At 38.5% G+C, this 288,358-nt stretch overlaps 3 protein-coding genes across 3 annotated transcripts; 2 read left to right on the forward strand and 1 right to left on the reverse strand.

The window, feature by feature from the left end:
• The first annotated feature begins 1,862 nt into the window (after positions 1-1,862).
• Positions 1,863-36,820, forward strand: TSPAN14 (tetraspanin 14). Its single transcript, XM_062496544.1, has 9 exons — positions 1,863-2,117; positions 16,089-16,186; positions 23,193-23,243; positions 27,753-27,899; positions 28,712-28,882; positions 29,454-29,579; positions 30,782-30,826; positions 31,373-31,492; positions 33,183-36,820. Exons 2-9 carry the CDS (start codon positions 16,106-16,108, stop codon positions 33,252-33,254), a joined length of 813 nt encoding a protein of 270 aa, XP_062352528.1. The 5' UTR covers positions 1,863-2,117; positions 16,089-16,105; the 3' UTR covers positions 33,255-36,820.
• A 1,572-nt stretch (positions 36,821-38,392) lies between these two features.
• LOC134046097 (rap1 GTPase-GDP dissociation stimulator 1-like) lies at positions 38,393-68,063 on the reverse strand. The gene is given in 14 exon segments (XM_062496339.1): positions 38,393-38,526; positions 39,715-39,843; positions 40,833-40,959; positions 41,781-41,920; positions 45,398-45,523; positions 47,083-47,217; positions 50,902-51,045; positions 51,797-51,922; positions 53,016-53,140; positions 54,707-54,836; positions 54,993-55,115; positions 55,970-56,080; positions 67,923-67,974; positions 67,977-68,063. Coding segments are annotated over 14 exon segments (1,689 nt in total).
• An 18,197-nt stretch (positions 68,064-86,260) lies between these two features.
• Positions 86,261-145,169, forward strand: SH2D4B (SH2 domain containing 4B). The gene is made up of 8 exons (XM_062496301.1): positions 86,261-87,029; positions 99,515-99,668; positions 100,747-100,894; positions 108,491-108,635; positions 116,442-116,652; positions 117,709-117,836; positions 141,687-141,907; positions 145,077-145,169. Exons 1-8 carry the CDS (start codon positions 86,846-86,848, stop codon positions 145,167-145,169), a joined length of 1,284 nt encoding a protein of 427 aa, XP_062352285.1. The 5' UTR covers positions 86,261-86,845.
• Positions 145,170-288,358: the final 143,189 nt, after the last annotated feature.

Consider the following 288,358-nt stretch of genomic DNA (forward strand, 5'->3'; position numbering starts at 1 on the left):
TTTCTTGGCAACACAGTGAACCACTGTGAGAAGATAATGTCAAAGGCAAATAAATGGGACACAGAGAACCAGCACCGTGCTAACAGTGAACACAGTCAATTCAACTATGCTGTGAACTGCTAACGCCAACCATTTTACAAATGGTAAATTGCTAGAGAACCTTATTTTATCGACAAATGCCCTTCCTAATTCCATAGTTCTTACATCCTAAAGCTGCCGAATTTCCCTGAAATTTCCCATTTTCCCCGTTTAATCTTACCAATTACTATTGCACCATCTTCCTATCTCTTACAGAATCAGCATACTAGAGCTTTCTGCCTTGGCTCTGGACTTTCTGAAGATGTGACTCAGTGCTCTATGAGATTACTTCAGTACTTCTGAGATGCAGAAAGGATCTCTTCTAGTTCTTTGTACCAGCTGATAATGCAGTGACCTTTCTGAGCTCCCCTTCCCCTCTTAAATTCTATTCAAAATTCAGGTAGTTCTTCTAGTATCTTCTGTCAGCTTAAACACTCAGTTCAATTTTGCTTTGGTTTCAAATAAGTCTTGAGGAAGCTTGGGGGAGGCTGGCAAATACTCCCCCTCCTTTCAAAAAAAACCCAACAACAGACAAAAACCCGAACCAAACCCAATGACCCATTTGTTTAAATAACTGAATGTGAGAAAAGAGAAGGAATTTTGATCATGTGAGTGGCCAGTGGGTAACACACTGATGTGTATCAGCTTTGTTAGACATCAGAAGGGCGTGGGTGAGGAGAACTGTGCATTTACCATTAATTCTAGCAGGCTTTTTGGTTGTCAGCTTTGATGAGTGGAGAATTAGCACACTAGAGAAGTACTAAGCCCACGCCATTCGATCGCTGAACAGTTCCTTGCAGTCCAGTGCGATTGCTGCTGTCTTTGTGAGTGGGCTTGCTCCTGATCCAGGGGGAATAAGGAATTCCTCAAAGTCCAAGGGCTGGAGCAGGTGAAGAAGTGTAGACAATATGAGGCAGCCTGTGGTGCTGCACTACCTCCCCGATCTTGCCTTCCTGCACACACATGTACTTCCATAGGTGGCGAGGCACTGAAGACACTGGTTTTGCTCTATATATGAGGAAGGGAATGAAGGTGACAGAAATGTTTCCCTGTTTCCAGAGATCACAAGGTGTGGAAAGGGAACAGGAGTGCGGGGAGGCTGGGAGCCAAGCGAGGCGGCAGGGGAGCATTTCCCACCTGCCAGGCGGCATCACCTGCTCACTGCACGGCTTTAAACTGCTCAGCCCTCCCTCCTCTCTTCTCAGCGAGTCTCCCGGGAAGTGCGAAACCTCTGGGACGCCTGTGCACTCAAAATACTCTTCGGGGTCGCTTTATTTTCTGTCTTTCTTTCACCTTCCGGCTCTCCAGGTAGGCTGGGCCGGGCCGTCAGTACCGCTCAGCGTGCGCGGCTCCTGACGGGTACGAGGCGCTGCTGAGGGTTGGGTTGTGCCGTGCCGTGCCGTGCCGGGCCGAGCCGAGCCGAGCCGAGCCGGGCGGGACTCAGCCCCTCCCGCAGGGCCGCCCGGGGGACGAGCCCAAGGTAACAAAGCCGCGGGCCTCGCCGAGGGGAGGGACCGTGAGGGGCGGGGGCCGCTGGGGCCCTCAGGCTCCGCCCGGGCCCGGGGGTGCTGGGGGAAACGCCTGCCCGCGGGTCCCAGCGGGAGCCGCGGGGTCCGGGGCAGAGCCGGGCTTCCTGCACGCCCCCTTTGTGTGGAGCACGGCTGCGTGCGGAGCGGGCGTGGCCGGGACGTTCATTTCCGCGCTTTGGCCCGGCGGGAGAGCGGTGGGGTGGCTCGGCTCGGCTCGGCTCTGGGGCACGGCTCGGCTGGGCTCGGCTCGGCTCTGGGGCACGGCACGGCACGGCACGGCTCGGCTGGGCTCGGCTCGGCTCGGCTCTGGGGCACGGCTCGGCTGGGCTCGGCTCTGGAGCACGTCTCCGGGGCACGCCTGACACACCGGCTGGGCTGACGCGGGAGGAGGCTCCGAGAGCGCCGCCGTGTCCATGGACTAGCCGAGGAAGGGAGGGACCCCCGCCTACGCCCGCCGCCGCCTCGCCCTCCGCCCAGCTCGGCGAAACTTAGCGAGCAGGCTGTGCCCCGGTGAGTCCCTGCCCGCCGGCCCCGGGGTCGCGCCGTGCTCCGGAGTGCTCCTTTCTCTCCCCATGCTGAAGCGCCGGCGTTTCTCCCCGGTGTCCCGGAGCAGTCTGTTCCCTGCAGCATCCCCGGGGGCTGGCGGCCAGCGAGCCGGGGGGCAGCAGCGCTCCGGCTGCCTGGGTTTCCCGACAGCGCGGGGCTATGGCGAGCCCCTGCCATTGTCCTTGGCCATTAAAGGAAGCCGGAGGGGCCGGGCGAGGCTTCCTCTGGGCGTTCACGCTGGCTTGTCTCGTTGAGGTGCCGCGAGGGGGGTAAAAAATGAACATCAAAATTTAAAATAACAAAAAAAAGCCTTTCGGAGCGCTGCCGCTGCAGTTTGCCCTCTGCCTTGTCCTCCGTCGCCCTGGCTGCTGCCAGACTCTGCCCTAGCCCAGGCTGCTTGGAGGGAGCAGCGGCGCCGTGGGTGTAAGGATTGCGGCCCGTGACTTAATTTTGAAAATATCATAACTTTAATTGCCTATAGGCTGTGGTGTTGAGCGACCTCTGTGACACCCTTCAGCCTCCTGCCGTACCAGGCCGGGCCGTAGAGCGCGGGGGTACCAGAGGTGATGCTCCGTGGTCAGTTCTGTTTTGGCTCTTGCTTTCTTTTCCGTGCTCTATGGAGACTTAGCGGTTTCATTTTGAGACATTCTGGATTAAAAAAAAAATAGATAAATAAAACCCCGCAAAGAAACCTAATCCATGGTGTGAAAGAAGCATGGGTTACTACTTGCTGGCGTGTTTTTTCCTTTCTTTAGTAGCCCTTCCAAGGAGGTAGTGGTGGAGGTGTGAAGGATGTTTTAAAATAACTGGCGGGACAAAGTTTTTCCAGCCCTACTTTTTAGTTTGGTTGGGTTTTTGTTTGTTTATTCCAGTGCCATAAACCTTGTGACCGAGAGCTCTGGATAAAATGGAAGGAAAGCATTTCCTAGAGAATGGAAGCACAGGGTGTGTCTTGCTCTTAAGTGCTCTCTGGTGAGATGATCAGTCTCTTTCCTGGCTATCTCCAGCAGGGTGTAAGGCATCAGTGCTGAGACATTTTATACTCACAATGAATGGGTGAAGCTTGAAATGCTTTGGTTTGGAAGTTTGAGGCTCTAGCACTATCTGCGTTACAGAAGAATTGTGTGCAGAGAGAAGGGCTCAGGTGGGAATTCGATTCTAGCAATTGGTGTGAAGTAGGAATGAGCTATGGCAGAAAGTATTCTGCAGCTTTTGGTTTGTGTTTTGTTTTGTTTTCCAGAGGGATTCAGGACACTTGTGTTAATAGAAGGGTGTTCTTTATCCTTTCATTAATGGTACTGGAAGAAAGTACTTTTAGGGTGTGACCTATATCCTTTTAGCACTGTTCTTGGAGGATGGAATATAGTGTTGTTGCCTGTCCTTAGGTTGTCTTGTTCAAAACTTATAATGCTACTGAAACAGGAATTTTTAGAAATAGCTTTCCAAAAGTTTGGAAGTACATTTATCTTGAAAAAAAAAATGTGCGAGTAAATTACACAGTTGGCATTTTGTTCTGTGTTTTTTGGTCTTGTTCCCAGGTGGACTTGCTGAAGGTGCAGTCTAGGTCTAAATTGCAATCATGGAAAGCTGGGTGATGTGTGTTTTTTTTTTTTTGGGGGGGGGGGGAAGGGGGTTTAGTGTAAGTTGATCCAGTTAGCTTCCTTTATGTTGTAGCGTTATCTCCAGTCCCCAGATCAAGAAAACTCACTTAAGTCTTGTTCTTGTTTCTAGGCACAGGCTTTGCCTGCCATTCAGTGCATTGTAGGCAAACTAATCTTACTGTTTCGTGTTCAAGACCTCTTTCCTGTCCTTCCTGTCTCCTTGTAGGGAACGGCAGGGTGGCAGAAAAGAGAGAAAAAGTGTGATCTTTTGCTAGGAGCAGTGTCTGTGCAGAGCCTTCACGTAGGTAACATACCTAACAGGACTGCAAGGGGGTGTGTTCCGGGCTGCCTTTTACTAGTGTTAGGCCTTGTAATACTTAATGAAAGGACCATAAAAAGCCCTTGCTCTGAGCCCTAAGATGCTGTTTAATTTGGATGCTTTCCTTGGTATAGAATGCATAACTTTTTTTCTCTTGGGTGTAGCAAGCAAATTGTTGACATGGTGTCTTATGAATTTGGTTATAGCTGGGTGATGAATGAGTTTATTATAACTGAGGAATATTGGATTGCTTTGTTTTGAGGCTGACCTCTGATTTTCTTAGAGGGTATTTTTATCTAGTTTATGAAGCTTTAGTGGGTGGCTACTAGTGTGCCATTACCTGTAAATGGGTGTTTGGAAAAAAGAGGAATTTTTCTGCTGACAAACTGCTACAGTTGATTCTCACAGTCTATCAAGTTTCTCATTGTGGGTTAGGTGTGGCACAGTTTGAGTGAGAACTGATAAGTATGAATAAATTAAACTTTTGTTTTGATCTCCCCGTGTTAGTTCAGAATTCTCACTGGGGTGTATGTGAGGGGAAGTGGAGTTCACAGGGCACTTGTTAAAACTGTTCCACAGATCCTGCCTTTATTTTTTTGCTTTTACAAAAAGTTTCGCCTGGGTGTGGTATGGAAAAAAATCTGAATTTCAGACTCATGTTACTTGTGAGCTCTCTGTGCCATGTTGCTTTGCCCTGTGGCTTCTTGTGTCAAAACTTCCTGTTTTTTGGTACAACAGACTTTCATACTTTGCCACCTGTGGTGCGTTTCTAGTGCTATGAGGGCTGCAATTCACAAAATCCATGAACATGCTGTGGTTCTCATTTTGCTTCAAGCTGAAGTAGCTCAGATAAAGTAAATTAGACCCTCAAACAGTAAATGGTGCAGGCTGTTACTAAAGGGAAGTTAAGCAGAAGTTATTTCTAGATGCAAAGGTTATATTCTACATCCAAAGGATGGTCAGTCATGTTTTTATGGCCCAGTCCTAAAGTCTCTGGCTCTTCCAGAGCTGTGCTGTTGGTGGCTTGGGTGGAGCTACTGATGCTGCCTTCAGCCCCTGGCACAGTCTGGGCAGGAACAGGATCCTTCTCCCTGATCCTTTGGCTCATGTTCAGACAAAAGTATCTCCTAAAGGTTAAGAATCATGTCAGAAATAGTCAGACTAATCTTACTTATCGAGTATGTGTTAAAGAGTAATCTTTTGGATCTTCCCAAGACTACAGGAATCTGAATTTTGATTTAGCAACCTAAAAAGAAAGGGAGGGGCTGAAATGTCTAAGCTCGGATGACTTAATTTTAAATGCACAATTTAACTAGTTAAGTATAGCTGTAAGTCATATTTGATTTTTTTTTGTGTTCTAAAACAACTTTATTCTGGGTAAAATATGTTTTCAGATGGTCAGTCAGCTGAAAAATCATTGTTGTCCAAATTCTTCTATTTTGGGAATGTCAGATGAGGATAACAGCAAAGTGCAGGTGTTGAGGATCACCTGCAAAAGTGGTGATCCTTATACATTGACTGTATAAGAGATTGTGATGTTTGCAGTTGAAACCACTGCCTTGAATGGCCAGGCTTTTGCTAAACCTTCTGGCCAGTCTGACATAAATGTTGGAATTGAAGTCCTCAGAGAGAAGAATCACTCTGCTTGATTATTCACATGTGAATTCTCTTATCACTTGTACAGAAAACCTTTAACAAATGAAAATAAAACATGCTGGCCACAATAGGAGCTATACTGAAGCCCAGAGCTCTTAATTGGATTTAAAAATAAGTTTATTTTCTTTCCTGGTTCAAACTGTGCCTCAGCCCGTTTGGCAGGGGAGAGGGATCAGCACTTGTTTTGCTTCAGTGTTTCCTGTCTTTCTTTAGCTCTTTGGGGGCCAAGCAACAGTGTTTTGTCATTTTCATTGTAGCACAGCTTATGTGTGATACACACGAGTGGAATAATTTCTGCTCTTCTCTAGGTTAAAAGCTCTTTGTGTCATTGTCTTCAGAAGGTGCAAAAGGTGGAAATCTGAGGCCTGTCCTCCTCCCTAAGCTAAACCTGTTGCAGTAAAGAGCAGATGGGACTCAGTTTCTTCATGCAAAATACCAAATTCTTTATTCACAAAGCTCATATTTATAGGAAATATCAGGAGGCACTGTGTTAGACCTAATTGGATAACAGTATACTGACACTCAGTTTATTGGCTGGGAAATGGCTAGGGTGTATGTCTGTAAAATATCTCTGGTTTGGTTAGTTTACACATTTTGTTCACTGATTCTCATGGGACAGATCTATTGTTTATGCAGGTGCAAACTTATTTGTCTTGCCAGAATGGCTTGTTGTGTTAACTGACTTCATTCCTCTGATTTTCTTATGGGAACTTACAAGCTACTGCTAACTTAGCTAGAGTAGCAGGTGTTAAACCATATTTTATAAGACCTTTCTTTTATAATATTTCTACCTTTCTGCAACATCAACCCGAGTGGGAAAGGCAAGGGTGTAATAAACACAGGGCTCTGCTTCCCCTTGATCTTTGTAGTAAGCATTGTTGAAAGTTGTCGTCAAGTTGTCTTCATGTTGGTATTGTGAAAGAGCTGCTGTGGTATTGGAAAGAACTTCTCTGTTTTCTGCTCCTGGGGTAGAGAATAGGCATTTATACCAAACTGATAAAGGTGTTCCATGGGAAGACCTGTCCTGAAACCCCTTGATGTAACTGGGGCTCTTGGGCACTAATTGGCTCAGGCACTTGATGAGCTTGTGCGTGCTTTAGGGATTGTTTTATTTTGGCATTCTCACTGTTATATTTTAGCATTCTGTTTCAGGCAGGTTGTTAGTGTACAACTCCAAATATGTTCATGTGACCCAACAGCCCTTTCCAGAAATCTCTTTTCCTCTTCTAACAGTTTTTGTTTCCTGCTCAAAGACTAAATAATTTATACTTTAGTATCTCTGGAAAGGAGCTTTCTCTAAATAAATGATGGAACTTGAAGCTAACAAAGTCAGCTGTTTGAGTTGCTGTACTCACAGCTATAGGATGAAGCAGAGTATTTGGAGGAACCTGAATGCTGTGAATTTTCATATTTAAAAAAACCTCATTTGTTCACCTTGGCAAGTTTTGTATTCTTGCTTTGGGGCATGAAATGGGTGCTGAAATGTGTTCACTGACATCGAGAAGCTTCTGGAATAGGAAACAAAGGGAATAGCCTCAAGTAACTTGGTTCTGAAGGGAGACACCTTAGAGGTTGGACTAAGGTCTTTGTGACAGCACCCTTCTGACTGCCAGGGTATGGAGCTGATTCTTTTGGTGCATGTTGCTTTTCCCTCAACAGTGTATTAGATGGTGCTAGGGGAAGGACTTCATGGGGGTGAAATATGCTTGCAGTGGTGTAGCTGTCTCTCATAAAGGCTGAAAACAGCAAAGCTATCTACCCTGCCCTGAGTACTAAGTTACTTCAGTTTGGCTGCATGGCAAGCCTGTGGAGCAGGAAGTTCATCAAAAAAGTTGTCTGACTTGAAAGTAATGGAAAGCAATTAGTGAGATGACTCTTGGAAAGCAATTGGTGAGATGGCTCTTGGAAAACAACAAGGCAGCTTTCTTTGCAAAGTGTCCGCGGTGTTGAGCTTGCTAAGGATATGTTGACAAAGTGGTCATAGCGGTGGTCTGCTCCTGCAAAACAGGAGAGTGTTCTACTGAAAGAGCCTGTCCAGCTGGGGCAAGTGAGAAGGTAAGGTATAGTTCAGCTCTGTGTTGTTTTATCTGAGCTGGCTGCTTGTGTGGCCAGTCACAGTGTGCTGTCAGCCTGTTCAGATGGCAGTTTCCTGTGTTGTCACATTTTTTTCCATCAGGAGGTATGCTTCTCGTTTTACTGAAGGCACAGGTTAGGAAGTGTTTGTGTCTAAGCTCTCCACCTTGTAATTCTGCTGGTGTGTTTGTAATTAGCTGTTGCAGAGACTGAGGTTTGTGTTGGAAGGAGCACTGACTGTGTCCCTTCACAACCTTTGTTGCCCTGATCTCTAAATGGCACAGTGTTGTTCTTGGCATCATCTTGGGAGGTGGAAAGCCTGTTTTTCCTCCTTCCCCAGGGGCGGATACAGAGACTTTGGGCGAGACAGTCAAGGCTTTCTCACGACCTGACAGAGAGCTGGCTTTTGGGGGAAGGGCTGGAGCTGTTCAAGCATGGGCTTGTCCTGAAGCAGCATTGGTTTTTGTCTTTTTAATCTTTTCCCTGTGGTGCGGTACTATGTGCAGGGTGCTCTGCAATATAATTCCCAAAGCATTACCTTGTTCCTGTGCATTTGTGCTGAGACATTTATTCTGCTGAAGGGCTGACAGTGGCTCAGATTGTAAGACATTGGTGAAGGAAGGCTGTTTTGTCCCATCTTTAAGATTTTCCAGTACTGCCTTAGAGATTTATCTTCTAGTTGGGATTTTCAAGTTTCATGAGTGTATTTCTGTACCAGAAAGGAGATGAAGATATGAATTACAGGGTGGTTGAGCTGTCTACGTGGCCACGAAGAGCCATTTTCTTGTGGCTTGTAAGCTGGTGATTGTCATCCTTGGCAAGTAAAATGAGGCTGTCCTGGTTGTGTTATGAATGCAGCTGCTGGAGGCGGAGGGCAGCAAAAGAAAGCTTTGAGAGCATTATCCCCAAACCTTCCATGCCTTTCCCCAAAATGCAGCGTTCCTTGATGCCTCATTTGAAATGAGTGTTCCTCTGGTGTTGAAAGCATAGGTCCCATTAATTGGGGTGGGAAGGGAGAAAAAAAAAAGGTTTTATGGATTGAACTCCATAACTTGTTTCTGTGACATGGAGTCAGCATTGTTTAAGCAGAACAAGTGGTGAATGTAACTTGTGTTATCCAGATATTGCAGTCGTTTCTTAGCATGTTCATTATTGGGCATCAGATTTCAACCCTAGAATTTAATTTTTTTTTTAAACTAAGAAATACTGTGATCTGATTTAAACTGTTAAAATAAATATCTATTTTATTATATGTAATACATGTTTATATAAATAAATTAATATGTAGGAATATTCAGTGTGAAGGCTAAGAAATATGGTGTGGATGTAGACAGACTGCACATTATATCCAAAGCAAGGAACATTTTTAAGAAAACAAACCACAAAACCCAAAGCAAATTATATGCTTGTCACTTGTTCATTGCATAGTGCTATAATGAGTCTCTTGGGGGCTTTTTCTTAGGAAAAGAGAAAATGAAGGTATATTCTTTTAGACTGAAATATAACTGGAGACTGAACAAGTGGCATTCCTGGAAGTGGAGAAAAGTCACAATATGTATAAAAGTTTAGGATGCTCTCTGAAGAGAGAGTGTATTTGTCAGCAAAGAAAGTTGGTGGCTTCCTGTCTTTTTTTATGATATTAAGTGGTATTTTTTATGATATTAATGGAGGGACCCATTCTGTTCTTGAAACCTTTTGGTCTTTGTGGAGGTATGGGAGGGAACAGGCAAAGTATATAAAATAGGTTCTGTTACTGTTGGATCACTAAATAGAAGTATTCCCCAAACTGGAAGTTCTGGCTCCTTAGATAAGGTATTTTCTTTATAAGGCTTCCAAAACTTTCTGTTAGAAGGGAAAAAAGTCAAATTACATGCTTCTTTTAAATTAAGACTTTGAGTTTTGCCTTAAAACTGCGGATGTTACAGAAATGGCTATGTATCTGCTCTCACCAGAGGTAGGAGAAAGCAGAGAAGTTTGGGTCAGCTAAGATTATTTTGGTTACTTGTTCTGACAGGTTTTGCACCCTGGGGTGGATAAATTCCTGCTCAGAATGACTAACTGGCTTCTGTGTTTCCCAATACCTGAACTTGCTGTGAAGTAAAAGGGAAGCATTACTTGTGGCTTGTTGCATATAGTGAATAAATTGCAGCACAGGCAAGGCCCTATTCAGGTGGAACTGGTCAATAGCTTTCTTTAATAAAGTTTTCATAGACACAAAATATTTTCCTAAACTTTTCTAAGATGTTAATGAGGGATCTGTTGAACTGTAGTGGTAGTATCTAGTGTTGTTGTCACTTACTTTGGTGTAATCCAACTGAGTTTTAACTCCAGAGGTTTATCCCATAGTACTTTTGAGGGTAAGGTCAGTGAAGGCCCTACATCCTATGCTCCTGCTCTTCTCTGTATTTCTTAAATATTAGTAAAGAGGTGGATATCTTGCAAAAGGATCTGTCTGTCTTCTGTATTCTCCTTCTGTTTGGAGAATTGCTGGCTTTTACATGTTTACATGTAACATTTCCTTTTCTCTCTGTTTCCTGTGCTGTCTCTTGCTTTAAGTCAGAATGTGGAGTATATGGTTTGTTTGCAGTCAGCTACTTTGAGCAGATTTTCCTTGGACTAGGTAAGAGATCCTTGCCTTCTAGTTGGTACCTTGGTCAACCACCTCTGTATGTGAAGTAGAAACTACCTTATCTGTTCAGTTAATACTTCAGTGAACCTGAGGTCACTGTACTAAATTTCCACAATATAGTAAAATTCTGCAGATAATTGAGTTGTGCCTCTCCTCAGTAACTAAAAATATTTGTAGTTTGAATTTACATTGTCAAGACTTCCCTTGTACAGTGTCATTGACTGGCATTGTAACTGGTTTGTGTAAATGAAAATATGAATCTTTGGAACTTTTTGTTTGCTTGTTTGTTTTTTTTTTTTTTAATATTAGCAGTAGCTTTTTGTTGCTGAGTAGAAATAAATACTTCTTCACGTGGAAGCAAGGCCAGCCAACTGTATCTTTTGTAGCTTCTGTATGAAGAGCAGTGACAAGTGAAATTGGTACAACTGCTGTTGTCCTCTGTTACAGCTTTTGAATTGCTGTGGGTGCAGTACTGCTTACCTTTTACAAGTCTTTTGTGTATTCTGTTAGTTTAAGAAATCAAATAGAGCCGAAAATATTCCATAAATCATAGCTTGAATGGCTCCTTGAATTACAGTTGTGCAGTGTAGAGCCTTTATGCCAAAGGATTGGTGGTGTTAGTCAAGTGGGGAGTTCAGAAGAGGTTCTTGATGACCATGTAGCTTATTCCCAAAAATATGGAGTGTCCACTTTGTGAATGTTACTCTGAGTTCCGGGCACTTACATGATACTTCAGATGTAACTCATTCATCGACGTAGAAGTAGTGGCTTGGTCAAAAGTACAACATAATGAGTGTGAAGTATAAAGACCTGGAGTGGAGCTCTTTGGAATTACGGGTTCCTTGTTTGGGGTTTGGAAACACTGGTGTGTGTTTCTGACAAGCTTTCTGAAGCTGTAGCTTGTGATGCAGTAATAGACTAAACCCTGCTCACTGAAACATTGAAACCTTTCCCAGTAGGTTGGGGTCTTGTTCTCTGAGGATTGCTTTTTAGTGCTTACAGTGCTTAACTTCTGCTTGAAATATGTTTTGAGGTCTTTGAATCTTCAGCACAGTACAAAATAAAGGTTCCAAAAGATTATGTCTTAAAAATTCTGTCTGGCTTTGACCACATTTTCCATTTAGTTCTGAGATTTATTTGCCCTTATTTTCTCATGAAACAGTTATTAATGATACCAGTCTTTCATCATAAACCTTTCAGGTTAAAAAAAAAAAAAACCAAACAACCTTTTGTTGATTAACCCTCAGTTTTCTTCTAAGAATGAACAAATATTTCTCTGCTCGTCTGAAATGCAGCAGAACTAAATAAACTATACTTGTATGCCTTAAGAGAAGCTTGTCTGTTCTTTTTAAGACCCTAGTATGAGTTCCATGTAGTCAAAATTGCAAAATGACACATGCTTACTTGAGAGTTCCTAAGTCATCAGCAGGACTACTGTCTGTTTCCAGGAGCAGATTAGCCTGTAAGAGCATCAAATCCTGTCAGTTTATCTTGCCTTTTTGCTGTACCAGCTCAGCCCCTTCACATGAAGATTTGATTGCCAGCACCCAGATACTGTTCTGAGCCACTTTGGTTGTCAGCTTCTCTCTAGGTTGAGGAAAGAGCAGTCTGTAGGTGCCTCTTAGTTATTCCATTTCTAGAAGATCCTAAGAGTGTGTCTGAATTTTGCCTGGTCAGGGATTAGGCTGCCTTTTACCTTCACAAAAACCCCGCATGATTGAGCACCTTCAAAGAATGACAGTTGTTTTTAATGGCACTGTTTCTTGAATGAACTGATGTTTTTTGATATAGATTTGGTCTTGATGGAAAGGAATTGAGTCATATCAAAAAAGTCATAGACCAAAGTACATCACTTTCTATATTTTAAAGATCCTTGCTTCTCAGCATATTCTTTTTTTTTTGTCCATTTGCTTCACCAGCTTCACATAGGTGTAATGCTTTGTATTGATAAGCAGCAATGAAGAAGCCAACAGCTTGGCAAATGACATTTTTTTCCCCTCTTGCTTCACTTGTTCCCCTAGCTTCATCAGTTCCAGGTGTGCTGCTGGTATAGGCTGGCACTGGAGGAGTGCTGTGTTTCCATGGGCACACTCAAGCTGCCACTGCTTTTGCTTTCCCATCCTTGTTCTGCCACCCTCCTGACAGCCCTCATGCTGGCATTTGCACATGCTCTGGGCAAACTAGATTGGAAGGCTTAAAACTGTTTAGTTCTTGGTGTGTGATACAAGATTACCGGATTGATCTGTAGGTTTACTGGTGGTTTGCTGTGCAGCTGCTTGCTCCACTGAGTAGGTTGAGTAATGGTTGTGGGTTTTAGGAGGGGCAGGGAAGGGGATGAGGACTCTGTACGGTGGCAGTATTGGCTGAACTTGGAACTTCAGTGTGACCTAGGTCTGGCTTGTAAAGTAGTGTCTTTACAAATGCATACATCTCTGCAGGATTAAAATAATTTTTGGACCTAAATCTTGAAACTGACTGTGTTTCAGTTGTTCTACACTTAACATCCATGAGGATTTCTCTGCGTATCTACATTAGATTAGTTGATAAGACCACATCATCTGTTTTCACATCATCTGAGTATACATTAGGAATATCCCTGCTGTAGCATTTTGAAGGTAAGAGTGGAATTGTGGGTGTCAAAAAGCTTTGGAAATGGCAGTAGCCTCTTGATGAATGACTACATTTTTCCCTTCTCACTAAAGCTGTAAACACCAAGACAAAATTCAACCAAAGCAGCAGTGCTCTGTATTTAATTTTTAGAAATTCCTGTTGCTGTGAGTGGGTGATTACTGTCAGCTGACACAATGTGACTTGCTTTGTCTGAAACACAGTAGAGAATGTTATTAGTCTGTGCTGCCCACATAGTGCTTTAATCTTCCAAGTGTTTTTAGCATTGCCTAACCATAGCTATGCAGGCTGTGCTGTGAATGAAGTGAATTACTGACAAGCAGATTTCTAGACTGGTAACATGTCTTCTGTGTTAGGAAACATGACTGCTTTTAGTATAAACACAGGGAAGGTGGCTGTGTTGTCTTGAGTGGACTGCTTCATTTGTTTGTAGTGTTAGGGGGGAAAAAAATCACATACCTGCACTTCAGATTTATTATGCTACCCCCATACCAGCCATACAGTGTTCAGTGGTCTGTTAAGAACCACCAAAAGAATTCTGATGAAGGTAAGCACAGAGCAAGTCAAATCAGCTCTTAAGATAGGCAGGTGTTTTGGAAGCTATATCTGTTTGAGCATCTGTGTGCTGCTAAAGGAGAGCTTCTTGCTAGTACACCCCTGCATAATTTCTGAGCATTTAGAAATCTGTATGTTGAAAAAATGCTTTTTTATTCTGCTAAAATAACTGTGATTGGTATTGACTGGGGCATCTTAGCAGTTGTTTGAAGTATAGAGAAATGTCTTTCAAGATGGTAGTCAAAGCAGTCAGGTAGGTGGGGAGTAGAGCTTACCAATAAGGATATTTTTAATGCTGTTATTCCTGTGAATAGTTTCAGTGAAACTGGGGCTGAACAGTTGAATATAAGTCAAATGCCAGGGAGGGTAATCTAACAAAAAGTAAGTCTTCAGATGATGTTTGTACTTTAGGTTCTGAAATTATTTGCTTGCCTTTTTGCCTCAGATTATATTTTAAGCCTCTTTGTCCAGCAGAACCTCATTTTTGTGACGTTTAATGGTGTTCTAGCTAAATGCAACCTGCTGCTTTCTCTTTTGTAGATGTAGCAGCACCAAAAGCAGTGCTCCTTATGTGCATTTTGCAGTTGCTGTCCTGTCTTTTACCAGGTTCCTGATGTTCACAGGGAAGAGGCAGAACAGTGATTGGAGGTCTCAGTGTGTCTGCATCTGGAGAATATATTTGCACTGGCAGCCAGTGTATTGGTGTAAAATGGGGCTGTGCTCATGCAAATGAAATCTTGGACTCTGCTAAGACTAGTGGGATTCTGTTCTTGTACCCTCTCTTTCCTCTCTTGCCCAGGCACATCAGACTGACTGTCTTGGACAAGTGTACACATTGATTGTTGAAATATAAATTGTTGTTTGGAGCTAGAAACTGAAATAGAGTTGGGAAAACCAAACTTTTTTCCTTCTCTTACATTCACTCAGTTGTGGACTTAGACAAGCAAGAGAATGGTGGTTAAGCAAGAGTTCTTTGCTATGATTCAGTAACAGTTGTAAAGGTTCCTAAATTTTGTCTGTAACATTGGATGGATTGCAAAGATCAGTAACTAAATTGCAAAACTCATCTTATGTGGTACCACTGGGGCCATGTAGGAAGGTCCTTTCCAGTCATTGCCCCTATACTACCATAAAGTGCAATTTCCTTTGCTTTAACAAAAGTTGAATGTTTTTTGCTACAAATGGACTGTGTGCATTAGAAGTTACAGGGTGAAGGAAGAAAACTTGTTTTCAGTGTTTGGTTAAAATTATATGGAAATAGACATCTGTACTCTAGAAATACCAAGCTCAAGTATTAATTCACACTCTGGTCTGTCCTGGATGGGATTCTCAAAGCTAATTTCTGTTTCTTCTGTCAGTGGGAGTGTTCTTTATACTCAGTTGCAGATTCCTTTATAGGAAAAAAAACCAAAACCAAAAACAAACAAGCCCAAAAACCCCTAGTTTGCCTTCTCATAGCTGTGGATGTGGTGCAGTCCACTTGTCCATTCCATGGTCTGGTTTTCAGACTTTACTGGCCTGGGTAGGCTTAGTTTATGCATGCTGTCTGTGAATGACCAGGCACAGTACATTTTTTTAGTTAGGAGATGTTTGAAAATTGTGCATTCTTGTTCCCTTGTCTTTGCAAATCTTTCACTGACGTTTACCTCAAGGAAGTGGAGGATTAATTAAAATGCTGCTTATCTATCTTAGGCAGCCTGCGCTCAGCTGTCCAGAATGTGAGGGCTATGCAAGTGCTCACTCCTGCTCTGAATTTACAGCTTGTTCTGTTTTTCTTTGCGTGGCATTTCTGCAGAGGTGGTTTAGTTATAATACTCTGAACAGCTGTAGTTCTCTGAAATACTTGAGCAAGAGCTGTGGTTGAACCTTATCTCTCTAGTGTGTGTAAGGAAGCAAACCAAACTCCACAGAGCAGATGGGTTTTACATAGTGGGACTTTGGTTCTTGAGAATGAAACCTCTTACAGGAGATGATCTGATAAATGAACATGTAGATATGGGAGAGTTGGGTACAACTACCTTTTGTATTTGGGAATCCATAGACACTGAGTGATTCCAGGTAACCACTTTGGATATCCTGCCAGCTGGATTGCTGGATGTGCAGTCCACTGGGTTTGTGGATAAATCCAAGCAGCCATCTGCAGAAATGAAACGGTTTTGAAAGAGTGAGAAGGTAGATGAGTGTCAACTTGCTGATGTAGATCTTCCTAGGCTAACTGTAGGGTGAGTTCCCTTTGTGGTTGTGCTTGCCCTCATAAAACATTAGGGTGCTTAAAGATAAGATTATTAAGCAACAGATAGTGAAGGGAAGTGTAGGGTCAAGTAGGAGTTTGGGCTGACTTTGAAAATACCTCTGGATGGCATGTGGTACAAATTACTATACTCCCTTTCTCAACAGAGCAAGAGAGACCTGGGAAAAAAAACATAATTCATGAAATCTTTACCTAATCCTGTCATTCCTTCTCTTCTGTGCAGACACTGTGCTATAGAAGATGCACTATTACCGATATTCTAATGCAGAAGTCAGCTGTTGGTACAAATACTTGCTCTTCAGCTACAACATTGTCTTTTGGGTGAGTACAAAATTTAGGGGCTGAAATAGTTTAGGCGTAGCTAAGTTTTATTAACTTCATTACTCTAATCAAGAGAACAAGATGAAATAGTTGCCTGAAAGCAGGAAACTGATGTTTATTAGTATGCCTCAGGTGTTTTGTAATTGAAGTTTATCCCATATGAGAAGTTAATTATTATTGAAAGTGTGAGGACTCGGTGTTCATATTATCCATATTAAGTTGTTTCTCTGTTAAAAGAATCCTCTTAGAATGTTTCCTTTCATCATCTTTGATCTGGTTGGGTGATGTAGCTGTAAATGCACTATGCATAAGAGAAGAAAGGCTCTGCCTCAGATGTGTCAACAGCTGGCAGCACGTGTGATGCTCTGTGGGCAGCTGAATTGTCTGATACAGTCTTGAAATACTTAGCTATGGACTAACCTGCCTATAACATTTGTTTAGGATTGTGAGTGTGAACAGTAATGGATGAGTGCTTTTAGATGTGTATGATGGTTAATGAAGCACCTGCCTTGAAAAAGAAGGCTCTTTAAAGGTTAATACATAGTGTTGCACTAGAAAGAATAAAGATGTCTGTGAGGGGAAGAGGAGGAAGCAATTTTGATAAACTCAGTAATTCCTTTTGGAACTTTCAGGTCAAACGTTAAGAGTTTGTACCTGAAGTCCTAGGAAATGCAGTCATGGAAAGGCATCAGTAGTCCTGGAAAAGTTCAGATACAGTGACTTGTCCAGTGCTAGCAGTGAAGTTGCTGAAAACCACAGAACATTTTGCTGCTGTAAACCTTTTGTTTACTAGTGCAATGCTCTAACATGATACTGTCACATTAACCCACAGGAGAGTTATCCTTGTGTGGGTACCAGGGCGGAAAAGATGTGTAGAAACTTTTATTCTCTTAAGGGTTAATTTGCTACAAGATTGCCTAGTGAAAGTGTTCATTAGGGATGATACTTGCTGTGCCACAATTGAGGATGCCTTCAGCAGGTCAAAAACGGTGCTTACAAGCCAAAACTGTAGCTCCTTTTCTTCTGCATGGTACAGTTCCCATGTACCTTGTAGTGGAATGTGGCACAGTGAGAAGTGATACTTGGCAAGCTGTTCTGGTTTTCAGAGAAATTGCTTCATAACTATGTGGATGTTCTTCAGCAGTTCATGGTGGGATATGTGAGAAATCCACACTCGTGTTCATGAGCGTACTAGGATTCTTCTAGACCTCTGCTTTTTTTCTAGTGAGTGTTTCATGAAGTAGGTTCTATGACTTTTTTCTGACAACCTTTTAAAAACTGAAAGTTTTTGTCTTCACTGTAAGGGGAAGACTGTCAAGAATTTGCCTCTGTTTTTTCACAGGAATCAATTTTCTTTTTCTTTCTCTGTAGTCATTACATTTTTTTCACCTTTTAAAACCTGTATTCTCTTGAGGTGAGTGATGAAGATCTAAATATATCTCTGTTCTTTAAAGAAACTTTTAAAGGGATGCCAGAACATTGAGAGAATTCATAATGCAACCTGTGTGTTTCAGCTGATCTGTTGGCTGGAGGAATTAGCTTTCTGAACAGGTACTTGTAGTCTTGGTATCTTTCCTCAACATAAGGGTCTGATGCTTCTGCTGACATTATCAGGCTGCCCTAGTAAATGATGTGCAGCTACAGCTCTTTTGATAAGATTTTTGGCACCTTTAGTTGTAGAACAAGCTATGTAAATGTTGAAGGTAGACACCCCTATAGGCAAGCCATGAATCATTTAGCTGACAAAAGGATTCAGGAGCCTGTGAAATCCTGCTGGCTGGGGTGACTACAAATTCACCATTTGTGAAACAGTAGTTTTTTTGCCTTAAAAGAACTGAAGGACTACAAAACCAGAAGGGGAAATGTAACCATAAATCACAAGCAGCATTTAAGGACGGAATGTTAGTTTTGATTCACTTTGCTTGGGTTGTTGGACAGGTGCTACTGGGAACATGTCTGTGAGCATTTAGTGAGCATGGCTGCTCTAGAGGTGGACAAGGGATGGATTTAGCTGGATTATCAGAGGGCCTTTTGCCCATATAAGTTGTTAGAGCTCTCCTGTGTGTCAGCTCAGGAAAGTTTATACACAAACCAGGTAATATACATGTAAATAGTTGTATTTGTTCTTCTGTCATGCTTATTAAAGGTAAATATTGATTTTCCCGTTGTAGTTCTGAAAGGTATTGTTGACTGTATAAACTTTAAAGCATGTTGTGATGTAGTAATTCCCGGAGTTTTTAAGCTTTTCACTGAGTGGTTACTGCAGTTTGTGCCATGCTTCAAATACAGTTTACTTAGATGGTTCCAAAATATTGTACTCAAGAGGGCAAATATAATGGCAAGCTCAGTGTAATGGCCCTTTAGGAATCTGTAAATCTGCATTCTTTGGAAGTTGTGGTTTTTTTTTTTTTTGGTTTTTTTTTTTTCTTTCAGGTGAGTGACTTGGGAATAGAAAGTTCTGGCTTTTAGTTGTGCTCTGCTGGCTTGTAATATCACTTCCCTATTCCAAGAAAGGGAATGGGGGCCATAGGAAGGCTCTGCCTAGGCATGATTTTGATGTACGATTGCTTTGTTTCCATCTTGCTTTTTTAGCATGCTCACAAGACTTAGCTTGTCCAAGTACACTCTTGTTAATGAGTGGTGATAAGGCAGTACTTGCAGCCATTAAGATAGCTCTGCAGAGAGCAAGATAAGAAGGCTGGACCTTTTTGTGCTTGAAAGCTCAAAAGCTTGAAAGCTTGCTTTTTTTTTTTTTTTTTTTTTTGTCAAATAACTTCATTTGTCACAGTGCAATTTAAAGACTAACAGTGCCAAGTGAAGAGCTCAGTTTTGGCACCTTTCTGTTCTGAATCATTCTGCAATTGAGTGAACTCTTCTGTGAAAGCTCTGGTGCTTTGCCTCCAATTGAAAGGGATTTTTTTGGGGCAGACTGAGAATTGCACCTCAGCTGGGCAGTGGCTATTTTAGTGAAGGATTGCATGTGTGCTCTGCCAGAGCCTTTTAGGTTTCATATGAACTCACTGTCTGTGACATGAATTGAGAGGAGAGGGTGAAATAGCTTTTAGCTACTGTCATCTGGATTTATCTTCTGAAGGTCTGTAGTTTTGTGTGTAACTCTTAAGGGTTACTGGAGGCAAAACCAGAACTTGTCACTCATCCTATAGGAGATGTGGCATTTTGTCCTGAACATGGTGGTGAAGGGCAAAAATTGTCTTCAGTTCTGGAAAATAATTGAGTTAATCTCTTTGAGTTAATCTCTTTGAAAAATAAGAGAAGACCCAGGTTAGCATAAGATTTTCTTGGCTTTTGCTATGGATGTTGTTTTCCAGGAACTTCTGAAACAGCAATGCTGTACCAGGAAGTGGAGAGAATGTACCACCAGGTGGTTTTCTGACCCTGAGAGAGAGTCTCTGAAGAGACAAGGATAGGAAGGAAGGGGGGCTTCAGGTTGCTGATTGCTCTAGCATGAGTGGAGCTGCAGTGTAAAATGGGATGATCCAGGGAGTGGGAAATGTAGTCTCTGTAAGAGTATACAAAAACTGCATGTAATCCTGTTTCTGCTGATCAGACCTGGGGACAGACCAACCTACAATCAGTTTGTGTGCAAGAGTGAGTTAGCTGCTGCCTACATTTGAGAAACAAATTAGCTCTATTTTCTCAGTTGTTAATGTGATTCCAACAGCACAGTCATAGGAATTATAGGAATTCAAAGTGTGATTTTGAATGGATAAATGGGTAATGCTTAAAGTGGTAATGTGGGCACGGTGTCACTGAGTTGATATCAGTATTGTACATCTGGGCAGAGCCTACAGTTTGATGCAATATGTTAGAAAAGTGGATTTCTCAGTTCTAAAGCAGGAAATAAACAAATGCTGGTAAATAGTATTTCAGTTTCCTGTTCAAAGGGGCACAATTGCTTTGTCTATGTTTCCATCTAACCTTTCATGCAGTATATGGCTTAAAGGACTCTGCAGCACAGAAATGAATTGGGAAGTCCAGTTTGTTCTTGGTTACATGTCATTCAGATTCTGGTGAAATTTCAAAATGCCGTGCTTTTTTGAAATAGCTGACTAGCCTACTCTCACCTTGGGAACACTTTTGATTGTCCTTGCTTCTTCTCAGCTGCCTGTTGTCCCATTCACTCAGCAGTTTAGTTCAGTGAGCTGAAGAAGGTTAAAACTTAGCCTTTAGTTTAGGCAGGATCAGTTCCCTGTTCTGCCTCGTAGCCATCACTTGGATGCCTCTGTACAAGTGTTTTAGAGAGGGCATTCTCCTGGGGCTAATTCTCTGTAGAATTCTAGGCATGCTCAATCACACCAGCTTCTGGGCTAGGTTGGTCACCATGGTATTTTACAATGGTTTTCAGAGAGATACTTTAAAGTATCTTGCAGAAAGTCTTTAAAGCAAAAGGATTTTTTTACATTTTTCATTTTACTACTATTTGACTTTGCAAATTGGTTGTTTTGGTAATTTCACCTGTCAGTGTAGTGGCTGATGGCTTTGTTTCTTCTGCAAGTACCTATACTTCACTGGATTTTTGCTAAAGAAATTTTTAATGTATCTGGTTTGGTTGCTTCTAGTCAAAATTTTGTACTGCTTGTCCTAGCTGAAATAAATTTTAGATCTATCCACGTTGTTTTCATGAGAGTAAGTTTAGTTTTTCTTCTGATAAACTTTATTTTACTTGGAGGTAGTTTGCACAGATGCTTTTGAAATAACTTTGCAAAAGTAGTATAGTTTCTTGAAACTGAACATTTAATAAAAACATGAGAGCAAAGTTATTGTTCCAAGGTGAGAATAATGTATGCTAGTGAAAAATCTACTCAATCAAAAATCTCTTACAATTTAATTAAGAAGGTAATTATAATGAAAGGCAGACAGTCTGAAGAGGTCACCCTATTTACAAATTCAATAGCACAATATTAGTAGTCTAGTACCCTTAATTTGTATACAGAGAGTGTAATATGTCTTCCCAATTATTTTTTCCACCTTGTTTTCTGTAGAAAAAGATTCCAAAGATCCAGCTGTCTGTGTAATTTACCTTGATTACTGCAAATTATACCAGCTCTCTTCATCTGTCTCCCAGCATTCCTGCAGCGTTTGGAGTGAAAAGGATTGAAGGATGCATCAATTACATGCACTGTGCAGCTTAATGACATACAATTTTGACTACTATTTTCCCTGCCTTTTTTGATTGAAGATCACTGGGTTAAGATCTAGGGTTATATTCTGTTTATATTTATATTCTGTTAAGATCTAGGTCAGTATTCTGTTTATGTGGTTTTAAATAGTATTTTTCAAGTTATGTTTTGGTCCAAAGGATCACTTTAGACATTCTTAGCTGCTTCAGAGTCCAAGGTGAGTAGTCACTGTGCTATATTGCTTATTGAACAACACCTGGGAATTTATTTAGCACTGCTTTGTCCACTTGTAGCTCCATGTATCAGTGGTGGTTTTGGTTGCTTGATCTTTAAGACCCAGAATATGGCATATAATAATTCCTGCCTAGACAGAAGAGTTTAACATAATTTGAATAATTCTTACAGAATAACATGGATGATGCTTGTAGCCCTTTTTGGCTTTGCTTTCCCCCACTCTCCCCAGCAGACTAAACCCAGAAGAGCTTCACTTGCCCTGAGTGATCTTAGGGCAAGCAGCCCATAAGCCCAGCAGTATTTTGCACTCACACATCTGTTTTCTTGTATGACTGTAAGAGGGTTCCATTCTTGCCTATTGCCCATGCTGTAGAAAATTGCCTGTGATGCCCATTTAGTTTGTGAGAGGTGCTGCATTTCCTAGAGAACAGGATTCCTTTATCCAAGTGTTTTTTCAGATGTTGGGATTTACTCTTCAGTGCATGTAAGGCTTACCACTGGGGAAGCAGCTTCAGTCCTTTCTGAAGGATAATTGAATTATTTAGGCTGGAAAAGATTTCTTAAGATTGAATTCGGCCATTGACCATACTGCCAGGTAGTCCATGTTCTAAGTTCCATGTCTGTGCATCCTTTAAATATATCTAGGAATGGTGACTAAGCCACTTGCTCCAGTGCTTGATAACCTTTTCAGGGAATAAGTATTTCCTAATACTTGATTAAAACTTCTCCAAGTGCGAGTTGAGGCCATTTCCTCTTGTGCTGTTACTAGTTATGTTATGATACCCACCTCACTACAGCTTCCATTCTGGTAGCAGTAGAGAGCCATAAGGCCCCTTACAGAGTTGAATGCTTTTTAAGTAGTGAGGAGGAGCTGCCCTTGGGTTATGGAGAGGTCATTTTAGTTTGATTGTTGAAATTGGATGCTAAAAACAAGTTGCCTGAGCATTGAAGAAAGGGAATAAAATATTAGAGCAAGGAGCTCTTGCCTCATTTGTGTGACTATATTTCAGAAGTATTTATTATACAAACATACGAATTAGTGGAAGGTTTGTTCTCAGTTAGATTTAGTGCTTATAGAAAGTAAGCGAACAGACCATTAATCTAGCTTGATTCAGATGGGCTTAAAGTAAGGATTCAGAAGACAAACTGTCTAATCAGAGAAGAGGCTAATATAGAGAGCCTTGACACTGAGAAATGACAAGGAGCAAGTATGGCTACCGTCATAGCCTTAATATTGGTACTATTAAGTGACTAAACCTCAAAATGCATTAAATATTCTGACATCTTCATTAGTTGGACATTTTATAGCAAGTCATTGAGACAAGGATAACTCCCACTTGCATGCTGCTCTGTGGGATTGTCTGTTAAGTACCATGTGCTTCTTGAGTAATCAGGAAGAATCAAATTAAAATTCTTTCAAAAAAGTAATTTATAAAATGCATAAATGTTGCCAAATAAATGCCGTTCAAATAATTTCTGTGAGATTGACTCATGGGGAGGGGGGTCCCATTACTATTGCCCCAAATTACAGGCAATATTTGTTTTATTTGAGCAATAGTGCTACTAGCCAAGTTTTTTGAGAATGTGGTTGAATAGTACATCTAATTAATTTTTTTTTTTTTTAATTTTAGCTAGCTGGAGTGGCCTTCCTTGCAGCTGGTCTGTGGGCATGGAGTGAAAAGGTAAGGATAGAAATGACTGGTCTTACATGGCTGCCCCCTCCTGCTCCAGTAAAACTATTTTCTCAGGAAGCAGCAATAGTTAAATGTAGCATCTGAGCTCAGGAACGTGTTTAAATAATCTAAACTGAGTTTAGTTGGAACTTGCTTCTTGTCTGATTAGGAGTTAAGCTGTGACCCTTGATATTCAGATCTTTTCTATGAACTTTTAAGAGCGGGGGAGAATTTAGCCTTTATGAACAGGTTCTCTTTCAGAAACATGTATTCTCATATCTGTATTTCTCCATCCACCTTCTTTTATTACAAATAGATATTTGTGAGGAGTATGGTATGTCTTTATATTTAAAAAAGCACCAATAAATCTAAACATACATCCTTGAAGTACTTCAGAAAGATGCTCCTAGTCTGTTTGCCATCTGTTGTCCACTTTATTTCCATGGAGTGCTTAAGTGGTTGTGTTTCCATGTAGAGGAAAAAAACTGGGGGACATGATGTAGCTGAATAACTCTAAATTTTAGCAGAGACTTCTTATAGCTAAAAAAACTTCCTCAGTCAAAGTAAGCTGTGTGTACACGTACTCAGAGTTTTCCTGTTACAAGCAAACAGAATGATGGAAATCAATGGATGGAAATCAATGAATGGATGTAGTAGGATGGGTTTTATGCATTCAAGCAGTAGGAGAAAGTGACCATAAGTAGATGCACTGGTCTGCATCTCAATTAGGAGTGGAGGGCTGTCCAGTTGTGCCACTGAGTAGTAAGACTTCAGTTACCATCATATGTTTACTTTTCCTCAATTGAAGTGGTTACATACAGCAGCTATCCACATGCAGAGAGGTACTAAGATTCCCCTGCTTTTTGGAAATGAGATTTTGATTTTAGTTCTGAGGTATTTATTCTCTTCCTCCCTGCTCCCTATGTGCTTGCTACATTCTCATTGCTATGTAGTAAGCAACCTGTCTCGACACACAAATGCATTTGCCTCCTATTTTGTTGTTACAAAAGGATTTTCTTTCCAACCCTTTAAGGAGGATATTAAACTTGCCTTGAATTTGTGTTCTCTGATGTTCACTCTTCTGTTCTGTAGAAAAGCACACGGGATCTGTGTGGTTGGAGACTAATATCTCCATTTGCTAAATTGGCTTTATGGTACACTGAAGTTACTAAAAGGCAAAGGAAGACTCTTTTTTTTTTTTTAACTTTGCCTGAGCTCTTTCTGCTCTCTGCTGTCTTCCAAACAAATGCTTCAAAACCTTTCCTGTGGTTTTGAACTTCTGAGTGGCTCATGAAATCTGTTTGTTGTTTCTTATGTAAGTTGTTCTGTGCTGTGTTTTCAGTCTTTCAGTTCAGTGCCATTCTTCAGCCAGTAGTGCCTGTATTTTACTGATAAGCATCTTGGTGAACAATAGATGGGAAGTAAGAGAAAAACATCGCAGAAACTGTGCTGCAGTGGTAAACCCAAAGATAAACTGCAGGTGGTGGAAGAGTTCTGAACATCCTGTCTCTTACCACGACATGAAGTACATTAAGTCCATTTCATTTCTCTGATTTTTCTCTTTCCTTTGTGCATTAGGACTACACTTCAGATTAATTCCTCAGCAGTCTTTTTCTCTGGCTATAAATCTTTTGCTTCTCTTTTGGCTGATAATGCCTTGAAATGAGAGTGCTGGTTTTTGAGAAGTGTTGAAAATACTATGTGACAAAACGTTACCATCCTGACTCTTACTTGATTAAGATCCAATCTCTCTAACTGATGTATTTAATTGGCCTATCCTTATGATTTTATAACTCGCTTTAGTTATTTTGAACAGTCATGTAAAAGTTGCATAAAATTTCAAGTGTTATCTGTCAAACAAAAGATACTGCAAAAGTCACAAAGAGTGAATTATTGTAAAGTGTTGGTAGAAAGAAGGTGAATAACACTGAGCCCTCTTATCAGGAAAACAGTTTTTATTGTTAGAATGGTTTCAAGGAGGACACAAAGGAAGATCTGGAAAACTAGAGGCTAGTCTGCCTAACTTCATTACAGCAACTTCATGGCTAATAACAAATGGAGAGGGAACAGTCAGTTTTCAAATCAAGACTGTTGCCTAAAGGAACTTCAAGAGCATGGAGAAATAAGTCACTGTTCTGTGTGACCTAAAGAAAGACTTAGTGTGAGTTTTATTACAGAATGTCTGACGTGGGCTGAAGTTATCAGGCTTCACTCCTGAGTACCTGAGGAAATCTGTGTTGTGAAGGGCAGCCTGTTTGTACCAGGTGCAGATGGCATAGGCAGGAGTGTCTTTAGTGAAATGGGTAGGGTGGGATGAGAGTTTTCTGAATTAATTCCCTTGTTTCATCCTTCTGGATTTTTGACTTAGTATCTTAGGCAAAATGATTGTAATTAAAAGAGCATGTTGTATGCATTAAGTGTGAGCATGAAGAAAGTGTTGTGAACCAGTGACATCTGAGGTTGAATAATAAAGCCCAGTTCCTGCCAACTTCTGTTTGTAACATGCTTTGATGAAAGGAAATTGTCTTCCAGAAAATCTTGCCTGAGCAAGTGAGATTGTCTGAAAGCAAAAAGCTGGAGTCTGGGTGTGGGCAGGAGATGGTTGGCAATAGTTATGAATGTTTCAGCATCCTGGTCACACAGTGTTTGGTGTCACAGCATGTTGATTCTACAAAGATGCTGTGTTAGCCCATCTGATCTTGACATGTGTTTCTTGATTGTGAGGTCTGAGCCAAGGTTTGATAAGGTGGGACTCTCATAATTAACCAAGTAGACCAAGTTTGTTAGCTAGCTGTGAGGTGTAACAGTTTTAAAGAAGGAAAATGTGTGACTGGTAACACATTATCAACAAACTAGGACCATTTTCTAATAGCTTGTTTCAGCTGTTAGTCACCAGCTGTTGCAAAGCAATTCTGAGTTCTACAGTTCAATTAAATTTTTATTTTCATCCCATCAGCCAGTTTTGATAAAAGCAGGTCTGTCTTGCTGCTGCCAAATTAACAGCTCTGGCAGAATCTGTTATGGAACATGCTATGAAAGAAGATGGAGTCCTGTGGATCACTGTAGTGCTGTTAATCAATGTCTTCAGCTGATGGAGTTTCTCCAAGGGTACATTTTCTTCTAATGCTGTGTTTTGAAGATTTTATTTTGTTAATTAAGCAGTTTGATTAAGAAGTGATAGGGGATTTTTCCAAGGTGTTGTCTTAGGATGTACATCCTTTACACTTAACTCTAGACCAGGTACCTGGGTAGAAACATGGGAATTTGCATTTTATTGAAAGAATTAGGCAGCATATTGCAAGTTCCTCTGATATTTTCCTCTTACACTAAACGTGGTTAGCTTGAGAATATACTTTATAAAGAAAAAAAAAAGTGAACATGTGATAATGGGATATTGTGCTGTGTTGATTTTTGTTATTTGTTTCAGAAGTAAAAATATTTCCTTATAAAATGTTCTGTGTATTGTTGGTGATTGTGTGATGAACACTCAGACTACTGCAAGGCTGCCTGGGTGTCCCTACAAATCATTCTCATGAAGAGTTTTCCTTTGTTTATCCCTTCTTTCTTCTGTATGTTCCATCTTGTTCTTGCATATCATGTGAGAATCCTGTTGTGTGTATTTGATGGAGTTTTAATGGTGGCTGGTGCAATAACTTTTCAAAACCTAATCTAGAAAGTAAAAGGAAGGTTTTCACTGTTAGCATTACATTTATATAGATTTAGCAATCTAGGCAGACAAGCTTCATAGCAAAGATTAGCGTCAAGATAAGTGGTTTCTGGATAGTTAATGAAAAAGAAAATATTGAGTCTGTGTTAGGTAAATTGCAAATATAAGGAATTGATAACTCCTTTTGGTGTAAGACTTTTATCAGGAAAAATGAAAGGGGAGTGTTTAGACTATACTTTTATATCTCTGAAAGAGTTTGGAGAAGCACTACTAAGACTGTGGCACTAGAAGGGTTGTAACGAAAATGAGAGGAAAAATCTGATTCCCTTGAAAACCAAAACAAGATTATTTTACTTTTTAAAATGTTATCCATGAAGTGCTTTGTCGTTAGAATGTCTTTACCATTCTCCCACCTAAACTTTAGGACTGGAAATTTTTCTTAATTTATTTTTTCAACCATGATATTGGAGTGCCCTTCTGACTGATGCATTTCAAGTTAATATAAAACATTAATTCTTTTGCCTTGAAACGAAATGAACATTCAGTGATAGAATTGAGCTTTTGGCACCATCTTGTGGAATAGACCTAGGGGGATGTAATCTGAGAAACTGACTTATTAAAATAATTGCTAGCTATAACTTTAGTACTTCCTCTGCTGTGGTGAAGGAGATTGGTATTGTCAATGACCATTTTACAACAAGGTTTTTTTGGTTTTTTTGTTGGTATCACTGTTGGCAAGTTCAAGGGTTTGCAACCACTTCATTTGTAATCATGTGGAAATCATCCAGAAGGAATGCTGGATGAATAACATACTTACAGTGGTCACATTCTATTCTGGTTTGTTCTTTCAGGGTGTATTGTCTGATCTGACAAAGGTGACTGGTCTTCATGGTCTGGACCCAGTGGTGCTTGTCTTAGTGGTGGGAATAGTGATGTTTACTTTGGGGTTTGCTGGTTGTGTGGGAGCGCTGAGAGAAAACATCTGCCTGCTGAAGTTTGTAAGTAGCATCATTACATTAGGGAATTATTATGTGTAACAGCTGAAAATGATGAGGAACTGAGAGCAAACCCAGATAATTAATGATTGAGTTTGGTTTGTGCTAAAGTATATGGTAAACTTGCTGCCTTGACAAACCTCTGAGTAATGGTATTGAAAGCAGGGGTGGTTCCAGCTTATTGTTTTCCTCTTTGTGGAACATGTTCTTCCTTGCCTTGTTTAATTTGTTCTGCTCTGCAGTGATGTTGTAGTAGATCTATCAGATTTTAACATTGTGATGCTATGGAATATGCTTAGTCAGTTAGGAGTTACTGAGAGACTATAGCATAGTGGAATAAAATCCCTTAAAAACTTTAAAGTTTCTTGTACATATTGGCAGAACCTTGGGACTTCGGGACTGATGTAAAATTTCTTAAATGGTTGTTTCTATACTCGGGTGGCTTCTTTGCTTTAGATCTGAAAACCACTAACCTGGATTAAAAAAAAAAAAACCTAAAAAAGTAATTATAAAATTAGAAACAATCCAGAAGGTAATATCACGACTTCTTTTTAACCCTGTGTTTTACAGATTCTCATTTATTGTTTTCTCTACTGTGTATGATGACTTTCTGATGCTCTTTTTACTGTCAAGTTCAGCTGACAAAAACAAAAGGATAGCTCTGCCTCTTGGGGGTTTCTTTGCCTTGTATTCTCAAGGTGCTCAGTGTCTGTACTGAATCAAAATTTGAACCCAATTCGGTGTCTGTTTCTGGTGGTATAGGGATCCAGTCAAAATGAATTTATATTTTCTAATTTAGGACTTGTTTTTTACAGTTCTGTGGAACAATTGTGTTTATATTCCTTTTGGAGTTGGCAGTAGCAGTTATGGCTTTCCTGTTCCAAGACTGGGTGAGGGACAGGGTGAAAGAATTCTTTGAGAATAACATTAAATCCTACCGAGATGATATTGACCTCCAGAACATCATTGATTCACTACAGAGAATTGTAAGTTCCTATCCTGTTACGTCTTTGATGCCTTCGAGGAGAATATTGATTTAAAAGTTTTCTTTTTTTATAGAATTATAATATTTTGTAGATAATAGTACAGTGTTACAGATATGTTGGTTTTCTTCCTTCTGTATTGAAAGCATCAGGGAGGGAAGATATCCTGAGATCCAGGCTTGTTTTGATGTCTATTGTGGAAGCTCTCTCAGGCATGCATCTGCCTTTGACCTTTCTCTTTGCTCCCCTTTCCCTTGCTCCCTAAGAAAAAGCTTTCTCTTAAAAAAAAATTACGATGGAGCTGATTGTATCTGACAATTACATCTAAAGTGATAATTTTTATGATTTTGCTTGATATGCTGACTCCTGTTTCCAGGAGCAGTATTCCAGATGTATTGCTTTGATTTCCTAGAGCCCTGTTAGTGTGTACTCATTTTTTTATTCTGCTGTTGTCATTGATTCTGCACAGATGTAGGGATAGTGAAGATTTGTAAGCAAACACTTACTGTTTGGAGGTATTTTGGAGATAATTTATCCACTGAACAGACTTCTGGATTGTATTTCTCTCTTGCAGAACCATTGCTGTGGTGCCCAAGGTCCAGAAGACTGGGACTTTAACATATACTTTGACTGCAAGAGTGAAAGCAAAAGTCGTGAGAAGTGTGGAGTTCCTTTTTCCTGTTGTATACCTGATCCTGCTGTAAGTTGTTTCCTGGCTTTGTTTTTGCTCTGAGGTTGTAAAGTTATGACAGGACGTACTTCCTGAATAAGGTGTTGAAGGGCTTTGAGTGAGCTATATGGCCAAAAATTACTCTTGTGCAGACAAATGTTTTTTGTGTTTCTGTTGCATTCTTTTTGGAGTCCAAACGTGGCAACCTGTTAGCTGAAAATGTGTTGTCACTGGGAAGTCAAGCTATTTAGTATAGTTTGGATCTGAAGCACTGGTGGTTGGCATTTTTTATTTCCAGTGTGTTGTTTCCTTGGATCCCTGGCCTTTGTTCCTGGCTTGTAAGGAGCTGAGAGCTCTAAGAGTGTGTTTACCCTAATTGGAATTAATGTTTCCCCACCCCTCTGGCAGACAGGCAGGAGTAGCTCTGTTTGCTGCTTGTTTGTCAGTAATTAATAAAATACTCATGTATGAGGTTTAAAGCTTCTGAGTTTTGCCTTGAGTTTTGCCAAGGTTTTGGTGCTTGTTTTTTAATTTGTTTTGCTAAATTTTGTGAAGCTTTGTGAGCCTTACAGCAGATGCCAAGATGTGGAGGTAAGGGTTCCTATATAGTGCTTTATGGTATTGCTGGGAGTACTTACAGCTCAAAATCCATCCAGCAATCCTTGTGCTGAAAGAGAGCCATTAGTAAGTTATATTTAATACCTGGTAGGCTTCTGATTGTACTGGAAATCTGCCAAGGAAAGCCTTTGTTGGGGATATATTCCATATTCAGATTCCCCAGTGATTGTTTTCCAGTTTAGTTTAGAGCAGTAGTTTAACTGCACATTTTTCTGGTGCTGTATTTAAGGAGGCAGAAGGATGCTTAAATCTGTTTAATGTGAAATTCTATTATTAATATTTCAATGTAACTTACTATGCATGTTGTAAATGCAGGTGTCTTCCTTGTGTGCTGGCAATGCAGTTTTCATGTTAAGAAGTTGAATACCAAGTAATAGAAGCACCTGAGATTTCTGGTGCAGGAAATCATCTTGCTAGTACACATCTTCGCTTTGTCATTAATTTTCTTGTATTCTGCTTGGGCTTTGCTTGTTTTTGCTGAAAATGCTTTTTAAAATGGTTGGCTCTTACAATTCTGATGTGTTTATGAATATAAAAGATAGAAAAACTTGCTGCGAACAGAAGTGAGTAGAAGTCAATTGATTTGTTTAATTAAAATCTCTTTTGTCTTGCAGCAAAAAGTTGTCAATACACAGTGTGGCTATGATATCAGAAAGAAGGTAAGGTGCTGTCTGTCATGTTGTGTGCTTGCATAGACAAAACTGTAAAAGGGGTGGGATTGCTGATAGATGTGTCAGCTCAAAATTCTGGGAACTAATGACTGTGCTACATCATACTACAGGTAGAGCAAGGTACACATTGTCCTTTGTTTAAAGTAAGCTTCTACTGTGGAAGGGTAGAGAAAACAAGTGAGAACAGATGGGGGGAAAGGTGTGATTCTAAAAGGGGTAGGACTTGGATTTCAAGTGTATGCTTGTTACCAGCTGTAATAGTCTAACTCTGCTGACCTAGCGTCTGCTAATTTGACCATCTATTATCTGCTAGTCTGTTATCTGCTAACTCTACAGTGTTCCTAATAACAGAACTTTCAGGAAGATACAAGTATCACTGTCTAACATTCCCAGATTCAGATGTCTGTTTTTGAAGTGTGGTTAAGAACTTTACTGCAGAAGTGACAAAACATTAGCTTAGCTAGATTATGTGATTGATCTTATAATAAACTTGAGCAGAAAAGTAATATTCTTATTCTTCCTTTCCACATTCAGAGCAAAAGTCAATGGGATGATCAGATTTTTGTCAAAGGATGTATTCATGCACTTGAAGCCTGGTTACCCCGAAATATCTACATTGTTGCAGGTGTCTTCATAGCTATCTCACTGCTCCAGGTTAGTTATGATTCTTTGAAAAAAATGTCAGGTTTGCAAATACACACCTGCTGAAGGTAAAAGGAGTTATGGAAAGAGGTAAAATAAGTATTTTGAATGTGGATTTTTTAGGTATGAGAAGTGTATGGCACAAGCACCAATTATAGTCAAGGGGAGTTAGTGTGAAAACATCTGTTGCTCAAAGCAGTAAAGGTCATTATAAAAGTACAGGGCAGTAATAATAGTGTGTGATAGATAATTGTAATATATTGTAATATATGATGATGATATAGAATATTCCTTGTTGCATTGTCATGGGGAGGATCTGCTGTCTGCTCCAGTACATTTTACATCTGAATTCCAGCCTTCTATTACAAATCTGAAATGACTTAAGATGCAATCTTGTCCTTCATGCCAGGGTTGCCTCAGCCAGCTCTGAGTGGATATAGCATGCTGCTCAGAAGGGTTGGGATGTAAGAGCAGGGAAATAGGTGGTGAACAGGTTGCAAATGTGATGTTAGCAGAACCAGATCAAAGAAGTTACTGTGACTTCTATTACCTCGTCAGTGCTTGGTAGTTAAAGAGACTGAAATTCTCAATAAAGCATGTTTGATTGCTGCTTTCAAGGTGGATCCTGCTTTCAGTGTGGCAGTTGTTTGCACTGTGTTAATCTCTGTGCTGTGAAGTTCCTTCACTTCAGTGGGAAATAATGAACTTGTAAATCTGGTACAGAAAGTATTTTCCATGTGATTGACAATAGTTGAGTATTGAGTGCTAGCTAAAGACCTTTTTCCTGCCCTTGTAATACTGCCCTCTGTAGCTTAGGGTTTGATATATTTTTATCACCATCTGGTGATAGCACTTCCATGGGTTTGAGAAATGCTGTGCTAAGAACAGCACCTCTTGCTAGGGAGATGGTCAAGACACGAAGTTTAATCTTTTGGTAGTGTGTTGATTGACAATAACTTGACAGTGATGTTCTTTATTCATGTCCTGAGGCTCTTTGAAATCACTTTCAGTTATTTGTATTTTCTAATTGGGTCGGTCTTGTCCTTTAAACTGTTTCAGAGTGAGACTGAGAATTAGACATAACCTGACTACATTTAAATGAAATCTTTTATCTTTCCTAAACTTCACCCTAGTTTTACATTATTTCTAAGAATGTTTCAGGAAATTTGCCTAGTTACGAATTTATCCTCAGTGTGTAAAGATTTCCCTGAGAACTGACATGAATGTTAAAACTTCAAATTTGAAATATCTCTGAATAATCTGGGACAACTTTAACTGTTGTCTCTGACCAGAATTTCATTTTAGTACAGGTAATTGTACATTCTGTCTGTATTTCAAAAAATTGATCTTAAAATTGTCTGGGTTGTTATTCAAAGCTGTGGAATGAATGAAAGTGTCTGTTTTATAGTTTTAGCAGTAGGTAAGCATGGGTGTTTATGACACTCAGACTTGGTTAAGTGGATTTCTTCTAGCTCTGAGGCACCTGGAAGCTTATTATTTTGAATGCTGCTGAAGTTTTGCATGAAAGCATCTTTCTAATGAGTTTTATTACCTGCAGGATTCTGTTGCCTTTATTACTTTTTAGTAATAGCTATACTTTGGTGGATGATCCTGGCTATGAAACTGTATCTGAACCTGCAAAAAAAATCTTGCAGACTGGTACATTATAAGTGTTTTACCTCTTGTTTTTTTATCTTTTTAGATTTTTGGGATTTTCCTAGCCAGGACATTGATTTCTGATATTGAAGCTGTAAAGGCAAGTAATGCCTTCTGAATATAAAAGCAGACGCATGTTGCAAGACAGTAAATGTTAAAATTGTTGATTGGACACCAAGGTGGAAGAAATGCACAGACCATGAAATGCTCCCATTGTTAAAAGCCTTATGTGGATTTTTTTTTACCTGCTCGTGCTTTTTGTTAGAAGCTGTTACAAAACAAACAAAAAAAAATCGCCAAACACATGCTGTCTACCTTTTTTCTAACAAGACAACTCAGTGCACCAGCGTTGATCTCTGAGGAAGAAATGGAATTTGCCAAGACATCGGCAGAACAGATTTTAAAGACTGTAGCAGGGAGACATGAAACTGCTGTAAACCCTTTCCTTGAAGGATTGCTAGGAAGATTGTTCTGTCTTCACTCTTGTCATCTGTTTTAAAATGTAATCTTTTCAAATGTTGCATGCTGATTTCTTCAGAACCTTGCAATTGTGTTAATCTACAGTAGACATATCCAGTCATTTTTGGCAACATATCCAGCAGCCATAATTGGAACTTGGAAAAAAAAAATCACAAACTATCTAGATCTTTAATTGATTTTAGGTTGTGCAAACCCCATGCTGTTTTGAAAAATGCAAGCCAGTTCCCAGGGTGAGAAAAATCTGACTCTGTAGCATTAAGTCTTACAAATCTCCATTTCAGGAAAGAGGGTGTAAAGCCCTGATGCTGTTTCCTGTCTGAGAAAAATGTAAGTATTCTTTATTTATAGAAGGAAAACCTCTTTAAAAATGCTTATCCTTTCAGTGATCAGTAATGTCTTTTCAAAGTGCTGTCTGCATACACTTCAGAAGGCAGCTGGTTTCAGTAGGTAGCAAGCATGCCGTGCTAGCTGTTGATGGCTTGTGTATTCCTCTTTCTCTCACAACTGCTATGTTGATCTTCACAAGTCTTAACTGCCACTACCAGGACTGATGAAAGACTTAGAAATTCAGTGTTAATCCTTACTGAAATACCTTTTTAAATAAGGTAGCAAGTACGATTTAAGTAAGATTTAGCAAAAGATGGAGTTGTTGAATTTTTAGATCTTGTATAACTCCATTGAGCCATCATTTCTGCCTGGTTCATGGTTCAAATGTGAATCAGAATACAGTAAACCAGAATGATCTCTTCATTCATTTTCTACATGAAGCTATAGTAGTCCTCCTTATGTCAAGGTTTTTATTTTAATCAAGAGAAAAGTAAACTCTTCTTCCAGCCCTCCCTTTGTGGGGAGGGGGTTAGTAGATGGATCTGTAGTTCAGTAGGAGTTGCAGTCTTTTCTGTAAGACCTTGGTGTTGTGCCCTTAGCTGTAAGGTAAAAGCACGTGGCTGACAAGTTCTTGGAAGTAGCTGTAGCTGTCAGTTTTACTGTGGGCCATATAATTAACATCCTTTACTGCTTCCACTGACACCAGGTTTTTCAGGGAGAGCAGGTTCATTTACAGTGCCTAGCACAGTGTAAATTTTAGAAAAAGTATCTATTTTTATAATGGTATTTTACTATATGTAGTGTGCCTGAAGGTTTTAATACTTGTATTTCTAAAGTATATGGCTTTCTTTGGAAGCCAGACTTTTAAATATATTATGTCCTTTTTTTCTATTATGCATGTATTAACTAACATTTCACTGGCAGTTGATCAACAGTAAGAATCTTTGTGTCTGGTTGATTGTCCAGACATCCTTCTATCTTGTAATTTGTGAAGCACTTCAGACAGTGCTCATGTGTACTTCAGCTTTCATAGTTCTTTTTCTGGCCAGTGATTGAGACACAACAGGAAAAGGAAGCTTGTCTAAGGATGGCTGATTTCCTTACAGTAGCAGAGAATAGCCTGTTATTAACTCATCTGAAAACCTGAAGGTAAAATGGCTAGAAGTGCACTGTGACTTTTTAAACTTTGGTATACCACAAGAAAACAATAGCAGTAGATCACTGAGGGGAGAGCAACAGGCACTTCTTCTGTAAAGCTGAGAATTTGAGGTCTGTATTAGTTATTTGTTGAATCTGATCCACAAGGAGCAGCCAGAAATGTGTGATTGTACTATGAGTTGGCAAGCAGCAGAGCAGTGGCCAGCAAACTTTGCTTTAAATTCTGGTGCTTGAAAATTTACAGCACCTCGCCAACCGACTTATTTGGTTAAGGTTGTGTGATAATCGTGTGTGTGTAAAATTGGAGAGGGATGCTTCCTATTTGGAAATTCTTAGTAATAAAACATTGCATTGAAAATCCTAGCTAGGGAGTACATTTCCTTTGCCAGTTTTTGACACAGCCAACTAAACTCCTAATGCTAGGAAGGAATTCCAGCAGTTTGAAAATCATTCTGCTGTCAAAGATGGCTGTGGAGTTCATGCACTGAAATTAGCTGCTGACAAGAGCCAGCCTTACAGATTAGGATTCCAGGGTCTGCAAATCTCTGCCAAGCTACCTGAAGACAAATTAATGCTTGTGGTTTTTTTTAAGTAATGTTTGTATGCAAACCAGAATTTAACAGAAGTATTGTCTTTCCACCGATTGTTCTTTATGGCTTTGGCCATATTAGAACCAGCCTTTGTATCAATGTTTGAGTTATTTAGAACTGAATTTGAGGGAAGTTCAACTTGAGGATCTTTAAATTAAATGAGTGATTTTTCTTTTTTGCCACTGTGGATAAACTTCTCTGTGCTTATTAATTATGATTTTTTTTTTTTTTTTAATTCTGGGGCTCTAGGTTGCTTTTTCCCTGTATGTTCTGAAGGATGGCCATACATGGCTAGTGTAATTTCAGATGTGTAATGGGAATGCTTTCTAGTTAGATTAATTTAGCACCTTCTCTGTGGACCTGCCCTTACTTCATGGCTAAAGGTTTAGGTTATGGTCTAAAAAAAGCGTTGTCAGCAAAAGCAGTTGGGTGTGAGCCTGCCTCTAAAACCTCAAAGGAAAAGTAATTCAGTGATCTCATGGAGAGGTTTGATGCAGTGATGCAGAGATTTCAGTGGTTGCTTTGGAACAACTTCACAAACACTACAGTTGGAACCAAGGTTTTTCATGAAGATGTCAAATGAGGTCAGACTTGAAGAACTGGACTGAGAGAAGCAAACTACAATGTGATCACTTCTATTTCTCAGAAATGAGCACAATTTATTGCTGTTAAGTAATATATTTGTCTGTCAGTCTGCTTGACAGTGCAGCTGCCTCTTGTTTTTGTTGCTATAACTGCATTTGGACACAGTTTCCCTGTACATGAAGAGGAGAATGAGTATAAGCACTGAAAAAGTGCACTGACCAAAGGACCTTGGCTTGCCTTGTGAAAACCTGAATGTTTCTTCCCAAGAGGTCTTTAGCTTTGGTGACCTCATGCAGTGCCATGTGGACAGACTTGTGCTTCCAGCCCATGGAGCTCAATGTGGCCATTGATTTATGTGTAGAATTGCCTTGGATTTTGTCTCCCCATTCCATCCTTCCCTCTTTCTTCCCCTTACTTACTGTGCATTGTCATACAGCTTGAACATTGTTCAGCCACTGGAAGGGGAGCTCCTGTCTCCTTTTCTGAGATGGCTTTTCTGAGTGACTTTCAATATATTTTTTTTCTCAAGCCTTAAATTTGATTAAATAAAATTTAATATTTTCTATTCCTGGAGTTTGATTGTTGCTTCCAGTCACTAATATTTTAGGTTCAGACTGGCCACTGACACTGCAGTTTGTGGATAACTCAGTAATCATCAAGGTCCGGGGGTACTTGTTTTTGTATTTTGATGAAACTAATTCTTGATATTTTTTTCTTTTCAGTTTGGGCTGTTGAATAATAGAAAAGACTAATGCTTTTCTCTGCATTGTTAATGGAAAGCCATGAACAAGTGAAGAGCTGCAGAATGGTGTAGAGTAACTATTAAATCTCTGGTCGTCAAAAAAAGCTACAAGTGCTGTTTTTCTTTTCTCCTGTTAATGTGGTTAAAACTCCTTTAGTGTGTTACTCAACAAATGACACTTGTCTGGGGTGGTTTTATGAAATTCTCTTTCCCAAGACTACTCGAGAGTAATATTTGGTGATAAGTATAGTGGGCTAAGTAGTGTTACTTGGTTTTGCAAGTAGGAAAGCTTTTGCAGGAACAAAGTTGGTATGTTTGTTTGCAGACAAAAGTCAGTTGTTCTCAAAGTGAGAACATGAGGCCTTGTTGACTTCTAAATACAGTTTGCTTTATAATAGGTTTCTGAAGATCAGTGCTTGTTCATTTTTTTTTCTCAATAGCTTTTCTGCTGGCTAAAAAAAAAAAGAAAAATAATTGCTCACAGGCTTTTCAGTTTCTACCACTTCATGGTTTTGAATATGATTTCCTAGGTCTGGGCAACATGACTCTTGTTTTCCATTATCTAAAGTTATAGCCAGGTTCTCTTATGGATGGTAATGGAATGCTGGCTGCCTTCACATCCTCACCCCTGCCCACTTGTAATTCTAACTAGCTTTATTTCTGTGTCTTGTCCAAGCACTGTCTGTTCACTGACTGTGGTTTCCTGTAAACTTTGTTTTGGATGGTCTCATTCTGGTAGGTGCAACTCTGAAATCAGAAGACTGTAGCCTCAGGTATTTAGGAATATAACTTATGACAGGAGCAGGTACAGTTTCAGAGACAAGCTTTAAAACTGGAGATTGAAGGGGGAGTTTGCTTAAAGATAGTTTTGGTTTTAACATGTTCACCCAACAGCTGGGCTTACAGTGTGATTCACAACGTGCAGATGTCGAAGTGGTGCCAGTTAACCCTTTGCATTGTTTAAGCTGCATCTTTAATGCATATTTCAGGTTGCATGATAATAACTTAAGACTTTTATGTAATTATTTTAAAGTCCCATTGATACAAGAGAAATTGCAAGTGGGTATCCTAATCTCACAAAGCCAAGTAGCTGAAAAATGTATAATGAGTGGTAATTGCCTGATGATTCTCCTGTGATGTTTCTTAATGCCATTTGCTTGACAGGACTTTTTCCTGCTGCTGTGTGTTAGTGGCTCAGTGAAGGGCAGCAGTGGTGCAAGTATCAGGCCAAAGAGTTGTGCTGATGGGGGATTTTTTTATACACAGCTTTTAAAGGTGGAGCTGCACCTGGGCTTCAGCAGTGCTGGTTGTGCAGCAGCAGGCAAATGCAAGCTGGTGGTGTCTGCCTCAGCAGCAGTGCTGGCTGAAGGGAGGTTAGTGGGGTGTCTCTCCTCTCAAAACCTGTAATGTTGTGATGGCTTCCTTGACCACATTTGCATTGCTGTGACTGCAGAGTTGCTCGAGGGTGTCTTTGATCTTGTCCTCTTCTATTTCTTGTCTCAGATCACCTGAATGGGAGATGAAATGATGACTTTTAGCTACCTGCCATGGCATAATGGCTCCCTGTGGTTGTAAGATAGAAGTTCGGAGTACTTGCTGCTCATAATGTGCTGCTTCAATTAAAACATTTTTCTCCCTTTCAGCTATTGGAAGTATTGGACAGATTAAGGTTTTTCTCTCCTGCTTGACTTCCAAGAACTGATTGACAGAGAAAAAGCAAATTCTGAAATTCTAATAAAGGACAATTTCTAGCACTTTTTTGCCTGTATGCTTTTTGGTGCTGTTCCATATTAGTAAGACTCAACACTTAGCTTTACAGTTAGTCTATAAAATGCTAAGCATATACATCTCTGGGAAAAAGTCTTACAGAGGGTATCTATTACATCACTACTTCATAGTAGCACTGAAAGCTGCAAGTTCTTTATCCCTATTCCAATATCTGTGTGGCTATGGGGATAAAATAGAGTATATTGCAATATCCAGCTTGTCTGTCAGTACAGGGTGTTTCCAGGATTTGAAAGGCAGCTCGCTTTGTGATCCATCCTTATCTAAGTACAATCGTTACTTTAAATTTATGTCATTTTTATGTTAAGATGTGAGAAACTGCCACGAGATCTTTGGACTCCTGGTTTCAAGGTGCTCCTTCTCCTGTAGTGCTACACATCCAGCATAGTCCCATCCTGGTTTTGAAGCATTTTAAGTCTTCCCTGACAATGGAGTGAAACTGAAATCGTGCCCTTCACACGCTTTACTGAAAGTCACTGTGTGAAGGTAGCTAAAATGGCTGATTTATCTCAGCTTCTGGTTTGCTCACAGCACAGGCAGAACAAATTCATGCCTGCCTTAGAGCATGGTACAGGCTGTTTCTTTGGACACAGAAATGCTCTGGGATGTGCATGGTGAAGTTGGACAAAGATGCCTTTACTCCAAGACTCTAATTTTGCTATTTTGGGATTTGGTTATGCCACTGACTCACTGGAATAAAGCCTTCCTTTATTTTATTCAACTGATGGTTTAATCAGCTTTTCATAGAGAAGGAGACTACATGACTATGATTTTTGGTGATAAATTCTGAATGAACCTCTAGTATCCCTTTACTCATTACAGCATTGCAGGCAGCATATTTTGGACAGAAACCACTTGTCTTCATCACAAATATCCATCCTTCCATCACTGACAGCTTAAAATGAAGTTACCTGAATTAAGAAGTCTGCACAAAAGGCCCATTGAACTGTATTTCACCTCAGGACTTGTATTATCATCTCGTAGAAGTTTGTGTAAGCTTTGAACTAGCTGTGATTCTTTAAAAGATTCTTCAAGGGTTTCTGAAAGCATAAGGAAACAAATAGTAACGCTGAGCTGTTATCTGGAAAGAAATTGTAAAGTGAATGTGTTTGCTATGTTAAAAAAAATTCTGGACTGGCTTAATTTCAGACTGGCTCTAGAGGGATGTCTTGAACATCTGTCTTCTACACTGAATTTCTGTGCTCTTTCCTGCACAGAATTTCTTTACAGAATTTCCTCTCAAAGACAGGACTAGTCTACTATTGACTATATATAGTTAACCTCATAGCAAATTAAAACCTGCAATGTTCAGTACTAGAAATGTTGGTTCCCATTAGTTGCCCAAGTGAGATTGAGAGTTTTAATGGTAGACAAGCAGTAAAATGAGCTCTTCAGCCCTGTTGGTATAGGAAATTGCAAATTCCAAGTTTTTCTTTTTTAATTTACCTTTTGATGTACGTAGATTTGTGATGTCTCTCTCCTGTATTTTCAAATTATACAGGAAACATCTGAAAACATTTGTACATAACTCTGAAAACTAGCTCAGGAAAAGTAGTTTGAATCATTACAGTTTTCTCACTTGCTTAGTTTGCTGTTTCTACAATGCCTTTTTATTTATGCTTTGCTTTATTCTTTCCTCATGTCTGTCTGAAGATTATTTCTGCTACTTATAGTCTTCATTGACCTCTTGAATATATAATTTGTCTTTCATTTACCCTTTTTTTTAATCTCCCTCACCTTCACTTTCCCTCTTTTTTTTCATGTAGGCTTCTATCATCATATTATGTCTTTCAAATAGTGCCTGTCCACGCAGCATGATTATTTGACTCTTAAATTAAAAATCTTCAGGCCATTCCTAAAGCCTATTGATTGTATGATCTGAATGGTGACAACCTTTATTTCATGCTGAAGAGCTAAATCTAGATGAGAAATGTGCTTTTTCATATATGTTATCTAGAATTAACAGCATGACAATGTTTCTTAATAACTGAGGATCTTGCACAGATAAATGCCTTTAGGAGGAAAATACCTAAATCAATGGCAGATGCTATTGCCAGGGCGTTCAGAGCCTCATTCTGCATGGCAGCATGTTCACTTGTTGTCATGGAAACCAGATGTTTCACTCCTTGTGCTGCCTGGATGGCTTTCACCACTTCCTGTGAAAGCAGAGGTAAAACAGATGGAAATCTGATGTAGGAATACAGTAGAATGAAGAGGGAAATGAGATTGCACTCTTTAGCTTCTTAATAGAGGGAAATTATTTGTCTGCTGCAGTGCAAATTTGACAGTATTCAAAGACTAGAGACAACATTGCTTTTGACACTGATCATGCATGCCTGCTTAGGGCTGGTCTAATATACCTGGAATATCAATACTTAGAATTAACTGTAGATATGTATCTGTAAGATAAATACATATTTTGTCTTGTTTCAATTTGTCCTTATTCCACTCTTTCATTTAAAGCCATCAAACTAGCAAGGATTAGTTTTGCTTTATCTACTTTTATAGTCACTACCTCATACTAAAGCATGGCTGGGTTGCCTGTGTGTAATAGCACAATTTATGAAAATCAGAAGCCTGTTTGAAAATGCCAGCACATAAAGATCATGCCAGATTCATCCACCATGGATAAGTGGGCTCTTTGGAGCTTCCAGAGTACTGACATTTAGGACAGCTCTGGGTTATTTTTACCATTTCAATTTGAAATTTGAAACATTTATGGCCATAGAAAAGCTTTACCTGCTTAGCATTAGTCAAGCCTTACTCAAGCAGGGGCAGTATTGACAAGTGACAATAAGTGACCATGATGCTCGTTTCTCTGAGGTGTCTGTGCTTATGGAGTGCACAGGTTGAGGCAGACCAGAGAGGTTTTCACTGATAATTTGTATGTGCTGTTTAACCCCTAGCTCAGTCTACAAGCTTTAAACATGTTTGAGAAGGGTGAGGTAGGACTCCATGGGAGCAGCGGTTCTCGTACCTGGGAGCGGTTGTGGTGCAGGATCGATGCCAGCAGCCGGTTTGCCTCTCCGCAGATGCCGCTGTGGTCGCTCGCACTGCACCACTGCACCAGCCTGCTCAGCAGCTGGGGGTCTTGGCCCAGGATTTCAGCTGCATCAGCTGAAGGGAAAAGCATCACCCAGAAGCATTCAAAATCAGACCCCTCAGTCTGTCACAGGAATGCCGATGTAGGAGTAACTGGGGCCATGGACCTGCGCTCAGCAACCTTCAAGAGCTCTAATTGAAGCATTGAACTTCTAAAAGATCTTGGAAATACTTACCAAAGGAAACTTTACCAAGGGAATCATGCAGGGGAAAGACAAAATAAGCTGCTTCAATAGACCTATCCTTTTAAAGGGGCTGCTGAAGTAGGGTTTAAAATAAGCAGCTTTCTGTCTTTGAAAAGAAATCTGTTCTGATACTTGAGGAGGGCCATCCCTTTCCTGTGGCTTTTCCCCTGCCCTTCTCAGGCAGGGTTCAGCCACAAGGTCTGTAAGCACTGCCTAGGTAGGCAGTCAGCACTTACGTGATTTCATCTTTGCTCACAGGGACCTTCTTCAGCCGGTGGAAAGAGACTGGGAAAGCAGCTCAGACTTTTTCCACAGGCTTTATTTCTTCCCTTACTACAGTAACGGTATTTTTATAGGGTTCAGAGAGGATCCAAAGTAAACCAATAGGTTTCAGAATTGGAACACTGTCCAACTACATCAAGGTTCTTTGTAAAAAATAGCCAATTATAAAAAATCAATTCTAATGAACCATCTTCTAAAAAGATAACTAGGTTCTAACATTTTTCTAGCATTAGTTGTTCTAATTGAGTAGTTTTTCTTATCTCAAACAAAATTAACAAGGGGGCCTCACAGGGGTATCTGCAGAGGGATCCATCTCCTCTACACTTTCCCACTTGGCTTTTAGCACTTGCACTTTGAGCCCTGCACAAATGTAGTAGTGGGCTCTTGGGAGCCTGTTTGTGCTGTTTTGGTGATAATTCATTACTGTTGGTTGTGTATGAAGCCAAGTCTTAGTACAGAATGGTAGTATGTCAGTAATTGGATGACATGAGTCTTAAGAATGTGTGTTGAACCATGTATAAGGCATTACCAGAAATTCCTCTGAGAGTGGAAGAGCCTTTTAATTTGCATTTCTCTGTGTTTCAGGAACCCTATCTCAAGACTCGCTAGAAATATTAGTGTCAGTGGTTGACATTTGGGAAAACCTCACTAGATAACTTTTCCTAGTAAGTGGAACTCTAATTATGTTAACATCTGTAACAGAAGGGATAGGTTTGATAGAGGCATCACCCTGCTCCTGTTCCTTTACCTGTCCCTTTCTCTGTGTGTTGCATTTCTTTTGAGATATGCTCGAAGAATCAGATGGAGCGTGCACCAGAAGGTCAGTGTCAATAAACCACATGATATTTCTCTGGATATTTTCCAGAAGCTGTGTTGGCCTATACTCTGTTTTGGGGGTTTTTCCTTTGTCCAGTACACTAAGGAACAATCCACAGGTCAAAATCCCACAAGGAATCTGGGAGCTTACAGCCTCACTGGCATACTTTGTTTTGAGGTAAGAGTTACTGGGCATTGCACAGCTGCATGTTATCTCCTGTAACACAAGACTCTTGTTTCTAGTCAGGTGTTCTGCAGAGATCACAGTAATCCAGTTTAGTATGGAAAGTTGAAGTAAGAGGCTGGAGGAGGGAACTGGTTTAGGAGATCTGTTGCAAAGGCAGGTTCTTTACTCAGTTTGACAGGCAGTAGAGCTCTTTTGAGATAAAACCCCATTAATTATTCTTAACAGGACAATCTTTTAACTTACAATTTATTCAAATTTGTCATTTTATAAGATTGAGCTTTCTGTTGTGCTGAAAGTCCTTTGGGTACTGAAGTGCACAAATTACTCTGCTCTGAAGTCCTGAAGAAGAACCAGGTGGAAGAACCAGGAGCTAAACATCTCCCTAGAGTAATGAAGCTGACAGTTCTGCTTGAGTTTTCTGTGGTTAGGAAGAAACCAGGACACCTGCCTTTTCTAGTCTGTAAGCCTCAGCATGCCTGCTGATAGTCAGAGTAGCGAATTTATACTAGATAAGGCAATTAACTAATTTGGTGTGGACTTCTTAGTAGATGTGTGTTCATAAGAGTTTCAGACTGTTAATTAAGGCCAACGTTAGCTCATGGGTAAACAGAACAGAAAGTAATTACAAGTGGGAGAATTGTGTGTTCATAGGTGGAAGCGGATAAGCTTTGAGTCTCCTACATATTTTATTCTACTTTGCATTTTGATAATTATGTTGTTTCAGATTCAGAAGTTGTACCTTGTGCCAAATTTCAACTTTGTATTAGGGCTGGTAAATAAAATTAAAAAAAAAAAAGATAATTTAGGGTTTGATAATTTAGATCTATGTTACTGGGATGTCTCAATTTTAAATGTTAAGTGCCCTGTCACAATTGAGATGTAACTTTGGAGAAATGACCCTACAATGACTTCTTCAAAGCCTCAGAACAAGAAGATGCTAAGTTGCTATGTAATCTTGTAATGTTCATTTCCTACCAAGGTGAAATGTAAGTGAAAGCAGCTTTTCAATGGACTGGAAGTAGTGCAAATCTATATAAGGACTAGATCTAAATTTTCTATCGTGCATGTTAATTTAATAAAAGATGCAAATCGTTTTCATATTAAGTGGTGTTTGCAGTAGTGCAATGGAGTGCAGCATGTGATGTAGCAGAGTGAGGTTTTATCCTCTTCCATATAACTAATGAAGTGATGTCTGTAATTGTCCTATGTCAGTTATCACTTCCCATCACAAAATGGTCATAACTATTCTGGTTTTAACTTGTGTTATTCCTGCATATCAAGAAATCACTACTGATTAGTGCTCCAGAGCAGCTGCTCTGGCAATGTGAAAGACAGTACTAAACCACACAGTGTTTGTTTTTGTGCCACGGTCTGGTAAGAGCTAAGTAAGCCTAAGGATAAATTAAGATATTGAAGTATATCTATGTAATTCCAACACTGTGCATGTTTCTCAGAATGCAATGATGCGCACAGAAAGATTGTTGCTTTTGCATATCCCCCTCTGTGTTAAACAGGATGAAGTGCAAGTAGATAATCCAAGTACATGAACATGCAAAGTAAATTCAATATTTGAGCAACGCGAGCAAGATAAAACCAGCAATGTGTATAGGAAAGACTGGTAGAAATTAATTTCTCCTGGCTTGCTCCACACCCAGCTCCCTTTATTCCTTTTATGTTCTCTATTTCTTTATTGATTTGCTGGCCTGTGATTTGACACTAAAACCTGGCTCTTTTTCATCATATCCATGCCTCACTGCTGTATCTCTGGTAAAAAACATCATCTTTTTAGGCCTTTGCCCGTTCTCACCAACTGCTGCGGATCTGTTCCGTGTGGTTTGCTTCTCAACTACCTCTGAGGCTGACTGGGGCAGTCTGGAAAGCATGCAGCCTCTGGCAATAATCTCTGCTGGAAGCTCTCCAGATGCAGTGGAATTGGGTTAGCAGGGCACTCAGCCCGTGGTTTTGCAGGGAAGGGGGAGGGGAGCTCACGGCTGATCTCGGTGCATGCCGGCAGGTGCCTACCTTGACCATCTGCTAACATCCGTAATGTTCCCAGGAGTTTAAACTGCGCAGGAGGACTCTCTGACCTTAGGAGCGCCTCGATCCGCTCTGCAACACCTTCCTCCAGCATCTGAACCTTGCTGACAACTGGAAAATGGAAAAGAGATGTTGATGTGAGGCTCAGTAACAGCACAAACATCTCAAAATGTAGATATGACACAACTTGTGAATTTTGTACTGTTAGGCTTCTAATGAAAAGTTCAACTTGTTAGAGAGCTCAGCAATTAAGTCAGGACTACCTGGTTGTTTAGACTTCTCTTTTGGGCTAAAACTTTGATAGGAACTGCCCTTGGGTAGTTTTGGTTACTTTTGGTCTTAGCCCTGCCCAGAATCAAGTACATAGAACAGAGCATTGTCATTTCCCTTCCTTTTTCTAGTTGTAATAGATTATCCATCCACTTGCCCAGTCACACGAGGCAGCCTGTTCTGTGCTAGCTCCAAGTGATTTACTCAGCTGTATTTCTTGAAAATGGATTTTCTTTTTTATTGTTCATGCCTTTGTTTCTGTGCTTTCCTCTCCTCATTGTTGTGTCTTTGCTCCAGTGGTTGGTGCAGTAAATCTCTTGTAATAATCATAAGCTTGTCTGGGGGGGACTCTTAATACTGCTTAACTGTGCTACCAAAAGCTGCTTCCTCCAGAGCAATCTTTTTCCTAACTTCTGCATATAATTTTGCGGGAGTGGTGAGGAAGATTGGACAGTGAAATGAGGGAGATAACTGTTATATCCCTTCATCTTTTTATTTGGCAAATTGAGAAACACACCCTATTAAGTGACTTGTTCCTAATGTCCTTGTTTTTCGGTGGCACAGACTGACTCCTTTTACTAGATCATAGTAGATCATTACTAGCTCACATTTTAAAAGTTTTTTATAAGCATGTGTTCACTTTTAAGATCAATACTTGAAGAGTTCTTCTGTGTCTATTTCCAAGTGTTGACCCATATTTAATTAATGGTTATGGATTCCCACGCAGTGTCTTTTATTTTTCTTTTGCAGGTAGCAGATTATATTGTTGAAAGTGGTGGAGTTTGTGTTTCTAGAAGTGTTGTACTTCTATTAGAGAATATCTAACAAATATTACAGATAAATTAAAGATATTTTTATAAATTGATGAAGAAAAGTTCATTGTAGGAATAGCATTTTAAGTGTCCACACACTTGGAAAAACCTAAAATGGTTTGTAATAAGACTTGAAGAGAACAGATAATCAAAATTGGTATTTTATAATTGGTTGAGCTTTTTAAAATGCAGCTTCAAAGAACATTTACTGGTTCTGTGTATTATGAAAAAATATATATAGCTTTATAGAAGAGAAAGTTTGACATCCCTACCAGGTGTTTCCACCCCATACTGTATTTTAAGCTATGAGCCCTGTTCAGATTTTTTTTGTCTTGAGCTGCTGTGTGCTATTAGTATGAAACTATTTCAGCAGCTGGTAATGAGATTACACTTTATGATACTTAAACTCTTTAGGTAGATGAGGAAGTCCTGATGAATTATTCAACTATATGTTCCTGCAGGAGAGGAGTTAAAGGTCAATTGCCCCTGAAAACACAAGGGACTGGTATTGGTGACTTGGAGAGAGCTGCAGAGGTGACCTGTCTGTACAAAGAATGGCAGTAAGGCAGCTGTGTTCAGACTGAGTACCTGGAATAGCCAGGTTCTGCAGTGCACTGAGGGCAGCCTGTTGAACAGAGGTGTCCCTGCTCTGGATGTGTTTCTCCAGAAGATCCAGGAGCTGGTGAATGACTCCCAGCTGGAACATTCGCAGACAGTTGCCATCTGAAGAGAGAGGCGGAAGCAAGCAGGTGAGAGAGGTAAGAAACACAGGGATGGAAAAGAATGATGCAAATTCAGAATTCAGGGAATCTTTGCTCTATTTTCACACCTCGCCAACATCAGGACTGTAACTTTTGCATTGTTTTTTGCAAACTTCAGCTCTTTCGAGAGAAGTGAGCATCAGCTACCTGTGAACTGATGCTGAGACAGACTCCAGTGCAGCTTAGCTCGACAGAGCTTTCAAGGGACAATCACTGTCAAATTCAAAACCATAGGTTCTCCAGTCCCTTTTTTCCCCCTCGGTGCTGCTGTATTTTTCACTATACATGTAGTAAAGGACCAGTGCATTTTTAATTTCTCATCAGGATAGCTTTAACACTCCTTTAATTTTGCTTTTCTACTGATTTAAGACACTATAGTGAAAACAGGGATCTTACCCACCAATGGTCAGTCTGATTACTAGTTCTGTACTGCTGTTATTTTTCGTTTTCTATGAAATAAATTGTCATTAACTACTAATTGAAAGAATCAGAGCTAGGTTTTTCTTACCTCTTTTGAGAAACCCACTTCCTGGCATGAGAAGTGTATTTATGTTGCACTCACACGAAGCTTGGAAAATACGACTTTATCTGGAGAGATCTGGTTTATTAAATTCCAGTGAAAGAGCAGATTCATATATTCCAAAAAACTACTACTTTGCCCAGCAATGTTCTGCAGTATTTTGTCAGTGCATGTCTGGATCTCTCCTCCTATATTTGAGAACTTACTCTGTACAGGTGGTAGCTTTGTTTTCAGAAGCTGCTTAGCTCACCTTGTTAGGAAATTACAAAGTTTTTCTAAAGAACTAAAGGAAACCATCTATGCTACAGATTGCATACTTTCTGAAGGAAGGGTTTTGAACATGCCATTTGGAAAATAATTTCCTGTATTATGCTTTATGCAGTTTATTATACCTCAAGGGAAGTATATGCCTGACACACATGAGCATCTCCTTGTTGCTGTGCTCTTACCTTGTGAAAGCTGTTTGATAAAAATGGCAAAACTGTGAATACTAAATAGAAAGATGTATTTACCTGGAATAAAGAGTTATCTATGGAAATGTACACACCTCATGCAAATACATGATCTGGCCAAAAGGAGCTTTAGTACTTCTCATGGTTCTAACTGAATTTACAGACTGAGGCATTCAGACTTCTACTTTTTGTATGTATAGCATGTAAAAAGGGCCTTAGTAATTTTAACGGCTTTGCTAGTTTGGATCATATTTTCACCCCAAAGTCATAGACACTCCTGTTGTCTTTTGAATGAGTACCTATTATTCTTTTCATATCTCAACATTTCCCTTAGTAGCCTGTTTTTGCCCTGTATTCTTATATATGTTAGATAAGAATTTGTCAAATGCTTGTAAAACGTAATTGGATATTTTTGTGAGAGAACTGTCAGTCTGTGAAATAGTTGGAATTCTACTCACACAAAAATCTTTTGTTTTATGCATATATTCTCTAAAGATGATTGTTTTGCTTGTCAATCTTCAAGTGTTCTCTTGCCTAGTCCTAATCTTTGGATATCAGAGTATATGAGGAAAATTGCCCAGACCTCTTTAGGACCAGCTTCCATAGAAATAGGTCATCTCTTCTGGTCTGATAAAATTATACTGGGAAAATATTTTGATCTTCATATAGATTAATCTTAATTGAACTTAATTTCTCTCCTCCTTCCACCTCTCAAACTGAAGAATGTCAGAACTCTTTTTTTTTTTTTTTTTTTTCTTCATGTAGTAAAGTGCAAATAGGCAGAGCCCATTTAGTGTTTGCCTTGCTTTGATTGTTACAGAGCTCCAAATTGCTTTTCTCTCCTATGGAGTTTTTGCTTGGATAGCAGCAGAACATTCAATTTAATGGCTTATAGTTAAAGTCTGATGGGAGCAGCCACTCTTCATAGCTGCAAAAGCTGTCTGTCATCTTTTCACTGCTTAGAAGTCATTTGATGCTGAGAACAGACTTCCACAGGATAGTTTTTTCTCTCAGATTAAAAGCTGTGCATACATCAGTGGCACATACTGTGGCATGAGAGGGATTATTCACTTCTTCCACGTGAAACATCTGACACTGTTGTGGGGAAGATGGGGGGAGAAGAGCACAGCAAGCCAGAAGTGACAGAAGTGACAAAGTCACTTTGTCAGAAGTGACAAAGCAAGCCATTCAGTGAGTAAATTGAAATAGCCAGCTAAAGGCACTGGGGGCACTTCTGTGCCCTTTAGAGACCATGATGCATAATGGCTGATTGAGAACAAGGTATGAGGCAAGGACCAAAGGCAGTCTAGAAAGATTGTGAGGTGGAGGTGAAGAGTTGTGTGGATGATAGCTTGCTTAAAAAAAAACAACCCCAAAACCAACATTCAGACGATGTGAGGGACTCTTTTCTAATATTTAAGTGCCTATTAATGAAGAAAGTTGAGCAATTTTGCTAATTGAGTTTGAAGCCAGTACAGTAGCTATCAGTGAGAAAGGACAGGCAGTGTGGTGGGGATCTTTAGCTGACTGATTGAGCACAGCATGCTTTCCAGGAGTCTGCTCATAAGAATCTCTCTTCCACTCTGCAAAGTATAAAGGCTCATTGCTTTCTATAATAGGAATTGAAAGATAAAATGGCTTATCTTGAGATTTCTTCCCACTTCCCCTGATCTCTGAGTAACCCTGCCTTCCTAAAAGTGGTTTAAAACCTAAAACAGCAGTAACTGTGTGGTGTTTTTGTGGTTTTTTTTTTTTTGGGGGGGGGGGGGGGGGCGGGTGCTTTTCCATGTGTTTTGTGGTATTTTTTTGTTTTGATTTTAGTTTCTAACAAATATATTTGCCATTAAGTATTTCCAGAATCTCCCCACTAATAAGCTGTGGTTCAGGAAAAAGAAAAGTGCAAAAGTTTGCATACCTGATCACCCCTTTCTTCACAATTATGCCCCTCTGATTATTTTAGCATCACTAGCATCTGCAACTTAAAAGCATGCAAGTCTCTAGCCTGCAGAAAAGAAACTGTTTGAGAACCAGGGAGTAGTGAAATCTGATAGTGTTGGTTTTCTCTGCACTCACAGTGGCTTTCCATCTTTTAAGGGTAGAGAGTAAGCAGCCTTACCATTTGTTTTGTAAAATTAGTAATAAGCCTTGCCCCTATCTTGGTACTGGCAAGTGTCTGGATGTGATGTAAGTATCCGTGTTCTGAGATAATGCCACAGCCCTTAGCAAAAACCTTCTGTGTATACTTACTTGTGTTATGAGAAATAGAGAATATCTCATATCTGATTATAATTAGCCCCAAACTGAACTGTTCTGTTAGTCAGTGATGACTTTGTTTCTTGCTGAGGTCAATAATTTAAAACCTTTATGTTGTTCATTGTTTTGGGGTTGAGAGTAGTGAAATTCAGTGTAAGTAGCCAGTTCTTGATATTTTATTTTTAAATCTGTATTGCCCAAAATACAGCAGAGCTGTAATATAAACCAAGTTGCTGTTAGGCACAAGCACTGGGCTGTAGGCTGTAGAAATAAAAAGTATCATACCCTAGAAGAATTCCTGCAAGGATGATAAAAGAGATTGTGGATGGGTCCCTGTCAACAGAGATAATAAGTCCTCTGCCAAAGAGACTTCTGGGTGTTGATTCTTTATGCACCTGGCCTGTAGTATTACCCTTTTTACCTCCAAGAAGCAGAGAGACGATGAGATCCGATGCAGCCTTCACAATGCATGTATCTTCAGCTTGTGAACTGCCTTGGAGCCTCAGCAGGATCTCAGACAGCACCTCTGGCACACCTGCATCCACCAGCTGCACTTTCAGAGCATCTGAAGAGATCACAGGAAAAGCACATTAAAAGCTTCTTGGCTTTTTATGGAAGCATTTCAAACTAGGAAGGTAAATCCTTGAGCTTTAGCCAGTTGTTTTTCAGGTGCAGTTACTGTTTTGGTTTTGTTTGTAACATCTTTCTGGAGCTAGGATGGCAGCAAGGCAGAATGAGCAAAGCTTTCTGCATTGGTCTTTGACATTTCTTGTGTTGCCAGTCATGAGCTTTCATGTCTTTAAACTCTGTGTCAGATGTCTGGATGTTTTTAATGGAGCAGTGTCAATGCTTGTTGCACTGCTGCTCAGAGTATGCATCTTCACAGATTCACAGAATATTCTGAGCTGGGAGGGACCCACAAGGAGCAGTGAGTACAACTCTGAAGTAAATGGCCCAAACAGGGATTGAACTGGTACCCAGTTGTTCTGATTTTTGAAATGAAAAAAAAAATAATTATCTGTGCTGCTGCTTTCCTCTCACCCACCATGGAGAGTAAGTTTGAACCTGCTGTCTGTTGGATCTACTGAAATGCAGTGGAGTGGTACTCTTTCCCTCTTTCCTTTGTTGTCTCACCTGTTCAAGCGTTGTTTGGGCCAGGATCTCACATTTCTTGGGGCTTATTTCTCCTGAAAGGGTTGCTTATTTCTTCCTGAAGGGTTCTGTTAGCAGGATCCATGGCAAATGTGGAACCCAGAGCTTAAACCTGTGCAGTACCCAGCCTCCCCTTGTTCCACCCAGACCAAAAGGAGCCTTACCATTTTCTGCAAGTGCTTGCAGGACCTCAAAGACAATTTCTAACCTCTCATGGCTCTCTGCTCTCCTCAGTTGTTTCACCAGCTGTTCAGCAATTTTTGTCATGCTTAGAGCTTCCTTGGCTGAATCTGTGTATGTGATAAAATCAGGATTTTGAATTTTATTGGATTAAGTGTTTAAAGATATCCCCCTATGATCTGAAGTGATTAGACACTGTTTTGGAAGGCTTTTTCTGTTCTTGTATGCTCTTCTGTTTCTTTGGACAGCACTGAGACAGCAGAACTCTATCCCTTCTAACCCCCTGCCCCCTCAAGTTCTTTAACAGTTTTTCTGTAATTTCTGTAGACCTCACAGGTGTCAAATTAATCCTTGTTTAATTTCACTGACTCATACAAGTCCATCTGTAATATGATTATTTAATATAACAATTGGCACATGTCAGTTTGTGGAGGCAATGTATTTTTTACCTTGATTAGGTGCTTCTAGTCTTGCTGGCATCCTAAAGATATATGTTAGCGAAGCTTGCCACTGTTTGACATAGAATACATTGCAATTGATTATAGTATTAAATAATATAACAGATATAATAAGGACAGACCTCCTTAGAGAATAATGTGACATTATGATATCATGTCCCCTTCCCTGCATCTCCCCCTAAACGCAGGAAAGATTAGATCAAATTTTAGCCAGACCACATATATATACAGTGGTAATAATTTTGTACTTGCTTTTTTTTTCCATTACTACTCATCACTTGTGTAAAGTGGGGCAAGTATATTTTAAATTAGTGGAGATGCTTTTGCTGTGAAAATGGAAGCTGTTTCAGTAAGGTATAGAAACCTAATTATTAAATAGAAATGAATTTTTAATCAACAAGCTTTCAATGTACCAAATCTGAAGTAGTTGAAACTGTCAACTTATCATATGAAGTTACGCCATCTCTTTATTTGGGGTCAAAAGCTGGCTGTTAAAACTAAATTTTTTTAATGTAGTGTTAGTAATTGCTGGTACTCCATAAAAGACTAGTTATTTCTTCAATCCAGATACTGTGACCAGTTCCTGATTAGATAGTAGTTGTATTTTAAAAACAAATCCCAAAAACAAAGGAGAACACAAAGAAATCCCACAAACCTGTGGGTATGGAAAGGCACTGACACTGTGGAGGTATTTTGTTCTAAGATGCAAAAACTTGAAAATACTTCAAAAAAAATCCTTACTTACCGAGGTCTGCCAGGTTGTACAAGGCCAATAGGGCAACATGGACGAGTGGTTCACTCTCTGCATAGTCAGTCAGTATTCGGACCAGTGATGGGATTACTCCAACCTTCACCAACTCTTCCTGAAGGCTGCCTGGTCAGCAAGCATGAGTGTTAAATCAGGAACTGATTAAATCAGTGGAAAGGGTCCCATTGAGATGCTTAGCAGCAAGGTAGTCTGGTTCTTTCTTATGTTGTTAGAATTTGTAAAGCTTTTGTGTGGTGGCTCCAGGCTAATATGTGTGTAGAGGAAATGCAAGTTTGGAACAGATTTTTGCTAAACCTCCTGGTTCAACGTTGACTTAAGGTATTAAGCCACTGTTCCCATCCACAAGTGCTTGCTGAGGAAAACCCTGATAACTGTTTATTTTTGTAGCTTGTTTTGTAATGAATGAAAGCTTAATATCTGAAATGATTTTGAGGGTGCCAAGAACTGCAGGATACAGAATTGGACAGTGATGGTTGTTTAACAGCACGGTGGCACTGCTTTTGCAGCGGCGTCTTGCTGAGAGCTGGGCTGCTGTTGGGTGGCAGAGGGCATGGAGACACCAGGAAGGGTCTGGTGCTACTGTAGCATAGGCAATTGGAGTTCAGACTGGGAATTGGTGGAGGTAGTTTTTCTTCTCTTTGATGCATTTATTGCTGTGTTAGGAATAGGATTTATTAAAGCATGTCACAGTTGTCTTGGCAAATCTGTGCTGGGCTGTGCTCTGCCAGAAGGGAAGCAGATGTGCAGGATGGCCATGTGTTGCAGCAGTGCTGTGTGCAGGAGTTGCATGAGTCAGGAATGTAATTGTAGGGAAAAGCTTTTTTGAACCTTTATGTCATTCCCTGGTGAATGCATGTAACTCAGAGCAAGCTTAGTGGGATCTATACCAGGTGCCTATCATGCTTGGATTTCATAAAAACAGTGGAGGCGGCAAACCCACAACTTTCTAAGTAAAGCTGTGAAGATCCACACTAGAAGGATTAGAGAAGATAGCTTGAAGGCAGAGGGTAATGGATACAAGATACTCGGTGAATATCTCCATATTACTTTCAGTGTACAGTAAATATTTTGGTCAGTCTGGGAGTAAAAGGTAAAAAAAAATCATAAGTTGTGTTGGGCAAGTAAATGAAAATTGCTTAATTTGTGAGACCAGCGAGCAAATTGGTGTCCAGGCAATTTGGAGCACAAAAATATCCTGCATGCAAGCAGTGGTCTTCAGAGAAGACTATTCGTTGCATAGATAAATATCAGTTGTTGTTTTGGTGGGTTTTTTTTGGTTTTTTTTTAATCTCTGTTTTTTGTCTAACACACTTTTTAGACAAGTGCTTTGCTTTATAGATGTTCTTATTACTTTGAAAGAAGTCCAAGCCATTCAGGATTTGGACCCAAGGAAAGTCTGCAAAATTGATTGAGGCTCTGCTCCTCCTGTAATTTCAAAGCGGTTCTAAACAGATGTCCCACCTTGAAGTCAAAAATGCAGGGGCAAAACCCAGAGCTTGGGATGCATTCAGCCAGGTGTCTGTGAGCTCTGGGAGTTGCAAACGTAACTGGAGGCTGAAGTGCATGATGTGCTCAGGTCTCATAAAGTTATTATGAGTTACAGGCTACAATGCCTTTTAAAATAATGCCTTAGAGCCAGAGAAAAGTGGATTTTCTTCAGTGGGTACTTACGATTATCATAACAGATACGGCCAATGGCCCTCCCCGCATGGAGCAGCATTTCTTGGTCTGTGCTCTCCAGCAAAGGTATCAGTGTTAGAACCAAATCTGCTTCAATGCATGGTTTCTTCATTTCCTCTGCATAGATAAAAGAGGGAATTCCAGGCTTTTGCCACTTAGGAATAAAACAATTGCATTAGCAATAGCTGGTAGCCATGAAACAAAATTCAAGAGTGAAAACATGAAGCGAGTGTGCTGTAAGATGCCTTGTAGTAATATTTGAGCACCACTTACCATTTTTGGCTATCTCTGAAAGCACGTGGGCTGCTTTCACTGCACATCGTGGATTACCCTTCAGGATTTTTGCCAAAATTGGGAAGATCCCACTCCCTCTGAGTAGGTGGAAGGATCTCTGCTCTGCAATGATAAGAGTGTTAGCAATACCTGCAGCAGATTTGCAGCTGTTTTATTTATATGCTCCTTTGTTTCCTAGAGTTCTGAGTGGGTATCTGTGGGATCCAAGCTTCTGATTTAACAAGGTTCTTAAAGGCTCTCTGAGTCTGAATATATGGGCACAGTCATCTGCTTGAATTGCTGCAAGTGTGGTTCCAGCTGATTACTCTGCTCTATGCTGAATTGAAGCAGGGGTGGCAAAGCAAAGAGGAAAACAGTTTCATCTTCCCTGACTATAAAAGGATGCCTGAATAAGGCATGAGAAGTCAGGGATTAAGATGCTATTCCTGAGGTATGGCCTAGCAATTAATTCTGTAGGTAGGTACAGCATCTTTTATTAGACTAGCAATTAGAGCAGACAATTCCCTTAGCCTTTTGTCATTAAAAATACGGCCATCTGTCCTGAAGGTAGTAAATCACCATCTGCCAGGAGATTCAAAGAAGTGAAGGTTTATGTTATTTTAGGAGAATGTGCAAAGGCTTTAGGGACTTTTGTATAAGTAGACTAGAAACTACTTTTAGAATGCCTGACCTGATAGGGTCACCCTAAATTAATCCTAGGAGTTTGTAGTAAATAGAATATTAAACCTGAAATTTCTCTGGAGCTTTTGGTATTTTAGTGACCAATAACTTTATCTGGTCACATGTAATTTTGTTAGTTTTATACAGAGAGAAGAGAAAGCAACACAGCCTGAGGACAGCTATAATTCCAGCAGCAATCACTTCTTGAAATACAGATTATTACAGTAAACAAAACCTGCCACGAATTCTTTTGAGTTGTGCAAATGGTTTATTGGTGATCCAGAGTGATACTTAACTATCTTCAGTAACAGCCAGGAGAATCCCATTCAAACTTTCAAGGATCTGGTCTTCAGCTTCTGTGTCATCTCCACAAAGCCCAAGGTATTCCAGGTGCTTACTCAGGGTTTCTGAACAGAATGGAATAGAAAACTTTGATGAGCCTGAGTTCCTTGTGGTAGTTCTTTTCAGTGCTAATGTCTTATTATAAAATAATTTTCTGAAGGGTTGAGACCTAAATATGCTCATTTATTCCAAGAGCATTGGGGGGTCAAAGGCTTGGTCACTTCTCAGACAGTACATAGTTCTTGTGCAGGCATAATAAACATGCAGGGATAAATTCTGTCTAGACACAGCAATTAACATGTAATAACTGTGGCAGAGTTTGAGGTGGGGAGGAGAGGAATAATTACAGGATCCAAATCAAGCCTGTCATTTTTAAATACTTGTTTATCAAAAAGACAGTACTTGCAGCTCAGCTGAGTATCTACTGTGGCAGTGGCCAGTAGCGGGCCCTGAAAGAATGCAAGAAACAGATGAGGTAAAAAACTTCTCCCTTTGGCTACTTTAGGAACATACCTAGTATTTACATTAATATATATCTAATGCATTTTGATCAACTTTTTAAAGAAATTTTTTAACCTAAGTTAATTCGTAATTTTTATCTCCACATCACACAGTGACATTAAGTTCCACGGTGTCACAGTTGTAAGAGGAAGATACTTTCCTTTGTTTTAAAATGTTTACCAGAAAGGTCAAAGTTGATGGCTTTTGAGTTGCCATAGTAAGAGAAAGGAATTACCCTTCTCTATTTGCTCCTCTCTGTCATAATCAGATAGATTTTTATTACAGTCCTTTGCAATTCCTCTGCCAATTTGCTTAGTATTTACAGAAATTTTGATAACTTGCCTGATTGTTTTCCAGCTCACTTTTATTCTTTATGAGGATCTAGAATTTGAAAGTGTTCTCAAGACTCAGGTGGACTGGAATTCTGACAGAGATTGTCATGTTTTGTTTTCTGCTCTGTTAATTCTTTGTCAATTTGAGAATGGCTTTTGTACAGTTGATCAAAATGATCTCTCATCTTCTGGGCAGCTGCATTTAACTTAAACCCCACCATCATTTATAATCTGGCCATCTTTTCCCCTGTAGGTGGTTTTGCATTTGCAGATGCTGAGCTTGATGTGCCTCTTTATCCCAAGTCACACAGGATGATACAATTTTCTTGCAGTTCTCAACAGTCCATTTTTAGTCCTCCAAATAATGAAAAACTCCTTATCATTCTGCTGTTTCTAGGTTCTTTATGAATATAATGAATTACAAAGGTTCCAGCAAAGGTAACCTCTAATAATTTTGGCTTTCTGTTGTAAAAGCAGCCTTTATCCAGCTCTTCGAACTTCATCAGATAATCATCTCTCATATCCAAAGGTAACTTAGATAAAAGTTATTGAAAAGTTTGTAGAAATTGAAATGCATTAACAGTATCTCTTTTACTGACCTTCTTACCTGCTCCTTAAAAATATGTTTAGTCACAGGTTGAGCATTACTTACCTCTACAAGAGTGGAGATAAGTGGAGACTATCCTTTTTCATCATGTCTGTGTTTAATATGTCTGTTCTTTATTATAATCCTACAACTTACCTGTGCAGAGATCAGACTTCTGCACTTTAATTTCCCACATTCCTTGCTGTTGTTTTTGTAAACTCATCCCACTCTTACTGCTTCCAACTTTATTAATGCTGTTGTTGATCTCAGTGATATTCTGCATGTCACAGTGATTTATGAATCATCTTTTACCCTCTTATAAACTCTGTAGTATAGCATCCAATTCTGACAATTTGTTACCACTTATTTTATTGAATTTTTTTTTTTTCAAAATCTCCTGTCCTTTCAATATGAAGATTCCTCCATCTACTTTCCAAAAACAAAAAGACCTAAAGTGGCTGCAATTCCTGCAAGAAATAGTGCTGGAAAAACTGATGTCTGAAGTAGTTAATGTTTAGTTGGGTATAATGTAGGATGTTACCAAAACTGTAGTAAAAGAACATTTCTGCTTTACAGTCTCCATGAAAATACTGAGTCATGAGTTGTGCCTCAGAAGTTATTTGATGAGAATTAATAATTGGTAATGTATTTTTTTTTTTTTGTGAACTCAGTGTATTATCTGTCCCTAATGTATCCATTAATTGTGAGGGTTTTTTTAAATGAAAATGCATTAATTTAGCACATACAGGAATTTACCTCTGAAAAATAGAAGTGTCCTGAGCTGTTTTGAAAAGAGGATGAAATAAAGGGAGTTGAAGTAGAACATAATTAGAAGCTGTTACTGCCTATTGAGAAGAAAAACTATTTTGCTGAAAAAAATTAAAAGCAGTTATTTAAAAACTTTTTTTTTGCTTTTGTGCTTTAAAGAAGCTGCCATCTCTAGAAAAATGACTGGATTCATCAGATCCAGTTCACCTGCCAAAATTTGCTGAATAAATCATTCTGTGTAAATGAAGTACAGTAGAATGCAGCTTTTTTACACAAAAAACCAGAAAATAAGCCACCTGAGCAACCTGACAGTTGAATCGGGTTTGATCTTAAAGATCTAGTGGGAGTGAGCAGAAGGCTACAACTGCTGATTGAGCAACATGAAATAAATTAGGAACCTGTGAGATTGAATTGTCTACTGAACTTTGCTTTCATCTTATCAAAACCCAAAATGTGTTGCCATTTGACTTCTAGTACTGTGCTCTCTAGTTAGAGCAATAGTGATGTTTGCAAATACACTTCTAATATATTTCTATTTTAGCATCTATGAAACTCTGGAAAGACAACAGGATTTCTGAAGATGGAGGGGTTTGTTTTGTAAGTAGCAGGGGACAGTCTGTACTGGTCACTTGTTGGGTCAGTACAGTGGTAACTAGAAATCCAGATGCTTTGTCATTTCTCCAGGGAACAGACCAGTAGAATAACACCATTTGCATGATGACAGACAAAGTCCTTGTAAAACACCCCTCTGGTTTCAGTCTCTAGTATTTTGAAATTAGTATGAGCAGTAGCAGACAGAAGAGTTACTTATAAAAGCCTCACGGAAAGTAGCATTTAACTGTAACAGTGTTAAAATACTGAACCCTTTTCTCAGGGACTCAGAATTTTATCATGCTTGGTATTCAGAAAAACTTGATTAACTTAACCAGCTTGGGATTGGTTCCTCAATACTGCTTGTGTTTAAGCCCATGCTTCTGCAGGGGCAGTGAAGCAGACACTTTAAGACAGTTATTCATGTGAAAAAGCAATAGAACATACACAGATTGTGACTAAAAGTGACCAGAAAAAGGTATTCATTTCTGTTTTGTGTAAAATTCTGGGGTGCTGGCATTTTGTTTCATCCTGTGCTGGAATAGGTTGTTGACAGGGTGGAACCAGAGGCAAACCAGGAGGATTTGTTTCAGGGTTTTTGCAGAAGTGGTTGTTTGCCAGGCTGGAGAGGTGCCAGCCAGCTGGTCAGACAGCAGGGAATGCCTGCCCTCCTGGCCTCTGAGGAGGCTTTTAGCAGAATAAATATCTTCCAAGGAGCACTGCTCGTCCTCTTGAATCACCATTTCTGCTAGAATATTGCTCACCAGCTTTAAGAATTCACAGTAGAAGAGAGGGGAATGGGCACTCATTGCCTTCAGGGCCTGAGTTTAGAAATCTTTTGAGGTTGAGGTAGAAAAGGTTTTTTTTCCTGAGCTGAAGGCACAGATTATTAATTCACACATAAATCTGTACATAAGTGAGAGGCATAGGAGCCAGACCCCTTGAACCACTGCTGTGTCAATTCTCAGTGCTAGTTTTGACCTACAAAATCCTCAGGGGGTGAGAGAATCCCCCACCTCTCCCTCTTTCAGCAACTGATTTTGCCCCTTCTAAAATAGCAATGGCTTCTGATTTTTTTCCTTTTTATAGCCACTCACATATGTAGAAATATATTTTTTTTTTTCTAGAGGAAGTACAGAGTACAGACTCTATCCTTCAACATAAATGCTACTCTTGGTATTACTTATTGTTTGGGTCCTGAGCACTGTGATATCTGCATGAGCCACTTGAGGGCTTGAAACAACTTAAGTCAAAGGCCTCGTGTTTTGCTGCCTCTTCCTTCAGTAATTTCACATCCTGAATTTATTCTTCTGTCACTTACTTTTAGTATTCTTTAGAAGGTTCTTCTGTGGATTATTATCATCAGCATTATTCAAAGCACAAAAACAGTGTAAAGAGTGTGAAGATGTGGTAGTTATTCACAGTAGAGATCTATTTATCTTTGTCTAGTGTCTCTGGTAATAGATAATTAAAGAACAGTAAAAGAAGACACTATATATCCTTTCCCAGGATAACTTCTAGTGATCAACTCTACGGGGATTTTCTTTGGTGGCAGTTTCTTCTTGTTTAATTGCACTTAAATTCATTAAAGAATTCATGTTGGATTTGTTTGTAATTTAACTTTCAGAACATGGACTAGAGATACGTGCCACAAAGTAACTTTGGATTGAGAGAGAAAATAGCTTGTTCTTGTTTTTTCTTTTTGAAATTGTCATCTGGCCTTCTCTTGACTGTAGTTTTCTGTAAATGTATTGTATCACCAGAGCAGGAAAGAGAAGTCTCTATTTTGATATATCGTGTGTAACAGCTGAGGGATGAGGGTGAGGGTTGAGAAGCTCCTAGAATTCTGCAGATCAAGAGTAGCTGAAAAGCATAAAGTGTAGCCTGAAGAAACTAAAATTTCAACTCATAATACTGCAAAATAGCCATTGGGTCTGTGTAGCAATGTAATTAAAAACAAAGCAAAAAGAAAAATTGACCTGCATTCAAGTTAGTGTGGCACCTTGCAAATTCATGTAGCTCTAAGTCTCCCTTTTCTCATAGTTTTTTTTTTTTTAATGCTCTTCCCTAAAACAGTTAAAATAATTCCTGGTTTGTTGTGGCATGTCCTAAATAAACCCATGGTAATAAATGTACCTGTATGCTAAGAAGAAGGATTATTGTATAGTAGTCAAAATTAAGCTTCACGTCCCCTTGTCTGAGAATGCAATATTAAATTTGTTTCATATGAAACATAAAGGCATAACTTGGAGATGGAGAAGTCCAGGAGGGCTGGCAAGTGTATTTGTGTTAAGAGCAAATAAAGCCTGCAAGGTCAAATACATCCCTGCTGGCTGTGAGTGGTGCAGCTACATGATTAGAGCATTTTGCTGTAACCAAGGGTAGAAAAAGCTGCTGCTTTTGATTTTGTTGCCAGGGAAGGAAGGAGAAAGGTGCAATTCAATTCAAGGAAAGATTAAAAAAAAAAAATTCTCCAGTGGTGAGCTATTGTATTTCATCTCCAGAAAGTCATGCAATTGTTTTGGGACTGGCTGACTTACATTCTTTCCAATAGAACTATCTTATCTTGGTGCATGAAGTAAAGTATTGGAGGAGCAGATTCTCCATCTCTTCAGACTTTCAAACCCATGGCAAGAAAATTGTCCTATAAATCAGATAAGCTATTATCTATGTCTCCATGGAAAGCCACTTACAGCCATGTTAAAAAGACATTTTGTGTCTTTGTCACTGCACTCAAGGGTGATGAGATGTAGGAGAAAAATCATGAGATTAAAAAGGACCTGGGGAGAGAATTTAAAACTAATATCCTGAGGATGAAAGGGATATAATTATGAACAACTCCTGACCTGGCTGGTTTTTAACTCTTGTTACTCTGCATTCTTCCGCAACTCTCTTCAAGGAGGAAAGGAGTAGGAATATATGAGTATAATTTTGTCCTAGAAGGCTGGAGCCCTGTCATTATCTGGGAATTGAAATATCTCCTTCTACCCACTTTCACAATCTGAAAAGGTCCATATTTTCCCCAATATTCCTTTCTCCTGGTCTAGACTATGGTTAATTATTCTCAGTGTTAATAGCCAAATAGATAAGTGTGCACTAACAGTACCTCTTGCCTAGAACTGGAAAACAGAGGAAAGACCACTGTGCTCTCCCCAAAAGCAAGCCTTTGCTCATTGCTTTTGCAACCCTTCTGGACTGCATGGGCCCATCCTTAAAGCTCTTTAAAGCATTTGCAATGCCTATGATCACGGGGAATGGACCTTTGAACATTTTACTGTTCAAAGAACATGAGAAAACAGCAGGTTTTAAAGGAGATTTTTCCCTATTTAGCCTGAGTCACAGGTGGAAGGGCTGATGAAGATGGGAATTTACGCCTGACTGGCTAGTACTGACATTAATGTTCTCTATTAATCACAAGGATTTTAAAAAACTTTCTATAATCTATGTCTGAAATTCTCTTAATTGTCACAAATCAAGTAGGACAGCCACAAATCCTCTCTTTGATGTGGTGTCAGGCATGGAATATTTTTTTTTTTTTTTGAAAATGAGGTAAAGAAGTCACTTAGCAGTAAAGTAGAAAAAGAAACTGAGATGGACAGAAGAAGTTTCCAGAAAACTAGTAGAGAAATGCAGGCTCAGAAGAGGTCCTGGTAAAAAGAGGTACTGATATTCTTGTGGTTACCCAAATTGATGTGGTGTTATGGTGAGAAAAAAATGATAATTGATTGTGAAACAGAGATTGTTTGGGAGGGGGAATATTTTTATAATTTTTGTCTTTATTGAATTCCACCAAGGAGGGAGTACAGGAAAAAGTGTGTGTGAGGAAAGCTGTGGGTAGAAAGAAGATCCTTAGTGACTTGTGGCTGATGTTATGCCCTGTGGAGTCAACAATAAAAATGGCTGCAGAGCCCTGACTGAAAACAGATAAAAGGAAAAATATGATAACCTGAATCAGGTCAGTGAGATAATCCAGCCAAGTGCAGTCAGGGAGAAAAATGTGCCAAAGAGATGACCTATAGCATGAAAAGCTGCTTAATTGTGTTCTGTTAAACGTACTCCTTTTTTTGAGGGATGGAGAATAGGGATGAAATTCACTTTGCTGTAAAGTATCAAAATGCTGTAAACTCGTGTACCAGTGTGTGCTTTTTTATGTGCCTGGTAATTTAACTGACTTAGTGCTTAGGGAATAGGTCTGTTGGACATGTACCAGCTTTGTAGGCTGATGCTGAGCCTGAGCTCCCTGGTGCTCCAATTCTATGCAAGGTAAAGAAATTCTAGATCCAAAGGCTGGATGTCATGCTTGCAGGAACAGCCACAAACGTGCTGTGCTCAAAAGCAAAAACAAACAAACAACAACAAAAAAAAACAAACCCACAATTTGTGTTTGGGTAATATTTTCAGGTAGTTTTTTTTTAAATATAAATAAGGGCTCAGAAAACTTGATGGTTTAAATCAAAGTTCAACTTCTTTCACAGTTGTTTAGTTCCAGGAGGTGTTGATTTCATCAATCATGTATTGTGAAAGAGGAGTAAACTGTCAGTGCAGCAAAGCTACCTGTGAGCAGATAACCAGACAAAATCGTGACAGTTGGGGATAAATTGGCTTTGTTTATGGAAATGAATGAAATTTCTGTCTTGCTCACTGGAGATGTAGTTTTCTGTGTTTGCTGAGTGATTTTGGTCTCTAAAGATAACTTTGATCATGTGGTTAATATACATCTTAAGTTCTGCAGCATTAAGTGGATTAAAGGAGCCCTTCCCTATGGTTATCATGTCTGTATGGAAAGTAGGCCATAGTCTCAGCCAAATAGCATTCCGCCTAATTTTCCTGGCTCCTTAAATTTAGCTTGAAGAGCTGTCAGTGGAGAAAAAACCAATTAGGCTGCATGGCAAAGAAAACACTAATTTCCTTTGGCTGACAACTCCTACAAGGGTGTTTTAGCCAAGCAAAAGAGCAGCTGTGAAAGGAAGAAGCCTTTTGGCTGGTCTGGGAGCATCAGCCCAGCCCTCAGCTCTCCGTGCCGAGCAATCTCTTGGGAGCCTAGGTCATGCTGGGCATGGATGGCAGAGCCAGGGAGCCCATTGGAGAGATGACAAATAACAAAGAAAATGCAATTATTGGCCTTTTGTGCCTTGACTCCACCTAAACAGGCACGGCACAAAGGTCCTACTGTCCAGATTAAAATTCCTCGGCTTCTAGTGCTTAATTAATGATTGATTCTGTGCAAGTGAACTCATAGGCGTGAGCATTTGTCTGTTCTGCTTGTGTGTGACAAATGTTGTTTGAAGAGCTATAGTACAAAGATATATTGTAGGCTTGTATTCATTTCTCTTTTGCTTCTTTGGTACAATGCCAAAAAAAAGAGTAAATTTTGTCTGCAACTTGTCGTCCACCTGCACCTGTCTTGTTCTTGCTAATTGCTTGTGTGACTCCACTCTGGATCTGGAAAAAGCCATTGAGAGAGGAGGATTTTGTTTCTGTACTGTTGAAGATAAGGAAGGGTATTGCATGACCTATGGAGTGAGGTACCTTATTAATCTCAGATCTCCAGAATAAAATGAACAGTAGTGGGAATTTACCTAAATTATGTAAAATGTAAATTTTTTTTGTGGCACTGTCTGAAATTTTGTAGTGCTGAGTATTATGATTTTGATCCTGACATGTGTGTTTGACCCATTTTGTAATGAGAGAGATGTGAAGATGCTCTTGGAAGTTGCTTGCATAACGGGGGTGCCAGGAATATTTTTCCTTGCCTAGTGGGTGTGTGTTTGGCTAATTTTATGCAGTATAAGAGACTTTGTACTGCACAAAAAAAAAAAAAAAAAAAAAACCAAAACGAAAAAACATCAAGCAAACAAAAAAACCACCAAACATTCTCAAGTCTGACACACATTTTAAAAGCTGTGGCCTTATAAGCTCTGTTGGTTCTTAATGCAAAGTAACATTCTGCTGTAAGATATGACAATTTAGAGCTCCGCTTCAAACCCAAGCTGCTCAGCAGAATCTGCTTACTGCTGCATCACTTTATCAATATCTATAAAGTGTTGCTTTTATGCTTGTTCCCAGCAGAGCAGGAAGGATCAGATTTTTAAATGTATGCAGATGGACACAGATGTCTTAACAGTTTTGAAAATCCGATTTTTTTTTTTTTTTTGCTGGGTGATATCTTGTTTGTTTTAACTTAATTATGTTGACCTGGTTACCTGTGCTGTGTGAGTAGGTTTGAGTTCTGCTGCATGAGTGGGTTGGTGTTGCCTGGGCATTGAAGGTTGCAATAAGATTTTCCTGGACAAATTCATGTTTACATAATGCTATGCAAGCTTTTCTAGATTACCTAGAACTCTCCAGTTCAAAAACATTGGCAGGTTTCTCTCACTTTTGTCTGGAAGAAATGCTTGCAATCATTAGAAATTATCTAAATAATTTGAGTATATAAAAAATTATCAAAGTGTTTTGGAGGGACTTTTCAGAAAAAAAAACATTTAATAAAGGGAGGGAGGGACTGTCTCTGAATAAGTCATAAGATTGTTTTGCTGTGCTGAGCTTGTCTTGGCTGAATTACTTTGTGACTGGATTTCTTCCTATTGCTCTTTTTTGCCCAAATAATTAAGAAATGATATAATTATTTGGATAAAATAGTTTTGGGGTGCTAGATATTTCAACATCTGCATTGAACAGCACTGATTCCAAATACTTTTGATATCTCTTGTAGTCTTAAAATATTCTCTAGTTTGTAACATGGGCTAATTTCTTTCAAATGGGTATTTGTTTTTCCTGTCTGGAATTGGTGTTTTTGAAGGAGTTTCTGCAGATCTTTCAATAAGTCTAGGCTGCATTTATTCCCAAATGTTTTTGGACTGGGCAGGACATAGTTTTGTACTCTTAACTACAAACAACTATAGAAAAGGCCCCATTTCCAGTTTATAAATGGCAATATATTGTCACTGTCCTCCCCTGGACTGGGCCCTGAACGAAGTACTTTTTCTGTATAGATTTGATTTAAATTGCATCTCCATTAGAAAACAGCTCCCTCTGAAAATTGGATTTTGGTATAAGAATAGTGAAAAGATAATTTAGGTTTTTCCAAGCACTACTGTATTTTATTTACTTAATTGAGTTTTTTCAATGCATGTAGAGGGATCCCAAAGCCCAAGAATGATAGGTTTAGGTGAATGGATATTAAAAGTTACTTGAATTGCAGCAGAGCAAGAAGAGGGGAATTGTTTTTCTTTCTTTTTTTTTTTTCAGACTGTTGGTGACCCTGTGATACAAATAAGTCCTTAGAAACAGAAAAGCTGAAAACACAGGGTATGAACCTTCAGACACAAACTCATCCTTCCTCAAGTGCAAGGGCTTTGTTTGACAAAGCACCTCAGAAATGAAGCTGAGAGCTTTTGAGGAGCTGGTTCAAAACTGCTTTTGGGACCCTGTCTCCCCTAGTGCAGCCTGTACAGGTCAGGGTGGCTTTATTGGCTGTGGTGCAGTCTATTTCTAGCTCTACAGAATAAGAGTGGTTGAATTTTCATTAGGTTCTCAACAGCAACCAGCTTGCTTGACTCTGATTTATTTAACTGCATCTGATACAATGCTTTAAAAGCTGGAAGGAAAACAACTTGAATTAAAAGCAGCAGCTGTGGGATTTCCCTATGGTATTGATGTATTATGGGTTTGTAATGCTGTTCAAGCAAGTGGCAAGGTGCTGGGGAATGCTGAAAAGTACACACACAAGGAATTATTTTCCAGGCTGGCTTTAGTATTTCTAGTTGTAAAGAAGGTAACACAGCCTGCATCTAAAAATTGGCTGAATTGTTACATGATTTTATAAGATTTTTTTTTTTAAAGCTAAGTTTGACAAACCTGTACTTAGAAGTGTGTGGTTTTCTGTTTGTCATTTCTTACCATTCTGCCTAGAGTTTGTACTTGGGCAGCAGAAACAGTGCTGTGTGAGCAAAAGCAGGCTGGAAAGAGCAGGAACAAAAGTGGGAATAAAAACTTTGAGTCATGACCAGCAAATATATCAAAAGGATAAGTTTTCTGAGCAGAACATTCAGAAAGTAGGTCAGGTACACATAAATGATGTAGAAGAAACAATTCACCTGCTGTCTTTACCTGAATTGGAATAGCAAGTCAGTCCTATGGAAATGACTTTTGTACAAATAGAGGTAGTTTAGCCAGAAGCAATATCTGTCCAATACTGGCTTAGTCCACTTATGTTTTGTGACTGTTTGAAGTGCTTTTAAGTTTAATTTGACCTGCTTTTTTATCAGTGTCCCAGAACTACTGAGATGTTTACCTTTACTTGAATAATAATTTAATTGACTAGGGAGACAATTACTCTAAATGGCAGCTCAGCTGTCATACTGTTCTTAAAGAGATTATTTCACCCTTAAACATATTGAGTATTACTAAGATTAGTTCTGCTGATGTCACAAGGTCCAACTGTGATGTGAGTTGCCCTCATGTGAATGAAGGTGGAAGGCTGAACCCTTTGATCCAGTTAACCCATACCTTGGAATGATCTGGAGACTAATGGAGATTCAAGTCTCAAAGTTGTATTTTAAATCCAGTATGAAAGGCATTCCTTTCACATGGGAAGGTAGGTCATAGCCAAGAGCTTGGACTCCAGCTTTATCTATGCTGAGGCCTGAGTCATAAAGAAGTATATTCAAAGGCTGGACCACCTAAATGCAGCTGCAGTCCTCCCAGTGGAGGCAAAATGCAATATGAATGCAGAGGCACACGTGAGCATATTTGCTTTGATGGATGTTGTACTGTCACTAGAGAGGAATGAATTTCAGTTCCCTTTCAAGTACTTAAATTTCATAAAAACTCATCATTTTCCAGTGCTTTAAGTTCCCTTCTCATTGCCATTCTCAAAACTGGCTAGTTTTCCTCAAACCAGCCTTAATTTTCATGTGACTGTAAGTATTGAGTATTGTTTGAAATAAAGGCACAATAATTTTAGGTCACCTATAAAATTGCATTTATTATAGAGCTACACTTGTATATTTAAATGATCCTAAATTAGTTTTCTATTCCTGTCACATACATCTACAATTTCTATATGAGAGAAAATTAATAACAGATTAGAGATTGGATCTATCTATAGTTAACAAGAGCTTTACTTACCCATAAAAGCTGTAGCTCTCCAGAATGGGGACAATAAAGAACAGCTGATCTGTACTGTGAGTCTGTGTCCTTTACAGCTACCACGCTGTGAATAAGGGGGAATATTTTATAGCTTCCAAGCTGATGAGCAGCCCACAGCATGCTCACTCTTTCCTCCTCCTGCCTTTTTCTGTGACCCTGCTCTTCAAATGCATCTAATACTCCATAATTACTTAATCCTTCACCACTACTTTTGTTTCCAGTTCTTACATGTCATTAACAGAAATGGAAACATAGTAATTATCACACTGGGAGAGATCCTTTCAGATCTTCAAAACAGTTTTTAGTGAATATCTCTCTGCTGCCATTCAGAAGAGTGATTATTGATCTTATAAGGGACAGAGTTCCAAGAGAAACTAGATTAAGATTGGCATCTACTTACAGCCAGATTTAAGAGTGCTCCTAGAAGCTGATTCTAAAGTCTAGCCAAATGCTCTCCATACCAGGAACTCACCTGGCAGGTGCTAAGTGTTTGAGAAGTTGTCCAAGCCCTTCACACTCACCTTTCAAGTCTGTGTCTAAATTATAAGAGAGCAGAGGGTTTTTTTTCTGTAAAGGAAACTTTAGAGCCTGACAATGCCACTTCTGACTTACTGTTTTTGATCAAGTAGAATGTCTTCTGAACTATTCTCAATTATTACTTTGTAATGGTTATCCAAAGAAGCGTGGCTTTTGAAAAAAAATGGTTGTCAAAAAATTGCTGGTTTTGAAGCAGTAGTTTGCAAATAATGTACCAGTTGTTTTATTTTTTTTTCTTTTGCTTTTCTAAGCCTACTTCATGGGAGAGTTGAATCTCTAATAAATCAGAGCCAGTTACAGGACAGCTTATGAAGCATGTGTTGTGCTCTATTCAGGATGCATTACAACCCCCTAGTGTTGCTGCAGCCTGAGCTAGAGGAAATGCTGTCTGCCAGTTAATACTATTTAAAGATTGTTCCAGTAAGCAGATTGAGCTTCCCAGTGTGGTGCTGCTTGGTGGGGGCTGTGTGTTGCAGTCTGTGGTTTTAACAGTGGCTCCAAGTCTGTAGCATCCTAAAACTTCACTGCACCATGGAATTATAATCACTGTGGTGATTATAATGCTGGAGGGAGTTTAATTTGCTGACTCTTAAAAAGCAATCTGATAATGAGTTTGGAGCCTGAGGATCCTGTAAAGGAGGTGGAGATGCTTTACTGACTCTCTTGCTTAATTAAAAAGCCAGTCCCTTTGGCTGGGTTTATGGAGATGGAGGATGAGCTGAATCCTTTCTGGCATTATTTGTTTTTTCCAATTGAAATTACACATCCTGCAATGTTGCATATGAGTTGGAAAATAAAAGTCCTAAGGTAAAGATTGCTACCTTACATCCTGTCATGGGGAAGAGTCTTGTTTGTATTGCATTATGTTTGCATTGTCACATCCAGAAAGAAGTGCTTTTTACAGATGATGGAGAAGTAGAACACATATGTTTGACTGCTTAAAAGGGACCAAGATCAGTCACAGCTTAAGCAGCATGTCACAAAATGATGAGACCTTCCTGCTGCTTCAGAGATTGACAAGATGAGCTGGCTTTTGGGTATCAAAGGTATCGCTGTTTATTGAGGTCAGAGTGCAGACTGAGGCTTAGGCAGGATTGCCACATGCTGTCAGCATGGCCAGGGCTTGGGATATTTCTGAAATACAACCAAGGGGATAAATATTAGCATTTTATTGGCAGAGCTGGTGAAGCGTGAAGCCCCAAAAGAGACGAGAATCAGAGAGGACAAGTAGGTGGTGGTAGTGCAGCATTCCGCATGCTAGACACTTTCATCCTCCACAGGGGCCAGTTCCAGTGTGTTCTGAAGTCAGTAGGAATTTTTTCAAAGAAGCTGGATCAGGCTCATGGATATGTATGGTAAAATGGTAATCATGAAAAAATAATTAACAGTTTTCCTTGGTAAAGGACTGAAGACAACAAAGGAAACAAAATGAGGTATATAGTAAATGGGTGAAAACGAGTAAGAAATCACATCAGATAAACACATCTTCAGTGTCATTCATCATTTTGCTGCAGTGAATACTAATGGAGAACAGAGGTTTATAACACTGCACAAAGCACTGACAAGTGGCCAGGTATGGAAATCCTGTGCCAAAAAGACTGTGATTTTATATGGAAACTAATCAGTTTCAAAGATTATGACAAAATAAGATGATTTGGGAATCCAAATTTGTAGAACAGCAATGTCAAGCTAAAATGATTTTCTGTTTGCACATAATCCTGCAAATCTGTTGTAAGACACTGCACAAGGTTCTTACCAGCATCAGGTGCTGATTGTGCTGTGTGCTGTACAGGTGTACAGGGAGCAATTTTTGCACTGGAAAAGCTTACACCAAACTGAAAAATCAAAAGATACCTGATCAGTAACCTGGCAGAGGGTCAGTGGTAGAGGCAGTGAGAGGAGCCAGCAGCCTCCCTGCTCCTCAGGTGAGGAACAAGCTCAGCTCTGGTGAAGCATTACCTGCTCAGCACTGCTGAGAGGAACAATGTGCTCAGGTCTGTCAAGCCCTGTGCCTCTGCAGCTTCTGGGGTGAAGCTGGGTCTCCACCCGGGGGGCCTGAGCTGTATTTATGCCTCCTCTTCTAGGCACATCCCAGGACTCATAGAGAGGTAGGAACTATTTTCTCTGCAGATAGCAATGAAAAAACTTCCTTCCAGCAAAACAAACTATCTAGAATAAATGGATGAGTCTTTCTTCCTTTCTTAGTTGATGGATTGCTCTAAGTTAGGTTAATCTAATATTCTGAATGTGATGTATCTCTCATCTGAGCGTTAATTTGCTGCTTTAATTTTTTACAAGGTGGAAATGTGATTCATTTGATTGTGGCTTCAAGTAAACTGTCCTCTTCCCAGTAGGAAAAAAAAAAAAAAAAGTGGACAGTGTGTATCTGTGTTGATCTGATCAGTAAAATACCAGAAGAAGATTGATTGGAAAGGACTTTCTGCACTGGAGAATACACTCTAATTTCATATATAGTACTGTTTATCTTCTCTGCCTTTGAATACTAGTGAAAAGGATATTTTGGTCTGGTTCACAGGTCTGATAGATGCAGTTATTTTGGGAAACGTCAAAAGATTTTTAGAAAAGGAACTATCATTTTACTTGCTCAGCATGAAACTTCTGTAACTGTGATGAAAATAAACCTCACAGAACAGAAGGGAGGGTGGAGGAGTTAGAGCAGAGGGTGAGCATATCTGAGAGGAGAAGCAAGCTGGAGCCTGTGGTCGTGCTTCAGTAAACTGCTTTGGGGAAAGAGCTGGGAATAGGCTGATCTACAGCAGCACATTAAAATGCACAGAGAGTGCCATCCTTTTCATGGGGACACATCACACACAGGGAGCAGTGCCCAACAACAGAGTGCTCTGAGAGATGTGGCTGCACCTCCCCAGTGCTGCAGTGCTGCTCCAGCTGTGTGCAGGACACCTGAGAGTCCTTGCTCTCTGCAATTCAGATTACCCCGAAGTACTTTGATGGGAAATCCATTTTAGCAAATACCGTTATTTAGTTTAGAGGTACACCTCTGATTTATTATTAGGCTCTATATATTCTTCTAGGTAAAACCATGCAATTACAGCGACCAGAGTTCTGTCCAAGATTTCCTGAAAAGAAGCACACACATCTCTTGTTCACTGGATTTACTCTACCTGTTCTTGTGCATGTTGGATGTGATCTGAGCATGCTGTTTGAAATGTATTTCTTGGTGTTTTATAGTTCTCTTGTAACTCCAGGCCTGAGTAGGCTACAGATATCACCAAATCCAGGTCAACTTGCCACTATGAACATGTAGCACTCTGGTCTCTATGTACACACTGTACCCTATGTCACTCATAAATGACAGAATTTATGCCTATCCAGGGACCATGTTTGGAGTTTTGGAAGTTTGGCCAGTTTTTTTTTTTTTTTTTTTTGTTTTTTTTTTTTTTTTTTTTTTAAATGGGCTATACCTAATGGTCATATTCACAAATTGAACATTTCCTGATGGTCGAAAAAGACTTGTCAATAAGTGTATCAATTGCTACTGTCACTCTTTCTCTTTGACACTGGCTTAGTTTGGTATTCCTAATGAATTAAAAGCAGCAATTCATATAGTGACAGTCAGTAGTACTTCAGGTGTCCTTTTCTATACATCCATGAAGTATCTAGATCCTGCAAATGTATTTATTTTTCAGTAGTTTCAATAATTTTGTCTTTGTTCTCCCCTACTGCAATTTTTGTGCACCACTTCTTGCTTTCTGTTTTGTGTGGTGCTGGTGCAGTAAAAATACACCCACAGATTTTTATGCTTTTTAGTACAGAATAAAAATACTAAATGGAAAGCATCAGATGCCTGTCAGCCTCAGTATCTTCAGCTGAGGAAAAAACTACCACCGTATCCTGCCTTTCCCTTGACTGACATTTTGAAGAAGCTTATCTGGAGATCCCTGTGATGGACAGACTTGATGGAATTGAAGTCTGTGGTTTTAGGAACTACCCTTTCTAAGGAAAGGGGTAGGTGGAGAGTATCAGTCATTTCTCATTGCTAAGAGATGCTTCTGGAAAGCAAAGAAATGACTAACAGGAAGAGATGTGATAGTTAGTGATCCTGGCAGAATTTAGCTTCAGTCTGGAAGCTTGCGTGTGAACATTCAAGTTGCTGGTAATGCTGCAGTGCTCTGGTTTCTACTTGGTGTGAGTCACTTTTATGAGTTCCACATGCTAGTGCTTTTCAGAGTTTTCAAAACACTATTCCTAATCTTGTTTGGTGCTGGAACAGTATCACAGAAGAAATTCAGGTTAGCTACAAGGCACAGGCACCATTAATCTCAGGAGGATGACCAAATCACTTCACGCTGAGGAGTAAGGGCTGTGTGTGCAATGGATTTAGATTTACTATCCTTCATTTCTGCAACATTTTAAGGAGTGCTGTTGGGACAAATGGTTTCTGTGAGCTCAGTCTAGAAGGTCATTCACACTCTTGAGTTTCAATTTGGTGCCAGCCTGGTACTTCAGTCCCAGTGGACCAGCACACCCCTTTATTGTGATGCAGTCTGCTGTCCTGGGTTTGTGGCAGGCTGGTGGGTTTGTGCAGATGCTGCTGCCCGTGGAAGTCCTCAGGCTGCTTGGAAGGCACAGGCTTGCACAGATGCAGTGTCTGAGCTGCTGTGTGCAGAGATTTATTTCTTTGCAGGTTTTAATCAGTGGGGTTAAAGCAGGGTTAATTCTTCCCTTTCTCCCTGGAGTACTGAGGCCTTAGCAATTAGGTAGTGAATTAGAAATCGGTGAATTGCATCAAGGCAGTAAAGCCTAAGCAATCTCAGTGCATGTTCCTGAGCTCTGTGGGCCAGGAGCTGGGGATCTGTGGGACCAAAGGACAGTATCATTACAAACCATTGCAGCCAGAGGGTTTACCTGGGAATCCTTTGTTATACTGAGTACAGGCCAGATTTCCATTCCTTGTTTCTCTGGCTGTAATCTTTAGCATAATAGAAATCCTAGGCTGTCAGAAGTTTAAAACTCTGAAAGTTTCTCCATGTGAGAAAAACAGAGAGAAGGGTTAGTAACTTTTCTACAGCTTCCCTAGTTTTGTTGAGGCTGGGAAATGTCATGTTCTCTCATGTAACTTACTTTCAAATCCTTTTTTTTATTTTTTCCTCAGGACCTTGGTAAGAAACTTTCTGAAAGAAAATTAATGAACTTCTTTAGAGACTAACAATGGTTAAGGGAGTATCGATGATCTGGAGGGCAACTGAGCAAATCCCTTGTTTAGGAGAATTGTTCTACCATTATGCATTTGGAAAATATTTTAGATATTGTGTGTAGCAGGCAGACTGTAAATTAGCTATAGATTTTTCATTCTTCCTGTCTGGGTCAGTAAAAAGATAATTTGCTTCATAACATGTGTCACAATAGAGGCTGGCTACACAACAGAAGCTTGGTTTCAGAAAAGTTTTTTGAGGTTTTGATGTTTCATTTTCATCTACATTGGAAGATTTCAGATTCATTTTTATGCTTTCACACTCAGAGCTGTACTGGGGTGTCATTTCTGGTATTGAAACTTCGGTATTTCAATTAGAAGGCTTGAAAGATATCCAGCTAGGCTCATAAAGCTGGTTTGTGAATGGGCTGCAATGCATGCACCTCCTTTCTGCCTACTGTCTGCTGAGAGTAGGTTCAGATGGGAATTCATTTAGGTGCATCCAAGATTTTAGTATTAGAGCCAGAGCAATGAGAATGTCTCACTGGCATTGGTAATCCAAGCCCCAGCCAGTCTTTCTTAATGAATTGTTTATTGATAGGTCTCCAAAATACTTACGCTTTCACTGAACTTTTTTTTGAGCCAGAACCTTTCTGATAAATGCTAATTATTTCTCTCCATGTGTGACGACATGCAGAGCACAAAAGGAAAGCTAGATCCTGCTTTCTGCAATTAGTACATTTATTGCTCAGGGGAAAGGCTTAGAAGCAGGTATTAGATTCAGTTATTTGTGCTTTTTCTCTGTGAGGCTCAGAGAACCCATGTATTTGACTGCAGAATTCAAACAACACTGTAAGAACTAACATTAGTGAAATATTCCTTATCTTCTCTGCCACTTTTAAAGTACCTATTGTTATATAAATTATGCTGTTCTTTTTCAGTTTATAATGGAGATCAGAGGAACTTCTTCAGTGCTGAGATTAATTTTTGTTGTCAATTCTTTCTAAGGCCCTCTGACTATTAGAGGGCTTGCTTCCAATAGTTTTCATTAATATTTAGAAGTTTTTTTAGGCTGGTTCTCCTTTAGTTGCACATGCCAAGGCTCAAGAGACAGATTCAAAGCCCAGTGAACTAATTCTTGAGGTGCTCTACTTCCAGCTCTCTGTCTCCTGAGGCAGCGAAAATTGTAATATCAACAGAAAGAAGCAGGTAGATCCTGCAGCTCAGCTGTGTGAGGAATGACTGGAGTCCTCACTTAGGGATATTGGAAGATCATTCCAGCTGACCTATGGAGGGACTCTAGAAGATACAGAGAACTCAATCATGCTTGTTCTTTGTGACAGATTCCTGAAATGAAATATTCTTCTCCATCATTTGAGTAGAGAATTGCCTGCTCTGAAGAGCAGCAAAGCAATCCAGGACATTCTTTGTTCAGAGATAAGGGCTTGTGTATTTTGCTTATGGTATTATAAAATTGCTTGGAAGGTAAGAATAATTGCTTCCTTTTTTATTTTTTTCCTAAGTAAACCAGACGATTGAAACTACCTGAACTTCTGACTTTGTAGGGCATAGAAGAGCCTGCAAAATCTACAAAAAAGACTTGTTGCTGATACACATGAACTTAAAAATAGAAATGGCAAGGGAAGGATATATGCAAGTATTTATGATGCTCAGAACTGAGTGTGTTCTTCTGAAATTTTTGTTCATTTTCTTCATCTCATTCCACTATATATATATATATATATATATATAATTAGACATAAAAAGTTATGAAATTAGGGTTGTTCTTTTGAGTGGAGTTGCAGATATGATTTGTTACAATGCTTGTGTGATAAAGGAGTGTGTAAATACAGAAACATATCCTTACATATGATTTTGTTTATTGACTATTTAGAAAAATATCACAAAATATCTTTGCTCACTAGGAGATCATGTATCTAAAGTAATACACAATACATGTATGATACACGTAGCTTGTATTGTGGTACAAACTATTTTGTTGATATATAAAAGCTACAAGATACAGTGATATACCAGTAGCAGAGAACCACATTTGTGTTTAACCTACTGCTGAATTTTCAAAAAAGGTCATTTAGTCAGAATGAAAAATAGATCATAGTAAGTCCAGAAGGTAATGAATTTCTGGAAAGCAAACATCATGGAAATCTGGACTTGGTTGCAATTTCACAATTTTCACCTGTCCGGCATAGTTTCTGACTGAAGATGTAGATTAAAATTAAATATTTGTGGTTAAAATATGGGCTCTTGCTTTATTGAAACAGTGTAGTCTATTTTATTTTTAGTTCGTAACAGTTTTCCTTTCTCCTTTTTTTAAATTCAGCTCTGACCTTAAATTCAGCTGTGACCTTAAACTGACTTCCTGTATCAACCATCTGCATCCTCCTGCAGCTTCTTTTTTTCTTTTTTTATTTTTTTTTTCCCTAGGCATTTAGTCCCTGTTCTACATACTGAATATCTGCAGCACCTACGGCATGCAAATATTGGCCCTCTTGTTCTACAATGGATTTTATTTCTAGAAAATAAGTTTTAATGCAGCATTTTTGTAATGGAGCAACATCCAAAGAAATATGGTCTCTGAATGGTTTCTGTAGAATCATAGGCTAAATAGAAAGGGAGAAAATGGAGGAAAATCTAATGTCCAGGGCCAGTTTTCTGTTTAGCTGAGCCAAACTCTTTTCATGGCTCTGGGGTCTGTGGGAAGGGCCTGGAGTGGAGCTGGGGCAGTTCAAACTCCTGTGCAGCCCAGGGAAGCCTCCAGGTTGTTACAGTGCTCTACCTTCTTTTTCTTGGCCCAAAGGGACCTGCATGTGTGCATCTTTTCCCCAAAGAGTCCCCCTGTTCTACAGGGTCTTTGTAGCTTTTCATCCTTTCAGGTGAATGGTTGCTTGGTTTTGTGAGCTTCCCTGTGGCTTCCAAAGGGTTATTTCTGGGATAAGAATTTGGGCTGTATCACCCTATTCCCACACATATCACATCACAGTCCCTGGTAGTTACAGTGTTTTTTCAGAGAAAATGCAATGTCTGATCCCATTTCTGCAGTGACCCACAAAGCTCTTTAATATTGCACAGTCTAGTTTTGACTATACAGTATAGTTAAATGCTTACTTCAGTCCATATTTTCTTTAACAGTTGAACCAACAAAGTAGGGTGTCTGCTGGTGACAAATCTGCAATTCCAATAAAATTTAGAGAGGGATAGAAAACGCTCATTTTCTTTTCCATAATAATGATGCTTACAAGGATTATTACTTCAAACAAATAAATTAAAGACTAAAAATAAAATTTTCAGTACAAGTCCGGTATTGCTCCAGTGCATTCTGGAATTTATACTTTTCAGGTGCTGGCTTCTTTGATCTGCTTGATGGCAGTTCCACTTAAGAGCAGTCTGTCTCACTCTTGGGTGAGTTTATAGATTTATAGTAAATAAGCCAGCAGGGACTACTGGATCATTCTGATCATCACAAGCTATTATACCTTCACCCAGTTATCCCTGTAGCTTTTGTTCTTAAGGCTGAACATAACAGATCTGAGACCTTTCTGAATTTCATAGGAGAAAATGGGATAGCTTCATGTGGCTCACTGGAGCACTCTAGGGCTCAGAACTGATGGCTAATTTAGTTTGCAAAGAACTGTTTGTGGTGCCAGTAGTGAAAAATTAAAAAGTTCTCACTAACCTGTTTCGTGTCAGGTTATGACTCATCTCACTGTGAGACTGGTTAGCTGTATAATTTAATCAAAGGAACTGCTTGTATCCATAAGATGTAACCTACTGGAAGAGTGAGTTGAAACTCCTGAGAGGTATTAATGTAAAAACTCCTACCTCTACTAAATAAATTATATTTTACCAGTCAATTTAGAGGCACCAGATCTTCCTCCATTGTTCACACTTGGAGCCAGAGTGCAGTTTATGGTGACTGTGAAATGACTTCCCTGAGCCTCACCTTTACTCTCAGAAGCTGACCTGTTTGCTTGCTCTCATGAGGAATGAATGACCTTTTCTGCCTGCAGGTCCAGCAGGGAGGTAGCAGGACAGCCCAGGGCACCACCAGCCCAGCTTCTCTGGGAGATTTGTGACTAGCATGGAGAGCTGGGCTGCAGGCTGCACAGCCAGTGGCCATGGGATTGTGTCCTGCCTTGTCTGGGCTTTGCGGATGTGAGGAGAGGACTGAGAGAAGGCTGAGAGTTTAACCCTAAAGAAATCCTTTTAATGATTTTGTTGTATATTAATTACTTTGCAATACTTAGCTGTATTGCAGTGGGTTTTTTATTTATTTAGCAAAACAGCTTTATTAGTTTTTTAAACAAGGCTGTATTAATAAGCTTCACTAAATATATTGCTTTTTGCTTGCTTAAGGCACTCTTTTTGCTTGCTTTGAACTACTGTAGTTTTAAGGTTTTGAAAGCTTTGGTTTATTTCAAGGACATAAGTTAAATTTAGTAGTAAGTGCTATTTTTTGATTTGTTAAGTCTTTCTGAGAGCCTTGTACCTTTTCTATTTCCCAGAGCTGTGGATAAAGACCACAGTGAGCTGCTGGGTGGTTTGGAGCAGAACAGAGCTCACGGGTTCTGCAGTGTGGGGTGGTGTGAGTGGAGCAGAGCTCGGAGCTTTGGGGCTGTGCAGTCGGGACGAGCGCTCTGTGGAAGAGAAGACAGGACCTGTCAGGGAGACACCTGCTGCTCTGGAGTGTGGTAAGGGTATCTTGTATGAGACATCAGGACACTGAAAATATGACAGGAGCTGAATCAGTGATGTGCTAACAAACTTCAGGGTTATTCCAGCTCTGATAGAAATGGACCTGTGGGCAGCTGCAGCCACTTTGTGAGTGGTTTCAGCTGGAGACTCTAACTATCACAGGCATGACTATGGCTGTGACTGGAGCATACTTTGGTGCTGAATCTGAACCCCAGATTTCTGAGGGCAGCTGACAGCAGTTTCTGTCTTCCAGTGCTTTGCAGGGAATGGAAGAGATCCCCACTGCTGATGATCAATATGGGTAGCAGTGAGAGAGTAGACAAGTACAAAACAGTGGTAGTGGTACATCACCTGCCCCTAGGGCAGATCACTCATTGCACCATGGTAAAGTAAGGAGGTACTTAGAGAGTTCTAAGATGAACACACGAAAATGATGCTTGTTTGGCAATTAGAAATAATACTATTTTTTTTAACTGAGTGCATGGATGTGGCTTAAGATGACCTGCTGAAAGGATAGAAAGACCTGGAGCAATAGCCATAACCTGTTTGAATCCATTGTCACTCAGCTGTGGCTAGAATGTTTGCCCAATTCATGTCATGTCTCTTTGCATGAACTAGACTGTACAGTACAGTGTCAGTTACACCAAAGCAAGAGTTTCTGCAGAAAGAAATTCCTCAATCAGCTCTGAGTATTTAGTCATTTTGTGGTCATACCGTAGAATATGTTTAATACAATAGAGTTTATTGCCTCTGCATATTTGCATCATGGGGAATGTAGAGGGGCTCATCTTCCTGTTGGGAGAGGAGAAAGCTGGGATACCACAAAACCCCTGCAGTCTTCTGTTGCAATGAGAGGAGCAGGGAGGAAATGGCTTGAGCTGCTCGTCCTTCTCAGGCAGGAGCTGCCGACAGTGGGAAGAGGCTTAGTGCAGGAAGCAACAGTAGAAAAAGAAGAAACAGGAGCAAATAAAAGCCTGGAGACATCCAGTACATGGCACTGTTGGAAAAGAAAGAGGAGGTAACTCTCACAACTGAGGATATGACAAGGGCAGAGAGAATTAAATAGAGCTGCTCTTACTTCATAGTCTGCCATAAGGGATTGACAGGGACACGTGCCTATTGTGAAACTTGGATCTGCCAAAATTTTGCAAATAGCTTTAAAGAGGGTATTTTCTGTCAGGTGAATGGAGCACACACATGAATGTCAAAGCTACAGAGGCTTGTATTGTGAAATGAGCCAGTGGGCTTAATCCAGGTTTTGTGGTTTGAAACTCTGAAGATGATTTGAGTTTAAAAAAAAAAAAAAATCAAGTAAGTTTCAGGAATGTCCTGAGCTGCTCTTTGTATGTGCTCCACGGTATGTGACAGCAGTGGACAAGATCTTAATAAGACTTCAAGTAAAAGGGAAGGATTTTCAAAATCCTTTAGGTACTGCTTTTTAAACTTTTGAACAGCGCCTCAGTGCCAAGACACGGAAAGTGCTGAATGTGATTTGCAGCAGCAGCAAGTTAGGCACTTATTTGCAGCAGAGGTTTTGCTACCTTAGGAGGTGGGCAGCAAGTGAAGCTGAAAATAAAAGAATGGTATGATACTGAAAGTGTGTGTGGGTTTTTCCATCTGACCCTTGAAAACAAAGAAAAGGCTGGCTTCTTACGGTAAGCGAAATATAAAAATTAATAAAAAAGGACAACAGAACAAAAACAGACCCACAAAAACCTCCCATCAGAAACAAAACTACTTTTGTCTAGTTGGATTTTGATTAGGTCTTGCAAACAGGAGTCTGACAGTCAAAAGAAATCCTTTCTAGTCAACATTCAGTTTATGCTCTGCCTTTTGTAAATCTAGGATTTTGTAAATGTAGGATTGCAGTGCCAACAAAGATGACAAGAATGTGAAGTGGCTTAAGTGGGCAAAAATGCTATGCCCTTGCTTAAGTCACTTTGCATGGTGCCACTAAAGCAAGACATTCTGTATGTAAAGCTGATGAGTCACTTAAATGATTAAAATTTTTCCTTTTGGTGCCCTTCAATTAGACAAGTAATCAATTCAGCTGCCATAATGCAGTGTCTGATATGATGTGAAGTTGATATGCAATGACTGCTGCATTATGTATAATGCAGCTGAATGGTACCAGGGAGTATATTAAAGAAAATTAGTTCTTACATGATATGTTCTGATGCACTTATGGTGAGATGGAAAAAAGTGAACTTACTGAGCATTTTTGTAAGTTAATATGTGTCTGAGAGAAGAAACTGGCATAATGTAGAGCATGATATCTCCTGGGTCGCTTATTGTAATGAACTTCACTGAAAACATACCAGATGCTGGAATAATTTCATGTAGCAATTAGGTCATGGAATTCAAAGGTCTCTTTGGGCTTTGCTGATACACAGAGCAAGTCATTCATATGAAGGAGAATACTGAATCCTTGCTTGAAGATAAGTGTCCTGTTGTTATGCAGACAGCTGGGTCTGGAGAGGTGTGTGCTGAGGGGCAGGGGAAGAAGAGCAGACCACAGCAATATTCTTTAGGCAGCTGTCTGACCTTAGAGTTTCCTTCTTGGTTAACAGATCATTATAAAGATCAGATAGGGGCAAATCAATAAAAAGAAAAGGTGTATAGACCCTTAAGAAAAATCTATCCCTGCAGAGTTGAAAGACAACCATTTCTGCTTTGAAGGGTCATGGATGGCCTCCTTCAGTCTCCAGTGGAGACTTGTGCTGAGAAACAGATGGACTGAAGTGTTCTGTACTTACCCAGCACAAAGCTGGCCTGCAGAGTAAGCACAGGCTGTGTTTCTTACAGTGCACTGTGACATCCTGATGTGAGCAAGGCACTCTAAGTAGGAGGGCAGGAGGCAGTGCCTTCTGCATAACTTTTTGAACCAAGAAAGTCCTTGGAGGCTGTTACCAGTGTGCCTTTTAATCTGGTAAGGTTAGATCCCTACAGACATTTAGCGAGCTGTAATCGCTTCCTAAATAGAGCCTGCTGCCTGCCAAAAGAGAATGCCCCATTTGTAGCTGAGGGCCCAACCTGAAGAGCTTGATTACTGCTTTGTAGATGAAATATATATCAATTGAATTAGACAGCACAATCCCAGGGAGAGCTTGAAGTACCAAGAACTCGGTTCTAGTTAACTGCAGTGTATGGGAGTGTTCTGTCACCATCTTCTGCCCTTCCTCTGCAAAGTATCTCTCTTCAATGCCTACAACACTAGTTGTAGCCTTTTTACCATTTTCTCAGATGAACTCTGTCAAGGAACCTTGGCTTTTTTTTCTGTTTGGTTTACTTGTTTTCATTCTGAATTATTTTGATAGTGGATGCTTTATTCTCCATTTGAAAAATTATGATGAGACTTGCCAGATCTTTGTTGTGTCTTGATATTTTTAGTTCATTATTAGCAATAAAAATCAAGTATATGCTATTCTGCATACTTCTCAGACCTTTGTAATGCAGGTCAGAATTTGGAATATCTATTATCAACTTGAAGAAAAATCAAAGGGCCGCCCTTTCCACCCAGCTTCCCAAATCTCTAATAAATTGTGCTGAACCTTGAAGGCATCACGGGCTCCAGTGTAATTGTGTGTATGACAGCTGTGGCACAGAACACAAAGGGATAGCCCTAAAATAATCTTGCTGGGTAGAACTGCCAAAGTGCCAGGCAAAAATAATCACTGATGGGACTTCTTCTGAAGGGCAGGTAGTGTTGCAGAGTGCAGAACTAACCTTGGGAGACTGGACTACTGACAGATGGCTCTGCTCTCTGCAGCCCTGGACTGCAAATGTTACTTTCCCTACAGTCAGTGCTCTCTAGGTTTGTGATTGTCTGATTTCTGTGTGGAACTGAGGAATAACAGATTTAAATTAAAATAAACCCAAGCAAAACCCATCTATCTGATGAGACTCCTGCCACTGTAAATCTTCATTGCACCATTAAAATCCCCAGTTAGTGTCGTTTCACTTGCAGCTGTAAGACTGACAGTATAAGACATATTTTCTCATGGATTGTAGCTCTCTTGCTGCATTTCATTTCATTAAGATGAGGTTTTAATCTATCTATTTAATTCTTATTTTGCTATACGTATCTCAGGGTTTTTTTTTTAATCTTCATTTTCTTTGTAGCTAACACAGTGCCTTGTAGAAATAGCAATCTTGGATGAGTAGAGGAGATGATGAGCATGCAAAGCCTGCCCATGTTCCAAAACACGCTGCAGTTTGATTTACTGATGCTAGAGCTCTGTGGAAAACAAAGGTCTGGAAAAACACGCCCTCATTTTTGCTTTATGTGGTGCTTTTTAATGGAATAGTAGCTTCGGGGAAACAATCATTCTGACGCAGCTGCAGGTTGTGCTGCCGAGAAACGCATTTCAGCCCTTAGAGGGAGCCACAGACCTGAGTATGGGAATGGAGCAAAACCAGGCAGGTTGTCTTGCACCCATCTGTGATAGAGGAGGTGGGGAAGGGATGGTTCTCAATTGGTTTTCGTTTTTTCTAGCTTTTAATTAACAGCAACTTGAAAATCAGACATAAGGCTAGTTCACGACGAGTGCCAAAGCACATTTGCTTTTGTAGTGACAGATTTGTAGGGCTTCGGAGACCTCAAGCAAATGTTAATTTTACCTTTCCCTTTTTACATGGTCAGCTCCCTCCTGCACCATTCAGTTCCAGTTTCTACTGCTCTCCTTTTGGTGCTGACACAGCAGGACTTGAAAAACTAAGATACTGCATGCTGCTTCCTCTTAAAGAATGAAAAATATAAAGACAAAACCACAAGAAATTGATTAGGACCATGGAGTTCACAATCTGGAAAACATGATTGCCACATTTTTTTCTTTACTTTTTTTTTTTTTCCCCTTAATCGTATCCCTTTCTTTAAGGAGAGAGATGCATTACAGCCCTCTCTTCCCCTATAATGTGTAGGTTATAGCACAATATTTTTATGTAAATTGTGTGGCTAAAGTAGATTATATGGCTGTGTCATAAAATGCAAATGCTGCCCTCCTGGCTCAGCAATAATCAGCATTGCCAGTGAGCTGTTCAGATCAGGGAATTGAAGATGCACATGCTCAGAGGAAAATGGATGAAGAGATTTGCAGCCCTTAGCCAATGAAGGACTTCCCCTTTCTTAAAAAATGTAATGAAAATGTTTTTCTGTACCTTTTCCTGTCCCTCCCTCCCCTTCCCCAGCAGATGAATTCTAGTGGCAGTGTTGAAGAATGCTTAGCCAGAAAGATGCTACACCAGAGGTGGGACAGAGTGTGTCTAGTCCCAGAAGATGCCATTTAAGATTAAAGGAAACTCCAAGGTTAAATTTTAAACAGCTCTGGGCTTCTTGCAGGGACTGTTACTAATTAGAGCCTCAAGTTGTGTTGCAGTTATTGTAAGGTAATGACTACCAACAAAGAACTCCATTAATGGTCACTTTTATTTTGTGTCTAGGCTGTTGAGTTGTAACACTTCTATAATGATTTCAGCTTAGCTTGTGCTCTTGAACTGGGGGTAACCACGGTGGAAAAGCAATGGAGAGTTCATTGTCCTTCTGAACTACTCAAAATGCTTCCCAGGAAGGCTGGGAAGATGATGGATGGCCGCACTCAGGAAGCAGGGATCCTTAATACAAATTTCCCTGCTCTTCTGAGTCAGGAATTTATCCATATATTAAATGGGCCTGGGAAAGGAAGGGAAGAGAAGGAATAATTATTTTGCAATAAAAGTTTTATTTTTTGTTTTGCCCAAGTTATTTCCTATCCCTCAGTTTTCTGACTCTATGTTGGTTGGAGTTGCAAAGCTCATCACTACAAAATATGAGCTAATCCTAGAAATAGCAAGCATTGTTATAGTAGGTTTGGTGTTTCAAGGTTGTTTTGGACCTCATAGATTTGCTTAATTTTCTGAGCAATCAGAAGAGATCATGATAATTTCTTTGAGATAATTCCGTCTAGGTATTTGAAATATTTGTGGAAACTACAATGAGAATCAATGTCTAATAGGGTAGAAATTTAATGGCAAAACTTTTGGTGTTTGTTTCTACTTCTGTTGGATATTGGCTTACATCAGGTGGAATGTTTCTTTATCTTTCTTACTTCTCCTTTGTATTTCCGGTTTTTTATTTTGGTATTGCTGCAACCCAAAGAGAATCTATGACAAGGAAGTTGAAAAGATTTGCTGCTGTGATCAGATGACAACATTTCTACATGTGACTTTTTATTTTGTTAGAGGAAAAAAAAAAATCATTCCCACACAGATTAATTCCACTCCATCATTTGGTTACCATCTTCAAATATTTTTGGTGAATAATCTTCAGGCAATAGGTTGTTTGTGAAGTGTCATTTCATCACTTTGCTCTTGCTGTTTTTCTTGTTTGGTGGCTCATTGAACATTACAAGTAGATACCTGAATATTTGTTTGCTTTCTGTCTTGTATCTCCATCCTGAGCTACTTCTGCAGCTGAATGCTGTTCAGAAATGGTGCTACTTATCATCTCAAATACACATAATCCATGATGAAGAGTTTGTTCTTTGCACTGTGATAGTTTCTGATCAGGATTTAATTTCTGGTCTGTGAAGTGAAGCAAAATAAAATAAGAATGATGACAAATGTGTAAAACAGTGAAACTGTTTGCCCCGAAGCCTTTGCAAAGGCAAGTCTTTTTCAATTAGTGCCAAAATGTGGAGCCACAGCTCTAATATAATTGAATAGAAGTGGAGAAACAAAAGCCAACCCCCTCAGGGTCTCCCCTTTCTATACCTGACTAAGTAAAATAGAGAAGCATAATAAAATCTTTTTTACTCCAGGTTTTTTTTTGTTTATTTGTTTATTGTTTTGTTTTGTTGTTTTTTATTGTTTTGGGGTTTTTTTCTTGCCAAGCTGTATTTCTTAAAAAATAGTAGTAATTATAAAGGAATTTTGTTTTAGGAGAAAAAAATCTGTGCATAAGAGTGATCCTGAACTGCAGAGTAGCATGTGGACTACACTCATTACAGCCCATACATGATGGGTTCTGAAATCCTGTTTCAGCTGAAGGCATCATGCCAGCATCTTTGGCATTGTGATTCAAGGTGATAGAATGTCTTCACCAGAATTTTGGTTTACATCAGTTTGATTTTCCACCTAAATTAGGGCAATAGTATTTTGTACTCCTCAAAAGAAGGACCTATAAATAGGACCATTAGCAGGATGTTTTTGAATATGAGGTCCTGGAAGTCATAGAAGACTTTGATAGCTCCTTATCTATAAACCAGGTTTCCCATGAGGAAGCATAATCCTGCTCTTTCTCTTCCTCCTTGTGTAAAAATCAAGCAGTGGGATGTGGCTCAGCCTGCAGATGTGATCTGTGTTTTGTTATGCCTCTGAGCGGCCCCACTTTGGTTTGATTTACAAAGTGGTCCCCTCCCACAGTGTGCTATCCCTCCCTAGAAAAATTTTCCTGCCAAGTGAAAACAGGCTCCTGAATCCAGAGGATTTCTTATTAGTGTGCTGGGCTATGGTTTGGTTTTTTTTTTTTTTTTTTTTTTTTTTTTTTTTTTTTTTGCAGAATTAAGTGGCTGTTTGCTCTAGTGCTGAAATACTATTTGATAAAACTGTTACATAGCAAAGAGCTATAATCTCCTGGAAGAGCAGAATTATAACTTTCTCCAGTCACCAAGTGGAAAATGAATTAACATCAGGTCTTGCACAGCCTGTGTGAATTGCTGAGAACTTAGCCTTGTTTAATTAATATTCATTTATTTATAAAGTGATAACAAGATCCTTGTGGCTTTTGTAACATCTGCTTTTAATTTTAGAAGCGTTTTGGTCAATTTACTGCATGACAGTATTTGTCAACACTGGGTAACTATGACCTCTAACATGCCTTATTCTGTTGAGACTGGTTAACAGGCTAGACTGAGAAATAATATGCAAACTCCTCTCTTATCAGGAGAGATCAGTTCCCAAAGTGACATGGATATTGTTGGTGTAGGTGATACCTTTAACCATGACATCACTTGAAACCCCTGGGCAACGCTCATGCCTTTGGGAGTGTATTGCTGCTGAAGGGAACTGCTTGACCTGAAACTCAGACTCTCTATGTTGAATTTCCTTCTGCTCAATGGGTTCAATCAAGAATCCCTTATTTTTGCTGGCTTGCATTCAGGAGCACTGAAGTGACTTTTACTTTTTTCTCCCAGCCTTTCCATTTTTTGTTTTTTCCCTAGCCTTTTCTCTTCATTTTCTGTCCCTACTTTGGAGGATAACCAAATAACTCTGTCCCTGTCAAGACAAGGAACAGAATATGCCTGCACAACAAGGGCCAGAGCAGGAATCAAACCTCTCCTGGGCAGGCAGGTGTGGGAGAGCTCCTTTGCTGCAGTTGGCTTTCTGGAGTGCCATCAGTGGGCTTTTGTCACTGTAGTGGGTATAACTGGAAGCAGGTTTCTCTCTCTTGTTTTTCCTTGTCTTTTTTTTTGTTTGTTTTTTTTTTTGGTTTGTTTTTGGAGTCATGCTGCAGCAAATTTTGCGTGATATGTATATTGACCCCGAGCTCCTGGCAGAGCTGAACGAAGAGCAAAAGCAGATCCTGTTCTACAAGATGAGAGAAGAGCAGCTGAGGCGCTGGAGGGAGAGGGAAGAACAAGCCCGAGTGGAGGAGGCTGTGCTGAGAAAGACAGCAAGGCGCGACCAGAGTAAGATTTGTGACCTCCTTCTATGCTTCAGAGCTGGGGATGGTGGGCTTGCAAATGGCTGTGGTGCAGCAGGCATCTGGAAGAGATTGCAAGGATGAGTGCCAGCTGTGCCCATGGGCAAAGTCACAGTCTGGGACAGCATAAGCACCATGTTCCTGCTCCTTGTATCTCCAGGCTGGTCCTTTCTTTTGGGAGTATCTTAGTGATGGAGTAAGGGGAATTGTTTTAAGTGCCTGTTTTAGTCAGGAGTCAATGTTGATGTTCTGTCAGTGGTAACTGATGTATCATGACCAAGTTTCTCTTCTACTCATAAGGGTTTTTTTTTTTTTTTCACCTGCCATCCTCATCCCCCACTCCAGGTCAGGCAAAAGCCTGTGCTGTTGTAGTTTCCTGACTTGGCATTAAATGTGTCTATCTGGCTGTAGTACAAAATAATTTTATGAATTTGAGCTTGTTATGAAGGGCTCTTTGTGAATAAATGTAATACCAAGTCAGCCATACCATACAGGACTAAATTTCCAACTGTATTAGTAAATAGTCTCCAAGAGATTATATTTAGGAAATAGGATAGCAGTGTGGCAAGCCAACGACCAAAACTAAAGAGAAGAAACCAGAAATGTGCTTGCATGCAATATATAGTTAAAATATGGAGCTCCTCCCAGAGGCTGCTATGGATGGTGGATGTCTATGTTGACATGAAAAGTGAAATAGGAGAATGATGGAAGAAACATCAGAAAATAACTTCTCCAAATGTCTTTTTCGACTGACTGGCCTTGGGTCCAAGTGGTTTCAGATAAACAGAAATGCTTAATTCCTTGCTCCTTTCTCTGAGTAAGTGGCTTTCCAGCTCTTTCCCCCATTCATAGGATGAAGCTTAGGCTGGTGTAAGATAGAAAACATTTTCATCTTGGCAATGTAACTACAGTGATTCCTCACTCAACAAGATGTCACAGAGATACATCAAACACTCCTTTCCCTGCCAAAGGTCTTATCCTATCTTTAAATCTATTAAAGCTTGAATATTCAAAATTTCTGGTAACTTTTGGTAGCTGATTTTCAGAAAGCTCTTTAATGGTTGTGGGACTGCAATCAGCATTTCAACTGTTGCTTATTTGAACACACCCGTGGTAGAAACACCCCCATACAGAGACATTGTTAGATTCAGTTGTCAGACTTGAAATATCTGGAGCTTCTGAACCTTACAAAGTGACCCTGAGATAGTTATCAATTCAAAGACTATTATTAGAAATGTGCTTCAAAGCAAAACTATTTTCCAAGATACTCACTTGAAGCACAGACCTGCATGAAATGACTGGATGAAGTTACAGTGGTCTCCTTAAAACAAGGTGGGGGGGATGACCAGAACACTCTAGTCAGCCATAGTAGGAGTTTAAAATGTCCCCTCACAGATAAGGTGGATGCTGGAAAACCTCATTCTGTTTAATTTATATTTTTTTCATGCTAGTGGTCTCACTGTGAGTGGCCCTCTGGAAGGGGTGGCACCAGAACAGCTTCTCTCACACGGTAGAAAAACCTTGTTCCTCTCAATTGATTTGTAGCTGAGAAAAAATTAAAAATGCAGTTCAGCTCCACATACCAAAACAACATCATATCATTGGGATTATCTGTATCATGCTCATTCTTTGTGGGAGACAGGTACAGAAAACTCTAACTGCAAAAATGTTTATCTGATGAAGTGTCACAGTGTTGATACCTACATTTCCATATATAAATTATCCGTTAAACCTGTTCAGCTTCCTACTACAGGAGACCATTTTCTGGGTAATTAATTTTCTGATTTATAAGGAATAGGAGAAAGCAGAGCAGCAGAGTACCCTATAGATTATATTTGCTCTGACAAAGGTAGTTACAGATACACATTGAGTTAAATTTCACAAAAACCCGTTTCCATTTTACCTTCTTAAATTGCCAATTAAAGGTATTGCTTAGGTTTGACTTTTGCCCACTGTTAGGAAATTTCTACTTTCTTCAGAACTGTAGTGAGGAACTATTGGAATCAGATCTGCGGCTGGTTCTGCTGGAAATATTTTTTTTACTTTCATGAACTGATATGCACCAGAGTTAGAAATATAACTTCTTTCAAGTGTGCTGGTCATTAACTGTACAGGTACTTGTAATTAATTTCTATTGCACAGTTCCACAATCTGATGTTAAATGGTCTCTCAGTGAAGATTTTTTTTTTTTTTAAAACAGAAAAGATGAAAAAGCCAGCTGCAAATTGTGGATATAAAATAGTAATTAGCGTGCAATAGTCTTGCCTATAGACTCAAGGGGTCAGAGTAGATGACAGTAATAATTTTTAATATTTTTTTTTTCCTAGAAGACAATTGACATCGTCATTTTTTGGACCTCGAAGCTGCTTAATTTTCAGTTGCCCTTAATATATAAGTGAATTTCCAGACCTTCTTATTGCCCCTGCAACACAGTGTAGAACATGTTTTTATTCCTGTTTTAAATTAGTGCCTACCAAGAAATGCAAAGCTACCACAATTACATGTTCTTTATTCCCTTGAAACAGAGGGATTTGAGGTTTTTCATCTGCGGGTTTTGTTTTTGACTCTGCAGCATGACATGTTTTATGTTCATGCTGCTTTCTTTAGGCCAGGAGTTACTCTGAGCTCATAGATATCTTCATAGTCTGAAAGAGTAGAATAGATGTGAGACTTCAATATCTCTAATGTTGTGCTGAGTTTCTGAAAGTTTATAGTTGACAGGAAAACGTGGGTGTTGTTTGTGAGTACAACATAGTGTTTGTATAAAATAATTTCAAACTAATTTAACTGGAATTATAGGACTGCCTTTCAAATCCTTCTGTTTTCCTCAAAGTTTGAATAACAATATATGGAAACTTTTCTTCACACCTCTTTGGGATGGGATACGGTGAGAGATTGAACAAAAGCACTGGGCACCTCTCTAAATAAAAGTGCTCTGAGAAGTGCCTTCTGCTTGATCTGGAGTTCTATATCCCAGCTTCTTCAATTCCCCATGGATTCAAGAGTTTAGATACTGTGGGATATGTGCACCCAGCAGCACAGCAAAAGTGGATTGGATTTTTGAAAGCAAAGCAGTGATTGTGAGATCAATTTTGTTTTCCTATGTTGACTTGAAGCATTCTTGTCCTTTAAGTGTGCTGTCCTATGAAACCACAAGTGCAGAGCTGGGAACAAAAAGATTGGCATATGCAGGTCAGAAGAGCCTTGTGCTAGATTTAAAATCATCAACAGACTTAGGGAATGCTCATTAACATGATTGTTTTTCAATTGTTTGGAGACTAACTGCCAAAGGCCCCAAATCTGCAGTGAGTTTTAAAGCAGTGCCACTGAGTGCAGGTTATCATAAATGTCCTATTCAGTACTATGAAATTTGCTGTTTAGAAAACAAGTCCAAACCATGAAATAAGATATAAGTTGTTGAGAGTGTTTAGCAAGCCGAACAGTGTACCCATCTGTGTAGTCTTATTCTTAATTTCTAAAGAAGATACTATTAGTCACCTATAGTAAATGCTAAATGGTGTCTGCTTCTGTGTTTGGATTGTTTGGTTCCATGTGTCTTGAGAAAAGGTTAAAATTGAAATTAGTATCAGAATGAATCAATGTTGAAGGAATTATTTCACTTTGGGGGTGAAAGAAATGTGTTCAGATTATTCAACAGTTTTAATTTCTTTGCCATTTAAAACACCCAGATCCATGTCTAAAGGGGAGCAATATATAAACATCACTTCAGAACAAAGTATTTCCTTTAGAAGATACTGAATAAATTGTTCCCCGTTTTTTTTGCTATTTGTACCTTGCGTAAAATTATTAGTAGAATTTGGGCATTGTGTGGGTCCTCCCAGAATGACAGCATTTAGTGAGTTTATTCAATGCAAAGGAAATATTTTCAAACTTTAATTAATTTAAATAATGACTGCTGGCTGGTGCTGGAATAGCATCACAGGTGAGCTGAATTCTTGGATGTCCATCTTCAATTCACTTACAAATTGCTTCTGGGCAGATGTTTCAGGAGCATTATCTTCATTGTAATAAAACAGTTTGCTTGTTCCTACTGTGCTAAAATCCCTGAGAGAAGCATCCTCAAAAATTCAAGATCCCTTTGGGATTTTCTGAGACTTGACGGATAGGCAGCTTTGCAATTTGCAAAGAAACATATTTATGTGATTAGGCAGGAGCCCTTTAGCCACTACAGCTGAGCTGGGAGGAAGCAAAGGACCCTGCCAATTTGGGTTTTGACACTGATGCAGTATTCAGAACTGTCAGCATTCCCAAAATGAGATCTCAAAAACGATTGAGCATTAGGTAGCTGAAGGACAGTCATGTGGGAGAGGAGACAATGCTGGTTTGCTGCTGTTATATCTGACATTTATTCATTGTGATCTGCAGCTCGTGGTGCTTAGACCGGGATGATTTGTAAATGCTCTTATTTACCTGTCCTTAACAAGAGTAGCTGGGAGAAAATAGGGTAGGCTTATCACAACCTATCACAGAAAATGATTTATCTGTCTAAATGATATTTGTGTTGCAAAATCATTAGAGAATAGATGATGCTGTTTGGAAGCAAGTGTTTCAAATATCCCAAGTGGATGGTTGGAGAATGCATCAGTGTCAGAGGAAGGCCAGTGAGTGGGCATGTGTTTCAGTGGGCGTACAGGCAGTGACATTTTTTCTGACTTTGAACTTGGAAATGTATTCCTTATTTATGCTCAGGCCTCTACAGGCCCCGCTAATATTTAGCTAAGATTTTATCTCCTATGGAGACAAGCTCCTGTCAGTGTTCAGTGTCTCTTTCTCTGTATCACTGGATATGAATCTAAATAGAGACATCAGACCTCAGTATTTCTGAAACCTCAGGCATGATGTGGTCTTGAATTCTGTAGAGTCCTGTCCTTTGTTTCCAATTCAGATACGGACGGAAAAGTAACAAGAGAACATGAACAAGAACATTAAAACAGTTTTTGTTAGGGGACTGAGCCACCCAATTTGAAGCCATTGGATAAGTTTTAATGTAACACTCACACTGTAGATGAGCTTGAGATATGCTGCAGCTTTGTTAGTGTTCCGTACCTTGGGCCTGGTGTGGCTGAGTGCTGGGGTAGGGTTAGACAGTGGCTTCTAAACTCAATTCTCTGAGCCTGGGGCTTTCAAGAGACCTCCCACTACTGGATGACCTAGGGATGCACCAGATGGATAAATCCAGAGGGACTTCTCTCACCTCCTATGATCAGCCATAAGTCTATGCTTTTTGGTTTTATATCTTGTTCTGCAGCCGATTTCTCTGTTTTGCAGAAAAGTGACAGTATAATATTGCTGCCTACCTGGGGCCTTCTCCTGCCCATGTGCACTCCTCAGTGCTCCTGCTCCCAGACACATCTGGCATCAGCCACTCTCTGGGAGAGGCTGCTGGGTTAGGGGAGCCTCTGGCATGGAGCATTGCTGTGTTTCTCTGCAGCATCGTGTTCCTCTGCCTGTCTGGACACGGCAGTGTTGCACCTTCTCCCACATACTGTGCCTGGTAATGACACGAGCCTGTGAGTGCCTGCAGACTCATGAATACTTGATATGGAATGAGGGCAGAAATGTGGCCAAGGGCAGAATGGGATTTGCCCAAACTAATTCAATATTTTCTTGCTGATTTTGCCATTTTTTAACATAAATGACTAAAGCATTCAAGGACAAAGGAACGAGGTTTTGAGAGCAGGATTTGGAAGGTACAAGAAAACTCAGTGTGTTCAAGTCAGCAGTGGATTTAGCCAGACACTGATGGCAGCTCAACAACCTTTGAGTCTACTTGTTTGCTGTGGTGTTAAAAAGCTTCACTGTAGGGTATAGTTCCTCCTGCTTCCGTGGTCCTGTGTGCCTGACAAAAGGAGTCAGTGCAAACCTGCCATGCTCCATTAATCAGGAGAGCCTGGTGCAGGAAATGATCCGTAGTTCATTCTGTGACACAGAACCCTTATCTTCCTGCTTTGAGTTTCCAGTAGACCCTGAAGCAGCCATGCAGACTTGGTTTTATTTTTATTCTCAAAGGGAAAACCTGGAAGCTTTGTGATATGTCTGTGTGAGAAAGCAAGCCCTCTATATAGCTTTTACACTTTACAGGATTTAGTTTGGATGAAGAATCAGAAAATATGGCGCTATGTGCTTGATACTTTTAATGAAGAAAAATACCTCAAATGAGTGATTCTGATAAGTGTTTAAAACCTTCAGTTTTCCTCTGATGTTCACCTATATTTTTATGCTTTTTACATTGAAAAGGTCAGCCATTAAAATAGGCAGATATGAGGCTGCCCCTAGATTGTACAAGGAATTGGAACAATGTCTTTAAGAAAGAGTTTTGGATGTTATTTCCTGGTTGAAATTGTACCAATTACAAAATTGTTACATGTAATAGTGTGCCTTGGCCAGGAAGCCCCACATTACTTTGCAACATGTGGGATAGATGCCACTTAAATGACATTTTATTTCTGTGGGTTGTTTTGTTTTTTTTTTTTTTCTTTTTGGTTTCTAAGATGCTAGCATTCTAACATTGTCACATTTTCTCTGTGTGTTTGTTGCAGAGGTACATACCATGTCCTAATACAAACCCACTTACCTCTGAGTGTTGGGTACAGTTATACCTGCTACATATTTGTTAATTACCAGAGTCCTATCTGAGGAACTGTTTCCTCCCTTAATATTTAGTCTCTTCAGTCACTCTTCCTTTATTTGATCCTGCAGGGGTTTATTGCAGCATAATTATTTCCATGGTAACAGGCTATAATTCCATAAACAGAAGATTGAGTTTTTTATATGATCAGGAAGCAGCTGGAGAGCCATAAAAGGCTGATTTTTCAGCAATGCTGAGATCCTGCAACTCTTTTTGATATATTAATGTAATCAGCTGAATTTCTTTTTCCCTTTGCAAATCCTCCCCTAAATAGAAAAGCACATAACACAGTGTTGAAATTCAAAGGTGTGTATATTGAAATGTTAGAGGGCAGAATATTCCCCCATTCTTCTTAAGAATGGAAATGAAAGGGGTTCTTGAATGTAATTTGGGAAGAGAGGGATTCTATGCTCCCATGACTATTAGCAGGGGCAGAGCACAAATTAATTGTAGATCTTCAGTTTATTGTGGGATGATGTTATTTTCATTACTTTCCTCATTACCATCTAGTAATTCTCTGTATATTTTAATGGATTTACAGCAGTTAATGTTTTGAGAAGTGCATTCTGTAATTTGAATAGTCTCCCAAAAACATCCACGGTAATTTCCTAGGTTTTCTCCTTAGAAAGAAGTGAAATTCTGTTTGTGTGTTTGTAAAAAAAGAAGATAATTCAATACTTATGTTGGCTAAGCTCAAGGAATTGAGAACAGCCTAAAGCTCTCATCCTCATTTTCATCCTATTCAATGTGTTTCTAACACGTCCTCTAGCTAATGAAACTCTGAATGGAACCTCATCTACCCTGCAGACTAACAAAATTCAAGCCTCTACTTTAAAGAAGCCACACAAATAATTTGCTTGGAAAGCCAAGAAATCTCAAGTGAAGGACACTGTGCTTAGACCAGAGTATACCAGAGTATATTTGAATTGCAGAAGAACAAAAAACCACAACCCTACAAACAGCAAACTCCACGAGCCATGGCTTAGCTCTCCATGGCAAAAGTGAATCAGGCTGATCAGTTTTTAATGCACATGCAGCCTATTTCCAATGCATAATAAATTTCAGGAGTTTTTTTCTAGCCCAGAGAGAGAAAAGAATAGAGATGTTTTCTGTAGAGAGTCAAAAGGTATTTGTGTGAGTACAAAGCTTCCCAGTGGGTGAGGAAGGACAGTCAATGGCTATTGCAGAGATCTGTAGCTTCCAAGCTGGAGAATTGTGGTGGGAAGCCCAGGGAAACAAGGCTGTGCATGGAAATAACAGAGTCTTTAGTACAACATTCAGCAGGATTTGAATGCTGTCCCGTGGTTCTGAGATTATAAATCAGTGATCACGTAATCTTCTGAATTTGCAGCCTGTGGTATTCTTTACCACAGAAAGGGAGGAAGGTTCTTGGTGCTCTGTGTCATTTTGCTGGACTAAGCAGACAGATTGGTGATGGCACAGCAGGGAATCCTGACACTAAATCAGGCCTCTAGGTCCTTGGAGTAGCTCCTGAGTAAACACTGGGGATGGATCACAAATGGGGATTCGCCAGCTGTTAAAGCAATGGTGACCAAGCTCAGAGAAGGGAAGATGACTCCAGCAGTATTGTGTTTGCTCTGATTACCATTATTTCCAAAGTACTTTTCTTTGGAGATGTGTGGGGAATAGAGAAGGTATAAAACTCTCAGAAAGCTGTGTGAAAGCAAATCTCAGGATGGAGAAATGCAAGAATGCTGAAGATGCAAGGAAAAGAAACAATAGGGCTGTGAGCTGTGTAGAGATAGAAAAGTGATAGGCTTTAGAAAATATGTTAAACAAAATAGTAGAAATATGTAAGCTTAATAATGAAGCTTTATCCATTGTTTTAAACTATTGTTTAAACTAACTTTCATTGCTGTTATAGAACTGACTGTGCAAATAACAGACAAATAGAAAACATTATTTGATCTTATTTTTGATTGTGTGTGCTTATATGTACAAACTTGAGTTGCTGTTAGTCCTGGCTTTAGGTCTCCAAGAAAGTTTTTGCTCTGATCCCTTTGTGCTGCAAATTTGAGACACCTGATTTTGTATTTTCTGACCTGGCATTTGTCTGGAGGAAGAAGTCAGAAGCCACTTTACTGGTCTCAGAGCAGTATAGGTGTAGGTTTGGAGAAGCTCCACATAAGATACAAATTCATAGATGAGTTTCAGCTAAAAAGAACTACAGAAGTTTATGTTGTCTTCTTCTGGTGCTACAAAGTTGTTTTAGGTGAAAAATGGTGGAATGTTAAAGCTGATGAATCTCTGATCTGAAGAGTAGGGATGGGGAAGACCTGGTATTATTCAGTAACCGTTCCTGATAAAGCAGTGATATTTCTAAAATACTTCAATTTCTACTCTCCAATCCAGACTAACTTTGATGTCCACTCCTTCCTAAAGTTATTATTTGCAGCCTGCCACAGTCTTTCCAAGAAGAAAAAAATACTTTTGTGGTCAAGGCACAAGGCTGGTACTCAAGAGATTTGATTTTTGTTTCCTGACTCTGCATTAGGCTTTGTGACTGGGCTCAGCAGCCTACTGCTGAGCAGGAAACATGAGGTTCTCTTGCTTCCTCATCTACACTTCAAATTTGTTTAGTGAGAACCTGTCTCTTCCTTTTATATTTAGTTGAATTTTTCTTTTATTTGTGTATTTCTCTTTCATTTGGAGATAAAGTGTATTAACAAAACAAGTTTTTTTGCAGAAAAAAATAATACTTGAGAGGCATTTTAAAGCAGGAATTATTTTGTTATAATCAGCCCTCAGTAGTGGTAATTCTCTGCTTGCCAAGCAGACAGCACTAGTTTCCTACAAATATTAGGAAAAATAATTTTCTGGACTTTCTTGGCTTTACCATAGGTTCTGCAGTTTAAAATATCATTCGCCTAGAAGAGCTGCCCCTCTCACTGTGAAAGTGATTCTGCAAGCTGCAGAGAGTTTTTGTATGGCTGAAATTCTATTTTCCCAATGCCAGGTTTTCTCCCTGAGGTGCTCATTTATTTTTTTCCCACTCACTCATTTTTGATGTTATTTTGTGCTAAGAAACTACTGAGTTTTACGACTAGATTGTACAGTAAAGCCCAGCTGCAGCTTTATGGGAGCAGAGGTTTAAGGGAAGGTTTGCATGGGAGTCATTTCTTGAAGTAAATTCAGTGGCTGGATGTGAAAAGGCCTTCTTTTGTTCTAGAGAAAAGTCTGACTTAAGGCATATGTGCTCAAGTTGAATTATCTTAAAATTATGTATGGGAGTCCAGCTGTTTAATGCTGGAGGTTAAAATTGCCAGATAGTTTAATACACAAATCTTTCAGCTTGAACTGTATTTGAACATGTACTTGATGCATATACAGTAGAGTTCTGTACTGTGTGTAGTGCTGAACAGACAATATGTTATACTGATGGTTTCAAAGGAGTTTATGCATCTATTGGCTAGAACTTTATAAAAAAGATCCATCGTTTTAAAAGAAGGAAGAGAACAGTTTCTCAAGACCTGTCTGCAAATCAGATATTTGTTTTATCTGGCTGGGTTGCAATGGGTAACTTGTACCTCTGAGAAGCACATTAATAAACCTTTGGCACAGAAAACCTTGAGAGAAGCAAAGATAAAATTTGCTTACCTGAAAAGTTTGGTGGTTTTTTTTGTTTTGTTTTGCTTTTTTTCTTCCTAGTTCCCTCTGATAAGCTCATAAATGAACAGAAATAGTGAAATTGTCTCAGAACTGGAGTAGTATTTTGTATCCACCAGTAATGGTACAGATCAATTAATACAAGGTGTGTTGTTTGCAATGTTTTCTTTGAAGTACTAAATAAAGGAGAGCAACTAGGATATTAAAATTCCTCAGAAGAAAGAGTACATGCTGTGCTTTTAAAACAAAAACTGCCTTTAGTTATATGGAATCAGTACTCTTGGGAAATCATTCCATACTTCTCAAGATACTTTACCATGAAATGCAGTAGGTGAAACCCTTGTGGGCAAGTAGCGATACGGCCAGTCAGGTCTCAGCAAATGGTATTCTAATGTTGTGTCCAAAAAATACAACATAAGTGTTGTGTTGACAGGAACACAGAGATGTACAGAATGAGAACCACAATGAAATACGTGCACATTTATAACCTGAGACATAATCTGGTAGACTGTAATAGAGCACATGCTTTTGAGAGTTATTGAAGGAAAACACTATTAGTTTAAATTTCCAGCCCTCTTTGAAGTTAGTACTGTTAGGCCAGCGCTGGGGATTCGTATAAATTACATTTTCAAATTTGATATAGAATATTGGCTTTCATGGCGAGATCTGATCCCTTCATTGCCTTCAGTGTGGATTGTCAACACCTGTGAGTGTGGGCTGGTGCTGACACTGCTGCTGTCAACAGCCCCACTCCACTGCCTCCTGCAGTTCTCTGCCTTCAGCCTGGCACGTCAGAAACGCTTCATTGGCTGTGCATTGGGAAACTTAATCTGGTTAAATGGATATGTCCTCACTCAGAACAAGCAGTAGCTGAAGGTGAGAGTAGCTAAGCTGCTGCTAGTAGAGATGGAGGAAAAGTGAAGCAAAGCCTGCCTGTTCAAACAGGACAGGTTTCTTTCATGGGAGCACTAGAGAAAAACTGCTTAGGAAAATGGTGCCCTGTCCATTTCTTTATGTATTCAAATGAGACAAGATTCCTTTTAGAAAATATGTTGTGATGCACAATTTTCTCATATCAGTGTTTGGGTGAGAGGATGAAATCTAGGGGACTGTAATATACAGGGAATGATGCAAACTGCTAACCTTTTATGGCTTTGTAGTCTGAATCCTTTAAAATAAATCCACTGTCCATCTTGACAATGGTCTTTGTGGCAGAATATCCTTTTTGAAGGACAGTTTCAACAAATTTGCAAGAAATAAAATGTAAAAATTGATGCATAAGCAGTGTTTCTACAAATTCCTTATTATGAACCTCTAAAATGCTTATAATATTTGACAGTTGCATGTATAAAAGCAGAAGGAAAAGACCAAACCACACTAAGGTAGTGTAAATAACTATTAAAATATATTCAGGTATGCTCTAATCTAGTGTCCTTGGTAGTCCTATAGTTGGCTCCTGTATAGATGGTTCACCAAATGCAGTCTGTTCTGTAAGGAGCTCTCAGGCTTTTTTTGGTGTTCTTAAAATCACTCTGTCAACACAGTAACCATAGATTATTGTGGAGTATGTGCCATGAAAACTGAACCAGGAATTTAATCAATTTCAATTGCCTATGTGGAGCAGAATAGGCTCTGCAGCACTTAGTGGTGTGCTCTGAGTATGCAGACTCTTGAAACTCCTGCTTCACACAGTGGAGCAGGAAATTCCTGGATTCCTTGGAGGTGTTCCCATGAAGTCTCTCTACCTGTTCCACGCTCCACATTCTTTGTGCACATTGAAGCATTTTTAGTCAGATAGTATCACTGGTTATTGGTTTTGCCCCATCTCTTTTTCCATCTCTTTGTTCATCCCTTGTTGAGTGAAGCAAGAAAATACAGCAATTATAAAGGGATTATAATACTGGAATTCTGGGAAATGCATGCCTGAATTAATAATTTTTATTTCTGTGGGACAGTGAGTCTTTAAAGATTGGGTAATCTGCAGCATAAGAACCTTTTGATTTTTTTGCCCCAGCATTTGACCAGATTCTGTCAAATCTGAAGATTCCGTTGGGCCTCTGAGCAATGTTTCCTTCCAAAATGCAAACTGCAAGCTTAATGTTTTCTAAACCGCAGATTTGCCCTCTTTTCATGCGTGTTTCTGTAGGACTTGAGGCAGTGTTTACCTCTGGGTTTGCTCTTGGTGGCTGTTGCAGGTAAACGCGTGCAGTGGCTGCGGGGCAAGGACGGCGAGGTCTGGGTCTGGGTGATGGGAGAGGCCCCGGGGGACAAACCCTACGAGCAGATCTCGGAGGAGCTCATAGCAGAGCGGGCCAGGCAGCAGGCACAGAAGGAGGCAGAGGAGCTATGGTGAGGATTTGAGCATCTTGAGTTCAGGGTGCACTTGGCATAATGGGCGACATGACCCTGTGGAAAGGTGGCAGGTAATGGTGGGTAAAACTGGTAAGTATGGTTTGTGAACGTTTGCTTTCACTTGTTTGGTCAGGTTTTCACTGTGTTAAAAATGTCGTTTTCTTTATATCGAGTATTGAAAGCCAAAACCACCTCGTTTGCAAAAAAAGTGGTGCCAGCTTTTTATTTCTTTTGGGAATTTAGCTAAGCCATTGACTGGCCTGTAAATAAAGAAAAATGAAGCAGTCTGGTTTTGAGGTGATTAAATTAGATATGTTTGTTATATCACAGTTCTGAGCCCACAATGGGGTTTGGTACATAAAATCCTTTTTGAAGATGGTTCTATTTTCTTGTTTTAATCCTTATTCCAGCAGTTCAAAAACTCATCATACAAAGTGTCATGCAGATGTTTCTAACAGGGCCTTTTCCAAGTTTGGGAGAAATTCAGACACGTTTAGATGCATGATATTGTTAGGATTTGAGCCACCTGCCTCACATACTTCCCTTTGTAGTGCAGCACTGGGAAGTGACTGTTTCAATATCAGGTTATTCAATGTTATCCTTTTCCATATGAGATTATTCTTTCTTCTAGTGCTTGCATATTTAAGCAGGGATTGATACCTTTAACCTGTGCTCTGGATTCCTTTTACATTGTCAGTACTAATAAACAATCTAGGATAAGAATTTGGGAGACATCTGTACTGGTATTTGAAAGGCAATAAGTTCCCAACCATGCTGTGCTAGATTAATAGAAAAATATAAGGTATGACTTAAAGACATCCAAGAAGTACTTGTCTAACTTATAAGTGCTATTTTAATTAGTAACTTATCAAAAAATTGTGAATTGTCTGCTTTCTGGGTGGTTTCTTCAAATGTGACTTGTGGTAGGTCTGATGTTAAATACATTTTAATTCTTTGCTTGCATCTTTCCGTAAAGTCTTGCACTAATTATTTATTGCATCCAGTGAGTAAGTATTGATCTTTGATTTAAGAAAATCTGTGCATAAAATTTTTATTTTCACATCCTTTTCTGAAGGAGACAAAAGGAAGCTGAAATAACAAAGAAATTTCGTGATGCTATGGCTCAAGAAAAGGCCAGAATAGTGGCAGAAAAATGGAAAATAGAAATGGAGGATCGGAAAGCAGCCAAACTGGAGGAAGAAAAAATTCAGGAGGAACTGAAGGTTTGCATTAGAGCAATTAAGTTTTTTTAAATACTGTTTTCATATAGATTCACAGTTCTTGTCACCTTCAGTGCATGCTTATTAATAAGCTTTAAAATCCAGAGTTGTAATTTTCATTCTGGAATATACAGATAGCTACGTGGTGTGCAGCAGAACAGCTGGGTGAGAGATGAGAAAAAATTACAGGTCTCATTCAGAAGTGCCAGAACAATCAAACTGATTATTGAGCCCACACATTAACAGAATTGTTCAGTCAGCTGTGCTGGGTGAATCATCCTGGGGAAAAAAATGTACAATTGGGAAAGATCTCATTTCAAGTAAGTTTGCTTGAATGTACTGTGTATTTTGGATGTATTTGTTCACATAATGAACTTCAAAACTGTGTCACTACTTCCTTCAAAATAATAAGGGGCAGATCCTTCCCCTACTCAACATATGGGAAAAGTCCAGTTGGCTTTGCTGGGAGAAATTAATTTGCCTGATTTTTGTAGACTTCACAATGAACTTTCTATGAACTCAGTTACAGTATTTTAATGTTTGTTGGAAATAATATTTTTTCCCCCATTTTCTAGTTGAAAATAGCAATTTCAAAACTGAATAGGAAACACCTCTGTCCACCCTTTTCATATTACTTGATAAAGATAAGAACTTGTTTAAAAGTGAGAAAGTAAAATATAATGGGTTCGGTGTGCAGAGAAGTCACAACAGTCCTCTGAGGCTGGGATGTGCATGCTGGGACTGCACACAGTTGGTGAGGCTGAGTTTCCATGGAGAAAGGCTGTGGAAAAATCTGACTCCAAGGATCCAGCAACTTCCATCCACACTCCTCTCCCCTGCTGACAGCTCACTGTATCTCTTCTTCCTTTCCTGGTACAGTGTTTTAAGGTGTGGAAAACAGGGACAGACTTTTCCCATTGTCCCTCCTTTGTGACAGGAGGAATGCTGAAAACTCAGTGTTAGGTTTATGTGGTTTGATTGCAAACAGCAAATTTCTATCACTCTGCAGACTGTGGGTCTGGGATCTGAGGTGGTTGTGGAGCACAAAGCCAGGGTGGTTCCTGCAGAGGATTCTGCACAGAGTTGCTGATTTACCTTTGCACAATTAATTTGAATTCACAGGAGAGAATGGGGCCTTTGAAATCTGATGTCAATGAGTAATGAAAGTATACCTTTCAAGTGCTTTATTAACCTATGAATAATGAGCAGAGCAACTAATTAAACACTCTTTCCCTTGCTCTCTGGAAAAGTAAAACCCTCTTGAACAAAGGCTGGCAGGGTGTTCACTTATATCTCTGTGGCAGATTTAGAGGACACTTGATAGGGAAAATGTCCACAAGTTCACTGTTACCATTCTGTTTCAAAGACACGTTTTCAAAAAACAGAGTGAGCAACTTCTGAGACTTTCAGTCACCAGTATTCATATATTTCTATTAAGGAAAACTAGTTGTTCAGTTGTTGATACAATTGGAAGGAATGGCACCAAATTCTGCTCATTTTCATATTGATGGAAAGGTAATGTCACAGTGATCTGCATTTCCGCTGTTTCCCTGGACATGAGCAGGTGTCCTCCTGTCCAGCTGTGTGCCTGGTAGGAGCAAGGAACACTGCTGGAAGTGGGATGAGATTATGGTTCAGTTTCTGCTTTGAATTTCAAATACTTAACTTTGGCCAGGATTTCTTTATCTCTCTTCCCAAAGTTGCCAACGTATTTATTCTGTTGAGGAAGTAGAAACCATTTCTTTCCTAACTCTTAAATCAAGCATTTGAAGATAGAATTTGCAAAACCTTAAATAAGTGGGCCAAAATTTTCAAAACAAGACCCAGCAGAAAGGAATTCTTTGGCTTAAAGAATTAGTTTAGAAACAAGATATGATGCAGTGATTGTTTTTTTAAATGCCCTTTATCAAATGTTCTCCCAGCATTTCCTGTATTAATCCAACAACACAGTCTGATTCCACTTGCAGCACTGGCTCTTCAATTAGGTCTATAATTTGAGATCTGTCAGGAGAGACTTGGACTGACATAGGGTTCTCAGCAGCAGAGATCCAAATGCTGGATTGATTCCTGGCACTTTGAAGCCACTCCTTTGCTACTCAGAAAAACAGCTTATCTGTTACTTGCTCTTGAAAGATCAGAACTTGTACATTGTGCATGGTATCTAGACAGGAAAAGAAAGCTGTGTTTCTGGCATCCGCATCCAACTACAAGCAGGGAATGCAATTAAGGTATAGGGGAAAAGATGAATTAATGAATCTGCTGATGTATGACAGAAGTAATCAATAGAATGAAGAAAAGGGTGTGGAATTTGATGGAGATCGTAGGCAAGCTTGCTTCAACAGATTTAAAATACTTAATGCACTGGTAATCATCCTTCTGTGATGATGACCAGACTTTGTTTAAAGAGGTCTCCAGATTGGGGTATGGAAAGTTCAGTTTCTGCTAATGCTTCATCCTGTTGAAGCAGTTTGACTTGGGAAATTGAAACTGTCTCCTTTCTGCTGGCATGTTTAATTTCTAACCATGTGTGTCTTAAACACTCCTTTTTTAAGATGCTTTTATTCCTCTTGACCTATCACAGGACATTAAGGCTGTCTGCACTAGATAAATGAAATCTTACATATCAAAGTGAATGATGATCCCTATTTCCTTTTCCAACACCATTTGAAAAAGTGTTGCTTTCCTTGGTGTTTCTTAAGCAGAATTGCCTTTAATTTATGATGCTAGAACATAAACGTTGACTACTCTATTTTTGCAGTTTAAGGACAGCTATTCTTTTACGCACATATTGCAAAGGACAAATAAGAGACACAATTACTATCATTAATCTTTTTGCTAATTCGCAAAGGCTATGAGATCATAGGCATAATTTTCTACGGTTATCAGGAGCTGTCATTAAGAGTCTGAGCAATGTGCAGGGCTAAGTCAAATTAAAGACATGAGTGTCATCCAGCCAGGGGCAGGAATCCTTCAGCTACATCTGGAAATAAAAGAGATCTCTCAGTTCAATCTTCATGTGGTCTACATAAAGCAAGAGAATATTAATAGTAAAGTACTGTCCTTATGACAACATCAGATGCCTGCCAAATTTAATAATATAAGCACAGTTGACAGCAGAGCTGGATTGCTTCTTTAAAATTCCCTGGGAGATGAAATGTATCTCATCAAAGAAGATAGGTTGAGAATCAACCTTCAGAGAACAGAACAATTAATGCTTCTGTTCAGGAAATATCTAATTAACCTTATGCTCAGTAGAATGAATACTCTTTCTATTGAGCTTGGATGAGCTTTCAAGACATGTCTGAAAGCTTTACTGTGCCCCCAAGTGCTGTGGACCTGATTCCTCAGAAAATTGCACCAGATGTAGAGTTTAGGAATACAGTGAACTGTCACCATTGCCATTTGGAGTACTGTGGGCTTCTTATGATAGAGCAGTGAGCATTCTGTCTTGATCTGAAAAAAGCTCTTGTCTCCAAGTAAACATCAAGCACTTGAGTGGGACTGCTATCTCCAAGTGCAAATAAGCTGTAAATTCAGTTCTGTGCTTTGCTGTGCCAAGAAAACATTGAACTCTTTCCCAAAGACAGCATATTTAGAATCTAGGAATATGACAACAGCTTCTTGCTGGTGTTCAGCACCCAACTCATTCTGGAAGTGCCTTAGTTGGGTAATTTCAATGGCAATTACAATAGTTCAGTAATACTCCATTTTGTTTCCTTTTGGGTGTCCACAGTTCAGTAAAACTTTTTCCCCCATGCTCTTGTCTCTTGGAAAATATTGTAAATCAGTCAGCTGTTAGTTTTGGTTGGGAACTGTGTCTTCAGGTTTTCTCTATCCTACTTGTAACTGATACTGATTTTAAAGAAAAATCTCTTCCTAAGTGATATCAATAATCATTGCACTTCTGAAGCCACTGTCTTCACTCTGGATTGCTGGTAAAAACTAGCAAAGCTCAGGTGTTTTCCAAGAGTAAGTGAGAAAATCTGAGCCACTAATGAGGGTAGCTTACCTGTTAGGAGTTCCAGCTGAGAAGAGTCTCTAAGGTCCAGAGACAAACTTTAAGTAGATGTCACTGGCTCTATGGCAAATTACTCGAGCAAAGCCTTTTCCAGCATGTGCAGTAAATGTCAGATCTCTCCCAGCAGGGAAGGATCCTCGGTTTTGTTTTCCAGCTCATGGAACACAGGGTCTTTGTGAATCAGAGTAAGTTGGTACCTCCTTGTATGAGATGTGTGAATAGCATGTCCTGGGACACATTCATGGCAGAAATCTCTTAGCTTCTGCATAAAGCATGAGTGCATTTCATACAATGGTCTCTGTGCAAATACATGCACAGTGAAGTGATGCAAACCCCGAGTTCCTTTTGAGATGCTGGTAGTAAAGAAGAAAATGATGCCTCCGCAAACACTTTCTTTTCTGATGCAAGGGAGAGAATTGTCTCAGAAAAAGACTGGGAAGGAGTTGGAGGTATTTCTGCTGTTACTCAGAGCTCTGTTGGCAGCTGTCAGGTGTGTCTGGAGAGAAGCTGATCTCTGAACTCAGCAGGCTGTCAGCCTTGCTGAGAGCAGCCTGTCCTGCAGCAGGGGCCCTGGGGTTATCAGATTTCCTTCCTCAGAGCAGGGAATCCCTAAGGGCTCTCAGCTGTGTTTTAGGTGGCCTGAACATCTCCCTGGCCCAGGTGGTTGCTGAGTGGGCTCAGGGGATTTGCTGCAGCTGTAGTGCAGCTGGCTGGCTGCAGCTTTCAGGACTGCCAAAGACGGTTCCAGCCTGGAGCTCTGAGAGAATCCCGGGCAGTATTTGCTTCAGAGAGGGCTGTTGTAACAAGTACACCTTGTGGCTTTTGCCCTGAGCAGGATGGTGGTCATTCAGCTGCCCTGCGTCCCATAAGATTCCCCAGAAAGACCCCAAGAGCTGTGGCAGCCAGAAGCCCAGTTTTCCTCTGTAAAAAACCCCACTGCTCTATTTGGCCTTCTTCTCAGTGTACTTCTAAAATCTTTTCTGCAGCAAAAACTAAATTATGATCTTTATGAACCTCCTTTCATCTGCCTTGGACTGAAACATTAGAACTTAACTATGGCTGCCCATATGGCTATTTAGAGCTGCCCATAGTAAAGCTGTGAAACACAGTGAGACACACATAGACAGAAACAAGTTTGTGGTAAATTCTCGACTGCTGGAGGATAGATAAGATCATGCAGCATGTTCAAATTCTCCAGTGGAGTAAAGGATGGAGAGGATTACTGCTGCCTGTTGAATTGCCAGTGTGATTTGTTTCGGCAACTTCGTATTTCTCAACGATTTGCAACTCTGCACTGAATTGTCACCTTCCTAATTATTTTGGCAGAGCTGAAAGGGTCAGACACAGAGTACAACACAGATGGTGTTTGTAGGTATGACAGCTCTTCACTCCCAGCTCTGATGTGCAGGATTGGATTCCTGATTAGAAGCAGACAAACTGCTTGCTGTATTCTTCCAGTGGAGTGAATGAGAACAGTTCGGTTGTTCATTTTAAATGCAAACACATATTGAGTCGTATTTGACAAAAGGATGGCTGTTCTTTCCTGTGTCATACCAGCAAGGATTGTTTCTTCTCACACACACCTTGAAGGAGTTGGGCAATATACCTTCATATCTATGCACTAATGTAACAAATATAAGTTAAATCTCCTCTTTCTGTAAAAAGGAAAATGATGTGAAAAATTTTTGGTGAATTCACAATCAAGTGCCTGTGTTAAGTTTCTGTTATTGTCTCTTCTTTAGCTTAAATATCCTTCTCAGTTACAAACATAGAATTTTCTTAGCTGGCATTGTTGCCTTCCATTAAGAACTCAAACTCTATCTGAATTCTAGTTTTTGGGGTGTGTGTGTATGTGTGTGTGGACTTCTTGTTCGTTCTTCTTGGACTCTTTCGTCTTTTTACTAGAAATGTTTCAACAACAGATATATTAAAAAGCAAGCCCAAACTTACAACAAAACTCGGGTGTGATTCAGGGAAACTGCAGTGAGATTGATTTTTTTCCCCACCTCTCCTCTATTTTAAGTTTACCTTGTGGTTTAAGATGTTGAATAGAAAATATTCTGATAACCCAGGATTGCCTCTGTGTCTGTCCATCTTCCTGAAGGATAGACTGGATGTATTGAATTTTTTTTAGGTAGTGAAGCTAAGTGAATAAATATTCTCCTCATAAGAATAAAGCACAGTTGATCTCTTTTTTTCAAGAAGAGAATAGAGCCATTTACTTGCAGCTAAAATGTGCAATCCCTAATTCTACAGAGATTTAAAAAAAAATACTTTTTTTCCTGAGGAAACTGCTTGGCTTTGAGATTAACATTGTCTAAAAGCATTGATTTTTTAAAAATAATGAACTGTCCATTCAGCTCATGTTTTTAGGAGCCAGGAAATAATAATGAAAGGATGATGTTAGAAATAATGCAGGATAGTAGCATTAGAATTGACTGAAGAACAACACTAGGCTTTTCTTTCTCAGAAATAATAAGAGCAGTCTAATGTATTGTTCATAGAATCATTTAACACTAAGGATTGGACCCTTAACCTTCACCCTAGAAATTTCATAGGATTAACCTTTTGCAGCAATCTACTTTGGGTTTCCCTTACTTATAGTTTAGGTCAGGTAACTAGGTTTAGTCATTCGAGGTGATTTTGCTCAGGGATTTATAATAAAATTCTTACCTATAAGTTTGTTACCCATAAGGGTGTAGTGTTGGTTCCATTATAAAATTAAATAAAAATTGTTTTTATTTGTAATTCAAGTGATTTCAGTAATATGAATAGCAATTAATGAAGTTCAGTTTTGAGATTTTTGTGGGCTCCAATTAAACTATATTATCTAAATCTGCTTCTTCACCACCTAGAGGATTTGGGGAAATTAATTGGAAAACAGATACAGATTCCAAGTTCTGCATTAATTGAGCTCCTATGTTATTAGTGCTATGAGGGAGGCCAGCTGCAGAAGCAATCTTTCTCAGATTTCCATTTCTTTTAAGGCTTTCTTGGAAGGGAACTTTTTGGCATGTTACTCTTGGCTACATTTTGCAGAGTGACTGTTGTGTGCTGAAGGATCTGCCTTTTCCTCCAGAATGCAGTGATCTTAATTTTTGGATAATATTATTCCCTGTGTTGGTTATGGCGACACGCTGGGACAGTTACTAAACCAAGAACAGCAATCAATCAGTTCCTGAATTCTGAGATTCTGTGGATATGAGTGCCGTGCTCAAAGGCAGCAGTACCTTCAGTGGGGGTTCACGTGGGCTTAAACCAAGCTTTGCTTAAGGGCTGGAGGATAGCACAGGCTTTGGTGCCACATGGTCTTTCTGTATAGTTTTCAGATCTTAGATGCTTGCATGTTCCTCATTCCTGTGATACCCGTGGTCTCAAAATGTACCCTCCTCAGGAATTTCTAAGAGGTGGAAAAATTCAGTGATGCCTGTTGTGAGAGGTGAGAAGCCCAAAGTGAGAAGAGACAGTGATTTGTCCAAGGTAACACAGCTTCTCTGTGATAGGAAGCAACTGAAGCAGTGTCTCAACTTTTGGCACATTCTTCCTCTTTAGTCACTTCTGGCTTACTTCATTTTCTCTAGAAAAGAGAAGAAGAGGAAAGACAGAAAGGCGAGGAACTAATCAGGCAGCAGGAAGAAATCCGGGCAAAGGAGCTGTACCTGAGCCTCAAGCAAGCTCAGCAGCACAGCCAGCACAGCGACGATGACCAGGAGTGGGAAGAACAGTGTGAGTAATACTACCTTCACAACATCAATGTGTTTCTGAAAGCAGATAAAAGGACACTTGCAGAATGGAGAAGGTATGGCTAAAATAATCTCTTCTACCTAGAGCAATATGAAGTGTTGCATTATTTTGGTGGAAATTGCCAGCTTAAAATTGCAAAAGAAGTTTCGGATTTCTTTCTGAATCTATGTCAGTGCCTTATAGAAAATCTTTTGTGTACAATGACTGAGATCATTAAATTCTGTCTAATGTACTTAATTAACAGTTTTGGCTTAGTAGTAACAACTCAGGGCACAGTTATTTTGACAGCTTGTCCTCAACTATCTCTGAAGAGATAAAATCTGTCTTCATCAGTATTTTAATTGCTTCCATATGGTAGTGGGGTGAAGCTATGATGTCAATGCTGAAACTCACTTCATTCCAAAAGATTACAGTAAATCATACTTCAGTTGTTGCTCTAAAAATCCACCTGAGGATGATGATGATCTCACTCTGTGGAAGTACTGTTCCTTTTTTGATAGCCAGAAATTTTTTATGAATATCGTAATAGTAATTAATTTCAATTTTTTTGGTGGTTTTTAAAAGCCTATAAGGAACAGAACAACTATATTATTATATAGATGTATACACTAATATGTAGATAAGTAAAGGTCCACATTATGAATAAATTTCAAAGTACACAATAAGTTTATTTTATAGCTTTAGTCATCAATTCATTAATTCCCGAGGACTAATTAATGAAGTGCTATTACCTGGAATTGATCTGATAATGATTCATTCTCTACCAGATGAATTAAATCTGTATGATACAGTGGTGCTATTTTCCAAGCTCATAAGAGAGTGTGTTAATTTTGATCAATAAAACCTCTGTGTATTACACTGTCAATAAAGATAAAGTAATTATTTTCTGGAGAATTATCTAAATCCAGGTGTTCATGCGCATATGGAAAGAAAAGCTAACTTCGTGTATTTTCAGTATGTGAGAGCAAAATGAGTTGGGGAAAAAGTAGCCCTTTAGTTCTACAGAAAATCAGCATCTGCTGGCAGCCCAGCATAGAGAATGGTATTAGGTACTTTAGGATTTCTTTGATGCCATGTAAGGAAAGAAAATACATTTCAACCATGGTGTTAAATTAAAAAAAACACTCCAGGTTACCTTTACACTGAAATAAAACACTACAAACACTACTAAAACCAGGTATCATTTACTTACTATTGCATTAATGAGGTAACTGATGTTTTAAATTGTCGCCTCTGTTTTCTTGAGGAATGCTGTTTATACACGGATAGACATCAAAAACGCAATAGAGGAATTATGGGAGAAGGGAGGGAGAAAAAGGCATGAGCTATGAAAGGTTTTGACCATGAGTTCTGTAATGGCATTTTTGGTCTGTTAAAGCCCTTTTGACTGCATCCCGTGCTGGCAGGAATAGTGTGCCACCAGTACTTTTTCGTGTGGAAGCTTTGGGGTATGCTGTGTGCTCTGGAGGAGTTCTGTCCCCTGCAGTCCGTGTGCCTCAGTACCTGCAGGCTGTCCCCTCAGCCTGAGGGTGCCAAGAGCAGCTCAGGTGACTCGGAGCTGCTGTCCCTGCTCACCAGCAGCAGTGCTGCCAAGGCAGAGCAGCTCAGCGCCTGTTCTCTCGCTGCTGGATTTGCAGCCTGCTGTAAATTCTGTGCTTCCAGAGTTCTGCTGTTAGCAGTAATTGATTTAGCATTAAACTAACTGCAGACTAATGACTGCAGTGTTCCGTATCCTTGTTTATCCTCTTATGCTTATCTCGGTGTCTCAATTTATCCCTGTTGGTTTGAGGGCTCAGAATTGTGCTCCATTAGCAAATGGGTGTGACAACTGGAGACAGGAAGATGCAGTGTTTGGTGTCTTATCTGAGACCAGGTGCTGGCTGGTTTAGACTATGCTATCAAACTTTGCACTGAGTTTCCTCCGGCGTTTTAACACCTTGCATTTCCTTAACCTTACTGCAGGAGCCAAAATGTGCAGCAGATAGTCAGTAACAAATATTTGGAAGTGGGAACATCTAAAATTGCTATGAAATTAATTACTACCTCAGGTTCACCAGAGTTTTCATTTTTTATTTCAGTTCCAGATATATTTTTTCTTTTTATGGTAACCCTTCTATTTTGTCTGCAAGTATTCCTGTGGGGCACTGAGAGGAAATTTAGTGAAGTTAGGCAAAGCTGTCCACGAGTCAGCTTTTCTAAGTAATAAACGAATGCATGAATGCGTAAGAGAATTACAAACAGATGTAATATTTACATTTTTTGCCACTACAAACCTGCACTGGAGACCATGTTGCCTATTGGGAACAAGGCCAGGCTCCTTTGGGTCTTACCTCCTTGAAGTGAGCCCTGCCCAGTTGCACAGAGCTGGGGTTCAGTAGTGCTGGAGCAGGCACTGGGGAGAGAAATGTAGCGATGCTATTGATGACACTACTAATTTGTTTAGTAGATGGAATGCAGAATGTGATGGGGATTCATCTCTCCTCATCACATTATCCCTCAGCTGTTTATTGCCAAGGCAATAAGCAAAGTGGTGCTAATATTAGTTTTTGTTGTTCGGTTCAGTTTGCTCCTGCTGTTTGCCAAAGAACAATAATGGCCCATAGAACTACTGTGTTAATTGAAATACATTATTTTAGGGCTTTTTAGTATACTGATTAACAAATGTAGAATAACTTGGGAAATTGGTGCTAAAAGGGGAAAATGATGCTGTAAGAGTAATTACACACTTTGATTTCATATAGAAGATATATATTGGGTTTTTTTAGAGGGCAGTTGTAAGCTAGTAAGTTGAGCAGGGATATTGGTTAGCAAGTGAAAAGATGAATAGTGGAAGACTTATTCAGAGAGTCTACTGTTCAAAACTCTTATTTTTGAAACTGAGAAGTGAAACTAAACTTGAATAGCAGAAAGTACATATTCTCATTAGTTTTGGACATTTCTGTGTGCTATCCCAATTTTAGGTTTCTCGCTTATTTAAGTGTGACCTCTCTTTGTGAAAGCAAAAAAAAAAAAAAAGGATCTGTGAAACATGATAGGAAAAGCTGTAGTCTCAATATTCATCTGATTGAATATTATAAAAGGCATTCTGTTAATACACTTACAAAGCCCTGCAAACTGAATCAGGCAGGGAAGTGCTCAGATACCATCTGACCAGCTCTATTCATCTCCAGAAAATAAAAAAAAATCCAGTAAAAATGTAGGCAGAGATGAGTGAGTTGATCTATTCTTTTGCCTTACCTGAGCACCTACTTTTGGTCTCTCTTGGAAGAAAGATACCAGGCTGACTCATTATAATAGCTTTTTTTATATTGTTATATTTTTATGTTCTTCTATGGATGTGTCTATGAATTTATTTTTTGCCTGATTTTTAAAGGAATTCAGTGGCTATTTATGTTCCCCGAAAATTCAAGTGGGTTTACTGGCAGGAGCATTGATAAAATGCTGAATTTTAAAGTGAGTGCTCCCCAGTTTAGCTATGCATTAAGTAAGCAAGTGCTCAACCTTACATGTATGTGCCCTCTGAACTCCAATAGCTCTCACAGTGCATTGTTGAATAGGAATGGGATTATTCACATGCTTTCAGATAAGATTGCTGAACTGAAGACATATTGCAGAGTATTTGTGAGAAGTTATATTTTCCACTTAGGAAAGGGAAGAAACACTGTGTGATTTGTATGTGCACTCAGAATATCTGAAGATTGAGTTTTACCTATTCACTAGTCATTTTGAATAGCTCATAAACAAACTTCCAATAATTTTTAATGAGGGGAAAGCTAAAATAAAATGATTTTAAAATTACAATGCATATTCATAACATATGTTTGGGTTTTTTATCAGCTCTCACATATCTGACTGTAAATCAAAGCTCTTCAAAAGCACAAAATAGATTATAGAAAATTGAGAGGTCCCAGTCATTCACAAATTATTTTATCAAGTTCAGCTGCAGTGCAGTATGAATTAATCCTCATCTATATAAAAATATTTGGTATTAGAAGTTTGCCAGGACTGCTAATAGGGATTTCCCAATCCTAAGAAAATACAAAAGACAAAAGGCACCTTAGGTTAGCATAGAGGAAAAATAGATTCCCATAAACTGTTCATGGAAAGCAAGGCAAACCCAAGCCAGCCCGTCCAGGATCCAAAGAGCCCCTGCATACCCAGCTTTGTGGTTTGGTCTTGGTTGTTAAGAGCATGTTCATGTCACAGAGAGATGTCTGAGCTGGCTTTAAACTGATCATTTCTAGCTATGACAACTGGATAATAATGCAGCATGGATCTGTCTTGGATGTATTTAGCAATTTTCCAGGAGGGTTCCATTTTTGGCCTGTTGTGCTGAGGCTGCAATCACAGTGGTACTCACCGCTCTAGGAGCTGCTCAGGCATTTCTACACAAGCTCCAGTTCCATGAGGGCAGAAATATCTTCATTTTATGAGCACTTCAGGGTGTACCTGTTATTGGTATCACCAACACCAGAAGAGAAAACCGGTCTTGGAACTGGTCTTACAGGACCTGGCTGAACTGTAGAACTCCCGTGGGCTTCACAAATTCCTAATTTCCCCATCTTGTCAGTCCTTACATTATTCCAGGAAATAAAAGAAAGATGTAAGAGTATGTAAATTATTATTTGTAGTAATTCTTTATGCTTGACATATGGATCTGTTATGGTGATTCCAGGGGTTTTAGGGGTTTTTTCCAGATATCTAATCTCCACACTGAGAATATTGACTGGCTACACTTATTAGTGTTTTTCACAGGGGTCATGGCAGAAGTAAATTTACTATAAAAGGACAGCCAGCTAAGAAAAATAATCTGATTCTACTTAAGTCAGTACTAGAAGTCCTGACTACTTTTCCCTTCTGGTAACTGGAAAGGTTACAATGTGTCTTGAAAAACAAGTAATGTTGATTTTTGGCTTCTTCTGTCTTAAAATATTTGTGCTAGACTTGATCCAGAAATAAAGTTCTCCCTCCTAGTGAGATGGTTCAAAGCCATAGAGAGAAATATGAATAGTCATGAAATTCTTTTGTAAGAAGAAAAGCCTTCTACAAAAATACATCCAGATTTACCTTCAGACTTTGAGTGACTTTATCAAGATAGATAAAATTGTGGGAAGTGTCAGTATGGAGGGATGGTTCATGTGGTATATATCGTTCTGCCTGGAGTGTAGTGAAAAGCCTTTCTGTAGATTCTTGACTGTGATGGCTTTATCCCCAATACTATTTCCACTCACCAAACATGGTTATTGATGCCAGTGATTTTGATTATTTGCTCAAAAAGGCCCTTGACCAATCAGAGATTAAAAGAAACTTAGGATAACGTAGGAACACAGGTCCACAGTTGAAGCTGTATTAGACAACTTCTAAAGGCAGAAGAAGGAGAAGGTTGTTTTCTTGAGTAACTGCGAGGAAGGGGATAGGGAGAAAATCAGGAGGCCAGTAATGAGAAAAAATGGATTAAGAGATACAATGCATCCCTATGGTAAATAATACAATTCAGATCCCTCCATTGGGAAATTTCAATAAAAATTCTTCATAACAGAAGAGATGATTCTGTATATAAAAATCTCAATATGTATATGCAGCCTTCCCTATCCTTCCTTATGTGTACACAGACGCATCCACACACATATGGGCATGTACAGTACATTAATGTAAACACACAGACATATATATATATATATGCATAGGGAGGGTTGCATGTCATACTTTCAAAAAGATTTCCGAATATTGGTATTTAACAGTGGCAAACTATACTACCTCACCTCATACTTTTGTGATAAGAAGCACTGAAGTTTGATACTTTGGTAAAATGTAGTCTGGGTCACTGACTTCTGATGGTACAGATTTGTTGGCTAGCAAAAATACAGTGGGAATGTCTATTGAAATGTCTGCCTATTACTGAGGAAAGTGGGGCATGAAGATAGCATGCCTTTCTCATTGATAGGCAGCCTGTACATCAGTAGAAAAGAGTCCCAGCAAGCTCCAGGCAATCTGCCCTCAATCTGAATATTGTGGTGGTGACAAACAGTTGGGAGGTTCTAGGTGTCTTGCAGAGTTGCATCACATTCGTCTTCCTTGGAGTCTCTCCTTGTGCTGCAGGCACAAAGTTCATTTTCAAAGTGACCATTACTGAGTGACTTTATAAGGGATAAATCACAGAAATACTGGAGCCATTGAAGCAGTATATGTAAATGACATTATCTACCCTTAAAAATAACCATCTCTAAGATAAATGCTGAAGTCTGTTACTTGTGTTTCCTGTGCTGTGCATTTGTTTGTTACTGTGTTTAGCCAAAACTGCAGGGTATGTAGTTAAGTGTAACTGAATTCCTGCCAGTTGTATACATATGAGGCATCTATGACTCGTTTATTATGCTGTCTTGATGAGCTTTTAGTCCTGCATATCTTTCTGCTTATGGTAATATTATATAATTCTAAGCTTAAAGGTCTTTTCCCTTTCCCTCATTTGCCCACAAGCTGTTATTTAATTTCATTTGGCTTTGAGTGCTTTTATTTCTTGATTCCATTAAACCTTCTTAGAATTTGAAAGTTAAATCCAGTTATACTTCTTCTTCCTTTAAATTGGGAACGTAAACCAGAGAGATGCAAGCAGACTAATGAAATGCAGCTGTCTGGTATTATATCATGCATTCCTAGTCACAGGTACAGTCACAAGGGAGTAGGAAATGGAGTGTTCACTTTATGAACTGGGTATGATCTAAGCCAGGATAGTCATGGCAGGATTGATAATTGCTACTGGAGGCCATAGCAGCTTCTTTAATATTTGCTTCACTGCATGTTAAAGTGTTTCTTTGCACTGGAATAATTTGCCTGCCTGCAGTTATTTGTGACTCAAAAACATCCAAATGGAGCTTGAGGCACCAGAAAAGAGCCAAGAGATGACGAATATTTGCAGTAGAATTCTCTGTGCATTTAAGTTATACCATGTCAAAGACAAGATTGTTGGGACAGATAATTTTAAAATGAAGCAGCTTCAGTAAAAGATGCCTGAAACACAGTGGCCAGAGCAGCAGTCTCATTTCAAGTTACACAAATGGGTAACTCCCTGATCGGTGCCATTGTTAAGTGTGTATTAAATCTTCCAGTACAAATTCTGGTTCCCCATACACAATTTCAGAGACTGAAGTGTGAGGCAGCCCCATCCATAGCACCCACATGCCCTTTCCAATGGCTATTAATTTACCCATTGCCACTGAAACCATTTTTAGACTGCGAATTTCAAGTTGGAGATGACTGTGACTATAAGTAGCATGACAAAGACAGCATATGCCTTTCAGAAAGCAAACAGCACTGACAAAGTGCAACCTACATGTCAGTTTTTATAGTGCTAAATTTTGGGAGTTGACCCTTCAACTCTAGTTATGTTTATGGTGGCAAAGAACACTGTTAGACACAGACTTAATTTTAAGTAGTAATAAACATCTTTTCTTGAAACACAGAACTTGGTGCACTTCCAGGGGAAAAGATATTCCCCAGCAGAATTTCTCTTATTACATCCAAAAGAAGTGTCAGATTTAATCACAATATGTAGAGGCTCAGTTATTGCCAGTAGTAGTAGATTGTTGATAATTCGAGGCTTCTTCTAGAGGTGGGCTTGTGTTTGAAGCATCAGGGAATTCATCCAGTTATCCACCTTCAGTAATGTGTCACAGTTTGTACGTTCTCAGAAGCAGCTCCTGTAGGAATACAGGCACTGAGCTGCTCTGTGAGCAGAGGGTAAGTGGCTGTTTGTGTTTCTAAATCTCTCCTCCCGTTCATCCCGCCCAGTGCGCCGCTCCAAGGCTGCCGATGAGGAGAGGAGCCACAAAGCGCGCAGGGCGCGGGACGAGTACCGCCGGCAGTCCCTGCGCGCCATCCAGAAGGGAAGAGTGGCTGGCCTGAGCCACTTGTTCCAGGGGACAAACCTCAGCAGTGATCAGGAGATCAAACTGAACAACAGCAGTGCGAGTGCTTTGCTGTCTCCTGCAGCAGAGTCCAGGTTGGTTTGGGCTGGAGCGGTTTTGAAACAGTTTTCTCTTGGATTGCTCCCTCTCCAATCCCCACCATTTCAACAAGCTCTTCTTCAGGTTTTGGGAGCCCGCAGTCTTGCTATTTCCTGATGATCAGTAAAAAAAAAATGCTTAAAGGAAAAGAAAAACAGATTTAATGCAAACTAAATGCCATTTATCTTCAGGCAGATTACTTAGAATTCACACAGAGAAGACTCCTTGAAAAGACAGTATGATATCAGTATGTGAGGCTGTGATATAGGGGAGTCACATGGACAAATTCTTATGCAAGTCTTAAGCCTCAAGCCTAAAACTGCCTGCTGCTTAACAGCTTTTTTTTCTAATTTATTTTATATTTTTTTTTTTTTTAACAGAGAGCAGTCCTAAGTTTCAGAGGCTTTTCAGATTTTGTGGTTTTTTTCAGGCAAAACCAAGTGTTTATGGTATTTATCAATCTTTCATTTGACTGTTTAGGGAGCACAGTGAATTGCAGGAGAGGATAAGAATCCAAACTGGAGGATGCTTCCTACTAGCAAAAACAGACAGAAACTAGTAGAAAGAGTAAGGCAGGCTGTCAAGTAGAGAATGCAGAGGAAACATAAAAGTTTAAACAAAACATTTCCTCTACTGTGCTTGGTGGTTTCTGTTTGGAGACACAGTGTATTATAGCTGATTTTTTTGCCAGTAAAAAGGAATATACTCAAGAAAAAAGAATTGCCTGTCAATATTTATATTGGAATAAAAATGAGGTGGAAAAGGAAAGCTGACTGAAACATCCATTGTGGTAAATTGTTTTTTCAATTTCAGTTCCGTAAGAAAATGTTTAGGGTGCCATTGCAAATATAAAAATCACACCGCTGTGGTTTCCATAAAAACACAAAGTAATTTTAACAAATTTTAAAAAGTTGAAGTTGTTCAGTGAGTTATACTGAGCGGAAGTTACGCTGACCATTTTACAGCTGTATGTTTTGTAAATATGTAAAGAGCTGCATATTCATCTTGCCCCTTGTTTCCCCACACCGCTGATGCTCTGTGTCTCCGTGCAGTGCCATCTGGGAGCGCCCTTCCCGGCCCTTCTCCCGCGATGTCATCGTGCGCTGGTTCAAGGAGGAGCAGATCCCTCGGCGGGCTGGCTTTGAGAGGAACACCAACAGGATCGCTCAGTGGTTCCATGGTAATTCCAATTCCCCGATCCCCGTTTCGTGTACAGCGCGGAGCCGTGAGCGTCTGCTCGGCAAATGAACCTTGCCAGCTTCCACCCCAAAAGTAAAGCCTGCTGACACGGTCAGACACTGTTAAACCTGTTAAAACAAGACTTCTGCGTCTTCCCTTCCATTAGCATGTGATTTTCATCTTTTCTTTGTGCTAATTAAGTAGACTAATTTGGGACTCGTATCACCAAAGTTTTTTTCAGGAATATTTTGGCCAAAATATACTTGCTGCAAAATGGCAAGCCAAGCAAGAGTACTGAGACCAAGAGAAGGTGAGAAGTACCCTAAAATTAAATAGCAAATAGTGCAGTGATATGGTATGTGGATGACTGATATTCAGGTTTTTTTGATTTACCTGATTTGCTAGAATGACTTGAACTCCTATCTTTTTAATACTTGTTATACTATATAAACTGGAGGAGCACTTTTTATTTCTTGCTTTCTTTTGCAAACAAAAATTATTAACATTTTTTTCCTCAAAAATAATTGAGGGTGCATAATTTTAAGCAGTGTTCCTGAAATGAGAAATGGCAGATTCAAAATTTGTTGTCTTATCTGCTGGAGTTGCTAGCATCTCTGAGACTTTTGCTTTGTATAACATTTGCAATGTAGCTGAATCTTTGATATCAAATTCACAGGTAAGACATCTTATTTTCGTAGGTATTGTATTCTTAGACATACAAAAAAAAAAAAAAAAGAAAGAAGAGTTCTGGCTTAATAGCTGATATAATTGAGGGACCAGCAAGACTTTAAAGTTAAATCTCATTTTTTTTTTTCCATTGCTGCTTTTGATAAGTCTATTGCCTTGTTCAATGCACAAAGCTGACCTTCATCTGATTCATGATTCTCTAAGCCTAAGATGAAGATGTGTGGGCATTCTGAAGTGAACCAGGCAAGACTGAATAAGTTTAGTGTTTCATATATTTCAGATTTCTGTTAATGATACACAAATCCTTACATGCTAAAAGACATCAGCAAGCTGCTATTTTCATTGGCTTAATTAGACAAAGACACTGAAGTCAGCCATGTATAGCTTGTAAATGCGAAATACTTTCATTTCTTATGAACAGTGATGCAGACAGTGTTGTTTGCTTTCTTAGAGAAGACATTTGGTGTGCTTGCTTTCTGAGAGACAAACTGATTAAAATTTCATTTGTGGACATTTGCCAGAAGTGCTCCCAGGATCTTTCTGTATGATCCTGTCATAAATGTTTTCCCTGTGCATGGGGATTTCACATCCATATAAATTGCTGTGAGGAGTTATGAACATAATTTATGCTGAAAGTTAAGGATGTATCTAGGCTTGAGCCAATGCCTGTGCAGTCTTTCTACTAATTTTGGTGGCTTTTGGATTAGTCTGTAAATCACTGAAAGAATTGAGACATTCACGATAATTCTTTAATTTCCCAGATCATGCTCTTCATATCTTGAGAAACTGAATGCAATTACTTATAAAAGTGAGAAAAGTACCTAATTTTTCCTTCTCTCACTCAAAGGGCCTGACAAAGATAATCAAGATGCACTCCCAGCCTAAAGTTCTGCAGTTTTCTTTGCAGGCACCCTTGTGAGTGCTGTTTTGGTACCTATTTGGTACCTATTTGCCGCATGAATTGTTTTTGCTTCTGCAGCTCTGGTCAGATTAATTGTTAGAACTGAAAATTGTGAACACCTCAGTTGCCTTGCAACCCTTCTGCAGTGGTGGAATCTAAAGAGGTTGTTACAGGTGTGATAATTAGTGTTTGGTGGTGTTATCTGGTGTCTGTGTTACAGTTTGTAATGGACACAAACTCTGAGGAAAACCAAACAATCACAGATTATACTGAGTTGGAAGGGACCCACAAGGATTATTGAGTCCAACTCCTGGCCTTTCTGTTATTTTGTGTTGTATTCAGGGAGCCAGGACATTATGTATGATTTTTTAATGATTTTTGCCTATGAACAAAAATACAGCAGAATATATTTGACTTGCATAAGAAATTGGCAGTACAAATGAAAGCCGTTCTGCAAAGCCCAGAATTACAGCTGACAACTGGAGCCCCTGGGGCATCTCAAGGACCTCCCACATCAGGTATCATCAGGTCCTTCACATCTTTGAGCAGCTTCTGTGTTTTCTTATATCTCAGGTTTGGGAGTTCAATATTCTGCCTCACGCTAAGGGTTTTTTGAATGCAATGCACTAAGAGAGCTATTGCAATAGTACTGAAAAAAGGAAATACCAGTTTATTACAGAATTATATGTTGTTGCCAGGGCCAGTGGAGCTTGGCTTGCCTGCTTTGACTGTCAGGCTGTTCAGCTTTTTAGCTGAAGTTGAGCATAGCTGATTCACTGTTTTCAAATTGTACTGTGGACGTAGAACTTATTCTAGTTACACAGAGAGGAAGCTCTGAGACAGACGTGTGCAGCTGAAGTAGCAAAGCACAAATAATAATGCAAATGTCTTTATACTCATATATTTGGCTTATTTTCCACTTTAAGTCATCAAACCCATCTGGATTCCATTTAAAAATGCACATTGTCTGGGGCATTTTCATAGTACATGAAACAGGGTAACATATGGCATGCTTAATGTTACCTGAAGTTTTCCTTTTGTCTTCATTTGAAGAATCACTACAAAATGTTTTATTTGAACCAGGGTAGTAAAATCTGTAGTAATAAAAACTCTTTCAAATCAGAACATTTATTTCTTTATTCACAAAAAGTTACTTAAATTAATATCAGCTTCAACTTCATCCATTTTTATTTGTCTCTTGAAATTATCATCAGTTATCTAAATTCCAGCAGATGTTTTTAGCTCATTTGAAATAGGCTTTACTGTTTTCTTCATTAAAAAAAGTTGTCATGTTAAAGATACAAACTGTAACTGAGTAGCTGAATTCTGGATGTAAATTCAATTATTTGCATATTATTATATTTACATTATTTACTCTGTTTGAATAATAGGTCCCTGCTAAAACCAAGTTCATTTGCCCTTCCAATCTAGAATGACTTTTTAAGTTTGCAAAGAAAAAAATACTGCGTATCTATTTTGAAATGTTTTCTTTAAATTAAACCCAACTTTAATCCTGTCTTAAATCATAAAATTATGATGTGATCTTTACTTCATTTGGATTGTGAAGCCATGAACCTTTTTTTTTTTTTTTTAAAGTAGCTTATGCCCACTTTGTGGCCACAGTGCAATTGGTTTAAATTTAATTAAAGGTAAATTCTGTATAGTGTGATAACCAGAAAGTTAATAATTGTGTTTTGATTTCCTACCTGCTAACTGATGAGTATAATCAGATGATTATATGGGCATCCTAATGTTGTATCAAGTTGTATGAAAGGTTTTTGTTAATTTGAATTAAGAACATTCTTTGCCAAGATCCCAGTTGCTGATATGCTTTGAAAGCAGGGAAGTAAATTGGTGTTTAGCATGGGAGAGCTGTCTCTCAAACAGGCTGGAAATGGGAACACATTCCTTGCTTTTGCCAAGTTCAGCTTTGAACTGGATTTTTCTTTTCAAACCCCTGTGGGATCCATGCCGAGTAAAGAAACCAGTCTTCTGCACAAGTTGAAGAGTTTTGCCAAACTATCACAGACATTAGCAAATTGTTGTTTCCAGTTTATTGCAGGTACAAGACACTTGGGATAGAATTCCATATGGCAACAAAACTAAAGGCTTCTCCTCCCCCTAAGTATTTAACAAAATGTTCCTGGTGGCTGAAATGTGTATTGTTTCCAGGTTTGCTCTTTTGTTTGTCCTTTAACCTTTCTCTTATGCTTGCAATATGTTTCAGCATACTTTTTCCCCCCATTCCAAGTAGTTTGTCAGCTGTTACTCTTGATGGTTGTGGTATTTTTAACTTCAGATGTTAGACTGTTCACCCTCACATACTTTGTTCTGCATTTGGTTATTTTCCATTCAGAATATAGGAGTGCTGGTCTTTGCAGAGGGTGTTGATCTTGAAATATTTCCCCAGCTTTAGTTGAGAGCAGTGTTTCATGATTGTTGCTGTTTATACACAATATAACAGGGATCTCTCAGTTGTGTGGTCAGCATACTTCAGAATTTATTCATTGCCTGTCTCTGGGTGGCTGTGTGCTTGTTTGCCAAGCACCTGCTGCAGCACTATCAGATCTCCACTTCCCTTCAGGTTGAAGGGAAAGTTCGGAGGCTGATACCACAGATCTGGAAACATGAGGTAGTTGCCCTAAAGACTGTACCTTTAAAATGTAATTGCAGCAGCACGGGTGCTATTGTGGAGAACCATTTCACCAGGGGAAGCCAAAGGGGTGGTGCAGCTAAGGGAGTGGGGAGCTGATCAAAGGATGGATTGAAATAATGCTGAGAGACTCAGGAGCTGAATAATCTCTGAGGTCAGGGGAGCCAGGGAAGAAAATTTTCAGTGTAACGGGAACGTGTTGCAAATGTTTACAGATCAAGGTTTAACCTCAGATGGCTAATGCTGTTTTCAGGAAGAAACTTGTTTTCAAGAGGAAAACCTAGCACACTGAAAGAGTGGTGATGGTTCTGTAGATCAGGTGTTCTCAGTAAACGAGATATTTCTGGAAGTCTATTAATTATGAGTCCTTGAACAGCAATGAGAGCACTGGGCATATTCATATAGCTGAACTGTGGGAAATATGACATAGAGCTGGTACTGTAATATTTTTTTAAAGGATACAGAAATGGCAGTGGCCTATTTGAAAAAATGTACCGGGGAATAAAGTTTGCTGCTTTCAGCACAAAAGTGTGCTTTTTCTTTTGCTCAGAAAGAGGAACCTTCTAGTTTTTCAATAAATGCTTGTTAGTAAGATGTAAATCAAGTGTTGTAAATCCACAAGTACAGCCTACTTGATATTAATGATCTATTTTCTAATTCACTGCTTTGTCATTGTCTAGGTTTTATATCTCTTTGAGAAAGTGTACATATAGATTATCTGCTTAAGTGAACTGAGCCCTAAGGGTCTGGGATATTTTTCTCTTTTAGAATTGCAGCTGATGATAAGAAGATATAATGTTTGTTAAAAATCTCCTGAATTCACTGAGAGCTTTCTGTGGCTGGAAAACATCTTCAATGGAATCAGAGAATTCCTGACTCAAATTGTGAATATCAGTGTACACATTTGCAGGACAGGTCCGGTTCTCTAATTCATGCAAGTAATGAAGAAGGGGAAGTGAGATTAAAAAAAAGGGTTACAGAACATCAAAATTTATTTTGAACCATTGTCTGGGAAAGATTAAGAAGAAGGATACTTTTGAGATAACAGATTTAGAAGATATTATGTCTTACTTCCTTTATTTAAAAGGTAGAGTTCTCTCTTGTCTGCCAGTCAGTTCTCAGGGAGGATGGACAGAGCTGTGATCAGCAGTTCAAATATCTGTAGGCTTTGTTGCTTGTGGCTACTGCAGAGTCACACAGGCTGCCAGATGTTGCCACTTGGTTGATTTTGTGCAAAACAAGTAATGCCACAGTCAATTGGTATCAATCACCATCCCCAGTCTGTGTGGTTTTCTCAGAAAGCTTTGGTAGGAATGGGTGTTACCTTTGTTGTGAATCTTGGCAGGAAGAACAGGTATGGAATAAGTTTGGACACCATATTACACTCCCATCACATAAGCCTATGTTAGAAGGGTTGAGAAGCACAGCTGGGACTGAGTGGGAAGGCATGCTCAGCTGTCACCTCTGTTGTCCCCATCCTCTGCTTACACAGAGCACAGGAGTTTCCAAGGCTGCTTAGTCCTGTGCTTTGCCCCAGTGCTGAATTGAGGCACAGAATGATGATACTCCTGTCCCCGTGGTGCTGCAGGAGCAATGAGAGCCCTCTGCTGTGTTACACAGAGAGGCTGCTAAACCCTCCATGAGGTCGGGAAGTCTGTCTTGCTGAGGAAAGGCTCACACTGGGTTTGTATCATTTTGCACAGTAATGCTATTGCTATTCTATTTTAAAATTATTGTAAAGTGGTAATTGTTATAACCTACACATAGAGGTTTTAATGTGGCACAAACATGAACCAGCTTGTCCTTGCAGTTTTATATATTTTCTTTATATGGGTGGATATAAGCATGAGAGCTGTTACTAGAGTTATGATAATCTGTATACTTCCTGAGAGATGGAACGTTATTTTTCTGTATTTCCTGAACATATTCTTATCAAACATTTACAGGATGCTCTGATAGTATTTTTTCAAAGATCACACAGTATTTGGAGTTCAGTGTTGAGAATCCTATGGTGGATTCTGGTACTTGATTATTTTTGTCCTAAGTCAGACCCATAACATGAAAAAACCCGAATGCTTCCTCAGCTTCAATTCAGCTCTCAGCTTCTTTTTTAAGAAGTGAGAGGTGGTTTTCTGTTTTCTGAGAAATAAGATGATCCTTCACACGTTAATTCCTTCCACTTAGGTCATAATGATGGTTTCAGTCTGTCAGTTCTTTTGAAGGCTTTGGAATTGTTTTTCTTACACCATTAGAGTTCCAAAGTGTCTATGCAGACAGGTTATTAGCAAACAAAATAAATGTTTTAGACCCATGTCTCCTCTTGGAAGGGAGCAAAGTATCAAAGTGAGGTAATATGAGCTGTAACACGCTGCTAGGAGAAAGGGAGCACAAAAGAACAGCAGGGAAATTGTAGAATGAGGCAGTTGAATAATTAATGTAAATAGGCTAATTGCTACTGTGAAATGAGCTTTCTTATTCTTTTACAATGCATTGTCCTTCTTGACTGTTTTTTAACTGGAAGCTATATTCTAAAGATCTGGCATGTTCTGAAGATGGAAGGCAGCAATTTTTCTTAGCAGGTAGGGCAGACATTTAAAATGAGAGATGATAAAGAACACGTGAGCACAAAGGGGAAACAGGTGTGGTGTGTTAACAGTTTCAAAGACACAAACAGGTCAGGTACAGAGCCCAGGCAGTGCAGGGTTATTTAAGAATAATCATTAAAAAAAGAGGCTTTTCAAGTTTGTGTCAGGCAGTTCTTTGCATAAATGAAGAATATTCAGCAACTTTTTCAGAGAGTTTACTCCCAGGTGAATTTACTGGAAAAAGATTGAAAATCAAATTCCTTTACATTTGGAAGACATCTTCCCCTTTCACTTAAAACACTTTTAAGATTTTCTTCTCCCTCTGCTACTATTGGAGCATGCCATTATGAGCAATAATGATTTCGCTAAGTAAGCCATCATGGTAGCTTTCAGTATTTACCTGTAATTTTTCACTACAGTTCTGTCTCCATTTTGAACTGGTCTGTGTGTGAGAGTACATTTCTCTATTACTGCAGCTCCTTCAGGCTTTTTTTACATTGCATAAAACAAAAAGGAGAGGTGTGTCTGGACAGAAAGCTCTGCTATTAGTGCTTAGGTATGAAGAATCATTTATAAAAACCATGCAATATAAGAGCAAGAGTTATTTGAAAGAAATCATATGTAAAGACATAAAAGTCACATTTTTCACAAAATAAGGAGTGTTACACTCAAGTAAAAAGTCCAGACATCTACAAAGGTTGCTTATAGTAAGACTGGAAGGAGTTATGATGGCTTGATGGTGACCAAATGCAGAAGGCCTTATTCATCTGTCCAGCAGCCTGAATCTGAGCAGTGGTACCCTTTTACATGTACTGCAGTCTGTCCTTACCTGCTGGACCATGCTTTCTCCTTCCAGAGGCACTATGGATGTGTCACTTGGAGTTTATCCATGCACAAGGCACTTTTGGATATCAGTAACTATGAGCACATTCAGCTCATACTGTGCACCTTTGAATGCTGTGTCTGTTTGCTTCCTGATCACCCCCTCTAGCACACCACAGGTATCCTGTGCAGAACCTTGTTAGTCCTGGATGAATTGCTCATATCCTGCTTATTTTTAGTCTACATCTAAGTGTTCATCAGCCATGCCTGCAGCTCTTGTTCCTTCTGCGCTCTTAGAAGAATGTGCTTTCTCTTTCACAGGCTTCTGTATATATTTTCATCAGCTTACAATAGTCTGAGTTATATTTATTATTTTATCTATTTAAAGCCCAGCAAACACTTGCAGACCCGAGGTCAGTAAATTTCCCTGATTTCTCAGCAGCTGGACACTTTATTGGTCCTTCTTCTTGCTCTGCTAAGCATTGAACCTGCAGTCCTATTGATCCAGCCTCAGGGGGAAAGATCACAAGTTATTAGTTTGACAGCTCTGAAGTAATACTATTTTCCTGCTAAGAAAAGACAGCTCTCTCAAACAGGGTGCCAGCAGGTATTGTGTGTAGTCGTGCAGGGGGGGATAAGTGTGGGGCTGGGTGAAAATATGTTGCTGGTTTAGCTTCATTCCAGTTCACCTAGTTAGAAGCAGATCATGACACTTGAACTGCTTTCCCCACAGGAGGTAAACAGTAGGAGATGGTAGAGAAATAAAGGGAAGAGATTTCTGTGACTGCAGGCAACTAACCTGTGTGTGTCACTGCGCCGTGTGCTGCTGGCATGGAGGCACAGTGGGCTGGAGTGAGTGAGACAGAAATTTGCCTTTCCCTTGCAAACATTAAGGGAATGACAGCTTCCTTCCCTTTTCAATTTCACAAAGGTCAGTTCTTCCTTCTTCTCCTGGCCTTTCAGTAAATGGGATTGTCAAATCACAAACTCAGGACCCTTTGGAAGAGGTAAATCTCCAGAAGAGCCATGCACGTTGGCACACTGATTGGCATTGGCTCTGACTGCTTCAAACCCTAGCTCTCTATCCAAGATTAATATCCATAATAAAATACACAAGAGTTCTTAATCATGGTGGAGAGGACTGAGATCTAAATTATAGGTAATTCCATGGGCCATTCTGCCACTGCTGTTACCACTGCTTCTCACAATCAAACACAGCATGGACCTTTCATGAGTGCATGTGGCTATTATAAATGCATTCCAGTATGCTTGATAAAAGGAATCTTTTTGACTTGAAGTGTGCTGTAAACATTTATAGATATTTAATCCAATGTACAAGAAAGTAGTAGTTCATTAGTCATGGGACAGAAGTCCCTCTCCTATTTTCTCTCTTAACCACGCTACTGTTTACAGGGTGGGGACAGAAGCTTTAAGAAATAAGATGATGGTAGGAACAAATTATTCTGCACAGTTGCTGTGTGTGTTCAGTTCCTTCTATCACATTTCATTCATAAAATTTAGCATAAAGGAAAGTCTCTTAATTTCAGACCTTGTGTTCAAAAATTAAGTAAAAATTTGTGCCTGCTTCTGTTTATAACTTTTTCAGAACTTGAGATGAATTTGGTTCCTCCATTGAAGCAATTTGTGTTTGTAAGTAGTGGCTTCAAACCCCTCATTCAGATTATCCTGCTGTGAGTTGGAGCCTAGCTGCTACCTCACTCACCTCAGTTCCACTGCTGGTAGGAAATGAGGCAATTTAGTGCCTGGTTTTTGGTGGCTTAGCTGAGAACTGTGTCAGACCCCAGGGGATGTCTAGAACTGGGTCACTGTCAGAGCTGCACATGGTTGCTGCCCCTCATTAGGTTGGAAGTTTTTGCTACCCCGGTGTTGTTCTCATTTGACTTTCAACAGTGCTTCAGTGTCTGGTTCACTTTATTGAGTGATTAAAGGTAACTTTTTCCCCTGAGGAACAGTACACTAAATCAATGTGCAAGAATGCTGCAAGCAGCTAGAAAGCACTATAATTAACAAAACTAGCCTAAAGTTCCCAAATCCAGCCAAGTGTGTGAGAAGAAAAATTAGTTATCAATAGTATCCCTAGATTTGCTTTTCTTTGAGCTAGGTAAAGAAGTAAAGTTTCTTAAGTAGATATAGAAAATACTTTGTAGAAATCTATCTGGAAACTGCTGTTTTAATTTGAATATGGGAAATTACTCCAGATATACCATGATTTAAATTTGTATCCCTTTTAGCAATAGAAGTTCTAATAATTACTTGATTAAAAAACATGTAGAAAGACACCTGATGACCTCAGTGATGTCATCTGGAAGCTTCTTACAGATAAAAATAGATTTCAGATTTCAGATTGCTAATGTACATAAAAAATAAATGCATTCTTAAGCTTTACATGAAGGGAATTATATTTAAGGAAATAACCATTTTCCTTCACCTGAGAGAAAAGCATGAAAAGCAAAGAACACAGTATATTTTCTGTCTAGTTATCTTTTGGAACATTCAGCTGTAAAATGTGAATTTTCCAGGGCTCCATGTCAGCTGTGGCTTTTGTTTTTCTCCCCCTTTTGGGTGAGCTCTGCTGACACTGTGATTTACTAGTACACTTGTCATTTAGGTTTATAGAAAATGTGTATTGATAGCTTCTTCAACACCCATGAGATTATAGTGTTCTAGGTGAGCTATAAGATATATGTGCTTTTCAAGACCTTTTGGATCATGTATATGGGTTTATTTAGTCAGTATTTATATTTGTACTTTTTGGATCTATTAATTTAATTACTGAAAGCAGAAAGATTCATCAGTAATTTTTGATTATGGGCTGTATATTTTATTAAAAACTGAGGGCTTCCTTATTAGGTAAATGCAAACTGAGAATGCATTCAACTGCTTTTTTTCTGTCTAGTTCATGGCCAAGAATGCTATCAGTAAAGCCTCCTGGAAAGCTTCCTTGCCTTGTAGTCACACGTTGCTGTGGTGATTGCAGAGCCAGTTGCACCGTGTGACTGCCTTTATCAGCTGGTAGCTACTCAGGGTATTCATGAGAGGCTAGAAACTGTGGGCCATATCTGTGGCACTAGTCCAGGTTCTTCCTGAAATTAGGGGTTTCACCTGGGAGATGCAGCAACTCTGAGCTGGGTCATAAGGCACAGGGAAACACAACACACGTGGAGAAAGGGCCCTGGGATCTAAAAGCCAACACTTGCTGCGGGGAGTCAAGCTAGAGGTCTAAAGAATCTTGTTGGATGCAGTGAAGAATCACAACCTAACTTCCATGTAGTCAGATAAACAGCATAGATGCATCAATACAAACCAGTATCAATATGTAAAGGCCAGTGGAAAACATTAGCAAATCAGCAGCTTGTCAGAGGCTGTAGTGTAATGTTTTGTTTACTACCATGTAACTCCATTATCTTCTGAGACATTTCAGTGTCTGTTCGTTGAGGCGAATGCTTTTACTGTGAGACCACTGAATGAATTAAGTTTTATTTGTAATGTGTTCCCAGTGTATTGAAAAACAAATCAATATTAGCATAAATACAGCCATTTAAACTAGCAGTGTAGCAGGAAGGCTCCCAAAGAAGGCTCTGAACATTCATAATGCTCAAAACATGACCGGCCTAGGTATCACCTCTCTGTTGGTAACCAGTAGAATTACAAAACCTTTCCTACCCACACGTGTATTTTGTGTTACACTATTCAAGACATTTGTTCACAGCAATTTGACATTTGAATAAACCTTACTAAGCATGGGTGTCTGTGGAGAGCTTTGGGTTTTACTTTACACACGAGCAGATTTTGAATATCGAAGTCATTACTCATGTCAGCATTTTACTTTGCTCTTTCACTGAAGTCATTGTGAAGCTTGTTTGTTTTAGGTAGAACTGCAGATTAATTGCCTTTATGGAAAGTAATTTAACTATTCATTCAGAGATGCATCATAAAGAAAATGATTTGAATCCATCTGCTAGTCTAAAGACAATGCAGATGTCATCCTTTTTATAAACACTAACATGATAATTGTTCTTCAATGTTCTAAAATGTGCTTTCATTCATTACATCTCATTTATTTTTAAAATATTTTTTCCTAAATAAGACTAGGATATATTTCCTATTTCTCTGAAACTATAGTCTATGTTTTGGTTGTGTTGTTACATCCAAGTAAAACATGTGAAACCTCTGATAAAGACAGTGAGTTCAGTTTCCAAGTCCAAATTTGAAGTGTTGGAATTAATCTTAATTCATCAAAATCACAAAAACCTGGAATATATATTGAAAATATTCTTAAACATTCTTTGCTTTTATAACAAAAAAATTCCAGTGCTTTTATACAAGAGATATTGAAAAGCTTTATTACAATGTGAAGAAGGAAAGAATACCTGAGAATTACCTTTTTCTAGAATTATTGTCCTATTTTTCTAGAGATGAGCTTGAGAAAGTGGCATTGTTGTTTTTCTCTGAGTTTTAGCCACTAAGAATTCCAAGCTTTTTATAATTTGACAAATGACTGAATGCACTGTTTTCCCCTTCAGTTTTGGGTTGTTGGTTTTTTGTTTTTACTTTTTGTGTGTGTTTGTGTGGGTGGATTTTTGTCTTGTTTTGGTGGGGTTTTTCTAATGGTATGTGGAGATCACCTGATAAAGGCAGGGATTCCCATAAAATGTAGTGCTTTGCTTTTGTCTGCCTTTCTACAGTTTGTGTCATATGGCTGCCATGACTTCAGAATATTCTTGTCCATTTTGCTGCTTTTCACTTGGCTTGATGAAATTTTCCTGTAGCTTCCTATTACCTAAACGATTAATTCCTTTTCTGCATTTAGTAGATATAGTTGCTCTCTTTCCTAGCCATTTACAGCTATTGCAATAGTGGCACAGGGAACTGCACTAGGACTTAATGTTGCTGTCTTATTCACTTTGATAGAAAAATCAAAGCATGTTACAATTCCAAGTAATTTATTGCTATTATTGCTAGAAAGCTTTTTGGCAGCTGATTGTCTCAGTCCAGTCTGTGTGGACATGGGCCTGGTTTTTTAATTCTTCTGTATTTTCTGTACTTAATTACATGATGGAAAAATTGGTATAATGGGTCAAAAACTGCCTCAGAATAAATGGCTGCACAATATACAAGGCGAAATTTAATCAGGCCCTAACTGTTTTGCCAGAGTTTATGCTGATTTATTATATAATTTATTCAGTATAATATCAATCACAGTGTAGATATTATGAAACCCATGGGCGCTGCATTAAATCCTGTTTTCCTCTTCAAGTGGTATATTCATGATAGAGCATGCAAATGGTGGGCTAATGTCCTGCTTTTGGCTGGGATGTTGTTCATTTTTTCTTAGCCCAGAGCAGCCTTTTAAAATGACTTTTCACTATTTACTGTCTCTTCTGTACATCTGTAAATGTGGCCGTGTTTTTAGAACAGGTTACAAAAAGGAGCCAGTCTGCATTGCAAACTTAAATGTTTGTGTGCCTAAGCCGCCAAGTATTCACAATTCAGAAGCATCAAAACCAATTTATGTATCAATACTGAAAGATTGTGAATGAAAATGCATATATTTGGATTTAGTATATAGTATTTTTCTTATGTCAAAATTATTTGAAGAGAAAAACAAGCATCTTACTTATTAAGGAACATCAATATATTAAATGTGTAGTGCAGAAGCAGAATCTGGTGCTAAAATAAGTAAATATATATATGTATATATATTAGCATTTAATTTTTAAAATAGTGATTATGGATTTACATGTTCTGTACACTATTCCACACTTCAGTCAGCAATGCTTATTTCAGAGATAGTAAAATACGTAGCTGTTTTAAAAGACTGCACAGTTGAAGTTCTGTGCTTCACTTGACTTTCTCGAGATTAAACACCCATAGATTTGCAAGCAGAGGTATTTCTTCTGACATTGTTTTTTAAAGGAAAATCCTGGTGGTTAAATGTGCATATGGGCTTGAGAGAAGGAAGATGCTGCAAGTAAATAAAAATCTAAGGAGACATGTTTTTTATTCCAAAACTAACAGCAGTTTTGACGCTTGCAGTTTTTCACCCTTGTCTTCCAGCTGCAGGACGTGGGAAATGGTAACATTTCCATGCACTGAGTGAGCAGGGGGTCGAGTTCCAAATGCAGCTTGCGTGGCAAGTCAGGGAACTGGCACTCAGTTCTGACTGTGGTGCCTTCAGGGGCTGAAGTGTTCAGCGACTGCTGATTTTGAATTGCAAATAATTTCTGCTTTTATGTATTTCTTTAAATTATATTTCAAAGGGGCCTTTGATTCCAGAAAGAATACCCCCAGCTTCACAAACTTTCCTCGGCCTCTGTGTGTTCAGAGCTGTACCTCCCACATCCCCTGCAGCAGCTGCCCATCAGCCAGGGATGGGCTCTTGGACACCTCTGCAGGAAGGTCATCCCAGCCAAGGCTATGTAGCAGCAGTTCTGTCCATGCACTGTTCTTGCCTTTGGTCCCTGTGTTCCCCCTGGAGTGTCACCTGGCAGTGTTGCCTTGGAATGAGTTGTAGAAAGGCAGGAAGGTTCTACTGAGAGACTGCTTTCATTCTTCCTTTGCCTTCTTGCAGAAATCCAAAGTAAACAAGAATCTCATTGTGGGCTTTGTTTTGTTTTGTGTAATTGGTTGGCTAAAAGCTCAGTCTTCCATGTTTGTTCACGTCTGTGTTTCCCTCAGAAGTATTTAGGAAAAACAAGAGCCTAATGATGGCTGGAGCTATGAAAACATAAATCGATCCCAGGAGGGCTTTTCTTCTCCCCTCTTCTCCTTGCACATATCAGCTTTCTCATCTTTTTCCTTGATTTAGATCTAATTTGCATATTAGAAGGTTCTCTCATTTTCAAATTTAGCAAAGTTTGAGAATTTAGATGAGCAGTAACAAGGTGAGTAATGTAAACAAGTGAAATGCCTGCAAATGATGTCCACAAACTAGAATTTCTCATTTCTTGCTTGCAAGACCAAGACTGAATGAATGCAAATGTTTTCTCAGCCTGGAGAAAGGATGATGAACACTGCCCACTAACCTTCTAAAAAAGCTGTCACACTTTTCAATTTGCACACAAAACATAGTATCAGTGACTATTGTACCAGGACAGAGGTGTTTCGGTTTGCTGAGCCAGGATCAGAGCATAAATCTGTTTCTTTGCTCTGTGTTTATTACTCCACTGTACAATTTCTAGCCCTGTCAGACTTTAGTAAGATATTTCTATGTGCTTTTCTGATTAAGCAAATTTTCATGTTTCAGTAGATACAGCAAGGTCTTAATATCTACTGCATGTGTCACATCATGCACCCATCAAAGAAGTTTATTGATGGTCTGTATAACTTGCTATCCTTTCCCTACATAATAGAAATAAAAATTCAATCTCATCTGTATTGTAAGGAAATGAATTGCATCCTACAGGAATAATATTTGCAACAAAATTCTCTACTTGGATTAGTGTACTGATATTTTCTCAAGTTTGAAGACATCCTCATGCATGTATTTATTTGCCATGCTACTTGCAGGAAATGCCAGGTATCTGTAACAGAGCCTAGAATGTTTATATAGGCCTGGAAGTATTTACTGATTTAAAAACCCCACCAAACAAAAACAAAACCAAAATCCCAACCTTCCTGTTGTTGATCTTCCATTGAGTTCACTAGAACACTGAGGCTTCTGACTTTGAAACACAACAGTGTTCCAATAGTGAAAACAGTACAAAATGAAATATTTTTGACCCATAGTTTCTGACAATTTACTGATGATATATAGTAAACCACACAAGGAGTTTAGTTTAAGAAGCCACTGAAAATGGAATGGTTAACTGTGATTTAATGCAGGGATTTCAGGTCACAAGAGCCTCTCTCCAAATACATATATATATATATATATATATATATATATATATATATATATATGAGATAAAAGGTTAAAGGTATTTTGTACTGCATTTTTTTTCTGATATATGACAATATTGTACAAAGAGAAGAGAGAAGTCAAATTGTTTTCCTCACAGCTAATGCATTCTATAGGCTGTTCTGAAAAGGAGGAAGGAAAGAAACCAACACTAGGCTTTGAGGAGACATTAACAAAAAAATTTACAGCTCTATTACACAGTGGTGTATTCAGACAAGTAATGCCAACACCTGTCTTTTATGTGCTGTGCTGCTTGCTAGTGAATAAGGTGTAAATGTTTTGACAGTGGGTATAAAGGGTTTTTACAGTATTTGATAGCTGGATGTAGAATGAACTCTGAAGGAGGCAATTAAGAGAGGTATATTTTCTGCAGAGAGCATAGAGAATTAACTGTGAGCTGCACGGGCAAGAGTGGATGTAACACACCTGATTTTCTGTAAACCTGAGGAAAAATAGCCATTATTACTGCATTATTCATTTAAATGGGATTTTTTTTTTAAGATTCCCAGGGGAGTAAGGGCACCCATTCCTTTCAGAATTTCACTAGGTTTTTAATTGCTTTAGAGAATCTTATTCTTAGGGAATTAAGAAATCTTCTGAGGACTGAGTTTGCTTTATTCTAAAAACTGTTAAACCCTGACAAAAGAGAGAGCTGAATCCAGATAAGAAAAAAAACAAACAAAAAACCCAAACCAACCAATCAAAAACCTTTTAAAAAAAGTCCTTCAAAAACTCCACCGAAACAAAACAAGGCCTATATATTTTTATCTATGATACTTCTCCTTGAATTTCTCCTGTGTATAGAGACTCAAGATATTCCTGTGCACCAAGTAAGTGTTCAAGGAGAGTTCATTTAGGACATGATAGATTATCAACGTGCCTCCTCCTTGCCTAAAGGGATCTCTTTCTATCAGAATACATTATTCCTCTGGGCCTTGGTTTCCTATACGTGTCTGTGTGTAGCCCAGGGCATAGTTCCTATAGTGAGCAAGGCACACTGGGGAGATGGCTGAGTCTCACTGAGGTGTTGCTTCCCAATTCTGCATATGCTGAAATGTGCCAGGATGGTTACAGAGGAGAGGACTGGTGAAGAATGGCTAATGGGCTCACCTTTCCCCAGCACAGGTTTATCTCCATCTGAGGGAAATTACTGCCTGCTCGACTCCTGAAATTGTGCAGGAGAAGAGGTGGTGAGTGTGGAGCAAAGAAAACTTTCCCCAGAAGCTCCCTAAGCAGTCTCACTTTGCTTTGCCTGTGTAGCTCAGACAAGGCTGGCCCCATATACTGGGCCCTGCGTACTGACATAACTCATCTGTGAGTATATTTCAAATGTGTGTTTCACCTGTTGATTTCTAAATACAACCCATCTTTTTCTCTCACTGCAGTTCTGTGGAGACAGGAAGATTTTATTTAGACGTATTTCTTTTTTGCTTTTTGTGACCTATTACACGTATTTGCTTTATTATCAGTATCCATAAATATTAATAGTTACTAGGACTTAGATTACCAACCTGCAGCACAGCATGAAATATCTGCATTCTTACCAGCTGTAAGTAGCAAAAACATTACATAGGAATTCAGGACCCCTTGGCTCTTGGGCTCTTGCCATGACACTTCTGGCCTGAGTTTGGAAAATAAACAAACCAACCAAAAGAACCACAATTACCCCCCAAACCTCAACAAATCACTGTGCTGTTTTTGTGTTTGGGTTTTTATTGTATTTTTGTTGTTTTGTTATTTGTTGGTGTTTTTCCTAAGCCTGGCCATTTATTTCAATGTCTAAATGGAAACAGAACTCTTTTGAAGATCTAGTCCCATGTGAGTTTGTTCTGCTTTAACAGCAGATGGTGAATAGCTTCAACAGCTTTGTTTCTATTACCAGATGTCTTTGATTTACTCCCTTGCTTTGCTTTTTAGCCTTTATTGCTTCTATTCTGAAATAGCAGAGGCAGAGCTATTGTTACCTCTCAGCTACAGCTTTTCTCACACAATACTATTGATCTCTGTTTTGTGGAATTATTCAAAAAGGATTGTGACTAAAAGGAAGGAGAGGGTGAAACCTCTTTAATAGCAGTACACCGTTGGTAGTGCTGCAAATATTTGTGCGTGTATTTAATTGTGCATGCTAGTCCTGCTGGAAACACCATAGAAATGACAATGTATGAACTTATATTTATATATATTTATCATTAAAGGCTGAATTACCTTTTTATATAGACATGGCGCTTATATGTGGTACTTTAGACCCTCTGTTACTTTATGACTATTTCAGTCGCAGCACAGTCCATAAACCACCGTACTGATAACAGCATTCTTTAAATTCTGTGTGACATTGGCAGTCTCAAGGATGACATAAAGTATTCAGTCTAGACATCACCCTGCTGTAGATTAATTGTGTCCTTCCCAATGCACAAACAGAACTATGTTCAGTCAGTTTAAAGAGTCCATGCATAGACTTGCACCTGTGGGAGAGAATTGGAAAAGTCAACTGAGGAAACTTGCTTTGAGTGATGTTTCTCCTTGACAGTATAAACCATAGCTGCTCTGGTTTTTCCACTGCAGGGAAGCCATTACTTCATCTCCCTGCTTTTATGCTTTTGGTCTTTCTGAGTGGCTGAAGGAACTGGGTTTTTCACCTTCTCCCAGACCAGAGATGGTTGCTAGTGTCATGCATTTGAGTGTTTGTTTCATGCCTTTACTACCCCACCTCACAATGGGACATCAAAAGGGTCAGATCTCTTCTAAATTTTAGTCCCTCACCTTTCATCTTAGCTTGTATTGGCTCCTCATGAGCATCTTAATCTTCCGTGGGCTCTGGAATCTCTGCCCCCCTCCATGAGGTTCACAGGGTGTTCTCAGAAGCTGTTCTTGCTCCTCGGGGCAGTGGCTTACGTTAATGCTGCCATGTGACACAGCTCCTCTGCAACCAGACTGGCCACACTTGGATCAAGCCCTTCTGAAATTCTGTTTACTTGTCTGATTATTTCTTTCAAAACTGATTACCTTCACTCAGATTTTTGCCCCCAGGTAGGTTTGATCTTTACTTCCAACTGCATGATTTATTAAAATCATAATGAAGTAGGGAGGAAAAGCTATGATGAATTTTCTTCTCACCACACCAGAACTTTTGATTCAAAATGCCCAAACTCATAAAATCTGTTCTACACAAAGCTATTTTCAAGCTTCTATAATGTTTTTTTTCCCCTGAAATTTACTTCAGCTTTTTTTCTTTCTTTCTTTCATTGTGAGGTGTAATCCAAATTTGACTTTCAAATTAAGTCTTGAAGAAAAGAAATTGATTTGGAAATTTTTGGAAAATTTGCTCTTTTGCCATTTGGAATTTTTTTTTTTTTTTTTGTTCTAAATGCTGTGTTTAGAGTAGCATGTCTGCCTAGCCCAGTTTTTCAGATTAAAAAAATGGAAGGGGTTATCTGATGCTTGGCAAACTGCTCCTTCCCTCTTATGGCTCTTTTATCACTATCTTTCAAAGTCCTGATTAGATCTCCTGGTATAATTGGAAAAATAGAGTCATTTACATTATTCAGGAGTTGTCTGCTAATTCCTCATAATTCCTTGTGTAAGTTGTTTATTTACTATTTGCACTTGTTCTCAGTGTAATGTGTTTTTATGAACTTTAGCGTGTGAATCATTCATGTAATGTTTGCCAGGCATATTTGTATTCATTTGGGCTTTGATCTAACCCTGTTGAAAAGAAGGGAGATGCTGCTATTGGCTTCTGTCTGCTTTGGATCCTGATTAGAGACCTCCATCACCCTGGTTGGATGTTTTAAGCTGTATAAACAAGACTGTCTCTTTCTTCTGCATTTATTACGTGTGAATATTCATAATTGTTCATCAAATCAATTTTGCACAAGATAGGAGGCTTTTCATAATGGTCGTGAAAGCACTTTTGCCATGAATTCTTTCATTAAATTGTTCTCATTTATTCATGCCAGTATTAGTAACACTTTTTCTGAGTAAGATCTCATGCACTGGAGTGTTGGAGATCAAGCTAATGGAAGAATACAAAAAGAGAAAATATCAGCTGAGCAAATAGCTTCTGTTGCAAAATGATAAAAGAACACTTCTGGGTTGTGTTTGTACCTGCTGTCCCTCTAATCTTAGCTGGCTTCTTGGCATATACAAATATATTATAGTATACATGTCATATAAAATATATATAGGTTTTTATATATGTGTGTGTGTATTAAAAATATATTGACTGTTAAAGGCTGAATTATCTTTTAATATAGACATGACTATTACCTGTGGTACTTTAGACCCTTACAACAAAGGACATGATGTAACTTTATCTGTATAATGGTGAAAAAAATAATTCTAGACTTCTAGTACATAGTCTGACTTTTTGGCAAAATTTATCAGCCTTGGATTCATGCTTGGTGTGGCATTCTTGTAACAAATATATATGTATTTCATCTTGAGTTCCACTCAAGGATGTATGTAGGATAACCCTGAAAGTAGAGTGGGAAGCTGAGGTGTCCTTGCAGAATATTGCAAAATTGCACTTTCTGCTGTTGAGGCTCCTGTAAACTTGGAAGGCAGCATTAGAATTTCTTAGCTGGGCTCACTAAATTAATAATGAATTCACCACTTTGCACATGAGCTTAATATACCCTAAATGTTGGGATGTTCTTTTTCCTGTTTGAAAGATTGGTGGCAGTAAAAAGAACATAATTACAACAAAAATGTTAAGACTTGCCTATCATCATCTACAAATTGTCATTACAGGCCCTGTATTTTAAAAATGAAGCTGTTAGTTAGGAACATGTCAGTTGATGATGAATGTTCTATAATTTGAAATAATTGTCTTAGAAAATGTTATTCTCTTACTAAGAATCCAAGCTGTTAATATCTATAAAGCATTGCAAAACTGATTTTTTTCCCTTTTAAAAATATTTTTTTAAGAGATTAGCAAGAATGAGAGGGGAAATTAGTTTAAAAAGCATCAATGGTTTCTATTCAAAATAATAGTTATCATTAATATCCTAACTAGCACAAATAAGAACATCTGCAATTCTAACCTCTTACTGGAGCCTTGGGAAACCAAAGTTTCTTGATTTTAGTTAAAACAATTTTCTGTGTAGGGGTTTCACAGATGTTGTCTATCTCTCTACAGTCATCTCAGGAGAGAACAGTGCCACTCTTCTTCCAATTGTCTTGAGAACAGGATAATGTTTTTTAAAGGGTAGAGAAAGACTTTAATTGCTGCAATAACCACTCTCTGAAGAATTGAACCAGAGAAAAATAAAGTAACTGGGAGGCAAGGAGAGGGAGGAGATGGTGGGGAGAGATGGTTCCTTGTGAGCTATTAACAGAATCAGGAGAGTAAAAGGGAAGAGAGTGGCTGGCTGATAACTTATTACACCATCTTTAGCAAAAAAAGATAATTAAAACAAACAAACCAAAAATGAACTTGGCTGTGAGCAATGTAGCATTTCTCACCTACTCAGTGCTATAAAGTGCCCAGAACAAAAATAAGGTCTGACAAAGAAGATGGCATCGTATGGAAGCCTCCAGTGTTTTAGCTCCTGATGGGCGTTGAGAGCAGGTGAACAGTTCGTTTGCCATTAAACTAATCAATGCTAAATGAATTTCATATTATATGCCTGATAGTGATTCAAACCCTAGAAATGTCCTGCTAGTGTTTACTGTATAATACAACCACTTTTTTGACAACTCTGTTTTACAAATCCTCGATATTCATGGAGGCTGAATTGTCTAGTCTAGTTTGTTCCTTTTCAGGGCTGCATAACAGCTCTGGCACTGCTTGGAGAAGAGGTAGTTGTAGCAACACCCAGTTCCTAGCTGAAAACTCATCAGCATACCTTCAATCTAGAACTACAGTATAAATACAGATTTTTTGTAATTAATGTAGTATTTGCTGGTAATGGCACTGTTTATATTTTCTTGTCATTAAATGCTCTGAGATTAGTAGTGTGGCTCATCTATATTTATTTCCAGCAGAGATTTTTCAAGGAAGTAGCCATCATAATCACTAATAAAACTTTTCATGTATATTTAAATTAGGCCAGTTTGAGAGAAGACTAGGTTAACAGGTACTGTGATTTCAGAATAATTTTTTGTGTAATTCTTGGGTAGCTGGTATTGGGTTGTGGTGGTACAGCTTCCCATAGTACACTGTATCATATGGATTCATATTGGTACGATCTTTTTATTTTAACATAGTTAAAAAAATTTAATAATTCATCTTGGAATACCTCCAATAAATGTACTTCTAATTTTGAAAAGTGCATCAATTGACAATGTTGCTGAGCAGTTACTTCTTGTTTCTAAACAAATGCTTATGTTTGCACTGCCTGTTTTTCATGCCTTGTGGGAAGATGATGCAATATCTTTCATAAAAGAGAAATCTGTGTCATTCAGCAGACTATGTAGGTGTATGCTTCTTCTTAGTACTGAGGGTATTCCCATGGGGACCTCTGAGCCCCACTGAGATTGAGCCCTTCACTACTGCACAAAGCAAAATTGTAAAAGAAATTTGTATTCTCAAAGTAGACAAAAAATGAAAGAAGATGTTTTTCTAGCTTTCCTAATAGCACAGAATGCTTGTTTTTAGTACCCAGACATCCTCAGTCCCTTCCTGTGTCTCCCAGAGGCATAATTTTCCTTAAGGACTTAATTAGAGCATTCCAAACTTTCAGGTAAACTCCTCTCTGTACAAACAGATAACCCCAGAACTATGTTTATTATTACACTAAAACAGTGTGGCTTTTCAGTACCTGGACTCCATGGAACTCTCACTAGGACATGTGTAGGATTCTGTGATGACAAGTGATTCCACTAAATATTACATGTATTGTTGGAGGAAGTTGCCCCCACAGAGAGTAGCTTTGGAACATGTACATACATTATCTGCTGACGTATGTGCCCGTGTTCACATTCAGAATGGCCTAATTCAACATCTGCTCCTGATGAGAGTGAGCATCTGGTGTTTCACAGATAATTGAGACATGAGCTGACTGTCCTCTAGGCCGACCAGACAGACTGGAACCAGGCTCTCTGGGTGGATGGTATGACCTGGTTCAGTGCCAGATGCAATTCTGTTCACACCTTTGTTGTGGGTTGGGATCAGAATAGGTTTTATCTGTCACAACCTCTATGCAAGCAGAAGTACTGGCAACTTGTGTTGTGCCACAGAATCAGAAGGAACAAGAGAGATGAAGATTTTTCCCAACAAAAAAGAATAAAATGGGAGAGTTCATAAAACTCTATTCTCGTTAAACTTTTCCTCCAGTTTACCTCAGTGGTAGTGTCTCTGGATATGTGCTTGGAAGCTCATAGTCATTTAGAGGGTATTTGAAATGGAAGCAAAAGGAAAAATACTGATTTATGTACATTTTATTGTTTCCTGAGTAAATTTTTTTTGAACTGAAACAATGAAAATGAAGAAATCTTTTTCTGTCTGCTGACATCTTGTTTTATATTAGCATTGTGCTATGAGCATGCTGAAGTGGACTCTATGGAAGTAAAATGGCTTCCTAAGGCCTCAGCATATCTCAGGCCCCCATATTCTATCTGATGCTGGCCTTTTTGGGAAACTGAACTTTTTTTTTTGAATAGGGAACCAGTAACGACTGACTGTGACCAACCTGCACAATATCTGAGTTGGACAATTAGGCCACAGAAACCCCTAAATCCAGTTTTTAACCCTGTGTGATGTTTTGTCACTGGTATAGAAAAACCCAAGAAATGTGGTGTTACTGATGTGCCTTGCAGCCAAAGAGCTGGAGTCTTGGGAAAAGTATGTATGTGGATGTATAAAAGCAGAGAAATGCTTTATCTCCTGTCACTTGCTTTATGTTCCTTCTGTAGGACCTATAAAGCAGTTACAAGGCAACAGAATCTGCAGGACTGAAATACAACTGTAAATATCAGCAATGTATTGCAAATTCAAACTGCAATGCCAAGCCATGCTAGTCTGCTTAAACAATGGCTTATCCAGAATTCACTGGTTTGATAGGCCAGTTGCATTTATGCACTTCCTCTGAAAAGCAGTAAGGATGGGAAAAAGCAAGTCTTAGTTATCAAATTAAAAGCATATCCCACCAGACTCCATCAAAACTCTTACAGCTATCCTTCAGAGGCAAACAGCATAACATCTCCTCCTAGACTCCTCCTAGAAGCATTCCAGTCTTCAGAAGTTACACCATTGTGATTTCACTTCCCTTCAGTATTTGCTGCATTCGATTGCCTCTGACAGACCTGTTACCTACATAACCATGGGGTTTTTTTCTTGCCAGGCATTATCAGCCGTCAGGAGGCAGAGGAGTTGTTGATGAATAAACCTGAAGGCGCGTTCCTGGTGCGAGTCAGTGAGAAAATCTGGGGCTACGCGTTGTCCTATCGCCAGCAAAACGGCTTCAAGCACTTCCTGGTTGATGCCTCGGGGGATTCCTACAGCTTCCTGGGGGTAGATCCAAACAGACACCCAACGCTCACAGATCTGATTGATTTTCACAAGGTAATGCTTGCTCGGTGGAGATCGACAGCTGAGTAGAATGGATTAATAATTTAATGAGGAGCCATGTAGTTTGAAACCACACTGGAAAACAACAGTGACCATAGTGGGAAAGAATATTGTACACTAAGCCCAGCTGTAACATTCGTACTTCTGTCACAGTGAATCAGAAAGCTTTTCCCTTTCTTTCAAATGCTCCAGTATGTACTTGTGTCCCCTTATACAGTGTGTACTCTCCATGGCTACAAACGGCCTAATAAGGGCTGACAGATGTAACACTTTCTGAGCCTTTTTGCTGTGGAAAATTGGATTGGAAATACCATAGAAAGGTCTTTCAATGAAATTACAGTTTTTTTTCCACCTTTGATGTAAGGGCTGTAATGTGCAAAAGCAAGAGAGTAAGACCCTGCATTAAAGAAGGGAATGTGGAGGGGTTCTCTTTTAGGGATGTATTAAAGGTCACTCCTTATTACCCAAAACAATCTTGCAAGAGAAATTTACTATTCGATTTTAGATGGGTTTGAATTACTTTACCTCTAGGTTCTCTTTCTTGTTGCCAGACTGTAACTAAACAGTAGCACTGGTTCTGAAAGCATAAATTGTTTTTGTCTTGCATCTCTCTCCATCTTCATCAGTTTTAATTCTGTTTTTTTCTTAGCCACCCTTATAATTCCTCTTCATCCTCTCTTTTCTAGTTCCCCTTCCTATTTTATCATTTTGTAACTCTTGTCTCAGAGTAATTCTATAAAATTTTATCTTGATTTTTATCTCACTTTTTTTGCAGCATCGATTTAGCATTGCCTTAGTGTCCCCTCAGAGATCACTATGACATTAAATATCCACAATTTGTATTTCCATATAGGGAGATAGTAGGTTTCACATTTGACTAAAATATGTGTCCTCCCCTAATTTAAATAAATCCTTTCTCAGTGGCCACCTTGGCAGCTCAAATCCCTGACACCCTTCTTGTACAGAATGTCCTTTTGGCCAGTTTGGGTTAACCAACTGGGCTGCATCCCCTCCTAGTTCTCCCTTATTCCCAGCCTACTGTGCCAGCAGGGCCTGAGTGGGAAAAACAGAAAGCCTTTTTGATCTGCAACCACTGCTCAGCAACAGCCCGAAGTTATGAACGCTGTTTTAGCCACAAATTCAAACCACGACATCACAGCGGGGCACAGGCAGCTGTGAAGCTCCATCCCAGCCAGCCCAGTGCACCTGGAAAGAGTTTAACCAGGGCCTTGTCAGGGAAAGAAAAGCAGACATGCAACACCTCAGATGCAGATTATCAGGTGTTGGATGTAGAACCTCTGGCTAATGTAGTTTCCCCTCTGCTCCTGGTGATGGTGACAACCAATTCCAGCCATCTCTGCTCCAGCTATGTTTCTATATTTTCATCACAGCTGACGTTAGTCTGTCATTGTATTAGGAGCACATCTATTTACAGACAGCAGTAGAGCACTTGTCAGAAGCAGAATGGCTTTTAGTTCCTGCCTTTTAAAAAAGGAAAAGACTTGCTTAGGTGTCCCATGCTAAGAGTTAATAGCTGGCCCTGTAGTAAGCCTAACAGGGACATCGGTTCAACTTTAATGCCAACATACAATTCTATTTTCCCTGTCTAGCTTATGGCTGTATTAAAGCTGGTACCTTTGACAATCATTTCAGGAGGCATTTTATCCTGTCATGTGGTTTTCTTAGAGGCTTTTCTGCCTGTCCTCTCTGAAGCAGTCTGCTATTGTCCCAAAGCCTCCTGGTAACCCTAAGCAATCTGTATGTGAGAGGTTGTGCTGTGGGCACGTTTTCCCTTGCAGCTATTGCTATGCTTTTTGGAGAAGCTTCTGCTTTCCTCATGACTATTTTTGGCAAGAGTATACTTCCCCAACCCAAAGGTTGCATGGACTTTTTTTGAGGGCCTAAGGAGGGCTGGCATAACTATTTTTTTTTACTTGTTTATACCTATTGATTTAATTTTGTTTCATTTTGATTAAAAAACTGAGATGTCACTCAAGCAACTCAGACATAAGGGGGTGGTAACCATTAGTTGGAAGAACAAGCCTTACAGAATATGGTGTGAGTGTGCATCTTCTTCTTTCATTATTTGCATTTAAATACTGTGTGGAAAGCAGCAACAACATATCCAAGATCACTGCTAAATATCTGTATTACTTCCTTACAACCCTCTTGTCTAGTTGACAAGGTGGTGATTGTCCAAAGGTTGGACTCAATGATATTAGAGATCTCTTCCCTCCTAAATGATACTGTGATTCTTTGAATCTGAAAATAATTTAATTTGGGTAGGAACTTTCTGAACTGATTCTCAGTCTGTTGTAGTGATTGGGAAGGAACATCAACTGAGAGCCTGCATGTCTTCTGAGGAACTCAAGCACCAAATTTGCACTGAATTTCAACAGAAACTGGATAGGTTTTGAAAACACTAGGTCCATGTATAGATCCATATCTTGGATCTAAATTTTCAGATTAAGGATTGCAATTCTAGTCAATATAATTCTGGATTCCAGCTCATTTTGGTGCATCTATCAGTCTTAAACTACCACAAAAACAAAAATGAACTGTCTTTACTGTAGGAATAAGTGCAAAGACCAAGTTCTCCACTTTTCCAGTAGGTAATCAGTGGTAATCAGTCACTGGAATGACATGCTTAGCACGTGAATATTTAATTAATGAGAGTAGGTGCTGTGAGTACAGACTGCCTTTACCTGGCAGGGGCAATGTCTTTCACCTTGCTGTCATCAGTCAGAAAGCTGTTGTGCATGAGCACTCAACACTGAGCTCTTGCTCATCTGCCTGAGGGTAGCAGAATGGTAAGACTGGCATCTGTCTGTTTAATTAACCCATGAGAATACCCTTTATAAGGAATTGTAGATGACTTCCTAGGTAGTGCAGCAACTTACAAGTAGTACAATTCAGAGTGTCTTGTGTGCACTGGTTTCACTGTTTGATAGTAGCACAAGTTACTACCAGCATAAATAAGACATAAACAAAGCATGAAGAAAATCATTAACCAATAAGATCCTTTTGCTGGTCTGTAATTATTTTAAGAAGGGTTTATTCATAGTTGCTTGCCAGTTACAGTCGAGTGATGGCCTTCATTGTTATTCTTAGAAGGTAGGTGTGGCTTAGATATTTAATAATTTAATTGGTTTTATCATTCCAGGAAGAAATCATCACATCCTCAGGTGGGGAGCTACTCTTGGAGCCATGTGGACAGCAGAAGAATCCACCAGACTACAGCCCTTTATTTGAATAACTGATCCAGGACCAACAAGAATGCATTCTGGGCAGCTGTAGTAATAGTTAAAAAAGTAAACAATGGAAGTAGTTCACCCACTTTCAAAGCCACTGGTCTAGTGGCAAAAAAAGTATCCTCATTAGGAGGCCTAAAACATTTCTGGTTTGCATCTGAGTTATCATCACCATTATTCATACCACTAGCACTTGAAAGGTGAGAAAGTACCAGCAAATTGCAAAAGAGGACTACTTCCAAAATATTTTCAAGGGGTTGTAGCCAATTTCACTGAATGCTAAGTTCCTGTCTTAATTTTCTCATGTTTTATACTGCAAGCATGGGCAGGAGCTATTCGTAGAGTACTGTATGAAGTATCAGTGTTGGTGAACAGATTCTGTCTTCCAAAGCAAGGTTGGACAGTTTCTGTTGACAATTTCATTACCCAGTGGTGCACTTTGATAACAAGAGAAGCAGCCTTCAAACATCCCTGTGAAGTTTGTGATTGCGTTTATAATTAGGTGCAGCTTGAAACTTGCCATTATGCTTTTGAATTCAGGCCTGCAAAGTTCCCCACAGTAGAGACAGAGTAAGGTCATACACATTTTATTTACATTTTCATGAAGCGCAACAGCCTTGGAAGGAACTCCACTCCTGTACAGTAAGTGGTCAGTTTATTCTAACTGTTTGATTTGCTGCAATTCTCTCACTGGCCTTGTCACACTTTCCACTTTTAGATGTGCAAGAGACAGAGTGGATATTGCTAGCTTTACTTTGCTATAGGACTGGGTATTTTCATCATCTGAGTTACGAGACAGGGTGAGGCTGGTATATTTATACATAGAAAAGGTACGGCTAATTATATTATCATCATGGTAGTTTATGTGTAAAAACAAGATGCACACAATGTATTCCTGATCCATTTGCTATAAATATTAACCCCATGGAAATAGACTAGAAGCTTAAATCTGTGGAGCAGTTGCTTGGTGCTTGGACTAGAAAAAATAACAAAATCTCATCACAGTACACATAGGAAAGCCACAGTGAGCATATTTCTATAAGCTACTGCTTTGGGCAGTCTCTGAGCCCTGTGGGGTACTCTTCAAAATCCTGGTGTAGACCCCTCCTGAAACTCCTGTAAATCCCTTTCTCCTCAAGCAGTCATTTGATTCCTGACTCACTGTTACCTTCTGTACTCTGACTGATCTAGATGGTAAAATCAACCAGAAAAAGAAACTTGTCTTGTCCAAGCCAATAAAGCCCACTAAACATTTAAGGTGCTACAGTGGTAAATACTTGTGGTAGTAATAGCAGTACCTTTTTTATAATTAATTCTATGGGTAGCTCATATTAAAGTACAGATTTTTACACACAAGCTTCATTCTTAGTCAGGAACTTTTGTTAACATTGGGTTTTGTGTGATTTAATCCATCATGTTTGTGACTCATGAGAATAAAATTCTATTGAACTTCCCACAGAGACAGCTGGGCAGTTCTTCTATTAATTGCTTGGCACATTGGCTCAGGAGGTTTTAAATAGTTACTGTTAGCTCCTCAGAACAAAGCAAGTCAGGACACAGCAAATAAGCAAAAACCAAGAAAGATCTGCTTTCTCTGAGAAACCAGCTCTGCACTTTCTCCCTCCTTCAGAGGCATTTCAAGAACCACCTCAGCCTCAGGTTATTCACAGCTGCACAGTTTTTTCATGGAACAACTGGACCTCTACTTAAAGGAGAATGGAAAGGGACCTTTAAAATGATAAAAAATGTAAGTATCCACAGACTTAACCTCTGAGGTCAGAAAGTGGTAGATGACTGTATAGGATTAGACACCTAGGCATCTTTACAGACCGGTCTTTTGTCTTTATGCACTGAAGAAACCCCCCCCAAAAAACAAGAACAACAAAAAGAAACCCCATGATATGCTACCTTTTCTCTGGAAAAGTGCTAGGCATGCTAGAAGACATGCAAATTCCAAAGTTTTTGAAGATTACTCAACACAATACTGTGAATGTTTATAGACAGAATATTGAAGAACTTGTTCCACATGCAGTTCACATTCAGAAGCTGATAATAATACAACTATTTATTTCCAGTGACACAGTTCCCAGAAACTGCTTGTGTTTTGTTTAGCCATTAAGAAGGCCTGGAAATAATAGCTCTTTAGGTTATGTGGCCTCTTCCAATGTAATTAACATTATTTTCACTTTGGAGCACATTTCCTAATCTGATTTTCTAATTTCATGTCTGAATTCCATCCATTTCTCACTCTAAGTTTTATCTAGCTTTAAAATAAAGTCTCTGTAAGTTCCCCTGCAAATGATATTACTTGGAAAACTGCAATTTCTGCTGAGAGTTTTACTATCCTAATAAATGGCAGAATTCTCAGGTAAAGGAATTACTTGGTTTTTTTCTCCCAATAGCCCCACAGAAATAATGAAAAACAGCCAGCCAATTCATAGAGTTACCAGAAAGAAATCTAAACAATATATAACCAGAAGCAGCAGCAGCAATGAAATACGGTGCACTTGGCTGAAGCTAAGTTTTGAAGTAAACAAAAGGAGATCATAGCTAGCAGAAACTATGAAGAACAGAAGCTTTCCTTGGTAAAGATGTGCAGCTGTTGCCAATAGACTTGAGTGAAGTACAAGGTGGAGATGTTTTTTTAAGTTAACAGGTGCTTCTTGTTGCCTAAGGGGGCAACAAGACAATAAGGGGACTATGAAAAGGTAGCCTAGTTAGTAGGAAGAATAGAAGATATAGCAGTGAAGGACTGAATATGGAAAATTAAGAAATTAAGAAAGGGCAAAATGTGCTTATCCTGTTGTGACAGCATTTTGGATTTTTGCTGCTCTGGGAGGAAGACTGCTTCCTCTGTTTCTCTCTGCAAGTCTGGAAGATTTCAGCTTTGAGCTGAATCTACCTTGGAGGTTGAATGGACACTCTTGAATCTGTAAGAGCTGAGCTGATCTGTGCTGCAGCCTTGAATGCTTCCCTCTGTCTGCCTGTCCATGTACAGCTGGCTGCAGCTGTTCATCACTGGCTGAAAAAAATGGTTGTGGTGCTGCCATTTCCTTGGCTGCCAGGGGTAGCTTTAGCTCATCCTCCCCGGGTTGAGCTTCCAATCTTGCTTCCTCACCTGTTTTTCTAGGGATAACTGTTGGTAAGTCCTAAGAGGGGCATGTTACAGAATTTCCTTGTAAGATTCCCTGTCAATATCTCTTACTGATGAGACCACCAGGAATTCACTGAGAGGCCTGCTATGGTCATTGTGTTTCATAAAGAAAAATGCCACAGCAGTAAGGTAAACTTTTAAACTTTAACGTTCATTGAGCTTTTCTAATGCCTGTTTCACACCAGTATAATATGGCACACAAGGTCCCTAGCTTGTTTGCAGGTATCTTTGAAAAAAGCATCTCTTGAAGATTTATTCTTGCTTCTTCCTAGATCCACAGATCCATCTGTTCTTTTGAATTTTGTTTTAATCTGTAATTGTTCACAGACATCTCCAGTTTAATACTGCCCTCTTTTCTAAAAAAGAGCAAAAACCGACCAAAGATATTGACAACAGTCATGGATGAGATTTCCAAGGCTACTCAAAGAACCAGTAGATGCCAGTCTATTAACCCTTGTAGTTAATGGAGTAGTGATGTAATATGAATTTTTGCATATTAGTTTTATCTATTGATGTCCCAGATTATTCTTTTAAGTACTAGATCCCTATTCTTCTGAACAAATGCTAAGCTAAATAAAATAACCCCTCCCTCAAGAAAGATACCTAAAAATTGTTTCTGTAACAGAGATTTATTTTCAGGCTGAGTAGACACTCTTTCCAAAAAACAGATTCAGAGTGAGATTTTCCACTGGATTGCAGTTACTTTGAATCAAATTAAACTTATTTCTTGGCTAAGGTGAGGCATTATTAATACACTGATTACAGTAAAATACTTCAGTTTTGTAAGAACTAGGAATCCACTTCTGCTCAATCTTCCCTTGAAACACCAGAAACCTGAACATTGAGCATTAATGGAGCTATACAACATTTCACCGCAGTCTGAATTCTTCCATTTAGCACAACATAAGCCTATCTCAGGTAGACTGTGGTAGTTCACAGTGGGAGAAGCTTTTATCTTTCTATGAATAAATTTGTTTTCATAATTTACAGGTCAGAGCTTATTTTCCAATGATTTTCAAGGACTGGCTTTCTTTTCTGTCTTATTGTGGCTTTGCTTTGAGATACCTTTTTCCCTTCCCAAGAGGATGGGGGAACTGTGTCTCTGGCCAGGCTATCAATTGCAGAGTCAGGTGTTTGCACTTGACTAGATGCTTGCTTTGTGTTTCCTGAGATGAATCTCCTGGATACATACTGCCAGATGATAATGGTGCATAATTAAATTTTATAGCTAATTTCTTGCCATGCAAGTGCTGTGTGAAAGCTTCTCTTCAAATATTTGTTGCTGATAGTGATTAATCCTGTAGCTTGTATATTTACATGATGGCCCATACCTAATGCAAATTTTCTACTAGGCTGGAGCCTTCAAAGGGTTTGGTTTCTTCTCTCTTGGAATTTCTTCCACTAGTTTTAAATGAAGATAACATTTTATAGTATCTTTATTTTACATCAGTTAGTGACTTTCCTTATGGAAGAGAAGTAACTTCAAGAGACTGGACGTTTAGTTTGGTCCTATTTGTGTCCTCATGATATGTATACAAAGAAAACACTTGGCATGTTAAAGTCTCCTTTAAAGTTTAGCTGCCATTTCTCCCCCATTTTCAGTTTTAATGAGAACTGTGGGTGGGAGAAGGGCATAAGATCACAAGCCATGGAGAGAGAAGAGGCAGGACTGATTTATTCTGTACAAATTTCCATATAACAGCAGGCAAAGTTTGGATTAAGTATTTCCTGACATGCACTGATTTTCCTGCTTAGCATTCAAAGTAGTGTGGTCACTACTCTTCCCTCTCACAACAGCAACAGGAAGAAATTCCTAGTGGGTGAGAAAAAAAAAGCCCAAAAATTGTTCAGTAATGTTATTCCAAGAATGATACAGAAGGAGTGTGGACCAAGAACACAGTAAAGACACATTTTGTGTATGGGTGTGTAGACTGGAAGTGATTGCAAATTCTTGTTTGGTAGTTAATTCTTTTAATGGCATGATTGTTGTCAGTAATGGTCAATGCATGTGACAACGTGGCCAGTTGTAATGCACCTTCTATTCCACAAACTGGTAGGGCATGGATTGCCTGAAAGGAAAATCAGACATAGTTTCTTAGACAAAAGTTACTAAGTATTCTTATAGGTTATTTGGAGCAGAAAATTGTAAAATGTATAATGCATATCAGGATTTACAAATGTAGAAACTACACACTGCTTATCACGTAAAGTATGATGAGTTTGTCAGTGTAATTTTTGCAGCTCTTAAAAACTCAGTGAAGAATAAAGGTATCCCTGGTTATTCTGCTGTCCTGTAGGAAATGTCAGCATTGTAAACAAGAAAATATCTTCTCATCCAGGAATTTAATCTTAATAATGGACTACAGCAAGTCATTTCTGAGAGCTGTATGGTGAACACTGCACTGCAATTAGTGAGATAGCCAGTCTGCTGCACTTATGTCTGTTCTTGATGCTCAAAGCCTTTTTGCTCATGATAGCCTGATGCTAATGTATAATACATTTTTAGGAAGTCCTTCAAATCCAATGTAATGAAGAAGTGTTAAGGTATATGTTTCATTATCATTTTTTTACTGCTGACATTTTCTCTCAAGGAATCCCAGAAAAAAATAAAATTCTAACAGCAGTGCATAAGTTCTGGTCTGCCTTCTAGACAATATTTTGTTACCTATTATGTCCTGTACTCACATTGTGCTACTTCATTTATTTTGAATTTCAGTGGTCTATATGCTGTATTGGAATCTATCTGATTTTTTAAATTAAGAAAACAGTACAGACAGATAGATGCAAGCAAACTGTTCTGCGGGACAAAAAATCTTCACTGAATTCCAATTCCCACAACATTTGCTGGACTTCTTGTGGCAGTCCTTAGTTGATTAGTATGAAATTTTTTTATTAGGGCTGCCTGTTAAAATCACTTTTCACTTTCCTCAGAGCTACCCTAAAATCTTCCATTGGCACTCTATAATGGAGAAATGTTCAGTTTTCAAAATGCCAAGCTTCATAAAACTGTTTCAATTCCCTAGAGAAAAAAGTTAAAAAAGAGTAAAATTGTAAGCACATTTTTAATTTGAGAAAATATGAAAGATGTGCTCATATATAACACAGAAAAATTTTATATTTTTATTAATCTCTGAAAGAAAATGTGCTACATTATGCTCTAATTTCAGTGCAAATACTCAATATTTTTGACATTTCATTAGGTATCCATTCTCTCCCTTAATGCTAGTTTCCTTTTAAGGGAGTATGAAAATACCCAGGGAGCAGTTACTCAAAATGTCAAGCTCATTAAATATCTGATTTGATGACTGAAATAAATTCGTGAAGGTTTAAATAAGACCCCAGATAATTTCCCCCAGAAAAAAAAAATCGAGCTAGAAAAGCGAGTTTAGAAAAAAAAAAAGAATGGATGCATCTTGTCCACAATTTTGAATATATTGTGTTACATGCTTAGATCCTTAGAGTATGATTTATATTTATACACTACTAAAAAGTCTGAGCATCAAAAAGTAATAAATTTTAATGGAATAATAAATTACATAAAGGAAATTAGAACTACCATTCCAATTTCTCTGAAAAAGGCTAATTCTATCAATGGTTATGTATAAGACCAAGCCTATGCATGACCTCTTGTAGAAAAAAAGGATCTCATTTTCCAAATTGTGACTGTGGTCAATCACAACAGAAATCTCCTTCTGGACAAAGGTTTGTGATTAAGAAATACAAAATTCAGACTACACATTCAAATACCAAATGGAAGCATTTGCAGTGTACCAGCTCCCACAGAACATCCCACAGAACAGCTGTTGTGATGTAGCAAAAAAGAGTAGCTTGGATTCCAGTAGTTTTCTTCGGGCAGGACTAGAAACAGGCACTTCAGAGTTCCAGGTCAGTGTTGTATCAGCTCCTCTGCCAAAGACCACTGATTATTTGGGGAGGCAGCATCAGGAGAGAGAGAAAACTTGTGAAACCTTGAAATGAAAGGAAAACAACCCCATCCCCTCCCCCTTCCCCACCCCAGCTAAGAATCAGTTTGTAGTGGGGAACAAGGAAGCATTGTGAAACTGGCAGACATTGTTTTCCTGGTGGTGAGGAGACAAATACACAATTTGTTGAAGTCAATGAGACAGAAGTGGTGAATAAGGGTTTCACAGCCAGGTAATTTTTTATTCATTCTGTTCTACAGCAGTGCACATACAGTCATGAAGTGCTTGGAGTGCTAACCCATCTGTTCTCAGGAGCAGCTCACATCCAGTGGGCTAAAAATACTCAGTCTGCCAAGGAGACAGTCAAGGTACTTTGAAAAGACTTGGATGCTTTTACTTTGGGCCACAGATAAAGGTGATAAATTAAGACGCATCAGGGCTCTTTTTTAAAATCTCTCTTCCTCCCCCAGATCTATTAAAAATGAAGTAAATTCAAAACAACAAAGAAGAAAACTGCCTGCTGGCTAATACTCTGTAATCCTGGGTTTGCACCTGCTCACAGCACTGAAGTTCAATTCAAGTTACACTTCAGTAATTGATGATCACTTGCCATATCCCTTTCTAAGGCTTTTTCATCAATGTGTCTGGTGGTTCATTTTCCATCAGCAGCAAACCAACGAAATGTTAATAGAATAGAGAGCCTACTTGAGACTGAATTATGTTGCTTTACCTGTTTCAATATCAAGTGAAGCTCTCAAAGGTTCGACAGACAATAGTTTTACAGATTTTTTTCTTTGCTAACTTTGTTTCTGCGGAATGGTGGCATCTTTGTAATCAGCTGTAATAAAGATTTAAGGCATTAAATGAACTTGGTTTTACTGTGCTGTTAGACACAATGGAAAAACTTGGGGTTTGAAACCAGATCCTTGTAAATACTGCAGCGGTGCGATAGGGAACACATCAACTCCTGGATCTGGTGCTTCAGGGAGAATCTGAAGTGGTTTAAAAATCTCCAGGGTAGTGCAGTAATTAACCAGGCACAGGGAAGCACGAGGTCACGAACTGAGCTCCCTTGAAAGCCGCAGGGGCAGCCGTGCTGTTGTCGGGATAGTCCCACCCATCCCTCTGAGGGCAAAGCCGCCCCGGAGCCGGGTCTGTGAGCGGCATAATATTCGGGACAAGTATCAGTCGAACAGCACATCCCGCTTTTCTTGGGGTAAACTTCCCTTAACTGAGCTAAACCTACTTGAACCGATCAGGATTCGGCTTTGCTTTAAGTCCCGGTTCGGGCGGGCTCCCGCGGGCCCTGTGGGCACAGTCCGGAGCCTTCCGCATCTGCCCCTGGACCTGCGGGCCCGTCCGGCCTCAGCCCCGCCATGGCCTGCGGGGGCCCGGGCCCCGGTCCCGGCTGTGGCCCTGCCGGGGTGGCCGCAGCCCTGGAGCAGGAGGGTGCGGATGGAGCGGTCCCACAGAGCTCGCACGGCCCTGCTGCGCAGGGAGGGCTTGGGCCAGGGGGGCCAAGCTCGCAGCTTCGCTCCAGGAGCCTTTCCGAGCAGTTTTCCTCATCCCAAAGCTCGCAGCTTCGCTCCAGGAGCCTTTCCGAGCAGTTTTCCTCATCCCAAAGCTCGCAGCTTCGCTCCAGGAGCCTTTCCGAGCAGTTTTCCCCAGCCCAAAGCTCGCAGCTTCACTCCAAGGAACTTTCCGAGCAGTTTTCCCCAGCACAAAGCTCGCAGCTTCACTCCAAGGAACTTTCCGAGCAGTTTTCCCCAGCACAAAGCTCGCAGCTTCACTCCAAGGAACTTCCCGAGCAGTTTTCCTCATCCCAAAGCTCGCAGCTTCGCTCCAGGAGCCTTTCCGAGCAGTTTTCCTCATCCCAAAGCTCGCAGCTTCGCTCCAGGAGCCTTTCCGAGCAGTTTTCCCCAGCACAAAGCTCGCAGCTTCACTCCAAGGAACTTTCCGAGCAGTTTTCCCCAGCACAAAGCTCGCAGCTTCACTCCAAGGAACTTTCCGAGCAGTTTTCCCCAGCACAAAGCTCGCAGCTTCACTCCAAGGAACTTTCCGAGCAGTTTTCCCCAGCACAAAGCTCGCAGCTTCACTCCAAGGAACTTTCCGAGCAGTTTTCCCCAGCACAAAGCTCGCAGCTTCACTCCAAGGAACTTTCCGAGCAGTTTTCCCCAGCACAAAGCTCGCAGCTTCACTCCAAGGAACTTTCCGAGCAGTTTTCCCCAGCACAAAGCTCGCAGCTTCACTCCAAGGAACTTCCCGAGCAGTTTTCCTCATCCCAAAGCTCGCAGCTTCGCTCCAGGAGCCTTTCCGAGCAGTTTTCCTCATCCCAAAGCTCGCAGCTTCGCTCCAGGAGCCTTTCCGAGCAGTTTTCCCCAGCACAAAGCTCGCAGCTTCACTCCAAGGAACTTTCCGAGCAGTTTTCCCCAGCACAAAGCTCGCAGCTTCACTCCAAGGAACTTTCCGAGCAGTTTTCCCCAGCACAAAGCTCGCAGCTTCACTCCAAGGAACTTTCCGAGCAGTTTTCCCCAGCACAAAGCTCGCAGCTTCACTCCAAGGAACTTTCCGAGCAGTTTTCCCCAGCACAAAGCTCGCAGCTTCACTCCAAGGAACTTTCCGAGCAGTTTTCCCCAGCACAAAGCTCGCAGCTTCACTCCAAGGAACTTCCCGAGCAGTTTTCCTCATCCCAAAGCTCGCAGCTTCGCTCCAGGAGCCTTTCCGAGCAGTTTTCCTCATCCCAAAGCTCGCAGCTTCACTCCAAGGAACTTTCCGAGCAGTTTTCCCCAGCACAAAGCTCGCAGCTTCACTCCAGGAGCCTTTCCGAGCAGTTTTCCCCAGCACAAAGCTCGCAGCTTCACTCCAAGGAACTTTCCGAGCAGTTTTCCCCAGCACAAAGTTCGCAGCTTCGCTCCAGGAACTTTCCGAGCAGTTTTCCCCAGCCCAAAGCTCGCAGCTTCGCTCCAGGAGCCTTTCCGAGCAGTTTTCCTCATCCCAAAGCTCGCAGCTTCGCTCCAGGAGCTTTTCTGAGCAGTTTTCCCCAGCACAAAGCTCGCAGCTTCGCTCCAGGAGCCTTTCTGAGCAGTTTTCCCCAGCACAGCCTCCTGTTTCGTGAGCCCTACCCAAACGAGCTCCCGAAATGCAGGCTCGATGAAATCGTGCCCCATTGGGTTCATTCCTCTCAGGTTGAACAGGGCAGATAATTTGCAGTAAGATTGACAGGATAAAACTGGGGGGATATGCTGTACTCTCCTGGTTTTTGTCCTGCTTTAAGCACTCTTCTTCAGCTCCTTGTGGTTGGACAGCAGAAATGGGAAGTCTCCAGGGAAGGAAGCTGCCCTTTTGTCCCCAAAGACAATGGCAGGAGCCCTTTTCTCCAGTAGTATTTACATGATGGAGGCAAACCAATAGGTAAGATGCATTTTTTTGTTCTAGTTTAGCTTAGCTTTGCTGAGTTGCCAGTGTAACAGTGGTGGAATGCAGGAAAGCTACCTGATGGTTGAAAAGGGAGAATCACCCACAGTGATTGCTAAAGAGGTTCACTGCCCTGATTTATTAACCAAGTCCAAAACTTGAGTCTGATGTAGAACAAATCTAAAGGAAAAATTTTCCAACGTGTTTGCATCTCCATGACCCACTGAACACAAATTACATATTAGTTAAGTATTAGGGTTGTTTACCAAAATGTGAATGTTTTCCAATTATTCCAATGGGTCTTGGGTCAAGCCTTGAATGCAAAAGAAAATAAATCTTCCTTCTCACCTTCACAGTCACAGTTGGGGCACACATTAGCAGGGCAGTTTATGTTTCCTTTAATGGAACTGTTTCTATTTGATGAAGTAAAGTGTATCAGTCTCTGGAACTAGAAATTTAAATATTATCGCTACCACCTTGTTCCGGACACCACTAAACACAATTTCAGATACAGGAGAGGGAAAACTGTCTGAAGACTTAGAAATGTCAAAATAAGAAATGTCCAAAACAGGACTGTTCTAGAGAGTAGAGTGGTAAACAGCTATGTTCTGGATGATTTGATGTGCTTTGATACAGCCTATAAACTTTCAAAAACTATATAGCACATTCTGAAATAATGCTTGGAAATGTAATGCAGTAAAGCTTTTGCATAAGAAGGAGTGTAAATGGCTGTTCAGAATGCCATGTTGCCTGGTTTTCTCAATGAAGTTTTAATTTCTTTGTCTAAAGTAATCTCTGTGCATAAATTTGGTGCACAGAACAAGCTAGAGAACATCTAAACAAAGTTAATGCTTTCTCAAGTAGTTCAACTGAAATGGTTATGCTTATTTAATACTCTGTGAGTATTTTTCATGGTAGTTTAATTTTTAACAAACCAAGGAGAGAAATTTTCCAACGGAGAAAATAAAATGTGGACTTACAACACTGTAATTGTAGAATAATTTGGGGCTTTAAAGAGCCCTTGGAAGTGAAGTTGGTACAAAAAATTTAAATTTTAAATCTTCCAGATTTGTGTGGAATTTACTTAATTTTCTTTAATCATTTAGCATCTGGAATTTCATTTTTTTCCTTGTCACGACACTCTCTAGAGGACCATAGCTGACTAATTTATTAGTCCAACTAACAGATCTGCCCTTTTATTTTTATGAATGTCTTTCAGGCTGTCACTTCTGGAGATCATTGTTCAGTAGAGCTTTTGATGTCTACTTTATTTTTTGTTTGTTTACTTTGTTTTTTTTAACTTTTAAACTACAGTTTAGATATGCTGGACTTTGTGTGAATATGGGCAAAAGTTTTATTGAAAAGGCTGAAAAATATTTTATATAAACCAACTGGAAATTCTTGTCCATGTTTTATTTTTGCACTATTCTTTATGTATAGTCATAGAACAATAGGGCAGTTGTTGGTTTTGTTGAGGTTATCATTGCTTTTGGTTTTGTTTTATTTTTAAAAAAATATATGGTGGGATATGAGAGGATTTCTTGAAGGCTTCATGAAGTTCCTTCTTTAAGCTTGATATTTTACAGGGATTGTTGTTGCTGCACGTGTAATAAAATGCTGATGCTCTGAGTTTTGCTATGGATGTGACGGAGGTGTTGGGAGGTATATAAGAAAGAGAAAAAGCAGCCCATTTCTAACCAAAGAATGCAAGGAAACAATTTGTCACTACTGACAGCAGGAAAATGAGTAAATATTACAATAGATACATGTATAGCAAATGAATTTGTACCAACATCTGAGTCCTGTCTCAGGAAGGCAGACAGACCAGGGTTATTAATTTCCTTTGTGGAGAGCTTTCTTTCAGGCAGGGAATTTGTGGTGGGAATCAACAACTTGGCTGTTGGTTTTCATGTATTCTTTCTCTTTCTAAAGTACTATGCACATTACTACACAATACTGTGTTTAAAAACACATTATCACATGACACTATGTAAAAAATTACATTATTACACAACACTTTGTTAAAAAAACCCAAACCCAACTTTGTTAAAAAAACCCAAAACCAAAGGGCTTACCTGTCCAGAGCTAGGCTCCAAAATTCTCATTTTGGCACTACAATAGAAATGGACAAACTAAGAAGTCTCAAATAATTGATGTAACTTTATATATACAATGTATGTTTCACATATTAGAAAAATTGTGGTCCAATATCATCATAAAATAAATTTTGAGCATATGTTGAGGCACAGGAAGTGCTGGCAGCTCCTGTCAAGGTATTTTGACATAGATTGTGAGTTCTTTATCAATATTAATCATAAGGTTATAAGAGGAAAGGATCATGTTTTCTAGAACAATAAATAGCTAATAATTGTAGCGCAGCTCGGTCTGTGAACTGCCTCACTATTTCTTTATTATTTTTACTTTGTTTTTCTTGTTGCTCAGTTTTACAGGTCCAGGATCTTCTGCCACTTTGCTTCTTTCAGACACATAGACATCTTCCCTTTCTTGATTCCCACCTCCTGCCTTTTCTTTTATCTTTTTCTTTTCTTTTTTTGTTTGTTACAATCTAATGTTTGCCTGTGAATTGTCACTTCAGTGAACCATTAAGCTGTGCTTAACACATTTGTTTGGCAAAGGTGCTAGAACAGTTATTATAGAAAAGTTATTGTAGAAATAGAAGAAAATCTTGGATAAACAATTTAGTGAAAGAAAACAAAACAATTTCAGGCAAACTGAATTCATTCCAGTTTTATAGGTAACCATAACAGGACTCTCTTGAAGTTTAAGAGTAGCTCAGTGCCTCCACTTTCAGTCTCCCTTTAGGACGCCATAACGTTCCTGGTTCTTACTAGTTTTGATCTGAGTGCTGAAATGATGCTCTGTGAGTGCCTGCCTGATTGAAAAGTCCTGAAATTCCATGCAAGTTTGCCTTTATCTTCCTTTTACAACTCGTTAAATGTTTGTTACAAGAAGCTATATAAAGAATGGGAAGTCTCAAAAGACCACCTTGATGTGGCCCAAAGACCCCAGTCCCATGAAACCCTTTCAGGTGAGGGTCTGAACTCCTGTGCTTCATAAAAAAGCATCTGAACTTTTTGAGAAGACCTAGTCTCTAATGAAAATGTCCTTAAGTATTTTTTAATCTACCCTGCTATTTGGGATGGTAAATCCTTTAAAAACCCTTCAGAATACATCAAAATGTCATATTGTGTTGAACGCCTGCTTTTTTCCCTCTGGATCCTGTCTTAAAAATGAATGCTATGGAATAGGAGATGATTTTGGATTACAGAACAGCTTCTCAAAATGTCAGATGTAAATACTCAGGAAATCCCTCATTATCAATAAAATGGCACTGATATGCAGTTGAAAAGTAATTTGTAATACTTTAAATCCATATCCTCACAAGCTTTATATCTTGTAGCAGTCCCAACAGCACCAAACAAAATATAGTTTAATGCAAGAGGGGTCTTTGGGGGTTTTTCATGCCTAATGAACCGGAGTAAAGATTTTAGAAACTCCTGCTGGACAAAGGACTTTGATTTTAATAGTGTTTCAAGTGAAACCACTTAAAGTTTTTTTTAAGTCATCATCTTTCATCACTGTAATAGATATAAAATCCTTTAGTACATGTTCACATACCATTCATTTTCTGGATAAGAGTCATTATTGTTTATGAAACTGCATTGCTCACAATACAAGCTTGGATGTTAATTAATCTTTTTGAGGTTTTTGATCTCTGATTTCTGCTTAGTTACTTTATGCATTCACTCATATTCCTCAAAAGCTCTTTATCATGTGTGGAGTGAAAAAGCCACCTCTCCAGTGTTACTTGTGTGGAAATTGTAACTCAATAGGCCTAAAGCCAGTATTTCTTCGGTGTAGGTCAACTGTAAAAATCCCATTGACTTAATTGGCAAAAGAGTTAGACCTCTATAAGAAACAGAGAAAAAAAAAAAACAAACCACAAGTCAGTGGAAAAATAGTATGATAATTTTATACCATCAGAGAAAATGTGGTGATGTTGAAGGCAAAAAGTGTGAGCACAGTGATAGACGTTGGCGTTGTACTGCGGAGTGCAAGCTTTACCACAGTGCTGGGTGTTCAGCACCATGTTACTGCAAATTTGTCTTGTTTCTGCACATTTTATGGCTGGAATTTTACTCTGTACTTTTGACTTACCTGCTGAGGTTTTCTGACTGCTAATTAGGTAGCTGTTTACCCGTTAATGTAACACGGCTCATCTTACATTAACATCTGTAAGTGAGCAGCCTGAACTGAGTTGTCCTTGAATAAATGACTCCCAAGGGCAAGTCCAGGTATCTGGTTGCAAGCTGCTGGGCAGTCAAACACGTGTGAAGTTATTAGGAAGCTTGTAAATATAACTCATTAAGAAAAAAGTTTTCCGGGAGGTAAATGGATCTCTTAAGATTTTTGCTAAAAGAATAACGAGGAAAATAATCTTGTGAAATGCATCTGTTACATATGGTTGCTTACCAGAACATGTTTTCAGTGACATGCGGTACAAGGTCTCCAAATATAGATGTTTTTGTAAGGAAAAAATTCTCAAGTGTTTGAATAAAAACTGGCTGGATTTGACTTCCAGAAATAATCCAGTCTGAGTAAAATAGTGCCACAAATGTGTGTGTGAAATTTTTTTTCTCAAAATACCAAACCAATTTAGAATCAAATTCGTGAATGGTAGCTAAGTTTCAAACATACATTTCTTTTTAAAATATGTTATTCACATGCTCACTAGAAAAGTTGACTTCACTAAAGCCTCAACTGCCTGCACAGCTTTTCTTGTGGTTCCTGAAAGCATTTTGTCACTCTTTTTCCAGCTTCTTTTTAGTTCTCATCTCAGTGATGATGCATAATTGAGCAGTCAGCAATGGCTTGTGTACCTGAATCTCAAAATACTTTCTGCCAGGAGTCCAGACTGCAGTGGATCATTATCCCTCATCTAACACTTGAGCTGGAAACAACTAGGGCTGAACTTACTTGATTATCTCCATCCAAAAGGATGGAACATGCAAGCTTCAGAGGATAATATAGACACGCTTCAAGATGTTGAAAGTAGAGCTTTGGATGTAAAAATGGGGCTCTAAGGTGTGGTGATCATCACAACAGGTCTTCTGAGGTAAAAGTAAGCAAATGCAAGCCTTTTCCATAGTCGAGTTTATACCATGGGTGTTTTGATTGTAGAGAATATAATCTTCAGCTTCAATTCATTCCCCACATGGGGCTTTAGATGATTTTCTCCCCTTCACACTACCTACTCCTCTTGTTCTGCCAGCGAAAATTTCAGCCCCATTCAGAACACCAGCACATATCCAGTGCACATTAATTACTGTTTTGAAGCTTCCAATCAGTTGTGTAGGGTGACTTGGTATCCTGGGAAAACTAATGGTGCCTTGCCATGAGCAGTGTTTCCACAACCTGTAGAACAAGGTGGTTGGGCATGGGCTGGAGATACAATTGGAAAGACTGTTTGCTACATGATGGGTTGAACTCCAGTGAAAGGCCACCATAGCCATAAGGTAATGATGGAAGAACTTCGAGTCAAACACTCAATAATTTAATGCAAAATGTTAGGTACCAAATGTTTGCTTGCTGGTAAGGATATGTTTAATGCTATGCAAACAGTTTGTGAAAAGGTATGTGCTGCCTAAGGAAGAAAAGTGCAATTAAAACCTCATTAAAACTTCTAAAGGGAAGGGCTTGGAAAAACTGACACTCTCAGAGGTTCAGAATAACTAATTTCTTTCGTTTTGAACCTAGAGTGCAGTATCTGAGAATGAGAATATAGTCTAAATACTATTATTCACACAGATGAGAGTGAAATCTTTTGCTTTGCATATTCCAGCTGCAAGCAGACGTGGAAGTGTTCCTCTTGTGCTTGGAGATCTGAAGTCAGTGAGCACAGTGTTGAGGCAAGCTGCAGACCCCAAAGCAAGGGAGTGTATATTAACTTGGACAGTTGTTAAGCCCAGCTCATAAGTTTGGGGGCTCCACTGGATGATTATATAGTGCTGAAGTCAAGAAACTCCTGATGGGCCAAAGTTGAAGGAGGAAAGCCAGATCAATTTCTTTCCCACTTGTTCTATGTATAATAGGAGATCTTTGAGTAACTGGTAGCTTTCCCTTGTAGTTGGCTTTAAAAATGTGTTATATATATATATTTATACTAGAATAGAACCTTTCTTCATATAACATAGGGAACCTCCTGCTGCAAAGTTCTGCCAGGATTTGACAGGGGTTTGTAACTCATTATGTATGGATAATGAGGATAGTTTTGACAGGCATGGAGTCCAGTAGGTTGCATTCTGGTTTTGTCTGGACATCCACAATTAAGGCTTTCTCAGGGTTTGGCAGACACAGCCAATTTAAAACATTTCAGATCACAGTAAAATTGGAACAGGAATAAAATCCTTAAGTACTGTATCCCTGTCACTGCAAAAGGCCTGTATTCTGAAATGTCAGTGAATTCTCTTTCTCATCACCCTTCTACTTAGGAGACAAGCACACAGCACCTTCTGTAAAAATAAATATTTTAATAGCATTTGGTTCTTTGGCTTGCATGTGGAGTTATGCCTTTAAAATTAAAGCCAGAGAGCAAGACAAAAATGGACTTGTTTTGTAGAAACAGTAGCCATTTATGGACCAGGATGATTGATTTATGACCAAGAAATATAGCAGCAGATCGTTTTGGCAGCACTCTGAAGTTCATATATTTGTATCTCAGTTTCAAGCACAGTCTTGACTGGGAACATATTACAGCCCAGCTTTTCAAACATGATGAATAATTTTGCACTGTCTTGTTGTGTTAGAGACATCTTATAAGGTCTTATATCTGCTAGTGCTCTGCAGAACAATTCCTTCCAAATAAACTTGGGCAAAAAATTGAGGCATCCAAAAGCAGTCATTTTTGAACAAACTTTCTTCCAATGTTGTTTGATAAAAACCTTCTCAACTTGATTAGAAGAAGTTCTTGATTAGAGCTTCTGAGAAAATGAAGGGTCTGAAATGTGGTTATCAACAAGAATGCTCAATTTCTGAATAATTTTTATGTGTGTTAAATATGTACATAGATGCAATGCTGTAACCCAGCCTAATTAAGTGGGTGTTTGGGTCCTATCTGTCCCACCACCATCTTTTTGGGGAACCTGTTGCCAAAACACAAAATGCTGCTCCTGATCTAGCAATGTGTAGAGGAGTTTGCTTTTGCAGGAAAAGAAATGTGTTTGCCTTCAAAGGAAGGAATACTATGAACTACATCAGCACTTCTGGCTGCCTTAGCCTCAGGTGGATGTGGAGCAGCTGAAGAACAGCAGCTGCCCCTGGCCCTCAGGTGAGAGGGATGAGGAGTGAGTGCTCTTTTGCCCCACCAGTCCACTGGGATCTTCACTGGTTCATGTAAACTTCAGAATCCCCTCATTCTCTTTTCACTTTGATGGGAATGCATGGCAAACTTCAGTGCAAGGTGAAAAAGCCACAGACTGAAATGAACTGAAAAGAAAATCAGTCCCTGCTAGCAAGTGCCTAGACAGTAGTTCATCTAGGAGTCAGGCTGTCCCTTCCTCTTGATTTGTTGCTGGTGCTTCACTTCTCCATTATCACTACAAAGAGTTGTCCTTTCAACTGTGTGAGCTCTCAAAGTCTCCAGGTAAGTGCTATTAGGAAACTTTTCTTTTTTTCTTCCCCATGAATAACATGATGGACTAAAACTACGATTTTTCTTTTGAGATCTCAATTTAAATTTGGTATTTTAATGTTTCACTAAAAGTGTGAAAGAAGTTTACCCAGAGTTTCACAGCTGTGATGACTATTAAAAATATTTAAATCCATGGAAACCACTGAGAGCCAGCTTAAAACAGAGGTTGAATGTCAGTCTCTTACATCAAGTTGCTGCTTAAATAATTTGTAGGCTATTGACTGTCTTGTCTCTCTTCCTTCCTTTTCTTTATTTCTATGTTCAGAGAAACAGAGTTTGTGTAACCAACTCGTTTTCTTACTGTACCTTGCAGCCTTCTGGCTGTGCCACCAACACTGGATGAAGACACCAGGAATAGATTTGTTGTTTGAAGGGGAGGAGTGTGTTTTGGGAGGAGTTTCTCAGGTTTTGGTGTGCTCTCCTCCAACTTCAGTAAGAGGTTCCTAACAGAAAGACTTAGGTCATGAAGCTGATCATGGTAGTAAGTGGAGGATGATGGGCAGTGGAGGGTGATGGACTCAGCAAGCAGTCAGGAGAAGGCAGGTATATATGTCTGCCTGCTTCCTTGCACAGCTTAAGCAAATACCTGCAGAGACAGTAAGATTGTTAAGGAGTCCTAAATGTTGGGAATATGCTTGTAATACACCACAGCACTGCCAAGGCTAAATTATAGACATAATGGCTTGAAGAACAGAGCATTATTAGTCACATTCACTAATTAAAAAAAAAAATTGCACTTTTCCCCCTAAATATCATTAGAGAGAAATTATACAGTACTACTATTTCCCTGAGAAATCAGTATTGAAAACAATGTTGTTGTCCTCATAATGCAAGTAATTAAATAAGGAAAGAAACAGCAGCTATTCCATGGGTTTCAGAAATGATAGCTATGGATGTTGTGAACTGAGATTCAAAAAAGTACATGTCTGCTGTGAATATTTCATATCTCTTTTACACAATTTGTCTACAAAATGCTAGGCAGATTTAAAATATTTGTTTTGAATAGCAGAAAATAACTTAGCTGTTACTCGAACTCTTCCAATGACTTAAAATAAGGCTAAAAAATGAACAAGCTACTAATGGTAAAATTTTCTATTCAAGGGTGGCATACACATAAGCCTGGGAAAAGTTTCTATTACCTATCATTCTTGCTGTAAAGCTGCAGGAATGTGTACAGTGCTCACAGCTTGAATGTGCAAAAGAATGTACTATGCAGAACAGGTGATGATCAGTGCAATTTAAGCACTTCAGGGACCATCTGGGCTTTCAGTTATTTTAAGATGGAGAAAAAAACAGCTTGACACATTGACTGCGAAACTGCAAATACCAGCACTCTACAATATTTTTCAGTATTTTGTTTTGTGTCTTTTAGCAAAAGAATGCTTACAAATCTTAGAAGTGTAGCACTAGAAAGGGACCTTTTTTTCAGCCTGTCTCCTTTCAGTGCGATAGCATTAATGACAGGTGTTTTGTCCCTTACTGTCTAAGCAGTGGCACAGCTTCCCTGGACACTAATGATAGACACAGAAGCACTGAATTAGAAATTTCTTTTCCAGACTTCATCTGAAATCTCTTCAGCAGCCAAAGTTTGTTTCTCTTTTTCCTCCTCCCTGTGAGAACTGGAGAAGAGTTTATCGCTATAGCACTTTTATCAGCTTTCATATTATAGAACTATTGTCATTTTACCTGTAAGATACCTCTTCTCTAGACTAACCCTGCTGAATTTGTGCAGCTTTTCTTTTGGGTTCACATTTTAAAACCTTTGACTCCTAATGTTCTTTTCAGAATTTGGTAATTTGCTTTTATCTGCCTTAACAGACAGGCCAAACTACAGTCAGGGTTCTAGCTGAGCTCTCAGCAGGATGATGAAAAGCAGAGTAATTTGCTCCATTTCAGTTTTACAATATTTCTGTTAATACAGTTCAGAATAGGTTGACCCTTATTCAGGTTTAATCTTAACAACCAGAATTTTCCCTGGTATAATCTGATGGTTTGTTTCCTTCTTTGTATTTATGCTCTTTATTTCTCCTTGCTGTGGGCCGTGCTTTGCTCTGGTCTGAGTTGAATTTATCTTACTGTCTTTAAACCATTTTCCTGACCTACCCGGGTTATTCTGAGTTTTGATATTTTCCTTCAATATGCTTTTAAATTATCCCAGTAAAATGTGATGTGTGAATTTCTGTGTTTATTTAATTCCTCAAATAATTTACAGGTATTATGGCTTGAATAGTTAAAAATTAAGTAATCACAGGGCAGACCTCTGGAATATTTCACCTAAAGTCTCCAACTATGATAACAAGTCATGAACTGCTAGTTTTTGGGATTAGTTCACTGGCCCTCAGCAAATGTTTCCAGTTTGTTGTAATGTCAGTGTCAAATACTTCACTAAATCTGAGGGGTGGTCCATCTATTGCTTAACCTTGTTCACTAAGCCAGCCAGGAGGAAATTCACTTGCTCTAGTGAGATGTTATGTTTACATCATGGAGGAGATTTTTTTTTGTTTACTTACCACTATTCTCAGAATGCTGCAGGTCTTCCAGGATCTTCCCAAATATCTCATTCAGCTAGGTTATCTGTAATTCTCAGGTACTTCTTACGCTTTTAAAAATAGGTTTGTTTTTCTCCCTCTGCTTTTGCAATCTAAGTCATACTTTTCCCTCTATATCAGGATCAGTTTCTGATCTCAAAAAACAAGTATAGGTACTGTGTTTCTTGGGGAGCTCCTTCCAGCTGTGATTTTACTCATCTTGCAGGCTCACTGTATTTCATTGCTGTCACTCTCTGCATGCATGCATGTATTCAGGAACTCCCAGAAGTCTTTGTATGAAAGAACTGAGTTCAGAAAAAGCAGGCTAGAGCCCACAGAAACAGAGTTTTTTTCAAAACCTATCTCACAATATCACTGTTAGGATTAGAATATACATAAAGGAATGTTTTCAAAGATGGACATTAACTTGTACACTGTTAAGTGGATGTACATACCAAGGTTCCACATTATACATAGATTTACATGAAAAGTACTGAACATTGAATAAATATTTTCTTTATTTCCACATCCTAAATTTATGAAGGAAATTAACAGAAGCGTCTCAGAAAAATGTGAGTTATGGCTCTGACTATGAGATATGCAGTTTTCCTACTCTGCATTAGGGCATGGAGACTGTATTGAAAGCTCTTAGTACAGGAAAACCATTGTCCCAACCTGAATTATAGAAGGTTTCTTTTACTATTTAGCAAAACAAAGCCAGTTTGTATAAATGAATTTGGAATGGCAAACGTACCCTACAGTCCCCACAACAATCAAAAATTGGCCTGTTCCATAATGGACAGGTAGGGAGAGGGCAAGGGCACAGGCATGTCTGTATTTTTATTAGTTATCACACATTGTATATGCATGTACTTTGATGGTAAGTTACAAGGCAGTGGGTAAATGAAGATCTTTTTAGTGAAATGTATGTTACAGGAAATCCTCAGTTGAATGAGATGGTGGAAAAATGAATTATGTAAATTGCAAAAGCTATTTCTGCTCCACAATTTTCAGATTAACAAGGGATAAACACTGGGTGGTTATTTGCTAGTATTTATTTAAGAATTGAAACAATAGTGCCTACACTGTTAGAGCCTGGATATTGTCACTGGACATCTGCGAGCAAGTGAAGTAAGGGCAAAGGCATAAAAAATCATTCCATATATTTTAGCCTGCTTCAGTTGTTTGGAGAAATTTATTAGAGTGCATGTAAGTTTTTGGGGTTTGTCAGGGTAAGCTGTTAAATGTATGGCACTGGTACATAAAGCACATCTCTGAATTCCATGCAAGGACACTTCAAAATAAAGGTCCTGCATAGGAACTCAGGACTACACTGGATGGAGATGGCAACCTGGGATGAATGGTGTCAAAGTACTACTGCTGAGGTTTTCCTGTGTGCAGATAATGTTAACTTAGTACCCAGTTGAATTTAGGTGCTTTTTTTAAAGTGCTCAAATTGCAAAGAGCACTATTAAGTTAGAATGGTGGGAATGTGTGCCCTTGATGAGCTCTGGTGATAACCCTGTGGCTTGAATTTTGCAGGTGAAACGTTGGTTTATAAGGGAATGGAGCAGACCTTTGTCCATGTGGGGTTTTTTTTCTGATGCAATTCTGGGAACTGCCTCACTTTCAGTGAGAATCTTTGTTGGAGGCTGACTGCTATGAGGGTAGGGAAAATACTCTTCAAGCAGTATTTATTCTGAGGTGAATCTAAAATGACTAATTGGTGACTGATTAACAGCTTAGAGGAAGGCAGTTAGAAGTAATCAATACTCTCTTCTGAACTGGACTCTGTATCTCACAACAGAACAGGGTTTTGCAAATTCTCATAATCAAGTATCAAGCCTTCAGTGCAGGCTGCCCAGTTTCCATAGGATCAGTTGAACTGTAGCCATGTACACCAGGTGAGATTTTCTCCCATGGAGCCGTAACAACAGAAGCAGCAACACTGAGATAAAATTGGCATTTCCTTCTTGGGAGCTACGGTTTCTCTGGGAATTAAGTTCTAGCATTATAGGGGAGCAAAAGTCTCTTAAACATGAAAATAATTAGGCAGCAACTAAAGCAAACTTTAAAGTGGATAATTGTGCCTTTCACTAGTAGTTCAGATACAGTGTTGTTATTTTTCTTTCAGAAAAAAAGTCAAAAGGATTGAATTAAGGAAAGTAAGATAATTATTTCAATTGTAAATACTGATTTCTACATCAAAGTCTCCATTTCTGCTTTTAATAGCAAGTAGAGAATGTTTTGAGGATTTTAATATCTTTTTCCTAAGCCTGTGGTTTTTTAACTCCAGCACCAAAACCGATTCCACTCCCTCAATATGTGGTCTTTCATCACACTATTAACTTTGAGAAAAGTCTTTCCAACATTTCAGAAATTCTTTAATAGAAAAAATGCCTATAGTTGCAATAACTGTTTCTTCTGACCCATGGGGGTTCCTGTGTCTGATAGCTGAGGAGCAAACATCTTTTTCAGTGTTGAAAGGGAAGAATGACACATTCAAGCTGTGATACATTTTATTGCCTGAGACTTCATCATGTGCATTAGGCCTTGAAATTAGAGTTTCTTGTTAACTGAATGTGCTTCGACTAAGATTTGTCTCAAAAAAAAAAAAAAAAACCACAAGTTGTAGTGAAGACAAACTGCCTTTGCTTGTTTGCTTTGTTTTAGTAACATGGAGAGTTCCAAGTCACATATGTTCTTTTTTTCAGTTAGGTGAAAAGCTGCTACTTAATACAGCATTGACATGGCTTTGATAGTAGATCAACATGATAATTAATTTCCCCACGTTCTCTGAAGGACCTCCTTCATGTTGGACGTGTGGTGAAAGCTGTAACATTGCAAGTGCTGTTACTTTTATGAACATCTGAGTTATTGATTCATTTTCACGACTATGAATCTATCTATCCCTAAATGAATATTGGTGCCATGTGTCCTCAAAGGTATTTGAGACCTTCAACAAAAGTCTTGTGAGGTGATGTTTTTTAAATTAAAAATTGCTGTTGATTTTTATAAGTACCTGAGATGAAGAAGGTAAAAAAAAGATATAAAATTTTTCATCTTGTAGAAAATTATCTACAAATTTCCCATTAAAGCAAAGTAACTTTTTTCTCATGCTGTAGTTTTGAAAAGCTTTAAACCACAAGTAGTAACTTAAAAAGGAATAACATTAAGGCAGAGAGGACCATATTGAGTACAATTAGATAAATAAACTCTCTATCCCTAGTGATTTGATGGAACACCAAGATTTTCTGTAACCACCCTTTTTTAAAAAAAAATTTCTAGGTTTAAGCACACACAGACTTGAACAACATGTATGTAAATATATATATATATATATATTTAAAATCAGCAGTGACCACCATGGCATGTGTTTGAGAAACACGTGGAATTATTAATCCTGTTTGTTCTCAATCTGAAGTCTCTAATATTCTGTAAGAGGAAGGCACATTATGTAAACTTCAAAGTGAAATTGGTGTCTCTTAATCACAAAATCAAATAGGGGAGAATGTCCAAAAAAGGTGTGAGTAGCTAATAAAGAAAGGAAAAGGTGCATGTGCAAAAGTCCCCATAGTAATAAAACAGAAGTTCCCTGCTTTAAATTAACTAGTCTAACAAGACTAGATCAGTTCCTTACTTACACCTTGCTAGACATTTATTCAGAATGAGCCAAACAAGTAATCATTCAGAAGGATACCTATAGGCTAATAACATTCAGGAACTCTTCGGTTAATTTTTTGGTTGACAAATTGGGAAGTTGTAGAGATGTACCACGGAACTACTGAAAAGGAATAAATTATGGTGGCTCAGTTGTCATTAAAACCTGGAATGAAACTGTACATGAGTTAGAAAGATACCTTATGGAATTCCCTTTTTTTGTTATATACTGAAGTCATTATGAGTTGTAACGTCCCAGGAAGTTCATGCCATGCAGCCATTGATACTTGAAACAGTCCTAGTGGAACCTGGGTATTTCCATTCCCCTGCTTTTGGAGCACACCCTTACAAGTAACTATTACAAAGTTCATGGTACAGTGTCAGAGTTGCCATGTAGAGAGAGAGCTGCTTTATGCTGCTTCTGCTGTGACTAGAGCTTGAGTGGAGTAATAAAGCTGGTTTTCTCTGTTTCATCTGGCTCTGATACCCCATGGTTTAGGGTCAAGACCCTTAATCAGTTCTCTGGAAGTCCTGTCTATCTGATTTCACACTACCCTGAGCCCTTCCATGGAGAATTCTTGCAATCTCTTGTCTACTTCTATTACCATCATGAATTTCTGTTGGCACCCCACAAAATGAAGTCAGGAGTAACTGAAAGCAAATCAGGTAAATTTTGGTGCATTTTAGGTAATCGTTTTTGACTTCAGTAGATATTTTGTAGGCACACAGAAAAATCCAGTCTGAAGAGCAGTAAGACAATGCTGTTTAGTTTAGAAACTCAGCAAGAATGACAGTCTTTAAAAAAGATATGGCAAAAAATTAAAATATGTTTATTACCCATACATAGAGAAAAGCCTAAACCTTCATGATAGTTTGACTCAAAATTTATCAAAAAATTCTTTCCAAAGAAGTTTGGAAGACTGATGGTCTATGATGAGACTGAGTATGGGAAAACTCAAAAAAGAGAAGAAAAAAAAAGGAAAAAGAAAAATCCCAAATTCAGATTCATCAATAGATTGGAAGATGACAACTTGTACTGTATCAGATGTCTCTGATATATTGAACTTTTTCTTACATCTGGTTATGAAGGTCAGCCCACTTTGTAATGGTGACCTTTGGTCCCCATGTCCCTGCCTGCACAGGTATCGCAGTCTGTAGTTGTGATTTCAAACTGTTTTCAGTTCCTTTGCAGGAGTTCCATAATTTTCTGCTTTGGTGCAACACAGTATAACAGTGGTCAGAGTCAATGTCTCCTTTACACAATGCCAAAGCAGTTGTACCCAAAGTTGCTGAGCAGTGACTCCTGTTGGGCAAGTCACAAGTTTGGGCAAATTGCAGGTCTGTCAAAAGAATAGATTACAGCGGTGGAATTTGTGGAAGCAGTGTTGGTGGGGAATCACATAATAGGAGAAGCACTTGACTGGGAAGTGCTGTGGGGAATGTTGTGTATTGAATGCAGGTGAAATTCCTAGTGAGCGCATATTCCTGGTAAGGTTCTTTTGAAGATCCTGATCTGGAAAGACATGAACTTTATTACTGTTTGTCCCTTGGTGTAAATGCATGACTAAATGCACTGAGTCATCCTGGCTACAGATCATGGTGCTCTTATCCTGACTCACTCATTCTCCACATCTTTACTACTGTTCATGCCAATTTCCTACACACAGTGTGTAGGCTCTCATCCTTAATGTGCTCTTCAGAGAGCATTCTGGCTTTTGCCAATCAAATATTAATTCCATTTCTCCAACATGGTTTTGAAAGTTATTTTCTAGTCTAATATTATTCAGGAAATTTTCCTGTGACACAATCTTGCAACATTGATTGTGATGGAACAAACACAGCAGTAAAGTTAGTGCCTGAGGTCTTAGAGAAAATTTATTTAGGCTCATATAGAATTTTACTACAAGAATAAATGTTTCAGCTAAAATCCCAAGGACAAGGCAAACAGTATTTTAATACAAAAACAGGTTCTAAGCTCTACAGGGAAACCTCAATTTGAAAGCTCTTATTACCGAACAAAATGGATATTCTTACTATCTAATCATATATTACAGATGTGTTTGCTTTTCTTTGCACAGGCATTGTGTGAGAACTGAGGTGATGAAATCTATCTGGAATCTAATTTACTAAGGTCAGCCTTATCAAAGGTTTGGTGCCTCTGTCAGATTACCTGGGTTCTGTGGCTTGGCTGTGTTTGTAGAGTGGGAATGACACAACCAGGTGGCAGCACATGCTGTGAAAGGCTGAGGAAGCTGATATTGAGTGTGCTCTGGATGCCCACCCCTGCGCAGTCCTCCTGGCTGCTGCTGTGGCTGGAGTGCTGTTCTGCATTAGAACATTATCTGCTGTCCATTGCACTGTTGTTCTGTGCATAGCCCTGGCATCCCTTGGCTGTGCATCAGGCTGCTCACATGCCTCACCAAGACAGAGCACTGAAATTCCATAGAGAGAGGCTTTTCATCCCCTCTGCCAGCACCATCCAGAGGCAGAAAAAAGTCATCTTGAAAAATGAGTGAGGCTTTTCTTTGCAAAATTTTGCATAAATTCCTCTCACCAGAAACATCTTTCCAAAACCAAGGGATTTAAAGTGATTGCTCTGATATTGTTTTGGCATTTAATGAGATCTGAGGTTTCAATGAATTTGAACTTAAACAAATTGATACTGTCACCTTTAGAAGTATAAAGAAAAACAAGGTCATGAATAGAAAGATTAATAAGGAGTTATTTTATATTATTATATCTTCATTGTTTTGGATATGACTCCATTTCTGGCTGAATAATACTATGCCAGTCTGGAGGTCTTATAAAGTGAAGAAAAAAACCACATTTAGCTAAACTGGTGATGCCACAATTCCACTGTTTCAGGTATACAGCTGCCTTACAGTCTGAAGAAAAATAACACTGACTTGAAGAGCAGGCTAGAATTTGAGGGTATTTTGGGTTTTTTTAGGTAGGATATGTCTAAGGAATCTTTAACACATTCCAGCCTGCTTATATGTATTAAATACCAAGGAAATGGTTTCTACCTTTACCTCTCCACCTCATAATTTATGCAGGATAGAGTTCACCATTTTTTTTTCTGGTTGCCTCTATGTACAACTGAATGTATATATTGGTTTATTATTTCAGATAGCATCTTACAGAAGTTACTCCACTGACATTAGTGGTTATCTGCCTAGATAACTAGGTCACTTCAATGAATATATTCCATATGTACTTGTACATTCACTTTTATACAAGCAAAATTGAAGTAAACTGATGCTGTCATCCTGCTTATACCTATAAGAAAATTTCCTCATCGTTTGAAACTAAAGGGAAAATTGTATTTTGACAGAATCATCATGAGGGTAGAATTAGTGCAGACTGAAACACGTCTAGAAAAATTAAGTAAATCCACCTGACAAATACATTAATCTTTCTCCAAAATAGCATTGCATTTGCTAGTATATGGTGAAAGAAATCAAGAAACCTGTGGTAAAACAGGACCTTTTTCTCCTTTGGAAGAATTTGCTTGTAGAACAGGATGTCTTGTATGGCCTACTAGAGACAATAAAATTCAAAATACTGATGAAAATAGTTCTGCATGTCACATGTGCAAGCTTTCACATACCATGTGTTCCTGTGTGTACCCTGAAATTTCATGTCACAGTTATACACAGGAATAAAAATGGAAGGAAGACTGGGATAATACTGTGATGCTCAATGGTAGTCTGCCCATGAGTTGATACAAATAGTTCACACACTTGTTATTTGCTATTCAGACTGTAATGCATTTTTCATCATAGCAAAAAAAAGAGAACTCCCTCTCCCCTCCTCCAGAAAATTTTAAAAAGTGAGGAGCTGGCCAAGTCTAGAACACCCTCCTACAGCTAAGTAATGTAATCTCATGCATCATCAGTGAACATCACTGCCACTTCAGAATATTTATGTGAAAGAACTACTTTGAATGGGGGAGTAAACTATATCCATTTAAAAGTGCCATGGTGGGCAAGGGGACCAAACATTTTTGGTGATACGACTTCTTGGAGGAAAAGCCTTTGTGAGAAAGCTTGGTGCACTGTTCAGTTTTCATTTACTCATAGATCATGAGGATTAGAATAGAAAATTCCAATAAAACAAAATACAGTGGATCAAAACACTTGATTTTGTAGTTTTATGATTATTTAAAAGTATCACAGATTTCTTTCATGGGGTTCAGTTAACATCTTTTGTAATGAAATATGAGTGATGAGCCTAAATCATCAGAATTTTCTCTCTCTCTCTTCCTGCCCTTCATTTTTTTTTTTTTTTCTCAAGTACCTACAAAGACTTCAAGAGAATCCTTAGATCTGATCTACTGGCTGTAGTGCAGGGGACACTGGGTGCTTTCTGTGGGTGCTTTACATGATAGATCTTGGCAGTTGTCTGAGTTTACCAGTTTCACTCTAAAATGTGTGGGTCAGGATATCCTTCCTTGCTGTACCTCTAGAGGTTGTGCACTACAAACTCTGAGAGCTGAACTTGATTTCTCTCTTCAGAACCCTCCCTGAATTAGACTTGCTAGCAGGTTATTCATGTTGGCTTTATTTCCACACTACGAAGTTCAGTTTGCAAGCCACGAAACAGATCGCTCCATAGCCTTTTCCTTCTTGATGCTTCCATTACTTTGGAAGATGATATGTGGTTTGTGGTTTGTGGTTTTCCCCCTCATTTTACTCTGCCATGAGATGTTTCAGGGAAGAAAAAGAAAATTCATGTGCTTCAGTTTCCTGAATGTTCCCTGTGTTTCAGGACTTGTATGTGAATGGTAGTGCCGAGTATATGCATACAGGGATAGCAGGCTGTGCCTTACAAACAATAGTCCAGATCTCCTGGAAGTGGAAGATTTCTGTTGCTTGGACTCCTTTCAGGGGCCTGAGGCCTCCCCACTTCCCCCATTTCGTTTCTGGGTGGCAATGCCACTGTGGTGAAATAAATCCAATCCCAAAGAGGATTTAGATCTTCATCTCAGTGTTTGCCCTTTGTCAGTGCTTGACCCTGTTTGTAAGTACTTTGTTTTGAGGTCTAATAGGAAGGTTATGTTACCTGATGTAAGCTGAGCAGTTGACACTGAGATTTTTTTGATGTGAAAATACAAGCATTCACTTACAGAGGAAGACCTGTAGTTTCTTCAGTTTTACGAGCTTGATAGTAGAAACAATGTTTTATCTGCCTCCTGTTCTTTACACACACCGTAGTTTTATCTCTCTCTGAAATAGCTTGTCTCAGTTGTAACAAAGGAGAAGAGCTTTTATTGCATCAACTACTAGCATTTATTAATACAGGATGACAAAAGTCTTATTAAGCTAAGGAAAGAGACCGTATTAAGAATAAATACGGAAAGATTTGGAAGTGCATCCTTTAAACCCACTGCCGTAATCCGAGGAAGGGGCAGATGGGTAATACTCACCTTCTAATCCACAGTTCATTTACACTTAGACCGAGTCTGATTTCTAGACAACTGCCAGGCAGACGCTGTCCCTGACTGCGTTTGTCCATCTCTAGAGGAGAAGGAGACGCGGCCAGGGGAAGGAAGCCTTCCTGGGAGGTGTGGGACGAGGCAGGACCGTGGAAGGTCCCACCTTGAGCAGGGTTCGGAGCTCTTCTGTGTGAACGAGCCTCCGGCCCGGACCTGGAGCTGCTTCTCAGCAGATGGCACTCTTGAGCTGATCAGCTTGGCACAGCTGCTTCCGCACCAGGTTTCTCTCCCCACCCCTCATTTTTTAATGAATTATTTTCCTTTAATACCATGGTGATGTCTTCCGCATGTTTCTCAAACTGCAAGTTATGACAAGGTGGTGTTGTGCCACTTTAAATGCCTAGTGCAGCAAAAACCCTGTACAGGAACATGGTTTTGCACTTGGTTCCTGCTGGAAGTCCATTTCCTTCTGCAACCACTGTAAAACCTGTTCTGATTCTGAGTAGTGCCTACATGTATCATGTCTTTAAAGACTAATTTTATTCCTTGGTTGCAAGAAATTGCATGCATATTGACAAGATATATAATGGCATGGCAAACAGCTACGGACAGAATTTAGGGTGGTTCAGTCCTCCCTGCATCCTGACCTGTGAATCAGATGCAGAATTAATCCTGTGGGGGGATCCTTATGAAACCTAGCCCCAGTCTTGTAGGGAATTGACTGCCAAGCATCCTATTGCTAATACTGCCAGTGTCATCCTGCAGAAGTATTAATGTGTGGAATACTTTTAAGGATAGGAATATTGTGGTTACTGCAGTTGCATTTTTTAACTTCCCTGAACCTGTCAAACCAGTTTCCAATGGCTGAATGCTCACATTTCACCCCTGCTGCTTCCCAAGCTATGAGATCTTTGGATTGTCCTTGATGTAAAACTGAACATAATGAAGGTCTTACCTGCTAAAGTTGATATGTATTACAGCTAGGTTTGGGTTTAAAGGAGATAAAACTTCCTGATTTATTCTTGTATAGCTGCTGTATGAATTATATTCTTCCATTTAAATGCATGCTAATTCACAGCAGTGTACATTTTTTTTTACTTCAAGAGAGCACCACCAATGACAGAAGATAAATAAGAAGAATCAGGAAAAACAACTAAGAATAAATACCTCTGCAAACCCTTCCTCAGTGTTGTTTGTAGGATTGACTCAAGAGGGAAAAGAAAGAAGACAGACTGTGACTTAAAAATGCTTACAACTGGAATGTTAGTATTCTTAGCAGTAAATAATTGCATCTTTAATACTTCCTCATTTATGTGTTAACAGTTGACAAGCAAAAAATAGATTCAACAACACAAATGTGTCTGTGTAACACACCAAGGGGTTATTTCCACTCTGTTTTTATGTTAATCAGATCCAGTCTGGGATAAACTCTCCCACACCACAATACAACACAAATGTGTTCAAGGTATTCCTGTGCATGATGCGTTCTTTGCCTCAGTCTTCATTTAACAGCACGAGTATTTGTTCTTTGGATACTCAGCCCCTTGAGCTGGAGCACAGTGATGGAGAGCAGAATGAAGCCCTATGATCTAGGGGAAATGGTCAGCATCCTGCTGAACCACTTGGACACACATACAGGTCTATGGGGGCAGGTAAGATCTATCCAAGGATACCAAGGGACCTGGTGGAAGTGCTCACTGAGACATTTTCTGCCATTTACCAGCAGTCCTGGCTAACAAGGGGAGCCTAGCTGGCTGGAAGTCAGGAAATGTGATGCCCATCTAGAAAAAGGGTTGGAAGGAGAATCGAGGGAATTACAGACCTGGCCTCAGCCTGACTTCAGTGCCGAGGAGCATTGTGAAGTAGATTCTCTTGAATGTCATCATGTGGCATGTGCAGGACACTCAGGGGACCACACCCAGCTAACTTGGTTTTAAGAAAGGCAGGTCCTGCTTGACCAACCAGATCTATGACAAGATGGCATGTTTGGTGGATGAGAGAATGGCTCTGGATGTTGTCTGCCTGGGCTTCACTAAGACTTTTGACAGTTTCCCACAGCATTTTCCTGGACAAAGTGGCTACTTGTGGCTTGGATGTGTTCTAATACCCAATCTAAACCTTCTGTTGTGCAACTTGAGGTAATTTCCTCTAATTCTGTCACTTGATACTTTGGAGAAGAGACTGATTCCCACCTTATCACAAATCCCTTTCAAAAAGTTGTAGAGAGCAATAAGGTGCCCCCCTGAATCCCTTATTTCCAGGCTAAACACACCCAGCTCCCTCAGCTGCTCCTCCCAGCTCGTGACCTTTAACCAGCTGCATTGCTCTTCTCTACACCTGCTCCAGCACCCCAATGTAGTTCTTGCAGTGAGGGACCCAAATCTGAACACTGTACTCAAGGTGTGGCCTCATCAAGAACAGGGGGATGATCACTGTCCTGGGTGTGCTGGCCACACGTTTCCTGATACAGGCCAGGTGCCATTGGCCTGTGTCGTGGCAAGGTGAGGGTCTGTCTCCTGCAAGGTATGTAGGGACAGGATGAGAGAAAATGGCCTCAGGTTGCACGATGGAAAGTTTAGATTGGATAACAAAAAAAGTCTTCACTGAAATAGTGACCAAGTGCTAGAACAGGCTGCCCAGGGAAGTGTTTGTGTTATCAGTCCTTGAAGTATATAAAAAACATGTAGATGTGGTACTTAAGGACACAGTTTAGTGGTGGATGTGGCAGTGCTGGGTTAATGGTTGGATTCAAGGATTTTCAAGGTCTTTTTCAATATAACCAATTCCATAGTTCTTTATATTGGGATGTCTTAGTCATTGTTTTTAATACCCTTTTTAAATAAAAAATCAGCTGTATTCCTATACACAATTATATAGAGCAAGAGCACATTGTGTACTATATGTGTTCAGTTTTCTCAATTTTATACAGGCAAGTAAGAAGAGACAAGTGATTGAGGCATGGTTCATGCAATTCTGACTGTGGTCTGTTCTTAGCTGCTTGAAAACTTGGGTGTGGCCATGGTACATTAAAATTTTATTATGAACAGCTAGAATAACTGACTGCTTTTAGCAAGGATCTTGATGTTTTCTTTAGAAACCATCCAGAAATCCATTTCTGTCTAGGTTTTACGCTTCATGAAAAAAGTGTGTTTCTTTACTCATCACTTCTGAGACACTAGCAGATTTCCAGGCAGGTATTCCATCTAACTGGAGATTCAAAAGGCATTTTAGAGCAGATGTTTCTGCAACATCTGATATGACTCAACATGGGTGAGATGCTACTAGAATACCAGAGTTTATCCTCTCTTAAGACCAATAAGAAATAATCAAACTGCAGAGAGACAGTGCCCAGAGGTATGAAACATGACATGTTTCAGGGATGTGTCTCCAAACCTTTGTTGCTCAAAGGACATATGATGCCTCTAGACAAAATTGTTTCCCAGCACAGCATAGAACAACATCAGCACTCTCATAATGCACAGCTGTGTATCTTGTACCCTGTGGAGCTTAGTCTCTGCTCTGGAGAATTGCTTACATGACATTGCCATCTGGATGCATGCAAATTATTTTGTTCTTAGTTTTATAAAAACATTAGCCTTGCTGCTGAGGGGAGGTCGTTCAGGGTGTGTTTATCTACATGTACATAAACACATCTTCCCTGCCCAGACAAGCTTACTGTGTATAGTTGCAAGGACGTAAGAAATTTGTGATACTGTAGGCATGTAGAGAATGTAGTGGTTTGCTTACTTTATTCTCCTAGTGGAGGCTGTCATTGCCGCAGACCTGTTCTAGTTGTCTTTCACTTGATACAAACTACATCTGATCTGTGGCATGCCCAGCTAGCTGGATGTGGGATGAAAATATTTCAAACTGTATGTTTTGATCATCCTGTGCTCTTACTTTTCTCCTGCTGACCTTGCAATTGCAAGACATCCTCCCTGTAAGCATAGTGCTTGATTAATTGCAATTTCCCTTCAGTCAGGCTTCCAGCAGAGTAGCTGCCCTGCTTATGCTTCTTCAGGGCTCAGGGCTGTATTTGCTCTCTGGTTTTGAGGAGTCCTGGGCAGATAACACCATTTTTGTCACCTTTATTTTGGCTGCATGTGAATTTACAGACTATCCAAAGTATAAATAAAGTGTAATTCAAAACAAATGGTATTTTCCATTTGTTTTGTCAGCTGGTTTATGTTTTGGGGAAGGGTGGCTGACTTAATCTTCTTTTAAGAAAGGTCTTTAATGAAATAATGTGCTAGTAGATGTTTGTGCGATGCTTCAGGAATTTAGCAGCTTGTTGTGTGTGTATGCTGAGATGTTTGCCAGCCTCAGAAAAGAAATTGTGTTTTCTTAGAGTTGTTCTTAGTTGTTCTTAGTGCGCCTAGAAAAAGAGAGGATGAAGAATAGTATTTCTCAGGTTGCTGTCATGCTTCAGCCATTTTAACCTCTGTACTTCATGCTCTGTACATGAAATCTATTTCCCTGCTTGTTCCCCTGGTTCATGGTACCTAACTAGTGAGGTCTGCATAAACATTTAGTGATTTCACCCTGGACTCAAATTAAGGTTTAAATGCTTGAAACTCTGGCACCAACATGTGACAGGTTATGAAGTTGAGATCAGCTATGCTGCTTTGTTTAAAAAACATTTAGTAAGTGAGGTGATGGATTTGGGGTGCCCAGTAACCTTTTAGAGGCTGGAACTCTGAAACTTTCTTGCTTTTTTAGTTTTTAGAATACAGAACAAAAGAAATATGTACAAAAAGATAGTTGATGTTGGTTTTTAATCTCATAACTTTCTGGATTGTTTCAACAGACCAAGAAACGATGGGGTTAATATATGGTATTATTTTTTCTCCTTGTTCTACAAGAAATAAATAAGCTGTCCAAGTGGTTTTCTTCACATATGTGAGTTCTCTTTAGTAGCACAGCACTTCTGCTCAATACAACCCCATTCTCTCTTCTTTTTGTAGAAACCTACTAAACTCTGTTTTGGCCAGAAACTATGAAAAAGGAAATCATATAAGCAATGGTTTAAGTAGGAAAGATTTCTTTGGCAGTCTAATGACAAAGCATTTCCTTAATTTCTCCCAATCTCTGACATAGTAACATGTTGATTTTTGTAAAACACGACTGCCAAGAGTATTTTACGGTGCTGAGGAGACATTATTGGAGATTAAGAGCTTTCAGCTTCTTCCCTTTTTCTCAGTAATCACCTAAATTACTGTCCCTGATAAGAAAAATTATTTAATCAGTTTATTAGGTGTGGGTGGTGAGTATTAAAACTCCATATGAGTCTTTCTATTTTCTCTAAAATGGTGTGTTGTACAAGAAACACAGATGTCAGGGTAGATAAACAAAAATGAGCTTTCAAGGAAAAGCTATGGAAAGATGGAGTCCTTGGCTGTTTACAGTGAATGTTGGTGAGAAGGGAAGGACTTTCATCTCTCTTAGACACAGATAAGAGTGATACTGAAATTCTGTGTGAAGTTGCAGTACTCATGCTCTTCAAAAAAAGGTTGAAAGTCTGACAGTGCAAAAAAGAAAAAAAAAATTGCTGTGTGGATGAATTGGAGTCTGTTATTTATAGAGGGACAAAAGAGGTCAGCCTGGTTAGTTGACCACCAGGCAAGATGTTTCCATCTGTTAGCTTTTTTTTTTTTTTGTGCAATTGAGAAAATTACGTATTTCCATCTGACCCTAATGATCAGTGACTTTATATAGCCTGCACTCATTTCAGCCTACACTGTAATTCAGTAAAGTTAAAATATTATGGGTTGGGATTTGGATAGAATGATTGCTGCCTTCTTGGTGTATTTGAGCATGGAAACTGAAGCAAGGTTTCTGTGTCTCAGTCAGAGGACAACGACAGACACTGTTTATTAGTCTGAAGACAATACAGGATCATCAGACTGCCATGCCAGCAGATATGAAAATATGAAGAACAAGAATGCACACTTATTTAGCATTTTAACACAATAAAATATTTCTTTTTACATGACTGTCTTCTCCAGTAACTACCAACACTGCATAATAAATCACCTAAATTATATCTGGAGAGTCTCAGTGTTCTATAACTGCTGCAATAAAGGTGTTTTGTATTCTCTGATTGCTTTCCTCTATGCTCCTTTCACTTGGAAGACACTGAACCTCTTCCACAAACAAATTTCCAAATTGGGCTGTATTTCATAGACTGCACAGTAGATAATGCCTTTAAAAGAGTGGGGTCAGAAGAGGGAAACTGAGTGAAAAAGTCAATACTGAGAAGCATCTAAATATTTTGTCTCACCAAGAGTAAAGCAGTTACAATCTGAACAGCTGGGGCTTCTTATGATGATTTCTTTCCTTTCTTTCTTTGAATTCTAGACCAGCATGCAAGGTGAAAGCTTAACTACAGTGCTTTACTTCAGAGATGCTCATAGGCAGTGGAGCATGCCAGACTTATTGGAATTTGAAAGTGCACTCAATGGCATTTTCTGCTGCTCTGATTCTCATCCTCTTCAAACAGTAAATTTACTGTCTAATCACAAGTTGCATTGTCAGTCTAAACAGAGTAATGTAAGGCTTCGAGGCATAAGGTAATCCAACAAGAATGACAGCCAGTGGAATTACTCTTGTGTTTGTTTTTTCATTATGAAGGAGGCCTTTGAACTTTCAAAATTAGTGGCCTTATATTCTTTGGGGCTTCCTAGGTGTGTGAGTCCAAGTCATACATGGTAATCAGGCAGCTGGTCAAGTACTACTTTCTAAGGTTAAATAGTGCAATTGGGCACTGATGGAAAGCAAAATGAAATATTATGAGCACCCTGTAATTGCTTCATCAGAGGCAATAGGGCTTTCATTTTGGGCACTTGCATGCAAAGACTCTCTAATTCACAGGGGAGAAGAGTTCATGGTCCATGACCCAGCCTGTGTTCCTTACTCACTGATGCCCATTGTAACATTTTGTATCCTCTTACCTCAAATTAAGGCTGGCATAGAAACTTAATAGCCCTGGAGAATCAGGCCAATGGTGTTGCTGGGATGCCATTATTGACCTTTTAATTTTGTCCATTATGCATCCTCAGGGACACCCTCAGGTTAATGGCATTTTAGAATAACATCAATATTTTGGCATGACAGCTTTGCAAGGACTGTAATACAGATTTAAGTCATGTTTTACAAACAATTCATGTACAGCCAGATGTAGAAGGGTATGCTTAGTCTTGGAGGCCACATACCATTCTGCATATTATTCCCTTAGCATGGTTAGTCTCAAATTTAATGTTACTGAAGTTACTTATAAAGTGCATTTCTAATGATTCATATAAATATTTAGAGGGAACGGTAAGCACAATAGGTAAGACCTAATTTTGCTGAAAAATGTAACTTTGAATTTATCCATTCTGCCTCATACTGATATATGTGATCTGATATTGGTTTCTCAGGGTAAGATGTGCTTAACTAGATGTTGAATAAGATGACCTAACATACTAAGTACCTGAAATTATAGTAATCTAGAAGTTCATTCAGTTAACTTGAATTAGGAATTAGACATTGTTTTCCTATTTTTGACACAGCCTTGCCTGGTAACTTCACTTAAGTCACTTAATCTTGTACAGTATTTCTGTATTAAAGATACAATAATTTCAGCAGGAAGAAATGAACTAGAAATTAATATTTTCACATGTCTTGTGCATTTGTCCTGATGGGTTTTTTTTTATGTATACCCCAAAAATGCACATTTTAGAGGATCAGTGGTCTCTCTTCTTGAGAGTACAGGTTTCCTAAGCAGAATGCCACACAGAAGTGGCTGCAAAAACTACCATGTCAGAGTATCCAACACTGCAAGAACAAGACACAATTGGTCCAAGAATTAGACTATCAGGACCAAGCTTCTCCATGGTTCCATTTTAAACCCAACACATTTAGGGACATTATACTTCCACTGTCTATGTTACACCTGCCCTGAGATGTCAGAAGAGCTCATGTTCCAGAGCAGTTCATCTGGCAGTTCCCACCCAGAAACAGAAACTCCTGGAAACCAAACACCAGAGGTCCCACTCTCAGGTTTGCCTGCCTCCAGCCCCTGAGAAGTGAGCCTCGCTTCTGCTCGTGTTAGGCTGAGCTGGGTGAAGTTTTAGGCTGGTTACAGTCACCAGCAAGCTTGGCTTTTGAGAGATTCTTCTGCTTCCACCCAGAGCTCAGTGAAACCCAGCCTTTTATTCTCCATTTGTTAGTCCCTCATCCATGGGGTAGCTACATTCTGTGTCATTTTCAAGTTTCTTTCCAACATTTTTTAAAAATTTAATCTGAGCTCTTTGAAACAATACAAAAACCCCCTATGAATTATTGGAGATTATAATTATATCTATTCAGCATGTTAATGCAATACAGACCTAGTGTTATTTGGGCCCTTACTGGCCTGAATTTTAGAAAATTGTATAGCAAACTAAGGCAATTTTTTTAAGAGTCCATTAACATTTAGTGCAATGACAGGTTTCTTTCTCTTGTGTGAAATAAATTAAGGCTTTAACAAAGGCTGGAACATCCTACAAGAGTCATGTTTGCATGACAAGGATCAGGAGCAATGACAAAAATAAACATCACTGGAAAACTGATTCATGAGGCTTGTTTTTTTAATTTACCCAAATTGTATTAGTCTGGACCTTTTACTCAAAAGCTATTACCTCAGTCTGTTACCCTAAAGGAAACTGGAGAGAAGGACAAATATTTTAGTACCAGGCTATAGCCATTTATATTGATGTACTTAAGTATAGCCACAAGGTTTTGATTTATTTGATAGAAAAATAAGCTTATTGTCTAGAAAGAGGGGTCTAATGTTTAAATCCAGAGATATTTTGTATACTCTTCATAATTGGTTAGGTGGCACTTCAAAGAAAAAACCCATCCAATAGAGAAATTACACGAAATATCTAAATTTAACAAAAAAAAAAAAAAACCCAAACAAACCAAACAACAACAAAAAAACCCAAGCAATCTATGCTTTTGTCATTTATAAGAATGACATCTAACAGTGTAAATCACTTCATACTTTTTTCTCTGAATTTCTCTTAATTTTAAAAACTAAATACAATTTGAAATAATTTTTCTTTGTGCCATTAATGCTTAAATCCCTAAAATTTCAAGAATAGGACTGATATTTGTCTAGTTTACTGTTATAATGCTTTGAAGGGCTTTTAGTCAAGATTCTTGGAGAGTTTGTGCTGAAAAAACAACTTTGTTTTCCATCCCTTGGGAGCAAAGTTCATCTAGATAATTTTTTTAAGTGAATTTTATTGATGACTAAAGCTACAAAATGTAAGTTATTATGACATTTAACATGCTTTTTTCCCACTGAAAAGGTAAAAAATAATGGCTTTTGCATATTTTTTACAAGATGGTATAAAGTTTATTGTATGCAATATCATTGCACTGTAAGAACTGTGTGTTGGAAAACAGACACCTTTGTAGTGTCTGCTGTTCTGCATAGCCTTTGTCTCTGTAATCAACTTCAGCTTCTCCTTAGACTAAAGGGAGATATTTTACAAGAACCATGGCTTTGTCTCAAATTTGTGATTTTTTGACTTACTCGTGTGACAAAAGCATAGCTTTATATATGCATACATTGAGGTGCAGAGTTTTAAATGATTTCACAAAGATGTTCTAGTGCTAGTAATATACCAATATTGGTGTGAGAGGCAGAATTTGTTTTCATAACAGATAGTGCTGAGTGAGAGCTGAAGTAACTTATAAGAAATACACAAATATTTAGCTCCTTCATTAGAATACTGTGACGGGATCCAGACATTAACTCATTAACTTTGTTGTTGGTTTTTTTTTGGTAGTGGTGCTATGGTGGTTTCCATTAATCTAATAATAACATCAATTACATGAATAAAAAACTGCCTTGAGTATGTGTGGGAAGTCTCTTCAAAAGTTCCTGGTTGCTTTGCTGTCATTGATTCAGTTTCATGGGATATCTGATATAGGAGAAGCAAAGAAACCATGCAGTTTTTCATAGCCTAGAACAAGTGATGTTGAGGGCTGGCTTCTACCTGTTAGGCACTCTTTAGGTTTCCTGTCACTGTGTCAGATTCCTAGGGACTGATTCTCTTCCCCTACTCCAGTGGCTTAAGGGTCAAAATAACTCCTTTAACTGGTCACAGAATATTAAAGTTTCTCACTGCAATATCCTGCCCCATGCCATTTAAGCAACCAAACTTCTAATGTGTGACAAAGTGACCACCTGCTTCTCTTTGCTTTGTAGGGCAGTACATAAAGTGTCATATTATCAGGTTTTAATGTCTTTTTACTGTAGCAAGAAGGGACATGCTTTGAAGGCTCATCCTTCTCTAAGTAGGAATGGAAGTTCAGCAATGCCAGCCTCTAAATAGGGTGATGACTCATGTTAATTATTTACAGATTAATTGTGTGTAAAAGAAGATGATATCACTGGTAAAAAGCTGTATTTCACTGCCTCCCATCCTACTCAGACTAAGTGGCAGTGACATCTGCAAAGTAGAGCCATTGGACTGAATGGTATAAAAGGCTCTCATCATAATTAGTACTTTTTACTTTAAGTCAAGGATACAAAAAACTAAAGGAGTGACAGCTAGACTGGAAAAAAAAAGCTCAAGGATACAAAAAAAAGAGAGTGAGTGACAGCTAGGCTAAAAAAAAAATAGAGCTCAAAGAATGTAGGAATATGATGATAGTTGGTAAAACTTTGAGATTTTGTAATGTGTTTTTACCTGTCCAGGGGCTGTCTGCATCTCTCTCTTCACTGGCATAAATCAGATAGATACTTAAGGAATAGAAGACCAGACCAACTGTTTTCTATGGAATCACTGTAGTAATTTCAACACTATCAAATTCTGCAGGTATTCAAGTAAATACAATGCAGAGTTCCACTGCAGTTAGTATAACCTGTCAAAAATAATAAATGTCCACCTTTATATCATTATAAAGGGATTTTCTTCAAGTGTCACCAAGACTCTTGCAGGACAGCAGGTCTAGAAGACCATTAACACCAGTATTTAACTTGTGTGGGATATAAATACTATGCAGTATTTATACCGCATAGCTGTGAAATAGTTTGATTGTTTGCTGCTAACACATAAACAATTATTGTTACCCTGTAGCATTAGTGAAAGCAAACTTTTCACAAGAAAATAAAAAATAACCCTGAAAGAACCTCACACAATTTTGTATTTCTCGGTTTCAAGAACAAAAAGTACTATATTAACTTCCTTGAAGCCAGAGTGCATAGTCTATGTTATATGTCTTTGTTAAGGGATTGAGGAGCAATAACTCAGCTCCTTATTTCTGTGTGACAGCTAGCAATATTTATGGTATATCTGCAGAGCCACTGCTGCTCCCCTAGATAAATCATAGTAGGCCCAAACATTCAAAATATTTTTAAACAAAAAAAATAAAAATCCACATTTCTATTTATTTTGTTCATATTTTAAAATAGTTTCGTATTCTAGAGAGTTCTCCATCACCTGGAAACCTAGTTTAATTTTTTTTTAATTGACATCATCACATGCTTCAAAGATCTAGTACTTCCAAGACAAACAAACTATTGCATGATCTGAGTAAGGGTCTGACACAAAGTCACAGAAGAATGTAGGAGGGAATGGAGGAAACCAGGCATTCCTCTCTGACATCAAGCAAAGCAAGCACTGGGGAAAGTCATGTAGCATTAGGTCTGTACAGTATCACCCTTCAAGGGCAAGGAGGCAGGTCCTGACTGTCACTGTTCATTTCTCAGTTTCTTCTCAAAATGCTGAGTCCACACAGATGAAGCAGCAGCTCAGTCTGTTCCAGTATAACTTCAGAGAGCTATGAAAATAATCTTACTTGAAAACTAACAATTCTGTTGAGGAAGGAGAGAAAGAGGTGGCACACTGAGGAAAAAATGTAGATTTTGAGGAATCTTTTAAATTTGTCATTGAAGTTTGAAAAATTTCCAGTGCTCTGTGGCATTGCTGTATGTTTGTCAGACACGAAATGTCAGAAACTTACAGAACTGGCACAGATTTGATTATTTGTCTTTTTAAGGTGTTTATGTGAGCGCTTTTGTTGGGAAGGAACTGCGGAAACTGAATATTTTCTTTAACCTGTCAGTACTTGTTTTGTGAAAGGTGCTCTTAGTAACTATTTTATTCTCCGCAGGAATGACAATAAAGCAGGTTTCTAGGGCCCAGATCCTGCTATTTTTTTCTGTCCCTGTTTCTTTGGAGATATGCTAATTTCTCTAGGCCAGGATATATCCATGGGTAACCCTAGATTCAGATTTTTCGAATTATTCAGGACTTAATTGTCTTTATATTATAGATCTTAAAAAAAAAAGTTATTGATCTGTTTTTTTGTTTGTTTGGGTTTTTTTTCAGTTTTCAGCACATTTTTTCCAGAGTATTCAGATTTTAAGCTCACTTTCTATCCTACCTCAGCCTCCTGAGAATAAGTGTTTCTGAATTAGTTCAGCTGGAAAAAAACCCAAACCAAATCATTTTTGCTGCTGTGGAGTGACTTCCTGCAAGCTATGAGGGATTAATTTCAGGTTACTTGCCAAGATACTCTTACTTGGGAGTTGATTTAATCTCCCAGTAATTGTATCCTCTGTGTACTGCCTCCCAAAAGTTGGTTCTCCAAGTTCTGGTGTTACTGGGTATCAAGAGTGTCACCAGGCTTTCTGCTGGGGGTTTATGGGCTGTCTCGGGCAGAGCCCATGGTGGATGGAGCCCTGCCTGGGAGTGCCTGGCACGGCTGGCCGTGCTGCTGGGGTCCGGGCCAGTGAGCACCCTGGGACCAGGGACTTGCTGTGGAGGGGCTGTGAGAAGTGGGTACGAGTTGAGAGGTGCCCGTGAGTGCCTGGGAGCGTGGAGTGCCGCAGTGAGAGCTTTGGGTGTAGGTGGGGAGAACACCATTACGGCCTTTGAATTGCTTTGAACCTGCTTCTCTAACAGCCCCTCCCTTTCTGAGGTTGGTGAGTGGGTTCCTGCCTTCCATCAGACTCTTACAGTGAATAGAAACCATTTCAGTCTTCTGAGGGAGAGAGGTTTATGTTGCCCTCAATATGTTTGGAGACCTTGTGCTGCTTATTTATGTTTATAGTGTAAATTTAAATGCATGCATTTATGAACTTATATCGTTGTATGTATACAACTTCAGTGTTTGCCCATAATAAATTAAATCATTTTCTAAGAACTGCCCCGAAATATGGAGTCACACTAAAGGACTTCCTTGCATCTGAAGATGAAGTTATTGACAATATTCTAAGTGCAATGCTCTAATCTCCCAAAGCATTCTAAATTAAATTTTCTAAACTCCCTTTCAGCTGGCGCATTTTTTTCCCATGTTAAAAGGCAAGTACATTAACATTAGGACAAAAAGCTCCTGCAGTATAGAATAAATGACCATGAGATAAAAACGATTTTTTTTTAACATGAGGTGAATAAATATCCCAAGTCTGATTTGAGCTTTGGCATTGTTGACACACCTGCTGTTAAGCCCATGTCATAGAAAGCACTGTGTGTGGCTGTAGCTTTAACTTACAAAGTCACTGTGGGATGGGTACCTAACTTGTATTTAGGCACTTTGTCTACTAGCAATATCAGCATATAGAGGAGCAGGACATGAAAATCATGTACTGTGACAAAGAACTGAAGAAGGTAACAAGCATAGCTTTCCAATGGCTTAAAGTACTGAGCACTTTGGAAATGATTGTCAGTGAAATGTTCAAAGGGTGGACTTCACATACATAAACGTGGAGAGACAAAGGAATTCATCTCACACTTCAATCATTCATTCATAAATGATAAATTAAAATTATTTATAATTACTAGAAACTAATTTTATTTAACAAGATAAAATCTTGGACTAACATGATTTAAGATGTTTTTACTTGGAAAAGTGAAATCAATGATTATATCATATGCTGGGAGACTAGTGGGTAGTCTGCATTCTTCTGTGCCACAGTTTACTTGGAAATGCCTTTCCTGTCTTGAAACTATTATTGTCACCATTAGAGAAATCAGATAATACCTTGTGGTGTGTTATCTCATCCCTCACTACTGGGAATATGCACAACAATACAAAAGTATTAGTATTCATTTTTGTATTAATTTTTGAAGTTTAAACATGAAGGCCTGGGAGGAAAATCAAGTCCTTCTTAACTTACTTATGGTTGATCAAGAGGGCCAAGATTTAATTTATAATGATGATGTATTTACAGTACTTTAGATAAAATCTTACTGCATTCAGGGAAATGTTTGATTGTTTGCTGGCTGAATCTGTCTCATGAGAGTTGGTTTAGAGAGGTATTAGTGGATTAGTGAAGACTTTATTGGCCTTCAACTCAATACTAGCATTACTACAATGGGTTTAGTAGATTTATGAAGTCCTGACTTGATACTTAGAAGTCAAACAGGCTGCAATGACTTCTAGAATTTTTCAGAAAACTCAGTGATGGGAAGAGTGCACTTAATTATGCCTGCTTTTACAGCCATGGGCCATTCATATTATCAACACTATATTCATCCATAGCTCAGAGTAGACAGAATGCTCTCTCCATAGACAAGGGAGAGGATATGAGAGAGGTCCATGAAGTCTCAGATGGCTTCCTGCTTTCAGAGGCTGTAACCAGCAAGAGGACTGTCATGGCCAAAATGACTGTGAACAGGATGTTACTGTAGAAAAGGATTATTATCTTTCAGAAGTAGCACAGAATTAACATTATTAGTGTTTCATGGTAATAATATTATGTTGTCAGTCATTGTTTTTTGACATTGTTCTTATCGTATGACTGAGATCATGTGTCACTTCTCATCTACTTTCAGGTGCACAAAGGAATGCCATTCAAAATTTGCCATGTGTTTGAGCCATAAAAGTTATCAAAAAAACCTTGAAATTTTGTTGCATTGTAAAATTTCATTGCTTTTTCTTTTCTTCCTGTATAAAATTCTAACATAACACTTGTGAAGAACTCGTAGAGTGGGCATTCAGTAAAATGATGTATGTTTTAAAAGAAAAAGTCCTGTTTCTGACTTAATTCTTTGATATAGAAAATCGATTTCAGAGAATGAAAAACACTTGTAGTAAGAGCAGCTAATAACACACTCTTTATATATCCATGGGAAAAGCTACTTTTTTTTTAACCCCATTTTCTCATTAGATTCCACATTTTGCTCCCACCATTTCTTCATGTCAGGGGCTTTTTATCCTTTCTTATGACTCTGTTTTGAGGTTTTGGAAACATCAGAGAACCCAGAGATTTAGAAGATCCAAAATGCTCTCTGAAATGGTCTTCAGAAATACTGCATTGTGTTTTCATGTCTTCATACTTCACATTTTTTTGCATCACTCAACTTCTGTTTATATCCAAGCATATTTTCCCACTTTGAGTGTCCTAGCCTGTGCTGTAATATATTTCACTCTTTGACAGTTGCCACACACTTTCATTTCATGTGATATGAATGTCTTTCCCTCGGATCCACAAAAAATATATTGAACTTCTTTTATGTTGTGACATCACTGAATTTAACTCAAGGCTCAAGAGGGCAAAAGGTTTCCTAATTATTTACTATGCCTCTTGCTGAAATGTTGACTGGAAAATGTGTGCATATCAATCTGCTAAATGCTGGGAAATTGCATTTTTATGTGCTGTTAGTTTGTAACCTTTCCTCTGCTTCCCTGTGCCTTACATTCCTGGTGTCTTTTTGAGATGTCATTCTGAAAATGGCATAGATCAAACCTTTCAGTAAAGATGTAATACAGAACAAGCCTGACTTTTTATTACCTTAAGACCTGATTTAGTTAAGCTGTATTTTGTGTGTTTACAGAATATAGCTTCCTAATCTGCATACCGCAGTATTTTTTTTGGTTTTCGAGGGGGGGGGGTGTGTTTGTTTGTGGGTTTTTTTGTTTGTTTGTTTGTTTGTTTGAATTTTGTTTCCCAGTGTTTGAACTTAGCATAAAAAATACTTCTACCGAGTAGAAAGAGCACTTCTTACATAAAAATCAACATTCTTCTTAAGTAAGGAATCAGTGGCAATTATGGGCCCACCTTTACACTTTCAGGAAAATGCCTTCCTCTGCTCTCTCCAGTTACATTTGCACTAAGAATGCTTCACAGGAAGGAAAGAAGTTGGTGATTGGTTTGTGTATTCACATTTAACCAATTTACTCTGAAAATGCTTCCTCTCAGAATCCTGTTTTCAAATCAGCCAAATTGAATTTCAAACAAGCTCTTGTACCAACTGCATCAATAACAGATTAAGGAGAAAAGATTTTAGCAAACAGGATTATTCAGTGGTATGAACTGATGCTTGTTTTGGTTTGATAAAATATTGGAGCCTTGACTGTAGATTCTAAGAGGAAAGCTTGGATATAGAGGGAAAGCTATGTTTGGACTGGGGCACTGCAGTTAATGTAGTTTAATTGGTTCCATTGATTTTTCCTCTTTTTTACCATTGTAGCAAAATAATTGCAAAGCACATTCTAGATATTGTCCTTAGTTGTCATAACTGTCACTTCCCCCAAGGAAAGTGCTATTGTAAACATAAACATCCACATTGCAAAATGAAAAAATAAATTTTGTGTCTTATACTGTGCAGTATCCGTGAAAAGCAAGAATTGTTTTTACATTATTCATTTATTTAGAAAGTGCAGCTGGCCTGCTTCTACTTCTAAATCCTCTAACATGTCTTAAGAATGTCAAATTCCATTGTAAGGACTCTTATTGAAAAATAATTCTTTATGCTTACATATGCAGACACTTGTAAAGGTGGTGACAAAAATGTCTCTTACCAAGCACAAATTACAAGGAAAGACTTTTGAGTCCTTTTCCAGAGCTAATCTATCACAAGGATTTGCTTTGGGATACTTCAAAGTACACTATGGTGGTTGTCTTCCAGCTGGAACCCAGGCTTAATCTGGGTTCCACCTTAATCTGCTTCCTGGTCATGGTTCAGAAAAGACCTTGGTTCTGCTGATGGATGTTTCTGACAGTTAAAATGCCCACTGTGAAATTGTGGTAGCTACTAATCCAGACTAAATCCTTCCTTAGAAGCCAGAAACATATTTGAAGACATGATACATGTTTTATGAAGCAAAAGCAACCCATGGCTGCTCTCCAGCTCCTCTACCACACTACCAAAGCAGGAGGGTGTTGTGGCATGATCCTGGGAGTGAATGGTGTGATCCCTGCCCCAGGAGAAGAGGAATTCGAGTCCCTAACGCTTCTCTCTGGCTGAAGCTGTGCCCTGTGCTGGTTTTCTCTGCCATCTGACCTTTATGTAGTTTGAGAGGGGTGCCCACTGTGATCACTTGGCATTCATGGATCACATGTTACAGAGGTTTACTTTGAAACCTCCCTCAGCTCATGGTCCAGAGTTGCCAAATTAACCAGATTCAACCTGTTATACATAATTCAAAATTCTGATTAAGCCATGAAGAAATATGTTAGCTCAATTCTTTGCATTGCAGCCCGCTTTTTAAAAAACCCTTTCTCTGGGAGGGGTTATGAGTTTTCTGTTTGAGACAGCTGAGGGAATGTAAAGCATTTTTTTACCCCAAGAAAATTCTACTTTACTAGTATTTGGGTGGAAATAATTAATTTGGATTTAATCACAGTCAATTTTGCCTATACAGCTATAAGCATTGTGGCAGTCAATTACAAAAATCACTCAAGTATTTGTTACTGAAGGAATATAGTACGAGGAAGTGTATTAACCTAATAAACCCAAATTAAATTAGCCAGCAGGAAGGAAAATAACTCAAAAACCCTCCAGAAAAAAACCTTTCACTTTTTCAAGAATTTATTCTTTTCGCTCTTTCCCAAGTACTGTCAGAAAGTTTTTTAGACAACTCTTTTTCCCCAGAAATGTAATTGAAAAGGGCATCTCATTTGCAGATGAGCTGTGTCTCTGAATACATTAGTGAAAATATACAGCAGCCAAATCACCAAAGGAGCATGTATAATGAAGAGATTGTCATCAGGTTCTAGAGTGATATCTGTTTGTAAATTCATGTGTTGCAAGCTTCGAACAACGAACAAACCTCCATGTCAGTCAAACCCATGGTACCTGTTTGATTTCAGATGTATTTTTGAGGTCCACTGAGACCATAAAAAACTTCCCACCTTGGTAGTCATTTCCCAGCCAGGTCAAAGAGGCAGACTTCCCCAGGGTGACATGGGATTGAACGTGTTGACATAACATTCCATTTTACAAAATGTATAAATCTTTGCTCCCCCAGAGTATCCTAAAGTACGGATGTATGAATATACCAAACTTTGGTCCTTCTAACTCTGATCCTTCAGATGCCTTTTTTTATCCAAAAGGGAAAAAAAATACACTCTGAACTGAATCAAAAAACAGGGCATAGACATCAGTGAAAGGGTATAATTCAGTTAATTTTCTTTTAAATAATCAGATTTGTTTATTGAGAAGGAGGAAAATAGACATTGCTGTGATAATTGTTTAGTAAGAGAATGTGGCAAGTGGCATAAACAAAAATGGTATTTTTCTTTGCGTTCATTTAATGTTCAAAAGAAAACATTGATTCCAATTTATTACACCATTTAGGGAGGGTCATTCAGTAGCTCAGAGTTTGTAATGTTTTTATCCTAGAGTGGCAACATGTACCTACTAGTGGGGAAAAACCTCTGCTCCCTTCTCAAAGTTCAGGTGCTGACACGAGGCTCACTGCTACAGCTGTCCTGCCAACCTCCTCCGTGCCTGCAGCAGCAGCAGCCAACGCCAAAAATCTCTGCTGCCTTCAGGTCAGTGTGGCTAAATATTGTCTCAGCCTACTGGCTACTCTCCTCTCACATGTTTCTGTCCAATTTGGGGATGAATAAAGAGCTTTGGTCATTGGGTTGGGCCCCCTGAAATGACAGCAGTCAGGTCTCAGTGTGTATGACAGCTAAGTGGTGTTTTGTGTACAGAATTCGAGGTTGGATAAGAATTTTAGATCTGTCAATGTATGTGTGGTCTAATTAGGAAGAAGTGGCTTCCTTGTTTCAACTTATCCTTGCTTACCACAGCTACAATGCCATGTATGGTTTTCAGTGGTAAAGGTGTAGGTATGAAGTCTTTTGTTTCAAATTAACTATGAATGATACGAAGAAAAAGGCCAAAAGGGTCACATTTCCTAATACTGCACTAAGATTTAAGAAGTTTATTGTTTATTTTCCTAGACTACACCAGATTATTTCTCAAAAGAGATATTCATATATGAAGCACAGTTTGTGAGAGGGAAATGTTCATGTAGAGAAGGAAAGCCATTAAAATATTTTTTTTTGGCAGAATATTTGTAACTGCAGTGAGACTGATGCACAGGGAAATTCTCAGGGACTTGTGATTTTCGTTTACAAACCATAATTGAAAAAGTCTGTGGTGCTTGGCAATCCCTTTTGGTGGCAATACTTCAGAAAAAATGGGGAAGCGAATGCAGGGGTTTTACAAATGAAATTTATGTTCACAGAATCAATGTATTACCTATGTGTGAAAAAAAATCTTATTCCTTCCTTCCCTTTTACCTTGATGTGTATTGATAGAGCCCCAAGGCAGCAGAAGTATATTTCAAATTTGGGTAGCTGTGGCAGACAATGCAGTGAGGTGGTGCAAGGTGTCAGGATGATGAAGCAGCAATTCACAGTGCTTCATTTGCAGAGTAGGAAGAGAGGAGGAATGCTGGAATGAGCTATAAGTGGGGGCAAAGGATCCCTGTAGTCATAGATCATCAGCCAAATGCAATGCCTTGGGATGAGTACCACCCTGAGTCCTCAGCAGTATCACTTACGTGCTTATATCTGTCCTTTGTGACCTGTGGGAACATTCCACTACCTTCAGTAACCTTGTAAAAATCCCATTTAAATAGAAATTGCAGAAGGGACCACCAGGACACTAAGTTAATATATGTCTAAAAGTCTGCATGTTATAGTAACTATGGTGCTATTATCAGGTGACAATCCTTATAGGGTTTAGGATGCTCCTTGAGACCATGCTCCTTCCACTGCCATAATTATTACATACAAAACAGGAAGGAAGGAATGTTTAATTTTTATTTGCTTTGTCTGCCAGTAAGGACAAGTACAGGTCTTCACAGATGAGGTTTAAATCAGTTATTGTCCATTTTCTGGTGAAGACATGGAGTGAGTTGATAATTTGAAGGGATCACGTAGCAGCAAATTCTTCTCTGAGACACTGCTGAAGAGCTGAATACCGAATTGCAAATGGACTTGCCTTTGTGTCTGTTGTTTTTGTACTTTTCAAAATCTGTTTTTGTTGAGCAGCTTTGACATTATCTTTGGAAAGGAATGCAATGAGATATTAATTTCCTTCCTTCCAGTTTTCCACTGCAGATTATTTTGCTTTGCCAAGCTAATCATAACCAGTCCAATGCAAGAGTTTTTTCATTGAAGCTTGTTTTTTACACTACTTTATGCTATTCTAACAGTACATTTTTTCACTTGATTAATAATTTTCTTCAGAAAAGACGGTAGGTTTTGAAAAAAGGTTGAGTTTTCAGATGCATAATGTGCATTGCTTTCACCTTTCGATTTGAATGGTGAAGCAGCACCTGCAGCTGGAGCTTCTGGGATATGTCATAAGCTGCAAGACATAGAATGGATTTGAACTAAGACCAGTGGTGTTTTAAGTTTGCTGTGCCTACTCTCAGCTATCATATAATTTGGATGTAAAATTATGTTTCTGAATACTAAATACTCAGAGTGATGGGATCTGCAAAGTGTGGCTAAAAACCTCTAGAAAGTTTCTGTTTCTTCCTCTGCCAAAAAAACCAAAACAATCCCCCAAACAAACAAATAAACAAACAAACAAAAAACAAACACCACCCCATCCCAGCCCTCCCCATTACTTAGAACTCCCTATTTTTGTTTCCAGAAGCAAGTACTGTAAAATTCAGTTCCTAACAATATTGTGCTTGCTCTCTCTACTGCAGTCTTGGTCAAACTTGGTTTTAACTCACAGAATTTAGACTTCAAATTGTGTTGAAGGTCAGACTAGGATGTGCTAGAATCAGGAAGAAAAAACATTGTAGGCGTTGTTTTCAAAACTGACTTGGGTGAGTTTGACTGGGAATATTGCATGTTGTTTAAGCCTGGTGATACACTTTTAATGGAGCTCCCAGTCTGAGGGAATCACTAGACTTCCTTCTCACAACGCTGCACTGCAAAGCTGTGAGAATAAATACTCGTGGATGGTGATTTGCAACTGCTGTTAAATAGATCTATTCTCCACTACAGTTGCCATGCATTTCTGAACTACATTAGATTCACAATACCTGTTCTATTAATTTTATATTCATCTTGGAAACACTGCCTTCCGAAAGCTCTCCTGTAAGAATGGGCTCAGCATAAACAGGACTGTACGAATAGCTGAGACTGAGCAATTGCACACAACTGTTTTGGTTTCCAGGCCCCTCCTTCTGCTTTGTTTAAGGAAAGTAGACATGGGAGAGACATCTCTGTGATCCCTCTTGGCCTCCACCCCTGACAGTTGTGTGAAAATTTGATCAGTGTGGGAGATAATTAATGAAGAGCACACTGGGTTTATCAAATCTGTTATAATTAACGCTGTCCTGTCTTCAGCCATAATCAAATGTGATTTTTTTGTGTTGTAATTGTAGGATTAGGAAGTAAACTTCTGAATGTGTGGGAAAATTCTAGTAGTAAGTCCCATTTTGATTTAATGAGAATTATATTAAAAGATGTAGTGTGAGAAGCAATTGTAACTGATGACTTGTCATACATGGGATAATTTTCAGCTTTGAAAATATACTCTTTTAACATACTCTAGTATGTATTATTGGTATATAGCTGCAATTAAAATAATATCTGACTCAGGAAATGCTAGATATGTAGTATGAAAAAACAAAGGGCCAGTATATGACAAATCTGTGAGTGGTGAATAAATAACCTGAAGGAAACTAGAAATAAATTCTATTAATTTGAAATCAATTAAATAATTAAAAATAGGTAGCTCTATAAATATTTGAAATTTTCATGCACTTAAATTGTTATTGCAATAACAGTTGCAAAAAGTGCAAGTCATAATAGAAAAAGGTAGATGTAGAAGCTCCTATCCCCCTGTCAGAAGCAGAATGCACTGAGCTTTTTGAGTATTTCTACAACAAGCAAAAGTTGAAATGTCACAATCTTAGAGCCCAGGGTATTGGGGTAAACTGAGACCACCCTCTGGGCTGCTGTAATACATCTGTAATTTGTGGTTATTCAGCAGCTGCCACAAAAGTAGATGCACTTTCCCTATAGTCAGCTGGAGCAGGAGTGCAGGATTGCCACCTCAATGCAAGCTGTCCTCAGTCATTAATCAGAGCCCTGGATATTTTCAAAAGCTAGGATTTAGCCAATTATCCCCATTACTCTTCTCTCTTGACTGGCTTTTTAACAAGTTCCGTGAACTGATTAATCTACTCAGTCATTAAATGAGGGAACCAGCAGACTCGTGGGCTGTTCTGGGTTGAAGAGGACAGCTAAAGGGTGCTACCTGTGGAGCTGAAGGTAAGCAAGTATTTACTGCATCCTCCTCAGTGGTGGGGAAACTCCAATCGTGGCAGTTAATATTAGTTCACAGAAATCCCTAAAATTGAACTGGGATAGACTTTTCTAGAAAGAATACGTAACGTTCCTCCAGAGCTAGTTCCCATTCAAGAACCTGGAATATTCTTCTCTAAATACTCTGAGTTGTCCACTGCAAATAGAGTTACTAACTTGAGGTATACATTTGGTGCAGGCAGCTCAGGGTGCAGCTGCAGTGGGAGCTGGAGGTTGAACTCTGAATGGTGGGAGCCCAAGACAGGGGTCTGGGGGCTGCTGATCCTTTGCAAGACAAAGGGCTTGGGAACCTGGTGAGGGACACTCAGGGACACAGCAGGAGCTGAGGATCCCAGACTTTTGCACATTTAGACTGCGGGGGGATAAAAGCTCAGGTTCCTTTCTTGGGGTCCCTCCTTGGAGGCAGCACCTCGAGCTGTTGTTTTGTTATTTAGTTATTGCACCAAGATTAAACCATTTGAAGGATCTGGATGTCTGAAACTCTGCCATGGGAAACCTAGAGTAAGGAAACCTGGTCTGCCTGTGTGAGTAAGGGGGTGCAGCTCCAAAGGACTTTGGTCCCAGCTCAAGCTGTGGGAGTGGGACTGCAAGAGTGGCTCCTGGGTGGTCAGAGAGGGAGGTTTCCTTAACACTACTGATATTCAACTTGCCCTGGAAGTGTTTTGAGCAATAGCTAAATAATTTTTATGGAATCTGAAAAAAGTGCACTTTGATTGTCTGTAACAGATGAAATTTAAGGATTGCTTGTTCTCAGGTTTCAAAGTAGTCTTGTGAAGTGTGGTATCATGTACACAAAAAGTGCCACTACCACCAGCTGAAAACCTTTGGCCTGAATTAATTATTTTTATTATTATTATTTTTAGTTCATGTCTACAAGCTGTGTCCAGCTGATACGTCGGGGAGAAAAGAAGTAAAATATTGAGATATGTGAAACTATACTTCACAGAGCTCAGATTACATATTTAAACCAAAATCAGGGTCAAAACACTTTATTGAAGACTTAACAACTTGCAATTAACAATCGGTGAACTATATATTAGGAATCAACATCAGATAATCCACAAAACTAGACGGTGACAAAATGGTAACAAATGCCCACAAATTTCAAAATCCCCTTTGTGACTAATCCTACCCTCAGTGGTGGGCTCAGAGCCCCTTCCCCCATGAGCTTCCCACCCTCCCTGAGTGATGTGTAGCCCCTCCAGGTTTGGGTGCCTACTTGGTGCACCCCAAAGGTCTCACTCTCCTGGCTGGATTGTGACTGCTCATCATGTCTGATGATGAAGGTGCTCTCTGAGGCCTTTGCAGAGGCTGTGCCAGCTTGTGGCACCATCAAAACATGTTTTGGCCACTTCTGTGTCAACCTCCGTGTCTCTCCTCTCTTACAAATGTTCGTGCTTCAATAATTCTTTTCAGGCTGTCTTCTTTGTTTCAGATGTCTCTGTAATTTCTCAGTTTTTTAATCCAGCTGATGATTCTCTTTCACTTTAACATGAGCTATGGTGGGGCAAATGTCCTTCCAGACAGTTTTGTGCAATATGAGTCACTCACGCTGTTTACTCTTGCACTTCTGTCATTGCAAGTGTTATTCGGGACATATGTCAGAGGTGGACCATGGGAGCACTCACATATTATGCAGTTGAAAAGAAATATTTACAGTGAGTGTTTTGAAAGCTACTGGTTAGTTTTCAGCTGTGGGTGGATGGAAATGTTGGTGTTGAAAATATCAATTCAGATGTTAAAAGACAAATGTGAATGCTTTGGAAATTTTCACCCTGTCATAGCTTTGTCATGCACTTGCCCATGCTTGTCTGTCTGTTGGCACAGTTCATCTTTCTGCCCTTAATAAATCATATTGAAAAATCAAGGATGGATCTAAGTGGTTTTGTATGTCCTTGATAATAAATACATATTATATGACTCTCTTTATAACTATTACACTAACGCTTATGTAACACAGTTCCCAGTTTGTTCTTTATATTCATGTATATTTTATGGTGTTTTCGGGCACTTCAAGTCTTGCATTATGCTCACATAATAACCTGTTGATAAGATGAATTATGCTGCATTCTTTTGCTTATGTGGATTAATGAACATTGTGTTTTCTGTTGGAAAGGACATTTGCTTCTTGTTTTTTCTTTACTGTGTCTTCTTTGTAGTGGTATTTTATAAAAGCTTCAAAACTGCATCTTACCCATGTGCTCAGACATTTGTGTTGTGGTGATATCAAAATTGGGGGTTTTTTACCTCTAAGAAGGATTCCTCTTAAATCACCTCTGGGCTTAGCAAAAGCAGACAAAGGTATTTAAATGCTTGGTCAAGTTAACTTTGCACTTTTGTTTCACAAGTTTGTTTATATGTGGAAGTTACATGGCAAATAGGAGAGTAGAAATGATGATAACACTGCTTTTTTCCTAGCTTACCTGCAGTGAACACTTTAAAGGATATAGACAGATGAACAGAGATTCCATTTCTATGTTTTTTTTAATTGCCAAGCCTTTACTGCACTACCTAGAGTAGAATTTAGGTGTTAACTTGCAGTGTCAGTAGTCTGTAGGAGTGAACAAACTTCTCATGTTTAGCACAGGGCTAAGTATATTCAACACTCATGACAATGTTACAGCTAAAGTATTACAGGACTTGATGAAAGTAGTTTGCAGTGTTTTGGTTGAAGACTGAAAAATTGTATCTGCACAGGCATAGATTCCAAACTCTTGTGGAGAGCAAAACATAGTCATGGTCTCTACAATCCAAGACAGCAATCCTTTCTTTTCTCTATAGTCAAAGAAGCAGAAAATAAGAGGAATGTGTTTGTGCTGCAAAAGTAATCGAAGTACCTTGGTATTAAAGAAAACTGCTCTCTCCAGTCCTGTCAGAAGAGGGAATAATGAACCTTGCTCCAACAAGGTAAGTACTTTTTCCTTTTCCTTCATGGCTGGCATTTTGCAGCAGTGTGTATATCAGTGACAGAGACTTGATTACGGTACCAAAGAAGATTCACACATTCTAGCAGGAATGATAACTTTCTGCCTTCTGGAGGCCTGTCACTATTATTGCTGTGTATTTCTTGTTTTACTTTAGCTGCTGATATCTTTCTACCTCTTTCTTACTATGTAAAATGGATTTTACAGTATGTCTTTGTCTTTTTCTTTTATAAACTCGTATACATGTATAGGTGGGCTGTTTGGTTTGGCTTGGTATAAATGACGTTAAAAATCCAGGAGGAAAGGAATAATCTTTATTACTTTGATTTATATATTTTTTTTCTTTAATACAGCAAATCTGTGGGGACCAAAGGCCATGTTCATCAGCTTCCAGAAAATTTAGTGTAGTGGGTCTCTATGCATCACTGCCCAGCACTGGGCTCATAGCAAAGTCTTTTCTATACAAAATAGCTTATCTTTAACAAGTAAATCCACCAGAGTTCACAGAGTGTATACATGATTGCAGCAGGAGTTACAGTAGGCATTAAAAGCTGAGGTAGATAATACATCTAAAAATGGTAATGCTAGAGACATAGCTCAAAATGCTATTTCAACTCTCATATTGCAATTGCAGTTGATATATGAAGAACTTACCCTTTTTCACAGCAACAAATACTGACAAAGATATGATTGCCAAATTTTCTTCTTTTATAAAAATGTGATCAATGTCAATGTGACTGACTATAGCGAACTATCACAGCTGCAAAAGTTTCCATGAGCTACAACACCTCCTCAGACATAATGGTGAAGAGTAAATATAGTAAATAGTAATCTGAGCAGGACATAGATAACTGAGAAAAGCATCTTTCAAGCATTGTGAGGGCCAAGGGGGATATTACATAGTTTTCACTATTCTGTGTACACCTGCAATCCAGTACTGCATTCTGTATATCCATAATTCTTGTTCAGAATCTCTACAATCATGGATTCATAAAATAGTTTGGGTTGGAAGGGACCTTTTGAGGTGATTATCTTCTACCACAATACAGTAATCTATTGACTTACAGGTGTTCCTTTTGCTAAAGCTATGAAAAGAGAATAGCATGTGACAAAATAATTTCACTTAGTTTTAGATTAACACTTCTAGCCCCACAGCCAAACTATGTGGCCTGTCTTGGTGAGAGTAATATTCCATCACCAATGAAAAAAACCAGAACAAAACAAAAAAACCCAAAGTTGATTTTGTTAAACTTCTGCTTAGGATGAATACTTGAGTTTTCAAACATCAAAATTCTCTATTTTAACATTTTGAAGTGCATTTTTATGTACTTTATTTTTGGTATTAGATATTAACAATCCCATGTAAACACAGGGTTTTTTATTGCTTCAAGAATTTTGAAGACTTCCATCTTCGCTTACAGTTTGAATGAATATATATTTTTAAATCTCACTTTTTTAGTGAAACTGCCATTTTGCCCTCTGTACATTACTAGTTATGCTCCTCTTGAGGCTATAAAGTGCAGAGTGGGGCTTGATTATACTGTTTGAAACTGTGCTTAATTTGTATACATAGATCTATAAATGTAGCAGTTTCAGCCCCACTAAGTACTGAAATGAAAAGCTCCTTTCTTCTTGTTAGTGAACCTCCTTTTCTTTGATATTTACTTTTTCCATGACCATGTGGTAGCTTTCTCTGATCCATTTTTTGCTTTTTCTGTACTTCCTGATTGTACTATAACCATGGCAATTTGCTCCAGAGTAAACAGAACTTGTACAAACAATTTCTATTTCGTAGGCATTGAAATTCAAGGCCAGTCCAAAGACAATGTCAGATGTGAGCAATATATTCAAGAGAAAACCATGAATCATTGCAACTGGAGGAATGGCCCATTTTCAGAGCTCACCACTCTTTTCTTCCCTGCTATTATTGCTCTGGAGATATGGGACATATTTTGGATGATGGTGTTATTCAAAGGCCTCCTCTCCCTGTTCAGGATGGAGTCTGAATTTCAATTCTCATACACTGCTGACACTAGGAACAGATGGCTGTGAAGCCACTGGAGTAACATAGCTGCTGAGAGAGGTTAGCTGGGTTTGTGTCTTGTGTTTTGAGAACAGAAATGTCACGAGCCAAGGAGATTTATATCTGTTTCCCAAACTCAAAGGATCTAGTATCTTGCATTGCTTATTTTGACTACAATCTACATTTGAAACTGATTTAGACAATTCCTTCTAGTGATATTTCTCTAAGTAACAGTCTGGAACGAGTGAAAAACTGATGCCTTGTGTCTTATGACAATCAATACATCCTCAGGTTTTTCAGAATGGTTTGAAGCTAAAACCTCTGACTTAGATATATCTGATTTGTATCAGAAAAAGGAATGTGATGTCGTTTCAATATAGATGGTGATGAACATTGGGAATTCATCAATGTAAATAATACAGCAACTAAACTGGAGGTCAAGGACTCAAAAACCTTAATTTATACCATAAATCTTTGTAAACACTTGGTGAGAAATTTTTCTATCCTCAGTATTTATTTAATTATTTATTTAATCATTTGCTGTTAAAAAGGAACAAAGATGCATTTGGAACACACAGTGCAAAACTCATTTCCTGGGACTAAATGGTACTGGGAAATTATACCAGGGTAATAATTATTTTTTAGAGCTATCTGTAGTCCTCACCTACTATGAAGATTTCAGAACCTAAGATAACGAGTATAATAAGGAGGAACATCTCCCTCAAAAAATGCATGTCCTACAGAAACATAGAGAGCCCAGTCAGGATACTCCATTCTCAGCCTTAGTCTCCCATGGAAGCATACCAGTTAACATCCATAGGAGACCTTGCTAGCTAAGAAACTTGCAGATAATGGTGTTGCAAGTCAGCACAGTTTAATTAACAACAGAGTGGATTATGCAAAGGGAGAGGATTCTTTGTAAATGGGTGTGCTGTCTGGAGGTTTTGTGTTAATTATCATATTCAGTTTATCTGGCTGAATCTTGGTGAAGGAGTTAAATAATCTAGAGGTATGTAAATTTTGCAACTGCCCCATTTGGCAGAGTTCTCTCACTCTGTTGTGCAGTGTTCTCTCCTGTAGCTACAGTGATAAGCTGCTTGTTTTCTGACTTGATCCTGGTTGTAGCTCTGGTTATCTTTTTATGACACTGCTATGAATAAAAAAGTTAGACTGTGCCTCAGTGGAAATTCATTGAGGTTCTTCCTGTTTTGTTATTTGTCTCTGTTGAAATGATCATGCAAACTGAATTGAAACGAAGTTCCAAAAATGTCTTGGATGTGCTCCCAAGTGTCTGCAAATCTGCACTGTTCACTGCTGTCCATTGGCCACAAAGGCCCAGTGAGCCCTTATAGCCAGAGTTCAAATAACATGCCCACCCTGGTTATTTCCTTCTTGCTGGCGTGTGCTTACTGAACTTATGTTACCATATATTAAATAAAGCCCTCCAAAACACTGAAATGGAAATAAAAATGGTTACAACCAAAAAGAACAGTGGTTTAAGCATTAGAATTTAGCAGCCACTGTATTATTTCCCAAGGAACATACTGTTTTTCTACAAGTGATAATTACAGTCAAACAGTGGTAAATGCACAACCTTGTTTCACACAGTCATGCCTTTAACAAGGTTATTTCTCTCCTTTATCTTTATTTAGTAGAGCCTATTGTGTTCTCATGTATGGTTTGATGCCAAACCAATGTACTCTTTAATAGCTTTTGAAGAAAAATTCTTTAACAGGTATCCACAGAAACACTTGTGGAATCAACATATTTGCATTTCAATACAACTCTGTTTAATTGGTTCAAAATGAGGGTGACTGTCCCACACCTTGTATCTCTGTAGAAAGGCTATTTTTAATTGCTTCTTTGGGCAATTCTTTCCACTTTGCAGTGCATGAATGCTCTTACAATCTGACCCATGGTTGTGTATACATTATATTATTAATTTTATGAGGCAGGTGCACATTAGTGAGAAGCAGAGGATGACAAAAACAGTAGTGTATGGCTCTGAAAATATTTTATTCTTTTTCAAGACAGTTTTGATTCAGAAAAGCTTAAAAGCTGTAATTTTCATAAAGGCATTGGAAGGATTTATTATTTCTTCTTACACATGCACACACACACTTTGCACAGAGTAATATCAGTCACAGCAGACAGTCACATCACTTGTACCTGCTTTAGTCTTGGCAGAAGAAGAAAATGTGGAGCTTGTGGGAGCAGGGACTGATGATACCAGAATATCTTGTCAGCCTCAGGCAACTGCTTATTTTTCTTAGAACTAGACAGAAAAATCCAGACAGTTCCGCAATGCCGCTTAATGGGTATTTACCTCCTCTGATAATTTTTTAGATGGTAACATAACTTCATCAACATTTGCTCTATTAGATATGCAGACAGTCTTCCCACCACTGTTGGGTGTTTTGGGTTTTTTGCTGAAGTTTTTTGGGGGAGTGCTTTAGGTTGGTTGGTTTTTGTTGTTGGGTTTTTTTCTTTTTTTAATCTATGTCTATTGTTGAGTTTAGAAATTCAGAAAATACTCTCTGTCCCTTCCAGATATTTTTTTTTTTTTTCAGTTGTGAAAGCACTCCAAATCTGGTATAAGAAATCATTGAGACATTGCTTTACTTTAATACACACGGGAGCAAAAACGGGGATTTGAAGCCCTAATGGTAGAAACAATGAAATAATTCTTGCAGAAGTGCAAATTGCTCAAGACAGCTTCATACTACATTTAGAAGGACTCCAACCTCTTAGGCTCTGTAGTAATGGAACACTTTAATCAAAGTTACTGATCTTCAATTTTTGTTTTATGGAAAGCTTATCATCTAGGCATGGCTTAAATGATGAAAGGTAGATGAAGAGACACCTTTGTTCATGTGCTTACATAAAAAATACACCTAAAAAGGAAGGTGACCTGACAAATCAAACGTAAAGAAAAAAATTAACATCAGATTGACACTGGATGGAAAGAAGAACACAAGCTATAAATTTAATGGCATAGAGATATGTATGTGTTTGAGCCTTAGACAACTGGTTGTAGCAGATTAAAGAAAAAGATCAAAAGGAATGAAGAGGAAAAAGTAGGCAACTTGAACAGAATGCTGAGTGCTTTGTCTGTTTATAGTTTGTAATGCTGAAGAGATCATTGCAATTGCCCAGTCTAACTCCTTGTGTAACTCCTAGTTTGGAACCTTGTAAGTAGAAGGAATCATTGCAGACCTGACTGACTGTAAATTGTCCCTTTCTGGGACTAACAGTGCTCTCTCTCACTTGCTGTTCCACTGAACACGTCAGGGTGTACAGGGACCTCTCCACTAAAGTACGTCAGCATCGCCCGTCCGCTATTCCCTGTTGTGACAGGCAGCTGAGTTCATGTTTGCCTGTTTCATGAACATTATTTAGTCCAAAAAACATTTACCTGATTTTAAAAGAGCTGTCCAGAGATACCAAAAACATTTGTGAATGAGTTTCTTTTTGTTTATAACAGAAAGTTGTCTTCAGTTTACAGGCACATGTAAGTATATGCATGCACACAGACACAAATGAGAAGCATTAACTCAGCTGGCCAGAGCATGGTGCTCATAATACCAATAATATTCTAAGTAGCTTTACTAGCTTTACTTTTTATCTCAGCCTGAAATTGTATGGATGCATGGTTCAAACCATTTCAAATGTTACGGAATTTTAAAGGAAAAAAATGTCTCCTTGGATGTTTAAATATAGTTTTTTCCTTTAAAATCTTTCCTTACTATTGAATTTGCATAGCATCCAGGCATCTCAATGTATACCACTCCCCCTTTTCTTTCCTAGTGCTTCACACTTCTGATGTTCTAGTCTAAATTTTCTAGCAGTTCCTACCCTGGGAAATCACATGTTGTTGTATAGTCTCTTTGCTGATCGTTTCTCTGTCCTGTTCTGAGCATACCTTTTATCCTCATTCTTATCACCAAGGGAGAAAGACAAAAAAAGAGCTTTTACAAGATCTCCTAGCATATAAGAGATCAAATTTCAGATTCACAGAAGAGTACAGTACCTATGGCAGCAGGTTTACAGGCCAAAGTCCATGGGTTGTCCTTTTTTAATTTCAGAGTATTTAGAAAGAACATCCAGCAGTTTTTGCCTGCAGGACCTGCCCTTCTATTTGGCCCTGCTACAAAGAGCAAACGAGGGAGAGAAGTGTCTTGTCCAAGCCTTGTTCTGCTTTACAGTTCATCCAGCACTGGGCAGCCTGTTTGGCTGGTTCTGGTGCAGGTATCATAACCTGGCACCCTGCAAGTGAGCACTACTTGTGCCATACTGTGAGGGCAAGGAGTTTTCTTTTCATGCCTCATTTATATACTGCATCTCTGAGCCTATGGAGCAGAAGCTGATATTTAGAAAATGAAACAGAGTTAACGAGCATAAGAACCTTTATCTATTTATTTTGGATTCTAAGTACAAGGAAATAGACATGGAAGTATGTTCAGTTTTGTACAGTTTTAAAGTCTTTTAGTGAAGAGAACAGAAAAGTTACAGGCTGTAGCCTGTGACGAAAATTACTTAATTGTTCAAAATATAAAAAATTAAAATTTTCAGATCAAAATATGATCAAGGTGCACTTCAGGACTTGTCTAATGAAGTGTTGCTTGTATCAATGGGTAAGAATTCTTATTGTATCTTAGCTGAGCTGAAGATTGCCATTGCTGCCATCACTGGGAATTCTGCTGATGGCCTGATTAGGCCATCTCCTTTCCCTCCTTGCATCCTGTGATGAGTTGCAGACAGGTCACATCCTGTGTGCAGACAGCAGCACATTTTCCCTGACTACAGAGATTGCCTCTATTCTGCTCCAGGGGGACAACAGTTTGGAGATTAAAATGCCCAAAAGTTGCACTTGTATCTTATCAGTGATAGGAGGATTAGCATACCCAACCTAAAGCCAGTGACATTTTTGTGCTGTTTTGTGAATTACTGTGATATGTAGCAGAACACAGACCAGAAGGTTTGTCCTGTTCTACAGCCTCTAATTATGGCCCTGTTTTTAATGTCACTTTTAGAAAACCATTCAGTTGAAGAAATCAGAAGGTATGATTCTAGGTTTCCTCCTAGAAAGAGTTCCCTAACGCCTGCTCTGGCTTCATTAACTCTCCTTGCCTCCTTAATGCAGGCCTCATCTTCTGTCTGTGTTTTATAAAAGTAGAGGGAGAAATTTACTTTCAGAAGAGGATTCTGTGCTCTGATTCTGTGATGGAAGAAGTGTCTTCATTCAGCCCTCATTTAGGCTTTATCTGTGGCTTCGCTGGAGTATTTGCAGCATAGTAAAGTAGGAAAAAGGCCAAACTTTTTTATGATCATTATGTGTGTAGATCTTTTTACCTTTCTGAGGCAGAGAAATGTTCAGTTGGTCCTTTTTAAAACAAGAGGCTGTGCTATGCTTTCCGTGGAAGTTCAGTGTGGCTCAGTGATCATGTAGGAAGAAAGTCCCTTCTGAAGTACCATACCTCCCCCACATAAAAAAGTGCAAGTCTGCTGTTTACTTTTAGATGAGTAAACAAGTAGAAGAATTTAGGTATAGGAGGCAACAGAAGGCAAGATAAAACTATTTAACTTTAAAAGTTATCCCTTTAAATTAAGATCTAGTTTCCTAAAAAATACTGCACTGGGGATTTGTTTTTAAACGTCTTCTATCTCGAGTTACTGTAATCTGTATTTTCCTTCAGTAATGTGTATAAGGGAAAATACAACTGAGTATCTTTCAGATACCCATTAGAAGCAGCAATCATTTAATCATTGACAGTTAAAGCTGTGGGATTTCATCTCAGATGTAGGCTTTAGAACAATAAAGTTTTAAAAAAACCTTATTGTCAAGGCTGTATTATTTTCTGTGGTGAAATCGTTGGAACTTGAAAATTGGGTTCTATAATAGAAGGAAAATAAGGGACGGAGAAAAACATTACATCCAGATGAAACATAATTCAAAGGCAAGAGAGATGTATAAAGTCATACCCAGTTGAACTGTCCTAGTCTATTTATTGATTTATTAAGTAGAATAGTTAACTGGGAAATGGTTATGGAAGATGTAATTTTTACAGATATTCTCAGTCATGAGAAAACATTTGTTATGTTCAGCTCTCAAAAGCCAAATCTGTAATAAAACACAAAGATTTTTAGGAAATGGAATGTCTTTGTATTGAATATATTTAGCACAGCAGCTCAGAGCTTTTGTATTTCGTGTGTGTATATGTAAATATACAAACCAATATTAACACTTTGTAATTTATGTGTTGTGTAATACAAAACTTGTTTGGTTACAAAGTCACTAATTTTGGAGAAAGCTGATAACACTAAGTGGTGAATGGGATGACATGAATGAGACACTTGTGGTAGCTCAGCTAATTGCCATTGGAAAGATTGCTCCCTCCTTAAATTTGCAGTAAGATAACACAGTGTTACAGCTTCTGAGCAGGGTTACACTGTGACTGTATTAATGTCAGAGCTGTGCTGTGACCCTGATTCCTGTAAAACTGTACAGAGGCTCAGCAAATACGAAAGTCTGGACCATCAGATTAGACACATGTATGTTTCCATAGAGAAATGAAACATATTTACACAAACTAGAGCTCTTGGGATGGTTTGTTACAAAATCATAATTCATTTCCTGTATTTATGGTGTGTTCCATGTATCCATATTTGTCTTTTTGATGATAGCCTGAGACGGAAATGTCAGGGGTTTGACTAATGAGATAACCTTTGCTGTCAGTGGCAGCAGTGATACCTTTTTACATAAATGCAGGATGGTATTTTTGTAAATATATTTGCAAACACAGAACAAATGTATGCAGTTGTGGTCGAGACCTTTGTACAGGGTGTACTGGAATTTCACCTACCCTGTGTTCTTAGCATTCCTTGAACAATTTTCTTTTTCCTTCTTTTTCTCCCTCCTTTCATTCAAGGACTGCTTTAATTTTTTTCCCCTCAATACATGCCTGCTAATCATGAAGAATATGTACATAAAGCACAATTAATATTCAGACACACTCTATGAGCTAAAATAACCTATTTTGTTTGGAGGAGGAAATTGATTATCTTTTAACAATGGCTAAAATGAAGGTTAGGTAATTAAGAGTTTCCTGTAGGCTCAGGAAATGATTTTAGTAAAACCCTCCTGAAAAAGTCCCCCGAGTGAAGAAAGCTGGAGTTAAAAATGCAGACACCTGAAGATGATTACTGCATTACTAATACTGCAGCTTATTTTTCAAGTCATCATGACAATATTTACTGTGGTGGTTCAACTACACACCACAGCTAGTGATACACTACAGCTGATATTTATTTCCTCATTTTAAGTCCATTTTAAAAGGCAGAGAGAACTATACCTTGGTTAAAACAAATAATTGACAGTTGTAGAAAATCTGGTCTTTTTGATACTATATAGAAATAAAGAATAGAATGAGGTTTCTGCTGATAGCTCATAGTTGGAAATTGTCTCCTACAAGAAGAGCATAATTGTCCTTCTATTTTTATTTCCCTAAGAAAACCGCTTAAAAAAAAAAATTAAAACTTTCTATTTTTGTCCCCTACTCTCCCTCCCTCCTTTTATGATTTTTTTTTTATGTAGGCTTTTTTTTCCTGAAAGGGAACCTCAGATTCTTAATTGGCAAATTAAAAGAACTGATAAAACTGTGCTGAACTTTCCATATTAGAGGAGATGGGATCCATATAGCTCTTAAGTGTGAATGAGAGTATTCACCAGCATAACTTGATCTATCTTCAGTATAGGATTTGCATTCTTTTTTATTGTGATAATCACAATATTAGCACACATTTTGGTTCACATTTCTGAAATCAAGTGTCTTTGAAAGCATAAGAAAAGTCTTGATTCTCAGAAGCTTTCAAAAGATCATAGTGCAGCTAGTTGTGTGCTTGAAAAATGGAAATTTCTTTCTAATAACAAAAGGCAGCCCACCAGTCTTCCCAGAGTAAGATACTCAATTTTGGCTGTGTTAAAATGCAAGGTCAAAGAAGTATTTAATGACAATTTTTTGTATGCGTGATAGACATTACACAGCATTTCTTTCTTAAAGTAAATGCCATGTCTTCTCAAGATGGCAGAAATATGGGCAGCTGCTATGGGTAATACAGGTGAAAGTAATGGTAAATTCTGTATGTCCCAAGAGTGCTCAAGTGCCACGGGATCATTTAATCACACTTCCTAGGAGTTAATTAGATCTCCAGTTAGAGAAATATTCTGCAGTTCTGTGTTCATTAGCCTGACAGTTGCAAATGAAATTCTTACAGTTTATGCACCGTTTAGTCCCAGAGCTATGGAAATGTAGGAGAATGTGGAGGAAGGCCCTCTTGCCTTATGTGTTTATAACTTTGATAAAGCAGTAGTGTTGAAGGAATATTGATACAGCAACAACAAAAGTTGCCAAATCTTGTTTTTCTGCAGTGAATGAGTACTTGCTTTGTGTGTGTGTTTTTGTTTTCTTTTTAATTTATTTTGTACAAGATAAATATATTCCAGGAAGATAGTGAATACTCTCATTTCCAAGCTATTTTCCTGATAAATGAGGTACCTTTCTTCCTTTCAGGACTGAACCTACAGTTTGGATCCTAACAGAGCAAAAGTTTAAGTTTGAAAAATTGGTCCTATGTCTAGGGGAGTGTATTGGGATTTGAAGTGTCCAAATGTCCCTTCTGAATTCAATCACGCCTGATCACATGTTGTGAACTTAGGAAAAGACAGTTGAAAATGCAGGAATATTTTAGTTTCAATACTTAGATGAGTCAAGCCATCATTTTTTCAGCTGAATTTCTGAATGACTAAATAAGCACTGTATTAGCTCCTATCTCATGTGCTGGGTGGTCAGTTTAGTAATGCTTATCAGATTCTATTAAGTCATGTTGTTGTCTAAGCAAAACTAAAGTTAGTTTTTACTGGAGCAGTGAGGAAAAAAAAAGATATTATTCAAGGGTATTGACACAGTGAAGGTCAGCACATTGCAGGCTGTCAGACGTGCCAAGTGTAATATTTTGACAGAGCAGTTGACATTGACAGCATCTCTGAATGTGTCTTTGCCTCAGAGTTCATAAAAGATAATGGTGGTGAGCAGATGTCAGAAATATATAAGCTTTTCTGAGAAAGGGAGAAGAAACACTAGGAGAAATGAGGAATACATGAGAACAGGTGATCACAAAATTAGAATGTCTGCAGGCTGACAGCCACAGGAACAGATGGAAACCTTGTTCAGACTGAAGTTGAAAGGAAATACAGAAAAAGAACAGATTGTCTTAGAGTATAGAGCACATATGATCTGCAGTACTATACATATGTAGGTGTGAACGCAAAAATAAGAGGCAAAACTATGCTCTATACATATGAATAAACCTGTGGATTTAAATGTTGCAGAACTCTATAATGCTAAAGTAAATTGTCCCAATTCTCACCTGTTTCTCACTTCTCAAAATGGGCCTAAAACATAGTTATGCTGCTTTGGTCCGTAAAAAAAATTACTTCTGAAAGGGCAAACAAGTGGAGCAATAAAAAATTCAACAAAATGTCAACATGAGTGAGATTTGCATAATTATAATTTTGTTCTGTATCTAGTTCTATGAGGAAAGTTCTCCCAAGCTGAACAGTTACATTTCAGGGATGTTAAATGATGTGAGTAAGAAGAATAAGGAAGGGAGAAGTTTGCCATCCTCCTTATAGGACCGGTCCTGTGGATATTGATGGAGCTGCTGTGTTAGTGAGACTCAGCTGTGGCAAGAGAGCAGGAGGATGCAGGCTACCAGAAGGACTTCACTGCCACAACATTCTGATTCTCCAGGAGAAAGTTTCCCAGCCCAGCTGAGTTTGTGGGATCAGTGAGCCAGGTGCTCAGCTGCCCCTGGATCTGCAGGATGGCAGGATGAGAACAGCAGGCTCTTCTGGTACAGCAAAGGGGTAATGGGAGACATGGGAGGGCTTTCCTTACACAGATTGTCACCACCTGGAAATTGAGAGGGGCACTCATGATCCTCTGATTTCTTAGGGCCTATTTGGGTGAGTTTGCAGGTCCCAGCTGCAACATAAGTGCACACCATTGAAAAGCTCTTTAGTAATTAGTGAGTGGCTCCCTGAAGGCTCAAGAAAAAGGTAAGGCTTCTTGTTTCTTACTTTAAATAAATATATTTTTTATTCTCTGCTAGAAGTGTGCTAACGTGAAATCCTGTGAGCAAGTTTATTTCATTAATCCAATATGAAAATGATTCTGTGTTGGCTGACTTTCTGTGTGTCTCTAAAACTGTCCCTCCCCATTGCTCCCCTCTCCCCCTGAATCTTTGAGTCTCTGTTAGCACAATAGGACTAATCCTATGTAGGTCAACAGTGTTTCAGCCAATTGTTCTCAGCATAAACACATGGATATTTTATATTGTTGCAGAAAATTGGTTTTGCTATCCCCTTCAACACATGCACAGGAAAATGGGGAGGACACATCTTTGGATATGTCTGCAATATTCAGGTTAATAACCTATTAATAAAACCCATTCAGGCTGGTGTTGCTGCCTCTGAGACAACAGAGTGTGGTATTCAGTAGCAGTTACTCTTACTGGGAGATATGATCCAACTGCAGGATGTTACTTTGTTAGTGCTTGCCTCTTTCACCCAGCCCCTTTCCTGATCTACTGCATCTGCTTACTAAAAGTAGCTATTTATAACTTTGCATTTCAAGGTTAAAACACTTCACAAAGGTCTATATATTTTCTACATAAAGCAGGACTGAAGACAGGTACATCCTGAGTACCCTTTTTTCTTGTACTTAATATTACAATGCAGCATGACAAGTACACCATTGTGGCATGAATGTTATGTGGATAGAGCTAACTACAAACATGGAGAATGAGAAGGGTTCTAAGGACTTTGGAAGGTGGTTATCTTTTGTGATTTGTGTTTGTGAAATAGTATTTCATTATATTATTGTTACAATGATCACCTGAAAATTCAGGGAAACTTCTGTGCTAACAGATGAATCATGCATATTTGAAATTACAATTACATTTACCCATTATTATTTTGTTGTGAGATAAAAATGGAGGGGTTTTTTTGCACTTATTAAGCATTTCCTTATGTAAAGAGTGGCAGTACAAACTGCTTCTGAGGATAAACACACAGACATATATCAGTTATAGCAAACACTTAGAAAGGCAGACAGTAACTCTTTTTCCTCTCTAATAAAACAAGCTACATTGACTGCTGCATGGGAATTCATCAACTTCCTGCAGTTCCATGCTTTGGTGTGAGTGTGATAAGTGGTAGAAGTTGCAAAGCTAAGCTATTCAACATTATAATCCAAGGGTACATTAAATACAGAGGGATATAATATATATCAAATGTCTTGCAGGATAAACTTGTCAAAATGTAATTCTCACACATAGGGAATGGTGTGTTCAGAAAATGACACTTAAGATATCTAGCAGAACATACATATTTTTGCTACTTGATCTTAGCATTGTTTTTCTGTCTGAGTTCTCTTATATCATGGGTTTCTTGCAGTATTTTTCATTATCTCAGAATTTTATCAGATGAGGAAAGAGGCACTTTATTTTAGCATGTGTCTTTTGGGGAAAAGGGTAGTGACAGAACATCTGAACAGGGAGTAGAATAGCTTTCCTCAGAATTTACAGTCCGTTTTCTAAAGGTATCTTTAAAGTAGCTAGAAAATAAAAAGAAGATTTTTCAGGGGCATTTTGAAGGATATACATGCTTATATTCTGTATTGTACAGTTCAGTGCTACTGCTCCGATTTCTGGAATCTGGCTATCTGAACTGACTGCTATCCAAACTCCTTTTGAACAAAAATAATGCCTATAGTCACACCCACCAATATAAAATGCTGCTTGCTAATTTCCTAGTCTACTAAAAACCCTTCTCCACCTGGTTGCTGATAATCCAGATAAGGAAATCTCTACCTTTATCTTCTCACAAGCTATGGTCTCAGTCTACTCTCCTACCCCCTACCTTTGTGTTTTCTCCCTTTGTTTTTCTGATTGCTCTCCACTCCAGTTCTGTAAAATTGGTAGGTTAAAAGAGCTCTTAGATGCTACCTTTTTCTTTTTATTTGTGAAGTGTACTCTGTATTAGACTATGGCATTGTATTAGGGAGAAGTTGGGTGAGCAGAGGTGTGTGGTCAGCAGCCTTCAGGAGACGCAAAGGCTCCCACGATGAAGATATTGGTAACCAGGCTAGGCACACATGAAATTAATTTCTTGACTGGGTCATTCTGTTTGTAAGATTTAGCTGTTCTTTGTAGTTTGCTGTGATTCCATGCTCCCTCTGGCTGCTCTTGTGGCACATGTAGCTCTGCTGCCTGGATAGAGACCCAAGTAGTAGATGATGATTTGGGTGGAAGGGAAAGGTAAAAAAAGTGAGGGAATGAGTGGGAGTAGAGAGAGTTTGGGGGGAAGGGAAGGAGTCTCAGTGGTTCAAGTGAAGATGCAGTGAGGGATGATGAAAGAGGAGGAAACAGCAGGGAGAAAATCTTCCCAAAATGAATCTGCCGCTCCACACCACGGCAGTCCCAGGAATGTCCCTACACCTGTGTGCCAGTCAAACACTCCTGTCAGGGCTGCTCCAAAGGGACTGGGTGGGTGGGGCGGCCAGGGCCCACAGTCAGGGGACCCGAGGGTCAGGAGAGTTCATGCAACTGCTTCTGTGTCCCCTTACTTTAGGCTAAATGCCTCTGAAGCTAGTGGGGAAAACCACTAAAAGAAATTAAAATCTGATTTTAATTTTTTTAAACATTGGAGTAGGAACAATTATAAAACTAACTTAACTGTACCTGAGGAATAAAAGTCTTGCTGCCTGGCATGCCATCATATGGGCAGTTTAATTAGGGCTGTTCAGTACGGTTTGGGATTCCCAGTTGGGTAACAGGTACTGCATGAAAATCACTGCTCTTTACATCTTGTTTGGGAATCCCAAATTCAATTACTATTGGAATTCTTTATAAAGAATAATGCAAAATAAGCACAAAGAAAATGAAAATGTAATCTCTGAAGGGATTTGTAACAATTGAAAGAAATAAAAATAACCATTAGAGGGTTTTTGCAATATGCGCTTACTTATTAAGACCACCCAGTTTCTTGAAAATGTTTGCCAAGATCTTTTTCATAAAAGAAGAGGGAAATGAGCACATTAAAAGAATCTCTAGATCAATGAAGAGATGTGTAACAGCCTGTGTAATATGACATGCTATGCAACTTAAATAGTTGTATATATAAATACCAATAAATTTTAAATATTGATGTTTTGAATATTAAAATATTGAGTTTGTGATAATGAGTGATGCAGGGAGGAAATTTAGAGAGCTGTCCCAAGAAAGACATGTGCCTCTTTTATGAGTCGAGATGGTTTGAAGGATTTGGTTTGTTACTAAAAAGCAGTTGTCTACCGTGCTGCAGTAGTCCTGAAAGAGCACGAGCCTCTCTGTACCAAAATTAATTTTAGTTATAACAAAAAATGGGGTCGTGGTAAAGCTGCCAAATAATATTTAATTTATCAGATGAAACATGAGTGTAGATTTTCAGCGACTGAAAAGTACTACTTTTAATAGAGTTGTGTGTGTGATTTGGGTTTTTTTGTTTGTTTTGCTTCACTTTTTTCCTCTTAATTGGTGCTTGTAAAAGATCTACAGTATTGTTAAGAGACAAGGCATGGATGATACGCTGAATTACCCTTGGTAAAGATCATGCAAAATGTGTCTAATTTTTAATCAGCTTTATTCAGGGAAGGAGCTGTGCCAGCCTACAGAAATTACATATAACATTGTCTAGATATTGACATTTTGTTCTCCAGTATCTCTGCACTCATTAAGAACTAAAATGCAACAAAACCCCATATAGAAACACCTTCACTCAAAATTAATAAATAAAACCTCCAAGAAAATCTTTCCTGAGCTGACAGTCTCACCCTGCAGCATTTCCTTGAAAAAACCATCTTCATTTTTGATGTGGTCCCATTCTTTCTGCGATACTTAGGGGATTTGTGTGGAATATGGTCTAGAAGATGACTGGATAAATGGTAGCAGCTGTGGTCTTTTGCTGATAATTTGTCCTTTGCTGTTTTTTTCTCAGTGAAAAATTGGAAAAAGTGCGAAAAGACGGATAATTTCTGAAACAAATAGTACAAAATATTCAGTATTTTATGTCTTTTTTCTGGCCTGATTTTTGGCAAAAGACATTTTGATGACTGGAAATAACAGAAGACTCACTTAAAACTTCTGTGGGAATTTGAATACATAATAAGATCAAGCTCACATCCCACATTTTCCTACGAATTTTCAAAGAAATGAAATCTATATTCTGACAGCTACTTTAGAGATAAGCTAATTCTCTGAGGTTAGGAGCATTTGGGTTGTCTTCTATTTACTGGGCCTGCCATGCAACTCACCTACCCTTTTAATCCACACTGATTGCATATATTTTTGTCACTTATCAAATGCATTCTGTTGCCTTATAAGAGCTGAGTTAATGCTGTTTCTACAGTCCATAGCCACTTTTCAAGAATAAAACACCTTGCCTAAGTATAAACAAGAGTTATAGCCTGTTGGGGTGTTCTCAGTCACACCGTGAGTGAAATGCTGGAACACCATTCCTGCTTGTTCTAGAGAGTGCTTTCACAAGGCTGTCTTGGCTTATGAGGGAATGTGTATAATTAAACAGAGGGGCATGATACTAAAATGTGGGTTTATGGTCTTTATGGTTTTTAGGTTAGGATCTCTCTGTTGTAAAATTTAAGGACACATTTCTGCAGCTGCTTTGTCTCGAAGGATGCAAATCCATCTCTTCTTGTATTCTCCAAAGCTTTTTTGCGTCTATGTTTGACTTCTCACTGAGCACTGAGTATGTTTTTGTTCTACTTACCAGTTCTGTAAATTGTCAGGTATGCAGGGTTTAGATTACACAGCCCAGTTATTTTTCAGGGAAAGATATTAATTGAAATTTAGAGAAAATGAATTAATAAAAAAAAAAAGTGCCTGTACTGGAAAATATATGCAATATGAATTTCAGGAGTGTGAAGCATACACAGATTTGTTTGGTATTGGTGGTAGCTGAGGTACCTCAGTATTTCTAAAAATGAAGCAAAAGAACAGTTACCATGGAAATGTTATTTTTGTAAGTGCTAACTTAGGTGGAAGACAGGTCAAGATAAAATGCTTTGGAAAAAAAAGCAAGGTAAGTTTTCTTTTATAGAATATTTTAAAGTCAATTTTGGCTCTAAAATAAACCTTTTGTGCAATTTGAGTTGGAAAAAACTACTTTTGCATTAATCACAAAGATTCTCTGCATTGTTCAGGTAGTTTTCAGACTGATCTGGAGGCACACCTATTTTAAAAGCAAATGGTACATAGTAGTTTCTCAATTAAAGAGAAGACATTGCAAAATGAACTAGAAATGAAAGACAGAAGTAATTTTAACTGAAAATATATTTGCTTTAAAGGGTGACCTTGAGCTGTGTTTCTAATTTTGTTTTTTACTACAGATTAAGATGTTAATATCAATCATGTAAAGCATTCTATTTACATGAAGTTTTGTGAGTGCTCTTTACTGATGTGTTAATTGCTTGAAGTGTAAATGGAGAAAAAAACCCTCAGTAATTAATTAACAAAGAATACCTATGTGACTCCTATTTTGTTAATTTTGATATGTTTACACACTGTATTAAGGGAAAAAACTATGAACAATATAAAGGAATTATTTGGTAAATGTGTCCCTCGGGAATTGTCTTTATCAGCCAATAAAAAAAACCCTAGAGAATTTAGGGGGAAATGCATAGGAGACCCCCAGAATGTAATTTGCTTCCTTTAACTGGACTGAGTGGGAGGCAACCCTTGAGTATTTCAGATTAATTTATTGCCACCCAGGGTTAAATTACAGCCTGTGACAGGTCTGGAGCTGCTTTGTCAGAGAGGGCCTGTAAATGACAAAGCTGCTATCACTAACAGTGGGGACATTTCTAGGATGGCCAACTCTGTATAATATCCCATTTCTCTTTGTATATTCAGAAGTTCGGTTACCTTCTTCACTTTTTTTGGGCAAACTGGAAGTCTTTATTTTGAGTAAGTTCATTATAGCATCACAAAGGATGTGCCTAGAGTTTCTTCAGTAGCTGGCCTTGAGTTTAGAGGGTGAATAGCTCAAGCTGGGTGAGCTGATGCTCTTGCTAGTGTGGCTTATGGCAGAATTTGTGAATGAGCTGCACATTCACTGCTGATGAACTGGAGTGAGAGTCAAACTGTAGGCAGCAGGGACCACCAAGAGGTTTGGGGTTGAATAGAAAGCAACTCTTGTGGTGAACATGAAATGATGAAGGTAAAACGTCCCATCAGTCCTGCAGGAAGGGAGAACAAGCTGCAGTTTACTGCACCCCTCCCCGCCCCCCCTCCGTTTTCTACCCAAAGTTACTTGCTAGCTTGTGACAGCTTGCAAGGGAACTAACACATTATGGATGGCAGGAATCTGGAAGGTGATAGGAACTACAAAACTGTCAATAGAGATTAATGTGCAAAACAACAGAGGGACCCAGGAGAATCAAGCAGTACAGAAGATTCACCATTTCCGTGAATTCAGTTTTTGCTCTTTGAGCAACCTGCTTCTGCTACCAGCCAAGTTTCTAGAGCTTGTTGGCAGCTCAGTGTGCAGCAGGCAGGCATTGACTTCTGCCAGTACTTACTTATGCCAGGACATTAATCCCACATGTTGCAAGGAGAAGGAAGACAAAGGAGCATCTTCTATAGACATTGTGGGGTGTTCTTCATCCACAATGAAGAGCTAAAACTTTAGCCTCTATTTCTTATGCTCCCAACTTGGCAATGCATGCACAGGTATAATCAGATGAAGAAAATGCAATAGCAACAGGAGAGCCTATCTGGGCAGACACTCTGGGAACCTGTAGTCTCTTTATTAAAGTTCCATTCCTCAAATATTCCTCCTGCAAACTTACATTTGTAAAAGGAAGCCACATCTCCTCTCCAGCTGGCTTACAAATCTCTTCCTTCTTTTCTTTCTCTTCTCTTTTCATTAGGCTTTTTTTGTTGTTGTTTCAGTGTTGCTTTGTCACACATAGAAAAAGACGTTTGAATTATATTTTACAGTGCATCTATCTATCACCTCCCTTTTTGCTCATAAAGGGAAGTAAACACATGACACAGAAGGCATTCTGGTTGCATTTTGAAGAGACAGGGCTTTGTGGGATTCTGCTACTCAGATGCAGCCTACATAATGTGTTGGGGAGGTTGCAGAAATAAATGTTCTCTCTCATTAAACATGTAACTTGTTGGGGAGATTCTTTTCCTAAGCAAAAGCCTCTTATCCAAGGAATATATATAGAGAACTTTTCTTAAATGTGTTGACTTGACAAATAAGGTGAATCAGCTGTCATTAAATAGCAACAAAAGAGGTTTCCCTGTAATAAAGACCATTTGTATGACACGAAATATTTAAAAGGTGCTTCAGTAAAGTAGGTGAGGATATCATTCCAGACCTGATTATTTTACTTGCTTGAAAGACAGAATAAACAAACTGGTAGAAAGCCCAGGGACAGCACCAGTTAGCAAGGCAGGAGTGTGTGCTCCTGGCTAATCGTGGCACCCTGCTCTGGGGAGCAGCAGTTCCTGGGCAGGCAGGTGAACACTTGCTCAGTGCTGCTGGTACTCAGGATCTTCTGCTGCTGTTCTTGCCATTCCATCCTCCCTCGGTTCTGTGGTATAGACTTCAAATAAGGGTGTGGTGGAGAGCATAGTTAGAGCAAGGCACTGCCTGGGATGCAGATTGCAGCATTATATGAGCAGTCCATTCCAGGGAAGATGAGGAGAAGAGCTGATGAAGCTGTTTAAGGAAAACAGGATTCTTATTTTAAGCTGTAAATGTCTAAAGTGATAGATTTAGGAGAAAGGGGTTTATTTAGAGCAATAAATAATAAGATTTGGATGGCCCGAAGCAGAGGCAAAGGTGAGTTTAGAGAAACCTATCTGTTGAAAAATAATTACACGCAAACTCCCCAGGAATTTTTTTTTTCTTTATCATTTTTGTAATTCCCTATTTCAACTGTACCTGTAAGGTACATGCTATTTAAGGCTCCAAAAGTGCACGTATTCTCCCAAAACTATAGCAGGAAGCCAAGTGTGGAATGAAAGAGTGTGTATGGTACCCTGAACAATGCTTCCTTTTCCACTGTTAGTCATTCTGTCATGCCTAAAGTTAGTTCTGGCAGAGTCTCAGTTTTTATTTTTTTTATGGAGAGGGGGGCATGGTAAGCTCAGTTTCACATGCTGTTGAATAAACAAGAATACATTAAATGATAAACAACACAGCAATAATTCTAATTACTATTATTTTACAAAGTATTGTTTAATTACAGCTGGAGAGAAAGATTGTTTCACAGCCATAAATTTTAGCAGTCCCCAGGTTGTCCTGGCACTCCCAGATATAAAAAAAAAGTTATTTTTGACTGTGAAAATATTACCAAAGTATTTATGTGGTACTTCATACTGTTAAAAGGAGCATTTTAAATCAAAACAGACCAAAAAGAGAAAAAAAAAAAAATTAAAAAAGGCTCAAGTGGGGCTATAGTTACTTTTGCCATTTTTCTTCCTAGTTAATTTCAGTATATAAAAACTTCTGCAAATCACTGTGCAAACACTTTCTCTTGAAATGTTTCACTTTTTCAGGAAACTTAGCAACTCATTCTTTGAGTCTGTGAGTTTCCACCATTCTTGCATGTCATGGCCCAGTAACAGCAAAGATTGAAAGATAATAGAGAATTACAGAATATAATATACATATATATTAGATATATAATACATAGAATTAATAGAGAATCCCTATTTAAATTATTTATTTTTTTTACCATGCAGTTATACTTCCATGTAAATAATTTTAGGGGAGTTTTACCTACCGAATTCTTTAATCTGTTAAATTAATTATTCAGTGATCATCTAATTAAAACCTACCACAACAAACCAAACCACAAACTCAGTCATGTGCAAACAATGGAAGCAACATCTGCAAAGGCCTGGCATCACTCTGCAGGGTGTAATTTTTAGAAGTGCCATACTGATTTCAGAAGCACAAGTTTCCATGAAAGACTTGAGCATATGCAAGAGTGATAGATTCAAAATGTATTAAAAATTTCAATCTTACTGAAATATAACAAAAATAATGCTTTTGATGCAAGACCTGTTGCATTCATGAGACTTTATGTAATCTTTTGGAAACTTGACTTTTCACTGTTTCTGTGTGATTTTCATGTGGGTCTGGAGCCAGCAAGTTGTGAGAGGAAAATTAAATTCAGGGCACTATATCCTTCTTTCCTGTGCATCTCCTACAGCCCCTTGCATAAGTGCAAAGTATGCATAAAGTACAAATAAATCAGGATGAGAATGAGCTAAGAACTTTCTGTAGTCATTTACAATATTTCTGAGAAAGACACCAACATCTAATATATAAAATAATTTTTAATATTGATCCAAGCAATAGACTCTAAGGTAGAAATTTACTCCCAAGTCCAGACTATGGGATTCAAATTACCTGAAAAATCAAATTTTGCATGTCTGAAGTGGGAGAATTGCCAGTAAGTCAAATAAATAAGAGTTTTTTTTCCCCTTATGATTTCCAATGCATTACTACAGTGCTTCAGTATTTTTTATTACTTTATTAGTTTTCAGAGTTTTCTATCAACCTGCATTGGATTTTCCTTGGGAGTATTATGATGTAACATTTCTGAAATACATAGAGATAAGCTAAGATTGGGATATTTAAGAAGGAAATTCTCTAACTTTAGAAAAAATTACACACCTTCTTTTTCTCTGGCATCTTGTTTTCCCAGTGTGAGGTACTTACTTGGCATAGGAAATAGTAGGAACTATGTAATTTAAGATATTCATTCCAGGATATCAGGCACGGGCATATCAGAATCTTGAATGAGGAGTACCAAAAGCAATTTTCAAATGATTGCAGGATAAAATGTTGATAACAGAGCAGCTACACCAGACATCCTGTTCCCTCAAGTGGAGATTTCTTTCCCATTGTGTTTCATTCCTGCAAGATCTATAAAAACGGTGCTGGCAAATCTGCAAACAAAGAATTACTGTAATCTAATCTGAACACAACAAAAAACCCCAATTTGGCTGTAAGAAAGCATTTCCTAAATCGTCTGGGGTTGAGCAAGATGTAATCCTTGTTATTTTTGTCAGATGGCAACAAGCTGTTTTAAAATGCAATTGCAATGAGATAGAGGCTGGCAAAGGTGGAATGGGTGCCTTTGTTTTTGAATCCTTGCATACCAGAGTGAGGCAGTGATAACTACAGGCACTGAGGGTCTTCAGGTTTCTCTGGATTAGTGTTTCCTTCCATAACTTTTCTAGCAAAAGGGCACATGTATGCCTTGATTGGTACAAGCTGCTTTATTTCCATTGAACCTCTCTCCTTTTACCAGACCAATATATTAAATAGAATTATCTGATATAAAAGCAAACCCAGAATGTCTTGCTGTCATTGGCATCTGCACAGCTGGAGAAATTTATATACGAATGATTATGAATGGATTCAAGGGAAAGCTTGTATGTGTATGGAGAAGAGCATAAGCAAAGAGGTTGGAGCCCTGTGGCATATTTATGATTTGCAAAAATACTTTTAGCAGGGGTCATCAAAATTAAAGAGATTCAATTCATACTCAGACTAAAACAGTGAGTTCAGGTCCTTTGCTATTCGGTGAGGACGCTGTTGAACCATTGCAAGGCTGACTATTTTTACTACTGGCAGAGCTGGGATGATTGAGACCCTTATCTGAAGTGACCAGGAAGGCACTTTCTGCAACACAGGCTGGGCTTGATACCTGGTCTTGAATAGAGTACAAAGAGGAGACTGAACATCATCTGTTCCTTTATATATTGAAAATTCAAAACCAGAACATTTGTGGAGGAAGCACATACCCTTAGCTTTCACATAAACACTATTTTTTAATGAATAAGGGTTTTTGTGTTTGATTCTGAGGTTGTTGGTTGGGGTTGGTTTGTTTGGTTTGGGTATGGATTTTTGGGGGGTTGTTTTTTGTTTGGGATTTTGTTTGGTAGTTGTCTTTTTTGGTTGTTTTTGAGGTTTTTGCTTTGTATTTTTTTTATTTATTTATTTAGCACATACACTTAATTTAGAGAAGCAGTCTTCAGGGCTTTTGGCAAGTCTGTCTTTCCACAGTCAGACTGCTTACAATGCCTTTTTGTTCTTCCACTCCAACCCCCCTATCATCTGCCCTTCTCTTAAAATCTAAAAAGAACCCACTCCTATTTTAGGTTTATAGCTTTGTAATTATCTAACCCTGACCCCGTCCTTTTTCAACTTTCTCCTTTTCTGTTAGGGATAAAAAAATCAAGACATAGTAGCTCTGAAGTTGAGACTGAAATACAGACGAGACATTCTGTAGTGTGGTATCTGCAGCTTTGTCATCACTGCCTAATGTGTATTACAGCAAACTAGGAAAGCCATTTACAGCTTCGTGGAAGGAGACTGCAACACATTTGGTGTAAATGTGTATGGGTTAATGAAAGCTTAATTATAGCAAATGGAGAGAACATTTGCAGCCTTCACTGGAGGAAATGAATTAGAAATGACCAACTCAAGGAGGCTATAAAGAAAACAATCAATAGTATTAAAGTGAAGAAAATGGCTAATTATGGATTTTAAAAGAGCAAAAAAGGAAAAAGAGTTATGTTAGTGTTGGAAATTACACACTAGTCAGATGATATAAAATTTGAAAATAGAATTTAATGGACAAGATTGAAGAGTCCTCATTTAGTTTCCTATCTTTGACCTAAAGATTTCAGTTTAGCAGGTGTACCAGTGACCCAATGGTGATCTAATTTAAGTGTTATTAGAATTGCAGTACTGTAAGGTGGGGGTATAAATAATACAAGAAAAAGAACAATTACAGCAATTAACCATGGCATGCGCCACAAAAAAAAAAAAAAGAAAAAAAAAGAAAGAAAAATCAACCTGCAGCAACTTAGAATTCATTATAGTAACAGAGGAATTATTGAGTTCTCAAAACCTGGTACTGTACTCCTGCAAAGGAGAAGAAACCATAGACTTAAATGAAAGAGATCAAAAAGAATCTTTTGTGACCAAAGAGAAAGAGGCGTAAAAGAAGTAAAGGAAGGCATTGGGCAAGAATAAAGTTAAAATCTGGGGGAAATGTAGAAATATTGTCTCAGACTCAAGTAATAATATGCAGATCCTGAACTGGAGACCTCTTGATGCAAAGGTAAGACTACATAAGCCAAATGTAATGCAAGATTGTGAATGAATCTGACATTTCTGGTGACTTATGGTGCAGCAAAAGTAAATACTGTATGAAAAGATCTGAACCCTATGAGAATAATAATTATGCATAAAAGGAGAGAGGCTCCAGCCAAAGTTAGAAATCTCGCAGGCAGCCTGCAGATTTGGTTTGGTTTTGGTGTTTGCAAACTCTGTCACAGGAGTTTGTGTCTAGTAAACACATAGAAAATTTGCTACTTTCTAATAAAGCACATCTTAAGAACAGTCAGACTGGTACCTGCTAATGATGAACAAAGATAAATAGAAAATAAAGTTGCCCACATTACTTTGTCTGGAGACAAATCAGAATTAATTCAAGGGGTACAACCTCCTCCTCTGTAGAATCAGGAAACTCCCATGTGGATGCCAGATATGATGACCATAAGGGTGTTTCAGAAGGTCCCTCAGGGAGCTCCTCAGTGGATGGTTCCTGTACCTGTTTTAATCAGGTCTTAATACAATATGATTTAAAATTGCTAGCATGCTTGTTGAGGCTGTGTTGCATTTTCCCTCCTACCCTCTTGGTGCTGTGTTAGAATTTCACTGAGCCAGTATGGGCAGAAGTAAGGTTTAGGAAACAGAGCAGTGATAGGAGACCGTGAGGAAATGAAAAGTGTGCTCCAAAGTCATGTTAGACATTCCAAACAAAACTACTGGTTTGGGACTAGGGCAAGGACAAAATAAAAATTAATATGGTAATAAGCTGTTCCAGTGAATTCACTATGTGTGCTGAATGCAGCTGGTTAATACCCTGTGGAAACACATTAAGTGGTGCTTTAGACAGCAAGAAAGCCATGATGCAGGATGTATGTTAATGAGGAAGAGATGTGTGGCCAGGTACTCTTGTTTTAGGGATAGTGGTGGCAGAGACAGGGAGCCAGACCTGTGAGTGGCAGGAAGGACAAAGCATGGAATCCTCATCTGCAAGGGCTGGTGTGTTTTCATTGCTGTTATTCCATTCTTTTAATGCTAGTGCCCAAGGCTAACGCACAATTTTTATATTCCCTGGGTACACAGTGGAATCTAATCCTTCCTGGTCTGTTTGGCCAGGCCCTTCATTTCTTTACCATCCAAAAAACAAAAGACACTTTTGGAGAAGTTTGTAAGTTTTAATGAAAGGAAGTGAGCTAGGCTTTAGAACATAAGAGTATCTAAAAAATACAGAGCTGCTACCCAGAAACATCATTTCAGTGGAGCTACTCGAGTGTGCTAGAAGACCTGTTTCTATTTAAGTGCTGTTATAGGTTGAGGTGTAAAACCAATAAGCTTTAATGTCTCTTCAAACAATGCTATTAAGGTCAGACTGCTCTAAGTTACATAAGAGTCTTTCCCTGATGATGTTTTTGCCCTTGTTTCCTCTATTACATTTTTGGCATCTCATCTCCCTGTGGGCCTTTTCTTAATTTTTCTCTTACCAAGATCATTTGGGTTGACAATTATTTTATTATAAAACTCACGATTATGGGCTGTTTTTCTTAACCCTTCAGGTTTCAGAGAAATGGGTTGACTTGAAAACCTTACTTTCTCTCAAAAAACCCAAATAATTGAAATTTTATTCTTGATGATTTCAAAGTGAGGTTTTAAATTGCAAGGTAGAGACTCAATAACTGTAGAAATCAATAAACCTCTTTTTAAAGGTGTTAAAATTTTTTTTGCTAGTAACATGATAATTTTTGGGGCTTATGCATTTCAAGGTAAGCAATGTTATTTTCTTTAAACATTTTACATATGGAAGGCCTTAATGGAATAGATCTGCACGTTTCCTTTGCCATAGGTGTTTGAGCAGGTGTGGTCTACATGGATCCTGTCTGTTGGACATTTTGTGGATCCATCATGTACTTGAATCTCTACAAAACTGTAGATGCAGATTTGATTTTCAGGGCAGAATACCCAAAGAGAAATGGTGCGCTCAATCATTTTTGCTTTTATGAGAAATTGTGTTCCAAATTTTTAATTTCTTTCAGGGTTGAGGTGATAAAGAACATCTTTTGGCATCTGTTCCTTGCCAAGGAGCACTATTTAGTAATTGTAGTACTAATTTTTGTTACCACCTTGTGTAGTAATACTGTTCTTTCAGCACTGGCCTATAGGTCTGGGAAGGAAAGACTCCTTATGTCCATGTTGCCCAGAAAAATGTCTGTAACATGCTTATTGAAGGAGTGTATGCTCACACTGGACTTTGCTGGATTTACTGATGCTGTAGGGAGGTAAATCCCAGTTTGCTAGCGTCACACAAACTCACCCTGTGGAATAGTCAGGCACAGTAACTCAGAAATAAACCTTTGCAGGGCTAAGGCTCATCTTGGCATAAGCTCCACAAGTGGCTGCCTACTTGTGTAGTTTCTCTTGCTTGAAATCTGCAAGTCAGATTGTAAAGTGGCATGATTTGGAAAGTTTCAAATGATGCAGCAAACATTTTCCAGTCTATTCTGAATAGCTGGTGTATCAATCTACCCAAGGAAGTAAATTTTAGGTTACCATTTATACTGCAAGTACAGTTTATGGTGACTCTCTGCAAAGTTCTTTTGCAGTTAAATTTAATTTCCCTGTCTTGGTTTGTGCTTAGTTAATAGCAAGTGAATGCTGCTAATAGCTCTGTTTGATAACACTGGTCTTGAAAACTTCGGGATCATTTCTCCTTTGACTTTAGTCAAGTTTCCAATCAACATCTCTTATAGTGTCTTATACAACACTGCTAAAGTTTCATATGAACTTTTATTCAGCATAACAGCCAATGTCTCTGAAACTCACCCTTTAATGTTTGTTGCAGCATTTTTAAGAGATTGGGTGTTTCCTGAAGGACCTGGGCCCAAATACTTGCCTGGTTTAAACTGTATTGATACTTCAACTGTCTGATACTTAAATGACCTATATTGTTGTTTATAGATTACATGCTGTTAATACAGACAAGGAGATAAATTTCCTGTACGTCACTGGGCTGCCTGAGAACATTGAAATAATTATAGGTTCAGAATTTTCAGCACGAAGTTCTGTGTAAGTCAGTATAAATTCCTCTGTAGATGAAATAGTCATGATAAGTGCAGTTTCAACTCAAAAACAATATCTCTTTTTAATTCCTGAAAAAGAAATCCTGGCAGCTTATATGCAGTGAATGCAATGAGAAAATAATGCAGTTCTAAAGAAAAGTTTTGGAATTGCAACAAATTCTAAACATCCTTACATTTACCTCTTTTAAAAGGATGTTGAGTTATACTTTGTATTATGATACTGTTGAGGAGGGTTTGTAGCCACCTATTTGATTATAAATTGTATTCTCAAATATTCTTAAAAATTTTAAATTGTTAGATGATTTACTGTCCTATAAAGTTTGCTGCAGCAGTTGCAATATATTTTATATCACTCAGGAGATTTCCTTTAGAGAGAAGATCGTATTTCTTCGCTTTCCATTGGCACATATAAAAAATACAACAGAAGAAACTGCCTAGTCATAAAACACCAACTGTTCAAGACTGGCTCAGGGAAGATCCACAATAAATGTTAATTGATAGGGGAAAAACAGAGGAATTAACAATCCGCAATATTGTCCTGGAATACAGTAAGAAGCCAGCCTGTACAACTCAAATTTTGAATATCAGATACTTTAATCCATTAGAAAATGATAGGCCAGGAATTTGCAATCACTATTATTACAGAAATTTTTCTGCAAATAACAAGTATTCTCACAAAGAGAAAATTTGGAACATATAAGAAGAAATGATTCAAAGGCGGAGTGGAAGTAAGATGGTCCATTTTGGCAGCCAGAACCTTGATTTGCCTTGAAATCATGTGCCCCCTCCCCCTTTAGCCTGGTTCTGAGCTCATTTATGTGACTTCCAGTCCTGGTGGTGTGACTTGCAGCTGGCTCCAGGACCAACCTGTCCTGCACCTGTGAATGGAATTCACATCAACTTTGCCTTCTCTTAAGAAGAGAACCAGTGTCAATGCTGTTACAAGTGTCAATGCTGTTACAAAAAAGCAATGTGTGTATGTGTGTAAATATTTAAAAATAAACAAAAGTATAGGTGAAAATGTTTTATGCATGGACAAATAGACAATGCAGAATTTGATTCTACACTGGGAAAATGAATTTTGGTAATTCAGGGACTAATGAGAATCTTGGAAATGGTTGAGATTAAATTATGATAGTACAACAATCTAATAATTTTAATTTTGTGCCAGCTAAAATGAAAACTGTAAGATATTTTATCTCTCGTGCTTTAGCACTGAAATGAATCCCTAACACTAAATGGCATTTCTTAAAGGAGATGGTGTTTGTGCTGCCAAGTGCTGCAAGAGGCTAAAGAACAACATAGCTTTGGGTTTGGCAGCAGGGTAAGGTGGCTCCTCAAGAATTATAAAGATAGGAGGGAGCACTCATGAGATGTAGATTCTAAGTTACGTTCTGAGTGCTCTCTATTCATAATGTCTTGCAACACTGGAGGACTGAATTTATTTTTCTGTCACGCTGTGGATTTCCAGTACTGTATTCATACTTGTTTTAGTATGTTTAATGTTCTAGATACATTTCCCTGTTGTTTCATTGTTTGGTCATAGTGTTGGTGCTTGTGGAGGTGATAACTGTTCACAGAAAGAGTGGAGTCTGCTGTATCTTCTTGTGACTGATGGTGTACAGGGGAAAGTAGACAGCACTGTCACTGAATGCAGAAGTAGGAATTAAATTCCAAGCAATTAACAACACACAGAAAGCACTGAAGAGAATTGAGGAGTTGTGAAAGGAGGGTGGTGTTTTCCCCCCTCACTAGGAAATGTGTGAAAAATTCTGTTCTAGGGTTTTTTCCCCCCAGTCAGCAAAACAGCTACTGCTTTTTGGAATCTGTAGAATGAGCAATAGTAACTTCAATTTAGTTATAACTACATTCAAAGGCAATTTATTAAAATTTCTAAAACTTTTATCATCTTTGCACTCTCAAGGAGCTCTTGATTAGGTAACTCAGTCACTGAATTACTGAATCAATGAATAATGTGCTATTCCACTTAAAAGGGGAATGAAACACTAATTCAGTGCACTATAGGTAAAACAGAAACAGTGCTACAGTAATCTTCATAGCAATAAAGAGCACTTTAGCTGTTAAATTCTGATGGAATAATTATTAGAGTTGGATGAATAATGAATTCCTCAGCTTATTGGGCGAATTGGAAAATGAAGGCAAATCTTGAGTGAGCCAGAATACGTTCATATATATATATATATATATATATATATATATAAAATCTTTATTATTTGATTATTTTTTTTTTTTTAGTTCAGGTCAGTTTGTAAATGAAGTTTATTGTTTCAAATAGCAAAGTCTAAAGGTTTAATTTAAGAAGTATCAAAATCAAATGTGTCAGTGTTGTACCAAGGAAAGTTTAATCAATCCTAGCTCAGCACTTATTTTTAAGTCCATGAAAATTATTGCTTGTCTTCCCAAATTCTTTTTCATGTGAATTTAGATTTTCTTACAAATTACAAAAATTATTATCTCTTGGCTGTTCACTGACTTTCAACTTCAGTTTTCATTGCAGTCGCAAGACGCTGCACACTTAAATTTGGACTCTGCGAGATCCTTATGTATAGGCTAATCTTTTGCTTCTCTGTTGTTTCATTATTTTCTGTCACATTACATAAATAATTAAGAATGCAAATAATTTTCTTCACACTTTTCCTTTCTTTCTCAGCACCCTCTGGGGCCCTGTTTGTTGAAATACAATTAGCAGCTAGCTAATTTTGGCAGATATATTTCGTTTTGAATTGTAAATGATGGAAACCCAGGATTCAGGGAGCAGTTTTGCTTGCAAAACCCCTTAGCACAGGAGAGGCTGTAGAGTGGAATTTTACTGGTTGTTTTTAAGAATAAGGCCAACTGAATATAAAGTGTGTTGAAAGTAGGACTGCCTGAGAATTTTGAGTGCTAAGGATTTATGAATTTTTAACCAAGAGACTGCACGCAATACAAGATATTCAGCAAATAAAAAGAAAAAAATTGTCCTTTTTCCTGTTCAAAGTTTTGTGTTGCAAGAGTACAACACAATATCCTCTGAGGGCATACTCTGAAGACATAACAAAGCCAGTGTCCCTTTAGGCTTCATTATACTGATACCCTTGTTTTAGCTGGCTTCTCAGTTGTCTTCCCAAGTTCTGGTTGCTTCACGTAACACTTCCAGTACCATATAGCAGCAGGATTGTGTGCCAGTGCAGACAGCAGAGGGGATGTGACTGTCACCTTGCACCAGCTCCCCCGGTGCTTCTGCTGTGGCACCTTTGTGACTGTCCTGCTGTGGCTGCAGGAGTGCAGAGGTTGCACTGCATGGTCACCAAATTGCCAAGTACTGCTTCTTTCCACAGATCCTGCCACATCCATTCAGGGCTTACTCTGTGTTCACAGCTCTATTTTGTCAACTTAATGCTTCATCTTTATACCACTGCAGTTACTTTTAATGTCTTGTATGTATCTGGTTTGGTGTTGGCTTCAGACTGAATGAATTTTGGAGGATTTTTCTTCAGTTATGCTCAGACTCAGATGGAAATTGGCAAGATTACAGAGTGATCAGAGTTTTAGGAATAAGACTGCTGTGCTGTGAGGTACTACTGACTAATAGCTGAATAGGTTTTTTTAATAATTATTCTTTACGAAGTATCACACTGTAATCAGCATGCATATGCTTGTCTAGCTTCCTTGGATATTAGGATATAGTTTGGGTACAATATTCTCAAGTACAACCCCATCAACGTCCCACTCCTTTGATACTCTGACTGCTATGATGATGGAATTACATTTGAGCTCACCAGTGGATACTCTTTTGCAAGGGGATGGTGAGCTGGAAAAGAACCCTTGAGAGAGGCAGTTACTATTTGCCAGGAAACTGAACCAGTGATGTAAATAAGCCAGTAAAATCTTTGTCTCATATCTGCAAAATCTGCTATTATAAGAACTGCTCATTAGGCAACGAGTAATAATGTTCTTGTGTGAATGGCAGTGGTGTAAAACCTGCTCTGCTGTTGTTGTGTACCTAGTGCTTCATTACCACAGTAGTGTGGGATAGCATTATCAAGTGATTACACAGCAAAGTTAACACAGGCTTAATCTCTTTCATAAATTACCATGGAGAAGAGATATCTTTTATTCATAACTCTGAAAAATGTCCCTCTCCTAGTGTGAAATGAATGACATGTTTCAAGTGAAATATGGCACTCCAAAGTTCTGACATTCAGATGGCATTAAAAAAGCAGGATTTTGTGGTTTAAAAGAAATCCTAGCCAATTCTAGTATGTGAATTCTAACTTGGAAATTATTTGTTAGCCATTTTTAGGAACAGTTCTATACGTCTGGCCCTTTGTACTTCTAGATTTGTAATTGTGTTTTGGGGTTTAGGCTGCTGTAGCTGCTGTAGATTTTGTGACAGAAAACACAAGCTATTTCACAGATGGGTAGAAAGAAGTTTAATTGTGTGTAGCATGAGTAAGTGTTTACTTACTTAAACAAACAATTGCCCAGAAAAAATAGATGCAAAGAACATTTTATTCACTTACTTAAATGAAGTGCTACAGAAAGGAAGGAGAAAATGTAATTATCAAGAATATTGCCAAATCTCAAATGTTTACTCTCACTGACTGTTATGGTGTTCACCTGTGGCTCCTTTCTGTAGGAGACATCTGTGCTGTACTAAAAATACAGTGTCAAAAGAACTGCCTACAGGGCAAAATCAAGATTATGGATAATGGTATTAGTAAAATGGAAGTGAACAGCCCTTGCAGTCACTTCTGGAAAGACAGGCTATCCTTCTCCAATTAAATAATTCTCTTTGCTTTTAGTTTTCATTAGGTATAGATTTTGGAAATGTGGTCTAGAATCTTGCTGCACAACACCACAAGGGAACTTCTATCGTTATTGATGCTTCCTATCTCTTCCATGCCCTGTGCCAGATCAGGTCTGTCTGGAAGGTGAAGCCTTGGCAGAGCAAAGCCGAGGAGCTGGGATGTGCCCCATATTTTATACACAAGGGCTTAGCTGCAGCCCCACTCTGGGGCTCCAGCTGTGACATGACCTGATACCCAGCACGGGACAGGAGTGCCTATAGAGGATCTGTTGGGGCTGCTTTTGTCAGATTTCAACTGAATACTTTCCTTTACCTTTCATCTGTTTTTTGGATCCATGAATTATTACACTGAAGATCTCCCCTTTTCTAGGGCATCACTCAGTGTTTCCCTTTCCCTTTTTCTTCAGGTGAATGGTAGTAGTGCCCAGCTCTAAAAATTTTCTAGCGTAGTCTTATGTGGAATTTTCCTGCTTTCCACCTGCCATCTGTTCCAAGGAGAAGAGAATGTGCTCTGAGAAGCTGCAGATGCAGGTCTTGTGTGTCCCAAAGTTTGGATGCACATGATGCAGCCTTGGAAACAAACAGGAAAGATTGGTGATGTTAAATACACATGAAAATTGATTCCACTCCAGTTTTCTTTGTAACTTGGGAAACCTCAAAGAAATTAGTACAGATAAGGGAATCTGTTCTACAAAATCTACTAGTAACCAATGAACTCAGGTTTTATGTCTGAAGCATCTGCTTCATTTTATCCTTTAGGTAGTCCTGGACTGTGTTGACCATTGTATTGAGTTTGAACATGGCTGAGAACTGCTGGTTAAATGTAATGTTGCTGCACATGTTAGCACAACGATTCCTTAACATGTTGGAATTTTTCTCCAATGTGGTGCTGAACACAGAAAATGAATCTTTATATAACTTTGTGTACAGCTGGCTTTATGTCAATTATCAAAAATCCCAGCATGCAGACATAGTAACAATAGAGACCAAGCCTTCTGTGAATGAAATACTTTTTACCTTTGGGAGATGTTGTAAAATTTTATCATTTGACAATTATGAAGTGCTTTATGTTCTTCAGATGAAATGTGCTATGTAAATGTGAATTAGTATTATTGATGAGTTTAAGCCACAAGATTGAATGCAAATGAGAACTTCTCAAGATAATAAATACTCATTATTCATCATGAAGGATGATGAAGAAATTAAATACCTTTCACAGAAGATAGCAAAAGTATGAAGTTTAGCTGTGAGCTGAATCAAGCACAGTGGTTGACTCAACTTAAGACTATTGTTATCATGACACGGATGTGGACAAAAACAGTACAGTAATCTCCTGCACAGAGGGCTAGAGAGCAGCACAGAAACTCATGTCAAGGAGCATTCATGCCTGTGTCGCATCTTTTTTTAGTGGTGGTCTCAGAGTCAAGCAGATGTGTTGAAAGAGAGACCATAAAGGCAGCCTGCAGCAGTGGAACTCACTGTGTTATGTGAAAGTGGGATTCATCTGAATAAATATGAATGTATATCCCAAGTATGATGCACGCACATGTAAGAAAGTCACCCCAGGCAGCCCATGTCATCAGTGGTGCAGTTCAGATGATCAGAAGTTAATGTCTGTTTTTAAATGAGTTAGGATTGAACCCTTGATACCTTTTTATTGTTTAGATCCAAATCAGTATTTGGATCTAAGGGAGCCTGAGATGACCAGCTTAGATACAGATACCCACACAGAAGGCTCAAAAAACAAAGTCCATGCACATGATCCCCTAAGAGTCTGTCTTCGGCTGCTCTTTATGAGAAGGTTGGTAGCTGTCCAAGATAACATAACACAAAACAACTATTCTCTTCCTCTACTGTCTTGGCATCTTCTCCTCACAACCAAGATAACTGAATATGCAGCAAAATCACAGAGTGCAATTCCTAATTTTTCTGCAGGAGCCTTATGCCTTTGTGCTGTGAAGTGCTCTGGATTTTGGTCTAAGTCAGTGGGGAAATTAAACAAATGCGCGATTTTAAATGTGTTAGCAGTAAAGCTACAATCAGTCTAGTGCTGCTAAATTTGTGCAGCTTTACACTAGAGCTCAGCATCTTTCTGGACACAGGGATAGATGCACTCCAGGCAGCTGTTCTGTACCTGATCCAAGTGTAGTACAAGTGTAATGACCCATTTGTTCATTGCTCCTAACATAATAATCTATGGTTCTAGACATTTATCAGAAGTGCTAAATCTGTATTTAATGGAATAAAAGTACTGTTAGAAACATCAATATTCACAGAGCCTTGACATAATAAAGTCTGGCAGGATTGTTTCCTCTCACTTATTTAAAAAATAAATCAGGTCCAATTAAAATACTGTACCTTGTTTCTACTAGAAAACTTCTGTGGTGTGCGTTCATTGTGTCATGTAGTTACAGTGTTTACAGGAATTCATCATCTGGCATGAGGCCTACATTTTGGCAGCCTCAGGAGTATTACAAGCAGAGCTAAAATGAACCAGGGTTCCAAGAACACCACTTTAAACAGAAATAACTCCCTTTTATCTGGTAAAATTCTATACAAGATTTCTAAATTTCTATTTGGAATGGGATTACGCTGTTGCTGCTGAGTTGGACTCCGTATCAAGGGTTCCAAGTAGCAAAAAGTAATTTGGTGGTATTGCATATGAAAGAATCATTCTGAACTGAGAAATTTTCTCCCTCAAAGGAAAAAAAAAAAAACAAAAGCAAATAAAAACCACCTTATGAATGGAAACATTTTGGAGCTATTCTTTAATAATTGTGTCTGTGTAGCACTGCTTGAAGTGCATGAATCATACTCAAATCAGCTGTGGCATCCAGGCTGCTTTCCTGTTTGCACCATCTTCCTGAAAGCGGGTTGTCTTTGAGAATAGAAATATCCTTTTTCCAAATACTTCTACCCTAAACCAGCACCAAATGTCTTTCTGAATTCAGGTGGGTGTCTTTTTATACACAAGACAGATTTGGCCCTCCGTGAGAATGTTTCTTATTGCCAGATTTGAGTGAATGCACGAGATAATACTATGGTTCTTCATTCCCAGGTGTTGAACTTGGGAAAAATTAGCACTTTCCTGGACAACTCTGGTTTCTCACACTAGCATGTAACATTTACTTGATCCCAAACCTAGATGCAAGAAGGACTCCTCACAACATGCTCCTATCTCAGTTACAGACTGTAGCCAGGAACTTCTCTTCCCACAAGGGCTCTGTGCATTTAGGGATTGTTTAAGCTACTTGCATGGTACAAAAGGATTTTACCTTTAGAAAAAAATGTCAATCTGTTCTGCTTCCTCCAATATAGCAGGATATCTCTTGGTCTTGCTGGAGAAAAACAATCCCTTTTAATACTTGCAAGTCTTAAAAAAGGCTCTGCTGAGAGAAAGTAGAAGTTGCTCTATCACTTGGTGTTGAAATTGCTTTCTCATGTACACGAATTCAGTTGTAGTGAAAATGAGCAGGGAGAAAAAAATATATATTCACACTTAAACCCCAGTAGATTTTTAAGTTTTTACAAGGTTTTTATGCCTTATGTTAATGGCCACATAAATCACCTTGTGTAAAATCAAAAAGGGCAAATAGAAGTTAAGAAGGTAACATGTGAGAGTGGCTGTTTTTATGGTTTTGAACTGATCACATGACAGAATTCATATGTCATACTCACCCCTTTGGCCAGTAATAACTTGACTTTCATGTCTAAATGTGTCTATTTGCTTTGGAAAACTGAACTGATCATTTAGAGTATTATTTGTCATTATAACTTTCTTGTTGATGACATTCATAAGTTCTATTGCAAAAGGAAAAAGACCGAAATGAAAGAGGTCTACTCATTCTCCTGCTCATGTGAGTTTTATTTTGAGGTTAGAACAATGTGCAAATGGTGTAGTGCAAAAAGATATTGTAAATTCTTTCTTTGCTGTTACAGAACTAATCTCTCATACTTTCCCCATCTGTTTTACTTCTTTCAGGCCACCATATTTCCAAACTCAAAATTCATCTGGCATGGTGGAGAGATGTTGATTTTAATCTCTTCTTTCATTGTTTAAGCAGTAGATTCTCCCCCAGTACATAGATTTTGAGGTCATGTGCATTTCTCTGTTCTAAGATAAGGAATTCTGTTAGTATCTTAACAATGAGCACAAATGAGTTAGTTTTACAATTTTTACATAGATGCATATTATATATGCATTTATGTATGGAATTGCAGTAATAGAGATAGTTAAACCAGAAATTAATTTTAATTGTATGTACGCTGCAATGATCACATTATCTCTTGCCTCCCATACATTTTTTACTTAGCAGAATGGTTTTCTGAACTAGTTGATACCAATGGGACTCAAACATATTGAAAATGCAGATGAGGGTTAAGACGTAATCAGTCTCTTACAAAAACAATTTCACTTTACTGGATTCTGAATATTTTCCATATGAGGACTTTCAGCTAATGGCATTGCTAAGAATTTCCATTTCAGGATTTTTCTTTATCTGTCATCTGAAAATTCAACCATCACTAGGTACATAGGCTTTATTTGCTCCTTTCTTACTCTTACGTAGTACCTACTTTTCCTTTTTAAATAAGTTGGCATTCATCTGAAAAAAAGTAAAGCATGCTATTCTCCTGTACCTACAATCTTCTCTACTCCCTCTCATTGCTAAATTCACATTCAAGGTCAATTGCCTTTAACTACTGTAGGCTTCTGGCTTTGTCCTTCATTCCTAACTGTCTTTGGTCTCTGCAAATTGCAAATGCTGTCAGATACATTAGTATTTAGTTGGGAAGAACAACTCTTTGTTGCTGTTGTTCTGTATTTCCCCTTCGGCCTTCGTATTAGCTTTCATTTTTCCTCACTGCCATTTTGCAAGCAGTGTAAATGTTAACAACGGTATTGGAGATGACCTGGCTGTGACCATTTTAAACTAGGAGGAAACTGTGTGTGTGGGAAATGGATGTGAACCAGCTGCCAAACCATGAAGGAAGGATGCTGTGAGGGGTGCTATCGGATAATAAGCAGTCAAGAGCTTAAGGTGTATTGCCAGAGCCAACAGAGTTGGTGCTGCATGAAAAACATTTTTGAGAGACTGAAGTGTACTTCTAACCCCTGCCCTTTGCCAAAAGGCATTCAAATTCTCTCTTAATTATTAAGCAAATGGCTTTATTTGGGAAAGTGTAAAATATTCATCTTTTTTGTTAGACCCTGTACAGACTGGAATTGCATCCCTGATGTACTGTATTGAATTATGTCAAAACCTCAGTGCAGTAAGCATGTCTGTGGTGTGTGACATCCTTGCCTCTCATCTCTCTGCTAATTGTTTCTTCCCCTCCTATTTTCTAGGTCCATTTCACAAGTAAAAGATTGAAAAGGTGAGAAAGTTTGGAATTTGATGGAAAAACATTGGAGCCTGATATGTGGCCAGCAGTTTCATTTGAAGGCAACTCAATTATAAATTCAGCAGGCATTCACCATAGCAGGGTAAGTGCTAATGAACTCATTTGGTATTCATGAGAATGTCAATATCTATCTATTGGTACGAGTTTCATTGAAATTCAGGTGCATACCTAAGAACATTCAAGAATTATATTAAACACTGCAAGCAGCCAACTCTTCATAACTTAATTAATAGTATACTTTTTGAAGACAGATTCTCATCTGTTGTAAATCATTAAAAGTCAATGAAGTTATATTGAAGATCTGCTCAATTTCTTGTATTAAGTTCTTGGCACATGTTGAGAAAAAGAGCTTCCATTACATACAGAATTAATTAGTACTTAAAGGGAAAAAGAACATAAGGTGAAAGGGGAATTGGTGTTGCTGTGGCTTCTGGAGGTTGAAGTTCATTAGGAAACTGAAGCAGAGCTTGAATTAACACTCCATGTCTTTTATTTGTGAGGACAAAGTCTGTGGAAATAGTACCAATGAGGAACTTACTAGGTTTTTAGCTTTGCCACGGCAACACATCACTGTGGGTACTCGAGGCACTGAAAACAGTTCAGTACAAGCTGGAACTCTGGTTACATACAAAAGACTGAATAAACTTTGTGTGAATTAGCAGCAGTTTCTTAACATTAAAGATTTTGGACTGCTGCATAATTTGTGGAAATTACATTGACAAAGAAGCTTGGAATATTTTCTCAGTTGCTTAAGAAAGTTATTGTTTTTGCTAATTTTCTATTAATAGTACTCTTGCTATCCAATTTCTACTCAGAAATGAGATATTTAATATCATGTGTCCACTCGCTGTTGTGTCTGTGTTGTTTTCTGGCTCTCTCCAGCAATAGCCACAGTTCATGACCAAGTGGTGTCATACCTTCTCTCAACTGGGTTTTTCAGAATAGTTTTAGCTTAAGAGACAGCCCTGATTGTCTTAAATTACCTCTAAAATCAAGTATAGACACTGCTCTAGTTCATGGTAATAGTTCAGTGAAAGATCAAAAAACTGTAATGTTTACGGTGATGTACTGACCTGGTGGCTGAACCAAGTCTCCTGTAAATTAAGGTAAGCCAGGCATTTTAATTATTCTTCACTTATTTACACTGGCTTGGTGAGAGTAGATGTGCATTTTTTTGCAATTCTGGGAAGGTAAATTCCTTATAAAATCTTGCCCTTTGCACACAGATATATGCCAGGGAAAAACTTAATGCATTTTCTAAAACCAGGAACTTGACAGTATAGGCAAATATCTGCATACTTGTCTGTCAGAATAATTCAGATTAAGCAGTGATCGTTGTTAAAATAAACTTGGTGTACGTCTCTTGGGTCCCGTAGCTCTACTTCATAGATTCCTTCCTTTTACCAGCAGCAGGGTGTGGGTTTTTCAAGAGATTGACTTCGTGATCCAGTGTGGATTGTAATCTGGTTTGTCACTCTGTAGCATGGTACTCAGCCTTACTTAAACTATCAGTGTGCAAATCTTTCAGCAGATGCATTCAGGAACTGTTTCTAAAACAGCAAAGAATAATTCCAGTTGCAAGGGTCCTCAGAAGGTCTCCAGTCTAAATTCTTTCTCTAAGAAAGGCCAACTGTTAAACCAGACCAGGTTGCTCTGGTTATTCACTCTGGTCTTGAAATACACTAATAAAAAATAATTTTAAATTTTAACCTTCGAAAACCTCATACCACATTTTTTAGGCCAAGATTTTTTGAAATACATGAGGAATTTGGATGTCTCAGTGTCCATCTGTGGATTCTCTAATTTTTTTATACCACAGTATCCAATCATTGAGTACCAAGTTCCCTATAGCAACCAAATTAAAGGTGAATCAATCCTTAAAGTGAAAATTATTAGGATGCTTTACAAATATCCAGTTTTAATATGAACTAAATCAGTAATTTAGAAACTTGTATTTTGATTTGTTTTTCTGTTTAAGAATGTAGTCTGGATTAATAAGACAATAAGTATTCTTGAACAATCCCTTCTAGTGTCTTAAAATGCCATATAACATTAAATAAATTAAAAGGTGTAGCAAAAAAAATAAAAAAGACAGTGGGGCAAAATGGAAAGTGCAGATGCTGCTGATTTTTTAAGTTGCTGAATTTAATATTTCTAGAATTCTGTTTCCTGTATCATATTGAATGATAATTCATTGTTTAGACCATGAGCTAGTTTTAGTGTATGAGCTTAGAGATTTTGTATTTTGAAACCATAATAGGAACACATTCTAACTGTAAATGGTACATGTGGAACTGTGGACATCTGTGCAGAGCTGATGAGGTGATGTCAGTTGGATGAACCCATTTGAAATTCATTTTATGGTTGGCTTTTGCGTCTCTACTTTGGTATGCGTGTATCACATTTCTATGTGAACTGTAAAAATGAAAGTCGCTGGACTTGGATTCAGCTGGTTGTGCTTTCAGCTCCTTGGAATTCTTTAAACTTGATTTTTTTGTGTGATCAAAACAGGAGCTTTGAAAGTGAACATAAAATATTGAAGTGTTGTAGATTTCACTGCAAATCCTGCAAGTATGAAAATGTTTTCTTCTAGAGTGATGTTTCATTACTGGGGAATATTGGTTCCCTTATGATGTAATATTTTTGTTACTGTTCCACTAGGAAAACAGTTCTGAAACAAATAGGTTCAAATAACGGGAGATAATTTAAAAGAAAAAAATTAGCTTTTCTTAATTTTCTATATTTTCCACTAAACAAGGATAACACTGTAACTCAGCCTTTTGTTAAGAGAATTAGTGAGGAGAAGATGCCACTTGTTTGAAAGACACTTATAAAAGACACTCTTCCAGACTGAATCCGTTTTTGAATTTGCTTTTGCTTGGGATGTCCTACTTTTTTTCCTTGTAGTACACAATATACTTAATGCTCTCAAAGTTTTCCTCTATGGTTGAAATTGTTCCAGTTTCGATCTGCAGAACAAGCAGCTTCCTGTTCCTCTGATGCTTCCAGCATAATGCCATGTACACACATTCACTGCATAATCCATTGCAGAGTTCAAAGCTGCTGAAAGGAAAATCACTGGTGATGTATGGCTGAGTTTAATTTCATTTTTCAGCCTTCTGCCCTACTGTAGTTTAATAGTTTACAGTAAACGAAAGTTGCTGTGTAATACCTTACCCACTGTTATTGCATCAAGCGGAACAGCAGTAACTTTTCAGGTTTTTTTCTCTTTGCATCAGTTGATAGTGTTAAACTGTGTCCATAAACCACTCACCTTTCCTTCCTTTGTTTCCTTAATGAGTTGGAAAACCACTCTCTGAGGGGGAACTAGAGAAGCATGAAATTTAGCTTTTCTGAAATGACTTACAGAGCACCAATGCAATAAAACAAGCACATATTTGCTTGCTAATTAATTTTCTGTATGTAGCAAAGAATGGAGAATTATCCTATTATCTGCTGTGTTTGAATTGGTCTATATACAGAACTAATGTATGCATTTATACAGATAAATTTTTAAAATAATTGTTCAAGACAGTACCTTTGAGGTACAGACAAAATATAACATAGATATTTTAGGGATCAGCAGTTTGCTTGAGAAATAGTCTGTGCCTCTATAAAGTTAATTAAAAAAAAAATCAAACTTCTAAGGTATTTGAGAAATAGGTGGTTTGTGACTTCTTGGAAGTGACAATGGAGGAATAGTCACCATGACTTTGGGTACATCATCTTTTGCTGCTTTCTGAGAAGAGACCATGGCTCATGTACATGATCTGCTAGCAAATGGCATTTTTTGCATGAAAGTTATGATTTTGCTAAGAGAACATTTGCTTAATTTTGAATCTTGCTTCATCTATACTGTAAAGTAAAACAGCAGCCTAAAATACAATTCCTAACATTCATCTTTCCTGCAAATAGGTAGGATAAGGTTTAGTACTGAGAAATGGGTATATTCTTTTGACTTGGGAAAGAGGGAGATGTTTGTCACTTACGAGTAGCTTTTAATCTCCACAAACTCTTGTCTCTGAACCATGGTTGTGCCTGACCCCAATCTGTCTTTATGAGAGAGATGCACTTTCCATCAGAGTCCAGACATTTAAAACTTTGATTTTATGGTGCTAATAGGATAACAGACTATGCATATGCACACTGTCAGGGCAAAGCCTGCAGTGAACCAAAAGGAACACAACTGACTATGCTTAAAATGCAAAGAAGACTTCTCCAAAAAGAAAAATAAAAAAATAGTTTGTCAGAGTTTTTGTAATCACTGCCAGAGTAATTTGATTACATCCTGTAATAATCAGAATAAATCCTCTCAAGTAGTTTTATCAACACAATGTGACGTGTTGTAGATTTTAAATTATTAATTCAAAGAAGGACTTGTAACCACCTCTGATTGTGTTGGTTAAGGAAAAGTATCTAGGCTGACACCTTATTGCTTACAAGGACAGGTAACTTCAACTCTACTGTTGAAACATTGTGATGTGTCATAAACAGACACAACATGAAGTAGATTTTTTTTTTTTCCAGAGGAGAAAGAGGTCTGTGTTTCATTTTCAGCATTTATTATTAGTTTATTAATAATGACATTGCTATATCATAGTAATGCTTCACAGATCTTACAGTGCCCTCACCAGAAACTTCAATGTGTATATTATAAAAGTTATTTAAAATAGGTCTGAAACGTGATCAGTAATTCAAACAGATTTAAACTTCACAGTGGCTTCTAACCTTAAAACATTCTTTTTAGTACAGAGGATATGAAGGTGGAATTAGTTTTAATTTAGAATGCTATTAAAAAGCCTGTGATTCTAAGCCAGAGGTATTTCACAAGGAGTGGAACACAGCTAGTAAGGTAAAATTAGGCAGATCTAAACAACCTGCAGAATTTTTTTCTTATATTTTCAGCATTAAATCTTTAATTGGTTCTTGGGTTCCATTGTCTGAATAAGAGATTAGATTTCACACATTCATTTGCCATGACAAATTTAAACCGATTTAAAAATTAGTCCCTTTTATACTTTATGGAGTGAGGTAACCAGTGGACTGCAGAGTTCTTCAGCATATAAAGTTAATAAATAAACACTAGCCTTTCCGATACTTACATAGTTAGAAATTGTCAGTGTCTGTTCATTCTAATTCAGGTTTTGTTGACCTTTATGGGGCTTTTCTGCTTCTTTTATTCCTGCAGAAAGAGCTAGAGACATGCAAGCTATCATTTATGTTCAGCAGAGATGGATATTTACCAGAATGTTGAATGGAGGTTTTTCACATGTATTCAGCTGATACATTAAAATAAACTATTACTAATGAGTTAATGTCTCTTTGGGGGTTCTGCCTGGAAAGCATATACCTAATGACTTAATTGTTAGAAAAATCTGGGAAGCTCATTACATCTTAAAGGAAAATGCCAAATGTTTCTGCAAAGAAATCCTAGATGTAGGAGCTTGCCCCAAAAGGAAATCAAGGCTTGCTATGTAGCCCCAGAGTTTAATGAGCATAGCCCAAATTTTAAATAGCAACTAACTGCCATGAATGAGAAATATGATCATGAATAATGCTACTGAACGGTTTTCATTAATGTATATATAATAAAAATTGCTCTATTTAAGAATAGATCCTGAACATTAGGGAGGTAAAATTCTGTAATTTGTGATGTGCCCAGGTGTTAATGATAGTACAGAACAGTGCAATATGTAGCCTTAACTAATTTTGTATTTTATTAAAAGAAGTTCAAATCAACTGGAGAACATTAATTTATGATGCAATGAGACATCTCAAAAATTGTGATTATTATTCTGACTAGGAATGGGAAACTGTTTTTGTTAACTATTTCACTGGCTGTGTCTATCTGCAATCTCCTTTCTGTATCTTTTAATCTCAGTTGCAAATGTGTGATCTTTCATTGAAGTCCTTTTAGGGAATGAAACTGCAATGTGAGTGGAATATGAACCTTAACCAAAGAAAAAAACAACCCCAAAAAAACCCAGCCCCGAAACCCAAACAAATTATGACCTAGCCTCTTTACAAATTGTGACCATAATAAGGCCTGGCTGAACAAACTGGTTAACTCTTAAGATGGCAGCCACAAAAAACTTGTTCTCCAAATTATTTCAGTGAATATAAGCCACTGCTTCTTCTTTGCTCTTTTCAGACCAACTTTACCCTAAATCTATAAAGCATTTTAATTTGCTGCTGTTGCCTTACATACTGTAGCCGATGTCAGTTCCTATTAGTTTCTATTGTTGTGCCTACAAGTTTGCTGTATTTTTTTTAATCCACAGGAGATTTTTTTTTTATTTTATTTTGAAGGTTACATACCTATTGTGTTCAAGTAAAACTGTATCTTTAGGAGACCAAACTCATCTATGACTCCCAGTTATAGCAAGACCAGGGGTTAATGCTGATGTGGTTTGGGGACTTCTGTTTCAAATCAGGCTCTACCATTGTGTCTGCCATGCTGTGTACTACAGAAAACCAGCATCAATTCCTTATGGTACGTAATTATCTTGGCTAAATGTGTAACAGCTGGAAATTAGCTGCAGAGACATGTCAGTATTTTTATTTTCTCTTTTTCTTGGCTTTCTTTTTAATATATCTATTAATCATTTCATGTTTGGGGTTTTTAAATGTTTTTAATAAGTTTGTATAAATAACAAAATGTAAACCAAATTTTTCCAATAGATTCCTGGCATATGAAAATAGGGAAGAATATGCCTGTATATAATGACATTTCCTCTCCATTGCCACTGCATGATCAAAAAGATTGTAATTCTACTTTGATTTCAACTAGTTTCATGCAGACTTTGGATTTTCTGTCATAGTTTTCCTTTTTCTGGTATAAAGACACGTGCCCAAGAGACTTGAACAGAGCAGTTTTACTTGGTTAGAGAATATCACAGCAGAGAATTCTCATGGGATATACATCTGGGACCTTGGAACTTAGGTTGTCTTGGGAGAGTGCTTGCATTGAAAGTCAAAATAATTTCAAACTATCTGTGCCATGACAAGTTGCAGGAGATAATTTCTGTGATTCTCTTTTGAGTGAATCACAAAAGTGATTCAGAGTGGTGAATGGTGCAGGAATACAAAATCTTTCTGAATTAGAATAGCTGAAAGCCTCTGTGCTTGCCCCCAAACTAATTGCTGTTTCCCCTCTGTGCTGGAGACTGCACGAAGCAGCCAAGTGCTGAGAGCAGATCCACATTGGCTCTCAGCAGGTTTGCAAATGAGCAATGAGTAAGTTCTGGAGGGGTGGCTGAGAGGACACATCACCACTGAATGAGTCAATGTCAATACTGCTCAGTGTGGAAGTTGTTGGTTTTTTGGTTTTTTTTTTTTTTTTTTTCCATTTAATTGGGATGGTGCATTTTCCCATGACATCAGCTAAGAATTCATCACAGAGGTTGCTCTGCACCTAAGTAAACAATATCAGTAAAATGACTGTGGTAGGCAGAGGAAAGCCATTCTTAAAAATGAGATCCCTAATTGTCTGCTTTGATAAAGGGGCAAATACATGGGTAGATGCTGCCATGAGAGGATATTGATTGTGTTTATCTTTTAAAAGTGAAAGATTTATTACAGCACTTTACCTAATGAGATGATATGTCCTTTAAAAATATATTCATTCAAATGCCTGTTGAAACCCAAAGTAATAGTTAACATAACTGAAAGTAATGCAGTTCAGAAAGATGTCTGGGTGGCAGTAGGCAAGTTTATTTCTACTCACTGAAATAAATCAGAAAAGCAAGCTATGCACAATGATCTCTATGGTCATCATTCTCTCTTATCATTGACTAAAGATCACTGTAATTCTTTTGATATCAAGAATACTTTTTTCTGTACAAAACCATGCTGAAGAAAACAAAGCTAAAACGATCTGAGGCTTTATAGTTAACTAAGTGGTTTTGCAAATACCAAGGTGTCTACAAGTATTTTAGACTTTATACACTATGATAGATAAGTTGTGTGTGTATATAATGCATATTTTGTTCACATGTGTATTTGTTTTACATGTCTATTTTAATAAACATTCAAATGAATTGCATTTGTAAAGCACAGCATCCTTTAATTGAATCTCTTATCTGAGTATCCATCCTGTCTGGCCTTAAGGCAAACCTTGCACAGATGTGATGTCTTTATCTGGTAACTCTTTAAGTGAAGCATTTTATAGGACAGAAATCTCTTTAAAAGTAATTGATAAGTCTGGAACTATTGTCTCTATCAAGGAAAATCTAAGAGGGTCTGAATAGGGGCAATAGACCAAAGACTGGAGTAAATTCTCAATTTAGAAAGATCATGTATATAAAAAAGGACCAATGTAATGAATATAGCCAAACATAATATTCAGTGCAACTAATGTGCTTAACTCTCCTCAGTCCTGCTGACTATTCAAGATAAAGAATTTATATCATCAATTAATTCTATTAATTCTTGTTCTGTCATGCTAGCCTAGAATAACAGCCACCTGAACAGAATCAAAAGTGATAAAGGACTTGGATTCTAAATTTAAAATAAAAATATTTCCTCTCATGATTAACAGTATTGTATAAAACCACCAAACATAGTGAAGGAAGGAAATTGAAACTGATCTGAGAACATTATGTGGAATGATCTTTTTGTAAATGCTGAGTCTTACGGGAGTTGTCTTTAATTCCTACAACTATTTTTCTCCTGTCACCTTCATTCTTTCTTTCTGCCACTTGCCTTTTATCAACTTCCTTTCCTTCCCTCTGGCTCTTCTTTGCACTACTTTGTCTTTTTCCTTCTAGTATCTCTGCATTTTTTTTAAAACCTTTCCTGTTTCTTTCTTGAGCTTGCTCTTCAGTCTCCTCTTTCTTTCATTTTTGTTCCAAAATTGTTCCCTAACCATAACTTCTTAGTCTTACTTCAGTCATAATAACTTTCATTTCTAAATATAGGGGGAAAAGGGGGAAGTTTCAAAAGTAATATATATATATATATATATATATATATATATATATATATAACAGCATAAATAAAGATGGAAGCCAAGCAACTATGGTTTGGAAGAAGAGAAAAGTACCCAGTTTGCTTTTAGCATCTTTACATATTGTTCCTCCGGAGGATTTGGATAGCTGCATATTCATGAGAATTGCAGCTGTCTGGGAGCTGGGAGATCTATTCAAGGAATCCACGTTCAGAGCTGCAAAGCTTTGTGTTGGGAATACACTTACCCTTGCTTGCTATTCACAATTCTGTAGGTAGAGAGAGCAGGAAACAGGCACAGCACCACACACTTTGGACCCCGAGACCCAGTGCTGCTTCTGTGTGCTTTCAGGTCCAAAAATAGGACAGGTATGACCCAGATAACTGCAGGCACAGGATGCATTTTCTGTGGGAGCACCCCAGGACGCTGCTTGAGAGCTCAGGCTGCCTGTGCTTTTGCTGAAGGAAGACCAACTAACCCACACAGCATTAAAGAGGTGTTGACTAACAGAACTGGGCCTGGCTCACTCACTGAGTGTCACAGTAGACACAAAAATTGCTGCAAGCTCTCAAAAATACTCCCTCAAAAGAACAGGGCTTTACAGCAGATGGGCACTTACTATTCTGTTACTGTATCATCTTCAATCTGGTGCTAGGATTCTGCAAGTCACTCTTGCTCTATTGTCAAACCATAGCTCAGACAAATCCCCAGCCAGCAGAAGTAGTGATATATCATAAATGAGTCACTCATCAAAGAAATGCTAAAGCTATAACAGATTATGGACAAATAAATGATTTCACTGTGTTTACAGGTTAGTTGTCATGGTTGTCATTCTGCTCCCCCTTGTTTTGACATTCTGCCCGCTTTTCTTTTATTCTCTGCAATTTAAAAATTGCATTTGGAAAAACAACAACCAGCCAAACATCATGACTATTTCAACCCCAAAAAGGCTTTTCTGAAAAAGTAAGTACAGCTAGGTAGGAACTGAAATCATCACTAAATGACAGCCTCTTTCCCCTAGGAATCTTTGAGCATTGCTTGTAAGAGAGCAAAACTGGGATAATGAGATGAGACTTCTGTCTCTCCGACAGTAAGTATAGTGTCAAAAAGTGCTTCCAGAGCTGAGCGCTTTCATTGCTGTTTGTCAGTGCAGAAAAAAATCCAGTTTGTAGGGTCTGCAAGAGATGCATTTGTCCTGTCATTAAACTGGCACTAGGAAGTCCAGCTAAGACTGAGTCTTGATATATCTATACAAATATATGGGCAGTAACCATCAAAGCTTTTCATCCAAGTAAAAATACCCATCCAGAGTACATTGGCACTTTCTAGAATCAGTGGCGATGCCTAATGAGTGTCTACCAAGTATTCCCCAATGTGCCTTCACTAGAAGAGACTGGTAAGGCTTCCAGCCAGTTACCATCATGGCTTTCCTAGAGCATTTTTTTGAGATTTTGGAATAGGTTTAATATTTGCAGACAGTCATAAAATCCAAGATTTTAATGCAACATATCTTCACATAGAATGTACCATATTGTTGTTAGTCTGGAAATGCTGCACACTTACAATGAGCTTTAATTGAATTTACTTGATCTCTTTTGTTGAAAACAGGAAGAAAAGGAAAAATGCTCCTTGAAAATCCTGCTGCTTCTGGGCTTGAAGAGAGATATTTTGAAATGCTTGGGTAGTTAGTAAGCCTGAAGCAATTGGCTGGGAATTAATGAATTTTTGAATTAGTAAATTAGCTCAGGCTTTGCTGGCAACCATGATCAAGGGTCACAGGACAGTCTTGTGTCAGCCCTGAATCAATTCCATGAATGTCTTCTGCAGAGGTGCTTCACTGCTTCTTTGAGTATCAGTGCAGTAGGATGATGTGTTTGCCTAAAAGCATCAGCATGATTCCTTAGAAGTGAGACCCTTTCTTGATACTCAGACCATACAAAAGGAGCCTGAATAGTCTAAAATATATTTGTAGGCCCTTTAATCTGAGAAAAAAAAAACAGTAAAGAGCACCTAATTCTACTGAAAATCAGATTCTGCTGTCATATTGCCAGTGGATCATGGAACTTTCAACCTGTTATTTACATTGTCTTCTGAATGCTGCTAAATTCCTTATTGAATTACTTATTTTTAGTGACTATGTGTCTAATGTCATTAAAATGAGAATTCTATTTTTAGTTCAAATCAGTAGAGAACAGTTGTCTTTTTACAGCAAAACAACTGAAAGCATTATTTGCGTATTTTCAGCTCTCCCACTCAAGGCAGTGGAGAAATCTAACATTAAAGAAACTGTTAATGCAATACAATGAAAATTAAAATCATGTCTAGAGCAAAATGTGCTTAATATGCTAACCCCAAACTCCTTTCCATCCCTTTGGATTTAACAACCAGTTTCAAGTGCTGTAACTCAGAATATGCAATTTAATTGTTCTTGACCAACAAAGAAATAGAAGAAGAAATTACTTTAGCAAAGCAATCTTCAATTAATGTTCAAGTCCATTGAGACTCATCATAAAAATTCCAGGTATGTGCATATTGCCTAATCAACCCCCTTGTTGTTATTGAAGCTCTTGTATACAATAGCAGAGCTCTCTGGTTACAAAAATGTTTTCAGCTAAAACACAGCAGACATATTAATGAATGAGAAGGGAATGTAAAAAAAAAAAAAAAAGAAAAACTTATAGCTAGCTGAAATGTTTTGTCACTATTCAGCACTTGGAAAAAAGCAAGAGACAGTGATCCTTCAAATAAGATCAGTGCAGGAAAAAAAGCAGGGTAAGTCAGTAAAATGCAGTGTAGAAAATAGGAATTTCTAGAAATTGCTCTCAAAATTTCAGAAAAATGCTCGTGAAGCTTGGCAAATTATAGGTTTCTCTGAAAAATAAATATGGCCTTTTTTTAAACACTTCTTAGAAATGTCTAATTGCAGGACTTTAAAAATAACTTTGGCAATAAGCCTGCACGCATTTCAGACCCAAATTGACTTGAGAAGTACTGTCCACTAAAGTTTTCCTCAACTAAGCAACAATAGCAATTGCTGTTATGGAGCACCTGGTTGCTTGTATGGAAGGAAAAACAAGAAGAAAGCACGGCCACGGTAGAACACTTGTGAGTTATTCACAAACTGATACTGTGAGAGAACAATATCCCTCATTTCTTGTAATTTGTTTCCTTGGTTGAGATCCCCAGAAAATATCCATTAGAAGAGTTGTGGGATGTTTCAGTGTAAGTTTTTTAATGCCCTCTGTTCCAGTTACATACCTCACCAGATGGAAAATTCAAGAACCATTATGAGATTTACAGAATGCAGCATTTCCCCACACATTTCTGTCGCTTCAAGCAGAGCCCTGTATCTCAGATTAATGACATTCTTTGAAGGATGCTGAAAACAGATTTCTCATTAACAAACTAGCTTAAGAAGAAAATAGCTCACTGAACCCTCAAGACATGAAACTACTTTATTGTCATACAGTAAAGGTTTACTCTGGTTTTAAACCTTAAAGTAGATTTGCCTTTGTGTGCTCTGATCTCTTGTCAGCAAAAGTCAGTGGACAAAAGACCTCGATTTCTTTCCGCTTTTATGGGAGCACATTTTTAACAGTGAGCAGCTGCTCATTAACTTATGGGAGTCTTACTTTTGTCACATCCTGAGACCATCATAGTTTTCAGTAGATTATATAGTCCTCTGCATTTTTTTTTTTTTTTGTGTCAGTGAAAATCCAAATCATACCATCTGTGATTTCTAAAGAAATTTGACAGAGTCCATTTGAAAAGCACTCAAAAGTGTTTTCCATCAATAAAACAGCATAGATTTTTAATTGTTATCAGTAGGTATGAATCTTTCCAACATTTATTTAAGCAATCAATGATCATGACACAAAGGCCTAAAGTTTTCAGGTTATAAATGACAGCACAGGATTAATTGGTTTGGAAAACAATCTTTCACCCAAGTCCCAAATGCAAAATAGAAGCATTGATGTATAATAAAACAATACTGACAATTAAGTGAGTTTCTATTATACTGACATAATGGTTTATAATTTTGAAAATTTTCTAAAATTGCAGAAATGGCTTGCTCAAAACTGTTTATCAGGTGATATTTGAAATTAAGCAGCTACTTCCTTCCCAGCTGTAATCTGTGAATGTCAGACTCAAGTTAGTGATGCCCAGTCCAAAACTAAATAATCATCTCTGCCTCAGGGAGTTAAAAAAAAAATAGAGATCAAAGGGACATATGCATGTTCGGGAAGCACAGAAAGGCATATGTGGTGATGTTGTTACGAAGGTCTGTGGTCTTAGTGTCTCAAGCAGCCCATTTGTTGTCAATACTTGTAGAAGTATTGTAGAAAGAGAATTCCAGAGTGTTTGAGTGAAACCCATGAGCTAACTCTGTGATTGGTTATAAAGAGCTTTTTCCTAGTCAGAGGTGCAGCCAGGAAGAAACAGCAATACATTTATTTGAAAATTGAAGGAACAGGTGCTGGGTACTGCCCTTGTCAGGTTCCTGTGATAAGAGCTGAACCTCCTGCCACGGAACTAGAATAGGATGAGGATTGAAGTTCTGGACACGAAGACATATAACTAATAGTTCTGTATGATGGAAAAAGAAATCTGGTAGAAGACTGCTAGCAGTTGAAATCAATTTACTAAGAAAAGTATTTATTTGCACCAAGATTCAGAACGCCAGCTGATCAATTACATTGACTGAGATGAAAGGCGTGTAGCTTGTGCTTATTGTGGTCCAGGCTAGTAAAAGAGTGGGTGAGCTGTAACTCTGTGGTTCACTGTCATTGTGTCAGTCCTCTAAAGGATTCACAGAAAATCAACATGACCTGCTACCTGCATGAGCAGCAAATGATTTGGCAATATTTCTATCCCAGTGACACTTTCCCTTTTTTTTTTTTTTGTCAGAATGTATTTGAGCATCAATTATTCCAAGTGTGTCCATTTATGTAGTAGAAGGGAAACTTAACAACAACATTAACAGGATCCCCAAAAAGTCGTGGGGAAATTCCTCAGAAACATCTGGAGCATTCTTACAAGTAATTTATGAATGCCAGGGTGGTATTCCTTAGATCTATTAGAGGTTTCCTAGAAAGTAGTAAAAGAAGGTCTGTAAGTAGGAGAGACATTCCTGGGAAGAAGCATTAATAAATTCCTAGAAGGAATCACTAATATTTTCAGAAAATTCTAGAGAAAATTCCTAGGGAATAACAGGAGTATTAGTGGAAAACAACAGGAAGTGTTTGTAAAAAATATTAGAAAGCAGTTGGGAATTTCCTAGGAAGCCTGCAGAATTCCTACTAACCATTTAGACAAAGTTCCCAGAAATCAACAGGGAGGATTCAAGAAAGCACACAGAAAATTATTAGAGAACAATAGGAAAAGACCTGGAAAGTTTCTGGGAGATTCCTGGATGAAAGTACTGAGAAAATAATTTTAGAAAGTTGTGGGTGTTAGAAAGCGATTGAAAAGTTCCTAGAAGGTACAGGAGATACTTCTGAAAGCCTGTAGTAAAAAATTCCCAGAAAGCAGCAGGAGCATGCCTAGAAATCATTCACAAAGTTCATAGGAAGGAACAACAAAATTTCCTGAAAAACAGAGGGAACAGTTAGAAGGCATACACATAAATGAAATTCCTTGAAAGATGTTACAGAATGCTTTTATTCAATGTTTAAGAATAAAACCAGTCTTTGGGATGTCAGCTAAGGAAACAGGCGCTAGCACTGTATTTGGTGCTGTAGTTTCTACCATGACATGAATGTGCAAATTCTTGCATAGAATGTTTTAAAAGAGGTGTTTAATGTTCTTGATGTCTGACTAGTTACTGTTGGCTGTTCCAGGAAAAAGATCAATGTTAATAGGGAGTTCCTTTCAGAATTTGGGTCCAAGCTAATATAATACTTCTCTAGCTGTAGAACATGCTGAGAAGAAAGAATTACCTTACCTGAGAGTTTGAAGACTCCCTGATGGTATCCCATTAGCTCTCAAATTATTGCTGCTTTTCATGAAGTTCAAAAACTGCAGTTCCCAGCAGATTGCTTTGACAGAGATCACTTTCTTCCACTGTACCTCGAAGACATGCTCAAACTCTATGTGGGCATTAGTTCTCTGTTAGCAACAGTCTCCTAAAAAGGCAGTAAACCTTAGTATATGTGAGATACTGGAAGCTGATACAGTTTATCTGCAATTCTCACACCAGACACCTCAGAATAATGTCTAGGACTGGATCCTGCTTTATGTATGATTTAGCAAGGGTTAAGACAAAAATATTTCTCAGTAGCCTGCAGTAGCTTTGCATTGTTAAAATGTTATCTTTAAAGGAAGCCTGCAAGCTGAGAAAATTTGCTCATATGTGAGTGGTAAGAAATGGATGTTAAGAAGATGCAATAAGAACTTTGTGCTCTTCTTGCCTTAGAGTATTAGTTCATTCCAAAACCTCTTTCTGTGTTCTTTGGTACTTTCTGTGTCTGTGTGTCTCCCATTGCCACTGGAGGAGTTTCCATACCTGCCAGGAGTGATCCATTTGTCCCTTGTTCCCTGTGCAATTTTCAATGCCTCATGCACTATGAATCCAGTTTGCCTCTCTTTGCCTGTGCTGATTCCAGCATGGCACATCCTTTAACGTTTCCCATCTGCTTTTCTATCTTTGTGATAATCAGTGTCATTCTCTGCCTCTCACTCAACTGAGCTGAAGCTGAAGATGTTGACCATGTCCATGTTTTAATTGAAAAATACAGCTCCTATGGAATCATTAGTGGTGGAATTTTGTAGATTGTAGCATGCTCCCTGTCTCTTACAAGCATCCAGTGAAGAAAGACTATGGGTTATAGTACCCTGCTGGTCATTTAGAAATGGCTGAACCCCCAGCAGTGCAGAAACCATTTCAAGTAAAACAAAATAATAATAATAATTAATAATAGATGTTATACTCACACAGAATCCTCACCAGTTTTTATCAGTATATGAAAACCATAGCTGCAAATTGTCAAACCAAAATGGACAAGATAATTGCAGGCAGAAAGATTAAAATTGTAGTTCATTTGCTCTAGCATTTCATCTCTGCTGATGAATACCAACAGCTCCTTCAGAGGCTGAAATTATATGCTCATCTCTGTCCTTCAATAAAAAAATATTTTTTTGTATCTACCAGGTTGATAAACTTAATGTTAACAGGTTATATTTTTCAAAATGTTCTAAAAATACTTCTGTATTTTCTATACTGTACATCTGAAGAAGTGGAAAATACATATCTGTAAATAGTCATGGTAATTCTGACTATTAATAGCTCTTGTTATTTTTTATGCATATACAATATATTCACTCTTTGACCAGTACAGAATTTCTCATTGGCTTTTTCCACCAAAGGCTTGGTTTTTAGATTTAAATACAAATGAATCAGAGTGTAAGAAAATGTAAACTGAAAAAGTTTTCAACTATTTCAGAGGGAGCTGAGGTCTTTCTTTTCTTTAGTACTTTAGCTCTTATAAAGCCTTGCATTTGGAATTGTCCAGTGTCTGCATTTTTCTTCTGGATTCCTACTAGCATTGGTGTAAATAATTAGAAATTGTGTGGTATATCTAAGTGGTAAAGGCTAGGAAAGGAAATTACTCCAAGAAGTAGAAGGCTCATTCTGCATTTTTTTCCTTGTTCTTTATGATGTGAGTTTCTGTTTACTTTAATAGTGTAAGTGTGATGGGAGATGTGATTGGAACTCATTAATGTAATTCAGTCCAAGTCAAAAGTATAACAGGATAGATCATGCAGGTATTTCTTAAAAAAGTAATATCAGGGATTGGAAACCTGTAAGAAAAGCAGAATTTTACTTGCACTTACAAGGGCCAACAAGCACCTGTACAAGAAAAAAGATGAAACACAGAGCTAATAAAGTATAAATAGCATATTGCATCCAGTTTTCAAAATGCAGCAGCTTCCCATATAGCATAACATTTTTAAAAGGATCTGACTCTGCTCTTGAAGGAGAGAGATTTGAGCTCAGGGAATGGGCTTTTTTCACCCTTTCTTATTGCAGCCTGCCTTTTACTGTGTGTGTTGTTTGGAATCTCAGTTCTGAACTGAATCTCATTTAGTAACACTGGAACACAGGACAAATACAAATGATGGAAAGTTAGCTATATGAAAGTGCATTCCTAAAAGCATTAAAGAAAAAAATTGCATCAGAAAAATCACCTTGAAGCTAGACCAGTAGTTAAAGAAGTCATTTCTTAAACTAGATGTCAGTACTCCCAGCATGACTTGGTCTCCAAATTGCAGTGCTTAAATTGCCAAAACTCCTACTAAAGTCATTCCTGAAATGCTGTGTGCATGAAGAAAAAAAAAAAAAGTCAGTTTTGTGGTCTGTGGTGCTGTGATTGACAAAACCACAAAACGATGACTATAAATTATTCACAGAAAAACAGCATATTCCTGATGAAAATAACACAATATCATTCTCATGGAATTTTATTTCCAGTGGAAGCAATGATGAAAATTAAAGAGATCAGCACAACTAACTGTAAGGTGTCACTAATTTCTGGTACTGAGTGCTTGAAGTGGAAGAGTCTACCCATATAATCCATATAATGGGTTCCAAACGGACCAACATCAATTTCCTGCTAAGGCATGCAAATGATTTCCCAGTTCCATGACTTGTAACTAAGTGTATGGCTATCAATGGGTTTTGTAGTCTATTTTAAGGGTCTTTTGAAAACACTTTGAAACCCTGGAAAAGTTTGTTACACTTCCGTGATTAACTATAAAATGGGCAGAAAAATGGTGGTTTTTTTCTTATTTATGTTGTTTGCTTTTAATTGCAAGGTGCCTTGAATCACAGAAGAGAATGAGATCTGAAACCTTGATCTCTTTCCTTGGGTGTTCTAGCAGCTGTTTGAACTTATCCCATTACCTGCTCAAATCTGGACAGATTGCTCTGCCCTTCTGCCTTTTGTTTTTTCCTCTCCTTTGTGTGCCATATTCAGACCAGTGAGTTCATTGAAGCTGAGACTGGCTCTGCAGCTTGGCTTTCTGGGCCAGGAAATTGCCACTGCTGAAACAGCAGGAAGCAGCCTGGGGAACAGGTCTGTTTTCCATAAAATTACTGGCAGAACTGATCGGATCTAATCAGGAAAGAAGGTCCTTGATATTAAAAGAATGCACGTGTACAGGGAAGAGGTATTACATTTCATAATGCTTTTGTAAAGGGTTTTCTTGTTGCTTGTCCATAATGTTCTAAAGGCTTCTCAGTATTTTTTTTTAAATCTTAAATATATTTGATGAGTGTGTATCAAATATAAGTTATTTTATATATAGTTCTATACAGTTTCACTGAAATCATGGACTTTATAAGCTCTGACTAGAGCTCTGGCTCTGTCTGTCAGTTTAGCATCTGTACTATTGCAAGAAGATTTCTAAAATATCATCCTTATCTGGGGCTTTTGGCTGGTTTTTAAATTTATTTTTTCTGGCACAGCTATATACTGAAAGAGAAAAAGAGCTCATAATCCCTAAGGCTTCTATATCTGTTTCCAGAAGTCATCCATTACAGCACTGACTGCTGCTGAATAGAAGCTGAGGGTGTTAATTAATTAGTCTGCACGCTGAGAGCTGTCTGTAATTGCAGTTTTCAGGAGCAATGGTAAACATCAAGGTGGGAATACAGTCGAGCTATGAAAAGAGAGTGGAGAGAGGTTGTATCGACGTTGCTCCAAATAAACCAGACTGCTTAGAAACAGGATAGTTTAATATGATTTTTCAAAACAAAACCAAAAAAAAAAAAACCCAACAAAAATCCAATCCCAAAACAAGAAATTGTGGAATGAAATAATGCTTCACTACTATGGTTTTTGAAGAGAATATTTTGTTGTCATTACCAAAGATCTGAATTAGTTTCAGTGTTGTGTTGCCATGCCAACAGAAGACTCCTCAGCTTGTTTGCTCCTGCTGTCAGAATAATACATTTCTGAGTTTAGTCCTCTGAGTAAGTCAACTGTAGCCTGAATGGAGCACCACAGGCTTCTTTAAGAGTTAAAAACAGTATCTTCAAATATATGTATATGGAATGATCAGAAGATAAAGATCAGCTCATAGGTAGAATAGCTAAGGTTTTGTGTTTGTTTTTCTTTTAAAGTATCTTCTTAATTGTTAGCAAAATGTATGAACTTAAGGAAAAAAATATTTTTGTTTGATTTGGTATCACAGTGATGGATGTTAGCTAACAAATAGATTGGGAATTCTCTGAAGGCTTGACAACTGGCACTAAACCAAGATGTGATTAATTACTCAGTGTAATTGTTGATAAAGCCAAACTCTGTAGAGTTTTAGCATGTATGCAGCAGTTATCTGAGTAGACTGAGTGAGGAATCCTTGGCACCACCTAGCCGGTAACCCAACATAAGTCAGTCCATCCAGTGATACTCCCTGCTACAAAATCATATAAAATAGAGACATTAATATTAATCAGGCTCTTGACATTGATATAATACCCCTGGAATCTGGACATCAGCTCTTTTCCAGCATTTGTGATGGTAGCCACCAAGGTCCTTGACTCATTTTCCTCACCATGAAAAACTGATTTTAATGAGTTTTCAGATGCCTCCATTCCACAATTTAGTTAATGCTCTTTACCTCATTAAGCTTTTACTCCTGCTTCCATCAGGAACATTTTAGATGCTGGTTTTGATTGAAGACCATCATATTTCAGTGAGCCATTTACCTAGACAAAAAACGTTGACATGTTTTGTAGCTGCATCCTGTGTATAAATGAGGACAGGATCAAAGGATAGCTGATGGTACCTCTACACAAGGAAGGCAGAGGTATAACAGTCCCTGGATTTTCAAAATTCTCTCTGTTGCAACAGGACAGGGGACAGAATCAGGTGTTGAGGCAGCAAAGTGAGGATGATGTGGGAATAAATACATGGCACTTGCTCACATGAGATGTAGCTGATGTCCTTGGTGAATACTGAACCAGAACAAACACTACTGTGTTACAGCTACCCATGGATGCAAGTGAAGCTTAACCCAATGTGTGTCTACATTGTGAATTAAAGATGGCTAAATTAGGGTAATTACATATAAACTGATGATGTTGAAAGCACTGCCAGGTTTGCTTTGCTCTAGGTGTTGGTTCTTGCTCTCTCCTGGTCTTTTATGTGGCAAGTCCTGAGTGCACACCAGCTCTTTGCCCTGCATATGCATGGTTTAGATTTTAGAGGAAGAAAACCTAGAGCAAGGATCTCAAAAAGAACTGTGGTGGGCCAGCAGAAGACTAGAAGTCTGATGTGCCTTGTGGCACAGACTGGAAGCTCACTGCAAAAGGAATTTGGAAGACTTAATTGATTTTTGTACCAGGCTAAAGGTTCAAAAAAGATCTATGTATTTCTGTGACTGTAAGGAACATCTAGAGTTTTCAGAGAAGTGACAATATATCTTAGCATTGGGGTAAAGCCAGTGTCTTTGGAGATCACAATAAATTCTATGTTTATGTATTGTGGGGTTTTTAAGGCCTATTCCCTTGTTGTTTGCATCTCTAGTTACTATGTGATACTCCCATTTACAGAGCTGGAATAGTGTATCCCAATCCAATATGGCAATGCCTATATTTCTATTTAGTATTTACTAAAATAATTTACTAAATACTAAAATATTTACTAAAATAAATTACTCTATTTATATATAAATTGAGTAGGGATGCTGTGATAAGTGCATCCAGAATTAGGCTCCTAATAAATATAAATTATGCATTTTATTTTTTGTATAATTTATTGTTCATTTATGTGTTCTTTGCATTAGTTAGCCTTTCATGCTAATTCCTCTGACAGCTGGATTCATCAAAAGGATAACCAGGAGATATTTTTCATTTTTACAAATATAAATGGCAACCTGTTGCTTCCTTATCTGTTTTATGAAGTATACAGAATAACTTTTGGAGTAATTACTAGGTGTTGGTTTAAAAAAGAACAGAGGGGGGTTAAAAAATAGAAAAGCAGCAATTTCATAAGTACTAGGTCAGAGAATTCAAATCTAGAGAAAGCTTATTAATTGAATATATCTCCTGTCCAAAATGAATTTTGAACAAATTGGGGTCCTGTTAAGTAAAAAGTGATTGTGCATCTGAAGGGAGTTTGATAGTATTCAGTTTTAATACAGCATATGGTTAATTCTGCTCAGTGAATTCCCCTATAAAATTTTACATGGTTGAATCCGAACTATTGCAAATCAAAATTTTAATGTGATTTCTGTGTGTCACTAGCAATTTTTTGGGTTTTTGTGGTGTGTGTTATTGCATAATGCATGGTGAAGATGAGAACTTAATGGCTTTTAGCTAAAACTAGTTGTGTTCTGTTGCTTTTGTAACCAAGCAAGAATATAAATTTTGGCTGAGGTGGGAGAGGAAGCTCATGCTAAAAATTCGGGGGAAAAAATGCCCTATCTCTCTGAAAGAGAAGCAAGACATTCTCATGTGTCTAAGTCCTTGAGAAAATTGAGAGCAAATCAGATGACAGAAAAATATGACAGAAAGCCGCCGACTATTTAATGCTGATTTTCCTCAGAAGATAACATCAGGATGGTTAAATAATCATATGAGGACTTTATTTTGCATAGATTTTATTTGTCTGCATAAATTTTCTGTGGGTCTTAGAAAAATTCTGTTCTTTGTGATTCTTTGGTGCTTTGTGGCACGTTTAAATTTTTATGAGGAGCAAACGTTCGAGGGCCTGGCTCTAAGGCAGCAAACATTGCTCAGTCTGCTGGACCTGGGGATGCAAAAGCAGAGGTGCAAAGTCATCAGGGTCTCGTTTTCCCTCCATTCACCGAAGCCTTGGATCCCTGTGCTCCCCATTGGGCTTCAGCTACAAGGAGAACTTAAGGAGAACTTGCCTTGTGTGCCAGCTAGGAGTGCAGTTTGAGGCTGGAGAAGGGAACACCCCGAGTCACACCCAGCCAAGTCCTCACTGGGGACAGGATGGGGCTCCTGTGCTGTGCCCGGCCAGCACCCCTGTGCCCCAGGTACTGCAGAGCCAGGGCATGAGGTGAAACAGCTCCGGAGAGCTCACGCGATGTCTCTCACGGGCCAAGCGTTAGATTGCAGTTCTTTGGTGCCAGGAGCCCTCTGTGCCCAGCCGTGCCTGCCTAGGCTGTGCCTAGCTCAGGTGCCTGCCTGCATTTCTAAGTCACAGCAGCCAAGAGTTCTAAGAAGGAAATTCCACAGGCACAGCGGGTAAAGCTATTTCCCGTGCCCTCTCCGCATCCAAACTAAGTGAACGCTGATAGGAATAAATGTATCAATCACACAAAGGAAAACCACGTGAGAAAATTGTCCAGGGAATTCTGTGTTTAGCCTCAACAATGAAGAAAGCTGGTTTTAATATAAAGGATGCAATTTTTTTACTGCTAATTAATTTATTCTCCGGTTTTATGCAACTCTTCATCTATATATATTGAATACAAATGTAATTATATGCATTGAGTAAATCTTTTCTTGAAGTAGGGGAAATTACACATACCCTTTAAACCATATTTAAGTTTATTCTTGGAAGATTTTGTGTTGCATTTATGCTTTGACCTGTCTCTAGAATCTATAACTTTTATTGATGGAAGGAAAAAAATTATAGATGGATGAAGGAATAAAAAAAAAATCAAGGCATATGCAAAGAGGTTAATTTATAAATAAGTACATAAACAGACAGGATCACTGTGCTATGTCTTAGTAATATGAATATGCTAATTTCTTCAAGTTCCGGGGTACCTAGCTGAGCAAAAGTTAAGTACAATTACTTTAAAATTAATGCAATAAATGAATGGGTTGGAATATTAAAGGAGATTTTATTTCCTGCTCTACATGTTTTAATTTTGTTTCCTATTTAAAAATTAAAACCAAGGATTTAATGAATAAAATTGGTATTTGTTAATCAGGCTTAAATTTGGTATCTTAATTATTTCTTCAAGGAATTGAATGTGTCAGGTTATTAGAAAACTGGCAAAGCAGACAAAAAATGAATTTTCACTTTTAAAATGCTCTTTTAGTGTTTCACAGTTGGACCTTTTTAAAAGAGATTATATTGTAAGAAAAAGAGTAGATTTTAAATGTTGAAAGTAGTGCAACTTTGACACCTGTTTCCTGTTTTGAAAGCTTCCCTCCTACAGAATTTGTGCATCTCCATTCTACTCAGAATCACTAATCAAGTGTACGTTTAGCAGCATGTGTGGGACAAGTGACAGGATTGTGCCTCTCAGAGTGTGGTGGCACAGCCAAAATGATCCATGGCCTCAGAGGGCACAGCAGAGGATCATTGGTGCCCAAAAAGCAGCAGGAGACACGCTCTGCTGGAAGGCGCCTTCCTCCTCTGGAGTATGGGGTGCCAAGGAAAGGCACTTCTGGAAATGGGCAAGTGTGCAGTTTTCACCTCTGTCACTTTTGAAACTCATCTCTGCACTTTAGGAAATTTGACCTTTCTTAGAAAACAGTCTAAGGGAACTCTTTGGAATCCTTCAGTGCTTAACAAAGATTCAGCATGTCTGTCTGTGAAAGTGAAATTGGTGTGAGGTTGAGACTGAGGGAGAAGCAGTCGAAGACCTTCTGGGTGTTTCTGTAAATACCGAATAGTTACTTGAGTGAAATCTCCTTATCTAGATGTAGTTTTGTTTAAGATATTCCAGCTGTGTGTCTTGGAGATTTCCCATGAATGTCTTACAACTTAAGGAATGAGAGAGGTAAAACCTGTAATCCGTCCCCAAAAGCTCAGCCAAACCAAAATCATGAAGTGCCATTAATGGTCCATTAATGTCTTTTTTAAATGCTATGTCAAGGTTGCTGCTTTTCAGACAGTTGGAGGAAGCTATACATCTCTAAATACAGGCAGCTATTTTGTATGTGTTTCAGTGTAACAATCAGTCATATGCTTGGAAATTCAGGCTCATGGAATCCTTTCTTTCAAGGGACTGGCCTAAAGCTTTTAGTGCCACAAAAGCAGCTGTTGGAGGCAGCTTTTTCCTGACAACCTGTTTTAGAGTGACATATGGGAGAAATGGGAGCAAGATGGTGATCTTGTTTCCCAAGGAACCAGCTGTGTGCATGCTCCAATACTGGAGGTGCTACTGTGATATATTTCTCCTCCATCAGAGGGCTTTACTGGACAAATTACGAGGGGTATTGAAAGTGATAAAAGGAATGCATCATTGCATATTTGCTTTACGAGCAAGATACGTAAACAGAATGTTCTCTTTCAGCCACTACACAGAAGTATCCCTAGTGCCTTTATAAAAATTGATCTGCCCTTTGAAGCCATGTGCAGTCTGAAATGATGGGATTTCAGTCTCCAAAAAGGGGATTAAGGACCTGGCCTGATAATGCTGACAACCCTCTAACACCATTTTACTTGACTCTCACCAGTACCAAGGTTTTAATGCTGGTACTAAACAGAGGTGTAATAGGTTAAATCATCAATAAAGACATGGTGATTTAAAATACATGTGTGTAGACATTTTAGAGCTGTATAATTCATAACTAGGTTAATTTTCTGTAGAGTTATAGAGAAAAGTCCGTGGTGACTGAGCACCTATTGCACCAGGAGGAAGGAGTAAATCCTTTTAATGAAAAGTGCCTTAGAGACACTGAGCAAACACTGAAGTAGTACAAAGTCCGTGAAAACCTGAGTTACTTATCCAAAACTATCTTGTAACTCTGTACAGAGTACAGGTTTGCTCTCAGCACTGTTCTATAATGCTGCCCTTCTGAAAAGCTCAAGTCTGGAGCTTGGGTGTTGAAATGTGGGTGTTGAAAGACACCAAGCACTGAAGACACACAATAATAATAAATGCTGGAATCTTTATTTTGTGGAAGCTTCTTGCAGCTTCCTGCTTTCACTTAGAGTGTTTTCTTTAATCTGCTGGAATGAACAAAGAGGTATGCTATAGCCTGGATAGTTGTTAAGATGGTTGCAGGTGAAGAAGCAGAAGGGCCTTTGCATGGGTTCCACAGAGATGTTTGTTTCAGCCACTGCATGGATAGTCCAGGATCAGTGGGAAAGGCAAAAGTGGGCTCCTGGTGAGGGTCCATGTTCAAGTACATGGAGCTTTGGGGTGGGGGGAACATCAGACACCAATGACCAGGGGACATGGGGGGCACAAAGGTGGGATTAGGGCATGGGAGCCAACAGGGACACAGGGTGGGAGTGACCGAAAGACTGAGGGACAGGGAGGGGGAACAGGGCTGGCCAGGGAACAGAACAGGGCTACATTGGCATGACAGAACAGGGTTTGCTATGAGAGAAACCTCTTGTGACTCCCTTATTAGGGAATGCCTTTTAGGGTCTCCACAGATATATTCATCAAAAATTCTTAGGTCATTTTCATGAAACAGAGTCCAAATATTCCTCCTGTTATTTTGACAGACATTATTTTAACTCTTGTTAAAGGGAAAAATAAATCCTACTTTAAAAAGCTGCTACTTAAGGATGCCTACAGTAACAAAGAGATCAGTGCAACCATTAAATATAAATGTCATTAAAATATGTATTTAAGAAATATTTTTAAATAGTTTTCTGAATATTTTAGCTTTAGATTTTTTAATTTGGAAGGAGTATTAGTATTTTGTTACAATAAAATCAAATATTGTTAACAGCCCTTTGTAAAAGTGTGGGAAAAAATACCAATACAACAGCATTTTAGTAACAGATGGACAGAACTTGAAATAATATGTCAAGCAAACTTCCTGTGCTTTTGTTAAACTAGAATCTTTCAAACATTTAAAGATGCTACATGCTTAAACCCAAAAATTGTCTTTGAATAAAATTTAGTTTACTATATTTTGAAAAGTCAAGTCCTCCTTTACTTTGCCCACATCCATTTTCTACTGCCTACAAAGCACGGTGGAAAAATAATTGTGGTAGAGATTTGACATATTTGGGAAGCATAATGAAAATCTCAAGTAACTTGCTTGTTCAAGGAACAGTAAAATCAGTAGTAGGTAGATATCCGTTTATAGGTGTGTTTCTCTTCAGAAGCATATTGAGTTCAGAAGAGAGGATGTTTTCTTGCTCATAAGTACTAGAGTATTAATAATAAACATTCTGCTGAATAAGCCATGGGAGAAAAGATAGAGGTGTTGTAGTTCTCAAATTTAAAAGCTGATCTTAATAAGAAATGTTCCCCAAACGATATTTTATCTCTGAAACTGCTTTATCACATTGAAGGGCAATGGTTCTCTTGGAATTTCTCAAGCAACTTTTGAAGAGATCTGCAATCTCACTATTTTTCAATGACAGAAAAGGTGTTAGTTAGAAAAGATAAAGACAAAAAATTGTCCAATTGGCTTTTCAGATGTCATGTTCAGGATTAAGAAATACTTGGCAGCCCAGCACACTCTTCTTGAAGAAAGATCATCCTATTTTCAAGGGTCATCTGCTTTCCATTCTTTGAATAACTAGGGCACTGTGACTTCAGGAAGTTATCTCACAGTTATAGCAGATCCTATTATCAGCAAGTTTACTGTGTTATTTAACTTACTTCCTCAGCCCTACTTCATTTTTCCTAGTTACTGTTATCTGTGACAGGATATGTAGAGCTTGCAGCAGAAAACAATGCATTGAGAGATAAAATTATTTAAGGTATTGTGACTTTACCTTGTCAGCAAAACTGCTGCTATGGTTTCTTTAGATTTTTTTTCCTCACAATGAATGTAGTTTTATGTTTCTTCAGAATCCTGTAGTTTCAATCCTGATGAGGATGTTCAGGATATTAGTAGAGTTACTTCTCAGGATAATAGTAGAGCTTCTTCCTTTCCCTGCCCTTAAGAGTATAATCAGAAACATAAAACCCATTATATGATGACAGACATCAGCAAAGGATTAAAAGCATTTTTTCTAGACTCCTTCTGGATCTTCAGAGAGAGACACACAGAGAGATGACCTTACAGTTTTGCTGTTTGGACTTTCCTCATTTGTACCCATCTTTTTGGCACAACATATTTTATTTACTGTAATATATGCAAGGTCGGGGTCTGCAGGTAACCCCCAAACAGCTTTGCAGCTGACTTGTCAGGCAAAACCAGTTGCACCAGTGTTGCAGTGAACGTGTGATCCTGACTCAGGGCAAATTAGATGACCTAATGATGAAAGTATCAAGCCTAATGGATGACCTAATGATGAAAGTACTACTTCTCATTGACTGTTCCCCAAGGCTGGTTGTGTTAGTTGACTGAATTTCCACTGCTACTTCTGTAAAGACTGAAGAAAAGAGCAGCCATTGCATTGTATCATAACATGAAGCAACTGTATAATAAATTCATACATTTGGATTACTTTAGATTTATAGAGATGAGACTTCTGGAGTGAAAGTGAGATGTATTTGATAAGGTAATTACAGGGGGAAATCTTTTCTAGCCCTGTGTATATCACTGGAGGGTAGGGAGCACTGAGAAATGCAACTCCTAAGCTAAATTCTTTTTTGGTCTCTACTCAGCCATAATGCTCACAGAAGTCAAGTCAAACTTAGGCAAACACACCCATCTTGTGTTTATATGTGACTTTGATAAAGCAAATGTATGTGGCATTTTTTCATGCTGTATTATCATAAAGTATATGCAAAAATAGGAAGCTGAATATTAACCTTCTTCCTATTATCCAGCTGTTTCTTATGGAAATTTATGTCACATAAAAAAAGAATAAAGTGAAATGTATAAGGAAACGCTAGTCGCAAAGATATCAACATTTGTTTTGTTTTGGTTTGGTTTTTTTTTTTGCCTGCAAAAATGAACAGTTATGGCATACATGCCTGTTCTGACTGTAAGTATAGTGTTCATGTCATTTAGTGCTTACTTGTGTTCTGTATGGAGTCAAAACTTTTCTTGGGGAAGTTCTGGAACTCCTTCAGCATCCAGCAGAAGTAAATCTGTGGAATGAGTTAGGGGTGCTCACTGCCTGCACAGAATGCTATCACATCACCTTGAACCACAGATGTTTGTATCAGCTCTGTGAAACTCTGGCCATTAATTCTTTTAGTGACTCTGTTTTACACAACTTGGTTTTCATGGTTTTGCCAGTCATCTTATTATATTTAAAACAATGTTGCATGGATAATTACAGTAAATAGTTCATTATTTCAATCTTAGGGCTATTTAATTAGCCCTAAAGATAGATTACACATGTAGACCACACATAAGGATCGAGTATCTGTGCAGATCTTTTGAAGAATCTAAATTTATTCCCCTTTGAAAATGTGAGTAGCCTTCAAAGCTGCAAAGGAATTATGTGACATGGAAAGTTGCTTTGATTGTTTCCCACAGGAGAAGTGGGTGAGTCATTGAATTCAGTGAAGATACTTGATACTATGCTTAATTTGATTAAGCATGACAGAATTTCTAAACAAATTAGTGTTCAGCATGACAAAATAGGTGTTCTAGCTGAGACATGCACTAAGATGGCCAGATTTTTTGTGATAAATCACTGAAATAATACTGTGCATATATTTAAAGTTTTTGAAAAGACCCTGGCTGCTAGAGCTGGAATATTGGAGAAAATGTTTCCTATCAGTGCACATGTACTGAATTGCACTTGGTTCACTGTGTATAGGACTCCCATATGAACATCCCAGAATTTCACTGATGGTGAGTGGCCATTTGCTTTGGCCAAGAGAATACTTTAATGAAAAGCACCAGAACAGTAAAAAAGAGCTCCTGGTAAAGATAAAGGTTATCAGGAGAGTTATCCAATTGGTTCAAAATGAAGCATAAGTTTAAAAGATAATTGGAATAGGGCAACTTGTGCTTTGCATCGAGGTTTTGTTACAGGTGTAGGCACATGTCTCTGTTTAGAGTACAGATGGGATTTCTGAGGAAGCCAAAAAACTCTGAAATTATTTTGAAAACGCAAGCGCTGTGTTTAACAGTGAAGGAGGAAAAAAATCTTCCCTAGAAATCATTTAAAATTCAAAACTATTTTGTTTCAATGAAATGTGAAATATATAGAAGGAAACATACCAAAATTACCTCAAAGATTTTCAACCACCTGGAAACAATCAATTTTATTCCTATAATTGTACCTTTTATGAGATTTGGAGCAGGCATCAAAAAAAATTACCTTTAGTGCATAGACTATTTATTTAATAATCTTTAATTAACAAACTAATGAGCCTTACATTGTTTCATTGCAATTTACCTACACAACTAGCAAGTGGTTCCACCTCTTGGAAGACTTCCATCCATTTATTTCTCATATATTATTTGACAGATGACCCCATTTGATCCTAAGCCAATGCCAGGTGGAGCAGCAGGAGAGCTCCCAGCTGTTCCAGGGTGACTAACATGGTGGAAACTGGCAAAGAACAGAATGAGGATTGATTTGCACATTAAAGTGGAATAGGAAGTGAATAAGTTATCTTCTTGCTATGACAGGGTAATCCCTTTCTTTTATTCTTCATTTCTCCTTGCTTTGGCAAAAGAAGAAAAACACCAATTTCTCACAGCAGTTTGAGTTAAATGCATGCTGGGTGAACTTCCAACTCTATCCCCAGAGTCTGGACACTGTTACTACACTGCAGGGTAAAAAGAAAGTTGACATGCAATGATGCTGTGTGCTGTTTTCATTTTAGGATTACATTTTAATGTAAACTGGAGATTTGACAGCACAATGCAAATTTTTTTGCAATCCAGATCTTTGCAATTCATTTTTATGTTAATATCTTATCATCTAACTGGTATTCATATGCTAATTTTTTATTAGGACACCAGTGCACTCTTTTAACATACAAGTTAGGGAATTTGTGCCATCTCAAGGAGAGGCATTTAAAGAGACACAGAGTTGAGTTTGTATCACGAAGAAAACACAAAGCCAAATGCCACTGACATGTATTTGCATTAGTTAGTATTAGAGAATCTCCTGCTTCTCTGAAATTCTTGCAGCAGGCAATATGAGGGAGAAGTGAGGAGTATTGTCTGCATCCTCACAGCTGGGCAGCCTCACCAAATTCATGCCCTATGGGGCTGAATAGAAGCTCCATGGATTATATTGGAAGGGATAGCATGGATGAATGACTGAGGCACTCCTTGACTCTATAAACAAGTAAAGACCAAGAAGGGGAAGGGAAGAATGAAATTAGTTTAAAGGTATCTCATAGCAAAGCACTCAACACTCTTCAGCATTCCAGGGAAGGGGAAATCCAGCGCAACCCTGCCTCTCAGAAATACCCTGAGGTTCCACACTTTTATATTGTTTTCAGAAAGACCTGGACTGAAATATGAGAAAATATCTTGATTTTTGGAACGCTAATTTCTTTTGTATGTAAGGAAATATAGGCTACCTTGTGCATAACAGGAGCAAGATTCTTTTTTCTTCCCCCCACCCCTTCCATCCCCTAGTATTGTAACAGTTTTATGTAAACTTACATTACTTGTAGGATTCCAAACTTTGTGCTGGAGGAAAGAATTTGTTGCAGATACAGATCTTTCCAGTGTTAGGTTTTTAAGGAACTGGAGAGACCTTGTTTGGTGTTATGGCTTTTCTATTTGTTAAGCCTGTGTACTGAAAAATGTTTATGGACTGGTATGTGCTCTGATGGTTTGACTGTTGCCATACTTAGACTCTTGCTTTTCCTGTAGGGATTGGAGTGAATGTGTAAGACAGGATGGTGGGAGGTGAGAATTTCACACACATCCCACCCAATACTCAGCCCTGCCTGGGAACTCTGCCATCACACAATTCCAAGCACCATGTATGTCATTCCTTCTTGGGTGTGCATCGCATGATTCAGAAATATGTATTTATAGTCAGCTGCAGCTACTTCTAATTTTTGTCTCCAAATATTTACTATGTCCAATGCCATTACAAAACAGAGCTTCATAAAAGTTGTTCATATATGGAAGCATTACTGCTGTGGCACAATGGGTGAGTGATGTATCTGCTGGGGTGGCCCTGCAGGTCAGGCTTCACACTACAATTGGCTTTAATCAAAAGCTGTCTTATTCTCCACATGCATCAGAGAAGCAGTCAGAAAGCTGAAATTCTGTGCAGCCTATGAAAACATGAAAAAATGTGCGAGATTCTGCTGGATTAAACTAGGAAAAGTGAAGCATACTGAGAAGAAAGCACTTCTGTAAATTTTAAATGGCACCGTATTTTATACTTTCGAGCATTGGTCAGTAGAATAAAATGAATATTTCTCTGTTGAGAAGGAGAGGAGGAAAGATATTTTAAGTAGTTTATTCTGTTATAATTTTTGCAATTGTTTTTGAAGCCTTTATTTGCATTTGTTCTGTAGGCTTATGAAGACAGTTGTCGTTCTTGAGTCTGGGACTGAGGACTGTTCATAAGGGTACTGCTTGTGAGGGGTGATTTTCTTTCATATGCAACTCTGCTCCTATTCAATTAAGAATGCTAGTCGGCTCACTCGTTCATTATTACTAATGAGCCAAAGCATTTTATTTCCTAAATAATTTTAAATTATTTTTTCCAGCTTTTGTAGCCAGAGAATTGAATTTTAGTCGGTTTCCAGCTGGTAAATCCTTCCTATCAATTCTCAGCCATGCAGACTTACCTAGCACATTTCTTGGTTATTAAGAGATTCATAAAACTGTAGCACTGAATACACATCCAGCTCAAAGACACACTTGTAGGGTCTCTTGCAGATTAGGGAATTCCTTCAGGTGGTGTCTTACAGCACAAAGATACTAGAGTCCAGTAAGGCATGTGGACACTTGGTGGTTTGGAGGGAGTTTTGAAATTATTATCTCAGACATGGCGAATAGCAGCACAGGACTCAAAGACAGGAATGTTCCTCCAAAAGCTATTGAGGCTGTATTGAGGCTGTAGACTTAACGTGTAAATCCCAGACTCTTGCTTCATGTAGAGAAACTAAAGTGGTGGGAAATACGTACAAAGCCAGGAATGTGCTTGGGAGTAATTGCTGCATGGGCATGTATAGTAAGCAAGGAAAATGTGGGAAAAAAGACCTGAAAATATCCAAACTTCTTGTAGTATTAATCACAGATTACAGTGTTGATTTTCAGTTTGTCCATTCTTTAGGAAGGAATATACATTTTAGAAATGTCAGAGTGCACTGATGTTACTGTTTTTTAATGTAACGAATTCAAATCTAGACTAAATTAATAGAAATTGCCATTAGTGATGGCTATTCCCCAGTGTAGATAAAATAAGCCATTTGAGGCCAGTTGACCACAATATGATGTTGCCATTTTGCCATAATGGCACCAACTGGCAGCATTGCTGGCAATAATATTAATGCAGCCAGTAATTAGAGAAGCATGGCAAGTGTATATCTTTTACTACCACTGGTGTCTCTGCAATTGTACTGAGTCACATTTCTGTGGGTGGTGTGGGAATCTTACATTCATCTCTGGCAATGCTAAAACTAGTCTGTTGTGTAAAATAATGTAGGCATTACATTGTAGTGTATTTTTGTTAATGTAAAAATGCATTGCAAATAATGCATTTTTAACACTTTTTTCTAGGAAATGTGGAAATTATATTTAATAAGAGTATTTACAAATATATTCTTGTTCTTCCTGAATACAACAAATTTCGGTAAAACATTCAAGAAGATTGGGAAGGGGGCAATGTCAAGTGTGTGTCAACCACTCAAAATCCACTTACTTGAGTATCTGTAAAAAAATCCAAAATCTTTATCAGAAGAAATAATGTGGGAAATTCAGGCAAGCCTACAATACAACTTCATCTTGTTAGAAAACTTACAGGTTAAGAATAGAGCTGATCAGAAAAAAAGTAAGCGTTTCCCAGAGGATTTCAATATTTAGTAAGATTCTGGTAAGTCTGGTAAGACATGGAATATATTTATCCTGTCTTTTGAAAGGGTGATTGTGAGGTCCTCCTTTTCAAAAACTATTCACCTTCACTTTCAAAAATTGTTCACACATTCGACTTACAGTATGGTTCATCCATTACCTCTAATTTATGTTACCCTGGGTCTGCATCAGCTACTGTGAAATCCTCAGGAATTTTAAAACGGTCTACAAGTTTTTCTTCTGTTAATGGATGTAAATTGCAAACGACACAGTAAATCCTTCCATGGGAGTCAGATGTATCTTTTATTATATAAATTATTTAATTTATTTGAATGACAAGGATTCTATTAAATCTCCTCCATATTTTTAGTTATCTCACTTTTAGAAATAGTAGTCCAACATGAGTAATTGTGATTTACTCTCAAGAATTACCTTAATTATGTTTCCATTGTAACTAAGAAGATGTAAAAGGCTGAAAAATTAGTTGAGTTAAAATTAATTCTTCAGAAAATGTTGCAGTGAGAAATTCTTTATTGGAAATTGGCATGGATTGCTTATCATGAACCACTGCTAAGCAATAAACCTGATATGAAATGTGTCCTAGCAGACACACCAGGTTGCTCCTTCCTGTATTGTTTTAGAATGTTGGTGATAGCTTTGTGTTTGGGTTTTCTTTCTGTTGTTTTCCAGTGGTGTGTTGTAGCTTGCCTTCCTTGGAGCTCTTACAGTTGCCATAGTTTGTTGGTTTGTGACCTGTGGGGGCTTGTACAGTGTAAATGTACTGTGAACTCTGCAGGAGCAGAGAGGGTAAAAGTTTCATGATTGCTGGGACCTGATCCAGCTGTCAAACACCTGCTCTCAATCACCTGTGTGTCCCCACAGCCCCTCCAGAGCTGTGCTGTTCTTACCCAGGACCATGTGGAGAGACTGAGCCGTGCACTAAATGCACAGGAAGAGGTGCTGGGGCTTTAGGAACTGCAGCCTTTAGGAGATCTTTCTGCTACAAAAATGTTTCCTTTCTAAACCATAGGCTCAGACTTACTCCCTTCTGTTTGACAACTGTTTCCATTTGAATGTTCCATACTGATTTAATTCTTCCATGCCCTTCTTTATAAGGGGGGAGTCATTTAATCAGCAGTGCACTTGAATGCTGAATTGTTGGTATAAATTGCTTTTAAGCTCATGAGAGATTGCAGAGGCAGTAAAAGTATGAACCTGCTGTGTCAGAGGTTTTTTGCAAATCTACTAAAGAGAGAGACAGCTAATCAGCAGTACTGAAAGTCAGTCCTTACAGGTAAAACTTTTTGTATTCACACATGCACAGTCTTAATCCATATACTGGGATTTACTTTAGTTTATATATGTATATAAATTAATATATAAAATATATTTACTTTAAAAAAGCTTACAATTAGTTACTGCTTCCTTTTTTTGTTTGTTCTTTCTATATAGCTCTTAGTGTCTGATATAACAAAAGGTTTACATTGCTGTGAGTCTGAGGTTGTAGTCAATAGCTCAATCCATCCTTTTCCACTTCATCTTATTACTTCACAGACTAAAGGAGAGCTGAACTTTCAGAGGATTGCTGTGATGGGTAGTCAGTACAGTTGATCTTAAGGATGTTCTGAGATAGAAGCAGTCATCAGAAACCTGGGCCTCCTGACAGTGAAGGAGTTTATGGCTGGCTTGCTGTGTATTTCCTTTCGTTAAATTCCTATTTAGGAACAACAGCTACTGGAAGCATGATGGTAGAAATAATTATACATAAAGGAACATTTAATTTACAATAAAGTAATCCAGCTGAAAAATTGAAAGACATGTTAGTAAAACCCATGTGTATGGGTGGAATGTGTAGAGATTTAGGCTCTCTGTCTTCCCTCTGAAGGTAGTCTCCTTCAGCTATATTGTGCTATGCTTTTCCACTAGAGTAATTTCCACATGTGACAACTTGGAAGAAGGACACAAAGCAAAAAAGGGTAAACTACAAATTTGAAGCATGGAATTCCATAACTGCTTGGGAACACCATCTCTGTGAATATCCCCTCATCCTTCTTCTTCTTTGCCAAGCTTTACATGCTGAGCATAGCGCCATGTGATCTGGAATATCTGAGTCAGCTGTTCCAGCTGTGTCCCCTCTCAACTTCTTGTGCCCCCTCAGCCTCCTCACTGGTGGGGTGAGAAGCAGAAAAGGCCTTGACTCTGTGCAAGATCTGTTCAGCAATAGCAAAAGTATCTTTGTGTTATCACCGCTGTGTTCAGCACAGATCCAAAGCACAGCCTACAGCAGTTACTGTTAAGAAAATGACCTCTACCCTAGACAAAATCGGCACTCTCCAAATGGTGGGAATTACAGTATAACTGCTTCTCAGCTCTGCGTTTTGTTGTGATCAAGTATTCTAAGCATGGCTTCTAAGTACACTAGGTATCAGCACTTGTATCTTAAAATTACCCTGGAGTGCAGCTAGAATTCATAGAAATCCCCATCCTTGTTGGTTTGGTTTGTACATTGCCTGCAAATATTTACCAAACCAGACTACTATGGAAGCTCAAGCCATAGTAGTGCTTGGCTAATGGCTCCTGATGGAGAGCTGAGAGAGAGCCTTTCCAAGGCAGCTTTGAAGATGCATCAAGAAAGCTTCTTTTGAAATTTTAGAAAAAAAAAGAAGAGAAGCATTTTCAGAGTTGAAACTAGGTGGGTCATTTCAGAAACACGTAGGCAAAATTTAGATGCCTAAGGATCACTTTAAAAGCCTAATTTATTTACTGGACTTAGGGGATGAAATCTCACCTTAAAACTGATAGAAATAGATAACTCTTTCAACTTTTCAGACAATGAGAATAAATTTTCAAATGTTTAGTAGCTGAAATACCTAAGGTTCCTTCTTTTCCCTCGGCAGAAAGTAGAGTAATTTTTCTTTTTCACCAGTGAAGTGCAGCAGAAGCAGTTCAGTAACACTATATCCCATTGGGATATTAATGCAGGGAACCCAGCCATTAGGGAAATATAAAAGTGCTTGGCTGTACTGAACTACTGCACCCCACAGGATATGAAAAGAGGAAATGAACTGGGAGAGAAATAAAGTTGTCGAGGCTGCCTAAGGAATCAGTGATTCTTTAGGAAGTAGAGGTGTCTTTAGGGGAAATAGGTTCTTTTTATGTTATTTTAGCTTTTGTGGCACAGACGTGTTATATGAAAGATACCTTTCATTCTCATCAAATTGCCTTGATCTCTGAAGACAGCCTTTATTTCATTTAATTTGAGGCTTTGAGATTCCCCTCTACTTATTATCTATTAACCTACTCAAAATCTAGTGCTAAGCTAAGTGCCTGTTACAAAGCAGGCACATAACTCATATAGCAGTGCTAAATTCTGATAGCACATGTTGAACACATATTAATTTAAAGTTCAAGGAGCTTGATTATATTTTAAATTGGAAAAAAAAAATCTCTCTCTCCTTATACCTGCAAGCATTTAGTGGCATTTTGCTGTGCATTAAATACATCTTGGTTTCTTTTGTACAAGATACAGAAATCATGTAGACAATGATTTTTCAATTGTTTTTAATTTCATTCTGTGAATTCAGCAGTGGTTAAAGATTGGACAGTACTGCAGCAGATTGACTATGTTCTTTGAAGTCTTATAGCTCACAGTGTGATGCTTTCCCATGTGTTTTTTCTACTTAAAGAATTATCAAGTACAAGGAGGCTCTGACCAAGGCCAGTCTTGATGTGCAAGAAGCACAGTTAAAGTGCAGGGCAGAGGGAAGCAAGCCTGTGCTCTTATGAGATCATGTCTTCCCACCAATGCTGGAGGAGATTCTTGAACAAGAGGAACTTGACCATACTCTTATTATTGTTTTCTCATTCACTCTATAAGGAAGAGTTAGCACCCATGCTTTTCCCCTGACAGGAGTTGTGTTTCTTTCCAAGTTGAACCCAATACACAGCAAAATGTTTCCTCCAGCCCTCTTCCCAGTGGGATGGAGTCCCTTCAATGAATACTTATGACAAACCTGGTGCTGATTATTCAACATAGTTTCTGGTACTGATGGTGATTCTGGTATCCCTAACACAGAATTAAGATTTTCGTGTAGGGATTAGGTAGCAAGAGCAAGCAGGTTTATAATTTACTTTTTTCTCTCACAGTGATTTCCAAAAGAAGAGGAAGAAAAGAAAGGAGAATCAGCCCAAACCCATGCTACTTCTGTTGAAAATACGATATGTCAATAGAATAATTTCTAGATGTATTTTCATGAAATTTCAAATGGCTTTTTAATCCCTGGAACTGTTTCCCAAATCAATGGAACAAACAGGGAAGCAGTTCAGGTAATACGAGAATTTTAAATACTGATCTGTACATGAGTAGCAAATGTGACATAAAAAATGAAGAGAAGCATCCATGACGAAAATATTTTTATTATTCTCTTCACCAAATCCTTTCCTCCTTTTCAACTCCATGCTTCTCATAGCTAATGTATACTTAGTGACAAATGTCTGCCATTTGCATACAACAAAAGATGCAGCGTGAATTAAGGGAAGAGCTTGTTAAGGGACACAGTCTGAAGAGAGAAATTAATTAGGTCAGTATATAAAGGAGTGAGGTAGTCGAACTAAAGCCTAAATTTATTGTGTGGTATTCAGCTGTTTTGGAGGGTGAAAACTGCAAACAAAGTGAAGAAAATTTTGTATGTATATATATATATATATAATTTCTCTTATATATGGCTATAGTTTCTATTTATCTACTGTACTTAAGAAAGGACTCTTGCATTCAAAAATATTTAAGGCATTGAGATTTTAAAGATTCCTTGCTGGGAAATATTTATCAGTGAAGTAAATCTGAAGCTTTCAAAGAAGTTCAAGACATTTTGGTCATTTAGGTCAAACATTATGAAGAAGCTTTGCAACTTACAGAGGATATGACACAAATATCTAGAAAAATGGAAGGGAGAATGTATATTTATGTATAAATTGATAAACAGCTGCAATTAAAGTAGTTAATTAATTGAAGTTTAGAAAACTGATTAGGAATGGAATTAGGAATTAGTTTAATGACCAATGAGAAACGCAGGTGATGCCATTAGTGGAGAAGTGAATTTTATAAGGAAGCCCTGTAGGTAATTGATGGCACTGGGGAAAAGGCATGGTCCTCTAAACATTGCTGGTTCCAGCTAAAATGTGAAGTTTTCTTTGAAACCAAAGGCCACATAACTGACTTTAGAATTTGGATCTACTGCTGACCACTGCTAACTTCCTCAGATAATTTTGTTCTTCTGCAGTGTAGTCCCCACAGAAGCTTTAGGGACAGGCTGGAAGCTTCTAGTGCCTGCTAAGTGAATAACTTTGAGGTGTTTCTTGAATCCTCATGAGTGAGAAGGGTGAAGTTTGAGGTTTGCTCTCACTGTAAAGCCTTCCTCTTCAGTAGGATAGATACAAAGGTGGATAAACTGTAGAACAATTCTCAGTCAAAGCCAACAAAATATTGAAAATTAAAGTTTAATTCCTCATCTAAAAATTGCCATCAGCATGTCCGTTGTATTCATGAGCTTTAAATGAAAGTGGCAAAAAAAAAAAAAACCTGAACCATTATTGGGGACTGTGGAGTTAGATAAACAAACTTCTATATTGCATATACTTACAGTGCATTATTGTGTTTTGTAATCTACATGCAGGAAGTTCACAGTTATTGCTTTAAACCCTATTCTGGAACTGCCAGTTTGAATTGCTCTTAAACTTTATGTATTGTTTCCCTCCTGAAGGTAAAGTGTTATATTTAAGATAAGTTATCAACCCTTTTGCTTAGATTTACTCTCATATTGATTAGTTATTGGTGTTCTTAAGTTAATTTAGCAAAAATGCCCCTAGCAGTGTATGCTGGATCTCATGCCTGGTTTTGAGAAATTTAGCTCTGCTATGTTATGATAGAAAAATGCAAAAGTTCTCATTGTAAAAATAGAACTATTTGAAAATATTTTCTAGATCTTATGCTGATTTCTAAATATTTATATTATATTAAGGTGCCAGAATTTGATGTCACTAAATATAAAAGCTCAACTTTCAGTGGAAAAAGAATAAATATCTTATTATAATCTATAGAAAACTGTACAGTGTTTTACTGTCATAGTTTTTCCATGATCTTTTCTTATTTATTTTTGTTTTTACAATACAATACTTATAATACTTGTATTATAATATTGATAGAATAATACCTAACGCAAACAAAAGGGGTTTAATGCTCAGTACCTGCTGTAAATTGATGAACAGGCTTTCAGCAAAAGCTTTTGAAGCATCTGTGTGCATGAGTCTTTGCACTTGCTAAATAAAAGCAATAATTTAAGTTCATAGTGGTAAAAGGTATGTACTTTGTACTGAAGGTGCATTATTTTTTTTATTTTTTGCATATTTTCATCTCATTCTTACTATAGAAACAAACTATACAGATAATCTGATTATTCCAAAGAAAGCTGACATTAGCCCCAGAGTTTCATACTGGGTGTTTGCAAAAGGGTGGATGGTTCCACTCTGGGCAGCATGAGAGGGTTGTGCAGCTAACAACGGGCTGGGTCCTCTTTGGGCCAAGCTGTGTTGTTCTTGACAGACAATTTTTCAACCTTGCTCTCTCTCTCTGAAGTTTTCAGGAACTGCAAATGAAACAAGCCTTCACTGTTAAAAAATTTCTTGCTTACCATGTATTTTGGACCTTCCTTCATATGTTTAAACCTAAAGCTTGTTGTCTAATCCTAAATATAGAAGAGGTACTTTCATTTCTCTGCATCTCTTTTAGATGTTTTTAGATGTTAGACATTTCATCTCCTTTCTTTAGACTAATTAGCACTAATGCATTTGGCCATTCATCATTATTGCTTCCCAAGATGATGTGTTATTCCAGCTGAGACCTTACCAAAGCTAAACGAATTATGTTCTCACTGAACTGAAATTCAGAACATATGGGAAGTGTTTCTTTCCTACAAACCATTTGCCCACACTCACTAGGAAGGCAACAGACTTCAATGTGAGTAGAAATATGAAAGTTGATTTTTAGTGCAAAAAGAGTCTTAAAGCCTCTACTCCTAAAATAAAGAGCTGTGTGGTGTTTCTGTACCAGAGCATACTCTGGTACCCTGAAAAAGTTCTGTCCCAGGAAACCACAGACACCAAGCTCAGAGTTTAGTAAGCCTTGGGACACCAGCCATTTATCTTGATCTGGTAGGGACTTTTTAAAACTTCATACCCTGTGGTACACTCACAGCAATTTATCCCACAGAAAATTGGGATAAATGCAGAAGCAAAATGCATTTTGTAGAAATGTTTATGTTGTTTGAGAGGGAGCCCAACAGACTATTCAAGCAAAAATTTCACACTTCCTGCAATTGAATTTTTTCCTACCTTTGAAAAAAATTCTCCTTTCCTTTCAGAAACCTACTCTGTATTCTGAACTTGTGCAATACACCTGTATTTAAAATTGAGCTTAAAAGTAAAAAAAAAAAAAAAAAAAAATTATATATATGTATCTATATATATATTTATATACTGCTGGAGTAAAATCTGGAAAGTGGTTGGGTTTTAAGATTGAAACAGAATAGGGAATAGGGATCTGGTTTTTAGCGCATAGCTCCCAATGAGGAGACAGGAAAAAACTGTGCAGTCAGAAGCAGAATCTTAGGACCATTTTTCTATGAGGCAGTCTTCTGGCTGAGGCCCAAATAATCAAACCTCTAGGGGTCTTAGTGTCCTGTTAGGGATGAATGAAAAATCTTTCACTACAAATATTTCTCTTGTCTCAAGTGGGATAATTGGTATGTATCATAATCTTAACTTCCTCTAAATCGCATTTCAAGAAACAAAGCCAAGCAGAATATCTTCCTGGCAAGGAGGTAATCTGTGCCATAACCAAAAGTAAGCCCAGGTGTCCTGATACCCAGTCCCAAAAACTGTCCCCTAAACTATTCTTCACACAGAGGTCCTTATTACAGACTGCACTCATATTTCTTTCTACCTCTCAGCTTTGTCTGCTTTTCAGAAACATCAACTCCACTGAATTCTCTCACAGAGCTGTCTGTCTTCTCCTAGGAAAAGCTAACGTCTGTCTTACACTCACTTGGGTTTTGAAGATCAGTTCCAGAATTAGCTGCATTTTACTTTGTAAAAGCCCTGAAGAATACTAAGTTACCATGTTGTCAGCTCCATCAAAGACATTAGAGTTTTTTATTTTAAAAAATACGTCATAGGTGAATTTTGCAACCAGCTTGCCCAGGATAACTTGAAGAGAAGATTTTGGGAAAGGAGAATATTCCAAGCACCCCCCAGCTGGCCCAGGGACTGTTCTCTTTGTCTGTCATTGGACCACACTTCAGCTGGATCTCTACTCTTCTCCCTGGTCTAATAGAAGCTGTTGCCTTCTTTAATTTTTTCACAGCCATTTGCCACTAGCAGAAATTTCTCTCTTGCCTTTCTGGTGTCTGACACAACGTGATCTAACTTCACAAGATAATTTTCTCTGGAAAACTATGACCTATTGGTGCAACGGATCCTGAATTGGAGAGGAAATTAAACATTATCATCAGTATCTCTGGCCTACCTAAAGTTCTTGGTGGTACCTCTTTGCTTGACTGTCTCTTGGTTCAAGCCTGCAGAATATTGCCTGTTTTACAGTTTGCATTTTAGTCATTTTGTCCAGAAATTCTGTTCTTAAGTATCTTAATTTACTAAAACATAAAGCCAGCTTTACTGAAGCAGAATCTTTGGATTATCATAGGGCTATCACAGGAGCTCTGTATTTGGGGAGATGTGATTTTAACACTCCAGTGCTTAGATGTTTGCATTTTAAAAATATAAAAACACCATTAAAATGCCAGTCAAAGTTAGTGTTACTTTTCACTGATTCAATAGTTTATTTTTTGGGATATTTCAATTTTTTTTTTTTACTCTGCAGAAGTCGTAACCTTTCATAATTCAGTACTGTAATATCTGATTTGAGGGGTGCTGCTCTGTCCTGGCCTCAGCAGTGTTCCAGAGGGTGGAATTAACCACGTTCCTTATACATGATCTCTGTCAATATGAAAACCAGTATCTGCTTAGTTCTAGATATCAGTGTCTGTTAGCAAAATAGAGTGTTTTAAAAAACTGTTTCCACCCCTTGCAGCCATTGACACGTTTAACGAGAGCATATTTCAGTGGTTCCTTCCCATGCAGTTCTGTCCCGTGTCTGTGGTTTCATCCAGGGACTTCATCTCTCCACTGTCACACTGTTTGTGCCAGGGTCTGCCCTAGGTGCTCGTACCTGTCAGGAGTTCCCATGGCATTTCCCGGCAGCTGTGGATGGTTCTTGGGCTCACACAATCCTGACCCCAGGCCAGCAATAAAACTGCTGTGTCTGCTTGCCAAAAGCAGTGCTCATTAATTTTATACACTGTTATATCCTGTGCATACGAGTGGAGCTGAGAAATTGGTACCAGCTGCTCTTGCAATTAGATCCAATACCTAAAACAAGATGGGAGCGCTGAATTCCAAGCTGGTAGAGAAAGTGTGTAGTGAAAGAGAAAAAATGATACGGTGTTTACTGTTTTCCCACTAGCTGCTTCTTTTCTGAATTCTCTCCTCCCTCTCTGTCTTTCTCTAATCCATAAATTGCAATAATTTTAAGAAATGGAAATCAGATCCTACTTTGATATTATATGGGAAAACTGCTTTGTGTAGGATACATCCTTCAGTGGATTGAATGCTGTCACTCACAGTTAAGCATTGGAGTTTAAAAGCTCTGGATGCACTTAGTTTGCCAGAGTGGATCAGGAAAGTGAGTTTACTTCATAATATACATATGTGTATATTGTGTAAGATAGCTTTCATAACTTTAACAAAATTTTGGCTCCCCCTAAATTCCAGATTTTTTTGGGGAACCTTTAAGAGCATTTAAAAGGAGAACAGTGACTGCCCTTGTTAGTGTATGAACTGGTCACAGTGACCATTATACTAAATGTGGTAATTTGCAGGAAAAAGCAAATAAAAAATATTAGATGGTGCCTTATATTTTCATGCCAGTAATGTTTCTGAAAAACAACAAACAGTCATTGTTCTGATGATGGGAATTGGCACCTGACAAAATCTGAGGTTGTTGAAGCTGAATGTTGGCTTCATATATACTTGTCGTAGCATATAGACTGCAAATTCTATACAGTAAGGAGCTTTGAAAGAATTATCCTTTTCTTAACAAGTTCCTTAATGACTTTCTTTTAATGGAAGAGCTTTTGGAAAAGTTTAGAAAGAAGGTAAAGCAAGATTTGACCATGACAACTACCTTAATAAGTTGGATACTGTTTTTTTTCTGATTGCTTTGGAGACTAGAGGAATTATGTGTTTAAAAAAAACCACAAACCTGAAAGAACTTTGTTTTTTATCTTCCCACAGAACATGGAAATATTGCTATTATTTCCAAAATGGAAGTAGTTTGGTGCTCAGGTCAGATTGTTACAGTAGTTTTCAGTAAGTGTTTCAACACAGGAACACCTACTCAAATATTTATGGCTCTGATCCATCCATGATTTATTTATGTGCTCATCTTGCTTTTGTATGACTAATGCCATTACTTTGCATGATTTTGTATTCAGAAAATATTATTACTGATACAGGCAAGGCCTATCCACATGTAGATTCAGCTGTTCATAGCCAAAATTTGTTGCTGTCCTCTGGTTCATCAAATAGCATCTTCCTGGCTAGATGTGATTAAATCTGTATCAAAGATATTTTCTAAGTACATAGGTTGGTTTTCTTTTGTTTGGGGTTTTGGTTTTGGGGGGTGGTTTTTTTATGTGGAAAAGTTAGAATATAGTTTTATTTATAAAAGATTTCTCCTTGTTAGGCTTTTTTTGTTTGCTTATTTATTTATTTATTTTCAAAGCTGAGTAGCAGTCATAGTTTTGACATTCCAAAATTGCCACAGCATGACACTTTACCTTATCAGAGTTTCAGAAATTCCACGTCCACATTTACAGAAAAGAGTTAAGCCTATGTTCTGACATGGTTTAAAGTAGATTATGGGCATGGATTGGGAATGTCAGCCTTACTTTTTGAGTCTTCCAGTAAAGATGACAGTGCTTGAAAGTCACAAGAGATGATAGAGATATATGTTATAAATATTCTATACTAAATAAAATATATTTTCTTTTTTCCCCACACATTAAACTCAATACTTTGTTCTTAGAGGAATTTCTGGAATTTAAGAAGATAATGGGCAGGACAAGTTTCAAAAAGCCCCTTAGTAGCTAGATGGAGAATTTTGGTTTTTTTTTCAACAAGGAAACCAACTATGTGACTAAATGTCTCTGTCACATATTGAGACACAGAAAAACCTTAAACTGGTTCTCTTCTTATTTGTAACCAAGTTAATTTGTGAGTACATCCACTAATGTTAACATGGTTGGGTGCAAGAGAAGAGTCAGGGATAGGGAAGAAATATTTGCTGGAATGGTTTGAGAATGTACCTGTTAACAAATATTCATAGGGGTTTTATCCAGGGACTACCCCAAATTGCCTAGTTTCCCTTGCAATGAAGAAAAATTCCTGCTTATCATCTGCTACCAAAAGTCCTAGTGGCTGAACATTTTGCCATAGAGACAGAGCTGTCAAAAAGCTGATTGAATGTATCCCTGTTGTGGAGCCCACATTTACAGGCAGCTGTGTGTAACCACAGGGACGTATAGGCTTGTGTAAATATTGGTTTCTCCAGTGCACATCATGTTTTATCCTCAGCGGTGCAAGCACAGAAAGAGGTACCCAGGAATCAGAGTCCTCCTGAGCGGGGAATTGACTGCACTGAAGACATTTGTCACTTCTTTCTAGGTGGCTGGTGTATTCTGTAACATCTGTATATTCTTTATACTGGGTATGCAATACATAAAGTAACAAGAAAAATGTTTTAGGGGCCAGTATGATGAGCTAAAACACATAGTCCAATTATGGGAAATTAAGCTATTTTTAAAAATAACCTCTAATGTATCTGCCTATTTCTTCAGAATTCCCTTTTAATGTTTTTATTTAATTATATGGGATAAGTACCAATGCTGTACCCCCAGGGTGTTCTGGATTTCTTTTGACAAAAGTTTTTTCTTTGTATTTTAGTTTTCAGGTGTAGTTACGGGTTTTGGGAACAAGAAATGAAATGGAATGGACTGAGCAATTTGGTCCAATTCTGTGTATTATTTTTATCTTGGATTTTGGAAAGGTTTATCAAACTGAGATATTCCATTAAAAAAAACCCACCACCAACAACAATATCAATGCATGGACATCTTGACTGGAGAATTTCTGCTGGAACTATGTCATAAGGTTATTAGTTTGTTATCATGGATTGCCAAACTGCTTCTCATATTCATAACTGAGCCAGTTAATTCCAGTTATAAAACAGTAACCAGAAATTAAGAAGACTAAATGTTGTGCATGAATCCTGAAGTCCCTTTACTGCCTATCCTCATCTCATTTTCTGTAGGCAACTGGCATTTTCTGCTGTCCTGGGAGAGAACATTAGACCTGTGCTAACCTTCAGTGAGGCTGGGAAGGAAAGTGAAATGAGGTTACTTGCCAGCTTTGCTGTTGTTCATTTGCTACTGTCCGTGTTCCTCGTCAAATCCTTTGTGTCATGAAGATATTTGTCCAGGATGTGATTTTCTAAAAGAGTAACTAAGTCTTTGCTCTCTTCAGTAGCTTGTAATTTATCATTGTCAAAAATATGCAAGCGTTTCTTTTTGTTAGATAGATGAGAACAGACTATAAATGCAAGTGTGTGAGTGACACTTTGAGCACTGATGCCTATGGTGGCAATCAATCACAAAGGGTTCAGCAAAGCAAGGTTACTGAAATAGTGTGCTGCAGACAAGCAATATTGCAGTGGGTCTGGGTAGCTTTTATTGGTATTACTGGGATGCTCAGTGTGTTGCCTGCCTTACATGCTCCATGACTGGAATGATTCTGGGAATGTGCCTTGGTTTTACAGGCTCACATACAACACAGGAGCAGAAATAGATTTATGCACTGATAGTACAAGTTAAGTTCTGAAATGGATGAAATTTAAGAAAAAAGAATTGGAAAACATTCCTGAAGTGGTAGCAGACTGCTTTCAAGGATGACTCTAAGGGAATTACTTTCCCACTAGCCATAAAATGCAAAAAGACTAGGGAAGGAATTTTTTTCCCCTGAAGGCTTTTAATTTTTCTTGTTCTGAATGCTTATATGTAAAGACAAAGACATACAGCTCATCCTCTAAGTACCACTGGGTCACTCTGGCTTCATGAATGAATGTAATTGCAAGAGACAAAAGAGGTATATTTTTAAGTTGGTCACAGCCTGTCACCTTTCAGTCCAAGATTTTCCCGTCTTCTCGGTAACTAGAAGGGAGGCGAGCTATGTTCTAGTTACAGGGTGGCCAGACCAGCTGATGTGTGGTTGCACTGTTTTAAAGGAATGGAGAGCACCAACATGTGCTTGCAGGAAGGTCCCTGGAACTAAACCAGTAATTTTCTGTGTAAACAGGAGGGATTTATCTTGCATCCTATTTATGGACAGTAGGAGATGTGATGAGGAGTGCAAAGGAACACAAACCAGGTGCTTGAGTGCATAAGAGTCATGCTCCAAAGGGAGCAAAGGATTTCCACACCTGAAGCAGAAGGCTTGTGATGTACACAGGGATCATAGAGTTGCCATGCAGACTCTGAGATGATTACCTACATGTCTCTGGTGTTTAAAGGCAGGTTTGCTCTGAGAAAGTGGAAAAAATCCTTAAACATTCATACAAAACAAGGTGAGGCTAAGTATATCCATGCTACTTGTTTTGTGTTCTGAAAAGAATATATGATATATGTTACACAGTCACTAAAAAATAGTCAGAATTTAAAAAAAATGTATCAGCAAGTAAAATAACATTCATTCTCATATAATGCTCCTAAATTGGAGCACTACTGCAAGAAATACCCCTTGCTAATAGGAAAACTACAGGAAGCAAGAAATATGGTCTCTATAGAAATATGGTCTTTTCCAAACAACAGGAGATCCGAGTGCTTTTCACAATGTTATGCAAAGGAGACTGAGCTAACAGAGACCCCAACACAGATGTCCAGACTGCCCACTTCACTTCATAATTAGTTTCTTGTGGCATATTATACAATGCTGTTTCTCATTGATTTGATACTGACAAATTGTAGGTGTCATGGTGTCATTTTGGGTGAGAGAGTCACTCCGAGTTTCTTTTCAGCATTTTCTGTTTGCCAGTGAATCAATATCTCAGTGAGCTTGTTCCTCACTGCTTTTCCCCGTGCTCTTCTGTACAGCACCATGGAACCAGAAGCCATGCAAGAGTGGTTACCATGGCACAGAGGGATGGGAGCTCAGACTTGATGCTTTTTTCCACACATTCACATGCTCTCTAGGTTTCTTACTTTTTCTTTACCCATTTCATGATTCAGTGATGAATATTTCTCTTTCAGTAGGTGAAGCTCTTTGTATTATCTGCTTTTCTCTCCAAGGAGGATAATATCAGGAAGAAGGGCTGCCTCTGATCAGCTCAGCTTGTCCTTGATTCTGAAAATGGCTTTGCAATCCTTGCAGTGGTAGATATTTGTTGAATGTAAGATTATTATTATTATTATTATTATTATCTTTAAGTATGTTTTCAGCAAAGCTTATTCTCCACTTAGATCAAAAAAGTACCCTTTGAATTTCCAATACTGAGAACAGTTCATTAGGCTTCTGATACTAACCTAGTCTTTTCCTCCGAGTTTGTTTTTTACTGCATATTTTATTTTGAAAGAATTGTCACTTTTACATCTGCAAAAGAAATATATCTTGAAACAGGCAGTGTAGAATATAGATGGACTCATGGTATAGTGTGAAACCAGAGCAAGAATGGCAGAGAACAGTGGTAAGGTAGATAAATATGTATGTCTTATTGTTATTTGCTATTCACAAAATTTGCAATGCTATTTAATTTACATGAGAGCTATGAATATCTAGAATTAGTGCATTTAAAATATTTCACTTTATAATAGCCGTTGCTGTGATGAGCACTTAGCTTTCAAAGCTATTCTTTGCTTTTGCCTAGAGGGCAAAAATATTGTTCATTTCTGTGAAGGACAGAGCAGGTCACTGCAATGAAAGAAGGCTCTGATGAGATCCTGCCTGCCCTTCATGCCAAAAGTACAGTAGACATAATTGTTTTTCTCTGCAAAGTAATCTGCAGATGCAGAGGAACAGGACAGCAACATTTCGATCTGACAGATAACACAATGGTCATCTTACATGCAAATTAAAATTCATGTACATGTGACTTTCCACCATTTTTGGATATATAAATGTGAAAATACATATGTGTATAAATAATGTTGGAGCACAAGTAAGTGTCAAGTGTATCGCTTCTGTTTTCAGTTGAATGATATAAACTAGAGACAATGGTGACTAAAGACATACCTGAACTATATTTATTTTCATCTTTACAAATTACTTGTAAACATATTTTAAAAAAAACAAGTCATTCACTCTTTTGAAAAGATAATACTATAATATTACATTTTCCCTGTAGAGCACTTACATATGATTTACATTCACTATTGAGGTAGTTCTCTGTAAAGATTGTATTACTTTTCTTCTGTCCAGTAATGAATAGAAAGTAGAAGAAATGAAGGCTAGTATTATTGGGGAACACCCACACTACAGCATTAGGAAAATTAACAGTGAGGTTCCCCAGAACACATGAGTCAGACATGCCATGTGGCAGCAGTGAAAGTAAAATGACAGGCAATATATTATCTGGGGAAATCCACATAGCACATACATTTAATCAACCTTAGGATGGAATTAATGAAGGGGTGAGGCATAATAAAGTAGAAAAACTGTCCACATGTCCTAAGCCAATCTTTCTGTATTTGAGACTGTCCTTCCCAAAAGCTGCCAGATGTAATGGAGTATAAATAATTGGTTTAGAGGGCTTGGCCAGGGAAGATGAAGACTGAGACAGCAGAATGTTTGTTAATTAATTCCATCCCTGCCACAGGCCTCATGGAGTCTCCTTCATTATGTTACAGATACAGGCATAGATCTTTGCTTCTTACATCTTCTGCTCTGGCCAAGGTCTAACTCCTGCTGCACTCAGTGGTGTCTGAGCATGGACAAAGGGGACAGAGAAGCAAATCAAGACAAGTGACCATCACGGACCTGTTGTGCTACAGGAGTTCTGGGAGAATATATATTAACCTTTTGTTAATGGACTGATGGATAGCTGAATTATTGCATTATGAAAATACTTTTTTAAATAGTAAATGAGGGGGAAAACCATCAGTAGCTACAGCAGCTTTTGATACAGGGTGGATTATATAGGATAGCTGCACCTCAGAGATGAGTGGTCTCAGATTTAGTTCCTGGGCTCAGTTCACAAAGTTCCCACACTGATTATCCCTAACACTGGTATAAAACACTCTGTGGTTAGCCCGGGTTTGAGACAAACTCCTCATTTCTAGAAAGTATGATTCCATCTAGCCCTATTTTTGTGTAACACTATTGTCTTTACTAAAATTAAAGGATATGTTTTACATTTTGGATACTTTCAGATAGTATGTATTTTAGTTTAGAGTGAATATCTGTTAGCAAAAACAAAATCAAAATATCAGTGGTTTAAATATATGTATGCCATAGCACAAACATTTCTCACTTTATCCCCTTGTCTGAGTATAAACTGAGTATAGAGCCTATCACTTTATTTCTGCTTTATTTTATTTTCAATATATATATAGGAACTTTTGAAGTTTTCAGACAAAACCAAAACACACCACCCCTACCCCCCAAAAGAGAGGGAATTATATAAATTACCAATTCTCCAAGTAATTAGGATTTCGTGGCCATTTCTTTGAAGTTGCTGAGAACACGGGTGACTGTCAGTGATGGAACAGCTCACAGAAACAAGAATTGGTCTCAGTTGAGTGCAAGGGGTGAAATGCTCTTCAGAATATCAGCCATTGAACCCTGATAGTATGAGAGATTAGGTACTGTGTGAAAAACAGAATACAAAAACCCCCACATATACAGAAAAAAGAAGCTAACAAATACTAACACAAGAACTGTTTCTGAATTTTGAGTTTGATCTAGAAAAGGGAATTTTTACCACCTGGGCAAGAATTACATCAGTCAAACTAAGATTGGCTTGTACAATCCAGAATCCAGCATTAAAATGGAAAATCCAGAGCTAGGCAGGATAGATTGCTGCTCAGTCTGTCAGGCTCAAAGTAGTCTGAGGGTGAGTTAGTTCCTGACCTGGGAGTATATACAAAATTAGCTGTGATAGTCAAAGCTTGCTTTCTAGATAAAAATTCAAATAAAACACAGTGACCCAGAAAATGTTTCTGTGGAGTTAGACACTCAGTTTACAAAACCTGCATTTTTACCTCAATGTGCAGTATTTTCATCTTTCCCTTTGTAACTCTCCTGCATGGCTTATCTGTCTTTCTGGGGGTTTGGGGTTTTGTCTTTCTATTCAGCTTGTAGGTATTTTTCTGCTAAGAAAAATCTGAATATGTTGATTTTGTTCCTTTTTCTAGAGGACCTGTGAGAAAAATGCAGTT

The sequence above is a fragment of the Cinclus cinclus genome, chromosome 7, assembly GCF_963662255.1.
Source record: "Cinclus cinclus chromosome 7, bCinCin1.1, whole genome shotgun sequence".
Taxonomy (NCBI): domain Eukaryota; kingdom Metazoa; phylum Chordata; class Aves; order Passeriformes; family Cinclidae; genus Cinclus; species Cinclus cinclus.

Excerpts from the sequence above, each read along its gene's own strand:
- TSPAN14 (XM_062496544.1), top strand. The coding sequence starts at position 16,106 with ATGCACTATTACCGATATTCTAATGCAGAAGTCAGCTGTTGGTACAAA. Across the intron at positions 28,883-29,453 it reads TTGATTCACTACAGAGAATT|AACCATTGCTGTGGTGCCCA; the intron begins GTAAGTTCCTAT and ends TCTCTCTTGCAG. Across the intron at positions 29,580-30,781 it reads GTTGTATACCTGATCCTGCT|CAAAAAGTTGTCAATACACA; the intron begins GTAAGTTGTTTC and ends TTTGTCTTGCAG.
- SH2D4B (XM_062496301.1), top strand. The coding sequence starts at position 86,846 with ATGCTGCAGCAAATTTTGCGTGATATGTATATTGACCCCGAGCTCCTG. Across the intron at positions 100,895-108,490 it reads AAATTCAGGAGGAACTGAAG|AAAAGAGAAGAAGAGGAAAG; the intron begins GTTTGCATTAGA and ends CATTTTCTCTAG. Across the intron at positions 141,908-145,076 it reads ATCTGATTGATTTTCACAAG|GAAGAAATCATCACATCCTC; the intron begins GTAATGCTTGCT and ends TTATCATTCCAG.